Source organism: Nuphar pumila, chromosome 3 (assembly GCF_984573655.1).
Source record: "Nuphar pumila chromosome 3, dmNupPumi1.hap1.1, whole genome shotgun sequence".
Taxonomy (NCBI): Eukaryota; Viridiplantae; Streptophyta; class Magnoliopsida; order Nymphaeales; family Nymphaeaceae; genus Nuphar; species Nuphar pumila.
This window is the reverse complement of record NC_143251.1, coordinates 5179113-5467470: the sequence shown is the minus strand read 5'-3', so window position 1 is coordinate 5467470 and position 288358 is coordinate 5179113. Positions and strand designations below refer to the sequence as shown.

Sequence of the window (288358 nt, the reverse complement as noted above, 5' to 3'; positions counted from 1 at the left end):
GTTACTTAAAGCTCAAAGCAAAATTCGAAGCTATGATGCAAAAACAAGTATAGATTGCATAGTACAAGATGATATGCCGTTTTGTTTTTTTGGATGACAGAAGAAAACACCTCACTCATACACGAGCTCTGGGTATAAAAACCCCAAAAGATCTGAACAATTGGCCGTATTGTTTTTTGTGGTAACTTATCTCATGCATGTGGCCACCAGGGTCCTGTGACAAGATGAAGACACAAGATCAAACCTCGCTGGCACACAGTTGGGGCATATAAGGCCGGGTAGTCGTGTCCTTAACCCGGGGTTTTATCTCACAGGGAGGCAGGCCCATTATGTGACTCGGTTCTTCATGAGGGTTCCTTCATCATAAAAAAAAAAGAACCTTGTATATACGCTCAAGAAATACTTATTATAAAAGATCAGGAGTACAAACTCCTGTATACATGTTTGGATTAGTTTAAGATATAAAACAAACCATATGAAACCTTTTGGTTGAAACGATCAGCCCAACCACTACTAGATAGGGGAGTCACTAGTAGCCGTTATGCATTTGAAGCTTGTCCTTATATGGTTCATTGTTTCTGCATGGTCACCAATACAACACTTGTATATAAAAAAGATTCCATCTAATGAAAGATTGATTATACAATGGGATATCCTTGAGACCATCTTAAAATAATCAACCAACAAAACGGATGGGACTCTCTCTCTCTCTCTCTCTCTCTCTCTCTCTCTCTCTCTCTCTTGTATGCATGTACACAAGAAGTTAAGAAAGTTATAATCTTTTTCTTTTTTAGATTAACTTCCTAACCACTGAATATCTAACGTGCATTATCAAACAAATTAAGAAAAAGTTAAGAATAACTAATAGATTCCACAAAAATCAATCTTCTCTCGTACAAGGTCCACACAAAAAGATTGAATCACCCTTTATTAATCCACAACAATTGCCCTAGGACCATCATGCACATATACTCATATCTTAAGTAGACGAGCTAACAACAACGTTACGCATACCTTGCTATTTCAAGGGCCGGCTTGTCTCTTTGAGATTTGAGGCCACCACCTATTTTGGAGGGGGCTCCAAATTTTGGAGTCCACATAGAATGGACACATGCTGAGGGCATCTGAAATTTCGAGTTCAAATAAGATTAATAGGGATATTTAGGTAAATATTAAAGTATGATTTATTAATTATTCAAAAGCTATAATTTAGACAATTTTAATAAGTTAATTATTTAAACCTAGTAATAAATTTTCTCAATCCCCAAACTTTTAAACTATAAAAGTAATAATAATATTTTTTTACCTAATTCATTGACTTTTTACAGCTAATTAAACTCATTAATTATTCTAACCTAACCAAAATCTATAAGACCCATGAATTTTTTGTTAATTATTTAAATAAATAATTGAGGAATTATCCTAATTTTTAGCATTATTTTTACTTAATCTAATATAAAGCAAATAAAATTATGAGCTTGAGTGAAGTTAAAGGTTTCAAGAAATTTTAAAACCTTAAATTTAATCCCATAATCTAATTGGATTGAGAATTCAGACATGGATCTCGATTAGATTCATAATCCATTAGTGAAAGTAGTTGAATCTGGATCTTGAATAGATCCAAAATCCATTAGTGAAAGTAATCGGATTTGGTATTTGGACCTAGAACACGAGTGTATCCAAAATCCACTTTGGATTTGGATTTGATTCAAATAAAATTAGATCCAATCTGAATCCAAGATCAAATACAAAATTTAGATTAAGGTTTTGAATTAATACTTTAAAATTTAATACTATATACCACACCCTGCGGAACACAACATATCGAGTTTGCTGCAATGAGCAGGGTGGCAGCCATTGTTGTACCTGTTAATATATATATATATATATATATATATATATATATATGATGGGTATTACATATATGCTGAAAATAAAATGATGATAAATTCTTTTGCATAACAATTATTGAATTCGCAAAATCTCAATCTAATACATATTGAAAATACTTGTTTTATGCGATAATCTAAAGAACAATAAATTTAAATAGTTTTTTGCTGTCATTTCATGTGAAATAGAGTACACGGGCACGTTTTTGCAATATGTGTATTTCCTCTTTTATATCCAAAATGAATGTTTCGACCCTTTTGCGAAGTTTTACGAACTGCATAAAAATGGCAACTATATTTATTATTCCTTTTGCAAATGAAATATATTATACAATGGTATGAGATGACCGGATATCGTTCCCAGACCATGTCTTATTAAATACATGATTTTAATGTATTACAATGAATAAATGCATAATCATGTTAATGTGTGGGTTCAAAAAGTAAGCACGAGGTTCCTTAGAATCCTTGTGGTGCCACACGAGCACTTATGATAGTATACATGTAACATGTGAACTCTGTAATGTTATTTAGTGGTGTACTGGATACACACTGTGTGGTTGACCCCAAACTAGGTTTGTGGTCGACACTGACCTACGGGGTACTCTGGGTACACCCAAGACATATAATTTGACAAGTTGTATGTACAAAAACTTAATAAATGCCTAGCTGGTTTAAATGTACCAATGCTTGATTTCGACAGTCATTGGTTTAAATGCACCATGAGCACACTAGATGAGTGATCCAAACATACCAAATAAAAATATAAATGTTTTTTACTACCTCTTTCGTGTAGTCTTCTTTCTTACCTTACATTCAAGTTTAATGTATACCCTAGACTGGTACTTAGGTTCTCAAAACCCTCGTTTGCCCAAGAGAGGTAGGTATAAATAACCTGAGTAAATCAAACTAAAAAGAAAAGAAATGTATACTCATCCAGTGTCAAGCTACCTTAGAGAGGGTAGATGGTACAAACTTTGTTTGGTTATTATTGAAACATACAACATTGAAACTACGCTACAAGCGACAATAGCTCGATGGTCCTCCACCCACAGAGTCAAAAGACCTAGACTACCCAATTTTGTCGTAGTTGGGTTGGTCATGTAATTTTTGCAGAAGTCAAATGTATCCTGTTTATCTCAACCTTAATGGGTTTTTATCTCGATTATTATACCACCACTTTAAGAATATGATTAAGATAGTCAACCAGGGTATTAAATTACGAAAGAATAATAGACCTCAGTGGACTTTATCTATCTCAATGTATTTGAACTATGCATACTCGTAGGGGGTTAAACAAGTAAAACATAATTTTATTTGTACAACTTTATTTTATGCAATTAAATGTACATAAATGCTTGAATATGGTTTATTTTATGATTGTGATAAATATTACTTGTCTGAAATTAAGTATGTTACTTGGATTGCTAAACTCCAATATACTCTTGTATACTAATACTTTACTTGCATACTTTAGGAATAGATTCTCTACTGAGACTTGTTAACTCTGAACCTTGATATTAACATTTTATAGATCAGGACGATTGAGTGAGAGTTGTTACGAGATGCTAGAACTAGAGTAGTAGGGATCACATTTTTTCTTGCTGATCTAGAATTTTTTTAGTTAAACATTCTCATGAAAGTTTAGATTTATTTGATATAATAACAATTTAAACTCGAATGGTTGTCCTTCATTTTCGATAAACTTTATCAAAGGTGAAATCATTTGTAATTACCCAAGATTTTTCAACTTTACTTCATTTATTTTCATTGTGCTTTGATTTTAAACAAAATTTGCTTGAAAAAATGGATAAATTTTAGGGCGTTAAGCATTGGTATCAAAGTCCAAATTCAGGAAAATATAATTCATGATCCATTTAAGCAACTTGGCAATGCTATGTAAGTAGAAAGTTATACTTAGTTCTAAATTATCTCCTTAATGTAAAAATTTATTTCGTGATTGTAAGATGACATTGGAAACCCAAATGGATGTGTTGGTTAAGGCCTTACATGATCTCACAGAGGTAGTACAGAAGCAGACTACTACCATATGAGATCTGCAGATAATAGTTTGGAAAAGTGTCGACCCTAGAGTTATGGCTGAGTCTTGTATTCAACTAGGACTTGGTTGTTGGTAGTGTCATCATCGCCTCGAGGGACAAACTTACCCCCATAACGTGGAGGGTTGTCTCCATTGTGGTGAGGCAGATCACACCATTGGGGTCTTTTAAATAAGGAAGGTTGCAAATAGGTAGTGCATTGTTGTAAAAACTCTCACCGACAATGTCACTCGGTGGGATGTTCTCATTCAGACACTTGGGTAAAAAAGGTAGATAAGACTCCACAAATGCAAATGCGCATAGGTAATGTGAGAGAATATTTCAAGATATATGCATGACCACAATAAGGAGTGATAGTACTATGCATTTTGATAAGAGCCGAATAAATACTATAAACAAATATGAAAATTTTCTTTTATGGTAGCATAGTTGTAATTCTGAATATGAACATTATCATAAAAATTTAAGAAAAACCTTTTTGGAATCATACTTTCCACGATATGCTTAGAATCAACAACAACAAGAGTTCTTGGAATTCACACAAGAGACTATAAGTTTGGTAGACTACACTATAAAATTTTGGAGTTTAGAATGCTACTGTCCAAACCTTTTCACTCATGACAAGGCTAGGGCCACCAAGTTCGTTTGAGGGTTGAAGGACGGATTAAGATACCATGTGATGATTAGCCAACCCTTGACATTTCATGATGCCATTGAGGCAGCCACCACTATGTTCAAAGAGTGGGAAAGATCCAAGGTGGATCAATCTAAGAGGTCAACTGGCAATTGTGAGACCCGTAAGTAGCAGTTTTCAGATGAGAAAAAGTTCAGCCCACCTACCAAGAAGCATAAATCTAATCAAGAAATCTACCAATATTGTCAGCAGATATAAGACCTACAAATTTTCAATAAAAATTTTGAATAAATCTAAGAGGTATTTTATGTAAAAATGTCATATGAACCCGAAATGCAAAACGAAAAGATTTTTATGAACCAATTATACTTATAACGTATATATGCTCAAACAGTCAGGGACCCAAAACTCTCTACCTAAATAAAATTAAGAGATTTCAACGTGTCAACTTGCTTAGTTTCATTAATACGAAGAAAATAGTGTATTTATATTCTTTCATAAAAAATATCGATAAAACCCTGAAAATATGTGGGAACCACAAAAATATCCGGTGGTCCCCATGAAAATATCTCACCAAAAATATTCCGTGGGCTCTACAAAAATATCTCATGGAATCATGAGGTGGGCCCCATAGAGACAGAAGTCTTTTTGTTACTTCACCACAAAGTTTGGATCTTAAATTAAGTGGGTTAATTGGATCAGATCCAGACCACATATAGATCCAAGATCTACAAAAATATCTATAAATAAGAGGCGACCCCTCTTAGAAATCATCTCCACATCCCCTCTCTCCTCTTTCTCGTTCTAGCCCCTCTCCCCTCTCTCCTCTCTCTTAGTTCTAGCCTAGACCAAGCCCACTTGCAGTGATCTTGGACCTACCTAGCCTAGGTTGAGGCCAGTTGTTCAAGTTTTTCTCTCTCCTCTCTTTGTCTTAATCTTAGTCTAGGTTAAACATACTTGACCTAGACTTAGCCTACTTGAAGTAATCTTAGACCCACTTGACTTAGAGAGAACTCAGTTGAGACAAAACCCCTTAGCTCTAATTGCTTGACCTCCTCTACGATTCCCTTGACTATATCCAACACATCTGACCTTGCCTAACCCTGTTGAGGTAGGTTCATCCTATCACCATTTTGTTAAAAGTTGTAAGAGACATTCTTGGTTGTGACCATATCAGACGTAAAGGACGTGCCAACCACAACCTAGGAGTGCCTCAACCACCTCATTGGAGCACCATCGCATAGCTTGGGTAGGTTTGCATACCAAACAATGCCAAAGTTTTACTCTTCTCGATATATACATATTTGCTTATGGTTTTGAAATTGCCATCGCGTCGAACGATGCTAATGCTGCTTTTCATAATATATATATATATATATATATATATATATATATATATTTACTTATACTTTTGAGATTACCGTTGTGTCGAACGATGCCAAGACTCTTACTTTCTATAATATATATTTGCTTATGCTTTTGAGATTATTGTCGCGTTGAATGATGTCAAGGCTCTTTCTTTTTGTAATATATCTATATATGTATTTGCTTATGCATTTAAGATTGTCATCACATTTATCGATGTTTAAGGCTCCTGCTTTTTTTTTATCTCTCTCTCTATATATATACTTTATACAAGTTATTTAGTTTGGTTTCACCAACCGAACATTAGTTATGCTTTTACTTACACTGTCATGATATATTGTGCACAAGATTCTGCTTATACTATATATAATTGTGCATCAGTAAGTGTACAAATGAAAATAAACTCCTATCACCAAATGTGATTCCATATGCCCATTCTCGATGAAGACTTTGATTGACGAAAAAAACTCTATTGAAAATGTTTCACTCTTAGCATAAAATAACTTTTTTTATAAACACCTAAGTTGCTTTTGCATGGCCTAACTAAGGCCTAGGTTTCAATGAACCATGATAGATGCAAAGTACATACAACGATACACATCTATCTCCGATTTAAGCATAGTGTTTCCTTCATCAAAGAGAGGAAGTGCTGCTAAAATGTCTGGCAAAATACTTGTCTAAGCTAATTTGAATGGCACGATGATGCCCTTGTTGTCAGAACCCTATCTAAATAACGCATTTCACCTTTGCCTGTAAGGGCACCATACTCGTAAGGGTTGATACGACAGAGTAGTTGTTGAGCCTTGACTAGGCCAGTGCTTGGTGCGGTTACATACGTTGAGCAATTGATCCAAGGTGATTGTTGTCTATGCCTGCCCATGTGAAACTCTGTTATACAAAAAGACTCGTAAGGGTCGGCTTGCCGAAGTTGGTTGTCTATTCGAAAGGGGTGAAACACTCATAAAAGTTATAGATGTCGAGAGCAAAATCTTGCATGTATATGAATAGAACTTAACGGTAGTCTTTAGACCATACAGGCAGCTCGTGCTTCGGAATACTGAAGGGAGTGGGTATATATTTCCCGTAGTAAAGAACCCACTAGTTTGCCCAAGTAGCATTCAAATGTTATATAATTATGGTTTTATTGTGAAACCCCTTTAGGACTTATACTCACTATGACAAACAGTGATGGTAGAGTCGCGAGTGATACAAATTTATTATAAACCAAAGAGTTCAAAAAACTTCTCCATCACTCAGAAGGTTTGGAGGTTGGGTTATCCTTAAGATCTATAGATTGAACTCCAATACTGCAGTAGAGGATGCATAAAAAATGGACTGGTGGAGTTATCTTGGTATGAGTTTTAATTGACGCCCCATTATGGACAGGGTCACTCAAGCATTTGGGGTATATAAAATACATAGCATAATAAACCCCCAAATGACTTTGTTTGATGTTGCAGATAAGTTCTCACGTATCAGGGGGTGAACGAGTTAATATCAAAATAATGTATTAGTTATAGGTTCAATGATGAATGAATGAATGAATGTATGTTGTTATTATGACTCATGCATAACCTTGTGAAAGGTATTGTCATTGGTGCATTGCTGGACCAAACAGGCAAAATACCCAAGTTGTATCTACATGACTAAGCTAAGCTCGAGGAGCTCTCAATTGAATTCGTGAGATTTCGATATTCCAAGTTGTGGAGACTTGAGCGATGATGTTCTAATTGTGTCCCTGAAGAGGCTTTCGTGATATATGTTAAATCATGTAGACTTGAGCGTCATTGTTCTTAACTATTGCCCTAAGTGGCTCCTTGTATTTTCACAGTTTATACTCACTTTAAATTTGAATGCTTTTCTACCAAACCAACGATGATTTTGATCCCGTTTAATAAAAGACACCAATATTGAACCTGCAATGCGATATACAGAGTAATATAGCATCTAGGTTTAGTGTTTCTCCAAACAGTGTTGAACCTTTTATCTATAAAACTTGTTCTATAGAATACTGTTTTTTCAAGTAATAATGTTTGTAATAAATAACTAATTTTGATAAATGGAATACTTTGGTGGTCAATGAGTGCTTGGTCACATACTTGTGACTTGTTCAATGTTTTCTAAAATCGACTACTCATTATTGTCTATTTTTGCTGCTAAAAATATTTTTTAAATTTGGCTACAAAGAAGAAAAGAAATCCATGAATTTTTAACCAAGTTTTGTTTTAAAAATCTGGGGCATTACAGCAGCAGAGGCAACCATAACAACCTTATACCTAGTGGATTTGTCAACAATGTAATCAGGGTCATCCCTTCAAGTATTGTCCTCTCTATAATGGTGTTTGTTTCGAATGTGAGTAGGTGGTACATGTTGTTCAGTTTTATCCGACCAAGCCAAGAGTTTAAGGAAACCAACCACAACAAAAACCTCCTCAGCAATAAGCACAAAAGAGAAATAACAGGCAAGTATAGGCTATCGTGATCGCGGAACCAAACAACCAAGGCGGACTTGGGGAAGGTATTATTGTTATTGTTGATAATCTTGAGTGATGTTGTGTTGATTATGATATTAATCAGTTATTCACTAGATTACAAAATGTATTGTCGACTAGTTTAGAGATTGGGTTAGAAATCGTCATCGTTAGGAGTATCTTTTCAAAATTAAGATGGTGATTGGTGGACAAACATTATATGCCGATATGATTTTATTTAATATAATCATTTACAATGATAGTTTAGAGCTTGAGAAAGTGTAAACACCCTAAATTTTCCTCATCCATTCTTAGACAATCCCCCTATTGCAGAGGCCAACCCTGGTAGGTCAGTATAGGAGTCCAACCCCAAGTTTGTCTCAGTTTAAATGCCATTTTACCCCTTTTTTACCAAGAAAATTACCATTTTACCCCTAGGTCATCCTAGATCCTTGTCAGTCAGAGTCGACCAAGCTCATTCTTAAGCTCAGAACAGTTAGAATGTTAGTCATTTCTAACTCACCTAAGCTCACAGTGAGCAGGTCATGTTCATTTCTGATCATTCTTGCCAAAATGGGTTTATTTCCTCAAAAAGGAGCTTATTTCTAGTTCAAATCCAAGCCAATTATCTCTGAGTCAGTCATTCCTAGCCAATCCTATCCTTCTGAGTCTAACTTGAGCTCACCAGGAGTTCAAGTGCTCTAGTTTCAGTTCAAATCTATTTCCCAGTGTCCATGGGTTCATTTTAGATAATTTCAGCTAAAATCAAGCTAAGTCCAGTCAGTTGAGCTAGTGTTTGAGCTTCAGTCTTAGTTCATCTTAGTATTATTGATCTTTATTCTAGTTCAAACTCAGTTCTTGTTCGTAACTCATTTCACTCAAGTGATCATTTCTCGCAATTTCTCGACCATTCAGTCTAGGATTTTAGTTGAGCCAGTGTTTTGTCAGTTCATTTGAATCACTACAAGAAAAATGCTAATTAGCGACGGACATCTTTCGCAAATTTGTGATGGAATAGCGAGAGAAAACTATCTGTTGCTAACATTCAAAATATTTGTGAACTTAGCGACGAAAAGTTTTCCCTCGCTAATGAGCGACGGATTAGCGACAGAATTTTTTTATCGCCAAACACTACAAGAAAAAAGCTAATTAGTGATGGAATTAGCGAGGGAAATATTCCCTCGCTAATCTGTCGCTAATTAGCAACAACAAAATTTCGTCGCTACTTTTCAATTTAAACCGACCCATCTTAGGCACGAAATTTTTCCTCTCTCCCCATGCAAAATTTAAACTGATGGCGACGTCGACGGAGACCGGCTCCATTTTCAACCCTAGCGTAAGCCTCTCCGGCAATGGCGATCAGAGCTTTTACGTCCCCCGCCTGCCGGTGACGTCCCCTAGCGAATACTCCCAGCCAATGAAGGGGCTCCACCCTTCGGCCACTGGCTCCACCCTTCGGCCACTGGCTCTAGAGGCTAGCCTGAACACTGCTAGCGATGGTGGTTCTTCGGCGATCGTGCATCTCACCAGCACCTCCCTGACATACAACAACTGGATTGCCGGTAGAGCCGAAAAGCACCCAACTGTGTCGACCTTCTCTGTCCCTGTAATTGATTGTTGCCGCCCATTCCCTGGCGATGCCTATGGCGATGGTGTTCAGTCCACCCCCCCCCCCCCCTATGAATCATCATACCTCTGCCGGTGTGGGTAAGGAAAAAATAGGACCACCGACGAGACTAAATGGGTGGTTTTTTTTATATATTTGTTTGCAGGCAGCCACCATCCTCCGTCAGCTATCGTTGTCATCGGTGGTCGGCTACTACAGCCGATGGCGGTCCGGGCCGGGCCGAACAAGTGGAGAACCAGGTAGAGAGGGCGCCGAAGAGCACGCATGAGAGTGCACTAGTTCAGAGGTACACTCTCCTGCATTGTACAGAAGACCCTGCAATGGTGGGCCGGGCCGAAAAAGCAGGAAACCAAGTTGGGAGGGTGTTGGAGAGCATGCCGAAGAGCGCACCAGAGAGTGTGCTGGTTCTTTGAAAAAGACCTCGCAGTGGCGGGCCGGGCCGCTCGGGTGCAACGCATGTGCGGTGCGGTACAAGTCTTGCTGCCGGAATACTTGAGTCCCATTCTATAAAATTTTCCTGCAAATTTCAAAAACAAAGGCGAGTAATTTTCAAAACTTTGGTCGAGTTTGACTCGCAGAATCGTTTATCTCTCTCGTAGGGGGAGAAAAATTTTTTGTGATGATAACAAAAATTTATGTTGTAGAACATGTGATCTCGAAGGATAGATTATCCGTAAACCCTAGTCATATGAGAAAAATACCCTCACTTAATCAGATAATACCTATATCAAATTTCGTGGATGAAATTCCTTTAAGGGGGAGAAGGGTGTAAGACCCATGATTTTTTGTTAATTATTTATATAAATAATTAAATAATTATCCTAATTTTTTAGTATTAGTTTTACTTAATCTAATATAAAGCAAACAAAATTATGAGCTTAAGTGAAGTTAAAGGTTTCAAGAAGTTTTAAAAGTCAAAATTTAATCCCACAATCTATTTGGATTTGGAATTTAGACATAAATCTTGGTTAGATCCAGAATCCATTGGCTAAAGTAGTTGGATCTAGTATTTTGATCGGGATCTTGGGTAGATCCAAAATCCATTAGTAAAAGTAATTGGATTTGGTTTTGGACCCATAACATAGGTGGATCCAAAATCCACTTTGAATTTGATTCAAATAGAATTGGATCCAATCTTGATCCAGGATCAAATAAGAATTTTAGATTAAGGTTTTGAATTAATACTTTAAAATTTAATATTATATGGTCAATTTACTTAATATATTATTTAAAAACTAATCATCATCATAAATTCTTTTCAAAAAAATTTATCTAAGCCATTATGGAAGAATGTAAACCAAATAATAAACAAAAGAAAAAAAATAAAGAAAGGGACAAGAGTAGATCCCACCTTAAATAAGGAATGTAAAGTAAATAAGAAACCACATTTTGGGGTGTAATGATGAGAGGAAGAAGAAAGGGTGAATCATCCCTCCCTCTTCTCTACAGAAATTAAAAACTAATAAGTAAGATAATAAAAAATGTATAATAAATATAAATAAATTAAAAGATGGAGCATTAGAAAGTCAATTTAGTGACTTATGGGAAGAAGAGACACCATAAGTAATGGGTCTCTTCCTCTCCCTTTGCACATTCAATGCCTCTTTCTCTTTTCCATAACACGCCCCCTCCACACACACACTCTTCTATAAAAATATAATAAAAAAACCCATAAGTCACTTGAATGCCCTCATATGAGAAAATGGGGTGTCTTTCCTCCCCTTTTACGTTTAATGAGGCTCTATAAAGAGAGCCTCACACACGATAGGCCAATCCCTCTTCTCTAAAGTTAAAAGAAAAATAATATAAAATAATGAATTATATTAAAAAATATTAAATGCACTTAATGCCTTTATAGAAGAGAAAGAGACACTATCATGGAACATGGTGTGTCTCTTCCCCTTCCATTTCACATTAAATGCACTTAATGACCTACAAATTGGGACCCTTACACACACTCTCTCTCTCTCTTATCATTTCCCTTTACCTATCTCTTTCTATTTCTTTATTATCTTCTCTTTCCTTTCTCCCAAACACCGTACAATCAAGGAAGGCACACCATTGCCAGAATTTAGGAGGAGGGTGTTTGCCTTCAAGGGCGACCAAAACCCACGTTCAATCATTTGCCAAACCAACCAACTTGCGAGGTAGGATTCTCGAACCGAGGTGTGTGAGTATTGGGTCTAAGCTCATACTGGCTCCAGTCTAATATACAAATTGACTCCCACTTCTTGATGAATTGATGGCATATTAGACACAAAAAAAGAATCCCGGATATGTGATTCTAGTGGATGCAGGATCTCACTATATTTTTTTATATGTTAGTTTCTCATAATCTTGTACTAAATATTTTATGTTATTTGGGAGAATATATATATATATATATATATATATATATATATATATATATATATATATATATATATATATATATAGAGAGAGAGAGAGAGAGAGAGAGAGAGAGAGAGAGAGAGATTGATGTAATCGTTATTCAAGAAAAATATGTGTATAGGTGTCGTCATTTTCAATGAAGGTAATAGCTTTCTTCATGCTGATTATCAAGTCATTTCATTATTCTTAAATTGATTTTAGCATCATTCATGTTCATGTGTGATGATTCATGTTTAATTATCTAAGCATTAGGCATGTGCTCATTCACTTGCAGGTATGCATCATGATTGTCTGTCAAAAAAATAATAAACAATAATATTTGTGTGCATGTGGGAGTGTTCGTTACTGAACTTGGGTATGTGCAACCTCAGTTCATTCCTCCTCCTCAGTCTCACGGCCTGCGGGTCAGACTAGCCTAGTGGTCGGTCTGACTGGCTGGACCTGGGTTAGCTAGACCGCCCTGAGTACAATTGTGCAAAAGGGTGTGTTGTGCCCGTACCTGGTGCCACTGTCGCCTACTGCACTGGTGCCTGCACTTGGGCAGATGTCTGACTAGCTGGGCCTATTCACGCCCAGCAAGCTGCCCTAAGTGGTAGCTCGGTGTCTACCACACCATGCAGAACACAACAGACCAATTCTGCTGCATTGAGCATTGCAACATCCATTGTTGTATGTGTTGAAATATATATATATTAAAAATGAAAGCATGATATGTTCTTTTGCATAACTGTTATTGAATTTGCAAAACCTTAATCTAATACATATTGCAAATGCTAATTTTATGAGACAATCTAAAGAACAATAGATTTAGATAGTTTTTGTCCATCATTTCATGTAAAATAGAGTACACTGGCACATTTTTACAATGTGTGTGTATTTTCTCTTTTATTTCCAAAATCAATGTTTCACCATTTTGTGAACTGCATAAAAATGACAACTATATTTATTATTCCTTTTGCAAATGAAATATATTATACAATGGTATGACACACATCTTATTAAATACAAGATTTTAATGTATTACAATGAATGATTATAGAATCATGTTAATGTGTGGGTTCAAAAAATAAGCATGAGGTTCCTCATAATCCTTGTGGTGCAACAGAACTCTGTGTTGTTATTCAGTGGAGAACTCTGTATTGTTATTCAGTGGATACACACATGTCGTTGGCACCAAACAGGGCTTGTGGTCAACACTGACCTACTGGATACTCTGGGTTAGTTGCATGTACACAAACTTAATAAATGCCTTGCTGGTTTAAATGTACCAGTGTTTGATATCGGCACTCGTTGGTTTAAATGCACTACGTGCACACTGGATGAGTGATCCAAACGTACCAAATAAATATATAAATGTTCTTGACTACCTCTTTTGTGTAGTCTACATTCTTACTTTATAGGCAAGTTTAATGCATACACTCGAGTGGTACTTAGGTTCTTGAAACTCTGGTTTGCTTAAGAGAGGCAGGTAAAGATAACGTGAGTGAATCAAACTAAAAAGAAAAGAAATTGATATTCATCCAGTGTTGATCTACATTAGAGAGGGTAGATGGTATCAACTTTGTTGGGTTGTTATTGTTGAAACATACAACACAAACAACAATAACTCGATGGTCCTTCGCTCACAAAGTTAGGGGATCCGGACTATCCAATTTTGTCCTATGTGGGTAGGTTTTGTAACTTTTATAAAGTCATACGTGTCCTATTTATTTCAGCCTTTAAGGGTTTTATATCTGTCATTATACCATCCCTTTGGGAATTCGATTCAAATACTCAACCAGGGTATTAAATTATCAAAAAATAATAGACTCGCAGTTTATCTCATCTGTCTCAACGTATTCAAACTATACATACCCGCAGAGGTTAAACAAGTGAAACATAAATTTATCTCTTCAATTTTATTTTTTGTATTTATATACATGCTTGAATATGATTTCTGCTATGACTGTGCTAGATATTACTTGTTTGGAATTATATATGTTACTTAGATTGTTAAACTCCAACATGCTCTTTTATACTGGTACTTTATGTACGTGCTTTAAGAAGAGATTCTTTACCGAGACTTGTGAAGTCTGAGCTTCGACATTAACATTTTACATGTTAAGATGTTTGAGTGAAAGTTGTTGTGAGATGTTTAAACTAAAGTTGTGGGGATAACGTTTTCTCTTGCCGATCTAAGATTTTTTATTGTTAAACATTCTCATTAAAGTTTATATTTATTTGATGTAATAACTCTTTAAGCTCAGATGGTTGACCTTCATTTTTTATAAACTTTATCAAATGTGAAATCATCTGTAATTGCCCAATAATTTTCAACTTCACTTCATTTATTTTTGTTGTGCATTGATTTTTTTGAAAAAAAAAATTTGCTTAAAAAATTAGATAAATTTTGAAACTTCACAAAATCAGTAACCTAAGGGCATAAATTAAAGCATCTTTCTCTCTCTCTCTCAACAATCAACATTCCCAAATAATTATCCAAAATCTAATTCAAGCATCTCTCTCTCTCTCTCTCGGCGATATATCAACATCTCCAACTTGAATCTTGCAGGTAATTTTTTTTTACTTGTTTTATGTTTATTAATATTATAGTATCATAATAATTACTAATTAGTATGTATTTTTTTACATCTTTCAAGTTTCAATATGATCACAAGCATGACCTTTAATTGAATTATAACAATTTCGTCCTAAATACTAGTCCAATAATCTTCCTACATTATATTCTTTTCTATTTTTAGTTTTAGATGATTAATATTTAATAGTATGCAGTTTTTTTTCACTAGATCATGTGTACAGACCATAAGGTGTGTTTTTTTAAAATTTGATGCTCATGTTAAAAATAAAATTTTAAAAAAAGGTGCAACCCCTTTAATAAATAATTAATTTTTTATGTACAAAAAAAAATTAAGGCCTCATTTGGAGGCTTCGCCTAGGGCCTCAACTTCTCTTGAACCACCCCTGGCTGTTTCCTCCATATATATGTCACAAGCAACTCTTTTAGCCTTTGAACACCAAAAACGGGTCGTGTAGCACACATCTTATCTTTGAAATGTGTTAACCTAATAAATAAGTATGTTAATCTAAGTTTACATGCTTAATATATATATATTTATATATAATAATAATAATAATAATGAAGGTATGGAACTAATGAGCTAGAAATCATAAGTGCAAGTTGTATCGACTCGGTCTAACCACATAGATGTGTTCAGCATGGCTTGATTGCTAAGGATCAAGCCTTAGTGCTTTTCTTTATGTAAAAATGAGATCTTTTGAGTTATGAAATTTTGATACATTGTGGGTTGTTGATTTTTGGATCCCTTTACAAACCTAATTACTTGTCATAATCTCATGATTTAAAACAAGTTTCCTACTAAACAAACTATATAGATCACATCCAGCACATTTGATCTACAAAAAATTGAAAATTTTTGAAGAAAATAGTGATTTCTACTCATTAGTTTAACTTCTTTTTAGTAGCCAATATTAACCCTATATATATATAGTTACGGTCATATTGTATATAACCAAATCGGTGGTTCACCACGGGACATCTCATTTGATGCATGGAGGTGTGTGTGAGCCCCGCTCTCACATATTTTAAGTGTGATTCACGGTTCCCAAGTGTGATGTATGGTGAGGATCAAATATAACTGACGATTGATAACTGCCCTTATATTAACATCTATCAATGTTGGACAAATTGAAATATGATAAAGATACCATTCAAAGCACAACATTTTTAAAAAATTATAGTAACTTTTTATGGTTAAAAGCTCACCTTCCTTGCAAATTGTGCACTTTTTTGCTTTTTGAAAATTGTACTTAATTTTTGCCAATATAAGTAATTACAAGTTCTAAAGGTGAGTTTTAATTGGTAGTTTGCTGACTTACGTGTTTGGATGATGACAACATGCAAACTGAAATATGTAGAGCAATAGTGTATAATCCGACTCGAGGTCCCCTTATCCTCATGATCACACTGGTGAGAGGATTCCCTCTTTTCGTATTGGCCACCCAGTTGCTAGTAACAAAGAGGAACCTGACCGAATGGGTGAGAATGAATGTTAATTGATCCATAAAAGGATCAAGTGTTAGGTGTAAGAAAGAATGAAGAGAAATTCAAAGAAGGAATGAGGTGTTTAAGATAGAGGTCTTGATGAGGTGGAATAGTCCCATATTGCTTTTGCATGAGTTTTCTGAGAGCTTTATAAGCAATTAGTGAACTCATACACTTGTTCCTGAGAACAAGGGAGTGAGATGACCACCACACGCACACGCGCGCGCGCGCCCGCCCGCCCGCCGTGCCGTGCCGAGCTCGGGCTCGGGTTCGGGTAATTGGCCCTTTAGGGCCATATCCAATCAAGACAAGTATCTTTTTACCCAAAGTTTCTTTGGATTCGGTAACGGGTTATGAGAATGGATAACGGGTCACGACTCCTCGGATTCCGTGCCCGTTATGGAACTTCGGATTCCGTAACGAATCTCGATCTTTCGAAGTCCGTTAACGGATCACGTCCCCTCGGATTCCGTAACGGGCTCCTTCCACGTTTCATAACCGTTCGTGGGTTATAAAAGCGTGGTCAGGGGTGGGGTTACGGAAGAGGCTGAGACAGGCGATTTTCTAGTTCTGCGATTTCCCATCTCCCCTGTTACTCTCTCTCTCTTTCCTGTGAGTTTTTCCGAAAGAGTGGTTCTGCAACTTTGGTTCGAAGAGGCTGTTTTCGAAGGATGACCCACCGGAGTGCACCGTTCGGTTCGTCGTGGCTATTGTATCCTGGGGGAAGGACGCCGGACCCTGATTTGCACAGTATGTGGGGGCGAATCTTCTCTAAGGGGAGTACTTTCGTACGCCTTAGCCTATTACATAAACTAAACATGTTCCTGTTGTTTTCTTTATGTTCTATGCATCTGTTTAATCTTATGCTGTCGTCTGGATTTTGGTCTGATGCGGAAAATGCCATGCTTGCTCCCTATCACTGTTTCGGTCGTTTGTTAATCATGTTATTTACACTGTTATATTTCTTGATTTATTTCGTGTTTTATATCATGATGACGATTGTGAAACTGTGTGATTTGAAAAATGATTCAACAGTCTTAGAGAAGATTCTAAGCATGTCGTCTTCTTCTGCGTTTGTACCAAAAGTGGACATGTCCGGTATGCCGGAAAAGTTTGCCGGACAGAACTTCAAGCGTTGGCAGCAACGCATGAAGATCTGGTTCACTACGATAGGGCTGTTGAATGTTCTGGAAGTCGACTGCCCTTCGGTGTCTGATACTAACCCTGACCCTGCTGCAGTTACTGCGGCTGTAGAGTGGAAAGAAAAGGACAGTATATGCCGTGGTTGCATACTGTTGGCTCTGTCCAACACATTGTTCGATGTGTAGTGTTCTTCGTCTACCACTGCTAAGGGTTTATGGGATCAACTTGACAAGAAGTACAATACCGAAGACCAAGGTCTTGAAAAGTACTCTGTTGCCAAGTTTCTGAAATATCAGATGGTAGAAGGCAAGTCGGTCACTGAGCAGGCTCACGAGTTTCTGCTACTGCTCCATAGTTTGGCTGAGGCTGAAATGAAACTTCCTGAGAAGTTTCAGGTTATGACCATCGTAGAGAAATTTCCTAAGTCTTGGGTAGACTTCGGTATGTCTCTCAAGCACCGTAGAGGAAAAATTTTTCTAGATGATCTTATGGTAGCCATTGCCATTGAAGAAGAGCATAGGAGCCAGAAACAGATCGTAATGCCAACTGAACCGCCTAAGGTGAACATGATGACCGGAACTTTTAAGGGCAAAGGACAAAAATCAAAATCTGCAATGAAAAACCAGTTTAAACCTAAGGCCAAAATCCAGAAAAAGGCAAAGAACAAACCGTGCTGGAACTGTGGGCAGGTTGGGCACTGGGCTAAGGAATGTCCTTCCAAGAAAGCCAAAGCTCATGGGACCACAGAAGGAACGGCTCAAGTCAACATGGTGACTGAGGTCGTTGGGACCAGTACTGGGTATGTTTCTGTTAACCCACAAATCTATCACGTTTATGAGCCAACTGAGTGGCTGGTTGACACTGGGGCTAATGTGCACGTCTGTGCTGATAAGTCTGTCTTTGTCTCATACCAGGCTGCTGCAGGCAGATCCGTGACTATGGGCAATTCAACGGCTGCAAAGGTGTTAGGAATTGGACGCGTGGATCTGAAGTTTCCTTCAGGACGAGTTCTATCTTTACACAGAGTGCACCATGTGCCTGTAGTTAGAAGGAACATTCTTAGTGGTTCATGTCTTGTTAGAGAGGGTTATGAATTTAACTTTAAATGTAATAAAGTTGTTATTTTACATTCTGGAACTTTTATTGGCAAGGGGTATTTAGATGATGGTTTATTTAAACTTCGTGTTGAACATGTTTGCAGTGATAAATTAGAAAATGATGTATCTTTTGACTCATTGTCTAATGTTGCTTATAACATAGAATCATCTGACTTATGGCATAATAGATTAGGTCATGTGAATTTCAACTCTGTGAAACGCATGATGAACTTGAAAATGATTCCTGAACATTCCATTGATAAAACTAAAAAATGTGAAATTTGTGTGCAAGCAAAGCAATGTAGGAAACTATTTCATACGATTGTTAGAGATTCTGAAATATTGGATCTGGTGCATACAGATATCTGTGAGTTTAATGGAGTGTTAACTAGAAATCATAAAAAGTATTTTATCACTTTTATAGATGATGGCACTAAATACTGTTATGTGTATCTGCTAAAATCAAAAGATGAAGCTTTTGATAAGTTTCTTAACTTTAAGAATGAAGCAGAAACACAAACTGGTAGAAAACTTAAGAGATTGAGGTCTGATAGAGGAGGAGAATATACCTCTAATAAACTCGATGAATATTGCAAATCTGTTGGAATAGTTCATGAGTTTACTGCTCCATATTCTCCTCAATCCAATGGGATTGCAGAAAGAAAGAATAGAACCCTAACTGATATGATAAATTCTCTACTTGGGAGTTCTGGATTACCTACCTATATGTGGGGGGATGCTCTGAATACGGCTTGTCATATTCTGAATAGAGTACCTCAAAAGCATAAGGATAGTAGCCCTTTTGAACTCTGGAGAAATAGGAAAGCTAGCTTAAAATACCTTAAAGTGTGGGGGTGCCTTGCTAAGGTACTTGTCCCAGAACACAATAGGAAGAAGCTGGGTCCTAAAACAGTAGATGCTGTCTTTTTGGGTTATGTAGAGAACAGCTATGCCTATAAGTTCTTAGTAATTAAGTCTGAGATATCTGACATAGATATTAACTCTATTGTAGAGCTTCGAGAAGCTACATTCTTTGAGGATGTATTTCCCATGAAAGTTGGTGTACCTCAGAATCTGTCTTCTTTAGATATACCTTCAACTTCTGGTTCAATTCCCGAACATGTGGAAATGATGACAGATGTGGGGGTAGAACCATCTTGTTCCCATCCTAGACCCGATGAGTCTGAGGGAGTGGTTGAACCTAGAAGGAGCAAGAGACCAAGGATTACCAAGGATTTGGGAAGTGACTTTATCACTTACCTTATCGAAGATGATCCTCCCACTTTCCGAGATGCAATGGCTTCACCTGAAGCAAAGCATTGGAAAGACGCCATCAAGAGTAAAATGGACTCCATTATCTCTAATGGTACTTGGGAACTGGTTGACCTCCCTCGTGGTAGTTCCACAATTGGGTGCAAGTGGATCTTTAAGAAGAAGTTGAAACCAGATGGATCTATTGACAAGTACAAGGCGAGACTGGTTGCCAAGGGGTTCAAACAAAAGGAGGGAATAGATTACTTTGATACCTATTCTCCGGTTACCCGGATGACCACTATTAGGGTGCTTATTGCACTGGCTTCCATTTATGATCTCTCGGTCCATCAAATGGACGTGAAGACCGCTTTCTTGCATGGCGATCTTGAAGAAGAGATCTATATGGATCAACCTGAGGGTTATGTGGCTACTAGTAATGAAGATAAAGTTTGTAGACTTGTTAAGTCATTATATGGACTGAAACAAGCCCCTAAACAATGGCATGAGAAGTTTGATAATATTATATTATCATTTGGCTTTGTTGTCAATGAATCTGATAAGTGTGTTTATTGTAAAGTTAAAAGTGATGGTTGTATTATTTTATGTCTGTATGTAGATGATATTCTACTGTTTGGTTCCAATATGGAAATTGTTAATGAGACAAAGTCGTTTCTTAGTAGTAAATTTGATATGAAGGATATGGGTGTTGCAAGCGTGATCTTAGGCTTAAAGCTGACTCGTTCAGCTGAAGGGTTAACCATTTCTCAATCTCACTTTGTCGAGAAAGTACTTGTGAAATTTGGTTATAACCAAGGGAGATCTGTAGCAACTCCATATGACCCTTCTATCCCTCTTCATAAGAATACGACTGGTGTTCCTGTGTCTCAATTGAGGTATTCCCAGATTATTGGAAGTTTGATGTATCTTGCAAATTGCACGAGACTGGATATTTCGTTCTCCGTGACAAAATTAAGTAGATACACAAGTTGTCCAAATCGCACTCATTGGAAGGCATTGGACAGGGTACTTAGATACCTGAAAGGAACCATTTCCTTGAGTTTGCATTACAAGAGATTCCCTGCAGTTCTTGAGGGATATAGTGATGCGAGCTGGATAGCCATGAACTCTGGCAGTTATGGCGTGACAGGGTATGTATTTACCTTGGGTGGCGGCGCAGTCGCCTGGAGATCAGTAAAGCAGACCATCTTGTCTCGGTCTACTTTTGAGGCTAAACTTTGTGCTTTAGATGTCACTGGATTGGAACCTGAATGGTTAAAGGGACTTCTTGAGGAACTTCCTTTAATGTGCAAGCCAATTCCTGCGATATCTGTGCATTGTGACAATATGGCCACTATTGCAAAGATTAAAAGCACAAAATATAACCAAAAGCAGAGGAGACACATCCAAGTCAGGATAAAATCTGTAAGGGAACTGGTGTCTCAGTTAGTGGTTGCTGTGGACTATGTTGGATCCAAAGAAAACACAGCTGACCCATTAACGAAAGGACTAGATAAGTCTTTAGTCCTAAAATCCAGAGAGGGGATGGGACTGAAACCCATCAGTAGTTCATCTACAGTAGCAACCCAACCTATCTGAGTGGAGATCCCACAAAGTAGGTTCAATGTGGTAATAACAAGTTGTAGGGTGAACTGGATAGCACCTTATTAAAGATGATACTTTGTATCTGTGTCTGTTCCCCTGTTTACTCTGGAAAGGTGCTGTAGCTGCAAGTTAAGGAAGAGTTAAAACTCTGAATGGGTTCAAAGCCTTCTAGGCGAGATGTTAGCAGTGCATCTTTGGAGAAGCCCACCTATGTGAGTGTGACTGTGTGGCCGCAGTTCAAGGAATTGGGTTATTCCTGAAGTCACTCATGAAACAGGATTCGGGCGCATGGCCTTTAACGCGCCGCCCCTAAAGATTACAACCAGAACCTTTATCATGTTGTTGCTGATGGACACTCCTACACCAAAGGTTCAAGTTCAAGACTTCAGTTCACTTCGTTCCTGTGGGGGTAAAAGTTAGTCAACTAAGGTAGTGGTTCAAACCGGAAGGTACCATTGCTGAAAGCATGATATGTCTTGTTGCAGAATGTCTTTTTTGGCACTTTTGTTTCCTCCCGCTTCATTCTTTGAATTTGTGGGGGAATGTTAGGTGTAAGAAAGAATGAAGAGAAATTCAAAGAAGGAATGAGGTGTTTAAGATAGAGGTCTTGATGAGGTGGAATAGTCCCATATTGCTTTTGCATGAGTTTTCTGAGAGCTTTATAAGCAATTAGTGAACTCATACACTTGTTCCTGAGAACAAGGGAGTGAGATGACCACCACACACACACGCGCGGGCGCGCGCGCCCGCCCGCCGTGCCGTGCCGAGCCGAGCCGAGCTCGGGCTCGGGTTCGGGTTCGGGTAATTGGCCCTTTAGGGCCATATCCAATCAAGACAAGTATCTTTTTACCCAAAGTTTCTTTGGATTCGGTAACGGGTTATGAGAATGGATAACGGGTCACGACTCCTCGGATTCCGTGCCCGTTATGGAACTTCGGATTCCGTAACGGATCTCGATCTTTCGAAGTCCGTTAACGGATCACGTCCCCTCGGATTTCGTAACGGGCTCCTTCCACGTTTCATAACCGTTCGTGGGTTATAAAAGCGTGGTCAGGGGTGGGGTTACGGAAGAGGCTGAGACAGGCGATTTTCTAGTTCTGCGATTTCCCATCTCCCCTGTTAATCTCTCTCTCTTTCCTGTGAGTTTTTCCGAAAGATTGGTTCTGCAACTTTGGTTCAAAGAGGCTGTTTTCGAAGGACGACCCACCGGAGTGCACCGTTCGGTTCGTCGTGGCTATTGTATCCTGGGGGAAGGACGCCGGACCCTGATTTGCACAGTATGTGGGGGCGAATCTTCTCTAAGGGGAGTACTTTCGTACGCCTTAGCCTATTACATAAACTAAACATGTTCCTGTTGTTTTCTTTATGTTCTATGCATCTGTTTAATCTTATGCTGTCGTCTGGATTTTGGTCTGATGCGGAAAATGCCATGCTTGCTTCCTATCACTGTTTCGGTCGTTTGTTAATCATGTTATTTACACTGTTATATTTCTTGATTTATTTCGTGTTTTATATCATGATGACGATTGTGAAACTGTGTGATTTGAAAAATGATTCAACATCAAGATGATTAAATCGAAGTTTGAGGAATGCCACAGACGAATCAAGGCAGGTGATCTGGATGCATTACAAAGGGAGATTCAGCTACAGGACGAACTTCAGAATATGCTTGAGATGGGAGAATCCATGTGGCAATAAAAGTCCAGGAGCATATGGTTGGAAGAAAGTGATAGAAATACACCATTCTGATCATTCCTTGCATAACTGCAATCTTAAAAGGAATTGTATCAATCTTAAAAGGAAAAAAGAGGAAGGAAGGTAGCCAGATTCACAAGGCATCATCATGCTCAGGGAACACATTTTACGGGTCGTGGCTAATCAGGAAGATGAAGTGGCTTGCCGAGGGGCTAGAATTAGGTGATTTTGGAGTCAGGGTGGCCAGATTTGGTATGTAGCCTGAACGCATTTCTGGAAGGTAGATCCCATCGTCAGGGAATACCAGAGGATCACCCCTGGATTGGTTCCCCAAGGGGACATATAATTTTTGTATCTGTGTTTAGTTATTCATTCTTCAATTGACCTGGTAGGGTCTGCCTAACCCCAGCTTGCCTTTATATATATATATATATATATATATATATATATATATATATATATATATATATATATATATATATATATATATATATAAAACTGAATTTACGATCTTTATTTTTTAAAATTGTAACTGTAGAGATCGATGCTATTTAAATGCTAGGCTTCATCGAGATCGGCTCTTGGATCAATCGATTCTGACATGTGCTCGCGTTTTTATAAGATTTGAAAATCAACTGTTGAAATTTTCATGAGGATGAGAAACTATAATTCTTCATGAAAATGAAAATGACACGATTCAGATGTCGAGTCTTAGCAAATCGACCATGCCGAACACATCCACGATGCATTTGGGATTTGCGAAAAAATGCTAAAAATACTGGATTCGCATAATCGATTAACGTATTTCAGTTGACATATTATCATCATCACCCTATAAAACGTGTGTAATATGTATTAGTGTGGTCATTTTCTACATGTTAAGCAAAACAGAAGGAAGAGGACCAACGTGTCACGCTCGAGACCAAAACTCACAGTGACACCCATTCCGTCATGGCTGACCTTCGCATCCCACGCACGCAAGGAGAGGACACGATGATTGCATGCCTCTTCTGGACCATCGACATGTCCAAACCGTGCCGAAACAAATGTCAAGGGTTCGGGCTGGACGGAAGGACTGAGCCATCAAAAAGAGTCGCAACCCCACACGCAAAGGGGACCGACGGAGGTGGAAGTTGGCCCCCACAGCGCGCGTGCGGGACAGGCTCGTCCGCATCCGCGTCGTCTCGTAGCGCCCCGCGCCTGTCCGGCAACGTGTGCCACGTGACGCCCGCTTTTGCTCGTACCGGCCCGGGGTCGATTCTCCTTGCGGAAGGCGCCAAACCGCTAGCGGACTCGGCCGGGAACCTGCCCGGCAAGGTGGGCCCTACCATGTCCAAATGAGACCCCGACCTGCTGACGTGCACTCGGCCCCACCTGCCTGCCCTTTACCCTACAAAACTCCAGACTGCTGAAAACATTTACCGTCGCCAGCACACCCAGGAAAGCCTCCGTGGGCGCCCCTACCATGCCCGCCCACCTCACTCCGGGACCCCCACTGATGACGTGTCATCCACGTTAGACACGGTCGGCACTCACACCCTCACCCATATAAATACCCCTCCCCCATCACCCCCTTCTCCTCACCAAAGCATTCAGATTTCAGACTCCCCCGGTCTCTCTCTCTCAGCCACGTTCGGCCAATAAACCCTTCTCGACCACCGACCTTTGTATTGCACCCACAGACCTATAAAACCCATCTCTCTCTCTCTCTCTCTCTCTGTTTGGGTTTTGGAGGCATGGGTGCGAGCGGGAGTGACCTGGAGCTGCTGGAGTTCATTGAGGAAGCGACGAAGAACGCGGATGCGGTGCAGCGGAGGGTGCTGTTGGAAATACTGAGCCAGAACACCCACACCGAGTACCTGCAGCGTCACGGCCTGGAGGGTTGCACCGACAGCGAGACGTTCAAGGAGAAGGTTCCCATGGTCACCTACGAGGACATCAAGCCCGAGATCCAGCGCATCGCCAACGGCGACCGCTCACCCATCCTCTCCGCCCTCCCCATCTCCGAGTTCCTCACCAGGTTTCTTTCTTTCTTCTTCCCCATTTTCTTCGTTGCTTTTGTTCTTTCTTGACGCGAAACGATCGCTTTGGTTCGCTAAATTTGAAATATTCACACCTCCGACTAAACTCAGGCGGATTTTCTGTAATTTTTTTCAGCTCCGGTACTTCGGCCGGCGAGAGGAAGCTCATGCCCACCATCCAGCAGGAGCTTGACCGTCGTCAGTTCCTCTACGACCTCCTCATTCCCGTCATGAACAAGTGAGTGTTCGTATGTCACAGAAATACTCCAATTTACTCTCGTATCGTGTCCTCATGTATGCTAGTTGCACAGAAATGGCGTGTCCCTGTTTCTTTGATGAGCAGCAGCCCGGAAGTATTCTTTGTTGGGATTTTAACCAGTTACCTTTTGTTTTTATTCCTTTTGTCATTAATACTTCTCCTTTCATCCTTGTGAAAATTCCCTTGGGTCACCTGACTCATCACCTTAAAAAATACTAAAGTTTTTTCAAATGATAATGGTAACAAACCGTGGCTGCTCGCATGCACCCCCCCACTTATCTCGAAAACCGGGCCAATCTTGGCTTTTCTATTGTCCTCCATACTGCACCATCCCACCTTATCCCCATTTAATGGATAAGTGTTTGCGTTACATCCATCCATTCACACATATATTTTATACATACGAGAGAGAGTCTTTTGGCTTTTTAACTAATGTGTGAGGAATAAATGTGCAGATTTGTACCGGGTCTGGACAAAGGGAAGGGGTTGTACTTCCTCTTCGTGAAGACTGACACCAAGACACCAGGGGGGCTGCCGGCTCGCCCCGTGCTCACCAGTTACTACAAGAGCGAGCTCTTCAAGCACAGAAAGTTCAACCCTTACTTGGTTTACACCAGCCCCACCGAGGCCATCCTCTGCTCCGACTCCTTCCAGAGCATGTACTCTCAAATGCTCTGCGGGCTCGTGCAGCACCAGGAGGTGCTCCGAGTCGGCGCGGTCTTCGCCTCGGGCCTCCTCCGTGCAATCCGGTTCCTCCAGATCCACTGGCAGGAACTTGCTGATGACATCGAATCGGGCACGATGAACCTGCGGGTCACGGACCCGTTGATCCGGGCTGCAGTGGCCAAGTTGCTGGAGCCGAACCCAGACCTGGCTCGGTTCGTCCGGGCCAAGTGCTCGGACCAAAATTGGGAAGGCATCGTCACCAAGATATGGCCTAATACTAAGTACCTTGATGTGATTGTGACTGGTGCTATGGCTCAGTACATACCCACTCTTAACTACTATGGGGGTGGGCTACCCCTAGTGTGCACCATGTATGCCTCATCAGAGTGTTACTTTGGGCTTAACCTTAACCCATTGTGTAAGCCATCTGAAGTCTCTTACACCATCATGCCTAACATGGGCTACTTTGAGTTCCTACCTCATGACCTAGACCAGTCCGATCCTAGTCACAGCCAACTTGTTGACCTCGCCGACGTGCAACTTGGCAAGGAGTATGAGCTCGTGATCACGACTTACGCCGGGCTGTACCGCTACCGAGTCGGCGACATTCTCCGAGTCAGTGGCTTCCACAACTCGGCCCCCCAATTCCAGTTCATCAGGAGGAAGAATGTGGTGCTCAGCATTGACTCAGACAAGACCGACGAAGCCGAGCTGCAGAAGGCGGTCGAGGCAGCATCGAACCGGTTGATGAAGGACTATGGTACGCGGATCGTGGAGTACACTAGCTATGCCTATACAAAGACCATACCGGGTCACTACGTGGTCTTCTTCGAGCTCGCATCGGAGAACGGGCCAGTGCCGGAGGGGGTGATGGAGGATTGCTGCCTGGCCATGGAGGAGCAGTTCAACTCGGTCTATAGGCAAGGGAGGGTGTGTGATCAGTCAATTGGGCCACTAGAGGTAAAGGTGGTGCAGAGTGGCACATTTGAAGAGCTGATGGAGTATGCTATCTCTAGAGGGGCCTCAATTAACCAATACAAGGTGCCTAGGTGTGTAAGTTTTACACCTATTTTGGAGCTGCTGGACTCAAGGGTCATATCTTCACATTTCAGTCCTGCCTGCCCACATTGGTCTCCAACCCGTCGCCATTAATTAGTCTTTCATATATTTGTTTCTTGCTTCTTCTTTTCGGTGATTTATGATAATGCGATTAAGCTTTAATGTAGTATATGTCTCGTTGGCTTGTAATTTCTTCTTTTGAGAAGATGAAGTGTATCGAAATACTCTTTGTTTTATGAGAAGAAATTGTCAAAGTCAAATCTCTTTTACATAAACCCTCTATAAAAGAATTAGGTATATTTCCCATTTCAAAGTAAGAACCTTGCCTGACGTCTTGAAGTTGAAGACTAGTTTATTCATTACAAATTTAACAAGCAACTCTAAAAGTAAGCACATTGTCAAATCCAACAAGCAATTCTAGAGAGAGAGAGAGAGAGACATAGAGCATATTTCAAGTTTGTAACTCTGGCCTACACGCATACTCCAACAGCACAAAACAGGATCCCCAGGAGAGATTCGCCCAAATCTGCAGGCGCCCGAAGTTGGCAATATGGTTAATTTTTTACTCAACAGCAATCTTCCTAAAATGATTATGAATACCACTTCCTTTTTGGTATTAAAAGCTGACAGCCTCCCAATCCATTCCCAAAGTTGGATCTCATAATATATATATATATATATATATATATATATATAGAGAGAGAGAGAGAGAGAGAGATTTAATTGCTGATACAGAAAAGGGGTTCATAATTGCAAGCCTCACAATTTAGGCTTAGACAATTCAGTTTTTGTATTCTTGTAGATAGTGCCCCTAAAAAGCCATTTCACTTTGTTTTCCACAATTTAGCTGTAACAAAAAGGTTAGATACGTAGATTTTTTTCTTTTGTTATATTCTGAAAAGAAAACAAAGCTTCCTCTCTTGTCTCCCCTTGTAAGCCCACGTGCTACTGCCAATATTTTTTCAACTACAGCAACTTTTTTTAGTTGTCATTTTTTTTTTAGCTTAATGAAAGTATATGTTGGTATATTTGTGTAATAGTTGTTTGATGCCTTTATCGTTGCAAGGGTTTTGCCATGTTCTATCAGTCGAATTTTTAATTGCAAAATGGTTTCTAGATATGATTGACACAAACTTTAACAAATAAAATGATTTGTTTGACTGTTTCGTTTTGGCATTCAATCTTTGCTTTTTTTTTAGTGGCATCTGCATCATTATTGAGAAGATTCATAGACCAATATTGTCATGAGATTTTTGTTTTATTTTGTTAAGTTAATTGAAAATTCCTCCATCGCCGGGGATTCAACCGGTAAAACACTTCAAGTGCCCCCGACAGATTCTTAAAGGTGAAGAGAGAATCAAAGCGCTTGAAAACTATCGTAAAAAGCATGAGGAATGGGAGATAAGAAATTTTAAAATCCTATCCTGGATCTTTTCATACGTTGAAATAAGAATTAATGTCAACATTATCGAATTCAAAAAGGCCTCTCAAGCATGGCAATATCTTGAAAAAATGTACACTTCAAGAAACTTGTCTCACAAGTATTATCTTCAAAAAGGGGCCTTGACCCTCCAACAAGACGAAATGACTATTAGAGAGTATTTCGTGGAGTTGTCTTCTATTTGGGATGAACTTGCCATGCTTGAGCCCAAATAGAGTGGTGAAGCCATTGAACTTAGGCATAAACAATTAGAAGATGATCATTTTTTCAACTTTTTAAATAGGCTTAGACTCGAATTTGAACAAATACAATCCTTTCTTCTATCCACTTTTACTTCCCCTTCTCTTGAGAATGTAATTACTAAATTAAGTGGGGAAGAGACTCGTATGGGTATAAGCAAAAATAACTCAAGTGTTCTTGCAACACCTTCCAACCAAGAAGAAGGTGAAAGTGTTAATGTCGTTTCAAGATCGGAAAACAATTTGATAACCTACAAACCTCCCCACTTCAAAAATCAAAATCAAGGAGTAAGGGAAAATAGTGGGTAAGGTAAAAAAAGAGATTATAGCAAAGTTGTGTGCCACTTTTGTAAGGAACCGGTGTAACGCTCCGAAATTTTAACCCAAATTTTTGAGATTTTTTTTTTAACAACGGAAATAACTAATACTATGAGGTTAAGCATTTTGGAACATTACAGTGGAGAGCAAGCCAAAACATTTATTGTATTTCACTATCAATAAATAATAACATAAGAGTCTTAATGACATAGAAAAAAACTCAAACTATCCCTGGAACAATAAATCCAAAATCTCGATCAAAGCCTCATCTCGCAGCCGCTCATGAACTTTATTTTTCACCTGAAAATGATAAATTGATTTGAATTAGACTACAACTGTCTAAGTAAGAAATACTATATTTTTTTTCTTATAGGTCTATCATGTGTCAAGTATGTGATGTGGGTACCTTGTATGATTTTCAATATATATAAAGAAAAAGTAAAGATATACACTACGAGAGTCAACAATTTATAAGAAGTTAACTAACAGGTAACATCATTAGCAGAATTGAAATATCTCATAGACAGATTTCATTGCATGCAAAAATTAAATGTTCACATGTCACAAGTAACTGTATATGTATAAAATTGTAAATCTGTCACTACCTAGTCAAATGTGATACCTAAGATGATCTAAATCAAATGTTTATCTTTAATTTTCTTGTGGGTACACGCCGGCTAAGGCAACCATTTTAGAAGAGAACATTCGGAGGTTCATTATTCATTGATGTTTTATTAACTCGAGCATTCTAACTAAAATTGTAAATCCTAAGGGAGCGGCCAGTGACCAAAAGAATCTCCCAAAGGCCCAAAACCAAAACAGATGCATCCTTAACTTCTGCAGAAGAACAAAGAGCTACCACCTATGACACATTGGTAGTCCGGCACTCCCAACTCCGAGGACAGGAGACCAACGAGTCATTTTCGCTCGAAACAATAGCACGTCTTCGAAGTTTTGTACTACCTACCCTCTTCAAGGTATGCCTGAATCTGAGTGGTTTGATCTTTTATTTATTTATTTTTTCGATGTACAAGGGCATTTTTCCAAAATTTACTACCATAGTAGTAGATCCTCACCCTTTGTGATCTCACAAAGGTATACAAACCAATTTTGTTCTATTTGATTGCACAGACCCACTCAGAATGCTCTGGTACCTTTAAACTGTCAAGCACACAAGCCCCGATACCTTTAAACCAGTCAGACAAGAATATTAAGTTTAATTTTCATATTTGTATGAGGTCTACAAACTCAAGGGATCCACTCGAGATTTTCAAGCACCAAACTTGGTATTTTAATGCCCAAAACTTTAACCATTCAATTATGCAAACCTACTCAGGGTGCTCTGATACCTTTAAATCGTCAAGCACGGATGCCTCAGTACCTTTAAACCAGTCAGACAACAATTATTATATTTCAATTTACTTGTGTAGTCTCATTATAAACTCGAGGGCCCCCGTGGAACCCTCTAATCCCTGGCTTGGCAACCCTTGTGCCAACACCAAACCGACCTGCATTCTCGGTTATGAGTTCTTTCTTTGAGAATTATAGGTATGTTACCCTTCCAAGTTAAATACATAAAAGTGTAAGGTTACATACCGACATTCATTTCATCAAGCATAATTCTATTTTCACTGGATCATGAACACTAGAAAGTACATTCAGCTTCAGCGACAAGGGACACCTTCAGTGGGTTTCAAACTCATCACATCCTATTAAGTATTAACTTGATGATATTTACAAGTAGTTTCTACCATATAAGTGGATTCCTTGTGGGCAATATTATCATGGGATTTGCAACGGGGCTCCGCTTGTTTGGTAGGAGATGTTAGTGCATGTCACCCTTTGTTGGGACGTTGCAAGTACACCACAATAATGAGGATTAACAGCAGTGACTTTTTTTCAGCGAAAAAAAATCTTTCAGCTATTGATTAAGCAATAACGGTGACATTTTTGTCCCCGCTATTAGCTTTATCAATGATGGCAAGCCATGAATCTTGCCGCTATTACTCTACTATGGCCATGAATCTCGTTGCTAGTAGCTTCATTAATAATGACAAATTGAATATTCCTTGAAATGCCTTGCCCTTGCACACATCCCGTCGTTAAAGGCATATGCATAATGACAAGATTATCTGGCTGTTAGATATTGTCGTTAAAACACTTTAATGGCTATATGTATAACGACGAGATCCGATTAGCGTTGTTATAAGGTTAATTTTACTATAGAGTGATGTTAGTGTTGTTAAAAATGCACCTCAAGGCGCAAAAAGAACATATAGCCTTGAGGTGAGGGCCCTATCTTGCCACTATTGATTTTTAACGACAATATCTAATGGCCAGAAAAGTTCAGTGTTATAGATCAATAACGACGAGATCTGACTCTCGTTGTTATAGGGTTTTGCTCTATAACGATGACAGTTATGTTTCTCTTATAGAGTGACCTCTATAAAAAGGTCTCGACGGACCTTTTTATATTTCCCTCTCTCTCTTACAAGAGGCCCAAACCCTCGTCTCCCCTCCAAACCTTTTTAATGGAGATGCCTGAATATGTTGTCTCATATTTTCTCTCTCATTCACTTGTTGTTGTCGGCGATGCCAGACCTTCCCTGGTGACCTTAAGCCCCTGTCATCGCTCATCCTTTCTGATGTTGGAAAACACCAAGCCCTTATCGTCTCTTGCCCTATCTGTCATCTCTTTCCCTTTTCTTTGCACACAGGTAACCTCTCTCTCTCTCTCTCTCTCTCTCTCTCTCTATATATATATATATATATTAGGGTTTTTGCAAATTTTTACCACATGTATTATGGTTTTTGCAAAGATTTTTTTTGTAACATGTCACTGTTTTTGCAAATTTTTTTGTAGCATGTATTAAGGTTTTATGCAGGGATTTTTTGGCAACACATATTAGTAGGGATTTTGTGTGAAAATGTAGGGTTTTTTAAAAAGATTTGGCAGTGATTTTGTGTGTTTATTCATTTTATTTGATTTCTTTCATGTAAATACATGTGATTGCAAGATATTTAATTGTGGCCGACCTAAACAATATAGGATTCTTTAAAAATAATATGATTTAAGGGCTGTTTTTTAAAGATTTTATGTGTTTAGTCATGTTTTTTCTTCCATTCAAGTGAATGCATCTTATTATTGATGAGCATACCAAAAGACATTTTGGTAGTGGGTGGCTACCACTCAAAAAATGCGCAGATGAGGTTTTTGCAGTCCACTCAAGTAAGGTGTTTCAATGAAGTTGCATAGAAAGGGATCTGGGGATGTGGGTGCTATTTTATGAAATGAAAGTTGTTCTTGTGTTTGTTTGTCTGTCCATAAAAGAAGTAGCTGAAATTAGTTGTAGGTTCTCTATTTTGTCCCTGTTGATGGATTCATTTATTTGTATGTGTTGTTTTCATCTTATTTTTCATATTTGAAGTAGCCATTTCTTCTTGAGGCTGTGAAAATTAAGTAACTTTTGGTCAAACCAGCTCTTTCTCAAGCACCTGACAGTTCTCTTAGTTGTGCTGTAAATTAAGTTTTTTAAGAAGTTCAAATTTGAAACTAACTTGCATTTTTGCCCCTCTATGCAATCGTTATTATCAAGAAATCAATGGCTTAAGATTGTAGTTTCGTCTTCTTGCCATCAGATTTTCTGATCTCACAGCCTTTTCTTTTGGTTGTCAACTACATGTATTCTAAGATGTCAGAGGATGAGATTGCAATGTTTTGTCCTTTCTGTCATGGGAACTGCGACTGCAAAGCATGCTTGCGCACTGATAGAAAGCTGAATTGCATGGTAATTGATATATAGTCCCATTACATACACTTTAATTGGGATGCATGAATACGTTGTCATATGTCACCTAGGCCTAAATCTTTTTGGAGTAATTGGGTAAGTAATTTGCTGATTTTTTATATATATAAAAGGTTTATTGATATTCATGAAATCAAATATAGTGGGTAAAAGAATGGGTGATTGATATCATGTGTTTTTATGTGTTTCCTATATATGGTTGGGGGACTTATTTCAGTGATTTCTTTATGATGCATAAACTAGCTTTACTAGTTTCTTCTTCTCCATTCTTTTTCCTTATTTATGTAATAAAATTGGGAACCAATGAATACAAATAGTAGATATTATGACATCTCTCTTTCATTTTCATGGAATGCCTTAACTTTTAGGTCTGCAGATAATTTTGCCAGACTGTTTGATGGACATAATCTAACATCAGGCAGTGTTGGAGCTCTAGTTCACAAATTTAAAGGTCGCAAAGTTGTTCTTTGTGTGCAGGTATGATTGTGTTTTGGTTTTGCTCGAGTTATTGAGTGATGAGACAAATATTTAGTTTTTGTTTGAGATCTTCCCCTCCGAAAGAAGTTGATTCATGCTATATATTCTCACTCATTTTTTTTCATGCATATGTTCTAGTGGTGCCCATACAAATCATCTAGATTTTAAAGCTCTACTGAGAATGGTTATGTAAATATATGGAATGTTGAAATGGTTTGGACACTTCACCTAATCTAATTTTGATTACTATCTATTCAAATCTATCATATACTTTTCTAGCAGGCTTGATGGAGAATTAGCACTAGCTTCATGTATCAAATATCATGAGATATAATTTAATTTGAATTGGATAGTGTGCACCTTTTTTCTATTTCGAAACTTTATTTCTTTAAAAAAAGATTACCTGTTCTTTCTCAATGAATCATGTTTTTCTCTATTTAGAAGTTGGATACAAAAAACACTAACTTTTCTCTGGCTATTTATGAGGCGGATTGGTAGGAAGAAAGAGTATGCAGGACAAAAAGTGCCAAATTTCCCTCTTGGTTTGTTTTTCCATCATGTTAGGCATAGGTACTACTGCTACATTTGTATTCTTTCATTTACCTATTTTTTAGGCATCTTGGCTACACTTTTTGTTTTCTTTGTCTTCATTCATCAAAAGAAGAAAATGTGGCCATGGACTTCATGCATTTTTAGACATCTAGTTTTAATTGACCTTTTGGCTTTGACAATAGTGATCTACTTGCTAGATCAATAACTATTTTTTAAGGGTTTTTTTTTCAAGATGGACACTTGAAATTATTTTTATGTTATGTTTTTGTGTTTTTTTATATATTTGTAGACACCCAAATTTTTAGAATGCCCAAAACCCTAGGAAGTCCGCCCGTTTTGATTGTAGGGTGACACAGGTTGTTGTCGTCCACTCCTTACCTCTCTTTTGTCTTCCTTTGGGCAGACACTCTTAGGTTTATTTGGGATGGCATCCCAAGGTGCCGTTATGCTCCTAGGATGGCACCCTAAGGTGTCGTTCTGCTCCTGGGATGGTGCCCCAAGGTGTTGTTCTACTCTTGCGATGGCACTCCAAGGTGTCATCTTGCTCTTGTGCTATCCACCCTAACTTCCCTTGTCGCCACCTTGTCTTAGCCATCAAACTCGTCCATTCCATCTTCGTCCGACTGGTCTCACCTTGGGACGACCTTGACCTAGCCATCCCACTTTGAGATGGCCCCGACTCCTGTCATCCCACCTTATCCCCCTTGTCCCCATGTGTGAGACCTGGACAACAGATGTTTCGTCATCCAGGTCCCTTGGCCCCCTTTTTGTGAGCTTCTAGTCCCCTTTGTCCCCCTTTTGTGGGACTCGAATGGCGGAAGCTCCACCATCTGGCCTCATTTGTCTCTCTTTTGTGGAACTCGGATGGCGAAACCTTCATCGTTAGGCCCCCCTTTGTCCCACATGTTCAGGACCCAAACGATCCTACACCCTTATCTCCACATCTTTGGGACCTAGACGACAAGTATTCCACCATCTGGTCCCCCTTGTGCCACATGCACGAGACTCGGATGACAGCTATTCCATTGTTCGCCCCCTGGTGTGCACTTTAGAAATGTATTTTTAAAGATGTATTTTTATGAAATTAATTTGTGAAAGTCGGACACCAAATTATAAAAATCTAACTCTCACAAGTAGTGCGGGTTTGATAAACTTTGTATTCCGCTCAATGCAATTGTTATTGCCTTAAAAGAAAAAAATCAAAAGTAAGTAAAAGTTCAACAATGAAATGTTAAAGAATTATTACAACCCAATGAACTGAAATAAAATTATTTATAAGTCTTTAAAGTGACCAAAAGGCCCTAATTATCTAGAAATGAAAATACTAAAAACTATAAAAATAAAGCTTTTCGCTTTGATCCTTCAATGAAGATCCAAATTTTATTCAATTCAGCACACTTCACTTAGAATATTGTCTCCATCAGCAAAAGAGCATACACAAACACACAAAAATGCAAAATCTATGCTAATGGGATTAGCACACAAAATTACAGTTCTACCATTTATTATTCTAGAATTTTTTGTTAGAACAGGTTTCTGTAATTTAGTAGAACCGGATATCAATTGGATTCAGATCCTTTTAAAAAATGTCAGATATGATCTCAACACATGTAGAAAGAGAATTCAATTTACGAAATTAAAAAATTTTGTGTTAAACTCTGGTTATAATTAAATAAACAATAACTTTGAAAAGCAGGAAATTATTATCAAACTATTTAACAAATTCTTGTATCTGACAGATTTAATATAGTAAAAGAGACTGAAATTGAACAAAAAATTACAAAAAAAGCTAGACTTGTTCAAAAATCCAATCCATTTTACGGATTTGGATTCAGAATCTGGAAGCTTCAGATCTACTAAAAACAAAATAGAGAAAAAAAATAAAAAATAATGAAGCAGGAAAACAGACTTTTCAGAATATGTCACCACAAAAGTTTGTGACAGGCCGTGAAACGGAATCCGATCTTACTAAATTTTTTTAGAGAAGAAATAGATTCAAGCAAGAACTAGATCTAATTTACAGATCTCGATTTGGATTCTGAAAACTCTATTTATACAGAAAACAAAATCAGACAAAAATTAAAATTGAAATAGAATTTTAGAGTTGTCAATTTTTACTCTTTCATCCAATTGATCGGATCAAAGAATGAATCGATCCAAACTCCAGTAATTAAAACTAATTTTTAGACTATCTAATTATAAAATATAATCAAAGGAATAGAAATTAAAATGCAGAAATCAAATCTATATTTATGAGATGAATTGATCAAATGCTACAATTGGATTTATGTCAATTGAGCATAGATCCACATCTTTTTTTGTATTTTTAGTTAAAACTAAAAAGAAATTCAGATTAAACATAGATTCATCCATTAAATCTAATCTAATCTGATTTAAACAACAAAAAAAAAAGGAATTATGTTGGAATTAACAAAGCAATACCTAATCTATCTCAAAAAAACTAATCAACTCCTTGATTTGTGCAAGAGGCAATTTAGGTAGCCGATTGATGTTCTTGAATGCAACTTTTGCCTAATTTCAATTCTAAAATAACTAAATGAAAAACAACAATTCTACAATTATGAAACAGTAAATCAAATAAAGAAAATAAAAAAAGGAACACACATTTTCATGCATGAAATAGAGAATGAAAAGAAAAACTTACCAAATTGGAGATCTGACAAATTCGATAGCTTGGGTTGAGAGAAGAATGGTCTTCAACTCTTGATGGATGTGCAGCCCTCTTCCAAGTGAGTCTCCACACAGATCTCAAATGTAAAGAGAAGAAAATAAGAAGGAAAAGAAGAAGAGATTAGGAGAGAGAGAGAGCAAGAGAGATAGGCATGAAGAAAAAGAAGGGAAAAAATGAAAAGAATTGGGGCTGGCGTGAATGGGGTTCAAGACCCCTTTCACGCCCCCTTAAGTGATCTATTTATAGTCTATATTAGGTTAATTAAAATTTACTAATTGACTTTCTAATTTATTCTTATTTCCAAAACACAAATTGGGCTATGGAATTCAGAGAACTTGCCTGGATCCTACCTTCTTGTTAGGCGAAGGACGATCGAGGCTCATATATAGTGTCTCCATAATTTCAAAAAGGATTTTAGCGAATCTGGGTAAGTCCCCCTTTTTTCCACGTTTAAGAATTTTTGTAAAAAATATTATATTTTTTATATATGTTTTGTTTCTTAATTATGCTATGTTTTGTTGTAGTTGGGCCTAGAACAAACAATGCGACATTTGTTAATTTTTTTTTTTGCAGGTTTATAGTCTATAATGGCGAGATCTCTGTCTTGTCGTTATAGTCTATAACAGCGAGTCAATTCTCCTTGTTATAGTTTATAATGGCAAGATAGGGATTTTGCTATTATAGTAGCAAGCCAGAGATCTCGTCATTATATCCTATCTTGTTGTTAAAACAATATCACTGTTAAAGATTGTCACACTGCTATTGGTGTTCTCAGTTTTGGCAAGATTCGTCGCTGGTGTTGGTTCACCATTTAACATTGAGCTATAAATGTCATCGTTATTACTCAATAAAGGCCAATTGTTTTTGGTAACTTATCGAAGAGAATTTCCGTCGTTATATGCCTATAGCGGCGAGATATGTCGCCACTATTGACCTGCATCCTTGTTGTGAACCCCAACTTGCCTTTCAAAAAAATATATATATTGTCATGAGATTACTCATGCGAGAGCAACCATAACTCTAAGGTGGGCCTTAGAGGAGAGACTACTCAAGCAAAGCAAGGTTGCAAAGGAAAGGATTCCACTTTCCTGGTCACTGCGAATTATGCACAGCGGCTTGTGAACATTGAACACCTGTTTTTGTCACGCCCTATTGTAGCTAGAATTTGGCAAAATGACCTTAATTTATTTGTGATCATTTATCATTTGGAGACCTTCAAGGCATCTTCTGAGTGACTTTAACTCTTGGTTTGCGAAGAAGATCAGAAGCGAAGCTGTTAGGCGGGGCTGGGAGCTGGCCTTTCAAATTATTGTTTGGTTGTTTGGAGACTTGGGAATATGTAGATCTTTGGCAAGGAAAGGAAATCTCCTCAACAGATCCAGAGAGAATGACTTCTCACGATTAGAGAACACGTCCTTCCTATGGTCAAGGATTCAAAGGAAGCTGTAGCAATACGATGGAGATGGATGGTGTCTTGGTTTCCTCAATCGGGTGGAGGTTCGGCTATAGCATACGCACCCATATGGGTAATTTTGTGGAAGCTGGATGCTTTTCCAAACCAGGTATTTTGGTGGATAAGGAATGAAACAGTTGGCCCTTGATCCTATCCTCGGTGGGGCAAAACACAAACGTCCTATTAATCACAGGGTGAAAACCAAGTTTTTGGAAGGTAGAAGGTCGTCTATTTCTATCCCTATAGAAGTGGAAAAAAATTTGTATGAGTTTGATAGAATTTCTGTAATGAGAGCAAAATTTAATTCAAACTGTATAGTTAAACATCTAGCACGATTAGCAAAGGGAGGGGACCCGAAAATCATGGAAGGATCACCCCTCGGATTGGTTCCCCGGGGAGATATATGAATTTATGTAAGTCATTTATAGTGAATACAATGTGGTAGGGGTCCGCCTAAGCTCAGCTCACCTTTCAAATATATATATATATATATATATATATATATATATATAGGGATTTGGAGAGGCCTTTGATTCCTTTCCATAGGACGAATTAGGTGCGCAATTATCAACTTATAGGCCTACCAAAACCTAAGAGGGACTAGACATGTTAGGTTACGTATAAGATAATGCCTTTTGTGGGATACACAAACATCTTATTTCAAAAAGGACCAAATTACAAAATCCTCCTAAGGGAAACCCAACTTGACAAATTAATGACACCATGCTGCTTTTGTGGTCAAGTTAAGACTTGGTGAACCCGGCCTCACCCCAAGGGTCTCATGGCCGGTCGGGTTGTGGGTTCATAATCTCAAGACTTATGTATGAGGGCATGTGAATTTTGTGGAATCAGGTTGAACTCACACTTACAATTCCTACTATACTTTGAGCTAGCTAGGTCTAAGCTGAGTCGAGAGTTTCATTTTCCAATTTGGGGCTTGCTCTTTGACCAGTGATGACATTTAATTCTATAATTTATCTTTCTTTTAAAAAAAAAAAAACTATAGTTTATCTTAAGAAAGCAAATTTCAAAAAGCAACGCATGCGCTTGAGGAATGAGGAGGTGTTAATTAGGCCCTCAATTTGGTCAACATAGAGAAACACATGCCAATGGTGGCTTGCATTTCCCAAAAAAGGAAGGCTTTGACAAAATTGGTGCTTCAAAGTCATTGCCTTAAAGTTGAACCCTAGGCCTACTAAACATTTTCAAGGACTTTTTTTTATTCTCTCAAGAAAGAAAAGTCATGAAAGTGTTTAATGAGCCTAAGTTTCACGGCCGTATTATATCAAATCATACTATTTGTTTTAGGCTGATGTCAAGATTCTGTTGGCTAACTTTGCTTTTAATAAAACACTCATAGGTTAGGCCAGTCAAAGGTGGACTCTGTGCCAAGCCCATTATTTGTGCTTGGTCCTACCCATTGGTGTCCATGTGAGCGTGGACACTAGGCCGTGCTGCATGTCAGCTATGCATCATGCTTGCTTCATCTACTTGGACCAACGGCGCTCAACATGGTGCCAGATGCCAAAACTAATACCCATTGTGGGGACCGACCACTATGATTTGGTTTGCTTGCACAATTATAACTCTATTGAATACTTGGAGCACGAGGGGACCAAGCACTGAGAATAACTTGTAGAACGGTTGGTTCTCACTGTCCGGACCAGGTACTCGTAGTAAAATATATAGCATAAGCCTTCTAGAGGTTTTGTTCAAATTATATTTATTTTCATACAATTCTCTCTCTCTCTCTCTCTCTCTCTCTCTCTCTCTCTCTATATATATATATATATATATATATATATATAGCATCAGCCTTCTAGAGGTCGCCTAGGGATGGTTGTCGGAGGTCGGACCTCGCCTGTCTACCCCATCCTGCAGCATACAGATGATGCAGTCGTGGATCGTAAGTCCGATCCAACACCAACGAAAGGCAAGAAGAAAAAGAAGAACCGAGGGTGACTGGATTTGATGAGAGAGGGGATATAGTGGGATCCGTAGTTTCGTGTTAAGATTGAATTCTTTTTGTTAGTTTGGATATTTGGATCGTATTCAATATCCAATATAGGGTAGGGTTTTTGTTTTTGTTTTATAAATAATTGTTATGAGGTCTTGGGAACATTGGAGTTGAAGTTGATTTGAGAATCTTAATTGAGTTATTTCTTGTTTTTTTAGTTTTTTTTTTTTTTTTTTTGTGCATAGGAGCAGGGTAATAGCATTTTATTGTAAATCAAGCCGTCTTGATTTACATCAGAAAAGCAGGTGGGTCGATCTGACTTAGTCGGTGTAACAGCACCAGCGACGCACTCATTAATATGATGTCTTGCTCCAATAACCAACAGGGCTCCGCTTGTCTAGCAGGAGTAGGTAGTGCATGTCACCTTACCAGTAAGAATCCTGTTGTATAACTGGTATTGGTCTGCCTAACCCCAGCTTTCTCTATAAAAAATAAAGAGTCTTGATTCAATATTCAGACCCTTTTCTTCACTAAAGTTTCACTTGGCGTGTGCCCAACGCACACATTCATGCACACACACATGCGTGCACACACGCACAAACACTCAGTTGCAAGAGATGCTGGTCTACTTTGCACAGCCCACAATCTCACAAGAGAAGCAAGTATACATCCAGAGCTTAGTTATGTACTAGTTCATATGCACATCTCTCTAATAAAGTACATGGTATTATATATGATTCGTCATCCCCTTTTTTTCAATGAGTAGGGCTGCACAATGAGCTGAGCTAGCTCGAGTTAGGCTCGAGCTCGATCCATATAAGCTTCACTCAAACTCATCCAAAAAATTTAATGAGCAGAGCTTGAACAATGGTTTATGCTTGGCATAGCTAAATGGGTCAAGCTTAAACAGGCAGTCAAGCTCGATGAAGCTCGATTAGCCCATTAAGCTCAGTTCATATAGGCATATAATGCCTTTGTCACGGGCATAGATTTTTTCGCAAACCCGCGACATGCCAGAATGCTCAGTCTGATCAGCCTAACGGCCAAAGGCCGTGCACCAACACTTTTTCATGTATTGAATAATTTCATTAGCCCTACGCACTACCTCGTGCACAGTTGCTTAACAGAAGCTAATCAAGCGTATCTTCAAATGTGTATTCTATCTAGTTCATGACACTTAGTATATAGTCGTCCTATACCAGCTATCACTTCTAAAAATGTCACAAACTTGCCTTAGTTTTGTGTGTCATGGAACATATTGCGACTCCATGCACACACTATAACAAAACCTTATCACTGAAAAAACAAAACCTTGTGGCCCCCAGTCCGAAGACCAGTTGATGATTAAACATTATAGCGAAGTGCATCACCCAAACTCATTCACCGGCGCCTAAGCATTCACTCGTTTAGCCCTGAGTCACCATACTCGGTTGGAATCACCTAAGGAGTCTTAGCGGTTGGCCGTTTTGTCCTATCCTGTGTGATTTCTGCAACAACTATGTCAATAGATGCTCGTACTCTTGTGTCCATGGTTGGTGTATGTCATGGATGAACTCTTTGTCTAGGGTGATGTTTTTTTGCTAGTAAGGGATCTTCAGATGTGTGGATTTCTGCTCTTGATCGATATAGAAATGGCTATTGATGGTTGGGGGGTTATTTTTTATGGTTTTGCCCCTATGCTTTTATGTTTTAATGATATCTTTCTATATATTTATTCTATCTTTCTATTGTATTTGGCTTACCGAAAGATATTTCATAGTTTGGGTACACCTCTTGTCCATGTTATCTATTTATCAATGATGTTTTTTTTTTTTTTAAATGCTCTCTCTCTAACTTCATGGCTATTGTCATCCAATGTTCGTCCCCATGTGAACTTTTGCACAGCTATGGACGTGGTCATTATTATCATGCATGGACAGTAACAATCAAATATAAGAAGAATGTGTGCTTGTTTGCAACCATATAATACTCTTTGATTCCCTTTTGTTTACTACAACAGCTTTATTGATGTCGATCAAAGCAAGCAACTATGCAAATTGAGAAATTTTACACAGGAAAAGACAAGTTCTAGAAAATGCATGGCTGATGCTTACTTTGCCCAGCAATGGGTACAACATTTTTATTTTACACAGGAAAAGACAAGTTCTAGAAAATCCCATGTCGGTGTGTTGCACTGCAGCTTGGAATCCACGTAGATTAATGCCATGCAACTGTAATTTTTATTTTTTATTTTTTTGTATTTAAAATGGTGACAACAGTAAGACTTTGTTGCTGATTGGTGAATTGGGCCGGGGATTATGGATATAAGACAATCTCTTTGACAAATAATTTTTTATTTAATTATATCTATATCCACATTGAACTACTTTCCAATGGTAACTTCGCCATAGTAATATTTAAGTATCAAGCAAAAGAATTTGTCAAAAGAAGGATACAAACTATAGTTTTTGAGACTGGTCCCATATCAGAATACTATAATAGCACGCTAGTTCTAGCATGGAATATGTTAAGAGAAAATGTGACCATCAAACAGATGAGTGTGCCGGCCTTTGATTAAAATGTTAGGTTTGTTACTATTCTTTCTGCTTAATTATTTGGTTAAAAATATGTTACCTAACATGCTATAAGATCCCGATATTGCACAGATCTTATTTGTTGAACAGTATGTGGGCCGAAAAGTAGTTGCTAGTTGTTTCACAAAAATAAAGTTTAGATACCAACATATAATCAGTAAACGTTAAATGAATTCGACGATAAGCTTGTGATTATTTGCTAATTCATCACAATTATCTGGTCATTCAAAAAATACAATTATCTGGTAAGTAATTTTTTATTACAAATATTTCGAAACGGAGTGTTGGACATAACGAATCTGGTCCAGCCTATTGGGTGACCCAGTTTGACACCATTAGTGGGCCACATAATAGGGAGTTAGTGGGTGGGAGTTAAGTGAATGTGGTGATGTAAGTGCCTCTTTCCCCCATTATATATGTGGTAGGCTGCCATGAAAATGATGAGAGATTCATAGCTGTAAGCCTATCCAAATTTCACATAAGGTTTACGTGGTATAGGGTCCTGCTCACTGTTGACCTAAGGCCTGGGCTCATCGTGGGTGTCGACTGATTGAGGAGAACGTCGAGCACCCGCACTTGCACACCATGGCGTCTTCAGGTGTGTTTTTTGTGTATATTTCTTCAGATACGCCAACATTGGGTTATGGGCCCACACCGTGCATTTCCGTTGCGCGTGCATCAATCATTTTTTTTGACGTACCTATAGGCTTGGGCCTGCTAGCAATTTTTGCATTGATAGTCAACTGTGACTGTCATCGTGGGGCGACGTAAGTCGCAGGTCGATGATGACAGTCACCGTGAGGTGACTATTTTTTGCTAGTGATTGTCGTCATGGAGTGACAACGTTTCCCGGCATCACATCCACACAAAAAAAAATATCACTTACCCTCTCTGTTTGTCAGGGATGTCGTCATGGCCATCGAGGGAAGGCATCACCGCGGTGTTTCGTCGGGAAGAAGGCTGCCATTGGGTCGCCGCTGCACCAGCATCCTCGTCGGCAAAGTCCCTCGACAACAAGTAAACGTCTCCGCCGCGGTGGAGCCAGAGCCCAAGGTGTCGGCAGATGACGTGGGTCGCTGGCAGGTGACGTGGGGTATCCCGATGGTAGCCTGATCCAAACCCATTTTTTGGTTGGATCGGGTCTGTCGGTTCCTCAGGTCGGTCTTGACCGAGGACCAGACTCAGACCCATCAAAGTTTTGGGCTTGGGTCTGATCCAATGGGTTTGGAGCAGAGGTACCAACCCGGATCCGTTTCAGGACCGGGTCCAAACCTGGATCTTGTTAGGACCTGGTCAGACCCGGGTCCTATTTGGGCCGAGTGTGACCTGGGTCTTGGTTGGATTCAGATTTATTTGAGGTACGGGTCGGTGATCAGATCTCACCTGGTTGGATCAGAACCAGACCCATTTGGTTCTGGGTCTGGTCTGATCTGGTTGAACCAGGTTAAGATCTAGAACTATTTGGATCAGATTATGATTTGGATCCATCAGGTATTCGTGTCTCGATCTAATATGGAAGACTCAGATCCAGATTTGGATCGGGTCAGACCCAGATCCTCTTTGGATCTTATCAGACCCAGATCCTCTTTGGATCCATAATAGGGTCCAAATATTGTTTACACCTGAATCGGATCAGGGACCGGTTTAAAGTCATTTTTGACTAGTTTCTTCCAGTTTTTCACTGGTTCCGAGATGCTAAGACTCTGTTTTCATAAATATATAAAGATACAAGGATTTTGGCATACGACTATAAGGTTTTATAAACTTTTGTTCATACTTAACACAAGTTCATAAGGTTCAGACCCTTTGATGACTGGTTCAGGGCCGTTTCAGATCGGTTCCTACTTGAGGACCCTGAGTTTTACCCATATGAGCATGCTTTTGTTATTTTTCATACTTTATAAAGTGTTTATTGTATAGAAAGCATGACTTATGCATATTAATTTATGTGTTTCATGTTGGTTAAGTTATGCATGACTAAATTTATGACATTTTATCATCAAAATTAATTTATGCATATAAGTGGAAGCATGAACTTGTATTTTGATGATATAAAGTATATTTTGTCATGAATATACATGTATTAAAATGTGTGCATGGGCATGCTCCATATTACGAATATGTTTTTGGTAAAAGATTTTGATTGACCAATTTATATAATCACCAAAGTGATCTGAGTTGTGTTGATTAAGGATTCTTTATACCATATTAAGATTCATTATTACGATTGTGTGTGAAGTTATGAAACATCGATTCTACCCAAAGGTAGGTCGTTGTGTTCCAAATTCATGCAGGGTGTAATAGTAGATATGTATTCCATCCCATAAAGCATGTTCATACATAAAGGTACAATGTTGAATTGCCTCTGGTTACATTATATGCTAGTTTCATCAATTGAAGTCAATTCCTTGAGAATTGAAGAGACAGAGCAACTATGAGTATTATCGTTTCCACCAAAGTGGAACGATAATGACTTAATTATGCTTTTCTTAGAAAAGGTAAAAATAAAGGGTCACACTTTTACCTTTTCATCACGAGTCTCGTCTGAGCAATAATAGTAATGTCTCTTTTCATTTTCGTTTTTTGTTGTATCAGGTTCCTTCATTATCGATGGTTCTAGTAATATCCCCTTTTTAGACGGATCAAATTTTTTTTATTGGAAAGAAATTGTGTTATTCACTTTGGGCTATATGGATCTAGATATGGCCCTTAGAATTGATGAACCTCCCGTACTTACAGAGCAGAGTACCACCGATTAGAAGGCTGCTTGTGAGAAGTGAGAGCACTTGAACAGACTTAGCTTGTTGCTTTTGCAATCTCGAGTGGCTAAGAATATTCGAGACACCATTCTTCACTGCAAGACAATAAATGAATTTTTGGGAGTCATTGAGGCTCAATTCGTCACTTCTAATAAAGCAAGGGCCAATACACTCATGTTTAAATTAGTGTCTATGAAATATATTGACGATAGTCACATCCGACAACATATTTTAGAAATGAAGAATATTGCGACTTAACTGAATGACATGAAGTTCACCATCTGTGACTCCTTCTTGGTCCATCTGATCTTAACCTCATTACCTATTGAGTATGGACCCTTTAAAATCTCCTACAACACACATAATAATGTGTGGTCTTTTAATAACCTCTTAGCCAAGTGTGTTGAAGAAGAGGAGAGATTGAAGGGTGAGAGGGTGTCAAGTGCACATATGGCCTCTCATAAGAATAAACAAAGGTCGAGACCAAAGAAAAACTCCTTCAAAAAGAGGAATCAGAAGAAAGCCTCTAGGGAGAGTTTCAACTCTTAAGTGAAAGCTAAATCTCAGTTAGGAGGCTCTTCTATAAAATGTTTCTTCTACAAGAAGAAGGGGCATAAGAAGATGGATTGTTTGAAGTATAAGAAGTGGCTCAAAAATAAAGGTAATAAGTCATTTATTTCTCATGAGTGCAATTTAATTCATGTTCTATTGCATAGTTGGTGGATTGATTTTGATGCTATGGTACATATTGCCAACTCTTTGCAGGCATTTCTGAATAAGAGGGAACCAACAGAGCATGAAAGAAGCATCTTCTTAAGAAATAGGATGTGTTTGCATGTCAAGAATGTTGTGATCTACAAAATTGTGTTGGAGTTGGGATTCATATTGGATTTGGTTGATATGTTCTATGTTTCATCCTATAGTTGAAACCTGATTTTAATTTCAAAACTTGATAAGTTTGGCTTTATATTTAAATTTGAAAATTTCAAGCTTATTATTATGAAAAAATCAATGAATATAGGTTCTACATATATGTGTGATGGTTTGTATAACGACCCCAACTCATACCCCTTAAAAATGCAGACTTTTTTTAAATCATTGCGGAAACATTCTCAGAAACCTGGGGTCTTTATAGTTTCACTCTCAATTGGATAAAACAACCAACCACAATAGATCTTATCACTTATCATCCCAACCTATAGCAACTCATTATTTATTAATCATGAAAGAAAGAGTACCTAACAATAATTGCAAAAGACATATTAGAGTTATTTTAATGACATAAAAGTAAATAAAGAAAAAGACTGAGTCACGTTGTCTCTTTATGAATTGTCTAACAAAAGTGTGACACTCGTAGCTCTACCAGAAGGTAGTCGCTTCACTGGTCTCCTGCGGCTGTAAAAACCCACAAATAGAGGGTGTCAGAAATTCGAAAAATTCTGCATATGAATCCCTCTAATGAAATAATTGAGTATAAAGAATACAGACAAGATTTCATACAATAATTTAGAAGAATGTAATTATGATAATTGCATAATTCAATTAAGCATTCATGCAATAGAGAACATTTATTAAGCATGAATAAACATATAAGTAATAGCAAGAATCACTATTTAAGCAATACAACCATATGACATATATTAGGAAACAATAATATGCATTCATCAATATTTAACAGTTAAGGGAACAGGTAAAATATGCATGTTCTAATGCATAGTAGGATCATGCATGATTTATGTGCAATACATGAACACTTAATTATCTTTCATTAAAGTTTTCTTTTCCATATGCATGACCTATTAAATGCATATAATTTAAGTTCCTCTTTTTAATTACTGTTGCCCGTGGATACACCAAACGGGTACAATTTTTTGAGGTCAAGTTAGGTTCCTAAGGTAGCTTAGCACACAAGTTGTATTTTACTTACTAGGTTTCAAACTTAGTCCTTGACCGAATCACCTTCGGAATAATAGACCTCCACATCTAATATTGGGACACTAAGGACATTCACATCCAATAGTGTCACTTTCTTGGTATACTAAAATAACAACTGTGTCAAACACACCACCCCCAGGTAAAGTGGCAGACTCTCCCTAAAACCGTGACCAAGAGAAAAAACCTCAATATCGGGTTCAGTAGTCAAAGTAAAGCACACAGAGTTTTTGTATCCTCGTGGTTCCCAAAACTGAATCTCTAAGATTCTCATTCTTTCGATGAAAAATCTCAGAACGTATATTACACTGTTGTTATTCATTATCTTTTTATTAAAAGCCAATTATTGAGATTTGTAATTCAGCATGCAAAAGCAGAGGCAAGAGCTCGCATCTACCACTGCAAAAATCATCACGGAACTTCCGCCCGTGGAAACACATAGAACAGTGCAATATAGTGCAATAAAAATAAATGTGATTTTTGTGATACATTTAAAATACATAAAAAAGAGCGAACCAAAGCTCGAGACCCACCAGGCCCATGATGATTCATTTCGAACATCGATGCATCGTACGCAAAAATGATAACAATATGCAATTTATGCAATGATACCAACATGATTCCAAATGCACATTCATTAATACCAATTTAACAATGTGTATGAGCTACCACAATCATATGCATGTGTTCACCATCCATGTGAAATTGCTTTCATGTGATCACTTAACACACATGCATTCATTCATGATTCATAAGTATATGAGAACATTTATGCATGATTGTACATGTTAAACACACATCGATTTCATGTATGCACATGCACTTGAAACCAATCCATAAATGCACAATAAATAAACATGTCCCATAAATGTAGGCACATGAAACTTTTCATTCATAACATGTGTTAACATCCACACACATGAACATAACCTGGATTTAGAAATTGAATTTCAAGGCTGCACACATTCATATCATGTATATACCTGTACCAAAACAAACTTTGCAACAACATGTTAACAGGCATGCATTCATATCCAACATGCTAAAATCAAACTAAAACATAAGAAGAACTTCATTCATCAGATTAAGTCCACCATACTTATGTCACAAGCAAGTTTACATTCATAGATCTCTTTAAACATATGCCCCCTTGTGCAACTAATACATATGCAACATAAATCTAAAATTTTAGATTTTACACATGCTCACAAAATTCTCATGTAGTTGATATTACATTTGGACATTGGTCATGCATCAATAGTTAATCACAGGCATGTGAAAAATCTGTTCTAGCATGCACATGGCTGAAACCTTTACAATGGAAAAAGTTCAGAGATATGCAAAGGCAGCACAAAATACAAGATTTATTTTTGTAAGCAACATAAGGATTCAGTACCTAATATTTTCTTCTTCTTTTTTAAAGCGATTTGCACCCAGTCGACCCAGTCGGTTGGGGTTCCAAATTAGGCCCAGCTAGCCTCAGTCAGCTGGGTCAAGTTTGGTCAGCCCCGGACCGGACTGCCTACCAGGCCGGGCTAGCCAAGTCAGCCCAGTCGACCTTGTTGGCTGGGTCTGACAGCCCATACACAGGTTCCTCTTTTATTATTATTATTATTATTATTATTATTATATATATATATATATATTTAATTGCCCAGGTCTCACTCAGTGATACTACTTTGGTTGCTTGTCCAACAGGTGCTCAACATGTGGATTAAGGTCAGAGCTCCATGATGGAGATGCACAGTAATTACCTGTCCAGTTGATAGAAAAGCACCCAGACAGTCCAAGGCTTTTTGTTCTTCCCAATAGGCCAATTTAGGATCCATTGCACAGGGTCAACATGAACAAGTAGGGGCCAAATTCCCCGATAGTGAAGGGAGCACCTGTCTAAGAAAATGATAAAGACTAAAGATCCTAACAATAGATTTTTTTTCTATGATACGCCCTCTATATCTTCATCTATGAAGATATCTATATAAAAAATATAGTTGCAAATCCATAGCCATATTTTCAGCTATGAAGTTTATAATCTCTGGCAATTGATAGTTAGTCTCATGGTAATCACTGCTAAAGAATAACATAGCATATTATCTGCTTATCAGAGGTAATTAAGAAGAGAGGCATTCTCAATTTTGACTTCCTAAAAACAAAATCAACACTCGAGCAAGATAGTGATCAAAAGGAAAAAAGAACCATAAAGGATTGTCACACTACAACCTACATAACTATCCACAAGTTATGTCACACAGACACTTTATTAGTCTATGTTGACTATCCTTTCATATCCCTTCATATACAAGTTGTATTGAAAATTTCATAAAATTTGTTGTACCCCGTATCCGCAGCCATATCCATGTGACAGCCAACAAGCCAATCTTTTTATATTCGGCATAAAAATTATAATGTAGTCCATGGCCAAAATCTGTTAATGATTGTTCATCTATGAAAATCTAGAACCCCTTCACAAGCCATCCAGTATTTTAGCTTCCTCAGAGTGAGTTGTGAAGAGTACAACATAACATTTTTTAAAGCACCATGTCAACATTTAAAGCTATATCTTAATAACTATAGGTATTTGACCATACTACATACTTCATACATGTGTTATGCCATACTCCAGGATGGAGATGCTTTGTTCTTGGGCCATCTTGTTTGTGCCAAAAGATCTACCATGTATAATGAACCGAAATAACTTTTTAAAACAATATTCCAAGATTAGCATAGCACTAGAACTACATTACTAGGCAAATCTTGAAGCTCTTGAAGAATATTCTGTCAAGCAAAAGGTACCAAGAAGTTGAAGTCGCAAAGGAATACTATTTCCAAATTTTATATCATTTTCAATCTTTTCCAACTTGTTTGTATCTGTTATCATTGCAAAATTTTACTTTTGCAAGTCAAACTGACCTTTGAAAAAGATTTTGAAAATAACTCACCTCCATTTTAAAATGCGGGATAATTCTGAAGAATGGGACTCGCTTGTCGATACGAGGTTCAACTATTCCTGACACCTTTACCAGGGGTAATTGAACCAACGATCAATCTGGTGTTTTGCTTTGCTCAACTTGTCTAAATCATATTCTATTTTCTAAATGCACAGAGCATCAAGCATGTGCTATAAAATTTTGAAAAGATGCACATCCTAAGAAATATGATGTTTGCTTGGAAAATACTTGAAAAATCATGAATTTCATTGGAAAATGACTTTTGCTTGGAAAATAGATTCTCAGGAAAATGGGAACTTTGAGAAAATCATTTTTTTGGAATTTGATTTGAATGCTCTTTCTGAGAAAATCGATTTCTGAAGGAGATTTGAGAATTCTGAGAAAAACCAGTTTCAGAGGTAATTCAAAGATTTTGAGAAAATCAATTTCTGAAAACTTTGGATTTTGAAACTTGAAGATGTTAAAACATTGGAAAATCATGATTTGAACTTGGAAAATGCTTGAAATATCCTTTGAAAACTCAGAGTTTTGAGAAAATTGCTTTTTGAGAAAGACTTAGGAAATTTTAAGAAAATTGATTTCTCTAAAATGGAATTGGAATTTGAGTTGGAAAAAAAAAATGATGCAAAATAAATAAAATGAATGAATATGGATTTAAAAGATATTTTTTGAGGAATTGAGAAAATCATTTGTATTTTTGAGAAATGCAGTGCATTTTTAAAGTTAGCCTAAGAGTGTAAGTTGAATGTGGCTAATACGAAGATCACAAATCTGAGTTTCATTCGTATTCTGACTATGGACATAAACACGAATTCCACCAATTTTGTCAACTCTCTAAGAGCTTGTGCACGTGTCAGTTGTGTCAATCATAGTGGATTTTGAAAAATATGCATGAATCATAAATCAAATATTAAATTTATGGAAGCAAACTATATGCAATACATCATATTCTATGCAGAAATTTAAATTCTTATTCCAAATTTATTTACAATTTACATTACTATTTGAATTTAAATAAAGGAAAGTAAAGATAGAGATATAGCCTTGAATGTCCCTACAGAAGTAGAAAGTTTGTTAGTGAAGATATGTTGGTTTTTCTAGATTTATCCAGTAATATCTAAAAATTACTAGATTTATCTAGCTATAAGCCTTTTTTCATGTTCTCCTGGGATAAAAATAGTAAAAGATGAAATAAAATTGAAGAAATAATAAAAACAAATGACTTTGAAATTCAGAATTTGGGGAAAATAGACAAAAATACCCCTGAAAACAAGACTATGGCCTTGAAATCAAGGTTTTTTTAGAAAATATTTTTGTAAAACTTTAGATTTAGGGTTTAAAAGGACTCAAATCAAGGCCAAATTGAATATTCCATGTCCTAGCATGATTCTAAACATGTACAAACCCTAAAAACATGAACTTTTATGAAAAAAATAAGAAATAACACAAAAAACACGATTTTGCCAGTGTTTCGGGATCCTACGGGCACCCTGTTTTGAAATATAATTGATTCAAGAATCAAATGAGTTTAAAAATTAATAAAAATCAACACCTACACTTTTGATAACCCTAAAATTAAACTAAAACTATAAAAATCTATTTTGACATTATTTCAATTGAAATTTGTATAAAAACCTTAAAATATGCTATTTTTACTCGTGGGTACATACCTGTCATAGTGTCAGACCCGAATAAAGGGACAAATCACTATAAAAATTCATAAAATTTTACATAAGAATACTAGACAGAGAAACAAATATTCTCCTTTTTATAGATCAGAAAAATCATCTTTGGTTAGGGAGATATCATTCCGGCAATCTGTGCTTGAATTTAACAAATATAAAATATACTAAAACAGCTTTTTCCGATTTCGAGTACAGAGAAAAATAAACAACTTCATTGAAAAATTCTGAAATTTTATACGTAAATAGAAGACACTCAAACAAAGATTTTACTTTTTTAAAGATTGTCAATCAAATCTCCAATTAGGGAGATACGATTGACACAAGTCATCTTAGGGTTTAAACAAAGCATAAAGAGCTCTGAGAAGTTGATCTTACTTTCTGACAAAGGAAAAATATCAGACAGAGACATAAAATTATGATAAAACTACATCAAATAATAGATATTAATATGAAGCTACTGAAATTTACAGATTGAAAATTGAACCTCAAATGATAGAAATATCACATCTGCAAGTTATACCTAAATATCAATAGCAATTTTAAGAAACAGAAATCGTGGTTCGACTTTGTATTTTTCTGACAGGGTTCCCGATCCCAAAATCATCTGATTTTTTTACAAAGAGTTACTGACAAATTTTGGACCTACCCGAAAAAATCAGAATTTTCCAACAAATATTTAAGCATGAATCAATACGATTTTTTAGTGCCTAGATTTGAAACACATGAACATTCAATAAAACCCTAAAAAACTTAATTCAAACATGACAAATAATGGAGAAATAAGCAAATAATACAACAAAATTTAATTTAATGTTGTAACATATAAAATAAATATCAATATGACAAGAAAAAAAATACAGGGAATCCATGGTTGAATTTGATTTGCCCTTTGAAAAGATGGATTTAGCCTATTTAACAGGCAAATCACACCTTTCTTTGGTTAAGAACATAAAAAAACGTATTTATAAATGATTCTAACGGATTAGAATCCTGAAAAACACCATTGAACAGTGTTAGATCATCTTCTTGGCTCTGTTTTAGGGTTCTTGATGATGAATCATGCTCAAATCCATGAACTAGGGGGCGCCCATGGTGAAAACATGACATAAAAGGAGGAAAAACTAAAAAAAAACAATAAAAGATAGAAGGGGATTGTACCTTGAGTGTTACAGCGATGGGGGAGCAACTGGAAGGAGTGAGAAGCTCCATAAAATCTCAAAAGGAAGGAATAGGGGTCGACCCTCCTATGGGCATCTATTTATAAAAAAAAAAATAGGTTAAAGAGTTTGGAAAAATCCAAACTCTTTCTTTCCTAATTGGATTTGTTTAGGGGGAGGGGGGTGATTTTCATGAGAGATTATTATCCTACCCCTAGCCCTAACTAACCTAATTATCATCTAATTAAACTCCTAATTAACTTAAAAGACCCCCAAATGTGGTGCCACGTAGTGTGGGTCCACATTGGTTTTTTTTTTAACTCCAATTTAAAACTTAGAAAAATAACAGTTAAAAACCAAAGATAAAATCAATTTTCAAAAATTAATTTTGACTCTTCTAAACCTCTAATCTAACTAGGACACTGACTAACCTTAGTCGAACCCTGACTTCTTTAAATGCGGCACCACCTCGAGTGGGCCCCGTTTGATTTTTCAAAAACGATTTTGAAAATGAGAGGTTTTTCAAAAGAGGTTCAAAAGTAGACTTGGAATTGAAAGTTTTGAAATGACACAGAGTCCTGATTGGGTCAGAACTCCTCTATATATGGCACCAACTGAGTGGGCCCCACATCAGAGTTTTGAAAATTTTGAAATGAAGACTGAAAATGGCTTTGAAAAGGGGTTAAAATCAATAGATGGAATTCAAAGGTTTTGAAAAATAGAGTTCTAAGCGAACTGAAACTTTAGACCAGAGTCCTAAACCAACTAGGACTTTGAGATTTTAGATTTTTGAAAGCCAAATGAAGGAGTTTTTGAAAGATTTTATCAGAACTGGTAAAAATATGTCAGAAAATGCAGTCATGGTTAGAGTCCTAACTCAACCGAAACTCTGAAATAGAGTCCAAAATCAACTGGAACTCTGCAAAATAGACCAATTTTTTTAAAAAAATGGAGAAAATGGAAATATAAGTAAAAACAAACTTTAGAATAGAGTCCTAACTGGATTAGGACTCTGGGATAGAGTTCTGATTGGACTGAAACTCTAGATTTTGGGTCTTTTCCGAAAAATAGATAAAAGAATTTGTTGGAAACCAGTGAAAATGGCAACAAGCAGTAAAATCAGAATAGAGTTCTAATCCAACTAGGACTCTGGAGACAGAGTCCTAATTTAACTAGGACTCTTAGAATTCTGGATTTTCTGAGAAAACAAATGGGAGGATTTTGGAAAATAGGTGAAAATAAAGCAAAAATTGAGGTCAGATTCAGAGTTTTGATTCAACTAAAACTCTGAGTTTTTTACTCCTTTCGAAATATTTTAAAGAATTTAGTTGAAAACAGGTAAAAATAACAACGAAAGATAGAGTCCTAATCTGACTGAAACTCTGAAAAAGAGTCCTAATCTAACTGGGACTCTGAGGTTTTAGCTATTTTAAAAGTTAGATGAGAAAGTTTTCGAAAAAAAGTGAAGAACAGAAGTAAAGAATTACATCGGGATAGAATTTTGATCCAATTAGGACTCTGAGAAAGAGTCCTAATTCGACCGGGACTCCAAGGTTTTGGCCAAAATGAAATATTTTGAAAGATTTTCTCAAAAATAGGTAAAAATAGAAGTAAAAAGCAAAGTCTTGATCCGATTGGGATTCCGAAAAAAGAGTTTTGATCCAACTAGGACTTTGAGAATTTAGCCAAAATGTCAAAAATGAACAGAGGATGAGATCACCTCTGATTTAAAATCAAAATGGAGTTTTAAAAAGGTTTAAAAAGATGAAAAGACAGAGTCCTGATCCAAATAGAACTCTGAAATTTTAAGAAAATTGATAAATGAAGGATTCCAGAAGCAACACCACCTAGATGGGTCTCATCTGAGAGTTGAAATCAATTAAAAATTGGCTTTAAAACAAATCCAAATTATTTTTCTGAAGAAAATGAGATCCTAGGGGTTAACAAATGAAAAATGTCGATGCAAAAACCCAGGTTTATGAAATTGCTTTCGAAAGATAAGTTTTAAAATCGAATCTGGATTAAAAGATTTTGAAAACAAGAGTGCTGGATCTCGAAAATAAGATGCAATGATATGCCAAATGCATGCAGTGATATGCAATGACACATGAAATGTAGACCCTCGATGAGGGACTTGGAATCCTGGACCCTTGGCAGAGACAAAGAATTTGAAGATTCTCATCTGAGGATAAGAACTGACAACTGAAATGGAGCCAGGATAAGGATTGAATTTTGATTATAGGATGAAGTATTGAAATTTATTATAAAATTTGGGCTATGAATAGCCCTGGCTCAAAGGTCGACCAGCTGGTTCCCCAAAGACTGCATAGAGTGAGTCCCAGTGGCATGAGGCAGGTGTTTGTGACTGAGGGTAAAAATTTGGGGTGTTTATAGTCTCATTTCCTTAAAATGTATTATATGATTGAAATGAATATATCCAGGTGATGACTTGTTAATTGGATCCATTAGCTAATCTACTGGTTTTGGTGATCATGTTTTATCTCTTACATTGGATCCATTAACTATTGCATGAGAAACACATTTGTGCTCCTTTTCTCACTCAAGATCGAAAGGGGAACCCGTACCTCAAAATTAATGTGGGGGCGAGCATGCTCTATTGCGCAAATCTGTAAACAAATAAAGGTGATAATTAACATACAAGAAGTTTTGACCGAGTCAGGGTTGACCCCATATGGTGGAAGTAAGGGCGGCATGTGTGGGCTCGGCAACCTGGCGAGCCCAAACCTAATCGGCTAACCCGAAGGCTGAGGTTAAGCAAACCCCTTCGAGCTATACAACTATACCACTGGGATTCGAGCTTGCCAAGTCCCAACACAAGGTGACATGCACTAACTACTCTGGGCAGACAAGTGGAGCCCCCGTTGGTCCTACCAAAAGGGGGGATCAGGTAGGGGCATTGCCCCTGCCTGCCGAAATCCCAAAGGTGATAGGGGGCGAGCCCCTGCCCAACAGCAACACAAAGAGATGGCACAGGGAGGGGCTCAGCTATTGAGAACACAATGATTGGCAATAAACGTGACATAAAAGATAATCAATCTTATCTGCTTTGGCATCGAAAGTTAGGACATATTTCATATGAGAGAGCCCAAAGACCCGTGAAAGAGAGAATCACCAGATCCCTTGATTTCACAAATATAGAGCCATGTGTTGACTGTGTAAAGGCTAAGCAGTCTAACACATATAAGAAAGATGTCAAACACAATAACGAAAAGTTGGAGATAGTGCATACAGATGTTTGTGACCTTTTTCACCGTGTTATATAGTGTTATCATTGCAAAATTTTTACTTTTGCAAGTCAAATCGACTTTTGAAAATAACTCACCTCCGTTTTAAAATGCGAAAAAATTCTGAGGAATAAGACTCGCCTGTCGGTATGAAGTTCAACCATTCCTGGCGCCATAACCAGGGGTAATCGAACCAAGGATCAATCATGTGCTTTGCTTTGCTCAACTTGTCTAAATCGATGTTCTATTTCTAAATGCACAAAGACTCAGGCATGTGATATGACTTAGAAAAATGCAGATTGAAAACATGATGTATACTTCAAATATTGAAAAATACTTGGAAAAGGGATGATTAGAAATTGTGAATCACATTGGGAGAATACTTTTAAAGAAAAGAAAGATCGATTTCTGAAGAAAAGGAAACCTTTTTCAAAAAATCAGATTCTAGAGAAAGACTTAGAGAAAATCGATTTTTGTTGAGATTGAATTGGAAAACATAAAAAGGTATGGGCGTGTAGCTCCGTGAAAGTCTTTTCATGATGCAATCTAACCTAGATGAATGAATGAATGCAATTGGCAAAGGTATTTTCTGAAGAATTTGAGGAAAATCTTTGAAAAAGATATTTTTATGCTTTATAGAATTCAGACGAAATACATTCTCTACATATCCCTGACTATGGCCACGAATATGTATTGAATACATCTCATTTAGTTCTAAAAGGAGAGAATACTTAGAAAACTTTTGAGAGTATGCTATGATTTCTGAAAATGCCTAAAAGTATAGGTTGTTTGTGGCTTAAAAGAAGATGATAAATCTGAGTTTTGTTTATATGCTGACTATGGTCATAAATACGAAACCCACCGAGTTTATTAACTCCTTAGAAGCTAGTGCACGTGTCATTCATATAAACCATGGTGGGTTTGAATATGCATGAATCATCATTCATCACATGAATCATATTATTGAAAAATACATTATATGCAATGTAGCCTTATTCTAAGCAGAAAATTAAATTCTTATTTCAATTTTTTTTATAATTTATATCAATAATAAATTAAAATAAAAAAATGCAGTCTTGAGTGTCCCTGTAAAACTAGCAAACTTATTAGTGAAGATATGTGGTTCAGACTTAGCCCTTAACCTGGATAAAACGAAAGATACCTCACGGAAGAGGCTCAGGTGTAACCCTTAACCTGAATGGGCATGGATATACCTCATGAAATGAGGCTCAGGTGTAACCCTTAACCTGAACGGGCATGGATAAAATACCCCATGAAGTGAGGCTTACGTGTAACCCTTGACCTAAACGGGTATGGACCAAATACCTCATGAGGTGAGGCTCAGGTGTAACCTTTAACATGAACGGGTATGGATAAAATACCTCATGAAGTGAGGCTCAAGTGTAACCTTTAACCTAAACAGGTATGGATAAAATACCTCACGAAGTGAGGCTTAAGTATAACTCTTAACCTAAACGGGCATGGATAACAGAATCCTTGAATAAAGAGACCATGATGGAACCTTCAGATTTTGCATAATAAATCCGAGAGGGGTTTGCAAAAGGATGAAAATGGGGTCCCTAAAGCTTGAAAAGAGGTTGATCTTGGGCGTCTCATTATTGAGACTGAATAGCTTTTGAAAAATAGCCTTTTGCAAAAATGATTCAGGTTTAACCCTTATTCTGAAGAGAGAAAAATACTTCGTAGAAGAACGAGGTTCAAGCTTGACCCTTAACCTGAATGGAAAAAAGATACCTCATGGAAGAACGAGGTTCAGGCTTGACCCTTAGCCTGAATGGGAAAAATAAAATCCTCGAAAGAAAAAACCATTATGGAACCTTCGGGTTTTGCACAATAAATCTGAAAGGGGTTTGCAAAAGAAAGAAAATGGAGGTCCCTAAAGCTTAAAAAAGGGTTGATCTTGGGCGTCTCATTACTAAGACTGAATAACTTTTAAAACAATAACCTTTTGCAAAAATAATTCAGGTTTAACCCTTATCTTGAATAAGAACTTTCTATAGTGGAACAGTGGGGAACACAGGGAAGTGTGTGAATCTTAGAGCCTGAGCGCTCATATTAAAACAATAAGGGAAGGATCTTAAAAACTCCTATTATCAAGTCCTAAAGAGGGATAACAACAACGCCATGATATATCAAAATAAACATCAAGCTCTCACTTTATATCAAGATAACTTAAAAATATTGTCAATAGATAAAAATTGTAGTTGATTCAAGATAATTGAAATGTAAGCACATTTATTTGAAAGATATTTCCTCTTCTACCTAGAGTATTACCTCCAACCGGGCTAACTCCGTAGAATCTAGAATCAAAATCAAATTATTTTTGTTGAGTTTCTTCAAAGAAGCTATCCATTTTCTTGATATGAAAAGAAAAGAAACTTGTTCTTAGTTTCATAAAAACAATTGATGAAAAGATATTGATAAAAGAATTTCACATGAATAAAGAGGATTCTTGGCAGTTTGATAAATGGGGTTTACCCATGATGATCTTTTTGCACTCTTTTGAGACATAGAGATTAAGCTTTCTTAGAATTTGGCACGAATTTTATCAAGTCAACCTTCAACTTGGTGACGTTCTGATTTTCCCTGGAAGGACATGTCACATACTCCTTCAACTTGGAGACGATCTGAGTCTTCTTTAGTCCCAGAAATTATATTGAGGTTGTCTCTTTAATTGAAATCTCTTGATAATCTTTTACGCTCTTTTGAGACATGAAAAGTAAGTTCTCTTGAGATTTGGCAAGAATTTCATCACATCAGCCTTCATCTTGGCGATGTTCTAATTTTCTCTGGAAGGGCACATCAATACACTTTCAACTCGAAGATGATTCGAGTCTTCTTTAGTCCCAAGATTTATATTGATAGAACTGTTTCATTGGATTGAAAATCTCTTTATGATAATAGTGATCAAATATCTTTTAGGGATTGGCGGGAGGTTCATCGCATCAACCTTCAACTTGATGATGATTTAAACTTTCTTTGAAAGGTCATGTCACATACTCCTTCAACTTGGAGATGATCTGAGTCTCCTTTGGCCTCGGGGGTCTAACTCATCCATCTGTCTTCATCTTGACGATGATTGAGAGATTCCTTTTGCAGATAGTTGATTGCACCTTGAATGATTAGAGATATATTAAAATTGAGTGGATTCTTTTTCACTTAGGATATTTTCACTGCCTTATTACCAGAAGAATAGTCTTTATAAATGTGGCATAGCTATGATCAATATCAGTTCACTTATGGCTTTTCAACTTCATTGATTTTTTTTTACCGATCACATTGAGGATTTTTCTTCATCCTTTTGGTTGACCAACAGAAAAAGCTTGAATTTTCTTCATTCTTCGCAGAAGCTTTGTCCTTATGAAAAAAATACTGAAAGTAATTTGAGGTAATTCTTTGTGTGATAAAAGTTTGAGATCAACAATTGTTTTTAATATCAAATTGGCAAAATATTATTAACATCCTTGGTGAAAAAAATTATTTGATATCCAATTGACATATCCATGACAAAAGATTAAACCCAGAAAAAACTCAGTATTTGATAAAAGATCAACTCGAAAGTTGAATTTTAGAAAGACTAGCATATGACTGGATTTGGTGAGAGGACCAGCACAAAAAACTGAATTTGGTAAAAGAACTTACGTGAGGTTGGATTTTATAAAAGAACCAATGCAAAGCTGGATTTTGTAAAAGGACCAATGCAAAACTGGATTTTGTAAAAGGACCAACGCAAAGTTGGATTTTAATGAAAGGATCAACGCAAAGCTGGATTTTGGTGAACGAATCAGTGTAAAAACTGGATTTGGTTAAAGGACCAGTGTTAAACTGGGTTTGAAAGGACCAGTGCTAAACTAGATTTAGAAGGACCAATTTAAAAATTGGATTTGGTAAAATGATCAGTGCTAAGATGGATTTGGAAGACCAATGATAAACTGGATTTGGAAGGACCAATTCGAAAATTTGATTTGGTAAAAGGACCAGTGTTAAATTGGATTTGGAAGGACCAATTCAAAAATTGGATTTAGAAAGACCAATTCGAAAAATGGATTTAGAAGGACCAGTGTTAAACTGGATTTGGAAGGACCAATTCAAAAATTGGATTTGGTAAAAGAACCAGTGCTAAACTGGATTTGGAATGACCAATTCGAAAAGTGGATTTAGAAGGACCAATTCAAAAATTGGATTTAAAAGGACCAATGCTCAACTGGATTTAGAAGGACCAATTCGAAAATTGGATTTGGTAAAAGGACAGCCAATTTAGAGAGTTCGACCAACAAGAACTGGATTTAGGTGGTTTGACCGGTGAAAACTAGATTTAGGAAGTAGGCTTAACCCGAAGGTTAATTTTGACACGACCCAAGAAAAATGATTTTGATAAAAGATTTGACTTGAAGGTCGAATTTGAAAAAGACTGGTGTTTTGAAAAGTGTTTGTTAATTGTGATGGAAGATTTTTAATTTTCACCCTCACGATGACTTGGACAACTGCCAGGATCTCGGGATTATCCCTTATCCTGTATGAGTATATGAATTTGATGCAAACTGATGCTAATGAATGCAAATAGAGGCAAATGAATGCAAATAAATGCCAATGAACTATGAAAGATTTTATTTGATCTTGCCTGCATACAAGATGTTTTGAGGTAAAAATAAATTTTCAAAAGATGCCCCAATATGATAAGGGAATAAAACATTAAACAAAAGGATAAATAATTGGTATTTTATGAACACTTTCTGAAGATAACAAGGGAAAGATTGACATTGCGCTTCTTGATTGATTCAGGAGGCACTCTAAAAGAGGTCACTCCTCGCAAGAAGATATTTTGCAAAAAGAACATGCCATCAGGTTACGAGGAAAACAAATAATTTTATTGATGCATTAAAGAAAGAATGACAAATCAAGAAAAGAAATGAGACTACATCATTCCTTTAAAACGATAAAAGCAAGATGGGAGAGCATTGACATTGTCACTTTCTTGAATGATCAATGAAATGCTTGGTCAAGACGGTCGGTTGATCTTCTTCTTCATCTACCACAAGAAGCTTTTTGTCAATACAGTCTTGAATGATGTTCTTGAGGACGAAGAAGCGTTCAGTATCATGCCCTATTGCTTGGTGGAACTTGCATAAATGATATTTTCATTCTCTAGGGTGACTGAAGAATTAGCAACCCTTGGAAGTTTGATCATATCTTTTTTGAGCAGGTATTCAAGAATTTTTTCAAGCGGCTGATCTAAAGGAGTGAACTTGTGGTCATAACCCTAACCGTCATGCTTTGTCTTCTCTCGAGTGCTTGGTTTTTGTAGGGAGAGAAAAGACTTGATATCATGCTTGAGGGCATCACCCTTTTTGCCTTTTGTGTTGCTGCTATTGTTTTGGCCCATGGTGTTGGTTGCATAAGTGGCTCACACTTTTCCCTTGGTGTCTGAGCTATTCTTCGAGAGCATGAGGCGCTCATATACACTATTTTTTATCCCCATTTCGAGTTATTCAGCTCATTCTATTAATTCGACAAATGATCGCGCCGGGGAGGTAGAGATCAGGCCCCTTAGAGGTTAGGAGAAATTATTTAGGATCACTGACAATGTATGCCCTTCTGATATTGAATCTCTCATTTGATTGCAAGTGGATCTCTGTCTCTGAATGAAGTCTCTAGCCTTTTCATTCTCTTTCTGCTTCAGGCCGCAAAAATGGTTCAATGTGGGTAAGGCCTCAATATTGAATAAGAATCACTTGATTAAAAGGTTGACCACATTATCAAACTCTTGCAGCTCGATTGGATTGATATGCTCAGAATACCATTTGGTTGTTGCGCCTTCCAAACTGTATGGAAAACATCTAAACAAAGTATAATTGTCTTTCTTGAATCAGTTGCATCCCGCGAAGAACATGGTCAGGTGAGCTTTGGGATCGTCAGTCTCATCAAATTTGACAAATTTATGAAAGAGATCTTTCAGACTGTAGCTCCCTTCAAGGCCATCGTAGAAGTCCTCACTTGTGTAGGTTTTCTTGCTTTTATTGCAGGCTTATAGGTCCTTGACCAACCTGGTCACTTCCTTCAGCTGAAGCTAGATCAGATCATTGACCTCTAGGGTCTGCTTCTTCAACTGGTTAATAGATTCAGACTCTTGAATGAACAACTCGTATTCTTCTTTAGAATCTTCTTCCACCGAATCTACACCTTCAGACTCACTGTTATGCTGAACCTTCTTCTAGGCAATTTTGATGTGCTTCTATACTAATTTGCCCTTGACTTTCTTTCTAGATGACACTCTTGCTGAGCTAGACTTAGCTTGCTATGACTGCATCTTTGTCATCATCTTCTGGAATAGATCATACATAGCGAGATCGATGTCATCGCCATCTTGCTGACCTTGTCCTCTGGCCGAACTTGGGGAACTCATCTTTTCTTCGTTGTTGATATTGTTGACGCACTGATATGGTGCAGTCTTCTTACCAGATCTGGTCTGAACCATTCAACAATGTTGATGCTTTCTGTAGAACAAAGGGGGTGATCGGAATGAGGAAAAAAAATTTGAGGGCAACAATTCTGACGAAAAAGGATAGAAGGAAAATAATGGATGAGATTCAGGAATCAGGTGGACAATTTTGGAAGAATATCCTATTATCAGATATTGGGTCATCGCTGGAATTACGATAATTATGTTGTTACTCCGACGAAGGAAGTACGCAACTAAGGTAAACCTCAAAAGAGAAGGTGGGCGAATAATTTCCTACTGCCATGATCATGAAATTCACTGAAAATAAGGTGAAGAGATTTTGAAATCAGGATTGAAATCCATGAGAAAAACATATGATTTTTCTTCAGAAAAATAGCAGGCAGGATCAAAATAAAGCTGAAAATTCAAGATCCAGAGGAGCAAAAGGATCAAAATTCACTGAAAATAAGTTGAAAATCGCCTGGAGTTTTTGAAGGAAAGTAGAGGTTTTGAAAAATCGTCCAGAGTTTGAGAATAATAAAAGAGAATGAAAATAAATGGAGAATTTGAAAATTGTCCAAAATTTTCAGAAAATTATGGAAAAATATAACTAAAATAAAAGAAAGTAACTAAAATGCATTTGATCACATCCTGCACAACCAAGTGTGTGAATACGGCAATCCCTAAAAAGCCGACTCTAAATGCACAAGTTTTGAAATAGTTGTAGGACCCTAATCCTAATTCTAAGGTTTAGATCATCTATGTCTAATCATGCTATGCCGATATACTCGAGCCGAGGCCCGATGTACGTAGCATAAAAAATAATTTCTCTGGTTCTAGGCTCATGTTTTCTAACATCCTTGAGTGTCTGCCGATATACTTTTGACTATGGCCCTCGGTACGTGGTAGAGGGGATCAACCCAAATAGGTGACCCAGTTGTGAGGCTTTGTCCCGAACTATTGTTCTGGAAGAAAGCTCAGCAACGTGGTGGCCTGGTAAAAGTAGGTGGGGTTGTTTTTGAAATATGACCAGAATGCAAGAAAACAGAAGGCTCTAATGACCTAAAGAAATAGGTTTTAAAAAAATATATAAGAAGCAAACATTATTTTCAATCAAAGCCTAGATTGAGGAGGATTGTATTTGACCTAAGTCTATATGAGCATGAATAATGCCTCCTCAATCGGTCCTACCAAACTATGCTTAAGTATACATGCAGTCCATGTCAGCTGGGCTTGATTCTATATTTCTAGGTTCACATGAAATAAAGCTAACATTGTAGAACACAATTTTGACAAGTTGAATAGAGCAAAGCAATAGATTAATCAAGTGAAGACGGGTTCCATCTCAGTCGCCAAACCTGTTATCATTGCAAAATTTTTACTTTTGCAAGTCAAACCGACCATTGAAAAAGATTTTGAAAATAACTCATCTCCTTTTTAGAATGCAGAAAAAATCTATAGAATGGGACTCACCTGTCGGTATAAGGTTCAACTGTTTTTTGTGTCATAATCAGGGGTAATCGAACCAAAAATCAATCATGTGTTTTGTTTTGCTCAACTTGTTTAAATCGATGTTCTATTCCTAAATGCACAAAGAATCAAGCATGTGCTATGACTTAGAAAAATGTAAATTGAAAACATGATGTATGCTTCAAATATTGGGAAATACTTGGAAAAGGGATGATTGAAAATCGTGAAATGGGAGAATACTTTTGAAGAAAAGGAAAATTGATTTCTGAAGAAAAGGAAACCTTTTTTAGAAAATCAGATTCTGGAGAAAGACTTAGAGAAAAATTATTTTTGTTGAGATTAAATTGAAAAACATCAAAAGGTATGGGTGTGTGGCCCTGTGAAAGTCTTTTATCGATGCAGTCTAACCTAGATGAATGAATGAATGCAATTGGCAAAGGTATTTTCTGAAGAATTTGTGGAAAATCTTTGAAAAAAAGATTTTTGTGCCTAATAGAATTTAGATGAAATACATTTTCTATATATCCCTGACTATGGCCACGAATATGTATTGAATACATCTCATTTAGTTCTAAAAGGAGAGAATACTTAGAAAACTTTTGAGAGTATGCTATGATTTTTTAAAATGCCTAAGAGTGTAGGTTGTTTGTGGCTTTAAAAATATGATAAATCTGGATTTTGTTCGTATTCTGACTATGGCCACAAATACAAAACCCACAGAGTTTATTAACTCCTTAAAAGCTAGTGCACATGCCATTCATATAGACCATGGTGGGTTTGAATATGCATGAATCATCATTCATCACATGAATCATATTATTGAAAAATACATTATATGCAATATAGCCCTATTTTAAGTAGGAAATTAAATTCTTATTCTAATTTTATTATAATTTATATCAATAATAAATTCAAATAAAGAAAAAAAATAAAAAAATGCAATCTTGAGTGTCCCTGCAAAACTAGAAAACTTATTAGTAAAGATATGTCGATTTTTTTGGATTTATTCAATAATATCTGGAAATTGTTAGATTTATCCGGGTATAAGACTTTTTCATGCTTCCCTGAGATAAACATAATACAAGATGATGCAAAATTGAATAAATAATAAAAATAAAAACTTTAGAATTTAGAATTTAAGAGAAAATGACCAAAATGTCCCTAAAAATAAAAACTATGGCCTTGAAATTAGGGTTTTCAGAAAAGATTTTTGTAAAACTTTTAATTCATGGATCAAATGGATTCAAATCAACACCAAATCGGGTGTAGAGCACCCTATCATGATTATAAACATGATCAAACCCTAAAAGTATAAAAATTTTCATGAAAAAATTGAAATATCATAAAAATATCAATTTTTCTCGTATTTCAGTTGAATCGGGACTCCGCGGGCATCCTGTTTTTCTGATTTAACTAAATAATGCATCAAATGAATTTCAAAATTCACAAAAATTGATATGGACGCTTCTAATAACCCTAAAATTAAAGTGAAATCAAAAAAATATATTTTTGGTATTATTTTGATATGAAAATTAAATAAAAACCTAAAAATATGTGATTTTGCCTGTGAGCATATTCCTATCACAGTGTCAGACCCAAATCATGTATCAAACAGTAATAAAAAACTGTGAAATTTTACATGGAAAAACTGGATAGATAAAAAAATATATTATTTTTTACATATTGGAAAAAACATCTTTGGTTAGGGAGATATTGTTTCGGCAATATACGCTTAATTCTAGCGAATGTATGATGGTTCCAGAAAAGGTAGTTCTGATTTCAGTTTAAATAAAAATAGCAGACAGAGTTCCAAAATGACCAAAATTATACTAATAAAACCAGACATGCTGCTAAATCTGTGGCATCTATGGATCGGAAAAATGATCTCCGATTAGGGAGATATGATCTGCGTAAGTTGACCCAGAGCTAAAACCATACATAACGGTCACTGTGAAACAAATTATGATTTTTGATTTAGAAAAAATTGAAAATTTTGCATAACATACTATACATTTTGATGAACGCATATCTTTTTACGGATCATCGATCAGATCTTCGATGAGGGAGATATCACCACGACAAGTCATACCTGATTCTATATAATGTTTTCATGGTATATGAACTAGGTTTTGGTTACTGATTTTTTAAGCAGAGTTAAAGAACTCAAAATAGTTCAAATTTTTTATTGAAAGTCACTGACACATGCATTATTCAACCATAAAAAAATTAGATTTTTCTAACGAACATAAACTGGCAAAATAAATACATTAGCAGACAAACAAAATCGTAAATAACGAATCTAAAACCCTAGAATGAAATAACATGGATTATTTATACTAAAAATATAAAAAGACCTGTAAATAATGTAATGAATCATGATTTGATGCTTAAACAACATGAATATGATGAAATAAACAAAAAAATTAGGGAAGCATGGTTAGAAATTTGATTTTGCCATTAAAAGAGGTATTCGACCTATAAAAAAGTTGAATCTCAATCTTTTTTGGACATTTAGCATAATAAACATATTTCCAACGGATCAAAAATGTGAAAACAACCATGGATGATTAGTAGATCATCATCTTAGGTCATGGAGAATAGATCTTGAACAAAAAATAAAGAAAAAGCTCACACATAGGGGCGGCAATGGTGAAAATCAATAAAATAAAATAAAATAAAAAGAAGAAGAAGAAGAGAAGACTCACCTCTGTTGCAGCAATGGAGGAAGAGAAAGAACTTGGAGGAGAGAGAAAGCCACAAATTTGAGAGAGAGAGAGAGGTGAGAAAAGCATGGGTTGACCCCCTCTTTAGACCCCTATTTATTGTTTTTCAAAACCTCCTTAATTAGGGTTAATTAAGGAGTTTTTATTTTTTTAAACTCTTTCTAATTAAATCAATTAAAGGGGGCAATTTTTGGTGACCTTCTAACCTAACTAAAATGCTAACTAACTAACCTAATTGAATCCTAATTGATTTGAAATAACATCAAATATGGCACCACCTCTGTGGTCCCCACTTGTTTTTCAAAAATAATTTGAAAGTTTGAAAATAAAGGGGTTAAGAACAAGATTTTCAGAAAAGGTTTAAAATAAAAGGTAAAAATCAAAATTCTAAATCCTCTAGAGTCCTAGATGAATTAAAAAACTCTCGACTGTGGCGCCAGGTATGTGGGCGCCGCATCTGAGTTTTTGAACATGTTAAAAAAAAAGTTTTTAAAACAGATGGGAGTAAAAGCAAAGGATAAAATTCAAGAAAATTAAAGTCCTAAACCAACTGAAACTCCCGACTAGAGTCCTAAAATTTTGAAACTTTTAAATTTTAGTTTTTGAAAGACAAACAAAGAGATTTTGAAAGATCTTCTGAGAGATTAGTAAAAATGAATAAAAATACGAAACCAAGGTTAGAGTCCTAATCAACCGGGACTCTAGAATAGAGTCCCAAAAATTTGAAACTCTGAGAATTGGGCCTATTTTTGAAAAAAAAATGAAATAAAAGTACAACAACAACAAACAACAACAACAACAACAACTACGCCTTCATCCCAAAACAATTGGGGTCAGCGATATGAACCAAAAAAGAAATTCATTTTGGGTCTTCCACATGAATCCTTTTCCTCCAATCATTTCTATCCAACGCCATGTCCTCGGTGAGGTTCAAAGCATTCATATCCTTTCCTATCATCTCCATCCAAGTCTTCCTAGGCCTACCCCGGCCTCTTTTAACTAATATATTTTCCCATTTCTCCAACCTTCTAACTGGAGCATCATTAGGCCTTCGCCGAATATGTCCAAACCACCGTAAATGATTCTCTCGCAAAAAAAATGAAATAAAAGTAAAAAGATAAAATCAGAGTAGAGTTCTGGACCGATTGAAACTCTGGGACAGACTTCTAAAATTTTGAAACTCTACAATAAAGTCTTGAAATTTTAAATTTTGATTTTTTGAAAGACAAATGAAGAAGTTTTTGAAATATTTTCTCAAAAAATGAAGTCAGGGTTAGAGTCTTAATCCAACTGAAACTTTGAAACAGATTCTTGTTCCAACTAAAACTCTAAAATTTTGACTTCTTTAAAAAGATTTTGAAAGATTTTCTCCAAAATAGATAAAAATAGAAATGAGAGATAGAGTCTTAATCCGATTGAAACTCTAACATAGAGTCTTAATCTGACTAAAACTCTAAGCTTTTTCTTTTGAGAGATTTTGAAAGGTTTTCTTGAAAATGGGTAAATATAGGGATGAAAAGCATAATCCTGATTCGACTGAAACTTTGTGGTAGAGTCTTAGTCCGACTGAAACTCTGAGATTTTGGTCAAAATAGAGGATTTTGAAATATTTTCTTGAAAATAGGTAAAAATAGAAACAAAAGATAGTCATAATCCGACAGAAACTCTGAGATAGAGTCCTAGTCTGACTGAAACTCTAAGATTTTGGCCAAAATGAAAGAAATTGATGAGGGATAAGACTACCTCTGATTTAAAACCAAAATGAAATTTTGAAAAGGTTCAAAAAGGTGAAAAGACAGAGTCTTAAATAAACTAAAACTCTAAAATTTAAGAAATTTGGATAAAAAAGGGATCCAGAAGCGACACCACCCAGATGGGTCTCATCTGATAATTGAGATCAGTTAAAAATTAATTTTAAAATGACTCCAAGTCGCTTTCTAAGGAAAATATTTTGAAATAAAGAAATATAAGATCCTGGGGTTGATAAATAGAAAATATCGATCTAAAACCCAGGTTTTTGAAATAGGATTTTTAAAACCGAATCTGGATTTGAAATTTAAAAAAAAATAGTGTTGGTTCTCGAAAATGACATGTAATGACATGAAATACAATGAAATGACATAAAATGATATGAGATGGTATGAAATGATAGGAAATGGTATCAAATGACAAAATGATATACAAAATGCAAACCCTGGATGAGGAATCTGAAGTTCCAGACCCTTGATAGAGACAAAGAATTGAATATTTCTGTTCGAAGGAAAAAATTGATGATTAAAATTGGGCTAAAATAGAGATTGAATTTTAAAATATTTGAATTTAGAGCAAACTTCAGGCTCTGAATAGCCCTGGCTCAGATGTCGACCAACTAGTTTCCTAAAGGATTTAGAGAGCGAGTCCCAGTGGCAAGAGGAAAGGGTTTGTGAGTGAAGGTGGAAATTTTGGGGTGTTTACATACAGGTGAACAATATTTTATCACATTTATAGACGATTACTCACGATATATGTATCTCTATTTATTATTTAAAAAATCAGAAGTCTTTCAGGTTTTTAAGAACTTTAAAAAATAAGTAGAGAAACAAACTGGTGAAGTTATTAAGGTTGTTAGGTCTAATAGAGGTGGCGAATATTTTGATCACTTTACTGAGATATGACAAAAGGAAGGGTCATTAGCATGGTTTCTTAAAGAAAAAGGCATTGTACCTCAGTATACCATGCATGGTAGTGCTTACTAGAATGGTGTAGCCAAAAGAAGAAACTATACGCTTAAAAAAAATGGTTCGAGTGATGTTGAATCACTCAAACCTTTCCTTGACCATGTGGGGTGAAGCTCTTAGGACAACAATACATATTTTAAATAAGGTTCCTATGAAGGTTGTTCAGAAGACTCCTTATGACTTATGGACAAGTAGGAAACCTTCTTTGTCATATATGTGCATATGGGGATGTTCGACAAAAGCTAAATTATATAACCCATATATAAAAGCCTTTGATCCTAGGACGATTAGTGGATTTTTCATTGGTTATCCAGAAATGTCAAAGGGCTTTAGGTTTTATTGTCTATCTTATACAGCACAGATAATGGAAACAGATAAAACAAGATTTCTGAAAAGTGATTTTGTTGGGATAGATGTATCTCAAAATATTAATTTTGAGAAAATGTAGGATTCAAGTTTCTCACATGCTAATGATAAAGACCTGATTCTTTCTATCATTGTCCCTTTACATAATGTAAGAGAAAGTTCGATCAATGAACATCAATCTCAACTAGATTCGGTTGTTGACGAGGATATACAACAACAACAAGATACAGAGGCTCATTTTGAACTACTTATAGCACCTATATGGTGGTCTACGAGAATCAAGAAATCTGCTATCCAATCAGACTATGAGGTGTATTTGCAAGAGTTTAATAATTTCATAGACATTGATGAAGATCCCTTCACATTTGTAGAAGCCATTGAAAGTGAAAGATCAACACATTGGATCAATGCCATGAAAGAAGAGCTTGACTCTATGGCAAAGAACCAAGTATGAGATCTTGTACCTCGATCTGATGGAGTTAGACATGTTGGTTGTAAATGGGTCTATAAGACTAAAATAGACTCTAAAGGTCATGTAGAGAGATACAAGGTTAGGCTTGTTGTAAAAGGTTTCACACAAATAGAGGGCATTAATTATAATGAGATTTTTTCTCCTGTCTCAACTAAGGAATCGTTAAAAATAATTATGTCACTTGTAGCTCATTTTGATTTAGAGCTATATCAGATGGATGCGAAAACTGCCTTTCTGAATGGGGATCTGGATGAGGAGGTATACATGCAACAACTTTCTGGTTTCGGTATAGATGACTCAAATAATTTAGTTTACAAATTGAAAAAGTCAATTTATAGACTTAAACAAGCCTTCCGCCAGTGGTATAAAAAGTTCAATCAGGTAATTATGAACTTTGGATTCACTAAAAACATTGTTGATCAGTGCATTTACATAAAGACTAGTGGGAGTAAGTTTAAAATTTTGGTTTTATATGTTGACGATATTCTTCTTACAACTAATAATTTAAGTCTATTACATGAAACAAAAGATTTTCTTTTCTCTCATTTTGATATGAAGAACATGGGTGAGGCCACATATATCTTTGGAATCGATATTCGTCGTGACAGAACTAAGGGTGTCCTTGGCCTCTCTCAGAAATCCTATATCCTTAAGGTTCTTAAAAGATATGGGATGGAGAATTATTCTCCTAGTTCGTCACCTATAGTGAAAGGGGATAAATTGAGCCTAAAGGATTGTCCTAAGGATGATATTGTGAAGGCTCAGATGACAGTTGTCCCATATGCTTTGACAGTTGAGAGTTTGCAGTACGTGCAAATCTGCACTCGACCTGATATAGTATTTGCTATGGGAATGCTTGGTAGATATCAGTCAAATCCAGGCATTGCACACTTAAAGGAAACGAAGAAGGTCATGCGCCATTTACAAGAAACGAAAAACTATATGTTGACCTATAGAAAAGCTGACCACCTAGAGGTCGTTAGATACTCTGATGCAGACTTAGGAGGCTGTATTGACAGTAGAAAATCTACTACTGGATACATTTTCCTACTAGCGGGTTGTGTTGTCTCATAGAGAAGTGAAAAGTAGTCTACCACTGCTTCTCATACCATGGAGGCGGAATTTATTGCTCTATACGAGACTTCATCATAGGTCATTTAGATAAGAAACTTCATTATAGGTCTTGGTGTAGTGGACTCTGTTGAGAGACTACTAAAGATCTTTTGTGATAATGAAGCAATCATGTCCTTTTCAAATAACAGCAAGAGCTCAACCTCATATCGACACATGGAGTTAAAATACTTTGTTGTTAAAGAAAAGACTGAGAATCTGGTATGTATTGATACAATTGAGACAAAAGAAATGACTGTGGATCTCCTTACTAAAGGGGTAGTACCGGGATTGTATTCCCAACAAGTAAAGGAGATGGGTCTTTTTTATTCCTTCTGATATATGACAATATATTATGTGATCACATTGTGTATATGAATTTGATTTTCTATGGCTTTGTGTATTGTTGATTTTGCATATAGGATCTCTCATATGGTTAGAGAGAATAACAAAATAACAATATTTAAAAGACCAATAAAATAAGTAAGAGATCAACCTATTCATAAAGGTAATTTCAACATGCTAAAGCATTGAAAGTGAATTATAGTGTAGTACATGAGAATATGATATTTCATAAATGAGTGTCCATCTCCATAACTCATATGATTCATCCTTGTGATAAAGGGTAGCATGTGAACCCACATGAAAAATTAAATTGAGATAAAGGTATAAACCTCAATTTAGTGCACTTTTGGTGTCAATGGGTCAAGTGAAAGGATGTTGGACATAACAGATTTGGGTCTAACCCATTGGGTGACCAAGTTTGACACCATTAGTGGGCCACTTAGTGGACCACATAATGGGGAGTTAGTGGGTGGGAGTTACATGAATGTAGAGTGACCACATTCACGTAATTGCCTCTTTCTCCCATTATATAAGAGGGTAGGCTACCATGAAAATGATGAGAGATTCATAGTTGTAAGCCTACCCAAATTCCACATAAGGTTTACATGGTATAGGGTCTTGCTCACCGTCGACCTAAGGCCTCGGCTCATCATGGGTGTCAATCGACTGAGGAGAACGCCGAGCACCCGCACTCGCATACCATGGCGTCTTCAGGTACATTTTTTGTGTATGTTTCTGCAGATATGCCAACACGGAGTTCATGAAACTTCTCTTCTCTCATTGGTAAGAAAACCAATGGTAAATTGGTTCGACCTAGACTTGAGCCACAGGGTTGATATTATTTGCTTAATAACAATTATTTGATATATTTATTGATAATATATTGGCATATTTTCATATGGAATTGCACTGGTTGCTAATATTTCAAAAAGGGTTTCCATGTTTTTTGAAAAAGTATTTCAGGATCCAAATTTTCTCTAAAATTGTCAAACGGAGATCTGAGTTGTGCATAATAAAATTTCTAAATTGCAGTTATTACATCATAAAACAATTAAAGCACTCTTTTTTAACCAAAGGTAGGGATGTCAGTGGACCGAAATTTATTTGATATCTGACCAAATTTGATTCTGTTAGTTGCATTTGGCAGGCCAAAAACAATATTCGATTACAATTGGATGCAAATATGGTTTTTATTTTTTGCTACCAAATTCAAAAGATATCTGAATGTGACAGATATCTTAATATATTTACATGTAAAAAAAGTGGATCTAGTATGAGCTTGTCACCATCCAAATCTGAATTTGAATATGTTTAGACAACATCCCATTAGTTGAGTATGGAATTGGCCACATCCAATCAGAATCCTAACCGTTTACATCCCTAACCAATGGTTAAAAATGGCATTTTTGTAAGGGTCAATGGGAAGATTTGAACTCCCATATTTCATTTTTTTTCTTGTTTTAAATAATTTTATCAGCTCATTTAACATTAAAAAAATACTTTTTAAGTTGAATATGAGCCCAAACAGGCTCATTAATTAGCATGTTGAGTCAAGGAGAGGTATGGTTCATCTACTGGCCTAGCATGATCTATAAACTTATAGGAGGTCAGATCAGTTTATATGCTAAAACACAATTTTTTTGTGTTTTGAAATGACAACCTTCTGTAGCCTTCATCTTTGTCTAATCATCAGTGCTCTGTGGTGGGCCCCACAGTTCATACAATGAATGGTGGTGAGATGAAGACCACGGGCGGTAGTTATTTCAAAACAAAAAAGTTTGTGTTTTGACGTATCACATGATTCTGACCTCAACTCGTATCTATCTTCATTGAAGTTGCTGTTTAATGTTTCTTTTTCTTTTTTTGGTTTTCTAATGCAGGAGCAAATCGTTGAATCCAACTTGATCCAAAAAGAAGAATAAAGGCAAGAAGAAGTTGAAAGACAATTAATTTTATGATTAGTTTGGATCTAATTTAGTTTTGTTTATGTTAGATTGTGTTTGTGTTTAGATTTTTGTATCTATCCAAGATTTGTCGTATGACTAGGGTTTTCTTTTCAAATATAAATGCATTGTTTTGAAGGCTTTTGTAATTAGCTTGATTAATTGATTATTTTGAACTTGATTCATCTTTCTCCTCTCTCCCTTCTTTCTTTGAACCCTATTCTTTACCTTTTTTTCTGTAGTTGATAGTGTAATCTGTAAATCATAACGTAGATTTTCACGAAACAAAAAACCAATTTGCATCAATTGGTATCAGAGTCGTACCCCCAATCGATTGTTTGTGATGTCACGCAACTCAAAAGGCCAATGAGGGAAGCCATTGAAACTCGTATGTATCATGCAGAGATCGATATACACGATGTCAAACAACAAATCAGCGAGACGAGGCAAGTGACATCATATTGTTGGTAGAGATGTTCAAAACCAAGTTTGGAGTCTCGCAGACAGACTCTACGATGATAATCTTGGGTTCTTCCTCTGGCATCAAAAATGAATCGGTGCCCAATGAAACTGCGGTAAGCAATAGAAACCCTGACTTGCATACTCACCTCAATGACACATCGGTGAGCGACCCACAACAACAGGGATCCACTGGCCACCAAGTCATCACTGGCAGGTTTCCACTGGTGACTCCCCATCTGAACGTGGCCCTAGCAGCTGAGGGAACCGGTGGCAGTGGCGCTATCACTAGGATCTCCCTTCTGTTAGGGTTACCCTCCTCATACGAGTTGTTCCCAACCCACGATGCTCCCACTATCAGACAACCCAAAGCCAGCCACCCTCTACCGCCTAACCCAGGCCGATGGGAGGTGGCCAGGCCGGCTCGACGACCCATCGAGGTAGCTTCGTGGGAGCCTGACGGGAGGTGATTGAATCCCCACCCCCCTCTCAGTCAGGTGGGCCAACGGCCAGCCGACGGGCTGACCGCCAGCTGGGGACTGATCGACCAGCCATCGTCGGCCTTTCCTAGCCTGCGATAGACATGGTTGTCGGCCAATGCCCTTGTTGAAACACCCCACCCGCAGGCTAGGTCAAGGGTTCCAATGTTTCATCCTCACGCAGGTGGGTTCTTCCCACCCAGTTCATTAGGATGAAGGGGAGAGACTTGTTCCTTCGGGAACCAGTTCCTTCCCTAAACTGGGCAGCAGCAAAACTGAAGTAGGTTCGAGGAACTAGTTCCTGGGAATTGAAACCCAGTTCAACCCTTAACTGAGATTCAAAACCCATTTTTGGGGTTTTGGATATGGTATCTCCCCAAAACCCAATTAATCCAACCCGAATCAACCTAGTCTTTATCCTAAACCCATCGAGTTGGATCCAACAATCAAATTTCAACCCATTTCCCCAAACCCAAGCTGGACCTTATTAGACCCAAACAGAACCCCAATTTGCACTCAGACCGAGTCAAAGCCAGAATATCATTTGGAAAATGGATCAGGTCTAAACTAGACCTTTTCCACCCCAAATGTGATCAATAATCCAGCCCCACCATATTTGTGTCCAACGATGCATGTGAATCCCAATCTGGCCCTGATCCAAACGGATCCTAATCAAACCCATAATCTGATCAAAATCCTAACCCAAACCCAAAACCAAATGAACCATAACCTAATATGTTTTCAACCCAACCCAACATAGCCTCATCCTCAGTTCGATCTCATACCCAGACCACCCATCATAACCCAAACCTAGATTTTGAACCTATAAGAACCCAAGGTCTACATAGTCGTCAAGATCTGCTACCTCCACACCATGGAGTTCAGCAAGGGCAACATGATCCTGCACAGGGAGAAAATCAGTTTGAGTATGATATTTGGTTCATGCATCCTACTACTAGATATATTGAGCGTTGTCGAGAGGCTAGAGGTGAGAGAGTTGGTCAGGATATGAACCTCCCACATGTCCCTAGGAGAGAGAGCATCACTATGAAGTGAAGGTGGAGTCCCCAAAGTTTTGGAGTTGCTTGGACATAGATGAGTTTTTTGTTTGGAAGTATGCAGCAGAATGCTTCTTCATATGGCACCATGTTCTTGAGCATCACAGGGTGATTTTGGTGTCTATAAAGCTATGCGGACCGATGCAAGCATGGTGGGCACAAATAGAGCAGAGTCAGGCCAATCAAGGCTTGCCTCCGGTTCAGGCATGGGAAGAGATGTGCAACTATATGCTTGAAAAGTTTGTCACTCCAAACTATGTGCAATAGGTTCACAAGCAGTACATCACACCGTCAAGGATCCAGATCAGTGAAGGAGTATACTGAGGAATTTCACTGCCTGATTTATAAAAATCAGGTGACTGAGTTAGAAGGGAAAATGGTAGCAAGGTATATTGTTGGGCTCAAATATTCTATTTCTGAGAAATTTGATTGTGTTACGATTGTTAATGTAAATCAAGCATATCTGTATGCTCTTAATGTGAAGCAAACCAAAAAAGAAAGTAGTGAGGCTTGACGTGGCACGTCAAATTTCTCTTCTTGGTATAGGGAAACTCCTTTAACTCGCGAAGCGAGTTCCTATGATGTGAAAGCCCCATGACAAGTAGATCAAAAGCAAGCACCACAAGTTGAGGGATCAGGTCTTGCATTCAACACTCAGACTCGAACATGAACAACCAAAAATGGACAGTGTTGCTTCAGGTATATTGGCGTTAGACATATCCTGCTCTTAACAAGTATGTTCATCTTGCTTAGCAAGAGGAGCCAGATGAGAAAAGTGATGATGTAGACGAAGGAGAGGATGTCATTCAATTTCGAAGTGATGTTATTTATGACTTTATGCTTGGATGTGCCAAGTCAAATTCCCATTGTTTGTCGCAGCAAAACACTTTCCAACCAGGAGAGAATGATGCAAGTATAGAGCTGGATCCAAAAAGAAGAATAAAGGCAAGAAGAAGCTCGAAGATAATTAGTTTTATGATCAGTTTGGATCTAATTTAGATCTATTTTTGTTGGTTTGTGTTTGTGTTTGGATTTTTGGAACTTTTCAAGATCTATCATAGGACTAAGGTTTTCTTTTCTAGTATAAATATGTTGCTTTGAGGGATTTTGTAATTAGCTTGATTAATTGATTATTCTGAACTTGATTTTCCTTTCCCCTCGCTCTCCCTTTTTTTCTCTGAACCCTTTTCCCTCCCTGCCTTTTTTTGTTGTTGTTGATAGCATAACTCATAGATCGTAACATAGATCTTTGTGAATCACGAAATCGGTTTGCATTATTTTCCAAGAAAGAAAAGGTCATTTAGAGTTTAAACTTTTGTAGATCTGGTGTGCATGTGTGTATACGTGCAAGAGAGAGAGAGAGAGAGAGAGAGAGAGAGAGAGAGATTACTGGTAGTGTCATGTTTCATCAGAAGCAGACATTGGTAGCAAGATCCATTTGATAAGCTGTGAATTTTCAACACCATACCTTTTCTAGATAACTTGACCCTGTTTTTTGATCCCTATGGAATAAAAACTATAGTTCTCGGACGAAAACGCATGATCAAGTGATCACATTGGCAAAAGTTTAACACAATAAAACAACAACAGCCAAATTCTTATGAGAAATTCAAAAATTTAAATGTCTCGCTTTCTTATCAGAAAATATCAGCAAAAAATCTCATGTGATTTGGAATCACATGAGATTTAGAAACTGAATTTCATTTAAATAGTACCCAAAAGTAATTAAACATAAAACTTTTTGGCATAGAACCCCAAAAACAAGCCCGATAAAAAGTAAGTTGGCACCGAACCCCAAAAGCAAGACTTAGAAATTGAATCTCATTTGTGTGAGATTTTCACTTTCTCATGATGTCTCATGAGATTTGAAACCCCATCTCATGAGCTTTTGAAAGTGAATCTCTTTTCTTTTAAACAGTACTTCCACTTTTAAAAAACACAACCAAACGTACCCTAAAAGACAATGTTGTTTGTTTCCTATTAATTTAATAATGTCGTCGTCCATAAGGGCTCAGCTCGTGGTAGGGGCATCTAGTGACTAGTGAGCGTCATGAGTTTTGAAACCCCTACTCCCAGTTGAGCATGGGGATCTCAAGTGTTTTTATCAACTAGAAGCCTACCAATGTGCAGCCGGTGATGAGGGGTTTTCCCTTTGCCTAACAAAAAAAAGGTTACAAGATAAACTCGGCATGACATTCTGGCCATTTAAAACATTGAACAAAATATCTTTTTTTTTTTGCAATATTTTTTAAAATTAGCGAGATTTTTCATTATGCCAGTGATTATGCAGCTTGAGAGTAAGAGAAAATATACGCCCTATATACTGAATTGTACTTATCTTTTTCCTTTTTGTTAATTGACTTGCACATTAATTTTTATGATAAACTCTGGCATTTTTTCTATTCCAGAACATGTTGTTGATTGTTGTGGCTGGCTTATACGACATGATCAAACATATGATCAACTTGGTGTTTCTTTTATGGCTTGGATTAGGATATTTACAAGGTGTTATTATTTATATGATTAATATCTGTAATGTTTCAAAAAATAGAATGCTTTCTGAAAAAAAAAACGAATCAGTAAAAATCGAATTGAATCAGTCTGTTAAAAAATTATTTAAAAAATGAAAAAAATGAAAAAATATATATGGGTTGATTCAACCGCGATTCAGTTTGTAGGGAGCCTGAAAACGGCCCTTGCATTGAATCGAAAAATGGCCGATTCGATTTTGACATTGGTTTTTTTTATGGACCCTGCATTTAGCCTCTCCATATTTCGGTTTATGGATCAAAATGGCAAGAGTGAGCTCAACTTGATCCTGGTCCAACTTACAATAATATTTTTTATAGTTTTTTACATTGAAAATTGTGGATCTTAATCAGAACTGGGGTCGGACCTGGGTTTGGTATAAAATTTAAAATCAACATCCATGAACACGGTATCAGATTTATATTGAAGATCTGACCAAACCCGATCCATTTTCAGCACTAATGCCAAATGATAGCTACAAATATCTGAGTTCTGGTTTTGGTTTCATAGTGATGATCATTGTGATAATGTTTAGATTTGCTTCAATTAAAATAGGTTTATTGAAAACCTTAATGGATTGGGCATTTTCAACTCCGGTCCTGGATCTGACTTGAGGTCAAGCATATGTTGGCAATTCATTATGCATGAACTGAAAACTTTTCTAGGTCCATAATCAAATCTCAATAGTTGGGTCCAGAAAAGAGGCCCATTAATTTGGATTTCATTGCTCATAAGGTCCCTCTAAATACAAGAAGGTAAATGATCAGGTTTTCTTTGGAATTTTCAACCCAAGCCTGTAAATATTCAACAAATCCCAGTTTAGATAAAGAGCCATATCGACTAGGTTTACATGAGGATCTGGCATAACTGGATTTGGTTTGCAAGGGAAATTCCAACTGGAGTCTAAATCTAGAACAAAGTCTAATCATTCTACATCTCACTAAACCATATTCAAATTCTGGCCATACAGGCATATACATCCTCATTTGCAATTCTGCAATAATAGGCAGTCAACTGGTCGGATATGGCCCAATACCGACCTGGATTGGATCAGATAAGACCTGGGTTTAGGATTAACACATGGGTCCGATTAGCTAACTGGTAGGATCCAAAGGTTCCAAGTAGTATATGGACCTGGTTTTGGCATAAGAATTTCCAAACAAAATTAACCCAAGTTTGACCAAGTAAGAACTGGAACTGGAACTTGTCAATTAAAATATATACATAAAAAAAGGGATCTGTTTTTGCTACCCAGATCATGTTCTGCCTTAGCCAGGTTCGGTCAGATCTAAACATGGAACTAGACCCGGTACCAGCACCTTGAGGAATGACGCTGAGCAGGCATTTGCCAAAGAATTTGTTTTGAACAATACTCACTGAAGGACATACATTGCTCTCTCTCTCTCTCTCAACAACTTTGAAGACAAAGGAAGCCTTTGGGTCACATCATTTGGCATCAAAGTTGCAGCCAGATGCTATTTTCATGTGCACAACACTTAGAAGGACTTCTGCCACCCTGACGTTAGCCTTGAATCAGAGCAGTGTTGTAGTTTCTCCATTGATCTCATGCTCTCTGCTGTTTTGGAGGGGAGGGAGCTCCCTGAAGACAAAATTGCGTATTCCGGTGTGTATGAAAGAATATCGTAAGACCTGCGATAATTTATATGTCAATGTTACTCATTATGATTTTATAATAAAATAACATATATAAAAGGTAGATATGCGTTTGACGAAAATGTCCTCTCATAAAATAGATATCCATTTGACGAAAATGTCTTTCCGTAAATAGCTTTGCATATTCCTGCGACTTTTATCATTACCTGAGTCGGAGTCCATCAACTCCTTCAAGAGGACAGTGTCTGAGCTGAAGTTTGTGAAGCATATTCTCAAGAGTGCATCATTACTAGAGTCTTTAAGAATCAGCCTCAGTCCAAGCAAATGGTGTAGTAGGTTGTCATTACTAATGAGCTTGTTTGCTTGAAGAGAATGAATCCTCAACTGCACATAGAATCGCTTTGCAACAAAAAATAAACTCGACGATGAACGTTTTGGATCACCCTTTGACAACGCACCATCTACTGTAACAAGAGCTCCCTTTGACGATGCACCATTTGCCGTCATTTGTTGTCGTCAGAGCACCCTTTGTCATCGTCTGCTACCGTCGAAACACTATTTGTCATCGTCTGTTGTCACCGAAACACCCTTTTTCGTCGTTTATTACCATCGAAGCACCCTTTGTTGTCGTCTGCTCATAAAAAATAGTTGAACTACCAGAGGAATCGACATTCTATCTATTGTTCATCATGATACTAAGGTCTAAGCGTCGAACTGAGTAGACAAAGAATAGTGATTTACATGAGAGATAATGGTGATAACGTCGAACTAAGTAGACAGAAAACAATGATTTATAAAAGAGATTATATTAGAGAGTAGCGATTTACAATGAAAATTATATCAAAGAGTAGCGATTTATAGTAGAAATCGAATAAGAGAGTAGCGTTTTACAAGAGAAATCTAATCAGAGAGTAGCGATTTATAATAGAAATCAGATCAGAGAGTACCCATTTACAGTAGAAATCATATTAGTGAGTAACGATTTACAATAGAAATTAGAACAGAGAGTAGCGATTTACAGTAGAAATCAGATCAAAGAGTAGCGAGTTATAGTGAAAATCATATTAGAGAGTAACGATTTATAGTAAAAATTAAATCAGAGAGTAGCAATTTATAGTATAAATCAGATCAAAGAGTAGCGATTTATAGTGTAAATTGTTGCTCTCTAATCTGATTTTCACTGTAAATCACTACTCTCTGATCTGATTTTCACTATAAATCGCTACTCTCTAATTTGATTTTCACTATAAATCGCTACTCTTTGATCTGATTTCTACTGTAGATCGCTACTCTCTGATTTAATTTCTATTGTAAATCGTTACTCTCTAATCTGATTTCTACTGTAAATGGGTACTCTCTGATCTGATTTCTATTATAAATTATTACTCTTTGATCTAATTTTTACTATAAATTGCTACTCTCTAATCAGATTTTTACTATAAATCGCTACTCTTTTATCTGATTTCTACTGTAAATTGCTACTCTCTGATCTGATTTTCATTATAAATTGTTACTCTCTGATCTGATTTCACTACAAGAAAAATGTGTATTGGCGATGGATTTTATCCATTGCTAGTCCGTCGCTAATCCGTCGATGTACATGTTTATGATGAATTTTGCGATGGACTAGCGACGGATAGCATCCGCCGCATAACCCTAGTCGCTAAATTGCGATAAAATTTAGTTGTCGCCAATCCGTTGCTATGTTGTGATGGATTATGTACGTCGTGAATTCATCGTTAAACGGAGATCGATTTGGTTAAGCGATGGAATTTAATCTGTCGATATTTCCGTCGCTACCATTTATCAACGGATGAGTATCCATCGCTAATTGGCGACAGGCATTAGCGACGACTTAAATTCTGCCGCAAACCAACGACTACTTTAAATTGGTGACGGAGTAGCGACGGATATTATCTGTCGCTAATTTGTAATAAAAATTTTAAAATATTTTTTTAAAATATTTTGAAAATCGAGAAAAAAATCTCGTATAATTTATATATCCTACTTATAAAAAAATAGTACAAATAAAAAATGCATACAAATTAAAAAGAAATGCTAAGTTAAGCAAACTTTAACTACTAAGTACAGTCCTTGCGAAGTTATAATTAGTTACAAGTTTGTCAAACAAATTAAACAAAAAAATCTAATCCTCGCCAAGATTTTGGGCATCATCCTCTTCATTTTCTCGATCTACCCCTTCCTCCATGCCTTCATCAGCTCCTCTACGTTGATCATCTCCAGCATCCTACAAAAGAGAACCAAAATGTTAGTATTAATAAACAAAACATTATGAAATAAATTATATGCAATCCACTTAATATAATGCAACAAAGTAAATGGCTGAATGACACATAAACTAGTAATAAACTAAAGAACATTAACAAAATTATAAGAAAAAATTTATAGCAATTCAATCATGCATACCTGACGGGCACCTGACCTCATGTTGAATGCAAATGAAGTTCTCTTGTCCTGAAAAAAGTTGCACAACTCATTACAGACAAGGTTGGGAATAACTTCATTTAAAAAGTGTTGCATTTTGTCCTCAAGACACTGACAAACACCATCCCAAGACATAGCAGGGTCAATAGGACGTTGAAAGTTGATGCTGTCAGAAGAACTCTGTGAGCCCGGGCTACAGGAAGCAACGACTGGTGTGGTGTTTATGTTACTCTCAAACCTGAACACATGACCCTTTTTGGGTTCACCTGTAGCAGTCACCCATGTTGTAGGATCAAAAGACGGATGTTGAGTTGAATCATTGTCATATCGTTGTATCATTTGTTGCTCGTATGACTCCTATAAAGTAATAATTAGAATATGAATTAATAATAAAGAATTATAATGTTTATGATAACATAATTCAAAGTAACTTGTATATTACAATGTTTATTAATACAATAAATACATATTGTTGTCGCTCTCGCTTTCTCTGATACAAAATCCCTCGTGCTCTTACGTTTATGTGTTTCAACAAACACATTCTTGTAAGGCACAATGTTTTCTTTTTCTGCTTTCTGCAATGTGACATGATATAAAAAATCGATTAATAAGTATGCAGAAATACTTACAAATTTAATTTTATATATATATATATATATATATATATATATATATATATATATATATATATATATATATATATATATATATTGATGACTTACCATTTTCTTCTGGTGGCTCCCAAAAGTCCTAGATTCACCTATGTGTAGATGTACATCGGGCCACCTGTGTGTAGATGTGCATCGGGCATTGTTGCTCGGTTTTGTGCAACCTTTGCTGAGTGGTTTCGAAAATCATTGCTCGCCCACTTGTCGCACATGCCCTCCCAATAATCTCTCGTGACAATAGCTGGTCTATGGCCCTTCCACTGCAGTGGATCATCTATCCCACCAGCTGCTTTTTTTGTTGCAGTCTTCATATTGTGCAGTATGTCGGAAAATCTATTGACATCTACCTTCTGCCATACTACCCTCGCATCCTTCTCGTTTGCACTCGCGAAGCGATGGAAGGCCTACAAATACTTTCAGAACGTTAGCACACATAAATATAAAATATTGTTTGTTATGATAAATGATTGCATACCATGAATGGGGAAATTAAGATGTCCAACACCTCTCTCGGGTACTCTTTCTATTGCACTACCGGTCCTGAAAGATGATGCAGTAATGACTTTATAATTCTTTGTATTACTTCTTGTTGCTCAAACCTCGAACTGCACATGAAAATATACACATTAACAATCGATCGTCAATATACATTTTTTATGAGTTAAATATTGAACAAGTGACAATGAAATACTTACGATCGACCATCGATATACACTATTTGAATTACTTATCGTGGGTCACACTGAGAAAACCCTGCATCTGGCATAGGTGGGTCATGTGTAGGTGAAACAACACCTACAAAACAACGAGTTAGAAATTCACACAATGTAAATTTCAACTAATCAAATATACAATTATTTAAATGATATACCTATTGAAGGAGCCCGTGAAGATGAAGGCTCAGACTGGCTACCACTGGGTGCTCGACGATTGTGTCATCCATGAACCATATTCTAACAAATAACAATATACTAGCAATACATTCAAACATTGTAATATATTTTAATATATTCAAATCAATACAATACATTTCAAATCATTCAGATTATTCAGATCAAATTGAAAAAAACTTCATACAAGGCATTCAAACATTGCAATATATTTCAATATATTCAAATCAATGCAATACATTTCAATACATTCAAATCATTCTAATCATTCAGATCAAATTAAAAAAACCTTTATGCAAGACATTCAAACATTGCAACGCATTTCAATATATTCAAATCAATACAATACATTTAAATCATTCTAATCATTCAGATCATTCAAATCAAATTGAAAAAAACTTCATGCAAGACATTCAAACATTGTAATACATTTCAATATATTCAAATCAATACAATACATTTCAATACATTCAAATCATTCTAATCATTCAGATCAAATTGAAAAAAACTTCATGCAAGACATTCAAACATTGCAACACATTTCAATATATTCAAATCAATACAATACATTTCAATACATTCAAATCATTCTAATCATTCAGATCAAATTGAAAAAAACGTGATGCAAGACATTCAAACATTGCAATATATTTCAATATATTCAAATCAATATAATATATTTCAATACATTCAAATTATTTTAATCATTCAGATCAAATTGAAAAAAACTTCATGCAAGACATTCAAACATTGCAATACATTTCAATATATTCAAATAAATACAATACATTTCAATACATTCAAATCATTCTAATCATTCATATCAAATTGAAAAAACCTTTATGCAAGATATTCAAACATTGCAACACATTTTAATATATTCAAATCATTCTAATCATTCAGATCAAATTGAAAAAAACTTCATGCAAGACATTCAAACATTGTAATACATTTCAATATATTCAAATCAATACAATACAATACATTTCAATACATTCAAATCATTCAGATCATTCAGATCAAATTGTATTACAAGTTGTATTTCACTAGCTTGTAAATAACTCATCATCACTTGTCTGACTTTCATAGTCTTCTTCTTCCTCCTCCTCCTCTTCGTCATCATCTTCTTTTTCTTTATTTAGCGCCCATCTACTTTGTAGAGCATTGACCATAACCTTCGCACAGTAGAGATTTTGTGACAATTTCTCATCTTTGGGCAACATACTCTTCACAATAGAGCACAGACGGTTAAAACATGATTGGCTCAAATTAAACTTGCACTTCAAATTCAGTAGTTGAAGAACTGCAAACAGGATAGTGTGACTCTTTCAACCATTCCATATTGGTTCATCAGCATCTCTAAGTAAGTCATAGAATGTACTAGCTGCATCATTTGTTGCTTCTTTCTCTACCCCAGTTGGTGTATCACTATGTCCCACATCAGAACCCATTTTCGGTCCTGCGGCATCAAATATCAGGTCTACATATGGATTATCATGCACCACATCTATCTTTGCGTCATAATTATTCCAAAATTCTTCACCATGAAGCATCCAATTTTGATAACCACTAACAAAACCCTTCCTGTATACGTGATGTCTAACATCATGAGGTTCTACAAATTGATTGTTCTTACACATCGTGTAGGGGCATCTGATCTGACCGGTGAGATCCATTGTACTGGCACTTGTCATTGTGAATTCAATAAAACTGTCAACATCATCCATATATTCATACGGCACCTCATTATCAACTATCCTATGATACATTCATTCATAGTTTGCAGCCATTTTGTCCTATAATATTACAAATATTTTCATCACCTGTTAAAAGAAAATCTTAATAATGCTATGATGAAAAAAAATATCTAATTTATCTATTAATTCTTATTTGGTGATTATTTGTGAGCAATTTTTTGTTTAAACTTTCATGTGCAATACACCATCACATCATATTTATACACATCACGAGGATATTTATAAATTTGAAATCAAATTATATAGAACTATATATTCATTTGAACAAAAAATTCATGATACAATTTCACATGAAAGGCATAATCAAATGGAAAATAACTTCATGCAAGCATGAATACAGACACATCAAACATTACAATACATTCAAATCAGTCATATCAAAACAATATCAAACATGTACCTGCAGCAAACACACTCCAATATCCCGCTAACTACTACCATGTCTAGCATGGAATCTATACTCAAAAAATAAGGACACTTCTATTCTCATACATTAAAATCATGCTCAGCATGATCTTCAAACTCCATCAAAGCAGTCCTAGATATCAACAACTAAGTGAGTGTGTGAACAGTAAAGTGTTGCATCCAATAAATTAAATAACATGTGATGCGCTTGCATCACTTACTCACCATGGATATTTACCTGATTTGCATTATTTTTGTTACTTACTTACCACGGGTGGCGGGGCACAAGCGGGATCCGTTGAGAAATCTGCAAGAGACACTATTAAAATGAAACCACCCTCTGCCGAAAAGAAAAAAAAAACAGTCAACAAGGCACCTGCTACCTCATGTCGAAAAACACAAGGCAGAGGGGGCCACCACCTGCTAGAAAATAAGCTAGGCAGGGGGTGCCACCCCCTATAGGAGAAATCAAGCAAGGCAGGGGGGCACCCACTGCCGAAAAAAAAAATCACTCAACAAGGCAGGGGGGGCTACTCCTGTCGAAAAACACAAGGTACGATGGTCACCCCCTGCCAGAAATCAAGCGAGGTAGGGGGGCGACCTCCTACCAAAGAAGAAGCAAGGCAGGGGGTGCCACCCTCTGCCAGAAAACAAGGTAGGGGGGCCACCCCCTGCTAAAAAACAAGTCAGGCAGAGGAGTGCCACCCCCTGCCAGAGAAATCAAGCAACGCAGGGGGGCACCCCCTGCCAGAGAAACAGTAAGGCAAAGGGGGCACCCCGTGCTTGAAAACAAAATGAGGCACGGGGGGCGACCCCCTGCCAAAGAAGAAGCAAGGCAGGGGTGCCACCCCCTACCGAAAAACAAGTAAGGCAGGGGGTGCCCCCTGCCAGAAAACAAGTCAGGCAGGGGGGTGCCACCCTCTGTCATAGAAATCAAACAAAGCAAGGGGGCACCTCCTGTCGGAGAAACAGTAAGGCAGGGGGTGGCCTCCTCTGCCTGAAAACAAAATGAGGCACGGGGGGCGACCCCTTGCCAAAGAAAAAGTAAGGTAGGGGGTGCCACCCCCTGCCGAAAAACAAGTAAGGCAGGGGGTGCCACCCCCTGCCGGAGAAATCAAGCAAAGCAGGGGGGCACCCCCTGCCAGGAAAAAAAAAAGATGCAGAGGGGGTGACCCCATGCCAAAGAAGAAGGAAGGCAGGGGGCACTCCCTGTCGAAAAACAATTAAGACAGAGGGGTCACCCCCCTGCCAAAAAACAAGCGAGGTAGGAGGGTGCCACCCCCTTTCGGAGAAATCAAACGCAGGGGGGCCACCCCTCTGCCGAAAAAAAAGTAAGGCAGGGGGCACTTCCTGCCAGAAAACAAGCGAGGCAGGGGGTGCCACCCCCTGCCGAAGAAATCAAACAACACAGGGGGCCACCCCCTGCCGAAAATCCTGAAAGAAAGGAGGAAAAGGTGATAGGGGGTTGCAGGGTTTATCTGAGAGACGTCCGGAAAGACAGTGGCGACAGGGATGGCACGGGGGACTGTGACCGAGATGTCACCGGTGTGTCGACGACAGTGGTGGTGGCTCTGCTCATAGGATTCTGTTGGTGCCTGTTGAGAAGGGCGACGAAGGTCGGTGAAGGGGGAGCATCGGGCGACGGTCGTGGGTCGACGATCGAGAGGGCGACGGGTGGCGACGAGCGGCAGGCCAGGGAGCGTCGGGCGGCGGAAAAGAATTGCGTTGGGCGGGAGAGACGAAACAGGTAAGAGAAAGAAAGGGTTGATTAGGGATTTATGGGAAAATTAGCGATGGATTAGCGATAGTCAAATGTTGTCGCTAGGTCATCGCTTATTTGGCGATGACCTAGCGACGAAAAGGTTCTGCCATTGATCTATCGCTATGTTGCGATGGATGTTGCGATTGGTTTCCGTCGCTATTTTCGTAAAGGTTAACGACAAATATCTTTCTCTCGCTAATCTGTCATTAATTTGCAATGGATTATTTTCGGCGCAAATTATCGTCGCTAATTAGCATTTTTCTTGTAGTGTTTCTATTGTAAATTGATACTCTCTTATCTAATTTCTACTGTAAATCATTACTCTCTAATCTGATCTCTTTTATAAATTGTTGCTCTCTATCTACTCAGTTTGGCGTTGCCACCATTATTTCTTCTGTAAAGCACTATTCTTTATCTACTCAGTTCAATGCTTGCACCCTGGTATCATGATGAACAATAGACAGAATGTTGATTTCTCTGGTAGTTCAACTATTTTTCACGAGCAGACGACGACAAAGGGTGCTCTGACGGTAATAGACGACGACAAAGGGTGCTTCAGCTACAGCAAACGATGACAAAAGGTGTTCCAGCGGTAGCAGATGACGGTAAAGGGTGTGTCGCAAAAGAGAGCTCTTGTTACAGTTGATGGTGTGTTGTCAAAGGGCGAAATATTGCAAGGAGCTCGTGTTACAGCAGAGGAGTTTACTGCTTAGGGCGAAAACAGAACGTTTGGACCTTTAAGAGTTAAGATCATCCTCCCTTTTCTGGATGAAGGATATTTTTGTCTTTTTTTAGAATCATCGTTTTATGGCAGAAATGGAGAGAAAGTGTACTTAAGTATTTGCAACCGCACCGAACTCTGATGTTAAGTGATGCTGACGCACATGGGGATACAAGCCCCATGTGCTTACATACGTGGCGCTCATTCAGACCCCCGAAGACGCACTTGCGTGTTTGGGGGGGGGGGGGGGGGGGAACATATAACCTGCTTCGGTTTTGGAGTAGTGGTGTTGCCAAAACACTCTATTGGGAATGGAGTTGGCAGCCTTAACACTACATTTCAATACCATTCACAAGATGTTTCAGAAACTTCTTCCTCAAAACCACATTTTGACAAAACCATAAATGGTGTTTCCATCTTGGGCAAGGCTCCCAAACAGAGCCTTAATCTACAAGTTGATACTTGATTCATTTTATCAGACTTGTTTGCTTTAAACTAGCTAATTTGCACCAAAAGAAAACTTAGAAATTGACCATGTATTTTGCGTCACTAGGAAATCGACCAAAGCATGCTTGCAAAGGACCATGAAACATACAAGTATTTAACCAAAAACCACAAGCTCTACGAGTATAGTCAGGTATTTCATAAATTTTGTTTGTCCTCCTAAAGAAAAAAATTCACCTTAAAAAAAAAAAAGAATGTCTGAATCACCAAATGAATTGTTTAAGCATGAACTTGTAAACTTGTGAAATCAAATGGTGAGATTTCATCTGCGAATCTAAGTTAGGAATGGATGTGAAGGAAGTCAATCCTTCTTTCCGGTAGGTGAGCAAGGCATTCGGCTGTTGGCTTTGGTTGTAGAATTTTTTTGTTTTCGCTAGTGCGAGGCAAGGATAAAAAAGAAGAAGTTTTTCTCGATAGCAAGCGGCTTTCGGTTGACAGTTTTCGCTTCCCTTTCCCTTCCATCACACACAACAGTAGAGGGCCAAAGGGACATTCCAGCCCTGGTCCACATCTTTCTAAATCAAAAAGGAAGGTAACCCCAAATGGATCTTACATTACAGTTGACAATAAGTGCATTGTGATTCAAGAGGGATTTTTTTTAAGGATAGTAAACTTGGATTCCCGAAAATTATCTAACTTTGGCTAGACCCAAGTCAAGTACTTGGGACATATTGTAACAAAGCAAGGAGTGGAAGCAGACCCGCCAATATAAAGGCCATGGTGGAGTGGCTTACCTGAGAGAAACGTAGGGTAAAAAGCAAAAGTGCAAAACTTGAAATATCACAAAGTACAGCAGCTGAAAAGCAAAAACTTCAACAATATATTAAGTCACGAACTCCCTTTTCTCTCTAACACACTCTCTCTACATCTCTCGACACTTCTCTACTTTTTTAACATGAAGAGGTACCACATTTATAGAGGGCAAAAGCCCTTTACACGAAAATAGAAACCTAGGCTAAAAAGTAGGAAAGCTAACACACGTACACAGCCACTTCTCCCTACTAACAAAAAGCAATTCCTATTAACTAGGAAAACTAACATATCATGGGCTTTGAGTGCCCTTCAAGAAAATCATGGGCATTGGATGCCCTACCCACTTCTTCTTCCTTGAGCACAAAAAACGGACGTGGGCTTTGGATCCTCTTGCCCACGACCTTGAGCATTACCAACATTTTCCCCCTTAATGTGAAAGGCCTTGCACGCCTATGGATTCTCTAAACATCAAAAAAATTTTAGATGACAAGGCTTTTGTGAAGCCATCAACAACTTGATCATTTGTAGAGCAATGCTTCAGCACTACTTCACCTTTTTCCACTGCATCCCTTATAAAATGATATCTAAGCTCAATGTGCTTTGTCCTACCATGAAAAGTAGGATTTTTAGCAATAGAAATTGTAGACTGATTATCACAATAGAGCTTAGTTGAGAGATTTTGCTCTACATGCAGATCCTTCATAACACGCCTCATTCAGATTGCTTGACAGGCAGCAGATGTAGCCGCAATATATTCCGCTTCTGAAGATGATAGCGCTATTGAATTTTGTTTCTTTGAACACCACGACACAATGCCTCAACCAAAACTGAAAGCAAACCTGCTTGTGCTTTTTCGATCATCCATTGAACCTGCCTAATCACTGTCAGTAAATCCAATCAAATTAAAGTCAGTAACATGATTGTAAAAAATTCCATAATTGATTGTTGCCCGTATATAGCGGAGAATTCTTTTTGCTGCGCCTAGATGTTGCACAGATGGATTATGCATAAACCTTGAGATCATACTGACTGAGAATACAATGTCTGGACGAGTGTGAGTTAAATACATTAATCCACCGACCAAGCTTCTAAAACATCTTTCATTTGCTCTTGCCATTCCATCTTCCAAACTCAATTTTTCATTCGCATTCATCGGAGTTTCACAAACTTTGCAATTCAACATCTTTGATTTTTTGAGCAGTTCCAAAGCATACTTTTCTTTAGACACAAAAATCCCTTCTTCAGATTGCATGACATGAAGACCAAGAAAAAAACATAGCATCCCCAAATCTGACATTTCAAATTCCTTCATCATACTATGTTTAAATTCTGCAATAAGCTTAAATGAAGAACCAGTGTAGATAATATCATCTACATAGACACTTACTATGAGCAATTCATTCCCATTTACTTTGACATAGAGTGTAGGTTCACTATCACTTCTTTGAAAACCATTTTGGTGGAAGAATTTATCAAGGCAACTATACCATGCACGTGGAGCTTGTTTTAGCCCGTATAAAGCCTTTTTTAACTTATAAACTTTTTCTTCCTTTCCTTTAACAACAAATCCAGATGGTTGATCAACATACACGACTTCATTTAGAAAACCATTTAAAAATGCAGCCTTAACGTCAAATTGATAAACTTTCCATTTGAATTGAGCTGCAATCGCAAGAATCATTCTCACAGTTTCAAATCTTGCAACAGGTGAAAACGTTTCAGTAAAATCAATTCCATATTTTTGCACGAACCCTTTAGCAACTAACCTTGCCTTATATTTTTTAACATTTCCACCAGCATCATACTTGACCTTATAAACCCACTTTACTCCAATTGATTTCTTTCCAGGTGGCAAGTTGGAAAGCTCTCATGTGTCATTCTTCTTAATGACCTCCATTTCTTCTTTCATTGCATCTAACCATTTTTTATCTGTGCATGCTTCATCATATGATGATGGTTTTAGAACAATAAAAGCAAAATCACATTTATAAATATCCTCTAGAGACCGTACCTTTTTCGGAGGAGTGTCCACATCAAGTGTGGACTCAATATTTTCTGTGAATTCATCTCCCATAATTGACGTTTCTGGAGATAATGCTTCAGTAGTATGATTTGATTGTGATACCACTTCATCAATTTGCAACTTCACGCTTTCATTGTTGGTACATTCCCAACATGCTTTTTCATCAAAAATAACATCCCTTCTTATAATCAATTTTTTAGAAGAAGGATTATAGAGACGATATCCCTTAGTTTCATTACTATAACCAACAAAGATGCACTTTTCACTCTTCTTATCTAACTTGGTTCTTTCAGAAGAGTCAATCAAAGCATATGCTATACTGCCAAATACCTTCAACATACTTACATTTGGTTTTCGATTCCATCAGGCCTCATAAGGTGTTTTGTTTCGAACTGCCTTTGTTGGAGAAATATTTAAGATATGTACTGCAGTATTAACGGCTTCTGCCCAAAATTCATTTGGCACCTTCTTTTCACTTAGCATGCTGCGTGCCATTTCTACCACTCTGTTCTGTTGTGGTGTCTTTCTTACTGTCAGTTGCATGCAAATACCATGATCTTTGCAAACCAAACCAAACTCATCAGATAAAAATTCTCCTCCTCTATCTGTGCGCAATATTTTTATAGTTTTTCTCCTCTCATTTTCAACAAGGAACTTAAATTCCTTAAATCTATCAAATGCATGAGATTTATGAGTAAGAAAGTACACCCAACTCATTCTAGTAAAATCGTCAGTTAAAAGCAAAAAATATTTGCTATTGTTTAATGAAGGAGTTCTCATGGGCCCGCATATATCAGCATGAACTAATTCAAGAGGTTCCTTAGCTCTCCATGCTTTTCCAATTGGGAATGATAATTGGTGTTGTTTACCAAAAACACACCCTTCACATATCTCATTTGTATAATTAATGGCTGGCAAACCAACCACCATATTTTTTTGATGCAAGAGTTTCAAACCATTAAAATAAAGATGCCCATACCTCAAATGCCACAATTTAGATTGATCAACACCATTTGCCATAAAGGCACAATCATCTATCTTGATCATTTCAAGTGGAAACATTTTATTTTGAACCATATCTATTTTTACAAGAACTGTACCATTCTTTTTTTTAATCTCACAGACGTCATTTTCAAATAAAAGAGTGTAACCCTTTTTAACCAATTGCCCTACACTCAATAAGTTCTGAGCCAAACCAGGAACATAATACACATCTTGAATGTATCGTTCATTACCTGATTTTGTCTTGATTGCAACTGTTCATTTGCCATTGACGTCTACTTTATTGTTGTCCCCAAGCCACACATTCAACTTCACAGTCTCATCAATATTCTTAAAAAGACTTCTATCACCGGTCATATGATTACTGCAACCACTGTCTACAAACCACATTTCACTTTTGCAACTGTTACTATTCATGCTTGCAAGAAACAAATTTTCATTTTCATCTGCAAAATTTGCTTGTTGCTTTGCCTTTTCAAAACATCGGGCTTCAATATGACCAAATTTCTTACAAAAATGACATTGTTTCCCTCTAAAGAACAGATTTTGATTACCTTTTTTTGTTCCATCATTCCTTTGAGGAGTATCATAAAACCTTCATCGACCTCTTCCACGTCCATGAAAGGATCCTCTAAAACCTCCTCATCCTCGACCTCTACCTTCACCCTTTTGATCAAACTGAGTATTCTTTTCTTTTGGAATTTCAACTTTCGATTGAAAGGCCTGTTCCAATGTCTTTTCTGAAGACCTGTTTATGCGATGCTCATGGGCTAAAAGAGACCCCATTAATTCATCAATAGAATACACAGATAAATCCTTGAACTCTTCAATTGCAATAACAACATGATCAAATTTAGAAGGTAGACACCTTAAAACTTTTTCTACTATTTTTTTATCATCTAAAATTTCACCAAAGGTCTTCATTTGATTTACAATAGTAGAGAGTCTAGAAAAGAAAGTTTGAATTGACTCACTGGTTTTCATAGAAAATGTTTCAAACTCTCTTCTTAAGGTTTGAAGTTTAACCGTTGTGGTCTTCTTATCACCATGAAATTTTTGCTTCAGAAGTTGTTAGGCTTCTTTTGACTTGGTAGCACCGGCAATAGTTGAAAAAATGGTTTCAGACACAGCCTGTTGTAGTACTAACAATGCATTTGCATCTTTCTTTCAAGCTTCTTTGACATCGATTTTTTCTGTTGCCTTTGATCCTTCAACATCTGCATAACCATTTTCAACCAACTCCCAGAGGTCTTGTGAGATAAAGAAAGTCTTCATCTTAATATTCCAGAATTCATAATTTTTCAAGATTAAAAATTGGCACTAACGATTGTGACAAATTGAGAGAGTTAGAATTATTTGTCATACCAAACTTACTCAACAATTATCCTTCAAAAAAAAATCGAATCTATAGGAACTTCTTGCTTCGGCAATGCTCCTATTGCGTTTTTCTCGAACGCCCAGCTCCAATTCGAACCTGTGCTCTGATACCAAGAATTGAGAAAAACGTAGGGTAAAAAGCAAAAGTGCAAAACTTGAAATATCACAAAGTACAGCAGCTGAAAAGCAAAAACTTCAACAATATATTAAGTCACGAACTCCCTTTTCTCTTTAACACACTCTCTCTACATCTCTTTACACTTCTCTACTTTTTTAACATGAAGAGGTACCACATTTATAGAGGGCAAAAGCCCTTTACACGAAAATAGAAACCTAGGCTAAAAAGTAGGAAAGTTAACACACGTACACAGCCACTTCTCCCTACTAACAAAAAGCAATTCCTATTAACTAGGAAAACTAACATATCGTGAGCTTTGAGTGCCCTTCAAGAAAATCGTGGGCATTGGATGCCCTACCCACTTCTTCTTCCTTGAGCACAAAAAACGGACGTGGGCTTTGGATCCTCTTGCCCACGACCTTGAGCATTACCAACACTACCCCCTGCACGGTCAAGGTCTTGAGAAGTTTCTTTGGCCTAACCGGATACTACCAAAAGTTTCATATGTGATTATGAGCTTATAGTAGTGCCTCCCACTTCCCATCCTTCCCCCCTCACCAGGTACACATATTTCTTACACCTGTGATCGACTTTTTCATACCAGTTCCTACGTTCCATGCAATCTCCTATCCCTAGACCTTTTTCATGGGGTACTGAACATTAATTTTTTTTCTCTCTCCGTCCCAATGAAGGATAAGTGCAGTAGCGGACGGACTGCCAACTCGATTTTAGGATTCTCTTCCTTCAAAAGTGGATAATAAACTCTTCTAACCTTCTTCCTTTCCTCAAGTGGTAGGGATTGTCTGCCAGACATAAATAGAGGATGGAAAGTCAAGTTCCTTGCCGCAAGCTGTGGTGATTACATGGATCAAGCTTAAGTGCCTCAAGGGGAGCAGCCTCCGGCATATTGAAAAAATCTGGTTCCTTATGTGTGCGTTATATTCTTAAGAGAAATTAATAGCAGTATCTTACTCCCTTTTGCACTTATACGGAGAGCCTTAATGCCCCCCATCGAGGCCTCCTCCTACACATCGTAATGGGTTTTCATGCTCATCAAGCAAGAATATGTTCATGCAAAAAGTAGAGCCGTCTTCGTCCAGCAACACTTCACAAAGCCGCAGCTAGCCTTCCTACAATACTAGGGGTTCATCAAAATCCTTTACCCCCCAAGGCAGCAATCTCAGTTCAAATTCTGATGCTCATTAGCCCAGAAGAAAACATTGGCTAAAGAAGAGGAAACCGGCCTAAATTTCTGTAACTTGAGAAAGTATTGCAGATGTGACTACACCTTCATTAAGGCTTTCATTTGGGATAGATCCTTTTGTTGGAGTATCGGTTTATTCTTATTTCGAGTTCCCTTGATTGCTGGAAGTGATATTAATTTTTTATCAATGATTTTTCTTCTCTCTTCTCGTCTTCTCCTCTCTTGTATTCAAAACTCTTATCATCATTAAATTTCAATGTTAAATTTCTTTACTTTTTAACATTTTATGTCTAATTTTTCTCATGGGCATGAACAGGCATTTTAGGTCTGTAAATTGCATACAGATTTTTACTTTGATTGCAACTGAAAATGTAAGATAACCCAATAAGTACATATTTTATTTTTATAGGTATTTAAGGGGATATCTGTATATGCAGCAGCCATTGCTGCATAAGTCTCATGGAATGAAAGTTATTCAATTAGTAGGGGGCTATTAAGCTATTGAACCAATGGTGGCTTACCAAGTAGGACTTTTTTTAGGGAAAGAATTTTTTTATTAATAATAATAGATAATACAGTCTTAAGTTGAGGAGGATTCAACCAATAATGAAAAGAAGAGAAATCAGCTCGAAACAAAGGCCATAACCAGTTCACATACTCGGATCCCCATCGGATCCTAACCAGGTGGAAGATGTCTATTAAGAGAGTGCCTGAAAGACCCCGGGTAGTGAAAACTTTGCTTAAAGTGTCTGTTTCTTTCTTTCTAAGTGTACCACTATACAAGTATATGTCAGCAGTGCCAAACAAAGTACCAACGACGGTTCCGGTTCCAGTTCCGGTTCCGGCGAACTGTCACAGCTTCAAGAATCAAGTCCCTAGCAACGACTCCTCCCTGACAATCCAATTACGGGTCCAGGAGGAATTCCCATATACTTATATGTTCATCTTTGCTTCTTCATTGGTAGCACATATAGAGTTGTGACACTCCTAGAGTAACGTCAAAGGCAGTGTGGCTTAATTAGTGATGATAATATGTAACTTTATAGCTTAAAAAAAATACATTTGTATCTATATCGTGCTGAGTAACAAGAGGTTCATATTCAGGTATACACCCACTTCTTATGTAGATGTTAGTACCATGATCCATAAAATAAATGATGGCTAGTTTTTTTAGACTTACCCTGGCCCATTGAAGAGCCACAAGCATGGTCAAGTGGGTCGTGACCCGTAAACGGGCAGCCCTATCAAAATGGAGTTGGGCCAACTCATTGTTAGTGATTTTTTGCTTAGTCTACTTGGATTCCCACGTGTGAGTTTTATGCCAAGCTACACTGTCCATAGTCCGCTTTGGCAGACCCAAAATTGACCACAAATACTTAAAATTAAATGTTTTTTAACTTCAAAATCGAATTTCTGCACAACAGTCTTGACAAATAGACTGTTAAAACTGATGAATATATAAGGAGGACAAAAATGAGAGCAGCTCGGACAAGTTTTTTTGCAATTTAGAGTTGCATTTATATTACTTGTTTCTTTATCTCACTCTATTTAGTTTTATCATCTTTTTTCATTTGCTGCACACACAGTGATGTCCACCTGAACTTTTTGGGCTTGGATCCGCTGTAAAGCAGTTAATACAAATAAATATATACAGAATTAGTTAATATGAATAAATACATACAAATTGGATTTGGATCTACTCCATATTAGGTAGGTGCATGGGACACATTTTGATCTAACTCTTTGTGGAGTGAAAATTACTTTTTTTTTATAGGCCAAGGAACCCACCCCCCACCCAAACCATAGATAGTACATTGGCTGGGCCTTTGTTTGGTAAAACCCTTGAGGTCCCCCTCTGCCCACAGGGGAAGACACTCAGCCTAGCGATGGCACCTGTGGGTTTTGAACTTGTGACAAAATGATCTAGAAAAAAATGGCTGGTGAAAAGACAAGTTCAAAATATTGGAAAATGTTAATTAATAGAAGGGGCCATTAATTGGGTTAAATGTTTAGCATCAACGATGTATGATGACATACTATTTTTGTTTGTTTCTCTTTATTTTTGCCCTTGATTCTTGTCATTATATATTCATATTCACTACTAAACGGCTCTTTATTATAGTTCTATATCTAATTCTTGTATTATCATAGACCTAATCGGCTCTGCCTGCCCTACTTACGATCACTGTCCTGACAATGTAAAACTTTGTGGGCTTAACCCTTGCATCCATGGGAGTGGCCACACATCAGAATTGCGCAATGGATGACACCCATGGGATTTGACATCTACTAGTTAGAGATGTCTTTTGCACATGGAATATTCGGTGGATAACTGTAAAGTCGAAAGGGCTAAGATCAATTGGGGCATGGGAGCTTATGAATATTGTGTTTGCAAGCAATTAAACACTTGGGATTTTAATACAAATGATTTCATGTGCTGATGCATTAGCATGGGCTTGAGCCAGGCACGTGGGTCTATTTTGTGTTAAGCACATGGGTGTATGTGTAGATGATGTTTGTGAGTGATTAAGTGTATGAGATTTTTATATAAATGATTCTTTGTGCGAGTGCATTAGACGCATTGATTTGGTTCATGGGTTTGAGTTGGGCACATGGTCTACTTTGAATTGAGTAGGTGTGTGTATTGCTACCATTGGTTGTACCTACAATCTAGTTGGAATGTCATAATGCAAGTTGTTTTGACACAACCAGCATGGTCATGGTCGTTATAGTGAGAATCAACTCTTGGATCATGTTTTTTTTAATTAATAAAAATTCATTGTGTATAAAATATGTAGACCACATCTATATATGATGTATGTAACAAAAACAAAAAGAGTGGAGTTCACTAAGTTGATTGTATTTGCAATGGATTGTAGCAAATTAACTATATATATATGGTTAAGATTTGTAGATGCAAACGACCTAAAAAATAGGGTCAAATACCCCTGGTTTGGGTTTTTTTCTCATATCTAACACCATGGATGCGATCTATAGGTTTTGTTTAGTGAGAAACGACCTTTGAATATGTAAAATTTGTAAATTTTTGAGATATTAAAAAAATAATGAATTAGCTTTACCTTCGAGTAAAAAATGTGCTTCTATCTTTTAAATGTTAATTTTGAGCATTTTATATGCTTAATTATATCTTTCTGGGCAATAAGGATAAAATGGCTATTTTAAGAAATTTTTTAGATAAATTATTATTAAAATATTCAAATGATCATGAAAAATAAATTGTTTGAGAGAGAGTCACAACCTCATCTAGGTATTTTCAATATCTTTTGAACTTAACTAGACACAATTTGGTGGTTTTTGAAACAAATTCGAATAAAGGGTATTTTGGTTATTGTAATTAAAAGTACTATTTAAAATATTTAATCTATTAATTGAACTAATTATTTTAAGGAATTATGACTCATCAAGATGTTATCAAAGTGATTCAAACCTAATTAGATGTATTTTGGTAGTTTCAGAAGAAATTCTATCAAAAGAGCATTTTAATCATAAAATAATTTACGAGAAACACTCTAATCAATAAATTGTTATTTTTGAAAATACCAAAATCCCTAAACTATTTAAATTTTAAATGAGTAATTGATGTGAATAATATGTAAGAAATCATTTTGAGAAAGAAATGAAATAAAATTTGTGGATTTAGAATGGATTCGAACTCTATACGAGTTGGATCCAATCGGAGCAAACCAAACATAAAGTTTTATCGGTTTTAAGCGATTAAACGAATATTTCACTCTATTCTAATTGTGATTTTTTTTTTACAAATATTGTTTAAAAATAAATTATATTAGTCAAGTAGGTTAGGTTCGTATTATTTTATTTTTTTTTTTGTTGACATAGATTGGGTTAGTTTTGGAGCAAACCGGACCAAACTGGGACCCGGTTTGGATCGGTTTTCTTAGGGCTCATTGCTGCTACTTTCACGCAGCCGACCCCCCAAACCCCCATTTCTCACCTCCTTCTCCTCCTTTTCTTTTCTCAACCCAGCCAGCACCCACCGAGTTCCACCGGACCTCCGACCACCTGTTCGCTGCCTATTCCCCCCCCCCCCCCCCCCCCCAAACTGGCGTGTCATGTACCACTCTCGCACATGGCTCCTCACCTGAATCCCTCTCTTAGCCAGGAATTCCAGCCACTGCCGGAGCCATCGAGCCATTTCCACCAGCCATGAAGATTCGTTTGGTGAGCCCATCCCCAATTCCTCCTTATTCTTCTTCCATTGGGGTTGTTCTTTTTCTATTTTTCCCAGAATCGACCGTGATCGATTCTTCGCCAGAGCACACGATGTCATTCTTTTGCTCAGCCGATTGGCTGGATCGTTACATCTTTGTTTTCTTTTATTTTTTTTCTTTCTTGTCTCGCTATCTCTCTGCAGTAGGTCGAGCATGGCCACAATCGCTAGTGATGATTCCAGATTCGGGTTTATATTCGTGTGAGCGCATTTTCATTCTTTTATGAGTCATATTTTTTTAAGAAACCGTGTTGTCTGCTATTGGGGGAACTCTGTCCCAGCAGGTTAAACTCGATTCCACATTCATTAGTGGGTATAGGTTTATTATAGCGTTCGTTGTTTTTAATTCTTAGCAGTGGGTCCCTCGTTGCTTAAGTAAATTTCTAATCAATTTTTATTGTTTTGGCTTGCCTCATTTTGCGTGCCTGATCCCCAACATTAAAATCATGTTGAGTTGTCGACACCGCTGTCAATCATGACAACAAGTATGTCCCTCACTTCCCCATCTGTTTTCTCAATTTTGGATTTGATTTTCAAGGGGATATAGTTTTTCCTTTGAAATTGGGTGCGTAGTTTTGCATGTCATTATGGCAATGCATTGGGCATCATGCAAATTGGTGAGGATACTCCAGTGGTCCAATCATGTTATGGACTTTTATTAGGTTGTTTCATGGTTTTCGCTATTCAGATCAAGGTTGTTAAATGCGATGAGGCGAAGCGAGGCATTGAGCCTGCGCTTCGCCTATGAAGCGTACGCCTCTCACAACTGGTATGGAAGTGAAGCGGTGGGAGGGGAGGCAGTAAGAGAAGGATCACGCGCTCAGTTGGTACGGAAGCGAGGGATATGCTGGTCGTCCGATGGTTGGAAAAGACTGAGCAGCAACTGCAACAACTCCGGTGGTCGGTGGTCACAACTGGTCGGAGGTTGATGAGGGGTGTATCACAGCAACGCCTCAGTACCTTGAGCGTGTGCCTCGCCTTTGAGGCGTACGCTTCAGGTACTGAGGCGTACGCCTCTCACAACACTGATTCAGATTACCGACTTATATCATAAATTTTGTCGTGTATGTGCGAAAGCGTATTTTGATGAATTTATTGTTACGTGGTTAACACTCTCTTATTGTGAGAGGACATTCACTGACCCTATTTTGGAATTTTCGCTAGGTGTTGCATATCGCACACCAAGTATTTGGTATTTTGCCTATGTGGCAAATCAGTTGCAGTTTTTCGCGGAACTTATTGGTTTTCAAGTTTTGTTACATTTTTCATCGCATCGCAAAGATAGGATCCCTAAACTAAATTTATAAAATGTAAATCTTTATTGTTTGGTATTAATCTCATATATTCCAGTACTATGTCGAGTGAGAATCATTGTGTAGTACAAATGTAGTAATTCAAGTTAGAATTGCTTAATTAGATGGTTTTGCATGAATTAAATTTGTAAATTCATTTATTTTGTCATTAGCATGATTAGTGTAGTGTATTAACATTGTTAAGTATGTTGCATAATATTAAAGTTCGAGTATGCCTTGAGAATTTTGCCACACGCGATGTGTTCGGCGAAATGTCTATGTGGAACTGAATCCTAGTTCTTAAATGTAGTTTCCGAACAAGGGTTCAAAAAGAGTTTTCAAAGACTGGATATGCATGTTTGAAAGTTTGTTTCAAAATAGGTTTTATACATGTTATATATAGACTTTAACTTCGTAGTTTGCATCATAAACATGCACTTAAAAGTGTGTGAAAGTGCGTAGTTAACCTTGTTAACACACAAATCGCTAATGCGGGTGTCGCATATGCACATGCATAATTTATGTTCACAATCAAAATGTACTTAAATTAAAACAATAATTTAGTTGTAACATTAGAAAATTCTTAGAGGTCAATATATTGCATTGTGTCAATTGATTTGTAGGTACGAAGATGAAAAAAATAAACGATACATAATGCTAAGTATCGCTTGCGGCTAGAAAAATCATGCATATTGAAATTAATACAACTTGCAAATCAGGTATCTACTCATGATAAGTATGTGGTGCAAATGTATCATACAATGGATTTACTTTTATTATATGCAACACTTTCCTTCTCACATACTCACTTAGTTGTGGATATATAGGACTATTGTAACTGTAGTTCGGAGATGATGCTGAGCATGATTTGAATGTATGGAGATAAAAGTGCTTGTATGTCACACCGTTATATACTCACACACTCACTTGGTTATGGATATCTAAGATTGCTATTGTAGTTCAAAGATCATGTTATGTATGATTTAAATGTATGAGAATATAAGTGATCTTATTTTTGTAGTACGGAGATCATGCATGTCATGATTTTATTTAGCAGAATATAAAGTGTATTTGCTGCAGGCACATGTTTGAGCATACATTATGCGAAATATATATTGCATAAATTGATGTGTTTGGCATGATTGCATTGAATACTAGTGTGAATTAATAAATGAGTAAAGCACATCATGTATGTAAAGTATGTATCATGAGTATGTTTTAAAATAAATGTATCATGCATGTGAACAAGAATATGTGTTAATGTGTATCTTATTTGTGTGCTAATTATGATGTGATATGTATTATGTACGAAAAATTAAATCATCTATGACATATTTCATGCATAGATATACATGTGGAAAAATCATGCATAAGGTATGTTGCAATTAAATCATACATGAAAGCATATTAGAAATGGATCATGTATGAGAACATGTGTAGAATAAATCCTGGCATGATAGGATTATGAATGAAAGTAATTATGATTATGTCTTGTACATGTATGAGGGCATGTAAGTTTCAAGTCATGCATATGCATAAATTATTTTAGTCATGCGAGAGAGTATGAGCTCTTGATATCATGCCTGAAGGCATAAGAGGGTTATTCTGTGAGATTATGACACTTGAATGTGACCTATGACTTAATAATAAAGATAACCCTGAACTATGAGTCCATTTAAAGCGCCGGTGAAATCAGGCTCTCTGAGATGACTGGGTTCGTCCTGATCTCTTATCTTCTCTGGAGAGAGAAGGGCGATACAAGCCTCATGCAACATATTAAGTTTTTGAAAGTTGAAGACGCTTCTTGTCTCTGTCCCACGGAGGTTAGGAATAGGTTTATCAATGAGTCATAGGTGATAGTACTACTACAGCTCTGCAGAGTTAGGGATGCATGTTCAATTTTTTCGTCAGCGATTTTGGTTTGATGTAAACCAAGACCTAGGAGTATGGGTACATTCTCCCAATCGCTGCATTGCAGGGTTAAATTGCTTGAAAAAGAACCAGTTAAGCCATATACGGATAAATAAAATATATAGAATAATAAATACTCTTATAGTTGTTTCTGAATGTCTATACCCTCTTTTGTATCAGATGGGTCTGAATAAACAAGAGAAATAATGAATTATATTTTTAAGATCACTGCTATCATATACATAAAATATAGATGTGAACATGTAGAGACTACTAAGGTTTGCATGGTTGTTGCATATGAATTATTACATGTGAATGAAAAAGACATGTTTATGTTGGTCATGTAATTAACCTATTTATACAAGCCATGAACTTGGTTGTTGCACGTGCGGTGCTTGTGTGGGTGAGACACACAAAAAGGTTGAATAAGGGCTTGTTCCATATATATAATTTAAATGCAAAAGTGCATAAATGTTCTCAGAATGAACACGAGAATTAATAATTTAGGCAATGCATATCATAGTCATTAGTATGCTCTTTTTAAAGATAAAGAAAGTGAAAGTTTACATTTTTATGGACTGTTGTGTTTTATTTTACATTAAAGCCTGCTATGTGAATTCTTATCCATTTATGTGGACACTTATCATGGATATGAATGAATGTAATGTTTGATGCCATGAATAAAAGTGAATGTGAGTTTGAGTTTTATGGATACAACTTACGTAATTATAAATGTCATCAAATGAATAATGATAAATGTGGTTGCATGTTACGTGCATATTTTGATGTGGATTTTATTGACCCTTATTTTTATTAATGATAGGAATCTGTAAACACCTCAAATTTAACGATCATAGAATCACACTTTGATTATATCATTACAAACTTGATCTATATTCTCCAAGTTTAGTTTTGGGTTTCTTACGGGCAAGTGGTTGATATCCTACAATATTATAAATGACCTTATGGAGGACTAAAGCGAAGTGGGGGTTGTTACACGACTGAAGACTCCACCCTTACCTATTACGATCCCTAGAGGACCCAGGCAAATTTTTATGGTTATAAACTTATAACAATTTAACTTTTTATGTCAGGATCTTTACGTTTTAAGAATTGTAATATTTTGGAATGAGAATATTTCTGAATTTTGTCCTTTCACTAATGCAATGGTTATGCTCATGGTTTAGAATTTTTAATTCTTTATGTAACTCCTCAATTGTCTTAAACCTTAAATAAATTTTGTTTTTCATATTTTTTATATACGTGGATCCTTAAAATAATAATCTCAATCGAGTTGTGTTTATGGATAATTTTGTACTGAATATGATACTGGGAGACTAATATACACTCGCGCTTGCACTCAGGTAGGTCGTCTAGCATTTGGAACGATTGAAATATGGTTATGGATGAACTTGTTGACATATTACTTTCAAAAATCATATAAAACTTTATAATGAATAAAAAAGTTTTAAATTTTTCTCAAAATTTTGAATTTAGGAAAATTGTAAAATGGTTGAATTTTTTAAAACGTTACAGGATCACAAGAATCCAATCTATATACAAGTTTTTTCAGTTACTCAAAAATCAATAGCCATGAAGGCATCAATTTTCTCAACTCATAAAAATATATTTTTCGTCAAAAAAATTTACCCAAGAGTATATTACTATTAAATCGAGCATATTGAACACCAAAACAACTCACATCGTGAGATTCAAACTAGGTTATGGGTAAAATCGCTTGTACCATATATATATATATATATATATATATATATATATACATATATAGTTAATTTTCTTATTAAGTAGTATTTCACACTACTATCAAAATTCTATGAAGGTTTTAGCGTGTGATTGGATAAAAAAGGTTATGAACCGGTATATAAAGTGGAAGTGCATGCCTAAATAGTTTTTAAAATCAATGTATCACTTACCAAAACACTTTATTGTTTTTTAACTTAATTGTGGTGAAACATTTCCTATTTTCTCTCCTCCATTTCTCATTTTCCTCTTACTATGCTATTTTCATGGCATTCTCCCTTCCTTTTAAAAAGAAAAAAAAAAGAAAGAAAAAGTGAAACTAAAGTAGGAAGGATTTGTGGGCAGGGCGGGGTTACAAACAGGTCTGAGCTCTAATCCAATTCTAAATTTAATACGACTTGCATTATCATATCGAGATAGTCTATATCTAAATATAAGTTGGAACAATTAATATCAGATATACTTGAATTCTAATCAAAATCGGATACACAAACATGTTCAGATCTAGGTCAAAACTAGGTCTAACCCAACCAATTATATGCATATATTTATTTTACATGAAAATCAATACGTTTGGCTTGTTTTCTATGAATCCAGTATAAGGTTTTTGGAAACTCTATAAGAGGATGAAAAATGCATTTATGAAACAAGAAACACTGTGTTTATGAAATGTTTAAAAAAATGCTAAAAAAAATGACGAGAACAACATTTCTCACCTTAAAGGAATATGGAAAACACGTTTTCCATCTTAAAGATTTTTAGGAAATGTGTTTCCCTTCCTATTTAGTTTTTTCATTTATTATGTTAGCTTTGTTTTTTCTTGAACATGTCTCTTTTATTTTTTGAAAAATGACCCTAGGATACAACAAAAATCATGCAATTTACCAAATTTGCTAAATGAACAATATCGCAGGTCCATATTCATAGTATAAAATATGCATAGTCATCTAAATAAAATTTATTCATTATTTATTCTATCAAAATTTTGAAGTTTTTATTATATACACAACCATCAACAAAAACTACTCATGAGTGCCCAAAGCTCCTATAAATTCTCATCGCCATCGGTCATCTCATTGTCCGATGTCTTCTCTATATCAACAAGCGCAAGTACATCCTTTGGTTTAAACGTATCATCAACTTTCATTGTTGCAAATTCAACCCTTATTTTCTTTCACTCCTCACAAATGATCTTCCTTTCACGTTTATATAACTTTATCATTGAACGTCTAACTACAGTTGCATGCTCATAAAAAAATGTTACTCAGTAAGCATGCAACAAATATCATAGAAAAAAAATATGATCAAGAACATGGTATATTTGTGTGAAATTTAATGGTTCATCTAATCACAAGTATTGCATATACAAAAGGACGTATATTCCACAATAATACATGTAACATTCATATACCAAGTGAACAAACATATATAAAACGAGTTAACAAACATATACAAAAGTAAATACCAGTTTGATTGCTTACAAATGTCTTGCACTGCAATGGCTGACAATTCTGCGTAAATATCATAACCAATCCATCATGAAAAAAATGAACTTGCAATACAATATTAAACTGAATTGGTACTTGAACAAAAAAAATACTATTGAATAAGAATTTTATAATATCGATGTGATTCAAATAAGAAATTTTGCAATACCAGACTTTCACAAATTTTTTGTAATTTCACAATATGTCGTGTGATACTTTTTCAAAATTTTGGAAACTACGGACTTCTGCAACACTTAAAGGTATTTTTGTAACATGATGTGCGATACTCATCCGTAATTTCACAATTATTGGACCTACTCATTCATAATTTCACAATTTTTTTGGAATTTTGTGATCTTTTTTACAATATTGCAACCTTCGCTATGATTTTGTCGACGAGTTCTATGGATGTTTTATTTTAGTGTCATGATGTACAAAATTTGAAAATTCATATTTGCCAAGGTTAAAAGCATCAAGAAAAATTAAGAACCTGCGGTATTGTCCATTGAGTGGATTTGGTAAATTGTGGGGCAGTTTTGGATATATCATTTTTGTCATACATAATGAAAATGTTTTTATTTTTCAATGGTTTCTCTGTCTACTACCGTTGTGGGTAAGGAGCCCCAGTAAAAAGTGTGATATTTATTTATTTTACTCGTGTGACCCTCCCAAAGTTATTTACATTTTAAGTTTAGTTCAAACCGGATCATGTTTTTTCTAGTACGTGTACAATGTGATAAAATTTCAAACTTTAAAACACATTTTTACTTTAAAAAACAATGATCCACGGGTTGATTCTTACTATTTTAACCAACGTTGAAGACATCCATAAGGTCAGATTTGGTCAAAACCTCTCTCTATGAGTTTCATCATGAGGTTCCTTACCCATGAGTCCTAACAAATGCTATCCATATAAAGCATATTTAAAATATATTTTATTGTGTTGATTACCTATTATTCTCATTTAGCTTTTATTTTATTTATTTATTTATTTTCCTCTGCCTGCCATACTTACGTTTTCTGACAGCGTAAAACTCCATGGGCTTACTTGTTATTCAAGTTTAGCTTGTCGAGCATATTTTACGGATTTAGGCGAGCTATTTACGGTATGAGCCGAGCCACGAGCGGCTGGACTTGTTTCTCAGACCTAATCAAAATAGGCAGACCATATTCAGATCCGGAATTCTAGATTCAGATATTAATTGAACCCCAACTCCTTCGGATTGGATCTAATATTGAGTCAACCTTAACCTGGCCGACATCCGACCCAGTTTACAAGCCGATGTTGGCTGCTTGACTCTTGGTGTTTTTTCGAGAAAGGGGGGTGGTTCTCCGATCAGACAGAGGGCCGAAAAGGCCGGGAAATCTTCAATCGAGCTCATTTTGTGTTTGGGTTCCATCCGGAACACCGCCGTCGAAGCCCTTTGATCGATCCAAAAGGAGGAAGGAGAACCAAGATGGTGGGCATGTAGGATTCCTCCTCCTCCTTTCTTCATCGTCCTTCCTTCAGTGTGTTCTTTGCGTTTAGTCTTCATGCACCTAAATCTTGTTCGTTCGGAGGATGGTGTGAGGTAGACCAGAAAATCCAAGGTTTTTAGGGTTTCCTTGATTTGGAATACTTTTTGCTTGCGTCTTTGCTCTCGGTGTAGTCGTGTTTGATGCAATTGGATGATTTGATATTTAGTTCGTGGAGTATCGATCTTGCTTTCAATTTTTTTTTCATTAATGTTATACCCAATGTTTTATATATTCTTTGTTTAATCTAGGTGGTCTATTTCACGTTTTCTTTATTGGGCGTTCTGTTTGGGATGTGTTCCAATCTTCATATAATGTGTGAAGTTGATTCTTACACACTCGGTACTGGTGGTATTTGTATATTTCATATCGTTTATGGTTTGACTGGAGAGGCTAAGGATTGCATGTTTTAAGATGGGAGTATCGTGGGTGGGATTGCGTGTTTGAATGGTATTACTTTCTTTTGGGATATTAGCCTACTTGGGAGTGTAATTGAGTGTGTGAGGTATGGAACTGTTGTGGTGGTGAGTCTGCTCGTCTGTGGCTTTTGCCTATGTAGTTGGCGGAAAGTAAATGAGTAAGTTGGTGGTGGTGATGTTGGAGGTCCGACCCTTTTGCTATACCGAAGGGTGGTGTAGTACGAGAGAAAGCATGGGGCAGAGCTGTTTGGTGTCGGTTACGAGATGTAAGTGAACACAGTTGTTGCATTTTTGCTAAGCTTAGAGACTCATGGTTCGTGAAAAGTTGGCAATGTTGGTGAGGTTATTTGCTTCTGAAGTGCAATTTTGATTCTACGTTTCTTGCACAAATTAAGATGAAATAAAGTAACTCTTGAGTACAGATTAGAGTAGCAAAGGTTTTGGGGATCCATTTCCCTTTTATCAAACTGATGATCATCGTCGGCGTGGAGCCTCTTCCAGTCTATCTGGTGGTGTCTTTTATAAGCCATGATCATGAAATAAAGGTCACACGAAGTGTCATTCTTCATGGGTTTCTTGCTGGAATTGGAAACCTAGCTTTTAGCGTTTTATGTGGACTCTGAAAAAACTAAATTTTTACATTTTGGAAGCCTAGGAACAGATGAAACAGTGAATTCCGGTTGAATATGTAGAAACATTCATGAAAGAACTTTTGACTGGTAACTTATGGCATTGGAAAATCAAGGTCTTTTTCCTCTCTTGTTGAAATTTACATATAAGTAGCAGTGGTTTTAGAAATATTTTGGCCGTTTCAGACGCTGGATTTGTGTCCTTGGATTCTTGTGTAGGTGAAGCATGAATTGATATAAACTTCTGTTTTTGTGATTGTTCTCTTAGATATTGTGGGGTTATTGCATTTATTTGTTGCTTCTGGATGTTTGATTTTCATGTTTCATGGTGCTTCAGTCTTCTTTACTGGTATATTTGACCCACTTCTAAATCATAATTGGAGATGCAATACAAATATACAATGATGGAGAAATGAGAAATGAGTATGAGACCTATTGCTGGATAGTGCATGCTGTTTCGGGACCTCTTTTGTTGTGACTAATCTCTTCTTCTTCCTCTCTTCCAATCTTTCTTTTTCAAAATTCCCTCAGTATTGTTTCTTTTTCTGCGTTTTCACTGATGAACCACCATTTCTTTTCAGGAATACCAGCTGATATTCTTGTGGCTTAGTATTTGAGTTTTGGCGGGTCTTTTGCCAATATGCAGTTCGGGTATCAGCACTTCATGCATATATACATTCTTGGAGATCCAAGGGCCTCTTTTTTTATGTCAATTGAACCACACTTGCATTTTTGTTCATGATTCATTGCAACTTGCAAGTACAATACATTCATATCAAGTAAGTTGAATATAATAAATGGAGGTTGGTTCTGTGGAGCAGGAATGTTTCCTTGCAGTGAACTATTCAGGCTGCACACAGACTTCAGAGGAAAAAAAGCCCACTGCTGAACATTCAAAAAGGATTTCTACAAAAGTTAGTACAGAAGCAGAAATACCTGTTGATGCTGGACAATTTTCCAGCGAAACCAAAGACCTGAAAACTGCTGACACCGGCCTTGGTGGCAATGACTTGCATAAGGATGGGTCAAAGAGCTCAAGCAGATCACAATGTAGGAAGGCAAAGCATCCATCAAAAACAAGAACAAGTTATTCCTTACGGTCATCAGATGCAAATGCAACTACTAAAACTCTTGAAGATGCAAATCTTAACTCATCACAGCCTCCTGTCAGTAGAAGGCGCGGAAGAAAGATGAAACAAGAAAAGCCAACATCAACTGATGAATTTTCTAGAATCAGAAAGCGTGTGAAATATATAGTTAGTCGAATACATTATGAGCAGAGCCTTATTGATGCTTACTCTGGTGAAGGTTGGAATGGGCAAAGGTTTGTGCATTGTATGTTTAATAGATGCACTAATCTGAAAATATGTTGGTTTTGTGTTGATGACTTACATGCTCATTAATGGTGCATATTCTTTTGGATTTGGATTTGTATGGTTTTGTTTTATGCCAAAAATTGTTCTGGACACTTCACCTTTTCATAAAGTATGGTATGGCTAGCTTTTCTGTTTTGATTGTTGCTTTTTCATTTTAGGGCACAAAGTTTGCATACGGGTTCGTAGTGTGGCCTGTCTGGCCTGGGTGAGCTTGATGACATGCACTAGCCTTTCATAACTACCTTATTGCATGATCATTATATTGGTTGGTGTTATTTTCTTAAAAGCTTTCATGATAACACCTGAGATGCTTTCTTCTTGACTAATTGCTTATATATGATGGTGCAACATCTGATGATAAGTACACTGAATTTGAAGTCCGTGTCATTGGCAACTTATTAACCTTATATAATTTTTGTTGTTTTCCAGTCAGGAAAAGGTCAAGCCTCAGAAGGAGATCCAACGTGCTGCATCAGAAATCTTGCAATGCAAGTTGAAAATACGTGATTTATTTAAACATTTGGAGTCTTTATGTGCTGAAGGAAAGCATCAAGATTTTTTATTTGATTCTCAAGGACAAATTTACAGTGAAGATGTATGTAAAGTGCTTTCAGTGGGTTACATTTTGAAACTTCATGGATTATTTCAGAATTTCGTAAGTCTGGATAAGTGATGTAAAATTGAGAAGTTTATCTGTTCAATGTCAATGTCTCAGATTTTCTGTGCTAAATGTCTATCAAGGGACTTGTCTGCTGATAATGACATCATACTCTGTGATGGGGTTTGCAATCGTGGATTTCATCAGATGTGTTTGGAACCTCCTCTGCTTAAAGAACAAAGTATGGTGTTAATGTGATACTAAAACAGCTGTTATACTCTTTTAAGTTTTATGTATGCAACATACTTTTCTGAGCTTGCTTCACATTTCTTTTTTAGTTCCTCCTGGAGATGAAAGTTGGCTGTGCCCTGGATGTGCTTGCAAACTTGATTTAATTATCTTACTGAACGATTATCAAGAAACTAACCTTTCCATTGAAGACAACTGGGAGGTGAAGTTGAAGATTAATGGACATTATGGTGGTTCAACTATTTTATTAATAATTAGATTAAACTTTCCAATACCTATTATAAATGTATAGTTGTAGTGTAGTCATTGTTAAAGCCCTTCATCTGGTTAACTTTGATTGCAGAAAATATTTTCTGAGGCAGCAGATAATTCAGATGAAGCTCAGGAATGTGATGACTTGGGACTTCCTTCAGATGATTCAGAAGATAAGGATTATGACCCTGACAATCCAGACCCTGAACAGGTTGAGAAGGAAGGCTCAAGTTCTGATGAATCTGATTTTACATCTGATTCAAGTGGTTCAAGCTGCAATAGGGGGTTTTTAAGCAAGGATCAGGGTTTTCAATCTGATTTTTCTGAGCTTGCCGCTCCATATGTAGCAGGTTCAAAAGGGTCAAAGGAAGGCAAATCCCTGGTTACCGACACAGAGATTTCTACTCCAGTTTCGGGGAAAAGGCATGTTAAACGCCTGGATTACAAGAAGCTGTATGACGTAAGCCTTTTAACTTTAGTCCACTTTGCAGTGTTCGTTCCTTCTGCATTATTACATATTTCTTTCAGTTTCCTTATCTGTGACCACAGATCCACAAGTTTGATGTTGGCATGATATGCAGTAACAACTGTTTGAACGTATCCTGGCCTGCAGCCGTGAATAGTCTACGGATTGGTCCTTGACATAATTAACAGATTGTCTTCGTTTTTTCTGTGTTTTTTTTTGTTCCTCTTTATCTCTAAGGAGGCGATGAGGGCACCATGTGGAATTCAACCAAGACCCTGTAATCACTTTCTATCCTCACCTTTTAATGGCTCGGTCCAATTTTATATCATTTCCTCAAGCCTGCTGTTCTTTTGAAGGTCTCAACATTTATAAAAATAGGAACCTTCTTTAGGAAGATTTTCATGTTTATTTTCATTGAGATGTGCTATTATTTAGTAAAAGTACAGTTATCTTGTTCAAAATCCCATATCCATGGAAGCAGGCTTTGGGGTAACATGTGAAGCAAGCTTTTAGGGGATATGGAAGCTTTTTGGTGACCATGGGTCATACAGCTATATGAATATATGATTCTTAATTTTCATAAGCATCTAAGTCTGGCCTAGTTCTTGAATTATGCTTCTTAGAATGATTATAATTCATGAATACTTTTGGCCGTACCTATGCCCTGCTACAGACTTCTTCTGTGGTTGTCTGTCCATATTGATGGTTCATTCAGTTTTCATACTTCTAGGGAAGGATTGTGTTGTGTAACCTATTGAATAGTTCCGGTAGCCACAACCACAGTATTCAGCAACTGAGCAGAAAAATATGTTAGTAAACTACAAAAATAGGTCGTTGCTGATTTTCTATAGTAGAAAGGTGAATAAAATTTGCAGATTGTTCAAGGAACAAAAGGTTAGCTGAATAGTTATATCTGAATCCTTTAATTTACGATAAATTAATAAGATCCCACCAAATCAATCCTAGAAAGAATCTTTAAACGAAAGGGTTGGACTTACATTTGGGGAAGCTAAATGAGACATTCATTAGCAGAATGTCATTACTGTGCAAGTTTTTTCTTCTCTCACCATGCTATCTTGGAAAGCAGTTGGAACTTTGATAGTTTTGTCATTTTCTATAATTTCCATGTGGCATTTACATACCATGTTTTGCTAAGTTTTGCTTCATTCCCTGTTTTTGTTCTGTTTATTTTTTCAGGAGGCATACAGTGATCTTCCATCTGATTCAAGTGATGATGATGATTGGGTTGAGACAGAAAGCCCTGGAAATGCAGAGATTGCTACTTCAAAGAAAGGCATAAGATCTCTCGGCATGGCGAACATTCAATACGTTGACGATGTAAAGCCGACCAATGTGTCTCAAAGAAGACCTCGAAAAAAGTGTATGTTATCATATGCTTATTCTCTTGGTGGTATATCTTCCCCAACAACCGCAAATGTCCAAAAAAAGAGGACCCGTCAACAACTAGAACTTGAAGGTGATAGAGTCCAAGATGTTCATTGGACACCTCGACCCAGAAAATTCACACTAGAAGCATCTATGGTAATTATAGTAGCATTAACTATTGCTCTATTATTTTAATGAATCAACTCATTTCAATGATGATCATGTTGCATTTGTTTTTATTGACATACAGGAAATCCCTTTGGTTGTTTACCATCAAATAATGGATATAGTTGACAGCTGGATTAGATGAGGTTAATTAGTCATCTTTTCTAAGAATTTTTTACCATGTGAATGTTGGTCATCATGTGACAAAAAATGACACTTTTGTCTTGGCTGTAGTGTTTTTATTGACAATGAAATCACTTAATCCTTGGATTAAGTGAAGTGTGTTTCAAAAACTGTAAACATCACATGGATAAGATCGACTATGAATGCCTATATCCACGGTTCCCAATTTTCTCTCTTCCTCTCTCAACAATTACGAGAGGAAGAGGTTCCTTTAAATAGAATTTGGTTACAACTCATTTGATTTATTTCTTCCTTTTTTCTCGATTTGTCTTCTTTTCACCAACTTTTTCATGTGTTGCCTTCTTTTCTTGACTTTTCCTCGTTTGACTTTCCTTCTTTTCACTTGCCTTATTTTCTTGAGTTTCCTTTTGTCACCAATTTTTCTTTTTTGGACACTAATCCACGACCTTCTAGAGAATTCGTTGTAGCTAGACCTTTTATAGAATCTAGACCTTCTAGATTTCTGTTCAAGTATGAATCTTTAACATCTCCCTCAAACTCAACGGCCCGGAGAAAACATTGAGTTTGGACCTGACAATAGTGAACCAGTGACTAGGCAGGGCCTTGGTGAATATATCCGCTAGCTGATCTTGTGAGGGGCGATGCTTTACAACAAGTTGATTCTTAGCATCACAAATCACACGAAATACACATCAATTTTCATGTGTTTGCTGCGTTGGTGTAGAACGGGATGAGCTGCCATATACATTACACTAATGTTATCACACCAGAGTGTAAAAGGATTGGAATAGGGTCTATGTCACATGGGTGCAGGTGCGGGGGTGTGGCACTTTGAAAAAACTTGGGTACGGGGGTGCGGCAAATATATATATATATATATATATATATATATATATATATATATATATATATATATATATATATATATATAAAGTCCAAAAGTTGGACATAAATGACCCTATGTGCATTGATCGCACCCCGGGTCAGGTTGACCGCACCGGGTGCCGCACCTGCATCGCGTCGATGCGGGTGCGGCACCCAGTTGGCCGAGTCCCTGTGACATAGAATAGGGTACACCAAGCTCTTTGAAAAGGTACTACATCCGCAACAATTGTACAACATTTGTTACAACTCGGTATTTTGCTTCGGAGCTTGACCGGGCAACAACATTTTGCTTCTTAGAACTCTGGGACAAAATATTATGTCCAAAATATAATGCATATCCTCTAGTTGATTTGAGATCCTCAGGACATCTGATTTGGGAATTAGTAAACCAGTGTGAATTAGTATACTACCTTTGGTGCCTCGAGGCGCACCAGTGGTGCGCAAGGCACCATGAGGTGCATGCCTAATTCTTTTCCTCTTTAAAAAAAATCCATAGAACAATCCCCCCCCCCCCCTCTCGCTCAGCAGAGGAAGAAGAAGAGGATCATCATGTTCGTACCCCTCTCTCTCTCCTTCGTTGTCATGAAATGGTACAGATTTCAATGCACTCCATAATGAACTCCAAGAATTAAAATATTATACATTTGAACACAAACTTAAGAGCTAAAAATACACACATGAGAATGTGAATAAACAACTCTATTCATAATGGACATTCAAAATACAAAAAGAAAATTATATTGGTGAATGAACAACTCTATTCATAATGGACATTAAAAATAAAAAAAAAAGTTACATTCAAACCTCACTACAAATACACTAAAAAACAACACACAAGCTTAATACTACCCATAACTCTCTCAACCTTTACACATACAATCATCTCATTTTATAGAGAAGAAAGAGAGGAAGAATAGTGAAAAAATAATAGAGAAAAGGAGTAAAGAAGGATAGAAGAGATGTGTCATCTTTCATAAAGAATGAGAGAGTTCCTAACGGCTAGAATTTAAAAAGATTCATATATTATAAGAAGATTTTATATATGGACATTCAAGATGTGTGTTTGGACATTCAAGATTCAACGGCTAGAGTTCCCAATGGATAGAAAAAAAGAATATATATATATATATATATATATATATATATATATATATATATATATATATATATATCTTAACACCCCCCTCAAACTTACAGTGACTCACCGTAAGTTTGCCGTTGGGAGTAGGTCAAAGTTAGTTTGACTTGGCCCACAACATACATTCTATATATATATATATATATATATTATATAAATGATACATTAATCTTAACACCCCCCTCAAACTTTAGGTGACTCACCGTAAGTTTGCAAATATAAGCTAAGAACCCATTACATTTGACTTCATCAAGTACTTCCATTCATTGCTTCCTGAAAGGGTGCTCTTGATTTTCAAACAAATGCTCTAAACCAGTCTTTAAGATTTCCAATATCATCAAAGTTTGAGAAAATGCAAATAAAACTCACAAAATATCTCAACTATACACACACACACACACACACACACACATATATATTATGGAGAGTAGATGGCCAAACACACCAAAACTACACTATATATAAAATATTTAATAAGAAAATTTATTATTTTTCAAAAATTATTTAAAAAAATTTATTAATTTTGAGAAATCATAGTTCTTAATAAGAGAACATAAGTGCATGATATCAAAAAGAGAGATGCATGCATAAAATATCTCAAAGACAGGTTTATAAATCATTAATAACTTTAAACATTCATGAAACCCTGCATTATTTAAAGTCAATACATACATATATTTATCTCATTATTGAATAAAAGACATGAAATATGGATTTTTCAAACAATCATTAATACCATGAAGAAATAACTTCACAAGAGTTTAAATCACAAAACATTTTTACATAGCGGAAGATAAGAAATCATTTCAATCACTTAATAAATACTTGAGAAATGGAAAATACGCATAGTTCAATTTCATTTTAGAATTAATATAACTAAAAAGGATCACTTAAAAAGCAATATCAACAGATACAAAAGTGAATGCAATGAGGATCGACACAAATACAAGATGGGAATCCAAGTATCAACAATACTATATTGAGTGCTAAAAAGCATTAATTCACCAAAGGATAATACAAAGTGTCAACAATTTCAAGAGCATAACAAATGCATATAATACCTAAAATGGGCACATACAACACAATATGTAATTTTACTAATGAAATGTTTAGAGAAGTATTAGTCAAACAAGAACATGAATAGGAACAAGAGTGTGCCTCTTATGGACTTACAAGAATACAATAAAAAAGTATAGGATTTTTGTATAATAAATGCTTGAGAAAGCAATAATTAATTTATGTAGAACATGCATGACAATTCATCATGGAATAAATCATGCAACTAAAGCATATATAAAACAAAATGCATGAAAATATTTTAATAACCATTCATGTAGTAGTAAATGAGTTTAGAAAAATACGAAGAGATTTAAAAATCTCATACATCATAATGAATGAATTTTGTAAATCTTAACACTAGCTTGATCATCACAAGCAATCACCTCATTAGACCTTCAATCCTCAAAAATCAAATGTATCAATGATTAGAACAAAAGCATAAATATAATACCACTAAAGGGTTAAAGACACGCATGAAAGTGTGTATAAGCATCTCTTGTCTATATATAATGACACTTAAAACAAGTGTATCAACGGCTAGAACAAGAGCATAATCACAATGCCGTTAATGGGCTAAAATCACATACGAAGGTGTGAATAAACATCTCTTGTCTACATATGATAACACTCAAAACAAGTGTATCAATGATTAGATTAAGATTATAATTATAATGTCATTGATGAGCTAAAAACACACACGAAGGTGTGAATAAACATCTCTTGTCTACATATAATGACACTTAGATAAGAGGCATAAAAAAGACAAGACACTCGAAGTAAGAAAGCTTATAATGAAAATACACTAATGTCACCAATAAGAATAACAACTTTAACAATCTTTCGAAACACCATGGTTTCAAAAAATAGATAGCCATCACAAATAAACATAATTATAAGCATCCATAATAATAATAGTGGCCAAAACAATAAAGGAGTAATACAACACACTCAAATCAAGAGATCAAACAACTGTCAGTTAGAGCCAAACCATAAGTTAACAATCTAAACTGAAATAAATGAGGCGCACACAACTTACCCCAACAAACATATATGATTTATAAATGATGCATCATATAAAATTTTGTGATAGACAAAAATAATGCCATAAGAAGGAAATAAATTCTCACATAAATCAATTTTCAAATAGGTGAATTCATATCAAATAACTGATTTAAAAAAAATAAGTTTCAAATCAAATCCAATAAAGTTATATTAAAAATTTATCATGAAAATTAGTACAATCATATGCACAACAATGTGTCAATTGATGCAATTACATGCAATACATGATGTCTTATGACAATTTTTACAAACTTGAATAAGCAAATAATGAGTCATGTCCAATATAAGCACTCTACATAGAGGCAATGAAATTATGAAGTTTGAGAATCCTTCAAAAGATCGTAAATTTCCTAATAAAAAAACAAGTGCACTAAGTACATCACATACAAAAGGTTAATAAATATCATTAAAAAGATAAAAACACATGATCTTAAGAAGTTAGAGCTAAACCATAGGTCTACTATGAGGCATTTTAAGACAAACATATGAAAATTCTCAAAGATCTATAAAGATCCACGTATATATAATCACATCAAGCAAGATTTTTCTTACAATGTAACACTTTCCAAGAAGCATGATATAAAATATCAATAAGCAAAAGAGAAACCACTAAGATAAACACATTTATTATATGATAACAAGCCATGCTTATGCCATTCAATAAAGACTTATTGAGGCATATACTTAAAAGGGCCTTAATCCAAAACATGTCATTTGAAAATAATCTTACTTAATAGAGCAATATTGCTCAAGCATATATGAAATAACATATTCAAATGGTGATAGAAAGACCTCCTTAAAAATATATCATAATAAAAGTTCATGCTTGATCACATCACAATATATTAAAAATTCCAAAGATAGTTTATACATACGTTAAGAGACATTAAATACGAATTTTAGTATTTTGCACAACACATAATATTTTAAGAAGCCACATATTCAACTTGAGTGGATAACAACAAAAAGTGTTCAATCACGAACCAAGAGTCCACCAATATTCAACTTGAGTGGATAACGACAAAGGTGTTCTAAAGAACACACTCACAAATCCTAGAAAGGGGATACACATCATAAGCACACAATGAATTTCATTCAATAAAACGAGTGTGCAAAAGCTCACATATCTTTTCAAAATATAATTTTTCACTACACATATCCATAATATAAGACATATATTTCATATATCAAAACACAATAATTTCTACATACTTGAAAAATATTTATTTTTAACATAACTCCTTTTAAGAAAATACTTATCATACATATGAAAATTGAAAAGCCAAAGATACATACCAGAATGTAAAATCCTTGAATCCATTTCATTCATTAATACGATTCTTTTTCAAGACCCCGATGCCTTGCTTTGAAATCGGACACAAACTTAAGAGCTAAAAAGGCACGCATAAAAATGTGAATGAATAACTCTATTCATAATGGACATTAAAAATACAAAAAGAAAATTACATTAGTGAATGAATAACTCTATTTATAATGGACACTAAAAATACAAAAAGAAAATTACATTAAAACTCAGTACAAATACACTAAAAAACAACACACAAGCCTAATATTATCCATCACTCTCTCAACCCTTACACATACACACACATCCCATTTTATAGATAAGAAAGAGGGGAAGAATAGTGAAAAAATAATAATGGAGGAGCAAAAAAGGATAGAAGAGAGGAATCATCTTTCATAAAGAATGAAAGAACTCCCAATGGCTAGAATTGTAGCCATTGGGAGCAAGTCAAAGTTAGTTTGACTTGGCCCCCAATATATATATATATATATATATATATACATTAATCTTAACATTCGTGTCTTTTTCTTTTGTTCTTCTCGTTCTTTTTTTGTTCTTCTCCTTCTCCTGTCTATCTTCTCCCTCTTCATCTCTTCTTCTTCTCCTCCTTCTCCTTCTTTTGTCTATCTTCTCCCTCTTCATCTCTTCTTCTTCTTCTTCTCCTCCTTGTCCTTCTTCTATCTATCTTCTCCCTCTTCATCTCTTCTTCTTCTTCTTCTCCTCCTTGTCCTTCTTCTGTCTATCTTCTCCCTCTTCATCTCTTCTTCTTCTCCTCCTCCTCCTTCCTCTGTCGGTCTTCTTTTGTTCTCCTCCTTCCTCTTCCTCTGTCGATCTTCTTCTTCTTCTCTTTTTTCTTCTTTTGTTCTTCTCCTCCTCCTTCTCCTTGGATTGTAGTCGTTGCTTGGAATTTGTTTTATAATTTAGTTTAGATTCTCCCCTTAATATTTAATTATTGATTAATAGTACATGAATGTTGCATCTTTATTTTTGTTTTTTTATTTGGTCATTTTTTAAAAAAAAATTGTGAGGCTTACGCCTTACGTCTCGCTTCATGAGTGGGTCTTATGCCTCGCTATTCACAATATTTGCATAAATTGTTTTTTGGGTCGAATAATAAGCCTATAATAAATAGTGTGTTTAACATAAAGTAGAATACGTTTAAGTGGTCCAATGATCAACACAAGGGAACTGCATGAATTGGCAAACTTTGTTCACTGCAAATGATAGATATGGTATGGTCAACGTTAGGTACCAAAGAGCTCCAACCACACTTTGATGCAATGTTGGATCATAAAATTTGGTTCCTAAATTAGTTAGTCGAACGCCTTGGTCATCATGCTTTACAATTAGTTAGTCATTTTGGTCTTCATTTCTTTCATAAGTTTGAAAACAATATTTGTGCAGCATGTCAAAGTGGAAAAAGTCATGCTTTGCCGTTTTTTAATTCCTTGCATACGGTTTCTAAACCTCTAAACTTGAGTTATTCTGATGTTTGGGGACCAGCCCTAGTTCTTAGTTTGGATCGCTGTCATTACTATGTCATTTTTGTTGATGCTTTCTCAAAATATACTTGGATATATGTGATTGCTCTCAAGTCCGATGTAGAACATGTTTTCGGGTGTATAAAACCAGTGTTGAAAATATTTTTGAAAGGAAAATCAATTTTTTACAAACTGATGGTGGTGGAAAATATCAAGCTCTTGATCCTTTTTTACATAGTTGTGGTATTGGAGACAGAGTGTCTTGGGGACACTCATGAGAAAAATGGAGCTGCAAAACATAAGCACCTGACACATTTTTTATAACAATGTCTTATGAGCCAACCAGGTGTTCCTACCAAGTACTGGACCTATGCATTCAGCACTGCCACCTACTTGATAAACTAATTGCCTTATATTGTCACTCATCGCAAGTTACCCTATGAAATTAAGTTCAAACGAAGGCCAGATTATGAATTTCTTAGTGTTTTTTGTTCGGCTTGTTACCCTTGTCTAAGACCCTATAGAAACGACAAGCTACACTTCAAATTCCAATGTCATATATTTGTTGGATATTTTGTCCTTCACATCATGGTTATCAATGTGTAAATCCTACTACAGGGAAAATCTTGATCTCAATAAATGTCATTTTTTATAAACAAAGATTTCCTTTCAAAACCACTGAAGTATCCTCCAACACCTCACCTGTGGTTCCCAATAGCTTGACTTGCCCAATAGCATCACCCAATGTCTCATTGCCTGTTTAATCCCATGCAACCAAACCTGAAAACAGTCAAGGTCCAGTTGAACCTCATTCACCTACATCACAACATGAAACCCCATCAATTTATACTGGGGTTAGCTCCACTACACTCGATCATGACTGTATTGATCGGGCAAAAATTAGATGCGTATTGTAAAAAAATATAAATTTTTAATAAAAAAATTCTTAAAATTTTCAAAAAAAACCAGAACATTTTACCAAAAATTCTAAAAAAATTATAACACATGAAACAATGATGAATTGCATAAAATATCTTAGTTATCAAAGGCGCTAGGTGGGGCTTAGGCGGACTAGTCGGTACCCCAATTAAATTTTTTAAAAATACACAAAATATGTAAACAAAGTCAACAAACTACTAAAATTAATTACATGTATACAACATAAAATCAATCAACAATAAGCAATAGGCAAAACAAAATATGTCGTCGAATATTATAAGGCAAATATATTAAATAACTTATTCAAAGAATAAATCAATAATTGAATAAACAATAGTTACAAATACAATACAACTAACAATGTGAATGAACAATATACAAAAAAATAAAATAATGTATGCAAACAAATTAACAACAATAGACATAAAATAAGCAATAGACAAATAAGAAGAAATGAGTAATTGAATAAACAAACCATGCTACCTAAGTCACAGGGACTCGGCAAAACAGGTGCCGCACCCGCGTCGACGCGACGCGGGTGCGCGTGTGGATGCGGCATCGGGTGCGGTCAACACGACCCTGGGTGCGGTCAATGAACCTAGGGTCATTTTTGTCCACTTTTTGGCATTAAAAAAAATCCCCGATGAAAAGGAGGATTCGGGCAAAAAATTTTTTTTGCCCTAATCTCTCCTCTCCTCTTCCCCTAAGCTCGAGCTCTCTCCTATCGACGCCCCAGCTCCACCTCCCAGGATCCTCCTCTCCTTTCGCAGGTATGTACCCTCTCTCGCTCTCTTCTTGTGTCGGTTGGGGAGGAGCCGAGCCCCCCCCCCCCCCCCTGCACCCTCTTGCTCTCTTGTTGGGTCAGCAGGGGAGGGGCCGAGCCCCCCCCCCCCCCTCTCGCTCCCTCTGTTTTCAACAGGTGAGGGGCCGAGCCCCCACCCCCCTCTCACTCTCTTGTTGGGTCGGCAGGGGAGGGGCCGAGCACCCCCTTCCCTTCTCACTCTCTTGTTGGGTCGACAGGGAAGGGGCCAAGCCCCCCCCCTCCCCCCCTCTCGCTCTTGTTGGGTCGGCAAGGGAGGGGCTGAGCTCCCTCTGTTTTCGGCACAGGAGGGGTCGAGCCCCCCCTCTGGCTCTCTTTATGGGTCGGCAGGGGAGGGGCCGAGCCCCCCACCCTACTTCCTTTGATTTCAGGGGAGGGGCCGAGCCCCCCCTCTCGCTCTCTTGTTGGGTCAGCAGGGGAGGGGCTGAGCACCCCCTGCTCCCTCTGTTTTCGGTAGGGAAGGGGCTGAGCCCCTCCCTGTTTTTGGCAGGGGAGGGGTCGAGCCCCCCACCCTACTCCCTTTGATCTCAGGGGAGGGGCCGAGCCCCCCCTCTCACTCTCTTGTTGGGTCGACAGGGGAGGGGCGGAGCCCCCCTCGCTCTCGCTCTCTTATTGGGTCGGCAGGGGAGGGGCTGAGCCTCCCTTTCTCCCTGTGTTTTCGACAGGGGAGGGGGTCGAGTATAATTGATTTTAAAATTTTAATGTATTTTTTTGGTGTGTTTTCAGGATAAAAATGACGGATAAAGGGAAAGGACTTGCGTCATCTTCATCCCAACATGTGAGTTCTGCTGCTAGTTTTGCTAATAGTTGTTGTGTGATTGATGATGTGGGGCCACTATGGGTACATGTAGATAAACTTGCAAAAACTGGAGAAGGAGGTGGTGGAAACAAGAGATTTCGATGCAAGCTCTGCGAAAGAGATTTTGTTGGGTCTTACACAAGAGTGAAGGCTCATTTGTTGAAGATACCAGGACATGGCATTTCAGCTTGCAGAAAAGTTGATGAGGCAATGCGAAGACAATACAAGAAATACAAGAAGAATATGAGAAGAGAAAGGCAATGGCCGATTCTTCTGCAGTCAGTGTGCCATTTGCAAGCCACCAAGAAGATGATGAAAAAAAAAGAAAAGTCAATGTAGGAGGTAGAGGAACGATACAAGCAACATTCAATACATATGAAAGAGAAGAATTGGATAGAAAAGTTGAAAGGTGTTTTTATTCTGGTTCACTCCCATTTAATGTGGCTAGAAATCCTTATTGGAAGGATTTAGTAACATCCTTGGCAAATTGTAATTTGAGTGGTTATGTGCCTCCAAGTTTAGAAAAAATACAAACCACACTTCTTGCAGAAGAGAGGGCAAATGTGGAGAGGTTGCTAGAGATTAAAAAATATTCATGGGAGCAAAATGAAATTTCTATTGTGTCTGATGGATTGACAGATATTCAAAGGCGTTCATTAATCAATTTTATTGCTTGTTCGTTTAGTGGCCCAACCCAATATTCTTGAAAGCAGTTGATGCATCTGGGGAATATAAAAATGCAGAGTATTTGAAGGGATTGTTTATAGAAGTGTTAAAAGAAGTGGGTGATCAAAAAGTGGTACAAATCATTACAGACAACGCTCCAGTTTGTAAAAGTACAGCGTTGAGTTTGGAGAGTGAGTACCCTCATATTTTTTGGACTCCTTGTGTAGCACACAACTTAAATCTAACCCTAAAGAGCATCTGCAACCCCAAAGAAGAAGAAAATTCACAAGCATATGCTTTATGTTCATGGATTGAAGATTTAGAAAGAAATGTCAAAAGCATTAGGAATTTTGTTGTTAACCACAATCGTGCTAATGCTATATTTAATAGGCATTCTGATTTGAAATTGTTGAAGGTCGTTGAAACACGTTTTGCGTCCATCATTGTGATGATGAAGATGATTAAAAGAGTGAAGAATGCTTTGATTAACATGTCGACTGATGAAAATTGGACATTCTATCGTGCTGATGATGATATCAAGGCTCAAGAAATTTAAAAATTCATTCTTGATGATGAGTTTTAGGACAGAGTGGTATACTTCCTTCAATTTACGCAACCTATTTGGGAAATGTTAAGAGAAGTTGATAAGGATGAGCCCATGCTTCACAGAGTTTATGAAATGTGGGATAATATGATTGAAAAATACAAGCTATAGTTTTCAAGCATGAAGAAAAAAATCCTGCATTGGATGATTCAGATTTTTTTAATTATATTCATTCAATTTTAGTCAGAAGATGGGATAAGAGCAACACTCATTTGCATTGCATGACACATTCTCTTAATCCAAAATATTATGCAAATAAGTGGCGGGCTAGTGGTATTGGTCGTGTCCCTCCAAATTTAGACCCAGAGTTATCAAGACATAGAAATATGTGTATGACAAGACTTTTTCCAAAAGCATATCTTCTACATCAAGTCACACAAGAGTTTGAAAAGTTTTCATCTTCGAGATTATATGGATCGACATTATTCGCGAGAGAAGAAGATAATATAGATCCTATTACATGGTGGTCAACATTTGGATCAGAAACACCTCTTCTCCAACGTCTTGCATTAAGATTGCTATCGCAGCTTGCTAGTTCATCTTGTTGTGAAAAAAAATGGAGCATATATTCTCAAATCCACAACATGAAGAGAAACCAACTCACCAGCAAGCGTGCAGAGGATTTAGTATATGTTCATTCAAATCTTCTATTACTTTCGCGAAGCAATGATGAATACAGGTACTAATTTGCTCTCTTAGTTATTTGATTATTTCTTAGTTTTCATTTAAATATACTTATATTGTATTTATCATTTTCAAATTGGGTTTGTAACGCAGACAAGGAACATCCAAATTTTGGGATGTAAAACCAGAAGAGTGTGACTTCGAGAGAGAACATGATTTCAACATAACAAAATTCCTTCTAATGTTGCATTTGATGATGCAGAAGAAAATCATTAACATTCATTACTTCATTAGGATATACTTTAGTATGTAATTTAGTTCTTTTATGATTTACTTATTTGATTGATATTTAGGTCGATTTATGTAATTGCTTTACTTATTTGATTGATAATTTGATATTTAGGTTGATATATTGCATGCACGATGAATCATATTATGACAATGTTAACTGTTAAATGTTAAACTGTTAAAACTTCAAAATTATTTATATATATATATATATATATATATATTTATTTATTTATTTACATTTTTGCCCCTGCCGCACCCCCGCACTCAGGTTTTTTGGAAGTGCCGCACCCGCACCCGCACCCGCACCCGCACCCATGAGACATAGCATGCTACTGATAACTGACAATGTAAATAAAAGGCAACTACATAATTTAAACACAACTAAAGCCTTAACAGTATTAAATTCACGTCCAAGTCATAACTAAACTACTGAGAGTTCATGATAACTAAAACATCACATTTAACCAAATGTCTTATATGTCAATCTTCATCTCTAAACTATAAAAATTTTAAAACTAAACTATTTAAAGCATATAGGCCAAGAATTAGGACATAAAATCTTTATTATTGCATCCAACTCCACGCTACCACTTCTTCATATTCACGGTCTTTTTTGGCAAGTGAAGTTAATTGAACTTTCCATGGTGGGTCATCATCATCATCTTCAAAATCTGGAACAATGGTTGAAATTTCTTTTTCTTTGCAATTTTGCAATATTCTTCTTTCAATTGCTTCTAGTTCAACAATAACATCAACACGAAAAGTTGTAGGAATAGATGGAGAATCACGTAGATGTAGATTTTGACGAAGACCTGCAATATGTTGCTTAAATCTATGCAACCTACCTCTAATAATAGCACCACAAAACACACATCTTAATGATGACCCTGGTCGTGGTACATCATCCATGCTTTTGCAATATCGCCATGCATGATCATCTCTATGACATGAATGTGAAGACGACGTCGAAAAATCTAAAGTAAAACATAATCAATTAACCACCAAATAAAAATATAGGTATACAAATATTCGAAAAGTTTACATACACATAACAAACTTAAGTCCTAGCAGTGCGAATGAGTGAAAATTGCACTATTTCTTAAGTGAAAAAGGGTGAAAATTCACTCTTGAGAAAACCGCAGACCCTCTCCCTTGTGCACAGATAGACTTTCAAATCATTCTCACAGCTCCTAGGGTGCATGGGTTACCCTCTAGTGGCCTTTACACAAATGAGGGAGTCTGCCTCAAGACCTCTTTAAAACCCAAAATGAAAAAATAATACTTTTGGCCTTTTATCGTACAATACAGCCTGTATCATACCATAATGGAAGTTTATCTGCTAGAACTTGCTACACATCACATATGGATCTTTAATAAGATCTGGATCTTCTAGACTTCTGTTCAAGTATGGATCTTTAATAGCATGACTAAGTTCATCTGCTAGAACTTGCCACCCATCACGTGCTTTCATTTGGTGTTGATAGACAGATATTTATTTCAAGGAGTGACCAGCTGATTGCTGGTTGAACCTAATGATAAACCCAGCATCTTTGTGCTGCCACATGGATGCTCTCAGAGTGTCTTGGGAATTAACAAGATGATGGTGATATGGATGGAGAACTCTTGCTTTTAAATGTGATAGTTAATCATTCTGGGACCTTTTTCCAAAAACACAAATGTGGTATTCCACAATAAGCTTTTTTTTTCAAGTTGCTTGTGACACTTTGATCTGGAAAGAACAGCAAGTTTTGGTCATCAATATGGTAATTACAAGATTAGTATTTCCCTTTGGAACCTATGGTGCTATAAATTTTGATTTGGCTGTTCCATGTAAATGTAACCAATGCAAATCTTGCATATGTTGCATGCTTGCATGTGATCTTCCTTCTCTAAAAATCGGTTCTTATTTTTCGTAGTATCTTCCTCAGGTCTCGGCAACAAATTGCTGTTATATAACCTGTAATGTAACAGGTGTTATTTGCATTGATGAAAACTTTGGCTTCTATAGTTCCTTTGGTTTTTTTTATGCTGTCTGCACTGATAAAAGTACATTGTGGAGTAGCTTCAAGTTTCTGTTTATTACATTAATAGAATAACAAAATAATGTCTCTCAGTTGCCATTCCATACGTTATCTATTTCTTTTTGTTTGTTGAATTAGATATATCAACCTGAGAAAACATTGCTGCTGAGAAGCCTTTTTCGAGACCTTGTCTGTTGTAAAAATCAGGTTGGATATTTCTGATATGGTGGATTCAAATGGTTCTTTTCCAGCTTGAACTAATGACCTGGTGACAAGTGGTTTTGTAACTTTGTCCATGACCGATGCCAAGTCATACGCCTCCTGTTTATTCAGTACAATGCTGAAACATCAAAAACTCATCAATTTGGAATCCGATTGGTAGTTAGTGCAAACTCTTTCAATTTAGAGAGAGAAAATCATCTGTTATCTCTAAGATTCACATTTCCTTCAATTTTGTGTTCTTTTTGGTGGATTTTGAAGGAGACCAACAGATGTAGCATTCCTGATCTCAAGTCTCAAAAGATATTGTCATTACCAAAATATTCAATTCCCATTGGAGAATTTAGGTTCTCAGGCTTTTGTGTGTGTGTGGCGATTCAAATTAAGTGGTTTCTCTATGTAGGCAAACCCTGTAATTATCTTACTTTTATGACTTCTTTGGATTTTATTGCTATTATTTTTCTCTTTCTAATCTGCTATTTATAAAACTTAGTCAGGCATGATGGTTCCACTTTTTTGTCATGTCCTTTTCCCCTTGATTCATGCACTGTCTTCACTTATCCAACAAGTTCAACCTTGTGTCATGGTTTTAATCCAAATGAATGGTTTCCAGAGGCTTTGTGAATCCTTGAGGGAAAGCCAGTATCCCACGGGGCAAACAAAAGAGAAATTGGCAACAGAGCTTGGGATAGAGGTCAAGCAGGTGTGTGCTCTTATTGACATTCATATAATTTCATTGGAAATAGTAATTTCTGATTATTTCATTGATTTTTTCAGGTCAGCAAGTGGTTCGAGCATGCTCGGAAGTGTATACGAGAAACAATTAGCCGCATGTCAAATGAAAAAAGCACTAGCACTTCTGGCCATCTCAATGGTATGGGACAATCCAGGTCATCTGAAAGCAACGGTCAAGAGGCAAAACCTTGTGGAGAAAATTTGATTGAGGGCATAAGAAATGATTGCGGCAGCAATGATCGGGCAGTTGGGGCTGAAGGTGATGAGAAATTACATGAAAGTGGTCATCAGGATGCTGTTGTGGCTGAAGGGGATAAGCTATTACATGAAAGCTGTCATCTGGATGCGGTTGGGGCTGAAGGGGATGAGCAATTATGCAAAAGCAACTATCAGGATGTGGCAGGGAATGAGAGGATCAATAGCGGGAATGAGGGTGTATTTTCTGCTGAAAGCAAACACATGACCTCTCCGAGCAAAGATGGATCCGAGGACCCCTAAAGTCCAAAGCAGAAGAGCCAAATCCTTGAGTGATGATAGTTGCTTAGTGCTCAAAATCTGTATTGCATTGGTTTGTTACTTCATTCGTCTGCTCAGAGGGCCTGCAATTTGGTCTAATAAGCCCCATGATAGAAAACAATCTGGAGCTGCTACAAGGATGGGGTTTGGGAGCTGCATTGCTGCTACAAGTTCAAGGCAAAATCTGAAAGGATAGAATGAAAGTATTATGAAGTTTGATGGGATCAGGACGACACAGTGAAGGCAAGAAGTTTTTGAGTAATGTAAACAGGTTAATGAATGCCATCTTCATATAACTTCTGTTGGGACCGCTGGCAGTGTGTTGGTATATTATGGTCCTGTGGCACATTAGGTCATTTAGCGGCAGTGAGAATGATGGTGTAAAAGGAAATGCAAGCTGTCAAAGGAAGTGGGTATAAGACAATGCTCAGTTTTCATTGGGTGATCAGCTAATTGATTTTCCTAATGATTCTTTCTCCATTTTACACCATATAACCCCTCCTGGCAATGGAACTTGGCGAACATGCCCGACCCCCTCCCAACAATTTGATCCAGATGGGTTGTTGTTGTTGTTGTGTGAGAGAGACTTTGAGATTAGAGAAGATAAAAGAAACAAGGACAGCATAAAAGTGGATGTCATCTGCCTGCGTGTGCATTGTACTTGTTAAGATATTGAACCACATTTTTATGATCATCAAGCTGGGGACTAGGGGTCACGCCTCCTAATATTAGTGTATCAGTAATAGCATAAATTATAACTGTTGTTACATGTAGGTTGCTGTTAAGGATGTTTAGCCTCCAAGTGCATAGAATATCCAAGATTAAGTGGTAAATGCAGCATATTACAAAGAACAGGGTCTGAACCGTCAAATGCGATAACGTGGCTGATGGCTTTGTCCACGGTCATTTTCACACCAAAGGACGAGGAGAAAAATATTTTGGCTAAAGTAATTTCACAAGATTCTTGGATATCTTGAAAGTTGAACTTCTAGGTTAATCCGGTATTTTCTGATTACCATTTTAAGTTTGACTAGGATTTGAGAAGTTAAGCCATCAATGTTAATGACTTCTAAGCTCTATTCTTATTCTTGATTGTTCACATTCACTTTTTTTATTTTCATACAAAGAAACCGTGCATTTTGTGATATAAAGCAATAAGTGGAACATAAATAGAGGAATAAATCATGATGTAAATTTTGTAAAGCAGCATATGGAATGCCAAGTTTGATGTTCCTAGCAATTGATAAGGCTACTACACATTTTATCCTATTACAACGCCTCGGATAGATGAAACTATGAAAGAAATTAGATAAAAGTTCATCTCTTCAAAGCGCAGAATTCGATATATGCATAATAGCCGGAAATTTTGTGACTATCAATGGTTTTTGAGCGTTGGCTTTTCAAAATATTGTTGATAATTTGTGTTCCATGTCAAGGGTTTTGAAGTATTAGATGAAGAACGTTTCTGTTTACGTGTTAGTGTAATTTAGATGGACTTCTTGTGCATCGTTTGTACGAAAGAATGACGATGATTCTAGTACTTGAGCTGTGAAGAGAACGGAGTACTTGTCTCTATCAAAGTGGATGAACGCATAATAGATGCACCAACGGGGGCTCCTATTGTCTGGTAGGATCCGTTATTGCACGTCACCTTGTGTTGGGACGTTGCAAGTTGGAACCCCAAATGGTACTGCTGTATAACTGATAGGGGTCTGACTAACCCCAGCTCTCTCGGTGGAAAAGAAAAAAAAGAAAAAAAATTAACGTGGCTCCTTCACCAAGGGGTGCCCGCTTCAAATGACACGGTTTATCCACCATCTCAAGCATGGAGATGGAAACCCGACTTCCCCCGGACACCCCCTCCTTCAGCTGTGACTCTTCCATCGGATGCACGTGTGTATTGCAGTGAGGCTTATGGTAACACGCGTGTTGCTAATTGAAAAAACCACGTCGATAGATATAACATTTGATAGTGACACAAGGCAACACAATATGCTCGTTAACAACTCAACAAGCAAGCATCAGTGTCTGCATCACATATGCTCAACTCCATACTCCATGCCACGAAGTCTCTTTCCATGTGTCATGCTTTGGAGGTGCCATGCCACCCATAGCCTGTATCTACTTCATGTCTACAAACATAAGACTTTCATGCGGAATTCATGTGCTATGGTCAAGTATTCTCCTGCACAACCATATGTGGGGAACACGTCCATGAAGTCAATACATAGAAATGAACTACTTTATCCGAGACCATCATGCTCGTGCCTACGAGGGCCCGCCCAAACCTTGAGGCCGCGTATCTTCATGCTCATTGAGAATTACTGAGTCACGATCAAAATCTCGCTGACACATTTATACAACAACAACAACAACTACGCCTTCATCCCAAAACAATTGGGGTCGGCGATATGAACCAACAAAGAAAATCATTATGGGTCTTCCACATGAATCCTTCTCCTCCATTCATTTTTATCCAATGCCATGTCCTCGGTGAGGTTCAAAGCATTCATATCCTTTCTTATCACCTCCATCCATGTCTTCCTAGGCCTACCCCGACCTCTTTTAACTAATATATTTTCCCATTTCTCCATCCTTCTAACTGGAGCATCATTAGGCCTTCGTCGAATATGTCCAAACCACCGTAAACGATTCTCTCTCATCTTATTTTCAATGGGTGCAACGCCTACCTTCTTACGTATCTCCTCGTTCCGAATCTTATCTTTTATTGTATTTCCACACATCCATCTCAGCATACGCATCTCAACTACACTCATTTTTTTGATATGATGTCTCTTGGCAGCCCAACATTCCGTACTATATAGTAAAGCGGGCCTAATAGTCATCCTATAAAACTTTCCCTTCAACCGCAATGGCATTCTACGATCGCACAACACTCCAGTTGCACTCTTCCATTTCATCCACCCAACCTTTATCCTATGATTTACATCTCCATCAATTTCTCCATACTTTTGAATGATAGATCCCAAATATTTGAAAGAATCATCCACCGATATTTCGTGCTCACCAAGCTTCACTACACTCCCATCACTACTTCGTTGCTTACTAAATCGACATTCCATGTATTCTGTCTTACTCTGACTCAACTTAAAACCTCTTGCTTCCAATGTCTGTCTCCATAATTCTAACTTAGCATTAACCCCAGCTTTAGACTCATCAATCAAAACAATATCATCAGCAAACAACATACACCACGACACATTTTCTTGAATTGATCTCGTAAGCTCATCCATTACTATAGCAAATAGGAAAGGGCTTAAAGCATATCCTTGATGTAACCCAACCGTTATAGGAAAATTGGTTGTCACCCCTCCACAAGTGTGGACATTGTTTACTACTCCTTCATACATATCTTTAATTATACTAATGTACTTGAGAGAAACACCTTTCTTCATCATTGTCCACCAGAGAACGTCCCTAGGTACTCTATCGTAAGCCTTCTCCAAATCAATAAAAACCATATGCAAATCTTTGTTCCTCTCTCTATTTCTCTCAATAAGTTGTCTAAGAAGATGTATAACTTCCATAGTTGATCTTTCAGGCATAAAACCAAATTGATTCTCCGATATCATGACAATCTTCCTCAACCTAGACTCAATCACCCTCTCCCAAAGTTTCATAGTATGACTCATGAGTTTTATACCACGATAGTTTGTGCAATCTTGTATATCACCCTTATTCTTATATAGAGGCACCAAAGTACTCTTCCTCCACTCATTAGGCATCTTATTTGTCCGCCAAATCTTGTTAAAAAGATTTGTCAACCATTCTAAACCTTTCTCGCTGATACATTTATATGTGAGGAATATCGTTGTATGGTCGTTTTGGCAAACACACGTGACTTTGTTTGAGAACAACATTGGGGACCAAAAGTATTGTGTTTCCAAGTGGTATTCGGGTTTCTCCTACCTAGCAAGGGGTTGACTACCCATAACACCTATATAGGAGACATTTCTCTTTACTTGCATTGGTACACCACCATACGGTCTTGAGTGGGCAACCTCTACATTTCGTGAGTAGTATATCAGAGTGCACGGAGGTGCTCATGAGTATGCAACTTCTCTACTTGGGCATTTCAAGCATGCGTAGGGTCCGCTCTTGTTGCCTGCCTTGTCGCTTATCCTCACACCCTTGCAAAGATCTCAATGAGTACATGTCGAGCAACAATGAATCCTCTTGGCTAGAGAGTTTCACTACGTTATACTAGCAACTGACTTCGATTTAAGGTAAAAAGACCTCCACTATGACAAGAGTCTCTCATGGGGTGCACTATACACTCTATAGGGCTCATAGGTGCCAAAAATCAATATGCCCTTCGTTCTGTGCCTCTTAAGAACTCAATGCTCACTTCAATGTCCATGATGCCTATTTGGATGCATAGTTGCCTCTACGATCCTTGATTGCTTGTGCGCTCATTAGAAAAAGTTGATACACTCATTTCTTGTTGGCTCAAATGCTTATACACCAAAATCTTTAGCATTGACCAGCTCGACTCAGCTTCTATCTAAACATTCTAGTGTACTAAGCGTGCATGAGATGTGCACAACTTCAAATCTACTTCTACTAGGCTTATGTAGCTCATCGCCTCTAAAGCAAGTTGCATGATGCATGGTGCAAAGAGCTACTAGGTGCCCTCTCTGCGCCAAAAAGGAAAGGGTCAAAAGATACTCGTGACACCCGGCATGGAGCACTTAAACTAGAGGAGCACTACACAATCCCTTTATAGATAAGATTATCGAACTTGTTGGCAAAACTATGGCTGGATAGGTTTTTCCATCAATTTTCCAGGCACCTTGGGGTTGGGGGTCATGTTATTGCGGTTGACTCGGACACTAAAAGCCAAGAGAGACTCGGCTATGTCAGAGTTTTTCTTTTTTTAAAGGCAAGCTGGGGTTAGACAGGCCCCTACCAATTATACAATTATACCATTGGGTTTTGAACCTGCAACATCCCAACACAAGGAGATCTGCACTAGCCGCTTCTATTAGACAAGCAGATCCCCCATTAGTTCGCTGTGTTAGAGTTGTTATAGAGGTTTCAATCAATTTTGTGATGATCCCCAACATTGATATCCAGATCAAAGGGGACAAAGTTTTTGTTCAGGAAATAGTCTATGAAGGGAGGATCAGACCACACAAGGCATTCGCAGCACATATGCTCCTTGCGTCCAACTTCCTCAGATTCTTCTCAGGAACCAAAGGACAATTGGACCAAAGTGAAAATGGCCAAGAAACCAGGAAAATCTAAGGCCAAGACCTCAACTTCGATAGCCTCTAACATATTTAAATCCCTATCAAATAACTCAGGAGTGAACTCTAGTAAAACTGAGCCCAATGATCAGCCTCAAGGAATTCATGTTTCAGTCCAAGAAACTCAGCCTCGTATAAATCATGTAGACAAAGGATCTGCCTCTACCAACATACCCACAAAGAAAACTCTAGTACCTCTCCCAAAGTTTCGATGGATCTAACTAAATAACACAGGCCTCCTCCTGCCAATACCAAACCTTCCCCCCAGAAAATCCAACTAGCACTCATTTTTCCATTTAGCTATTTCAATCCCCAATAGGGCAATCCTTAGTGCAAGCTACTACAAATGCACTTTTAAAATTAGTAAAACTTCCTTCCTTTACCTTGGCCCTTGTTAGAGGATCAGATCTGGGCCTACCAGATCCAGACCCAATGCACTCCAGTCCAGCTGACGTAACAGTTGAAGATATCCCAAATGAAAGGAAGAATGAAGCCCACATGATAAAAGGAGTCTAGAGGTGATAAAGATAAGGCCAAAGCAGTTAAATATAAGGCATCAAATGAGAAGACACCTATGAAACTTCTCACATTAAAAGAGTCCACCTGTAACAATGCATTTAGGATAAGAAAACCTTCCTTAACAGGTTACCAAATGTAACAAGAGACCAACATGAAAAGTCGTCGAGTGGGTCTCTATCATATCATGTATCTATATAAATTAAATTCAATGGAAATACCCATACGTTGAGTTTGTGTGCGGCGTGACCAAGATCGTGGATGTCAATCCAAACCACTTTAAAATCACGAGTCTCATTTTCTTTCATGGTATCAGAGCCCTAATGAGATTCACCGTAGAATCTTCGACTTCAACACCTTCCACATTAATGCCCTCAGCAGCTGGAACATCTATTCAATCAGGTAATGTCCTTCCTCCAATGTTTCACCCACCATCCTTATCCAATCTATAATATTTTTTGTCCACAAAGCTTACCTGGGAATCTCAGTTTCTGCTCATCCTAAACTCGTATGAGTTAATGAGATTCCTAGATGGCACCAAACCAAGTGCACCAAAATTTATGAACTTGGACAATAATGGGCTTCAAGAACTCAACCCTTAATATGTCTTATAGCAAATGCAAGAGCAATTCTTATTGAGCTGGTTGATTTCATCGTTGTTCGAGCTTATTCATAGCCAAATAGTAGGTCTTCAGACCTCCTTTGAAGTATGGAATACCCTGAAGAGGTGTTATGTTGCTAATTCCATGTTTCAAATTCTTTATTTAAAGAGGCAATTTCAATATCTAAAAAAAGGGTTAAAAAACATAGATGAATATTTTTGTGGGGTTAGAAGAATCGCCCACCAACTTGTTGTAGCTAGTAAACCAATGGATGATGACGATTTTATTATGCAAATCCTTAAAGGGTTACCTTCATAATACAATTCTTTTAAAACCTCAATCATGACCCGAGATAAACAGCCCACATCAAGTGATCTTCGTAGTGATTTGTTAGTTTATAAGGCTCAAGTTTTAGAGCAAGCGAGTCCATGTATTAGTGAAAATCCCACCATTAATCTAACCCAACATCAGAGCAAAAACTTTTATCAAAATAGATGAAACCATGGCAGAGGAAGATATCAAGGATATTAGAATCGTGGCCAAGGTAGGGGATATGGCAGAAATGAAAATTATTAGAATCAAGGCAGGTGTGGCCAATTTCAAAACCAACCCGACTATTTTCAAAATTGTCCAGAGGCAGGTTCATCGACAGAAAAAAGTGTGTGTCAAATTTGTGACACACTTGGGCACTCAACTAAGAAATGTCAATAGTTCTCTCACATGTTTTAATTTGGTCTACCTCAAGTATATAGTACATGCACTCTATCGTATGGAAATGACAATCGGTTCCAGATTCAGGGGCCACCCACCATGTGACTACCAACTTGTATGTATAATCTGAATCACGGTCTTGATTCAGTAAAGGTTGGCAATGACTCAGGTTTGAATATAAAATGCATTAGTTCCTCTTATATATCTGGTTATGATTCTTTTCTTATGCTTAACAAAAATTTGCATGTGCTTGACATAAAAAGAATCTTTTTTTCGCATGATAATAATGTGTATTTTGAATTCCATCCTGACTATTATTATGTTAAAGATCGATCATCAGGGAGAATTCTCATCAAAGGCATGAGTAAAAATGGACTCTATCAAATTTCCAAGGAAAGAAGCAAGCATGCAATGGTTGGAGAAAAATCATCATTGAAAAGATGACACCAAAGATTGGGACATCCGTCACTTAGAATAGTTCAGCAAATAGTCAATAAGTTTATATTACCTTTTCATAAAACTTTTTTGAGTGAAATTTGTGAGGTCTGTCAACTTGGAAAAGCCATAATCTTCCATTTAATTATGCATCTATTATTGTTTCTAAACCATTAGATATAGTTTATTTTGACATTTGAGGGCTTACACCCATTATTTTTTATGATGGTTTTCGATATTATATTCATTTTGTTGATGCATATTAACAATATACTTGGATATATATGCATATTCACAATATACTTGGATATATATGCTTTAGTGACTTTTCAACAATTTAAAGTGTATCTTGAGAATCTGACAGGCAGTCAAATTAAGTATTTGCTCTCAATATAGAATGATAGCTCAATATCTTGACTTATATGGCATGGGTTATTGGATTTCATGTCACACATGAGCAGAATGGGAGTTTAGAGCAAAAACATCATCATATTGTTGATATTGCTCTTACTTTGTTTGCCCAATTAGGTGTTAGTCAAAATTACTGGTCATATGCTATGCAAACTGCATTTTACAAGTTTTATTAAAATAGCCACCTGAATACAATTTTCTCAAATTTTTCAGCTATGGTTGTTATTCATGTTTGTGCCCGTATAGAAATCATAAGCTAGATTTCAATTCTACTAAATGTGTCTTCTTGGGCCATAGCGATTGACATAAGGGGTATTATTGTCTTGATCCCAAAACTAAGATTTTTTTTATATCATGACATGTGTTTGACGAGTCATGATTCCCATGCAAACAACCTCTGTATCAAGATACCACCCCTAGGACCACTGATTGCTTACCGATGCCCGTTACCTTAAGTGGACTAGTTTTGCTTTTCCCAAACTCGATTCCTACTACAAGTCAATATGTGTCCCCTCCTACCACCAAAATTCCCTATGACCAACCATTGTCGTCATCTTCCCCTGTCGTGTCTCCTAACCATGAGACCTAAAGTCCTAGTCTAGACCCTTCCCTAACCCTAATGTTCATTATGTTCCCACTCACACTCATTACATGGTTAGTCGCTTTCAGGATGGCACACTTAAACCCAAATGTTTCTCCTCTAGTAAATATCCTCTTCAACATGCCCTTTGACTGAACTTTATATTGTCCCTGAACCTACCTCCTTTGCTATTGTCAATAAAGACCTCTGGTGGCAAACTACAATGGTCGATGAATATGTTGCTCTGTTAAAAAATCATACGTGGTCTATGGTTCTACCACATTCGTCTCAAAATGTGATTGATTGCAATTGAATTTATAAAATTAATAGGAAGGCATATGGTTCTCTTGAACGCTACAAATCTTGCCTCGTTGCGAAAGACTTTTATCAACAAGGAGGTATTGATTATTTTGATACCTTTAGCTCTGTCATCAAACCCACTACCATTCGGTTAGTTCTCTCTATTGTTGTCAGCTTTGGGCAACGGGTCCATTAACTTGATGTTCATAATGTTTTCTTAAATAGAACCCTTCAAGAAAAAGTTTATATGGTCCAACCTCTCAATTTTCAAGATTCTCAAAGACCACATTATGACAAGGCATTATATGGACTCAAACAAGTTTGACATGCATGGTTCTAGAAGCTCATTGCTTGCCTTGTTCATATGGGTTTTCATGGATCCAAGACAGACTCTTTGCTCTTTATCTTTAATAATGGCTCTCTCATCATGTTTGTTCTTATTTATGTTGATGATATTATGGTTACTAGAAATTCCTCTTAACGAATTTACTCATTGGTTGCTTGTCTCAATAAATCATTCACTTTAAAAGACTTGGGTGTCTTGCATTTTTTTTCTAGGGGGTAAGCTTTCTTCACCCGTAATGCCTTAATTCTTACTCAGAAGTACACCTTGGATCTTCTCTCTCACATAAATATGTTGGGTGACAAACCAGTCTCTACTCCTGTTGCGGTCAATTCTCGCCTTTCGGCACTCATGGGTGACACTTTTGAAGATCCTACCATGTATGATGGTGTAGTGGGCGCTCTTCAATATTTGACTCTAACCAGTCCTAAATTGGCATTTGTGGTAAATAGAGTGTGTCACTATATGCATCATCCAACTCATGACTATTGGAATGTCGTCAAGCGGTACTTAAAAGGAACTGTTCATTATAGTCGCCTACTTGCACTGTCTATATCCTTGGTTCCTATGGTCTATACCGATGGTGATTGGGCCGGATGTCCTAATGATCGAAATCTACTAGTGCCTATGTTGTTTTCGTTGGGTGTGTGTAATTTAATTTCTTGGAGCTATCGAAAACAATCTATTGTTGCTTGGTCCAGCACAGAAACTGACTATCGTAAACTCACCAATGTTGTTGCGGAAGTTACATGGAATGGGTATTCATGCGTGAACTTGGCTATTTGTCACCTGAGTCTCTAACCATTTGGTGTGACAACATCAGTGCTACCTACCTTTCGGTAAATCTTGTTTTGCGCTCTCGTAGCAAACACATTGAACTTAATGTCCATTTTGTGTGCGACAAGGTTGCCAATGGCCAACTTCATGTCAATTATCTTCCTACTCAAGAGCAAATTATGGACCTTTTCATAAAGCCTCTCACTTCTGCTGGGTTTGCCTTTCTTAGATCCAAGCTCACTATCTAGTAGAGCCCGTTGAGCTTGCAAGGGGATGTTAAAAGATCAAATTTGGGTCCACCAGATCCAAACCCAATGCACTCCGGTTCAGCTGACTTAACAGTTGAAGATATCCCAAATGAAAGGAAGAATAAAGCCCACATGAGAAAGGAGTGATAAAGATAAGGCATCAAATGAGAGGACACATACTTCTCTCTTTAAGGGAGTACACCTGTAACAATGCATTTAGGGTAAGGAATCCTTGGTGTAACAGGTTAGCAAATGTAACAAGAGGCCAACCTGAACAGTCGTTGAGTGGGTCTCTATCATATCATGTATCTACAAAAATTAAATTCAATGGAAACACCCACAGGTTGAGTTTGTGTGGTGGTGTGACCAAGATCGTGGACACCAAAGCACGTTAAAATCGTGAGTCTCATTTTCTTTCAGGACCTCTCACCTACAACCTCCTATGACATGACCACCCCCACCCTGCCTTTTAACAGTAGAGCTTCCCCTTCCCTTGAGGAAACCCCATGGGGCCCCACTCTGAGAATCCCTACGTTCATCCTCCAAAAGATGGCTGTGGTGATTTCAAATCTTATTATTAAAAACCACAGGCCTGCCCGTGAGATTTCGGGTTGTCGTGATTTCTAATCACATTTTATTAGAAATTAAGGGTTGCCTAATCATAGCTCTTTTAGAATCACTCTCTCATTCCTGTGAAAGGGTGATTCTAAAAGAGGCAACCAAACGTCCGCTAAGTGTACTTTTGGATACTCTGGAGGAGAATTCTCAATCCAAAAAAATAAATTTTCAACTCTTGTTTGGATAACTAAGGTGAGCTCAATGATTTTCACTTGGGAATCTCATGTTATTGTTTAGCTATAAAATGTGTGATGATTCTTGTTCTTCCATTTAAAATACAACGTTTGCAAATTTTATATGGATATCTTATGTGGTCTTTAATTGAATCAAAAGTAATGGACCCAAATCCAATGGGACATGATCCAGAGTGTTTAGATCAGATTGAATTTAAATTCAATTTTGTATCCCAGTTTTGGCTAAACAATATTTTTTGAAGTTTGAATACGGTGAGTCCTGACAAATATAAACCCAAGAAGTCGCATTTTACGAGTCAGATATGGTCTTTAATCAAATAAGAGTATTATGGATCCATATATGGTTCAAAGTATTTATATTAAATTGGATTTAAATTTGGAGCTGGGTTTAGATTTAAGTCAAAAAGGGATTTACATGTAATTGAATTGAATTTGGTTGCATTATTGATTCAAAATGAATCTTTAACCAGATCGGTTATAATCTGCATTTAATGAAATGTTTATATTGGACCAAACTTGGATCCAAATTCAGGTCCGAAAAGATGCCTCATTATTCTCTATATTACTACAAGTATCACACGAGTCTTCATGCAAATCTGCTTTGTGTAAACTTGCTGAAGAAGTTGCAAAACCCATGGAGAGAGAGAGAGAGAGACAGGCAGTATGTGGGCGATTGTTACGATCATGGCGACGCAGGTAAGGTTCCTCGACATCGCGCGTAAGTGGGAACTCTAAAGAGAGGATTTAGGTGCCTTAGAATTCCTTGTCTCAAAACCAAAATTGGATCCAAACTTGAAAACCTGACATGGCAGAGGGGCATTAGGAAATGTGAATTCTCTTTCCTGAGAATTCACCTGAATTAAAACACACCCTAACTTGCCTCTTTCTGCTACGTGGGTGATTATCTCTAAAGGAATCACTTGTTGAAATCAAAGACATGATTTACCATCTTAATGTTCATAAGAGCTCTTTAATGAACAGTGAACCAAACAAAATGGCCCAGCTGCCCAGGTTGGCTCTCAACCTTCCAAACTAAAACAGTCAAGTGAGCCCCATTTGCTGATAGGTTTACTACTTGGGTCCACAATGCTGGATATTAAACACTAATAAATAACTGAGAGAGGGAGGAGCACACAGAAAAGGAGGAGTCAGAATCGAGAATTCAGAAAATGAACCACGAGCGGTCTTCTTTAGTCCCTCGTCTTCAAATGGAATATTGAAGGCCCGGGAAAACATGTTAACCCCAAACCTCAAATTCCAAAGTTCAAAAAATTTCCAAACCAACAAAACACAAGAGAGAGTTCAATGCGAGCCAAAAGTGTGGGAACCAAAATTTTCGAAACAAGCAACAGCGCAAGGGCGCCATCATTTTCGATCCTGTTTACAGAAACAGAGCGATAGTAGAAAAGGGGCCGCTAAGGGAGAAGCCTCTCGCAGAAACGATAGAGAGCTCCCCCTCCTCTCTCTCTCTCTCTCTCTCTCTCTCTCTCTAGACTCGCACCACCATCGCCATGTCTGCCGACCAAGAGAATCGAGTTCGAGTCACGCGGGCGAGCTCCAAGAGGGCCGCTACCGGCGGCGCCTCTATCCTCTCTTCTTATGCTCCTCCCCAGAAGAAACGCGTCGTCTTGGGCGAGCTCATCAACCTCGCTGGTATCGATTCCGGCGCCGCTCCGTCGACCGTCCCCGCCCCTTCCAGGAAGAGGGCGGCGAAGAAGCGCGTTTGTGTCGATAATGCCGATCCTTTCGGCGACGACCCTCAGATGTGCGGGCCGTATGCGTCCGAGATCTACGAGTATCTTCGGTCTTCCGAGGTACCTAACTTGATTTTCTTCGAGCTTTCCCCTTGGTTTGGTGGTTTCCTTTTGTTGGTCTTTCTTTTCTGTGAATTCTGAGGTGTGGGTCTTGGTTTTCTGTTCGATTCTGGATTTGGGTTCTTGTTCATCGTCTTTGACGCGAATTTGAGTCGGGATTCGTTGCTTCAATCGTTCATTGGGTTTCTTTTCCTTTATTTTGTGCTTTTCCCTTTCTTCCAAGCGTTCTTGAGGGAGTGAATTTACAATTTTACACCACCAAAATGTATTGCTTCTTTCTCCATTATTCTTTACATTTTTTCCACTTCCGAGACGTGGGAGTTCTTTTCTTACTCGATCGCGGAAGTGGGTAATGCCCGTTTTTTCTTTTTTCTTTTTTTATGCGAATTTGATGTGGGTCTGGTTATTGCGTTGAGATAGTTGGTCTCTAATTCGCTTTTTATCTTTCTGAGTTGATCTGTCGGTTATACTCATCGGGTTTTGAGGATGATGTGATGTATAATTGATTGTGCGAATGACTTTGGTGTTATGGGACGTGCAGAAGAAGAGAAGACCGAACCCAAACTATATGGAGTCCGTTCAGAACGACGTGAATGCGAACATGAGATCGATTTTGGTGGACTGGTTGGTCGAAGTTGCAGAAGAATACAAGCTTATTCCCGACACTATGTTCCTCACCATCTCTTACATTGATCGATTCCTCTCCTCTAACGCACTCCATAGACAGAAACTTCAGCTCTTGGGAGTTTCTTGTATGCTTATTGCATCGTACGTGTTCATCCATTTTGCCCATTTACTCTCTCCTTTCTTCTTGGTTTATCGGGCTACTCACGTCTCACATTTTTCCTGATTGCAGTAAGTATGAAGAGATTAGTCCTCCTCATGTTGAGGATTTCTGTTATATAACTGACAATACCTACACCAAAGAGGAGGTATAATGGGTCTCTTTTCTGTCTTTGCCACCAAAATGTATTTCTTTTTTCTTTTTTTTGGGTTTGATTTGGTGTATTTTTTTAATCTTTTGATTAAGTGATGACCTGGTTTGTATGTGAAGGTGGTAGAAATGGAGAGGAAAATACTCATGTTTCTGAATTTTGAGATGAGTAATCCTACAATCAAGACCTTTTTAAGGCAAGAAAACTTCTCCCTTCATCCTTATTATGCTTATGTTTCTTTTCAAAGTGTAGATAGAGACTGTCTGTCCCTTTTCTGTTCTCTGGACTCATTCATTGCTGTCTTAATAATAGTGATGGTATCTGGCGAACCAGGCTGAGCCAACATGGTCGCTATGATTTGCCAGTTCCTTCCATTGTTATTGTCGATAGAGAAGAATGTGCTGATTCTACTAAATCAATCTATCAGAAGTTGCAGTTGTTCACTCACACAGTATCCGAGTGAACCCATTTGTTCAACTAATGCTTAGGGTGTTGGTTTTAGTGGTGTACTGTATCTGTCCGGTTTGGTTCTCTGATACGGCATATATTTAAAATAATTTTACTGATTTTGCTGTGTTATTTTTGCTTTCCCTCAGACGATTCACAATGACAGCTCAAGGAAAAAACAAGGTATGTTGCTACATTGTCTTTGGGCAACTTGCTTGTGCCCATCTTGCTTGTTTATCTGGGTCTATATTCATGGGTTGTGGTTGCCTTTTGATTCTGTCTTGAAATTCTTTCTTGCAGGCTTCCAACATGCTTTTGGAGTTCTTATGCAATTACTTAGCAGAACTGAGCTTATTGGAATATGGTTGTCTTCAATTCTTGCCATCTCAAATAGCTGCATCTATTTTATTTGTTGCAAGATTCACCATCAATCCAAAGACTCATCCTTGGGTAAGTCTGTTGATTTTGTTGGGTTCATCTCATACTATGATGAGATATTCATGTGGGAGAAACAAAGCATTTAATTTGTAACAAAAATTCAGACTATGCTGCTTCAAAATCAAATGGGTTATAAAGTATCAGAGCTCAAGGATTGCATCCAAGTCATACATGATTTGCAGTTGAACAGAAAGAAGTACACGCTAGTAGCAGTGAGGGAAAAATACAAACAGTACAAGGTAGTCCCTTGTTTCTTCACAACTGCTTCTTGTGAGCCTGTTTCGTTCTCCTTGTGAGCCTGTTTCGTTCATTGACTTTAGTTGCATGTTGTGACAGTTCAAGTCTGTGTCAACCTTAACTTCTCCTGAAGAGATTCCATCTAGCTTCTTTGAAGAGCTCAAGTGAGATGGATCCAGAGTCTCTGAGTTCCAGGATTTGGGGTGTAAATTTCCCTTATGAATTGATGTTGGTGGATGCCTCCGTGCAAAGAGTTATCAGGAGCTTCTCAATGAAAATGTGAAGTATTTCTTAGTGATTGGGAGCTCAAGAGTGTCCTAACCATGATCCAATTCCCTTTGCCTATCAGAAAGGCAATTTAGTTGGGCAATATAATGATGCCAAAGTTCTACTTGCTAGTCAAGTGGCATGGTCATCCCTAAAGCCAGTGTACTAACTTCCTGAAGGTGGGGTGGAACCATCTTGCTATCAGATGAACAATATTGTGTATGTGTTAACTGATGTAGACCCTCAGAGAAATAGGTCATGGCAAATGCAATTCTTTTGCATGAATATAATACAAGAATGATACTTGAGATTCACTCTTTCCGTGATTTATCTTGTAAAACATGGCATTTTATGAGTGCAAATACTTTAGACTAGCCCTAACAATTTTTTATCTCTAACATTGGGATGCAGAATACAGATGCCAATGATTTGGGTTTTCAGTTAGGAGTCACCTTGAAGCATTCGATGGTGATGACTTGAGCTAATCTGTCTTTTACAAAGAGATGTGCATCCATTTAGGAGAAATGCATGATTTGTGAATGCAAAGAGCTTGCATGTTTTTATAAAAGCAGTACATCATGGATGTATTAGCTTTTTGGAACAAATCAAAGCTGTCCAGTATGATTTGTAACATGTATCAGTAGCATTTGAATAAGCAATTCAAACAGACCAGTTTAAGGGGCAGGCAGTCCTGAGAACAATATCCAAGTTACATATCTGATATTTTTAGAAGAAGCTTTCAAAATCTGGCATCATATCAGTAGCAAAATGAAGTTTGAGTGCAAAACAAAGTTACCATTTTTGTTTTTGGTAGAAAAAAAAAACCACTTGCAGGGTGGTTGGGGATGAATTCAGTCGCCTTTCATGCATTTTAAACCCCTGGGTGTCTTCCCACTGCATTGAACACAGCATGCAATCAGAAATTTAAGGCAGTATCTCAAGTTCTGGCATTGGCATTGCAGTGATGTTTAAGGGGGTGCATAATGCAGCTGGTTGCTTATGTACAGTCCACATGTATGCACATACACAGACAAATTCAAATAGCATTTGATCATTCACTAACACATGCATCTGGACTGCCTTTTCTATAAAAGAGAATCTGCAGTCCCTTTTAAGAGGCCTTATTGGCTTTGCTCTTTATAACAAAAATAGAGACTACTTTCATCGGTTGCACTATTGCAAACTGAATTTAGCCTGTTGCTGCAACAAAAAGACTCACATATGAGAGAGAGAGAGAATACAATGGCAAACTTAGGGTTCATCTAAACTAGTAGACTACGATGGAGACTGTTCTTTAGCTGCTAGAACAGTAATGTTTGATGTCAACTTTGGATATTTCAATAATTCAAAAGTAATGGTCGTATAGACGCGATGGATAGGACAAGGCTTGTTTTTTTTTTTTAATGACAAAGTTCCCCACTAAAGCATGTAATCTTTGGGTGGGGTCGTTGACACCCAAGCTCTTGGAGCCGACCAGTGAAGGGCCCCCTCACACCCATAGGAGTTGAATCTGGGATGAAGGGGTCAGCACCTTCTCCCCAAGCCCGTTACCATTGGAGCGACCTGGGCAGGTAAGGACAAGGCTTGATGTTTAATCACGTCAAAATGACATGCATAAGGTTGTTTGTGTATGCAAGTAATTTTGGATCATGTTCACAAATACCAAGGATTTCTTGAAAATATTGTGATTGTATTGTGGCATTTTTAGAAGAAGATATAAAAATAAAATATTATTATATTTTAAAATACTATTTCGTTTTGAAAACTATTGCATATGTTTACATATTTTCTTGAGATTTTATGAGGAAACAAAATTTTAACTATTTTTTCTTATTAAGAAAATTCCCACGTCCAGACTTGTGACATTGGTTTGGACATTTCTTGACTTTCAAGCATTTATATAAAACTGGTGGGTTGCTGTTACCATCTCAAACTTAAAAACAGTCCCTCTCCAATGTAATAAAAGGGAACTAGGCCCCATGGAACTCTTGATGTTAATTTCATTGGGCTTTGGGTACTTTTGGGACTTTGGTTATATAGGTGCAGGTCCAAATAGGTTCAATCCAGGTTTGGCATCAAGAGAGTGCCTATATAATTGTACATAGAGAAATTATGCATTAAGGGAAGAAGAAATTGGTTTGAAAGGCCTCTCCGCAGTCTCTTTCTTTCTCTGTGTGATGGAATCAATGAAAATATGAAAGGTTTTATCCAAATCTGAAGGAGATTTTCAATTATAACTTTTTTAAGATTTGATGAATTAGGTGAGGTTCAACATGTTTGTTATAGATAAAGTTTTCTCGTATGTGAGTTGAGAGATTGAATAAAACTAAGATGAAAGAGGAAGCGTGAGACTTTTCCAGTGGATGGAGGCTTTTGGACGAACCATGTATATCAGTATTTTTATCCCTTTCTCATTCCTAATTTCTGGTTTTCTTTTTATTCAGTCCATTATTTATTTCTCTTTCTCTCACCAAGTTGATGAGATGTCATGTGTTTGAAACCCGCAGGGTGTCTTTCTCTGCAAAGACGAAATTGGATGTACTTTTCGGTGGTGGTCAGGAGTGATGACAAGGGTTTTACCAATCGTAGGCTGGCCAATGTGTGTTCAGTGATGGAGGGGTTTTCTCTTAGCCCAACCAAAAATTTAAACTTGATGGGCAGATTATGCAGTCCATTGAAAAATGTTGATACTATCATAAGTTCAAAATCTGGTTCTTATTGGACATGGACTCACATAATCAGCCAACCAGCTCTGCCATTCATTCGACCCATTGACAGCCCTAAATTCAGCTGCTGCCTTGTTGTTTTTCATTAATACATCCTTATCCAAATACATTGGTGGCACTCGGACGATAGCCAAATACCCCCCTTCCCCGCCTTTTTTTTTCGTAGGCCAAGGGAAAAACTCCATCACTAAATTGTCCGGCCTTCTATTAATAAAACACTTGAGGTCCCTTTACCCACTAGGGGTGGAAAACCAGTTGAGCTGCTCGTGGTTTAAATCGCTCGTTCAAACTCATAAAACATGCTTTGCAAGCTGAACATGAGCAATAGGTATTGGGCTCGACTCGACTTATAAGTAGTAAATAATAGATTTTAGATTATTTTATATCATATGATATATGTAGATATATGGTATGGTGGAGCAAAAGATAAGATTACTGACAAAATCTTATTATATCTAGCCATGAAACATGCATTTTTGTGTAATGCTATTTCTTTCAAACCTAAAACAATGTATTTTTTCTATAAACAAGCCAACTTGAACTCAGCTTGTTTAACTTGGGCTCATTATGAGTTCCAACTTGGCTTGGCTTGCCACAAGATCATGAGCCAAGGTTGAAAGCCCTACTTGCTCACCAGGGAGTACAATCAGCTTCTACTTTGCAGCAAGGGTCTATGATTTCGAACCAAAATCCCACATACTGCATAGATTTAGCTACTGAAACAGGATGGATGCCTTTAATATGGTTGGTCTAATATGTTAAATAGGTTTAATCATCTCCAGTCTACCATAATATTAAATCTTCAGAGTGGTGAAAAATAAATGGCTCATAATTCAAATGATATTAGTTTTCTTAAAATGAACCTAAATATGGCGTTGGAACCAACTTTTAATACATGAAAACAGTAAGCATAATCCAAATGTTATTGTTTTTTGAGGGAAAGGATAAAAAGCATGATCTAAATATTAGTTTACTGTCAAGCTGGGGTTAGGCAGACCCCTACCTGTTCATTGATCCACTACCTCTTGAGTTGGTATACAAAAAATGGGTGCCAGTTTTGGGGATGATCTTTTCAAGTCTTGCCCTTTTCCTAACGGAGCTATGTTTTAAACCAAAAAATGAGTTTTAAGTAACTGTAGTTAATGTTAATCCTATCCAAACTGTACAAAGTTTCTAACAGTTCTATAGACTAGTTACCCATAAATTTATTTAGTTTTCTACTAAAGTTTACCCATCTTAGCCTGATTCACCTATTGGCAACCTACTCGATTTATTCCCAAACTAAACTGAATCCGAACTGTTTAGGGACCCAAAACTTATTTACGTCGGAACGAATTTTTACCTAGAATCCCAGGCCATTACGGACATGTCCAATTTATACCCAATCTAAACCCGATCCGACCAAATTCCCATACAAAACCAATCTGAGTTGACCTATAAAATGCTTGATATGATATCTAACTGAGCTGTCTATACCCCGTTCATGGCCCATTTTGGCCACAAATAAATAGTGAAAAATGATCATACTGTCTTTGCAAAATAGCAGGCTTTTCTAAATACCTAGCAATTTAGCAAAATCCTTTACTTATCCAAAATTTTGATTTTCTATTTTTTAGAACAATTTTACCTCTCTTCAAATACAGCACAACCTTCGCAACTCTTGCAAACCTCCGTAAATAATTTTTAAAAAATAATAAAGGCAGGAGGACATTTACAAATAAAATATAACCTTCTCAACTCCATGGTTGTGAATGTGTGAGGATATTCGCGTGTGAATGAGAGGATATTCCGCCTTTAGCGGTACTTCAAAATGCTACTAAAACTAATTGAAAAAATGACAGGCACATTCTTGCACGAGCTTTTAGTGACAGTTGTTTGAAGCATCACTAAAGTATCATTTTTTTCATTTTAAAGTATTTTTTTATGTTTTTTTTTTTGGGTTTTTGCATGCTGACCATCCATTAGTGAGTGTGTGTGTTCCGTTTAGGTAGCTATGGATTAAGCATCTATCACTTTTTTGCAAATGTAAGAATATTTAGTTAAAAGAGATTCACACATTTTGGAAAACTTCGTAACATTTGTGAATATCCTAACGCACTTGTGAACATCCTTGTAAAAAAAAAATAGCATAGACAGGGGGACGTTATACTATGCGACATTCGCAACTCATAGATGCGAAGGTCATACTGTATTTGTTAATGTCATTATGCTTGTGCCATTTTTTTTTATGGAGGTTCGTCCATTTTTAGGACATTCACAAGTAGGAGTTGTGTCCGTGATATGTATTTGAGAAAGAGTTAAAAATGTCTTAAAATTTTGGGAATCAAAAAATTGAATATGCAGTGAATTTTGTCAAATTATTGGGTATTTTTAGAAAAACACATCATTTTACAAAGACAACATAGTCATTTTTTAAATAAATAATATATACCCAACCAAGTCAAAATCCATTTTGATCATAAAGAAATAATACATATGTAATGCCCCAAGGGGGGTTGGCATAGTGGGGTGGGGCCTTGGCTGCTAGAAAAGAATTCAAGGTTCGATTCCCATGGGCGTCACTCCTCTGCGCAATGCAGAGCATAGGCCTCGGGGCAGGGTTCCTAGCCTCTAACTTTTATGAGGTTTCTTGGGGTTATACATCCAAAAATAATAATAATACACACGTAACTAAGTCCGAACCTCATTCAAATCGGTTAGTGTGTTCAAAATCGGATCTGATGTAACCTGACCCGAACCATTCGAATCGGTTAGTGTGTTCAAAATCGGATCTGATGTAACCTGACCCGAACCGACCCAGTTTCACTCCCAGCGAATTGCCAATGCCTCCCTCCAATGTCACAGTGGAGTTGAAGACAGGGGAATTATAGGAGTGAGGCGGTTCCTTTGCCACACTCAGGAATTGGAGATTTGAGGCGGTGCCAGTTCCACTGTTTGGGGTTATGCTCATTACTGCCCACCCTCAGAGTAGAGAGGGTTAAGAACAAAGGGGTTGTGGTTGTGGTTGTGTGGAAGCTCTTGGTCTTCCAGAGGATGGAAAAGGTAGAAGGAGGAGGAGAGCGAAGGGATGAGACCAGAGAACTGCTGAAGGGTGGGGTTCCCCAACCTCTGCCCGATGGGAGGACAGGCGTGTGCTTCAATGGGTGGATCGTCGAGACCCACAAGAAATCCATCCTCAATTCTCTCTCCCTCCAACAGTAATCAATTCCTTCCCTTTGTTTAAGTTGGTTTGATGTTGCTCGCTTCCTTTTCTTGTATCTTATCGGTTGAGAGTCGTATCTCGGTTGGAATGGATCTAGTGGAGATGCCCACAATGTTTTTCCAAACGAAATGTTTAGTTTGGTAGCGAGAGTGTGAGTGTTTCAAAAATTTGAGGTTGGCTTCTTAAATCTTTTGGTTGGTGATGGATGAACACTGTTGAGGTCGATGCTTATAAGGAGACGACATGAAATGAGATCTCTTGTTGGCATTTGCAGCTCTTTCAATCTTGGCATTTTCGTGCTGTTTGTTTTGCACCAAAATGGAATGGTCAATTCTTGCTTCTATTTCTAAAATGATGCTTGTTTGTTAATTATGATGAGAAGTTGACATATGTTTTGGTCGTTTCTGACTTCAGCAAAGCCCAACTGTTGGCAAGAAAATACTAAGATGTCTAGGGATGGTAGTGGACCGGGGGGAAACGCGCCCCCCACCCCTCCCCCCGTTTGGACCGGGGATGAGGATGGAGGACATGAAACGGGGATGGAGGACATTAAACTGGGATGAAGGAGGAGATGGAGGTTAAAATCAAAACCCAAGAAGGGATGGAGGTTAAAATCAAAACCCGTGGGGGGATGGAGGGCAGAATTTTGAGACGGGGCAGGGGTGGAGACCTTGTCCCCCGTCCCCTCCCCGGTCCACTGCCATCCCTAACGATGTCATGCCTTCTCATTTATGGCCTATTAAGAACAGTTATAGATTGCTTGATCAAGTTGCATTGGTAGGAAAACAGATCTCTAGTAAGGAAACTTTTCAAACTGGATATTATGGTCTGTTCGGATTTCTTCTGTAGTGAATGCTAAAATTTTGTTTCTACTACCGCTAGATTGTTTGTATGTTATCAGCTGTTAATTGCTGAATATAAATTTTCACTCATGCACCTGTTTGTGAGGAATAGCCGCTGTGTTTTGATTGCATGAATAAGTTGGTTATTTGATGTGTATTTATGGAAAGAACTCAAGATGTCAAAACATGTTCAGAGATCTCAAAATCTTTTGAAACACCAAGCTTCAATTTCCTCATCCAATTTTGAAAATCTTGGCTCCTGGCACATGAATTGATCAAGTGATAAGATTAAGAATGCATCTTTTTTTAAGGTTTTGAAAAGAAACCCCCAACTTTTCTTTGGAATATCCAAAACTCAATGAGGTATTGCCACATTTCTGATGACCATTGTGAAACCAAGTTACTATCTGACTAGCCTAGGGAACTTTATGTATTAGCCAGATGAGTTGCATAAAACATTCTTATATTTCTTGTGTTGTTTTCATTCTCTTTAGTTATATATTTATTTGATGGTTTCAAGTTGTAGTGTTTCCATATTTCATGCTATATTTCCTATGCTTTTAAAGTAGTTTACATAAAATTCTATCTTATCCAACTATAACTAAGTAGCTAAATCCAATTATGTGCCATGTTATCACCAACTATAGTTTTATGTGGTTCACATCCCTACCCATCTCGTTACAGTGAATTACATCTAAGCTTCAGTTTGTTCCCTCTAGGAATCATTTCTTGATGGCTTTCATACGTGATCAGTTGATTAATGTTGTTGCCAGTTTAAACAAGCATGAGAATAAACTTTAAATACATGAAAATGAAAACGAGAATAATATATTCAAGGCAAACTTGGTGAAAATGACAAATGTTGATGTGGCATTTTCCAAAACCTGTCACCTGTAAGCAACACTTTGTTTGCATCAAGCAAAGATCAATTGATTTTTGGGGAGTAACCTTTTCTGTTAAAAGAAAATTGTTTATTTTTCTTCTATTGTGGTGAAGTTATTGGACCATTTGCAAATTTGGCTATTGTATAGCACAAGTCAAGCATTATTTTCTGTGTGAACTGGTTGTGGTTGAGTTGACTTGTTACATTTATGAGGTTGAAATATTTCATGCTGTTTGATATGATATAATTTCTACAATTCCACACAGCAGCAACACAAACACACATCAAACAAAACACACCTTCTTTTAAATGATCAATTCTAGTATTTACATGATTGTTGTGTTTGCAGATGGGAAGAAAGGCTTGGAACAAAGCACCTGCCTGAGATGGTGTTTGGAGATAGTTCTTTAGTTCTTCATCATATAGGATCCATGATTAAGATTTATTTCAATGCCTTCAATGCTCTTACTGAGTGGAAACAGGAAGCCTTACCACCTGTCGAAGTCCCTGCAGCAGAAAAATGGAAATTCAGAAGGTATGTTCCCATGCCTTCTCTCCTTCATTGTGGAAAGTTAGACAGAATTAGTTACTATTAATTACTGAAGATTCTGCCTATCGAAAAAAATAAATAAAGAACCTATCGAGAAAAATTGTTGCAGATTCTGAGAAATGTATCCATTGTGCTTTGACCCATGAAACGGAAGTCTCAATGGATGTTCACCATCTGACCCCAAATTATGTTAAAATATATAGACATTATATATATATATACATTGTAATACTCACTAGGGGTAAAATAGTCTTTTCACATGTATATGTGCATATCCATTATGGATATGATTTTTCACTTTCTTTATTTTTTATTTTCTTTTTTTCTTTATTTTTCCTTTTGTAATGAGGGGTCATAAGGGGCTTTGCCCCACCATATTGTAAGCTTGTTAAAGCTTTTCTCAATAAGAATTTACATATTTTTTAGCTCTCTCTCTCACATATTGTGTGTGTTAGTCAATTGCCACTTTGTGGCCTATTGTATTTTTGCCCATTAGTGGCCTATTGCTTGTATGCTTGTGCTTTTTTTAGTCACTAAGTGACATTATCTCTTTTCATTAGTGTTTCATTACATGGTATCAGAGCATTGGTTTTGAAAGTATCATTGGGGTACTCTTACTTACGTTTGAGTAGTTTTTAAATATCATGCATTTGTCCCTCCATGATGGCCGACAAAGTTACAAAGATCGATCTTTTATTCAAATTGAATGGAACCAACTATAGAATGTGGGTGGCCACAATGGAAAACAACCTCAAAGGTAAAAGACTTTGGGGGTATGTATGTGGAACCATTTCGGAACTACAATTGAAGCTTACCAAAAAGGAGAGAAATGAAGAAAAAACCTTGAATGAAGAAGAAAAGGCCAAAGCTATTCAAGAATACCAATCTAAAGTTGAATATTGGAAAAGTGAGCATGCCGAAATATTGGCATAGTTCATGAATAATGTGGAACTCAAAATTTGCCCCAATCTTGCCAATTTCAATAAAGCAAATGAAGCATGGTTCTTTATGAAAGATATACAACAACAACAACAATTACTCCTCCATCCCAAAACAATTGGGGTCGGCAATATGAACCAAAAAAGAAAATCATTCTGGGTCTTCCACATGAATCCTTCTCCTCTAATCATTTCTATTCAATGTCATGTCCTCGGTGAGGTTCAAAGCATTCATATCCTTTCCTATCATCTCCATCCAAGTCTTCTTAGGCCTACCCCGACATCTTTTAACTAATATATTTTTCCATTTCTCCATCCTTCTAACTGGAGCATCATTAGGCCTTCGCCAAATATGTCCAAACCACCGTAAACAATTCTCTCTCATCTTATTTTCAATGGATGCAATGCTTATCTTCTTACGTATCTCCTCGTTTCGAATCTTATCTTTTATTGTATTTCCACACATCCATCTAAGCATATGCATCTCAACTACACTCATTTTTTGAATATGATGTCTCTTGGCAGCCCAACATTCCGTACCATATAGTAAAGCAGGCCTAATTGTCGTCCTATAAAACTTTCCCTTCAACCGCAATGGCATTCTACGATCGCACAACACTCCAGTTGCACTTTTCCATTTCATCCACCCAACCTTTATCCTATGATTTATATCTCCATCAATTTCTCCATACTTTTGAATGATAGATCCCAAATATTTGAAACAGTCATCAACCGGTATTTCTTGCTCACCAAGCTTCACTACACTCCCATCACTACTATGTTGCTTATTAAACCGACATTCCATATATTTTGTCTTGCTCTTACTCAACTTAAAACCTCTTGCTTCCAATGTTTATTTCCATAATTCTAACTTAGCATTAACCCCAACTCTAGACTCATCAATCAAAACAATATCATCAGCAAACAACATACACCACAACACATTTTCTTGAATTGATCTCGTAAGCTCATCCATCACTATAGCAAATAGGAAAGGGCTTAATGCAAATCCTTGATGTTACCCAATCGTTATAGGAAAATTGGTTGTCACCCCTCCACAAGTGCGGACATTGGTTACTACTCCTTCGTACATATCTTTAATTATACTAATGTACTTGAGAGAAACACCTTTCTTCATCATTGTCCACCAGAGAACATCCCTAGGTACTCTATCGTATGCCTTCTCCAAATCAATAAAAACCATATGCAAATCTTTGTTCCTCTCTCTATATCTCTTAATAAGTTGTCTAAAAAGATGTATAACTTCTATAGTTGATAAGTTTCATAGTATGATTCATGAGTTTTATACCACGATAGTTTGTGCAATCTTGTATATCACCCCTATTCTTATATAAAGGCACCAAAGTACTCTTCCTCCACTCATTAGGCATCTTATTTGTCTACAAAATCTTGTTAAAAAGATTTGTCAACCATTCTAAGCCTTTCTCACCCAAGCATTTCCAAGCCTCGATAGGTATACCATATGGGCCAACTGCCCTTCTTGATTTCATTTTCTTCAAAGCCTCCGCAATTTTTTTCTTTTGAATCTTGCACATGAAGTCACGATTCATCTCATGAAAAGGAATGGAGAAGTCTCCAAGATCCTGAGCATGACTTCCATTAAATTGAAAAGAAGTGTTTTCTCTGGTTACGGGTCATGGATCTGAAGATCCAGACCCGTGACACCCACTTCTTCATTAATGGCATTATATAATATTGATTATTGTAAAAAGGGTATTCTAGTACCCTAATTTTGTTTGTAATCACATGTTAACATAAAGGAATACACAGCAGCCGACCCATACACAGCAAGGTATCGGTTTTTCCCAAACCTCTCTCTCCCTTTCTCTATCTCTCTCTGTTTCGCAACTCTCTTGCGTGGAACGAACTGCAAGTTGCAAAACTAACATGGTATCAAAGCCACGCTTCAGCTGAAACTGGGATCGATTAAAAAAGGCACGTCTGAAGATCCTTTTCTCCTCTATTTCCTCTTCTAAAGTCTGAAAATCCAAAAAGGTACGTCTGTTCTTGTTTTCCCTTTTTTTTGGAATCATGACTGACCCAGTCAGTCTCATTCTTTTCATCCTACATCTGTTTCTCGTTTCTTTCTGGAATCACGACTGACCCAGTCAGTCTCAGTCTGTTTCTCGCCTCTTTCTGGAATCACGACTGACCCAGTCAGTCTCAGTCTGTTTCTTGCCTCTTTCTGGAATCATGACTGACCCAGTCAGTTTTTTTGTTTTGGGTTCACGACTGACCCAGACAACTCAGATATTTTTCTGGTTTCTGGGACTCACGACTGACCCAACTAACTCAGTTTTTTTTTGGATTCACGTCTCATTCATCCCCTTCTTTTCTCACCCAGCCAACTCATTTTTTTTGGTTCACGTTTCATTCATTACTTTTCTCCCTACAGTTTCCTTTTCTCCTACTTCGGTGGTGGCCGAACCTTGGTTTCGCCACTGTTTTCTTTTTGTCTCTTGAGTGACTCAACCCAGATTTCCTCATTCAGCCATTAATAAGCCGATACATTAGGAATACATATTCACATTGATATTTTTTTTTTGGATTTTCATATCCGATATTCCATTTCATATACAAATTAGAAATCTGATTGACATTCAATTTCTGTTTCATATCAGCAATCTGAATTAGTTCCTGCAAAAAAAAAAAAAAGAGTTACAGAACTGCAGGTGTAAGCAGATTGTGCTGAATACATTCTTCATTCTGTGAAACATGAATTCTCTTCCTAGCCAGTCGGTTCTTTCTTCAAGTTTCCTCAGCCAACTTGTGTCTGAAAAATTAAATAATGGTAACTTCTTGACTTGGAAGAGGCAAATCATACCTTTCATTAGGAGTCATGATCTTTTTGGACATCTGGATGGATCTATTTCAGTTCCTCCTGAGTTCATATCACAAGAAGAAAGGGACAGCAAAGGGGAATCTACTACCGTATATGTTAGAAATCCTGAATTTGTGGCTTGGATGAAAAGAGACCAAACGCTTGTTGCTTATATTACATCAACACTGTCACAAGAGGTTCTTGTAGCCATTCCAGATGACTGCACTGCCATGCAACTTTGGAACAGACTTGTTCAGACATACTCACAGGTTTCTCAGGCCAGGATTATGTTTCTTAAAAGAGAATTTCAAATGTTAAGAAAGGATTCCATGACCATCATGGAATATTTGAACAAAATGAAGGTTATCACAGATCAGTTAGCAGTTGTTGGAAGTACAATTTCTGATAAAGATTCGGTACAACAAACCCTCAGTGGATTGGGACACGACTATCATATGATTGTCACTACTCTGTTATGTTTACCTGAGCTGCCCAATTTTGAAGATCTGCGCGCAAAATTGTTACAATATGAGATGGATCTAAAGAGATTTTCTGAAGAATCATATAGGGCACAAGAAGTTCTTGCTACAGGGGTCACTTATGCACGAGGACGAGGAAACTATGATATTAAGGGAAAAGGAGCACAAGGTAGAAGTGGTCATGGAGGTCGTGGATTATTGCCTACACCCAACTCCTATACCAACCCACAAAGACAGAGGCCAATTCCTACTTGCTTTCTGTGTAATAAAAGGGGGCATATCAAAGCTAACTGCTGGTTCAATCCCCTAAATAAAGGAAAATCAACACAAATTGAAGCAAAAAGAGGCACAGACAATACAAGGACCAACGGAGAAGTAAAAGAGTTGTTGTCAGCCTTAGCAGAATTGAATCTGAAACAAAATGAGCAAGGTACTTGGTATGTGGACTCTGGCGCAGCGACTCATGTTACTGGTGATGCGGGTAAGCTCCTAAAACTTGTTCCTTACATTGGTAGAAGTAGTATAGTTACTGGAGATGGATCACACCACTCTCTCTCGCATATTAGAAACTCCATCATACCCTTGCCCGAATCTTCCATCAATCTTTCAAATGTTCTTTATGCCCCTAATATCAAGAAAAACATTGTTTCAGTTTCTAAACTTGATGATATCAAAGCCTCAGTTGAATTTACTCCCTATTCTGTTCTTGTTAAGGATCTCTGCACGAAGGAGACGTTCGCTAGAGGAAAACAGCAAGGCAATATGTATGTTTTTCAAGAAGATCCTTCAGCACATATTCGCTCTGCAGACCCAAACTTGAAGCTCCAATCATCGTTGTCTTCTGAAAATCCTACCTGCGTTTTTAGTGTTTCTGAAATCAATAAGCCAAACCTTTGGCATGGTCGTCTAGGTCACTGCAGTAATAATTTCATTGAAAAGCTTGTTTCAAGTAACCTCATTCCCAAGTCAAGTTTAGGAATAAATGTAAATGACAACAAATGTTCTAGTTGTCTCTTATGTAAGAGTCATGTTTTACCATTTCATTCTATCAATAAAAGAGCTTCAAAACCTTTTGAGACTATATGTTCTGATGTTTGGGGGCCTGCTTTAGTTGCTTCTATGTCTGGAACTAGATACTATCTTTTATTTGTTGACAGTTATTCTCGCTATTCCTGGATATTTTTCATGAAACCTAAATCTGAGACTTTCAAGTTGTTCCGTAACTTCCATTCCTTTGTCAGAAACCAATTTTCTGAAAACATCCTAAGTTTCCAATGTGACGGAGGAGGTGAATTCTCTTTCATTGACTTTACTAGCTTTCTTCAAAGTAATGGGATAAGGAAAAAGGTGTCTTGCCCGCACACACCTCAGCAGAATGGGATTGCTGAAAGAAAGCATTGCCATATTGTTGAGAGTGCGATGAGCATGATGCATGATAGTAAGCTTCCGATCACTTTATGGACAGAGGCTTTTCATTCTGCAGTTCATGTGATAAATCGATTGCCCATGACTATTTTGGAAAACAAGTCTCCTTGTCTCTTTTTGGTATCCACCCCAACTACTATGATTTGCATGTGTTTGGCTGTTTATGCTATGTTCATGTTGACAGTTCAAGGAGACATAAGTTTCAGGACAAGGCTTTGAAGTGCAGGTTTGTGGGTTGTGCCGATGACTATAAAGGGTACAGGTGCTATGATCCGGTGAGCAAGCGCATCAAAATATCAAGAAATGTCATCTTCGATGAATTGAATTTTGATTGTCAATGTACTAGTTCTTCAGAATCAAAACATAAAGTTTAGGCTTATTATCCTTGGTTGAATTATGAACTTCTCGCAGGAGCTAGTGATGCTTGCTCAAATTGCACTCAAAAGGATAAGATACCTGTGTCTACTGATAGGTTGATTGATCATGAAAATACAGACTCAACTTTGAATCCAGGAAGATATAAAGGCTTTGTCTACACTCGACGAGAAAGAGAGTCACCCACCATAGTTGATTCGGACATGGACACATCCTCAACATCCAACATTGTTGATACTAGAAGATCCACACGTTCTCGCCATCCAATTGAAAGGTGGGTCAGTTATGAAAATTTCTCATTAGATTTTCAACTCTTTCTAACATCCTTGAATAAAGAAGATGAACCCACAACGTTCTCTCAAGCATCAAATTCCAGAAGATGGATTGAAGCAATGAATGAGGAGATGGAAGCTCTACATGAATGTGGTACGTGGGATGTCGTATCAAGACCACCTGACAGAAATGTTGTTGGTTCGAAATGGGTGTACAAAATAAAGTATAAACCAGATGGAACTATAGAGCGATACAAGGCGAGACTTGTAGCCAAAGGTTTTACACAGGAGCAAGGACAGGATTATGATGAAACCTTTAGTCCAGTGGTGAGGATGGGGACAATCCGAGTCATACTTTCTTTAGTTATTGAACACCAATGGACCATTAGCCAACTTGATGTGAAGAATGCTTTTCTTCATGGAGATTTGAGAGAAGAAGTTTACATGAAACAACCCACTGGTTACGCAGAAGGTAATCCTACAAAATATGTTTGCAGACTAAAAAGGGCGATATATGGATTGAAGCAGGCATCTCGATCTTGGTTTGACAGCTTTTCTCTTGAAATACAAAAATATGGTTTTAAGAAATCTCTTCTTGACCACTCCTTATTTATATTTAAGAACCAAGACACAATTACTCTGTTGTTGATATATGTGGATGATATCATCATCACTGGTAGTTCCAGTGAGCACATTGAAGAAGTCAAACATCTCTTGAATCAGAGGTTCAAAATGAAGGACCTTGGCAAACTACGGTACTTTCTTGGAGTTGAAGTCGACAGTTCCTCTGAAGAAATGACTCTCACTCAACATAAGTATACTATTGATGTTCTCAATAAAGCAGGTATGAAAGACTGCAAGCCCTTAAGCACTCCTAGCGTTCTTCATCAAAGGCTTAGCTCTCAAGACGAAGATCCATTTGATAATCCCACAGTACCGTAGCATAGTGGGTATGTTACAATACCTTACTTTTACTCGCCCTGATATAGTCTACTCGGTGAATCAAGTTTCTCAGTTTATGCATGCCCCATGTGAAGGGCATATGGAAGCAGTTAAACGGATACTACGATATCTGAAGGAAACAGTTGGGGATGGTCTCATATATAAGCGAAAGACAAATGGGCAAAGTGCACATGAGATCACTATTTATTCTGATGCGGACTGGGCGAGAGATCCAGATGAACGCAGATCAGTATCCGGCTATTGTGTATTTGTTGGGATGAATTTGGTTTCTTGGAGTAGTAAGAAACAAAAGGCTGTTGCCAGATCCAGTACAGAGGCTGAATACAGGTCAATGGCAGCCGCCACTGCTGAGGCTACTTGGGTTAGACATCTACTGACAGAAGTAGGAGAATCGATATCTCGATCACTTCTTTTGTGTGACAACCAGAGTGCCATTAGTATGTCTTTTAATCCAATCCATCACAGTCGTGCCAAACATATTGAAATAGACCAACATTTTGTGAGACAAAAGGTAGAAGAGAAAGAGATTGAGCCTCAATTTGTTCGAACTACAGTTCAAGTGGCGAATATATTTACAAAAGGATTGACTAAAGACAGTTTTTGGACGTTAAAAGACAAGTTGTTCATGATTCAAGATCATGCACAACTTGAGGGAGGCTGAAAAGAAGTGTTTTCTCTGGTTACGGGTCATTGATCTGAAGATCCAGACCCGTGACACCCACTTCTTCATTAATGGCATTATGTAATATTGATTATTGTAAAAAGGGTATTCTAGTACCCTAATTTTGTTTGTAATCACATGTTAACATAAAAGAATACACAACAGTCGACCCATACACAGCAGGGTATCGGTTTTTCCCAAACCTCTCTCTCCCTTTCTCTATCTCTCTCTGTTTCGCAGCTCTCTTGCGTGGAACGAACTGCAGGTTGCAAAACTAACATAAATAGCTTATCAAAATAATCCTTCCATCTCTCCTTAATCTCCTCATCTTTGACTAAAACCATTTACGTTTCATCTTTGATACATCTAACCATACCCAGATCCCTCGATTTCCTATCTCTCATCTTTACCAGCCTATAAATATCCATCTTGCCCTCTTTGGTATCCAACTTGTCATAAACCTCCTTATATACCTTCTCCCTCACGTTTCAAACTACTTTTTTAGCTTCCTTCTTTGCTATCATATACTTCTCCAAATTCTCGTTATCATGACTCTTAGAATTCTATAACACTCTCTTTTAACCTTAATAGCCTATGTCACACGGACTCGGCTAAAGGGTTGCCGCACCCGCGTCGACACGCACGGACTCGGGTGCGGCTTAGGACTCGGCCCGGACTCGGTCAACGCCGAGTCGGACTCGGTCAACGAGTCCGGGCCGAGTCCGTCCACATTTTGGACTCGGTCAACATTGACCGAGTCCAAAATTGTCCATTTCAAGTTTTAAATTATGTTTTGGATCCGGGTCGGGTCGGGTCCAAACCCGACCCAGATCCAAATTTTTTTGGCAGCCGAACCCTAAAAGGGGTTTATCGACAGGGAGAGGGGCTTACCCTCTCGATTTTGCCTCTCCCCCTCAGCCCCTGCAGCTTTCTCCTGCACCCACGCCGGCGATCTGAACTCCGGCGACAGGCAGCCACCGTCTCCCCCTCCGTCAGGTATGTCGACCCTCCTGCACCCTCTGCTCGTAGCCTCCCTCCTTGCACCCTTTGCACGCAGAAGAGGGGCTCGGGCCCCCTCCCTGCACCCTCTGCTCGCAGGGGAGGGGCTCGGCCCCCTCCTTGCACCCTTTGCACGCAGAAGAGGGGCTCGGCCCCCCTCCCTGCACCCTCTGCTCGCAGGGGAGGGGCTCGGCCCCCCTCCCTGCACCCTCGGCTCGCAGGGGAGGGGCTCGGCCCCCCTCCCTGCACCCTCTGCTCGCAGGGGAGGGGCTCGACCCCCCTCCCTGCACCCTCTGCTCGCAGGGGAGGGGCTTGGCCCCCCTCCCTGCACCCTCTTTATGTGTTAATTTATTGTTATATATATATAATTATAATATTTAAAATATATATATTTATAATATATATATTTATAATATATATATATATATATATATATATATATATATATATATATATATATATATATATATATATATATATATATATATATATATATATATATATATATATATATATAGCCGAGTCCCCGTGTCCAAATTTTTTGGAATTGCGCCGCACCCGCACCCGCACCCGCACCCATGTGACATAGTTAATAGCTAATTTGACATCCTCGTTCCACCATGATATATCCTTACCTAGCGATGCACCGTCTTTAGACTCACCCAATACCTCCTTAGCCACCTTTCTCATGCCACCTGCTATCTTATTCCACATTGATTCTGAATCCTCCTCGAGACATCAATCAACTTCCTTAACTACCTGCCCTACAAACATTCCTTGTTTAGCTCCTTTTAGTGCCCACCACTTAATTCTAGGATTTATCCTATGTCTATCCCTTTTGCGGTATTTTCTAATTCTAAGATCTAAAATTAAGACTCTATGTTGTGTAGCTACACTTTCTCTCGGTATAACCTTACAATCGATGCAACAACCCCTATCTCTCTTTTTAAGTAGGAAAAAATTTATCTGACTCGTATTAATCCCATTTTTAAATGTTACTAGGTGAGACTCCCTCTTCCTAAACCAAGTGTTTGCTAAGATCATATCATAGGATAAACCAAAATCTAAAATCCTTTCTCCACTTTCGTTTCTTTCTCCTATACCATAGCCTCTATGGATACTCTCAAATTCATCCCTACTAATGCCTACATGTCCATTAAGGTCATCACCGATGAAAAGCTTTTCTCCATAAGATATCCTTTGTACTACTCCATCTAAATCTTCCCAAAATTGATGCTTAATGGAATCATCTAAACCTACTTGAGGTGCATAAACACTAATAATATTAATAATATCCGTACCTAATACTAATTTAATAAATAAAATCCTATCACCCTTCCTACAGACCTCAACTACATTATCTATAAACTCACGACTAATAACAATCCCTACTCTATTCCTATTCTTATTTATTCCTGTATACCAAATCTTATATCCCCAAGGTTCTATCACTTTTGCTTTCTCACCTACCCATTTGGTCTCTTGTAGACATAAAATATCCATCTTTCTCCTACACATAACATCTACTAACTCTACCAACTTACCAGTTAAAGACCCTATGTTCCAAGTGGCTAACCTAATTTTATGGTCTTGAACTATCTTCTTTACCCCCACCCGTCCAACAAAGTGAGGGAACCCTTGCCTATTTGACACCACACCCGGGCGCCGGTGTGACGTGTCGCTTTTGGGTGACGACCTAGCAACCCTTGCCCATTTATCACTGCCTCCGGGCCTATAGAGTACAACGCGTCGCTCAGTAGGGAACACCCCAACAAAATTCTCATATTGGTTTATATTCATAGGGTGTGACTAAAATTTTTTTGCTGGCTGTCACTGGCCTATCGCAACCCTCCTCCTTTATCCGAGCTTGGGACCGGCAGTGTATAACTAAACAGTTATACACAGGCGGAGTTATGAAAGATATGTACACTCAAAAATATCTTGCTAAGATTTTTTTTTGCAATAAAAAATAAGGTGAACCAAGCAAGGGGATATGAGCATTAGAGACTACTATAGTACTCTATCTTCGTTATGGGATGAACTTGCTCTTCTCGAACCACAGTGGGAAGGAAATGCTATTGCCATGAGGCAAGAGCAAATAGTGAGAGAGAGGTTTTTTCAATTTATTCATGAGCTTCATTTCGAATTTGAACAACTAAGAGGTCCCTTCTTAATAGGGATTCATCCCTCTTAGTGAAATCCTAGACGATTTATGCTAAGAAAAAACTCGTTTGGCCCTTAAGAAAGATATTAATGAGGTCCATGTGGTATCTAGATCGAAAAATAATATGACATATAAACTTCCTCATTTTTTTAAAAATAACAATGGTGGAGTAAAACAAATTATTTATCACTATTGTAATGAATCGAGTCATCTATGACCGGATTGTCCTAAGCTCGAAAGGAAGGTGGCTTCCATTAGAGATTGTCCAAGCAATTCAAGTGAAGATTCAAAGAGAGATGGAGACATAAAGGACTTCATTAATCAATTTACCGAAACTCTCTAACAATTCATGAGGATCAATTCTTCCACACCTTCTACCTCTGGTGCTGCTATCTTGTCCACTCTCGGTATGCCTTCTTGGATTCTTGATTCGGGTGTCTTTTTCTATATGACTCCAAATGCATCTCTTTTATCCAAACCAAGTCGTAATTCTTTTAATCATTTGTTTCCACGGTCGATGAAACATTATTAGATGTTGAAGGAATGAGAAGTCTTAAAAATGTTTTTGGTCAAAAGAAAGAATTTTATGTTCCAAAAATTAGAATCATTCCAAAACTTAATTTAAACCTTTTTTTCGTTTATCAAATTACCGATTTTGGGTGTAGTGTTTTTTTTTCACCAACCATTTGCTATCTGCAGGATCTCTGGTCTGAGAAGCGGATTGGGCAAGGACATAGAAGAGGATACCTATATTACATTGGTTTTTTATCTTTGCCATCTAAATCGTTTTGTAATCTCGTTCAATCTAAAGATCTTGAGACTTGGCACAAAAGGCTTGGTCACCCTAGTATTTTCAAGTTGTATATTTTTTCTTTTTTGAAAAAATATTATAGTGAAAAGATATTTACTTGCAATTAGTGTTGTGAAAAGCGTTGAGGCGTAGTGAGGCACTCCACCAAAATCTGAGGCGAGGCGTAAGCCTCAAATTTTTTTTTGAAAACTTAAAAAAAACTATAAAAAATATCTAAATTTATAAATAAATAAAAAGTGCTTTATTGATGAAACAACAACCAACAAGAAATAAAAAATCTCAAATAAATATTGAAAAAATATGAGATTAACATGTAAAACAGTAAATGAACCATATATTTGGGTAGCAATGGACCAAATATTAGGTAGGATCCAGTTCCATCTAAGGAGAGTGTCTAAATAAATAGTCTTTTTTGTAATGAAAAGCAGGTTGAATGTTAATGAAAGTTGCTCTTTAGGGTGTGGAGGCCACCTTCTCCTTGAATTGAAGGAACATATTTTCTATTTCTTTACTTTCACCGATCTTTGAGTACTGTGTTGCATGTGAGATACACAACATCTAGTATAAGAGCGGTGATCTTGGTGATTTTGAGCATAGCTTGAATAGAAAGTGGAGATACATGACCTTAACGAGTTCTTGACTGCATTCCTTGAGATGGACATGCGATTGTGTGAGATGGGGACAATGACGACCCAATTGAATGTGCAGATTGAGGAGGCTGAAGCCATCCTCAAAATGGTTGACCATCTCTACAACTTTGTGAAGTTAGATACAAAGTTGAGAGTTGTCAAAGGATGCATCGAGAGATCTTGATGAGGCACTCGCTGACATTGATGAGATGGAGCTATCAGTGACTGTAGTAGTTGGCATGCACTAGTGTGGAATTGGCAGCGGAGATGGTGGAGGTTTCATCATTTCCTGGCACAGTAGACACTAATGAAGTCCATAAAAAATGGGATGAATTCCAACATAGATCGGATGATCAGAATGCTTGCTTGGCCAAGGATCAAGTGTTGGTGACTGCTGATCATGTGTCATTCTTTCCAGATCTATGGGAGGCATGTGCAGCCATTAACCTAATACCATCCAACGCAAATCGTTTGCTTGCAGTGTTCTTCAACGATTTGAACAATGAATTTGATGTTGCTACTATAGTACCCCACATGCTCGATGAAATGTGACTCCAATTCGTGCAAGAGTATTGTTTAGTGCCTGCAACTCTTAGCTTATGATTTATGCGACTCATAAAAGCACCAGCACAGAGCTTGCCAAAACGAGCTCTCAGTGTTGTTGCGTTGTCTTCTAATATGAGAATCTGATACTTTGGTGTGCAAAACAAGGTGAGGCGTGTATGCCTCACCTTGAGGCGCGCCTCAGGGCTTTTTGCGCTTTATGCCTACGCCTAGGGGTGGCAATCAGGTCGGGTTGGCGGGTCAGCATACCTCAACCCGAACCCGACCCGTTTATTAAACGGGTCGGTTGTGGCAAACACGAACCCGACCTGTTTATTAAACGGGTAACCCGACACGACCCACCAACCCGCTTAATAAACCGGTTGGCAGGTTAGCGGGTCGGGTTGGCGGACGGGTTGACCCGCCCGCCTAACCCGTTTATTAAACGGGTCAGCCTAGTTGGCGGGTTGGCATACCCCTAACACGAACCCGACCCGTTTAATAAATGGGTTAGGCGGGTCGACCCATTTATTAAATGGGTTCGTGTTTGCCCAACCCGAACCCGCCTAAGAAGCGGGTTGGCGGGTCGTGTTAGGTTTTACCACCCCTATCTGCGGCTCAAGGCACAAAGCCCCTCGCCTTGAGGCGAGGCTCGCTTTGTGCGCCTTGAGGCGCGCTTTTAATAGCACTGCTTGCAATGATTGTATCCTTGGAAAAATGCATTCTCTTCCATATCCACATAAGAATTTTATTTCTAAAAGACCATTTGAACTAGTGCATTCAGATGCATGGGGATCAACACCCTTTATGTCTAAAGAAGGATATTCATATTATGTTGTCTTTATTGATGATTTTACTAGATACACATGGGTTTACTTTATAAAAAACAAATTCGATGTCTTTTCCATCTTTAAAGAATTTCATGTTATTTAAAATCAATTTCAACATAACATAAACATTTTTAGATCCGATTTCGGAGGAGAATACATGTCAAAAGAATTTCAAAACTATCTTAAACTAAATGACATTATTCATCAAAGATCTTGTCCAAAAACTCTCCAACAAAATGGTCTTGCCGAAACAAAACATAGGTATCTCATTGAAACAACAATGACTCCTCTTGTTTCTAAAAATGTTTCAAAGAACTTTTGGACCGAAGTCACTCTTACCGCAACTTATCTCATAAATCGAATGCCTTTTTCTTTCTTAAAAAAATGTTTCTCCCTTTGAAAAATTATTCAAAATATCTTCGGATTTTAAAAGATTGAGGATTTTTTGTTAGTGCTTTGTTCTTTTTTAATGACAAGATAAACTTTCACCAATACCTCTTGAATGCGCTTTTATTGGATATGGTGAAAATAAAAAAGGATATAGATGTTATGATATTCAAAATAACAAACTTTATGTTTCAAGAAATCTGACCTTTCTTAAAGGGTAAAATAGTTTTGAAATAAAAAAATCTAAATAAGAAATTGACTATTCTTTCCTTTTTTAACTTATTACCTAAAAATAAGTCTGAAAGTGATTTAATTTGTGATGACAATTCTTATCAAAATGATGCTTTGTTACATCAAAATGGTGATTCTCGCAATGAGAATCCTAATAATATGCATGTGTATACTCGGCGTGAGGGTAATGAACATCAAAGTGTTTTCGATATATACTCTCAAGACATCTCTTTAGATGATCAAGTTGAAGAAACCCAACCTAGGTGATCTTTTAGGAATAGTAAACCTCCTAAAAAATTTGTGTTGTATGATTCATTTTCTTCAAATTATAGAACTTATCTAATGATGATACATTCCTATCATGAACCTTTCAATTTTAAAGAAGCTAAGCAACATCCACATTGGGTTGATGCTATGAGACTTGAACTAGAAGCACTCAACAAGGCTAACACTTAGACCATTGTAAGTCAACCATTAGGAAAAAGGGCCATTTGATGTAGATGGGTTTATAAAGTCAAAACCAAGAGTGATGGGACATTAGAAAGATACAAAGTTAGGTTAGTTGCTAAATGATACGTACAAAAATATGAAATAGACTATGAGAAAACCTTTGCCCCAGTTGTTAGGATGACCAATGTAAGAACCTTAATAGCTTTAGCATCTATTAAACACTGGTCTATCTATCAATTAGATGTCAAAAATGCATTTTTAAATGAGAATCTTTGTGAAGAAGTATTTATGGATCTTCTATCGGGTCTTAGATTGATAAAGATTTTTTTTTTAAAACTTAACAAAGCTCTTTATGGCCTCAAACAAGCTCCAAAAGCTTGGTAGTTGGTATGATATTTTTAGTAAAGTTGTTCTTGCTAATGGTTTTATCTCTTGTTATATTGATACTGTTCTATTTGTTAATTCTGTAGGAGATCACATAAATATCTTATTATTATATGTTGATGACATGATCATCATTGAGAATGATAAAAAGGGCATTGAGTTTATCAAAAATATTTTTAAACATAATTTTGATATGTCTGACCTTGGATTTCTAAGGTATTTTTTAGGGATTGAAGTTGCATATTATTCTCGAGGGTATGTTCTGTCTCAGATAAAACTTGCATCAGACATTATTGCTAAGTCTGGATTAACTGACGAAAAGAAAGTGAAAACTCCAGAAGTAATCAACGCTAAGATGAGAGTCAATGATGGAACTCCTTTAGAAGATCCCACTCTTTATCGTCAACTAATTGGATCACTAACGTATTTGTCTATTAATGCGTTAGATATTACTCATGTTGTTCACAATGCAATCCAATTTCAGAATGCTCCTACTTCTATTCACATGGTTGCCGTCATGAGAATTAACATATATTTAAAGGAAACTATAACAAAAGGACTATTCTTATTTTCCTCTTTGTCTCCTAATTTAATTGTTTATACTGAATCTGATTGGGGGATAACCCTAATGATCGTATTTCTACAACAGGTATTGTGTTTTTCTTGAAGAATCATTAATCTCTTGGCGATGTAATAAACAATAGAAGGTGTCTCTTTCCTTCACATAAGTTGAGTATCGGGCGATTACCACCACTACCATCAAACTTGTTTGGTTGAGAAGTTTGCTCAAAGATATTGGCGTCTTTCTCTTTACTCTTTCAAAGTTGTGCTGCAACAATAAGAGTGCTATCTGCATTGCTAGCAACCACACCTTCCATGAATGAACAAAGCATATAGAGATGGATTGTCACTATGTTCGAGATAAATTTTTACGGAGGACCATTCAACTACCTTATGCTACTTCGAAGTACCAGCTAACAGACTTCTTCAACAAAGCCTTACCATCTTCTCATTTCTACTTTCTTCTCATCTAGCTCTCGGTGATCTCACCGTATGTTTGAGGGGGGTGTTAAAATATATAGATATTGTAATACCCACTAGGGGTAAAATAGTCTTTTCACATGTATATACACATATCCATTATGGATATGATTTTTCACTTTCTTTATTTTTCTTTATCTCTTTCTTTTTCCTTTTGTAATGAGGGGTCCACCATATAGTCGTTGGACCCCTCCAACGACTCTTTGGGAGCCCCTCTTTGGTTCCTTTTTGTGTATAAATAAGGGGCTTTGCCCTACCATATTGTAAGCTTGTTAAAGCTTTTCTCAATAAGAACTTACATATTTTTTAACTCTTTCATATATTGTGTGTGTTAGTCAATTGCCACTTTGTGGCCTATTGTATTTTGCCCATTAGTGGCCTATTGCTTGTATGCTTGTGCATTTCTTAGTCACCAAGTGACATTATCTCTTTTTGTTAGTGTTTCATTACAAATTAGTGTTTACCTGATACCCAACCAGTGGTGGGAAAAAAGTTTACAAAATGGTGACTTACCATTCTGTGATTTTGGTCTAAAATAGTTTCAGAAATAGGTGCAAAATCATATTTCATGGTTACATAAACAGGTTCAAGTTATTTATTTTTTTTTCATATATCAAAAAAACATCTTTGAAAGTTCCCATCTGCTCTTTGAAACATTTTCTGCTTGGGGGTGAGTTGGGGCATGGACAGATTCAGCTGTCAGAGTTGCAGAAACTGTGATGATTTAACCTGAATGGTGATGTGTCAGAACAACAAGATGGCATCCACTTATTGCTACTTTGCAACTTGGACTAACTCAAATAGGTGATCCATCAAGATGGTTATTAATCCTGTCTCAGCGAATGAATTCTTGTTTTAATTCAGTTAGCTGCGGTCTACTTTTCAGACCATGACAATCCTTGTTTCAAACTTATTATCATTAACAACATCTACATTGTAGGCATAGTTACCTTTCCCTGGTTCCAGAGCGACATCTTTCTCTTGACATACCATATGCTATTGTCTATTCACTCTTTTTACTATTGTTTATCCTACTACAAATGGTTAAGCATATCACCACCCTAATTCTGTTTGTTATTGCAGCAAACCTCACCAGCAAGTGATACTTGATTACGACTATACTTTCACAACACCTTATTGTGGCAGTGAAGCTGTGGATCCAAGGGCAGAGGTTTGTAACCAAATAGTTCTTCTTTCTCCAATGCCGTTTCAATTGACTTAATGAGCATAAAAATTAACTCATCCATAAGTACTGATGCATGAAAATCTTTGATAAAGCTTATATTTATTATCTGGACTGTTTTTTGTATGATTCGCTATTCTCAGTCGATAATTGAAGAACTTATGACAAAAGTGTATGGTTCCATTCATTATCGGCAATTTCTCATTTTTAAAAAACTTGCGAGAAATTAAAAAAAATCCATAATTCTCGCATTTTTTGGCAAAATATCGGCAATAAAAAAATTAATTAAAAAATATAAAAAATATTTTTTATAAGAAAATATTAATAAAAAATATTTAAAAATAAAAATACATGATTTTTTTGCGATAAATAGCCATTTAAAATGTAAATATCGTTTTAAATCGCGGTATTTATGTTTTTTCATAAATCTCGCGATATTTTGTAAATCTCGCGAGAAATTGCCATTTTAAACTTTCAGGCAATTTCTCGTGATATTATCGCGAGATTTTCATAAATCTCGCGATATTTGTCACACTGGTTCCATTTCATGTGCTGAAAAATGGTCATGTTTCCACATAAAACTTCTTGAAGTTAAGGCTGCTGGATTTAAGTGATGCTTCACATGATGAGTTAATAGTGGATACAATCATACAACATCTAAGGCATTCACAGAGATACCTTAGTCATAGTAACAGGTTTTAGATTCTACACAATGAGATGTGACTCAGAAGTGGTAGATAGCATGCCAATTCTGAGCAATTCTGTATATGTTGATAGTCTGGTATCAAAGCAATAGGATTCCAACCATGAGAGAGATAGCAAAGAAAAAGAAGAGAAACTTCATTAGCTAAAGAATGAGAGAAGATTACGACATATAGGGATCTACCCCTTTTGGTTACACAAAAAGACAAACTGTTGAATTTCTAACTTCCTAGTTAAATACAGAACAAAGGGGGTCGACCCCTATATTCTCATTCTTTTTGAAGCTAATGAAGCCCTAACCCTTTGAGTGCTCTTCTTCTTCTTCCTCTTTCCTATTGCTTGGATTCTCTTTGTGCAATATGGTATTGGAGCCATATTGGCACTAGGAAGAAATTGTGGGAGCATCCATAAGGCATCATTCTCGTTCCACCTGAAGCAGGCACGAAACCTGAGGTGCTGACATCAGCACACCCAGGTGACTTTTTGGGTTTGTCCTGTTTGATGTAAGGATTTGGTAGATCTTAATTTTAGAAGAAATATGCATAAAAATTGCTGTAATCGGAGCAGTATTGGATTTTATGTGATTTTTCCAATATTTTCTGCTTTCGGTTTCAAGTTTGATTCATATTTGTTTAATCTGCTTGGCGTGAGTTTATCAGTTGTTTCTATGCATGCAAATGAGAAAGTTCATGGTCATTTTTTAGTGGGTCATCATCTGATTGTGGTTTTGGGGCTCAAAAATCAGATTTAGCTGAGTTTTGGCTAGTTTTGAGCATTTTACTATTGTCTGTAAACTAGTTTTGGCCTTTTGGGTGATTTGCTTAGTGTAGACTGCTATAGCCGTTGCAGCATTACATAAATGTGTAGAGCTTCGATTTGGGCACCCTTTTTGTGCAGTTTGTGGGTGTTATTGGTGTGCATACTCTGTTTGTGGGTGATATTGGTGCTCATCCCTTACTTTGGGTGTTGGTAAATATCTTTGTTGAGCATTTCGGGGAAGTAATTGTCTTTGTTGTGCTTGCTGTAGTAGAGGTTTATACGGATTGTATTATTTATATTTTTGGCTGTATTGAGTGTGTTTGTGTGCAGCGTTGTGAATTTGTAGTTTTGGGGTTGTGGTAGCATGGAGAAGGTAGACCCTATTCAACTTACTCTGGTTAAGTTAGATGGGACCAACTATGGATTTTGGTCTCACTTTATGACAACAATCATTGATGGAAAGGGTTTGTTTAGGTACCTTGATGGTACCAGTGTGAAGCCTAAAGAGGGTGATCCCAATCATGATACATTGATGAAGGAGTGAAAAATGAATAATGCGAAAGTAACATCATGGATTGTTGGATTTGTGGAGTAGAAAATAGCTGTGAACATTTCAAAGTTTCAAGAATCCAAGGATGCGTGGGATTACTTGAATCAAGTATATATGCAAGAAAATTGGACAAGATAATATCAACTTATGCAAGACTTGCAAGCTATAAGGCAAGTAAACAAATTAATTCAGGACTTATTTCGGAAATGCAGCAGATGTGGGATTCTCTTGCCTTGATTGAAAGTGGCAAGAGAATCCCACAAGGTGAAGACCCTGAGATCAGATTCAGGGAGAGAATATGTGGGTCTGAATATACGTGAATTCTTATTGGAGAAAGGTATGGTACATCAAAGATCATGTCCCTATATTCCAAAATAGAATGGTGTGGTAGATTTAAAAAATAGGCATATTTTTGAAACTACTTGTCTTGTTGTTCAACAGTGGCATGCCTAAGGAGTTATGGGCGGAGGCAGTGGGAGTTGTACATTTGATAAATCGGATGTCATCTAAAGTTGTTGCAAGAGTTTCTCCATATAAGAAGTTGATTAGTAAGGAAGCTGATTATGACTCATTGAGAGTCTTTGATGATACTTGCTTTGTTCTCTTTCCCTCTCATCAAAGAGACAAGTTGTCCCCCTAAACTGTAAGTGTTGTTTCATTGGCTATCCTGAAGGGTAGAAAGATTATAAATGCTATGATCTTATTGGTAATAGAGTTTGGACCTCAAGGCATGTAGAATTTCTGGAGCACATGCCATATTATAAGAATAATCAAGTTGATGGCCAAGAGTCTACATTTTCTTTCTTAGTGCCTTTCACACAAGATTCAGAGACAAATAAGGACAAAAAGTGGATTACTTACTGCATGAGACCATTAGGCATTCCTTCTCAATCATTCCTTGAACAACATAATTAAGAAAGTGAACTTTCGTTAGAGCCAAGTCCCAATGTCCCCCAAGTTGATCTTGATGAGCAAGCACCTGAACCTCCTTCCATTCCTTAGGTGCGTAGAAGCTCCTGACCTTCAATTTCACCAACTCGTTTTGTTTTCTATGATTCTTTTTCTGTTACTCACCAAGCCTTTCTAGCCATTATTCAGTCTTATCATGAACCAAAATCTTATGTTGAAATTGTGTTGGAGCCTAAGTGGCAGAAAGCTATGTTTGAAGAATTGGAGGCATTGGAGAGAATAAAATCTTGGGAGCTAGTTAGTTTGCCAAAAGGGAATAATGTGGTGGGGTGCAAATGAGTGTATACGATCAAAACTAGGGTTTATGGATTAATAAAATGATATAAGGCTCGACTTGTGGCAAAGGGGTATAGACAATAATATGAAATAGATTTTGTTGTGATCTTTGCTAGACACGATTTTGAAAACCAAATTCAAGAGTCAAACTTTTCCTAAAATGGTTAGTGGAATGTTAAATATCGAATATATGAATACAATCTAACTAAAGAAAGGCACTTAATGCTTGATTCGACTAATTGGTCTTAATGTGGGGTCCACACACTCTTCCCTAAGGGGGGTACTTGCCTTTTAGAGCCAAAAGACGCCAGCCCAATTGGGCCCACACGTTTTGGCTTAGCTAGTTACTAAAAAAAATTCAATCTCTTTCTTAAGGCAAGTGAATACAACCATCAGGTAAGTGATTCAAAAATTGAATCCTTAATTGTATATTCAATAAATCCTTCCAGATTGGCATCTTCAAGGAAGACCCAATTACTGTGGTCTATTCCTGACACATCCAAGAATCTGTCAGATTTTACAGAACTGAAAAATTCATCCGGAAGCTCCGGATATAAGTGTTTCAAAACCGAGAAAATTTTGAAAATTAGCCTGTCCCAAAATTTAAAATCCCGAAAAACCTATTTTTGAAAAACACTTAAAACTACGGCCAAATCAGCTCCGATTGGGCTGATTTTTTGGTCTGCAGACAATCAACACACCAATGAAGAGAATAAAATAATTTTTCAGAAAAACTCAGAAAACATGCACATAAAATAACGAGACTGCAATTTCTGGTTTGAAAATTCAATGCACTATTCAATTTGAACACTGTTAACTTTAAACACATGCAATAACAGACTTTACAAATCTAAGTACTTCTAAAGATAGTAAATAAAACTAATTATACTAAGGAAATTAAATCTAGCAGGAATACCTAAGTTACTTGAAAGGAATAACAAGTTAATGCTAAAGCAATGCTTAAATATACACAATTAACTAAACTAACTTAAACTAAAGCACAAATTCAAATTAGAATATCTACAGTAAAGAAAATAACTAACCTAATGTACTTACTTGAAGTAAACTAGCTACTTCACTTAAAATGAAAAATGGAATTTAAAACTAATTTAACTTACAGTTAAAACTAAATTAAACCTAACTAAGGTTAATTACTTAATTAGGGCACTAAGGGGCGGGTTTTGATTTAATTCAAGATAGTGCATGCCCCTAGTGGAGCCACTATGGTTAAGTACTATTGACAAGAAAAGAATTTAAACTTACCTAAATCCCTACACCACACGATTTTAATTAAGACCTAATCACTATACCTAGTTACTAAAAATAATCAAGGCAATTAGATTAAATCATGGATAGCACGGAAAGAAATTTCAAATAAAAATCTAGCCTACCATTCAAAATATGACAGCTACCTAAGACTAAAGACAACACTTAATAGACTTACCTAAGGCTGAACAAAAGAATCAAAAACTTCCCTAAATTGCACACATGACTACTATTAGGACTTTGTTAGTAGTGACAGTTGTCAGGAGGTGGGATTTGTGACAATTAGATGTTAAAAATGCTTTTCCGAATGGTGACTTAGAAGAAGTATACATGGAGTTTTCTCAATGAGTAGTTGATAAGGAAGGCAAAGTGTGTAAGTTGAAGAGCGCTTTCTATGGTTTGAAACAATCTCCAAGAGCTTGATTTCACAAGTTTAGAACTGCAGTTGTTAGGGTTGAATTTCAGGCAAAGCTTTCATGATCTTGCACTATTTGTTGCATCCTCGAATTAGGTGCAATGTATACTTTTGTTGTATGTGGATGCTATGACAATTGTGGGCTAGCAGAAAACTTTGAAACAAAAGATTTAGGCAAGTTAAGGTATTTCTTGGGGCTAGAAGTTGCATACTCTTAGAGAGGCTACTTGTTGACTCAAGCACAAGTATGCAGTTGATTTGATTAGCAAAGCAAGACTAGCTGAAGGTAAGAAACATGTGGATACTCATGGAAGCCAACTGCAAGCTAAAACATTCAAATGATGAGCTTTTTTATGATCCTACAGTGTATAGGAAGTTGGTAGGGAGTTTGATTTACTTGACCATCTCTAGGCCGGATATCACTTTTATTATGCATGTTGTGAGTCACTTTATAAGTGCTCCCAGTTCTTCTTACTTGGCAGCTGTGTTAAGAATTATTAAATACATCAAAAGCACCATGCACTATGCATTATTTTTTATGTGTCCTCTGCCTTAGAGTTGAAGGCATATTGTGATACCAACTTTGGTAGAGTATGTCAAGATAGGCATTTTACCACTGAGTTTTGTATATTCTTGGAAAACTCCTTGATATCGTGGAAGATAAAAAAACAAAAGAGAGTTACTTTGTCCACAACAGAAGCAGAGTATCGTGTTATGACCAAAGTCACAACATAGATTACATGGTTGAGGTGGTTATTGCAGGATATGGGTGTCACTATTGAAGGCACTACTACCTTGTATTGTGACAATCATAGTGCTATTCAGATAGCTAAAAATTTGGAGTTTCATGAGATGACAAAGCACATTGAGCTAGATTGTCACTTTACTCATAAAGCCTACTTGAAGGGAATTATTTCATTGTTATACATTGGGACTGCTAGTCAAATAGCAGATTGTTTCACCAAAGGTTACCCTTGAAGGCATTCCAACCATTTCTTTTCGAACTTGAAATGATTGTTTTTTCATCCCAAGTTTGAGAGGGAGTGTTAAAGAATGCCATATTACATTTATACGTGCTACTTTCATAATTGTGTACATATATTTATTATTGAGGTGCATTTTTGTAACATAACATTAGGGACCCTAGTCAACTATTTTTGTCTTCTTGTGTAGCAAAGCGGGTCTACCCCTATATGTGTATTCTCATTCTTTTTTAAGCTAATGTAGCCCTAACTCTTTAAGTGCTCCTCTTCTTCTTCTTCTTCCTCTTTGCTAGTGCTTGGATTCTCTTTGCGCAATAATGTCTAATGACTTTCTTGATCCTATGTCACATGGACACTTCACTTAGCATATGCATCCCGTATTGACACGACACAATACTCGGACACTTCACAAACACAGTATGACACTTTATCGACATAGTCAAACCAGTTTCATGCACAATCAACATTGTTTTGTTAACTTTATCTATTTTCTTTTATGATCTTATTTACTTATTTCTTCATATTCACTGGAGTTATTTTTCTTTTAAAATTTTTCATGAATTACATTACATTTCAATTTCAACTTAGTTTCATTATTTGATGTTCCTAAATGTAGTGATTAAAATTGTTGTTCTATACACACACATGCATACATCTATGTGTGTGTACGGCCATGTCCTTGTATCCAAATTTTTGGAAATTATCATATCGTACTAAGCTTATCAGCATCGTGTCCCGCTCCCACATCCATATCCATGTGACATAGTCTTGATCTGCTATACTTTCTTCTATTGTTTTGTTCATCTTTGTTCATTTTCTTCTATCATTTCACCTTTGTTCTTATTTTTTCTATATATTCCCTATATTTCCTTTATTTATAAATTTCATGGTAAGAAAAAAGGGCGCTCTTAATTGATCTGGTCTGCCTTTTTGGATAATCTGTCATGAATTGAATAATGTGTGTTGGAGCTGTGGGTTAACAGACTATGGTTTAGATTGTGTTTACAAATTTGTCAGTTATTTCTTGGCATCATATTTTGAAACAATCTGCTCTATAGTTTTAGAGCTTTAACTCAAAGTCCTTTGAACTATCCATGAACTAACTCATTCTATTAGATTACCAGATGGCTACGGGGATTGTGCCTGAAGATTCAAGTAGATGTTTGCATTGGGAGGATTGTGAAGAGAGGATTGATCTTGCTGCCTTAGCTCCAAAAGAACCTATAATCTTTTTTGACGAGGTATTTGAGAACCCACTATTTTACATTTTTTGTGTGCATCACTTACTGGATCAGATTAAGTGGAAGGTGACCCTTATGGTAGTCATCTAGTTGGTGTCTGGCTCAAATTGACATTGGTGAGATCATGAATTGATCATATTCCAATAGAGTTGGATTTTGTTTGATGTAAGCAGAATCTTTATATCTTTGAGCCGACATATGCAAATTTTCCATCTCAATTGAAACTGGAAGCAAGGGTGGTTCCAGGCCTCAATGATCCAGAAACCTGCAGGCTAAGTGCCAAAAAGATGGTGGGTGAAAACAGTGGTTAAGAATTGGGCAGTGATTCCCCCTTCCGCTTCCCTTTTCTGCCATAGAAGAAGCTGGAATTAGTGGGGCTGGCACCATCTGGTTTGGATAGTGCCAGCTTCACTATTCTCCAGCTGCTAATCAGAAAGTACGGTATTTGTTGTCTGGACTTGCTTGCTCTAGATGGGGGGATAATTGCTCCAGACCTTTACTCAATTGCAGCACTTGTTTTGCGGGTCTGTGATGGGACTGGCACCATCCAGCTAGGATATCTTCCCCATTCTACATAAATCATGAGAAGTAACCATGCGTGTTCTCTCTGGTTAGCGTGAAAAAGGTGATGTTGGTCATCTCCATTCTAAATCAAGCCTAACAAGTAACCATGCATGTTTTCTCTGGTTGGGTCATGATCTATCTGCTTAGGTTTGGTGTTGGTTTTGGATTAAGCATCATGTTCAAAGACAATACAAATTTAATCATAGTTCATGTAATGCTGGGTGTTGCCCCTAATCTGATCCTGAACGACCTATTTGCTACCTTCCTTCAATGATTATGTTCTTCTGTATGGTCAATGTGACATTTTTGCTTGATCCAAACAGGTGGTATTGTATGAAGATGAGTTGGCAGATAATGGTGTGTCACTCTTAACAGTAAAAGTGGTGAGTTCCGAAAGACATTTGTTCTGATTTTCCTTATGCAAACTTTGTTAATTTTTGGTGAAAAAGCTACTGAGAGCTGTTCCATCTTGCGCTTCTAATTTGCAGAGAGTAATGCCAAGTTGCTGGTTTCTTCTCTTGCGTTTCTGGGTTAGTCTATGCTATCATTTGGACGTATATTTGATTTTATTATGATCTCTCTAAAGATGTATCGTGGTCAAATTCTTCACTACATGGGAATTGGGCTTTTGAATTTTTTTCCTTTTTCATAGTATTTGATGATTTCAAGCAATTATATAGAGAACTATTCCTTTTGTTTTCCTTTTTGGTTGTTAATCTTGTGCCGTTGATGGTTTGACAGTTCTAATGGAACTTTTAGGCCAGGACAAAGTTTTATATCCCAGAATGGGGTCGATTTGCTTAATAGACTTATTTATATGTCTTGCAGCTTAGAGTGGATGGGGTGCTGATGAGATTACGAGACACTAGGATGTACTGTGCTTTCACAAATGACCAGGAAAAAATACCTATCATACTACGTGAATGTTGCTGGAGAGAGTGCACATTCAAGGCTTTATCTGCTGTAAGTATATCAGCATACACATCTCCCATCAGTTCTGGTAGAAAGGGTTATCTTCATTGATTTAAGAAGTATGGTATGATTGATCATGTTCAGATTAACACAGTCGTGCCTTTTTCATGTGTTTCATATTCTGCCATACAATTTATTTGCCAAAATACTATTTTTTTCTATATGTTCTCGTCCTACACAGTGACATGCATCTCATCTATTTAATGTTATTCTTCCATCTATTTTTTTTCATTTCATGTACATCAGTTTTTTGTGTTTAGAATCGCATTTTCTCTTCAACACATTCATTGTGGTGGGGTAGACCTCTATTTGGGAGTGCTGCTAATTTGGGGCAGTAGTTGTGTTTGGTCAAATTACTTTCAAAGTGGCTGTTTGGAAAGATCGTGTTGGTCAGGCATTTGATGAATGTGTCCCTTTGCTTATCTCTCGCTAGGAGGTACCTGTCAGTTCCAGGAATTGAATGCCTCTTTAATTTTTTTCAACAGCTCTACTCCCTCTGATGTCTAGCTTCCAAACAAAGCCTTATGTTGGTGGGGCATTTGTATTCGTTCTGTTATACTTATAACCATTCCTGTCACCCTGTGTAGCATACAGTGCTGGAGATTTAATATGTGAATAATTTCTGAAAATGAGCTCCTGTAGGTCAATCGCTTTTTGCTTCAAAAGTTGTTCCTCTATGCATGGCTGTATGATAACTGTGATACTGAAGTTCATTCACTGATTTGCTGTTATGCAGAGAGGGTTTCCATCTGATTCAGCTTCATATAGTGATCCGAACCTCATCAGCCAACGTCTCCCAGTCATCTTGCAGAAGACTCAAAAATCGTCTTTGTGACCAATGAGACAAATGTTTCATTATACTGCCAATACCGTTAATTTCTGTAAAAGAAAAAGTTTTCTATAACTTGGCATATCCAAATTGCAGTGCATATATGGGAGAAATTAAGATGTATGTTCCCTGACCCAGAATTTTTATTTGAGAAATATTTTTTGATGCTTGAGTGTTTTTTTAAGGGATGCCGGGGGATATTCCCCATGGGATTCAAGTCCAAGACCCCTCAGTTATGATAGTACGACCTTACCATCCAGCTATCTTATTCTACCCTTGATGGAGATTGTTGTCAATTTTGAACCAAAGTGCAATTGGGTTTTCTGCACAGATGTCGATCCAGAAAAAAAATCCAGTTGGGATCATATTGGGATTAAAAAATTTTCAGTGAGACTGAATCAGAAAGAAATCCAGAGAGGGATTCAATGAAGGGGAGGTTGTGTCCAGCAAGTGAAGTTGGTAATCATAAATGTACATTGGATTGAGTTATAGAACGGAGCAAAACATCTTAAATTGCTTATACTGGGGAGCAGCAGCAGAACCATTCTTGAGCTAGCTGGTGAACGAATGAGTGGACAGTTAAAGTGGTCTTTACCATGAAATTTATCTCATCAAGATCCCTCCAGATCCTTTGGGATTTTTCGTTGTTTAACATATTGCAGGGAGTGAGATCAACCCCTTCGTCCAAATCCCTGTAAATGGTTTAAAAGTCACTGTGGGATTCATTTGTGATTGTTGAATCTTCCAAATTTGCATGTTGCTCAATTTTTCCCATTTCATTAAGAAATGGTATACGCTCATGCCAGTAACAGTGTCACTTAGGAATAAGACTGGTGTATTCATGTCAATGATAATATTATTTTCTGCTTGGTATGGATTACTTGTTCTCTTTTCTGCATGAGGAAAATGACAGAACAAACGACCAAGAAATTATTTTCTCATGGTCTTGTAGTTGAGCTGCTTGAGACCCACCTAGTGCTAGGGTTTCTCACATAAGCTTTTAGTGTGCTAGAAAATCATTGTCATGATTTGGCGTTTAGTGGAGTCTGTGTCCCACTTTTGTCAATTCTTTCTCGTGAAAAAAAGTGGGCGATCTATTCAAATTCCGTAGTGATGACTATTAAAAATTTACATTCAGCTTCATTCTTTATCATTGGCGTATGCGATAGTCCTAAGGACTGTCTTACATGTTGGGCCACGTAAGATTTTTGTAACTTTCCCAACTTAACATTGGTCGGCCACTCTGAGTCCATCTAGTCTTGTGCCAACCCTGTCAAATTCTTTGGTTTTTTCTTCCTTTTCCCTGGCTGCATATATATATATATATATATATATATATATATATATATATATAGAGAGAGAGAGAGAGAGAGAGAGAGAGCCATACGATACATCATTGGTGAAAGTGAATATCATTATCAGTTGATTTTTAAGGCAATCCAAATGCAAATTTTGTGTTCCTTGACCATCCATGTAAAACAAGCAAGTCTATCTAGAGGTGTTTAAAACGTTCAAGGTGTATAACCTTGCAGAACTATTATTTTGTGTGGATGATGATCATGGAAGATGTATTGGAACATCTGGAGCTGATTCTGCAGAGATCGGATGCGTCTAAATAGTGCTTGGATGCCTAAAACTTTCCTGTCCTCTGCTGCCATCATGGCCCTGGCAAGCCTGGGGCCAAGAGCTTTACCACCAGATGGCATGGTAGGCAAGGGAAGATGCCTTAAAATTTAAAATAAGACGCCATTCTTTAGATTGCCATTTTTTATATGCAATTAACAATTCATGGACATTGTTCGGAAGTTAGGTATTATTGGTAAGGATATAGTAATATATCAGACTATTGGCATTTCAAATACTGGACATTTGTCAAATATTCTTTGGCTTGGGCTTAGTCTGAGCTTGGTAGGAGATACCATTGTCTAAGGCTGGAGAACTTGGATTCAATCATCCTCTTTGCTTATTTAAAATGAATAGGAGCAACAAGAAAAAAAACAGGAACTCCCTCCCTCTCTCTCTCTTTATATATATATATATATATATATATATATATATATATATATATATATATATATATATATATATATATATAGAGAGAGAGAGAGAGAGAGAGAGAGAGAGAGAGAGAGAGCACCTACTCCCACCTAGTAAAAGCTTTGATTTTTCAAAATTCGTGAGTTTTGTTGCTGATCAGACCTTACAGATATGATTTATACACATTTTTAAGTAGAAAACAAGTTTTGTTTCATGTGAATGTTATATATGTTTGTACAGGTTTTTTAAGTCCTTAAAAAATCAACGGTCAACGATGTACCAAACTTTCATGATTTAAAAAATGTTATTTTATGTCCAAAAACGGTGATCCGAGACATGATTTCTATCAAATAAACTATGTTGAACAGCGCGAAACAACTCAATAGTGTTGGATTTTCAGAATTTTCAATGACATTGCTCACACTGTTACCAAGTTTCTCCGTCCTTGCACTTTTGACATTATTTTAACTGAGAAAATTTTCTCCCTTATTTATCATGCATTATTCTCATGGGCACACTTCAGTTACAGGATTTAGACAGTAGACTATGAGGAAAGAGACATCGTAAAAACAAGGCTGTCAAATTGTGGCTAGCTCTTTGTTATTCCTAAATGACTGAACTAAGCAGATTGTCATTCAGTAGACTTTGTAAGAAGGAATTTTGAGCAGAAAGATGTTCATGATTTATCACTGATCACATAAAAGGAGCTTTATATCAAGTTAATCAGATGATGATCTCTCGAGTTATGTAAGCTGTTGGAACTTTATGGAATACCGTTGTACCAACCAATAGTTTTATACCATTGAAATCTATTGTATACTTTTTTCCTTCTTGGTGGTAACAAATAACAAATGAAAACCAGCAAAGGGAAGAAAAAGAAGTTGGATTTCAGAGACCAAGTGACAAGTCCAGCTTCACTATCTCTGGTTCCATGAGCATGTTAGTGACCAAGTTGCCACTATCAGGGTCCATGAGAAAGCTTCCACGCCACATGAATTCCATGGATTCTTCCATCATAAAAGGTGACCAAGCTGCGCCAAAGTTCTCAAACCTCGCCACGTTGGTACCTTCTCTGTGCGCAGGCTTGAGAACAAGTGCATGAGGGTGAACACCCAGAGAGCGCACATATGGAGCATGAAAGGGCATGCCCATGCCTGTGCCATATCCAGGCCTTTGAGTTCTCCTAGCCATCCCTCTTTCCCTCTTGTGAGCATTCTGGTGGCCACCTAAAGCCTGGGAACTGTAGAATTTCCTCATGCAGAAGTTGCAGGAGAATACTTTTGAAGGTGTCTTGGATGAAGCATCCACACTTACACGTGTCTCATTGGTTCCCAAGCTCAAATTCAACCATGATGATGATGCACTATCATCCTCCAGTGAAGTTGGTTTGCTTCTTGTTGACATCTCTCTCTCTCTCTCTGAAATCAGTAGAAGATGAATTGGTAAGGCTTTGCAGGGTGATGAAATCTGCCTTATATAAAAGGAGGAAGAATATATGGAAAGGGATGGAGAACAAGCATCCCATGAAGAGCAAGTGAAGTTCTTCCCTTCTTCGCTTTTTGAGGTTCTTTGATTTTCCCTCATTGGGTCCCACAGGGTGATGCTTGGTATAGTAGAAGCAAGAGCAATGTCAATGTCACGGTTGCGCATGTAGAGAGAGCTTGAGATTTCCTCGTCCTTAACATGAATTACAACAACAGAAGTTTTACATGAATTTGTTTCTCTAATCCCATGATGCTCCAACGTCTTTCTTTCTCATTAAAGGTGATCAGCCTGTTGATTATGTCAACTGTCAAGCCAAGTGGAGGTTTTTCTGAATTAGATAAAAGCTATCAGATGTGGTAGCTTTCATTTATCTTATTTGACAGTTTTATCCATACATATTTGAGGCCTTCTCTGACATAAGGGGGAGCAAGTGGGCTCACTCATGAAAGTAAGGCCAAGTATTTAAGGTTTTTTTTATAGGAGCAGAAGATGCCAACTTTTTATTAATATTTTTTTGATAATTTGGACCCCACAGAGTTATCAATAATGCTGATAAAATGTGAGAGGTGGGTACACTTTATTATTGTGACCATTATTAATATGGATGCGTATCATGTGGCTTCTGGACTGCTCTGGAGAAGTGGGCAGAAGTATGTCTTACGCACTTCATTCAGGACCACTTGTATTTATTCTCAGATATCTTTTTGTTGTGAACTACTGATGTAGAGATAAATCAGGCACAGTGCACTCTCAAGAGCACCTGCTGCTCTGTTGTGAGTTATGTAAATTATGGTGTTCCTTTTGCCTGTCATCTCTCCCTCTCTCGTGATATATTTGGTCAGTTAAAGCTTATGGAAGAGACTTGTCTCAACCATGACTTCCCACTTACCTATGGTGCCATGGATATGCATGGTGGTGGATTGGGGATGCTGCCAGCAATAATGCTGCAACCAATTGGCTCAAGGGTTGGGTTTATACTATAATCTCTCCATTATGTTCTCAGGGAATTCGGCAACTGTTGAAGAATAATAACATGTTGAATAACCCTTCATGGCTCAAATAGAGCAAATAACTTGGACTGAAAAATACATGAGCACTATTCCTTGTGCTTGATTTGTTAACGGTAATTAGCATTCTATGGGATATGGTAGTCATTTAATACCATGTGACATTGCGATTAGTTTCAACAAAGTCGTATGTGCACAACGCACCGTCCACAGACGCGCGCCAGCATTGCATATTCTTACTATATTTTTGTTCTTTAGATAACCGGAAGAGAAACCACTGCTTTGGTTTGGACGTCCCATTACAGACCAAGAGGTGCCCAATTTCAGTGTCCGCAGTGTAAAACTCCAAGTTACTCTCCCTCTGCCCACCAGGGATGGTTTCCCATTGGCTTCAGCCTTGTGGCAAGGGATGCCCACCCGGAATATTGTTTTTCGTATTCTCAGTTATTTGGTGGTTGAATGATGCTGGGAATATGAAAGGAGTTGTTTATCATTGCAAAAGTGGATCTGGTTCCCACTAGGAGTAGAGAGAGATTATCCTAGCTAGTCAGCTGACCCATGTTATGGATTGGGAGCTAAACCTGCAAGGCAAAGTGAGTCATGGACTGAATTATTGACACCTTCCAATCTCGCGTCAATTGGCATTTTCCTTTCAAAAGAAAAATAAATAAATAAAAAGGAGGACCATCATCTGCAACTCTTCTAAATCCACAAGTTAGAGCCTTACTAAAATGAAAGCCCACAGACAAATTAAACGGTGCCTAAGAATTCTTTTATCCTTTCTTCAGCAGAAATTTTCAGACCACTGTCTGTATTCTTGGTTACGTCATGATTCCACCATATAATCTTCCAACACCTCTTTGTTTGCTTTCCCTTTTCGTATGCTCAACGTTGTGTAAAGGATTCGGTGGATGGACCAAAACATAGAGTAACCTAGGAAGCTGAATTCACTTTATTCTAATTAAACTTTGCAGGGCAAATAAGACGCTCGATGTGCATAACTTTGTCGCTTTTTAGTAAACTTTGGGAATGATAATTCAGTCATGTGGAATACTAATAACATCACCTAAATATAGGGAATAAAAAATCCATAAATGGCAATTCAATCGAAACTTATAGTTCATCAAGCAAAAAAATTAACAATAAATTACAAGGGTATGTCATAATATTTAAAGCAAAACCCTTGTTTTTGCCAATATTTAATATTTTATAACTTTTACTGAATTTGTAAAGAATGCATCGTCGAGACTATCTCATAAGGATTTTGATTGATAGCGATGGACGAGATTGGGAATATTAAACCTCACACTTTTCTCTTTGCTTTATCATCTCTTTTTCAATTTCTAATGGACTGAAATTTCCCTCCAATCTGTTTTCATTTTCTTAATTCTTCTGGGTTTTTAAATTCAAACACAGGTTTGGATCCAGTGATTAAATGGATTCAGACTTCATGCAAGTCTTATTTAGATCTTTCTTTACGTTCACATATTTGAGTTTATGGCCAAACGGGCCTTTTAAGTTTATCTTTTGATTCAAATGGATGTAGGACTAGATCCTAGTGGCATCTATATTTTATTGCAGTTATAAAGATTAATATTTCAGATTGGTCACAAAGTGCTTATGGGGTTAATTGAAAGTACTTTTCATGCACTAATTTATCTCGTAAACTTATTAAATGTGACAAAGCTCTAACCAAACGCTTACTTTTCAATGCACATTCAAACCATGCTCTTCTTAATGATGGATCGCAAGGCAACATAAAGACGTGATTGCACCTATTGCACACACACATGCACTTTGTTCATATGCGCATGCACATGCGTATGACTTGTGGAGAAGGGGGCTGGCTGGCAATCTGAGCAGGATCCTCCTAAACACCACAAAAAGGCCCTTCGGTATATTGAGAATATCAGCAAAGAACCAGCTTGATTACATGCTAAACACCACAAAAAGGCCAAAATAACAATAACTGTTGCTTCTAGTAACTCAACGTCTGAATCAACCAATATTGATCAATCAATTGACAAGTTGAAAACATCAACCACTAATTACCAGCCCATATACCACAAGGCTGACATTGTTATGCCAAAGAAAAAGTTTTGCCAACTTGTGCATCTGAACATACAAACAGCCAAATGGAATAAGGAGAAAATAATGCTGATACCCACAGAAGTAACCCTGACTTTATTCCAAAAGAGTGTCTTCAATCAAGAACTCAAGTAATCTATCCTGACATTCCCATACCACTGTTGATAGGAGTATTATTACCATCAGGGATTTCAACATTAAACAAGTTAACCGTTTTTTATTCTTATAATTCATAGAATACAGAAATAATTTTGAAGTGACAGGTGACTGGCATGTTGCTTATCATAAAAGAAGTTTATCTAGTTATATTCTTGCACCCTGACCAAAAAACAAGAAAATCCTACCTCCCTGGCCAAATCCCCAACATGAAAACATGACTTGTGGCTTGCAACACTATTACTGTCTGGATGTCATGATGCCAAGACAAAACTGCCAAAAAATAGATCCATCGCTTTATTATCAAGTAGGTATGCATGGCTATTGATAGGTAAGTTAGCTATGGACAAGAAAAAAGGGTGCTCGGCTTTTATCAGTGGATTGAAACCCGAAAGTTGGAGAGTGATGATGGTCTAAATAATAATGGTTGATATACCAGAGATTAAAATGGTTGAAATTAAACATATTTCCATTCTCAGCAAGAAATCAGCGCACTACAAAATAAAATTTGCAACATAATCACTTATTCAGGTTGCTCCTATTCTTGCAGCTACATAATGAACAGAGAACCACCATCTGATGATACTAAGAAACCATTTTGCCATGATTCATACAATATTTCACGCTCACTTAGATCAAGTACCTGAAATGATGATTGAGAAGCAGGGTTAGTTGCATGCGAAGTAACCAAAAGCCCGGAAAGCATAAACTTTTAAGGATTTAAATTTTGCAGTAATTTCATTCAAAATAATTGAAATGAGGCAAATTATTAACACTGCAAATAAAACAAAGTAAAAGGATCATCACAAGAAATAAAAAAGGAAATGGCTTTTTAACTTTGTCAAAAAAACAGCAGCCAATGAATGAGATGGTCTGATGGTTAAAGTTTTGGGGTGAAGCCTTTGAATATACTCAGTAATAAAAGAGACAGGAAACAGAGGTGAAATGAGGAACCAGGGCAACAGAAGTCAAAGGTGCTTCCGAACAATTTCCCTACGTTACTGTGCAGGCAATTTTCAAACTTCAGGACATGACTTACCTAACCAAAATTTCACAAAATGACACAAGTGCTGGCCCATCTAGTATAAAGACGCTAGTTGTATGATTGGACAACAGTTTTTGGCATTTGCAATATGCTCATGCTGAATCTGATTCTAAATTAATCAAAGTTTAAGTGACTTGAAGGCTATGGTACCCAGACACTCCATTTTGCCCTCCATACCATTGTTGACGCGCATATCTCCGTGTCGACACCCAGACACGCCATTTTACCCTCCATACATACAAGTTTGTATTTAATTTATAAATTTATAATTATATTTTCTTTCAGTATATAATATATATTTTAGATATAACATATATATTTAGATTATATTCAGTTTATTCTGATTTTATTTTGTATTTATTTGATATTTAATATATATATATAGCTGTGTCTCCGTACCCACATTTTTTGGAATTGCTGTGTCATACCCTCCGTATCCGTATCTGTGTCCATATCCGTATCTGTATCCGTATCCGTATCCGTACCCGTACCCGTACCCGTACCCGTACCCGTACCCGTACCCGTACCCGTACCCAGGTGACATAGCTTGAAGGAATATGTTGGTGGTTTACAAATTCACCTTACCATTCAGATACAATCAATTCAAATGTTCTGCGAGAGGTGGTTGTTGAATGTCAAAACTGAATTATCAAGTCATGGCATACACTTTGCATTCGGATCATGGGTTCAAAACTCACCCTTGTTTGAAAAAAAAGGAAAAGGGAAAGAGAGCCTATGAAGTGACAGTTTCATTGATCAACCAATTTCCATCAAACAAAAAATTCAATGTATGCAAAAGATTGCTCTAAAAGTAACTCGTTAAACTCACAAAGTAACGTTTTATGGTGTGTGTGTGTGTGTGTGTGTGTGTGTTTTACTCATTTTACTTATGGCCTAAGGGTGATAACAGCATCATCTGAAACTAAGCAGGATATACCAGATCTATAACATCTTCCACAAAAATATTGCAAGTAAATATGGGAACTATGCTCCAATATGAAATATCAGTCCTCAATCTAGCAAAATCACCCAAGAAAGCTACAAGAGAAGCTCATGACCTAGCCACATGACATGTGCTAAGACTGACAACTTGCAAATAAGTTCAACATATAATAGCCACAATTATAACTATATAAACAAGACGAATCAATATGCAAGAAAATTAAGAACAAGGCACAACTGCCCTCCACTAACATACATTTTATTTTCTATCAATAATCATCCTGCAATAATACATATAAGGACATACAACGCACACATAAAAGATGATGGAAAAGACATGACACAGACGCTACAAGACAAATACAGGTACAACCATCCTCCATTTATGTGACATCAGTTTTCAGTAGTTTAAGAATTCTATCGATCCTACACACTCCATCCCATCATCATATAAAGCACAGGTATGTGCCAGAGGAAGTGGCATCAATGAATTACCCATTGATATGATGTTTATGCCTCAGGTGGTTCTATCCCATGGATATCCAACAAAAGTTTAAAGTGTTTCACCTAGGGGTGGGCATCGGGCCGGACCGGTCAACGACCGGGCCCGTTTACTAACGGGCCGGGTTTTGACCCGGTTCTTAATGGGCTCGGGTTTGAAGAGAAGCCCATGGCCCAGCCCATTGGCCCAACGGGCCAATGTGAAACGGGCTGTGGCTGGCCCAGCCTGGCCCAATCTTAAAATGCATAAATGCTTGCCTGAAATTATGGGTTAATGAGAGAATAGCAAGTTCCCATGCATCTAATTCCTAATTAGTGCAACTAATTAGGTAAATAGTAATAATTAACAAATAGCAAGTTCCCATGCAACTAATTAGGTACATAATAACAGTTATCCAAGTTACTATGTAGTAGTTAATTTTTGAAAAAATTATATTATTAAACAAATTAATAAATAACTCAGGCCCATCGGGCAGACCTGGTAGCCCACATATATAACAGGCCAATTAACTACTAGTTTGCGTAGTTATATAATGCACATAATATATTATATGTATATTTTATGTTTGCAAATTTGGGGTCCGGATTGGGTGCAATATGATTGCACAAATATTTGTGCATTAAGCACCTGATTGCCCTCCATCAGGCCTTGGGCCCCACAACTGACAGGCCTTGTCCCCTGTTAAAAAAAATATATATATATATAATCTTATATCTAATCTCATATGTAATATACCAGCATATGTAATCTTTTTCTTTTAGTTTAGTAACATAGTTTAGTGAGGATTAGGATAGTTATTTTTACTTTTATTTAAAAGCATAAAGTGCTTTTCGACGAAAGTCAAAAAGCATAAAAGGAGAGAGTCGTTGGACTCCCAACGGCAATAAAAAGAGCTCTTGGGAGCCCAACAACTCCCTCCTCCCCTCATTTTCATGTATTATATATATGGGGGTTTTCCCCCTTGTTTTGTATTACTTTTAGTGTGGGTTTCTCCCACTTTGATGAAATGTTTCTTTTTCATCTTGGTGTGTGCACTCCTTTGAGCATTTCTGTGAGTGTGTTGAATGAACCCTTGTGTTCATTGTGAAAGATATTTTTGTGAGCTTGATTTTGAAGTTCCGTTTGAAGTTCTATTTCCTTTCATGGTATCAAAGCAAGGTTGAAGCAATCAAGCTAAGTTCCTTCGGTGCATTGGGAAGTGTGCCATTCAATGTTTTTTTTAAAAGTAAAGTTTCTTTGAAGTTGTGATCGTGTGAAAGCTTAAAGGAATTCTTATACTCACCGTTTGCGGTAGAGTATCTTCGTCTTTACTTCTCTTCTTGTTTCTTCATTTTTCTTCTTCTCTTTATCTTTTCTTTTCCAAAAATTGTAAAATGGATGACAATGTCACCATTAAGCCCATCAAACTCAATGATTCCAAATTATGTCACATGGGCTTCTATCATGAAGCATCTTATATGGGAAAAGAGAATATGAGGATTAGTAGACGGGACAGATAGAGAACCTACACTAATTCTCACCAAGGATGAAGAAGAAAAAGAAATACCTCTTACTGAGGTAAAAATGATTAAGGCCATCTCCACTTATGAAAAAAAGTGGAAGGAAAGGCGAATGAGTCATGCCAAGATTATGTTTTGGCTTATTACAAGTGTAGACATAAAGAAATGCTCAAAGTCTTGCCAAATTCGAGCATGCTAATGATGCGTGGAATTATCTTAAGAGAATGTATTCTCTTAATGATATTGCACATGTGTGTAATTTACAAATTAAAGTTCAAAATATGGTTCAAGGAGACAAGAGCATTAGGGAGTATTACAATGGCTTATCAGAATTGTGGGAAGAGTTAGCTCTTCTTGAACCAAAGTGACATTGTCCACAAGATATTGAACTCCGCCAAAATCAAATCAATGCAAAGCATTTCTTTCATTTTATTAGTGGATTGAGATCGGAATTTGAATCCACTAAGTCTATTCTTCTCCACCGTGAAAAAGTGCCATCAATAAAAGAATTGAAAGAAAATAGACTAAAAAGTAGAATTTCTAAGAGCGATGACGACTCTTTTCTAGCTGTCTCGAAACCTGAAAACTTTATCAGGACTTACAAACCTCCTAACTATGGAAGAAAAAATGATGATTTTGAGAAAAAGAAAATCATTTGCTACTATTGCCGGGAACCTAAACATGTGAAAACTCACTGTCCAAAATTAAAGAGACCTTATGAAAAAAAGGTTGACTCTGTCGGACCTCCACAAGAATCTAGCAAAACTTTCATTGGGAGTGTCTCTTACACAATTAGTGGAAGCACTTGGACCTTTACTCAAGGGAGCATCTTCATCTACGGGAGTTGCAGTCTCTTCTGTGAGCACCTCTGATCCAGGTAAAACATTATGGCTTCTTTACTCAGGTGCTTTTTTCACATTACTCTGAATGTTGAAATATTATCCGAATGTCATAACTCAAATGGATCTAATGTTTTTCCTGTCGATGGAACATCACTAGAAATCGAAGCAATAGGAAATTTTGAAAAAGGTTCTTAAAACTAAAAAAGATTTCATATTCCACAAATTAAATATATTTCCAAATTAAATCTCAATATCTTATTTGTTTCTCAACTTTTTGACCATGGATATAATGTTTCCTTCTCCTCTCGTGGTTGTCGAGTATAAGATCACCAGTCAGGAAAGTTGATTCGGGAAGGCCATAGAGAAGGAGGCTTATACTACATGGACTTTTTGAAAATTCTCAAGAACACATTTTGTTGTAATGTTCATGAAATGAACTTGAATCTATGGCACAGAAGACTTGGTCATCCTAGCACATCCAAGATTCACTTATTTCCAAATATGGAAAACTTTTGTAATTCTGAAACATTTAAATGTGAAAAATGTATTCTAGGAAAAATGAAGAGATTACCCTTTCAAGAAAAAATTGTTGTTTCATCTCGACCTTTTGAGTTAGTGCATTCAGATGTATGGGGTCCTGCACCTGTTATATCCGAAGGAGGTTTCTCATATTATGTCATTTTTGTAGATGATTTTACAAAGCATACTTGGATTTACTCTCTCAAACATAAATCCGAAGTATTTTTCCATTTTCAAATATTTCATAAACTAGTTAAGAATCAATTTAAAAATGATATCTCTATTTTTCGCACTGATTCAGAGGGAGAGTTTTTGTCAAAATAATTCAACAATTACTTAAATTTACATGGTATTTCACATCAAAGATCATGTCCATATACCCCACAACAAAATGGTCTAACAGAAAGAAAATATAGGCATATCATAGAAAAACAAGAACCATACTCATTACTCATCTAGTACCAAAAAATTTGTGGGTCGAAGCCACTCTAACCGCGGCATATCTCATTAATAGAATGCCATCATCTTTGTTAAGCAACATTTCACCTGTTGAAAAACTCTTCAAACAAATCCCAGATTATTCAAGGTTAAGGGTATTTGGTTGTAAATGTTTTATTTTTTTCAACAAAAATGACAAACTCTTACCTCGTATTATTCCATGTGTGTTTCTTGGTTATGCAAGCAATAAAAAAGGTTATAGATGTCTTGATCTTAAAACTAGAAAGCCATATGTATTACGAAATGTATCATTCTTAGAAAATGAAAGTTTTTTTTAAATTAAAAACTCTACAAAAATTAATGAATATTCCTTTTTACTAGATTTAGTTCCAGTGATTAACGAGGAAGATGTTGATCAAGAAGATCAAAATGTGATAAGTACTGAATCACCTCATCCAGAATGCATTCAATATTTCAGATGGGGTGACCTAGAGCAACCCTGTGCTCTAGAAAAATATACTAAAGCACAAAATCATATAGAAACAAGAAGATCATCTAGGGTGTCAAAAGTACCTGAAAATTTTGTATCCTACGAGTCTTTTTCACCAAAGTACCAAACATATATTGCCCTATTACATTCCTACATAGAACCTTCTAACTATGATACTACAAAAGAACATTTCGAATGGGTTGAAGCCATGTCAGCAGAATTAAGTGCCTTAAAAAAGGCAAATACGTGGACTATTCAAGATATTCCACCCGAAAAGAAAGCTATAGGATGTCGTTGGGTATATAAAGTCAAAACCAAGTGTGATGGCACTCTTAAACGATTTAAGGCTCGACTAATTGTTAAAGGTTATTCCCAAGAATATGGAATAGACTATGAGGAAACCTTTGCACCATTCGCGAGAATGACCACTGTAAGAACCTTAATTGTTATTACCTCTGTAATGAAATGACATATCTTTCATATGGATGTCAAGAATGTGTTTCTTAATGGTAGTCTAGCTAAAGAAGTCTACATGGAACCACCACCTGGTATTAAGATTCCTCAAGAAAAGTTCTTCGTTTACATAAGACATTATATGGACTTAAATAAGCTGGTATGACAAATTTAGTAAAGTTATTCTTACTTTTGGTTTTCAATTTTGTCTTACTGACGCTGCTTTGTTTATTAAGAAATCTAATGCAGGTATTATTATTATTCTACTTTACGTGGACGACATGATCATCACATGAAGTGATAAACAGAGAGTTGACAATATAAAAAACATTCTCAAAAACAACTTCGAAATGAGTGACTTGGGTTTCTTAAAAAAAATTCTTGGAATTGAAGTGGCCTATTCTCCTAGAGGTTATTTACTAACTCAATCGAAATTTTCTCTTGATACTATTGACAGATCCGAAATCACAGATGAAAAACATGTTGATATTCTTGAAGTCGTAAATACCAAAATGAAGATTGATGATGAGAACCACTTGAGAACCCAACATATTACAAACAGCTTGTTGGGGCATTGTCTTATCTTTCCATCACACGACCTGACATCACACATCTTGTCCACATAGCAAGTCAATTCCAACATGCTCTCACTACTGTTTATATGGGAGCAGTATTACGAATTATTAGATATCTTAAAACCTCTATTTGTAGAGAACTTTTTTTATCTGCTTCTTTCTTGTTAAAACTAACCGCTTATACTGATGCAGATTGGGGAGGTGATCCCAATGATCAACACTCAACTATTGTTTTTTTGTTTTGTTTTTAGGTGAATCATTGATTTCATGGAGGTGCAAGAAGCAACAAAAAATCATTTTTTCATCAACTGAAGCCGAGTACAGAGCCATGACTACAACCAACATGAAAGTAGTCTGATTAAGACGATTGCTTCAAGACATGGGTGTTATGAGTACAGAAGCATCATGGCTGTGTTGCGACAACAAAAGTTCTATTTACATTGGCGGCATCTGGACATTCCACGAACGCACTAAGCATATCGAAATTGATTGTCACTACGTACGAGAGGAATTCCTACACGGCACCATTGATCTTCCATATGTCTCTTCAGAATATCAACTGGTTGATTTCTTTACCAAACCTCTCGATGCTCCTCGATTTCACTTTCTCTTGGACAAACTTTCGATTATTCAACCGTAAGTTTGAGGAGTGTTAAAAGAAAAAAAAAATAATTTCATATGTAATATACCATCATATGTAATCTTTTTCTTTTAGTTTAGTTACATAGTTTAGTTAGGATTATGATAGTTATTTTTAGTTTTAGTTCACTTTTTGGACACTTTTTTGGACATCACTTTTTTGACCAAAGTCAAAAAGCATAAAAGGAGAGAGTCGTTGGACTCCCAACGGCTCTAAATAGAGTTATGTGAGTGTGTTGAATGAACCCTTGTGTTCATTGTGAAAGATATTTTTGTGAGCTTGATTTTGAAGTTCCGTTTGGAGTTCTATTTCCTTTCAAGATGGAGGGTGATCAAGTGCTTAATGCACAAATATTTGTGCAATCACATTGCACCTAATCTTTTCACACAAAATTTGACACATCTAGCATCCTTGCTCAAACAGGTACGGTGTTAACCATGGTTGCCAGTCGAGAAAGTGAGAGTGGGAAGCGATACAGAAAGCGAAAGCGGGAAGTGAGGCACTTTCAAAATTTTAGGAAGCGGAAAGCGTGGGACGACTTAAAAACAAATAAGGAATCGTCTTGAAAGCGACCTAAGAAGCAAGGGGGAAGCGAAAAAAGAGAAAATAAATAAAAATAAAATACAAAAAAAAATTGAAAAAAAGGGGGAAGCACGCTTTTCATAAAATTTTGGTGCTTCCCAAAGCGTTTAGGAAGCGTGACATTTCACACTTTTAAAGCGCGCTTCCCCTCTTGCCTAGGCGTTTCCGGTAACTCTGGTGTTAACCTTCCACGAAGGAGGTGGGTAGTTCAAAACCCACTATTTTCATTGTGGTTCAAAATTTTTTTAAATAAAAAATGCTTGGCTTGAGCCAAGCCAAGCTCAAGTTCGACTCGAGCCGAGTTTGAACAAAACCTGTTCAAGCTTGGCTTGATCTCAAGCCAAGTTTGAACAACTAGTTTTTTTCTTTGAGCCAGCCTAAGCTCGGCTCAAACTCGGGTCGTGTGCATCCCTACATCTAACCACTTCCTATGAAACTACTACTCTTTTTTTTCAACTTCACTGTCCAAGCCACCAACCATTATCACTAGCACATTAGCCTGAGCAACCCAACTGTTTCCATCTTTTTTGCATACTGGCCAACACTGGATACATTCTTATCTACCTTAGCCCTAACAAGATTCTTATAAGGACACAGATTGAATTCAAACCTGTACCTGAAACCAACCCTACTCTAACCTAGAACATAAGTTCATCCAGACTCATAACCATACAAAAAAATAAAATAACCTGATGCACCTATCACTTATCAATGCCATTTTCATCTAGCAAATCTGCTGAGCAACTAAGGTTGATAAACAAGCTGAATCAGTTGAGCTTAAAGCCGAAAACGGACTGTTCAAGCTTGGCGCATTTAGGCTCCCACTTCAGTTTGCAACCAGGCTTGTTCTTAAAGCTCCGCTTGCCATGAGCCAAGCTGAGAGTCAGTTGGATTTATAAAAAAACAAAAAAGTTGACAATGTATGATACATTATGTATTGCTTATTAATGAGCCTACATGAGCCAAGCCAAGCCTTGTTCATATTTGGGTTGATAATCTATACGAGTTGGCTTATACTTGGCTCCTCAAGTTCGTTTTACGAGCCCAAACAAGTTCTTACATGAGCCACCCCAAGCAACCACAAGCTTCCCAGTTTGTTTCCAATCCTAAAAGTAGCCCATATTCTTTCTCTTTCACAAGATGATCATCTATGATGAATGCCTATAACTTGCACAGACGACATTAATTCCATTGTACCACTTTGTCGTTGCTATTGCTTTAGGCTATTTTATTCTGAGTTTTGACATGCACAAGAACTTAAGCCCAATTCCGCTCATAAATCAATTTGAACTTATATCCCTAGACTAGCCTTGTTCTGCACCACATATTCATTCTGATAAATGACTGTGATGAGACATATTACACTCTTACATTATTCAACAAGCTTGTAAAAGAATAACATAAAATAACTACGTAAGAGCATGGTAACATGTATAAGCAGTACATTGGAAATATCAGGATGTTTTGCTAAATGCTTAAGCAAATATTATAATACTTACAAAATAACACCTATTTGAAAATAATAACAAAATCATGATATTTCTTGACACTATTATGTTCTATCCTTTTGCTGCATTAACCTGAAACATAACCAATTCTATTCTGTATTTTTTTATTCTATTAAATAATACTAAGATTTTTCTAACATCTATAGTGAGTCAAAAAATGTCCAAAGATATTGTTGAGGGTGATATTGGTGACTATCCAATTGGAGAAATTGAAGAACCCTATGCTTAGAACTTTACCATTCATAGATACATATAGGGCTGGCAAATGAGCTGAATGAGCCGAGCATGAAGTGTTCAAGCTTTGCTCATTCTTGTAAGCAAGCCAAGCTGAGTTCGAGCTCATAATGAGCTCGAGTTAAACAAACCACGTTCGAGATGGCTTACTTACAGAAAAATACATCGCTTTAGATATGGAAGAAATAGGATTACAAAAGAAAATGAATTGTTTCAGGGTTATAAGTAATAAGATTCTACCACTAAACCTATTTTTTGCAAATCAAATAGTTCAATCATATGTTTTACATATACTATATGATGTAAAATATATCTTTTACTACTTAATGAGCTCATACAAGTCAAGCCAAAACAAGTAACTTTGTTCATGATCAGCTTGTCGAGCTTATTTTACAAGTTTGAACAAGCTCTTTATGAGCAGAACATAAGCAGAGCCACAATTGACTCCGCACATTTCCCAGCGATGGATACATAGAAACTAATATGTATGTGGAGAAAAGGTGTGATCCCTGCCAGTAGCAGCAACAAGCAAGTTGGACCAAAGTGCTCATAGCCATATGAACTCCCAATAGACAAAGATAGCAAGTTCAGGTGGTGTTTGATACACAGGACAAACACCGTGCTTTCTGAACATGCGGTGTTTGTCTGGTACTCACCAGTCGCGACCCTGGGGGTGCGACTAGTGCGTTCCACGCTAATGCGTTGTAATGCATTACATGGGACGCAGTTTGTCCCGTCTGAACCGGCTGCACACAGTGCGTATCAACGCAGGATAGCGCGTGGGTATGGAGCGGTCTGTCCCCGCTCAGGTGCACCTCGTGATTCAAACACGACCTCAATTTCAAGTTTTCAACCCAACCAGTCAACCAACCAACAAGAGAAATTGCTTATAGACTGCTGGTGACGTTAAACCAATCATAGTCCAGATAACCATTATCAAATAACATGATGCATTGATTTTCCAGGCAAATCGCCCAACTACAAGTAGACTAAGATCAAGCATTTTTTCCCTGTTTATGTGACAACTTTGTTCACGAAGAAAAGTACAAAAGATATTTCACAAGGACTCAAATTATAAGGGGTCACCACCAGGCTTTGAGCATCAATACACCAAATTCCTCAGTTAAGCCCAATCTTAGTAAACAACAATAGCTCAAAGTGAATTCGTTCCCCGTACGGTTATAACAAAGAGCAAGGTTGCAAGGAAAAAGAAAGCAGGAAGAAGACAAAACTCACAAAGCTAAGAAAACAAGAAATTGGGGGGTTAGCGATCCGGGCAAGATCGACAGAAAGGGGTACCCTGAGATAGCTCGCAGCAAGCTCGGACGCTGACGGAGATGTGGGAGGTGAGGCGGGCAGCCGAGACGACGTTGTGCAAAGGGAACAGAGACGAGGCGCACCCCAACTCCGCCGGAGATCTGAATCCACCGAGACGCGAGCATCGACGACCCGAATCAGGGTTTCGTCGAGACAAGAGAAAACAAAATGAACAAGAAAAACAGAACTATGTTTTTTGTAATTCTGATTCGGTTGTACCTGGTGTTGGAGAAGGAGAAACGTCGAGGTTGGGTGTTGAAGGAGGAAGGAGAGCGATGCCGAGGCCGAGGAACGGAGGCCGGCCGGAAGGATGAAGATCGAACCGCCGCCATTAGCGAGCGAGAGACCGAACCATAGCGAGAAGCCATTGGACAGAAACCAGAGAGAGAGAGAGAGAGAGAGAGAGAGAGAGAGAGAGAGAGAGAGAGAGAGCTTTCCTTTTCCCCTAGGCGTTTCTTGAGAAAGGAGTCGACTGCATAGAAGGGTTTAAGGAGGGCTTAGGCTAAAAGGAGAGCGTTTCTATACAGCACTGCTGCGTATGTAAGGTTTCACTGTTTATGGTTGTGGGTTAGGCCGAGAGTTTTCTATGCAGCACTGTTGTATGAGTAAGGTTGCAGCTTTATGGTTGTTCATTGAGCTGAAAATAGGGGAAGCAGATCAGGTCATGCTGAAAATGAGCGTTTTTGCTCGTGCGGACATCGTGGCCGTCTGTTTGCATTTTGGATGAATGCCACGTGGTTTTGTTGACTTTTGATCTTTTTTAAAATGCAAATCGGATGGCCACGATGTCAGCATGAGCAAAAACGCTCATTTTCAACATGACCTGATCTGCTTCCGAATAGGAAGGGCATGGAGTGGATATATTTCATTTAGAACGGAGGAACCACCCTGGGAGTAAGAGACCTGGCCGTGTTGGACTTAATAATGCCTGCCAAATCTACGATCCCCTTGGCCTTAGCAAAGTTGCCTTGCTTCAACCTGACTGACTCCCATGGCATTTGAACCCAAGCCACACGTCAAGTGGCCTCGGCTTCATCCAACTACACCAAACCCCTTTGGGACATGAAACGGATGTCTGTTTTTTTTTAAATGCAAGCTGGTTAGTCAGACTTACACAACATACCGGGGTTTTGAACTTGCAAACGTGGCAATACATGGCGACCAAACAAGAGGAGGCCCCCGTTGATATGGAATGAATAAAGTTATTAATCCAAATCGTGTCCGTTTTGACTAGGGGTGGCAATTTCTGACACGACCCGCCAACCCGACCCGCCAACCCGCCTCTTAGGCGGGTTCGGGTTGGGCTTAAGCCAACCCGCCAACCCGCCTCTTAGGCGGGTTCGGGTTGGGCTTAAGCCAACCCATTTAATAAACGGGTCGACCCGTGTAACCCGTTTATTAAATAGGTCGGGTTCGGGTTGGGGGTATGCCAACCCGCCAACCCGTTTAATAAACGGGTTAGGCGGGTGGGTCGACCCGACCCGCCAACCCGGCTCCCAACCCGCCAACCCGACCTGCCAACCCGATCCATCAACCCGCCAACCCGACCCGCCAACCTGACCCGCGAACCTGAAAACCTGTTTACCCGACCCAACCCATTTATTAAATGGGTTGGCGGGTCGTGTCGGGTTACCCGTTTATTAAACGGGTCGGGTTCGTGTTTGCCACAGCCGACCCGTAATAAACGGGTCGGGTTCGGGTTGAGGTATGCTGACACGCCAACCCGACCCGATTGCCACCCCTAGTTTTGACCTCATGAATGTGTAGATGTGGGTTGAACTCAAACTGAGCACCAGCTTTGGGCTTATCTGGGTTCTCCTTAAGTTGACCTCAAATTGATCTCCAACCTTGGGCTTATCTAGATTTTCCTTATTGATAAGGTTACTTAGGGTTGGCAAACGAGCTGTCCTGTTGAAAAAAATGAAAACATCTCAAGATTGAAAATATCAGAATTTGGGCTCTAAGACCATCGTTCTTGTAGAAAGCCAAGCTAAGCTTGAGCCGACTCGTTTACCTAGAAAATACATTTTTCATAATTGAAAATGCAAAATTTTGACTCTTAACTTATTAAGCGATGCTAAAGTTAGCCCTTGTACAAAATAAATACTATGTTTCAAGTTGTAAGCACTAGAATTTAAATTCTAAATTTATTGTTTGTAAGCCAAACACTTCAACCATCCACACTCTTCTTGTTAATGAGCCGAGCTGAGCCAAACGCTCTGTTCGGCTTGTGAAACCTAATTTTGCAAGTTCGAACAAACCCTTTACGAGCATCTTATTTTCCAACGATAGTTTAGGCGCGTAGGACTGAAACGCATTTGGACCTAAGTCCATGTCATAAACCAGTCCATGTGTTCCTGTCTTCACATTCTAAAAGCATCAGTAATAGCTAGGTCTGGACAACAAGCAGGCCAGGTTTGGTCTGGCCCGGTTAGTCCACAGGCTTGATCGGGTCATTGATGGGTGAGGCCTGGTCAAGCCCAACCCCTTGACCAATTGGGTCGGGCCTAGGCCCGGTTCAAACACAAAGCCTGTGGCCTGCCCATTTGGCCCATGGGTCTAATTCAGGTCGGGCCGAGCTGGGTTACAAGTCACCTTATATTGACAATATTCTTTATTTATTTCCTTAAATAAATAGGTTTTTTTAATAAAATTTAAAAAAAAAAACAAAAAAGAGATCTACGATGGATTCATTTTTTTTAGTCACATACTTGACCCAACCCAAGATTTTGTGGGGTTGGGTTTCAGTCCAGTTCAAGTCAGGCCTTCTTTTGAAAACTAAGCCCAGGCCTGACCCATTTGGGTCAGGTCACGGGCCACCCGCAGGCCAACCTGCCCTTTGTCCAGCCCTAAGCAGTAATACCATGAAAGTATTAGGAAATATCGTGTTAATGTTGAGTTATTTAGAAAAAAAAAGAGATATTTGAAAATAACGGGAGGTTTTGGCATTTTACGCGCGTCTTTGATATTTACAGAATATTGCCGATATTTTGACTACGCATGGATGTTAGAGCTTCGGATAACGTAGCTCTTGGGACTCCTTATGGTGCGCACACAACACAACTATGAACTATGAGACCATGAAACCTATGGTTGTTTGGTGAGTCTGCAGATGGAGGTAGCCATTGCTTCCTCCGGGGGGTGGTGCCACCTCCTCCTAACACCAACTCCACCCTTCTGAACCACAATCCTCCCACCAGCATTTCTCTCCCACACCCACCAACCATCTTGCTCGAAAAATGCAAGTCTCTCGATCATACCCTCCAGATCCACGCTACCATCATCAAGCAAGGATTGGAGGACGACGGCCAGTTGATGTTCAAGCTTCTCCGTTCCTATTCCAATTCCGTCAATACCCAACTCGCCCACCTCGTCTTCGATCGCATAACCGACCCCAACGTCTTCTTCTGGACGGGTCTGGTCCGAGCCTACTCGGTTAATGGTCATACCCTCGAGCCATCTCTCTGTTTTACCAGATGCGGATCCGCGGCGTCCGGCCTAACGCCTTCACCTTCTCCAACGTCTTGAAGTCGTGTTCTGTCGATTTCGCGTTGAGAGATGGTGAGTGCATCCACTCGCAGGCGCTGAAGTTGCAGCTTGATTCGGATACCTTTGTTAAGACAGCCTTGATCGATATGTATGTGCGGTGCGTCCGTGATCGGTCTGCACGCCAACTGTTCGACGAAATGCCTCAGAGAAATGTCGTCTCTTGATCCGCTATGATCACCTGCTAAGCTAAGTTGGGTGATGTTGATGCTGCCAGGATACTGTTTGATGAAATGCCTGAGAGGGACGTGGTGTGTTGGAATGCCATGATCGATGGGTATACCCAACATGGCAAGTGCACCGAGGCTGTGGCTCTGTTTAGGCCGATATTGAGGGTGAAGAATGTGAAGCCCGATGAGGTCACCATGCTCTCTGTTATATCTGCCTGTGCCCAATTGGGATCTATCGAGTCTGGAAGATGGGTAGTACATTCATACTTTCGGAGTATTGGGATTCACATGAGCGTGCGTTTGAGCACGGCATTGATAGATATGTATTGCAAATGTGGTAATCTGGATGATGATTGCTATTTCTTTGACAGGATGCAGCAAAGGGATATAGTTGTTTGGAACGCCATGATTGCAGGCTATGCCATGCATGGCAAGAGCACAGAAGCTTTGCAATTGTTTTCTGAATTGACTGAATTGGGATTGCGTCCAATTGACATAACCTTCATTGGATTATTGAATGCATGTAGCCATGCAGGTTTGGTTACTGAGGGCCCAAGGTTTTTAAAGTCCATGAGGGATAAGTTTGGGATCGAGCCAAAGATTGAGCATTATGGTTGCATGGTTGATTTACTCGGGCGGGCTGGATTATTGGATGAAGCATATGAGCTCGTAAAGAGTATGAGAATTGAGCTTGATCCTGTACTATGGGGAACCTTGCTTGGTGCCTGTCGCCTTCATGGAAATACTAAGCTTGGCGAGCATATAGCAGGATTCCTAGTTGAGAATGGCCTTGCTAATTCTGGGACTTACGTTCTTCTTTGGAACATGTTTGCTGCTTCTGGCAACTGGAAAGAGGTAGCAAGAGTGAGGGCCTTGGTGAAGGACAGTGAGGTTGAGAAGGAACCAGGCTGTAGTTCAATCGAAGTACACAATAAGATCCATGAGTTTCTTGCAGGGGGATATGAGTCACCCGAGATGCAAGGAGATATATAACATGTTGGAGAAACTAAACGAATCACTGAAGTTAGAAGAATATGTTCCACAAACTGAGATTATGTTGCATGACATAGGAGACAAACACAAAGAGCAAGCGCTTGCCATACACAGTGAGAGGATGGCTATTGCTTTTGGACTAATTAGCACCGAACCTGGAACTCCCATTAAGATTGTGAAAAACCTTCGTGTCTGTTTGGATTGTCACACTGTGATTAAAATGATTTCCATGATCATAGGGCGTAAGATTGTCGTGCGAGATAGGAACCGATTTCACCATTTCATCAATGCGGCTTTGCTCATGTGGGGATTTTTTTTTGAAAGGCAAGCTGGGGTTAGGCAGACCCTACCAGATTGATTAATTTTAAGAATTTACAGAACCATTACAAATCTTTCCTCTTGGGAAACCAGTCGGGGGACTATCCTTCCAAGACTTTTAGATTCCCCCTTTGGCCAATTTTGTCATATATCTAGGTGTCGTATGAGATCTAAATTTTGCATTCTGAATACAAAATAAGCCAAAACTATATAAAATGGATTTCAGGTTGTGAAGAATACCTGTGAACCGACTGTTACCTCTGAGCAGCTGTCTAATTTTTGCAACAAGATCAGCCCGGCCACTTTCCAAAACAACTTTCGAACAAGGGTCTACCAGGGTGAGGATTTCATTCCAGCCCCACCACTCTGTATCATGCATGTTGCCTTCCACCGAGAAACATCTGTCCCTAATGTTTCAGGTAGCAATCCTTATCATGGGGTTGCCCTCGTATGGGAGAGAGAACCTTTCGGCTTCCGAAATTGCTCCTCCCAACAGATCGGGATCGAGGTTGGGCTCTATAAGGACCTTCGAGTTCTTGGAAGACTTGTGAGAGGTGGCGGCCTTTCTCTTGAAAGAGCTCAGAATGCCTTTTGTGATTCCCTTGTCCTCCTTTCTTGGGGCATCCTTCATGGAATCTTTAGAAGTGGATTTAGATCTATAGTGGTGGATTTAGATCTATAGCGGATATTCTTGTCTAAGTAGCCGTGGTCTGTTGAAGCTGGGCATACCCACAACCGCTTTGGTGGAGAAACTCTTCTCTCGGTACTGGGAAATCCTAGTGGAACTTCCGGTTCAAATCCAACCATGGTTCCTTCAACTTTATCACTGTTCCCAAGGAATAAGGGGGGGCGAGTCTCCTCGGGTTGGAGCTCTAGAGTAGGCAGAATGAGGGGTCCTACATGCCTCCCTTGGATCGAGAGTTGAGGCAGTACAAGGCCAACCTAGCCTAGGTTATCATGTCCCTCAATACGTGGGAACTCAGATGAAAAGGATGTGGGTATCCCGCCACATGAAGTGATCACCGGGGCTACGTGGAGCAGATTCGCCCATCGTCGTGTCCGACACGTTGCCGCCTAAGTGGCTATCCGCCGATCATCCGCCCTGGGATGCCACTTCCTCCGTCTTCCCTGATGTTGTTGCTCCAGTGCCGTCTCCCGGTCCATACTGATAGAGTCCACTCTCACAAAACTCCCTGCGCGATGTTAGCAAAGACATCATCCGACCAGAGCTCTGGGGTGAGGTCTGGGAGCCTTATCCAAATCGGGATGGTGGAATCGACCTCTAAGCCAATCGGGGCACTTGGCTTCCATCAGTTGGTGACAAGCGTTTTCCCCGCCACTCGCCACGCTCCCGTGTGTGATGACCCAATAGTGTTCTTCGCAAGTTGATGATAAGAGGAATGATCCATCCTTGAGTGACGACATTGAAAGACCAGGCATCGAGGGCCATTGTGCGGAGAGGGCGTGAAAATTAAACGGATATTGCATGTTCCAGTCCCCTATGCTGCCAGGGAACCCCACAATCACCGTCCATTGCAGCGGACGCAGTAGCTGCTCGTATCGACAACCAAGAATGCAGATCTTCGGCTTGGGGTTAGACTCATCCACCTTGGTGGCAGTGATCGGAGCACACGCCTCTTGTCTGGGGTCCCCAACCACCCTCGCCCAAGACCGCGGGTTAGGTGGATATTCAAAATGAGGACGTTGCAGGGAGCCATCACCATTAATGTAATCTGTTGTGGTTCCGTTCTGGGCCAAGACTCTACGATGCCCAGCCGATGGAGGAGGCCACTCACCATCATGCTTCCGGCCATCCGCCCTTTCAGTTTTAGCTTCCGTCATGTTTCCCTCAATTAAGAAGCCATTTTGTTGAGGCATTCTCATGTGGGGATTATTGGTGAATGTAGTATCAGTGGTTTGTTGTCCTACATACTTTGCAGTTTGGAGGGCTGAAGCGTGCATGTTGAAGTAACATTTCACCAAATGTGAAATGAAATGCTTAGCATACCTATCCATTTCCCACTGCATGCGGTTGTGATTGCATATTCTGTTGACAAGAATTATTTTTTTCAATCGGTTGCCCTTGATGATTGAATAACTGTAAATTTCCCACTGCATGCGGTTGTGATTGCATATTCTGTTGACAAGAATTATTTTTTCAATCGGTTGCACTTGATGATTGAATAACTGTGAATTATTGCATGTAAACCAGGGGATCTTTTTCCCATCCCATGCTTGCAAATATGTTAATAAGCTTCAGCTACGAGTTTTTCGGTAGCAGGAAAATAGAAAAAAATTATCTTGTAGAATGGAGATTGATTGCATGGTTACGGTTGAAAACCATAACCCATTTTACAAAATATGTCATTTCCTGCGTGGATACTGCTGTATGAATATCAGACAATGGATACTTCATGCATAGACTTCTTCAAGTAGCTTAAAAATATTATTGTACGTAGAATGGTTTTTGGAACTGCTAAAGGTATTCCTGTGAATCTTAGCAAAGGGATGATGTAAATTTGCATTAACTTAAAGAAAATTTATCCTACCTACTGTCCTCTAAAAGTGGTGTATTTTTTGCAAATACCCACAACCATGTTAAAATAGTTTGCATGTCCAAAATAACTGATTCTTAACTTATTTAGGATAATTTTGACTATGTTGTGAACCCCAAAAATATAGTTAAAATCACTGAAAAAAATTACTTCTTATTTACATAGATCTTCTTAAGTTCCTACAAATATGTTGTGAACCTCCAAATATATTTGTTCAGACCTTTAACATTTTGCACAAATATGTTATGAACTTTCGAATATAGTTAAAATCACCTATGAAATTTACAACATATTTACGTAGACTTCTTAACATTATTTGTGTGAACCTCCGAATATGAGATTAACAACATATTCAAGCGGACCTACTCATATTCACACAAATATGTCGAGAACCTTCAAGTATGGTTAAAAGCACTCATGATATTTGCAACATATTTGTGTGATTCTTCAAATGTTCTCATAAATATGTTACAAACCTCTGAATATGGTTAAAATTACTTGGGAGATTCACATAATATCTACACGGACCTCCTACACACAATTATCATGTGATCCCCCGAATATGGTGAAAATCATTGAGAAAAATTCATGTGATAGTTGTGCAAACCTAATGACATTCATATAAATCACCCAAGAATTATATAGAGCTGGAGGATAACACAGTCAAAGTTCTCTTAAGGGGCAAAGAGATTACAAAAAAACATTTCTACGAATATGAGATCATGCGACTATAAACTTTTGATGGTTCATAAGATATTTTGTGAAATGTCGAAAGGCCCCATAAATATTATGTGAATCTATTTAGTTTAATTTTAACCATATTTAGAGGTTCACAATATAATTGTGCGAATGTCGAGAGGCCCGCACAAATATTGTCCAAATCTTCTAAATGATTTTAACCACATTTGAAGGTTCACAATATATTTCTGTGAATGTGAGGAGGTCTGTGCAAATATGTTGCAATTCTCCTTGGTAATTTTAACCATAATGCGAGATTAACAACATATTTATGCAAACATCAAGAGGTCCACGCGAATATATTGCAGATCTCTTCAGTGATTTTTAATATATTCAGAGGTTCATAATATGTTTGTGTGAATGTCAGAAGGTCTGCACAAATATATTTTTCAGTGATTTTTAACATATTCAGTGGTTTGTAATATATTTGTGTGAACATCAGAAGGTGCACACAAATATATTGTGAATCTCTTAGAGAATTTTAACTATATTCGGAGGTTTGCAACATATTTGTATGAACATCATGAGGTATGTGTAAACCTCATTGATTTTAACTATTTCGGGTGGTTCACAACATATTTTTGCAAACATCACGAGGATTGCACAAATATGTTACAAAGGATAAAAATGATCTTAAATAATTTGAGAATCAATGATTTTGGACATGCAGAGAAGTTTGGTATATTTGTGGGTTTTTGCAAGAACGCAGAACAACATTATTTTCTTCATGTCTTTCCATCTCTTTCAAGTTTACTAGGACTTTGACCGACAAATTACAGATTGGTCTAAGATAAGCTCAACCTCAGCCTGGTTTGTAATGTGCTGGACCTACATGGAGCACCCCCTCCCCCCCCAACCACCCCCACCCCACCACCCAAAAAAACTGAAAGTTCAAAATCTGATTCCATGCCCTCAGGATTTGATTTAATTCTTAATGGCACTAAAATGATATTAATCCATCTTTTTATGTTCTGATCGGCTTGGAAGTTTTTGATGCTAATGGTATATGAAGCCTTAAAGAGTAAACAGTTCTTCTATGCATTGATATCAAATATCTGTAATTTTTATAAATTACTAATGGGAGCCGCTTAGGTGCTGGCACTAAAATATCCAAGCTATGTGACAGTGACAGGCGTGTCATTGGGTGATAGGAGTCGGACACACTGGCACGTACAAACATTATGTTAATGTTTTTAAATATTATTATTATTATTACTTTGTACTAATATTTTAATAAAAATACATTTTATATATAAACATATAAAAACTGACTAATGTTCTACTTGCTACGCAATTCCAAGGGTGTGTTGGATGTTTGGATCTCAATTTCGGATTTGAGAACCGAGCATTAGAGATAACGTTTGTATACCTTGAATTTTAGCTTGGGGCCTACTCTAGATTCAATACATGGACATTAGATCTGTGGCATTCAATGGGTACCCTAATTGTGGTCACAAATGACCAATGTTGTGAAATATGTGAATTCACATATTTGTTTCACAATATGAATTCTTGACTCAGCTGCGGTGGCTGCCACGTGTAAAACAATGAAAAGTTTGCCCCCAAAATTACCACTAACTTTTTGTCAAGTACAAAACCAAACCAAATCTAATGGAGACTTGACGTTTGGGTTTCCATCTTGGTCATCACGTACATATTAGCACCACGTCATTTTAAGCAATTTGTGTAGTTGAGGTTCAACTACTCTAGAATTCATGGTGTTGATGAAACGTGGCCCTCAAGTTTGTCTCACTCATAGTACTTGAGCAAATTTGTGGACACCCACAAGACTCGTGGGACACATCTTCTTTGGTTGGACGTGGAGGAACAAAGAACATATGCAGAACCTATGCTCATTCAAGGCTCATCATGTCAAATTCCTATTCATTCATTATTCACTGGCATTTATTAAGTTAAACCTAATTCTGATATGTGGCCCATACGTATCTGGTCTCAAGGAGCCAAATCTCCATCTAGTGGCTCAAATTGGTTTGTCCCATGGTCCATCACCCATGCATCTATATAAACATATCCAATTCAATCACCAGTAAGGGGCAACAGAAAAATCACTAGGAGCATAGGGCCTTTGTCTGAGCCATTCTTCTTTCAGTATGGAGATCTCAAAGTGGATTCTAGATCTTCCAAACACAGAAGGATGGTTTAATCCTGGCGAACCGAAGACGCTCGAGCTCATGAGTTCAAATGATGACCAAGGCAAGTCTCTACTTCTCAGAGCAGAAAGAACCAATGGTTCTAACCAAGAATCTCTTGTTACCTTCTCCCTTGGCTTTCTTGGTCCTACAGATGGATGCGCAACATTGTGGGTTTCGAACCCCTGGCCACTCTCATCAGAGAACCTGGTAGAGAAAACACTTGTTCCTTTGTCGACTCAACTTCTTGAGGAGACCATAAATAGAGCACCCAACACCTCCACTGGCCCATTGTTTAAGCTCAGTGTTGATGTGCCAAATACTCTTCTCTCTTTCCCTGCAGAATCTATTTATCATTTCCTTGATTTCATTTTCACATGTAGGTTCTTCTGGCTTTGTCTTTGTAATGCTCCATCAGAGATAGGTTCTCTCTTTTTTGAAAAGTTTTCATCAAAACTAGTTGCCTCATCTTGCAAAAGGATACTTCAAGCATTCCTCATATCAACAAGTGCTGATTTGGAACTAAAATTCATGCGTTCATTGGGGTATATATACACAAAACTATTGATTTTGAGGAACTTTGACATGAAAGACAAAGAACCAAATTTGAACATTTATTCTGCCTCATACGCTAGTGCAACCCATGATTTCTTGGTTCTCAAAGGCTATGTGCCACTATTAGCCATGAGCCAAGAATGGACCAATGAAAGCCAGCAGAGTCTTTTACTTGAGACCACAGAGTCAGTGCTAAGGTACACCTTAGCACACCAACAACTTGAAGCTGTAGTTCAATTTGAATATTGGATCGATGCTTGTGAGAAGTACTGTAAGCTCAACTTCAAGATTGATAACATAAGAATCAATGTTACTCAATTACGTTTTAACGAATCCGAGGCCAAGGCCGTGTGCGAAGAAAAGCACTTCCCGTCAAGAGTGCGTGTCACACTTGGACCCGAACTGGGTTCGAGCTACGTGGTCGGCATAAGCCTAGGCCGGTCCACGCAGAACCACGAAAAGGAGGTGAAAACTCAGAAGACTATCAAAGGGAACTTTGGGAAATCCAAGGCTCCAATGGTGAAGGCAATGGCAAGGACTGCAACAATGACAAGGGTGAAGAGCTGGAGTGTTGATCAGTCTGCAGAGGGTGACACTGCAATTTTTGACATGGTCTTGTCTGACAATTCAAGTGGTGTGGAGGTTGCTACATGGAGACCTAATGGCAATGCACAAGGTGAGCTGAGAAGCAGTTTCAGAAAGCGGTATTCCGGTGCGAGCCAAGCTTTTAATAAGGCCGGCGGCCTGGTTTTTGCAGGAGATAAATATGGAGAACAAGTTAGCTGGAGGTTGAAGGAGGTAGAAGGAAGAGAATTGGCGTGGAAGGTGGGATGTAAAGTATGGTTGTCTTACATGCCTAACGACAGTAAGACTTCATATCTTGAAACACGCTGTGTTCAGTGGGATGAGGAGTTCAGTTTTACTGTTTAATGTAATTGACAACGATGATGCATGTAAGTCAGAGAACCAACTATTTTCTTTTTTTGAGCTTTTGTAAATAATGACTATTCACTTTTACCTTCTAAACTTTTGGGTGAACAAGATGTGCATGATTAAGACTAGTTAAAGAATTACAAACGAGAATTTTAGTCAAGCATATATGTATATAGATAATTTTTTTTACATATGAGAAATGGAAACCTACCCTATAGAAAACCTACCTTATAGAAAACCTACCAACCCCACCTACTAACAAAATTTTCTGTGTTTTTTTTTGAAATTCTGACCTTACAGATGTGTTCAGCATGATTGATTTACTACAATTTTTTTTCGTGTTCAATATGCATTTTTTTTGGTTTTCTTGATAGACATGCTGCAGGATTGCCCTCATGGGATTCAAACCCGAGAAGCTCAGTTACAATAGTGCGATCTAACCAACAACCAACCCGAGAACTAGCATTTGTTAGTTAGGAGGAAAAAATTTCCATGCACAAGCAAACATGTGAAAATTCTCTTTCGTTTCCAGCCCGTTTTTCTCGTGCTATACAAACAAGAGAATTTTTTTTTGAAAAACATCATTTCAAAACTTCTCATAAGAAAAACTTTCTTCTCCTATAAAAGTTTTTCTCGCTTCCAAACGTGCCCTTACCATCAATTAGGGGTGAACAAAACAATCCCCATGGTGGGGCCATGGCCTTACATTTTCAAACACCGAGTCTGGTCGGGGGTGAAAAGGCCGTCTCCCACCGCAGGCGTGTAACAAACACACCCACTTAAAGAGAACTAAACTGGATGTTTTTTTTAAAGGCAAGCTGGCTACCAGATATACAACTATACCATTGGGTTTTGAACCTGCAACGTCGAGACACGCACTAGCTGCTCCTACCAGACAAGCGGAGCCCCGTTGGTAGAAGACCTAATGTAGACGCACTAAAATAAAACCAGCTTGAACAAGATTCACACAGACAGCTCGGGTCTACTAGCCTCCATGCTGGGTCCGTATCGAACCACGTCCCCGTAGGAGGGTGGCGTGAGCCGAGATATTAGATGGGTACTTGGGTCGACCCGGTGAGGTTTCATCTCCCTCACGCGCACGCCCTTGTGGGCCGTATCCCTGGGTCTCCCATCACCATCATCGAGATAGGCAGCGCCGGCCGTCTCCGGCGGTGCCATAACGAATCTCAGGCGACCAGCGCTTCTAATTCGTCTCCCATGGCCACCATCACTTCCATCGAGTTGAATTACTTGGTCTTCCGCTACCTCCACGAATCCGGTAAGCCATGAGTTCGCTCGCTTTGGTTTGGTTGAAGTTAGATTTTTTTTGACAGTTCTGGTGAGGGAAAAATTTGGGTCTGTGGGAAAAGCGAAATCCGTTACTCTTTCGATTTTTTCTCCGTAGTGGGTTGGTTTCGTGATTACGGACTCCCCCCGCCCCCCCACCCCCCCACCTTTTATAATCTGGCATTCAGATTAGGCTTCCTTCATTTATGGAACGAATTTGTGGAGCGAATAATTGAATCGCTTTTACCGTGTGCAGCTGCAATGTATGTTTTTAGTGATCCCCATTTCGTAGTTTTTTTTTGGTGTACAAACTGATTGAAATTGCGTAGATATTGTCCCCCTTAAAACCCCGAATATGGAACGTGCTTTCGTTTGTTCGTCGCGGATTGATAAATTTGTTGTGGTTCATTGTTTTTTGTATGCGACGATTGAATGAGAAAATAACCCTATAAGATGCTCCAATCTATGTGGTACAGTGGTGCTGTAGACACCCGAGCACATGTAGCCTGTAGGTATGATGATGCAGCACTGTAAACCTATGGTTTTGGTAGTCTTGTGCTGTTTTCTTCATGCTCCTGTTAGTGAAAATTCTAGCAATTTGTTTTCTTCTCCATTTGATTTGTTATCTCGGGCTTCTTTGTTTCGTGGAAACCGAGATTATGGTGAGATGGCAGCTGCAACATAGGCAGATTATGTCTTGGGCATTGGATGCAGAATGTGTGCTTAAGCCAACTGAGATTTGTTCGCCAAGTTATCATCTACATAAGTAATTCAATAAGCCTTATGGCTGAAGCAGCAGGCTGCCTGATGGGAAAGGGTGGCGGCCGTAAATCTCTCTGCAACCCCACCACCTGAACCGAGGTTTCCCCATGATAAATATCGAAAAAAGTGGCTATGTTTTGTATATTTCACAATTTAGTTTGGTCGCATCCACTTCAACTATTGCCTCCTTTTCGGCAGGTAGATACATCTGTGTGGGAGATCCTTAGAGTGCGTTGTCATGCTTTCATGTCTCAATCAATGAAACTGCTACTATTGTGGTGGTCCCCGCTGTTACTGAAGAGCTTGTTGATTTATGTTGCCTTCTTTGCAGGATTTACCCATTCAGCATTTGTTTTAGGATATGAAGCAGGGATCGACAAAAGTTCTATTGATGGCAACTTGGTCCCTCCAGGTGCTCTTGTGATGTTTTTGCAGAAAGGATTACAGTATTTGGAGTTGGAAACGAACTTGACTAATGTCAGTTTCCTTACTATAGCTTGCCCTGCTTGATGGTTTTTCTATTGACTCTTCTGTTGTATTTATTTTCCCTAGACAATCCTAATGCTTGTCCAACTTTTGCCTGAGCTGATCTATTCTTGTTATAAGTTCGCCAGAATGATGCAGATGTTGATGGTGATTTCTCTTTTCTACAACCACTGGATCTTATAACGAAGGACATCTGCGAATTGCGTAGAAGCATAAAAGAGAAGAAGGAAAGTCTTCAAAAAGAAAAGGACAAGGAGAAAGATAAAGAGAAGGAACATGAACGGTATCATGAACGAGAATGTGAACGGGAAAGGGAAGGGGCTAGAGAGACGCAAGAAAGAGAAAAAGAAAATGGCAGGGAGAGAGAGAGGGAAGAAATGGTAAAAGAAGAGGAGAGGGAGAGGGAGAGATTAGAAAGAGACAAAGAAAAGGAGAGGGAGAGGGAGATGCAAGAAAGGGAAAAAGAAGAGGAGAGAGGGAGGGAGAGGTTAAAAAGAGAAAAGGAAATGGAGAGGGAGGGAGAGAGGTTAGAAAAGGAGAGAGATCAAGAAAGAGAAGAATAAAAGGAGACAGAAAAAGAAAAGGAAAGGGTGAAGGAAAGTGAGATGGAGAGGGGAAAGGAGAATGAAAAGCAACAAGACGTGTGTAATGTTCAGCAATTGAATAGAGAATGTGAGGATAACTCTAAGGTCAAGCAAGAAGATAATGATGGTTGTAGTGGTGAGTAATATTCTAAACATGGTCTCTTATATGATTCTTTGTTGCAGGACCATAAATATTGTTTTGAGTGCATGGTTTAATTAAGTTCATGCTATCTATGGGCTCATAATCAAATCATTTGATGGCATAGTCACTTGTCTCGTTCAAGGTAATTTCTCGCTGAGGTTTTTTCTTGGAGATATTTTCAAAAAGTGATTTTTCTGGGAAAATCTCGAAAGCTTTGAAAATTGAAAAGATAAAGATAATAATAAGAAACATATGAAAATAATAGGTTTTATACTATTTTTCTTGCAAAAAATATAAAGAAACAAGTTTTAGAAGTTTTTAAAATACAAAAGAAACCAACAAATAGAAAAACTTAACTTAAATATATAAAAATAAGAACTTTTTAAGAAATATCACAAAAAATAGATATTTTCATTTTGGCGATATTTTGAGAATATCATGATATTTTACCAATATAATCGGCCTAGCTGAAAATGATGATAATATTGCATTATTTTCAAAATATCGGCAATATCGGTGACACTGTTGATGGTCCTTCAGTATCTATTTACATTTCATTGTTATTCTTAATCTATATTGAGCTGAAATTATCCATCCACTAAAAGAACCACAAATGCATGAATCTTTCCTTTCCATTTTATGACTGCAGAAATAAGGGAAATCCCTGGTTGCGTTTTCACCCATGGAATGCTAAGGTGTGAAATGTTAAAAGTCTTTTCCATTTTTTTTATTTAACTGCACCGCACGGGCGAAATATGACAGGTTTATACATCACTTTGTCAGTTTATACGTGGAATTTAGAATCACTTTACCTGGAAGTGATAAATTCCATTAGGATTAGTAACTGTGACTACTGTACATAGGTGGAGACTTGAAAGTCTTAATATGATGAATTGGATGGGTTCTGTTTTATTCTCATTTTTTATCTAGTTATTGTCATGACCTTTTGTCTTTGTCCATATAACATGTAGGTTCGGTGTACATGATTGCAAAATTAACTATAATAGGATTCTTCGAATGTTCATCTTTTCTCTTGAGTCTATGACGTATATGTATTTCACACAGTTTTTAATGTGACTTGAAGATACCCTGGACATTGTCTTAGTTGACAGCGACATCCCACTTAATCTTATGGATACCACAAGTTCACATGGAAATGTGTGTGGTATCATGAAAAACGATTTTAATAAGCCTTTCTAAGACACACTTACTCTCATGCTTGTTTCTCTGGTACAGAGAATGTGAAGTGGAAGTTACAGACTAGGATGCGATTGTTTGTCGAATCAAGCTGAAACTTGCTTTTCTTATCACTTTCTATACAGACGTGCAAGTCTACATGGATCTTACTTCCACAATCTGTTACTTTTGAAGTTGTCTAGTTTTTGTACGCTGCATTCTTTCACTAGCTAACTTTTTTACTGTGCTTAATTGATGGATCATCCTTTAATATAGGCAGTGATTTGGGAACACTACCAATGGAAGGTTCTTGTAAGTAAATTCACATCTATCTGTTTATGCATGTCTTATGATTTGCAATGTCATAAATTTGATATTTTTTTGGACATTTAACAATTGAACTCATTTTGTGTTTCAAGCCTCTGGTGGTCGAAGAGCACAATATTATAGAAATTATCGAGCTAATTTGAGTCTTGCAAGAAAAAAGGACGCGAGGGAGAAAACACGACTTAGAGTTAAAAAATATCGTGAGAGGAAGAAGCTGAAGCGCAGTTCATTTAGTAATAATACATTTAGTACCAATTCAAATCTTGCAGGTATTGTATGTATAGTATAAGTATATATGGGCAGTTTGAACACCATTTGCTTCTCCCATTTAGGCTCTGTTTGGGAGCCGTAGTTGGGATCTCTGATGGGGGTGGGGGGGAGATTCACCAAATCCCAAGCATCTCCATTGAAGCTCTGTTTGGGAGTGGGAGATGGGAGGAGATGAGAGTGGAGATGGTATTTAACGAGGGTGTAATTAATACCACCTACCCCAAGTGTTTGGGAACACTGTTTTGGGAGATGAGAATGGTGTTGGGAATGGCGAAGCTAGTGGAAAAGAACCATTTTCAACTACATCTTCACAAGGAAATTATTGACAACTCCAGCCTCATCTCCCCTTCCACACCAGCTCCCAACCAGAGCCTGATTGGAGTCACTGTTTTGGGAGGGGAGCCGGAGATGGGAGCAGTGTTGGGAGGGGAGATGCTGTTATAAATGGTTGGATTTCAAAAACGTCCTCATGAGGATGTTGTTGCCAAATCCACCGCTCCCAACAATGGCTCCCAAACAAAGCCTTAGTGTAAATCAATTTGTGCAGTGTGACTAATGCAGTTTAATGTACACATTTGTTTTTTTCCTCGTAGGTGTTGATTGCGTGTGACCATAATGGATAATGGATAAGGAGAGGATTGTACTTAGAAACTATTCTCAATGAACAAGCCAGCATGATCATCGGATGCTCAGTTGATGACCTATACTATCGTACCAAAGGAAAGGTAAAGAAAGTTACTGGCAATGCAAATTGAATAAAATTTGTATTATATTGCAGGTTACCTAGTTTTGCCTTCTGTTTGATTTTAGGATGAACATGGTACTATCAAGCTGAAGGCAGAATAAGCATGAAAACAAGGGATTTCTTTGAGGTTTTTGTTGGAACGTCCAAAGGAAAAATTCCAGCTGCACAGTATGCCGAAGTTCATTCCTGAATAGGGTTGACGAGAGGAGAGTTCATTGCAAAACTGCTCCATGATGACAAGTTATTGCCTGTCTGTAGTTCTAGAGATCTTGCTGGATTATTTTTGGAGGACTAGATGGCTTATGAAATACTCTGGTTATATATATATATATATATATGTTTTATGTGCCGAAACGGGCACACTAAAGAGTGAACTTATGTGGTGGAATTTTTTATTGTAGTAATTTGTGTTTAACCCGCCTGCGTACACAGCTTATTTTGAACTATACAGATCATTAGACCCGAGGGGTTAGCGTAGTTGGAACGGACTTCAGCTGTCAGACGGGCAGTCGGGATTCAATTCATGTGGGCGTTATCCCCCTTGCGTAAGCCGAAGCTGGTGGCTCCCTGGGTTTGAGGGGTGTGTCCGGGTTTACACTCGGGTGGTTTCCCCATCCACATATGGAAAAAGAACTGAACAGATCATTTGTACCCATTTGTATTCTCTTTTTTTGATAGCCAAGCTGGGCTTAGGCAGACCCACCAGTTATACAGTGGATACCATTGGGTTTTGAATTTGCAACGTCCCAACACAAGGTGACGCACACTAACTGCTCCTACCAGACAAGCGGAGCCCCCGTTGGTACCTATTTGTATTCTCAGTATGTATATTGTGTTAGATTGTTAGTTTTGCGTCGTCCATCTTGAAATATATTGAGATGGAAGGTCAGCAGTAGTGGAAAAATGTTGAGATGGATGGTCAGCAGTAGTGGAGCTTAGTGCAGCATGCTTGCCGCTGCATAAAAATTGGCCTCTATTTTAAATGTTGAAACAACTCTCTCTCTCATCCCTATCTGCCAGCATCTAGCTCAGATGCAGACAAAACAAACTTTTGACATAATTGGGGGGCATTTGTTTCAGCCCCAGACGAGGGAAGGAGTCAAATTCGTACGAAATGAGCCTCTTTCCTAGGGATCGCCTCTGCGCGAACTGCAGTGTTTCGCATGAAAGACACCTGCCTTCCACTTTTGTTTGCATTTCGTGAGAAAGGGGCGTCTAGCTCATGCCCTAATGGAAAACGGGGCCAAGGAAAATAATCCCCAGCTGGGGTTTTCTGTCTCTCTAGGGGGACCAGGACCCAATGTAGACGTACTCAAATAAAACCGACTTGTTTAATAACCCAATCTGGCAAGGTCTACTAGCCCTTGCGCTGGGTCCGGATCGAACCACGTCTCCCTAGGGGGATGGCGTGGGCCGAGAGGTGAGAGTCGGCCTGGCGAGGTTTCCAACTCGCCTCCCTGACCCATCACCGGATCCAGCAGCATGTGCAAAGCAAAGCCCCCGCGAGCAACGAACCCGCGCGTTACTGCCCGACGATCCTCCGCCTTCGTCTGACAACTCCGGCCGCTCCCTAACCAGTCTCTCAGGCGAAGCGCGCCCCCCTTCCTCTTTTTGCCTTCTCTTTCGAAAAACCCTAACGGCTTCTCTTGCGATCATCTTGGCCAATGAGCGGTGGCTTCCTCGCGGAGAGCTCAGGCTGGTCTCGACGCCGCTTCTCCCATGGCCACCATCACTTCCATCGAGTTGAATTACTTGGTCTTCCGCTACCTCCACGAATCCGGTAAGCCATCGAGTTGAATTACTTGGTCTCCCATGGCCACCATCACTTCCATCGAAGTTAGGGTTTTTTCTTTCCACATTTCTGCTGAGGAAAAAATTAGGGACTAGGGAAAAAATGAAACCAGTTGTTCTTTCGATTTTTATCGGTTTTTATGTTGCCGGTTGATTGATTTCGTGGTTGCGGGGACTTCCTGCGGATTCTGATTAGTGTTGGTTTATTTCGGACTGAATTTTTGGAGCGAGTAATTGTATCGTTTTAACTGTGTGCAGAGAGAATGTATGATTTTTATTCGAGATGCGTGTATGTGTGTTCTTTAGTTGTATTCAGTAATATCCCCAATTCGTGTTTTTTTAGTGTAGAAAGAAACTGATGCAAGTTCTATTGATGTCGTCCACCTTAAAGACCCTCAATACGGAATAATTTTCGTCTAGAGGCATGCTTTCGTTTGTACGTCGCCAGTTGATAAATTTGTCGTGGTTCATTGTTTCTTTGTATGTATGAGAAGATTGAACGAGAAGCTAACCCTATAAGATGGTTTAATATACACAGTACTGAGATTTTGGTTTGTCCTATGATATGATCTTAGCAAACACTTGGTTTAGGAAGAGGGAGTCTCACCTAGTAACATTTAAAAGTGGGGTTAATACGAGGCAGATAGATTTTTTCCTACTTAGAAAGAGAGATAGGGGTTGTTGCATCGATTGTAAGGTTATACCGGAAGAAAGTGTAGCTACACAACATAGAGTCTTAATTTTAGATCTTAGAATTAGACAATGCCGCAAAAGGGATAAACATATGATAGATCGTAGAATTAAGTGGTGGGCACTGAAAGGAGCTAAACAGGGAATGCTTGTAGAACAGGTAGTTAAGGAAGTTGATTGGTGTCTCGAGGAGGATTTAGAATCAATGTGGAATAAGATAGCGGGTGGCATGAGAAAAGTGGCTAAGGAGGTATTAGGTGAGTCTAAAGGCGGTGCACCGCTAGGTAAGGATACATCGTGGTGGAACGAGGATGTCAAATTAGCTATTAAGGTTAAAAGAGAGTGTTATAGAAATCTAAGTAAGAGTCGTGATAATGAGAATTTGGAGAAGTACATGATAGCAAAGAAGGAAGCTAAAAAAGTAGTTCGAAACACGATGGATAAGGTATATAAGGAGGTTTATGATAAGTTGGATACCAAAGAGGGCGAGAAGGATATTTATAGGCTTGCAAAGATGAGAGATAGGAAATCGAGGGATCTGAGTATGGTTAGATGTATCAAAGATGAAACGCAAAGGGTTTTAGTCAAAGATGAGGAGATTAAGGAGAGATTATTTTGATAAACTATTTAATGAAAGGCATGCTCAGGATCTTGGAGACTTGTCCATTCCTTTTCATGAGATGAATCGTGACTTCATGCGCAAGATTCAAAAGAAAGAAATTGCTGAGGCTTTGAAGAAAATGAAATCAAGAAGGGCAGTTGGCCCAGATGGTATACCTATCGAGGCTTGGAAATGCTTGGGAGAGAAAGGTTTAGAATGGTTGACAAATCTTTTTAACAAGATTTGGCAGACAAATAAGATGCCTAATGAGTGAAGGAAGAGTACTTTGGTGCCTCTATATAAGAATAAATGTGATATACAAGATTGCACAAACTATCGTGGTATAAAACTCATGAGTCATACTATGAAACTTTGGGAGAGGGTGATTGAGTCTAGGTTGAGGAAGATTGTCATGATATCGGAGAATCAATTTGGTTTTATGCCTGGAAGATCAACTATGGAAGCTATACATCTTCTTAGACAACTTATTGAGAGAAATAGAGAGAGGAACACAAATTTGCATATGGTTTTTATTGATTTGGAGAAGGCATACGATAGAGTACCTAGGGACGTTATCTGGTGGACAATGATGAAGAAAGGTGTTTCTCTTAAGTACATTAGTATAATTAAAGATATGTATGAAGGAGTAGTAACCAATGTCCACACTTGTGGAGGGGTAACAACCAATTTTCCTATAACGGTTGGGTTACATCAAGGATCTGCTTTAAGCCCTTTCCTATTTGCTATAGTGATGGATGAGCTTACAAGATCAATTCAAGAAAATGTGCCGTGGTGTATGTTGTTTGCTGATGATATTGTTTTGATTGATGAGTCTAGAGCTGGGGTTAATGCTAAGTTAGAATTATGAAGACAGACATTGGAAGCAAGAGGTTTTAAGTTGAGTAAGAGTAAGACAGAATACATGGAATGTCGGTTTAGTAAGCAACGAAGTAGTGATGAGAGTGTAGTGAAGCTTGGTGAGCAAGAAATATCGGTGGATGATTGTTTCAAATATTTGGGATCTATCATTCAAAAGTATGGAGAAATTGATGGAGATGTAAATCATAGGATAAAGGTTGGGTGGATGAAATGGAAAAGTGCAACTGGAGTGTTGTGCGATCGTAGAATGCCATTGCGGTTGAAGGAAAAGTTTTATAGGACGACTATTAGGCCCGCTTTACTATATGGTACGGAATGTTGGGTTGCCAAGAGACATCATATTCAAAAAATGAGTGTAGCTGAGATGCGTATGCTGAGATGGATGTGTGGAAATACAATAAAAGATAAGATTCGGAACGAGGAGATACGTAAGAAGGTAGGCGTTGCACCCATTGAAAATAAGATGAAAGAGAATCGTTTACTGTGGTTTGGACATATTCGGCGAAGGCCTAATGATGCTCCAGTTAGAAGGATGGAGAAATGAGAAAATATATTAGTTAAAAGAGGTCGGGGTAGGCCTAGGAAGACATGGATGGAGGTGATAGGAAAGGATATGAATGCTTTGAACCTCACCGAGGACATGGCATTGGATAGAAATGATTGGAGGAGAAGGATTCATGTGGAAGACCCAAAATGATTTTCTTTTTTGGTTCATATCGCCGACCCCAATTGTTTTGGGATGAAGGCGTAGTTGTTGTTGTTTGTTGTTGTAATATACACAGTACTGTAGACTTCTCGACCCCATGTAAGATGTGGCAACACATAGATGGGGCAAGGCGTGATGATGATGATGTGGCACTGTTGATGTATGCTTCTGGTAGTGTTATGCTGTTTTCATCATGCTTCTGTTAGTGAAAATTCTAGCATTTTTTCTTATCCATTTGTTGTGTTATCTCGGGTTTCTCGGTTTCATGGAAACTGAGAGTATGGTGAGATGGCAACTGCCACATATGCATACTATATCTTGCGCATAGGATACAGAATATGTGGTTAAGCGCACTGCAATTTTTTTTAACCCAATTGTCTTTTTTTTAATGAGAATTACCAAATTATTGTTGTCATCTGTAAATTCACTAAGTGTTTGTTATGAATAAATGTGCTTGTAATATGTTTATCTATTTAGCCACAATTTAGTTTGGTTGACATGCACTTTGACTCTTACCTCCTTTTGGGGATGGGTATGCCTGTGTGGAAGTTCCTTAAGAGTGTGCAGGTGTGCTGTCGTGCTTGCATGTCTCAATCAGTGAAAGTGATACTATTATTGGTGCTCCCCATTGTTACTGAAGAGCTTGTTGGTCTTTGTTGCTTTATTGCAGGATTTATGCATTCAGCATTTGTTTTAGGATACGAGGCAGGGATCAACAAAAGTTCTATTGATGGAAACTTGGTCCCTCCTGGTGCTCTTTTGATATTTGTGCAGAAAGGATTACAGTATTTGGAGTTGGAGGCTAACTTGACTAATGTGAGTTTCCTTAACGTGGCATGCCCTGTTTGATGGTTTTTTGTATGTATTCTTCACTCATTTCTCTAATGCTTGTTGGTATTGCAAATCTAGGGAACTTTCGCTTGAGCTAATCTATTCTTGTTTTAAGTTGGCCAGAATGATGCAGATGTTGATGATGATTTCTCTTTTTTACAACCATTGGATCTCATTACAAAGGATGTCTGTGAACTGCGTGGAATCATAAAAGAGAAGAAAGAAGGTCTTCAAAAACAAAAGGACAGAGAAAAAGATAAAGAGAAGGAACATGAGCGGGAGTATGAACGGGAACGGGAACGGGAACGGGGAAGGGAGAGGGAGAGAGAGAGGCAAGAAAGGGAAAAAGAAAAGGAGAGGGAGAGAGAGAGGTTAGAAAAAGAGAGAGAGCGAGAAAGAGAAAAAGAAAAGGAGAGAGAAAGGGAAAAGGAAAAGGAAAAAGAAAAGGAAAGGGAGAAGGAAAAGGAAAAGGAAAAGGAAAAGGAAAAGGAAAAGGAAAAAGAAAAGCAACAAGATGAGTATAGTGATCGACAATTGAATAGAGAATGTGAGGATAAACTTAAAGTCAAACAAGAAGATAATGATGGTTGTGGAGGTAAGTGATATTCTAATCATGGTATCTTGTATGATTTTTTGTTGCAGGACTATACATATTATCCTAATTGCATAGTTGTTCATCCACTAAAATGGCCACAAATGCATGAATCTTTCTTTTCCATAATATGATTGCAAAAACAAGGGAAATCCTAGATGTTTTTTGCAACCATGGAATGCTAAGGTATGAGATTTTAAACTTTGTAACCTATGAGGCAAAAAATTTGTTTAAGGAGGAACTCTGGGTGTTTATACATCACATTGTCGGTAGGGATGCACATGTACAAGCTTGGCATGTACAAGCTTGGCTTGCCCAAGCAATTACCTCGGTTCGAGCCTGAACCACTTGTTAAAATGTATACTCAAAAGCATTATTGTAAGTATAAATATATATACTTATATACATAGAGATACGTATACATATATTATATGTATACGTATCTCTATATATAAGTATATATATTTATATACATTTTTCTCTTTTTACCCGATAAGGGTATTTTTGTCTTTCCACATTTTGCGCATATCCCTTTTGGAATATGCTGTACTTTTTTCTTTTTTTCTTTTATTTTTTGTAATTCTTTTTTTCTTTTATTTTTGCCTTTTTGCACATTCAAAAAGGAGCATTGGGGGTCTCCCCAATAGAGTCGTTGGGGAGCCCCCAACGGTCACAATTGTGACCGTTGGGAGCTCCCCAACGATTCCTTTGGGGAGCCCCCTCTTGCCCTCTTCTTTCTTGTATAAATAGGGGTGTTCCCCCTTGTTGTAGGATAAGCTTGAGAGTCTCAAGCATTTGCTTTTATATATTGAAATACATGCATTATTGCATGTTTATTATTTATACGCTTTTTGCGTATTTTGTTCAAGTGTTGTAAGAGTGCTTTCGTGCACTTCTTTTACAAAGTTTTTATGCTTGTTTATGTATTGTCTCTTCGTAGACAATTTCACATGGTATCAAAGCTCGGTTGGTAATTGAAGATCGTGGGATCCTCTTTTGTTCGAGTGCCTCGAAAACCGTGCCTTCGGATCTTTAGAGATTGAAGAGGTGGATCTTACTTCTCAAATATTTTAGAAGGATCTTGTGCAAAGTAGAAGTTGAAACATTGTATTGGTACGTCTTTTTTCTCCTTCTCTTTACGCCTTAATGTGTGAGAAAGAGTCTCACTTTGCCCTTGGCTTCAAGTTGAATGGGTCCAACTATCATATTTGGGCCGGGAATATGGAAGCCCACATAAAAGGAAAAGGATTGTGGGGTTATGTGCAAGGAACGATTCCGGAACCGGAACCCAAGATAACCGTAATGGACGGAAGCGATATCAAGATTCTTGAGGGAGAGGAAAGAATCAAAGCTCTTGAGGAATACTCAAAGAAACACGACGAATGAGAAATGAAGAACTTCAAGATTCTTTCTTGGTTCTTCTCATCCGTCGAAACGAAGATTAATGCCAACATTATCAAATTCAAAAAGGCATCGGAAGCTTGGCATTATCTCGAGAAGATGTATACATCAAGAGATCTATCTCATAAGTATTACCTTCAAAAGAAGGCCCTCTCCCTTACTCAAGGTGAAATGTCTATTAGGGAATATTTTGCCGATCTTTCCTCTATTTGGGATGAGCTCTCTATGCTTGAACCAAAATGGAGTGGAGAGGCAATTGAACTCCGCCACAAGCAACTTGAAGAAGATCGTTTCTTCAATTTTTTGAATGGGTTGAGACCGGAATTTGAGCAAATAAGGTCATCACTTCTATCCTCATTTACTCCTCCCTCTCTTGAAGATGTTCTCACCAAATTAAGTGGTGAGGAGACTCGTATGAGTTTATGTAAACAAGGACCAAGTGTTCTTATGGTCTCTTGTAATCATGAAGAAAACATTGAGGTCAATGCCGTATCAAGACCCAGAAATAATGTTAAGACCTATCGTCCTCCTCATTTTAAATTCCAAAATCAAGGAGGAGATAGCGGACAAAGAGGAAAGAGGGACTATAGCAAGACTATATGTCACTTTTGTAAAGAACCGGGACATGTCAAACCCGTATGTCCCAAATGGAAGAAACTTCTCGCTATGGCCACCACCGGAGCACCACAAAAGGAAGAGGCATCATCCAGTGGGTCACTCTCGTTGAACCAAATAATGGAAGCCCTTCAACCTCTTCTCAAGGGAGCTACATCCGGTGCCGCCGTGTCTACTTCTTCCATTCCAGGTAAAGTCTCTTGGCTTTTGGACTCAGGTGCATCTTTTCATATGTCCCCAAACATGTTTTCACTTTCCGATTATTCAAAAAATGTTTCTCCATCCTTTGTTTCCACTGCGGATGGAACCTCTATTGAAATTAAAGGAATAGGTGATTTTGAAAATCAAGATTTTTTTATTCCAAAAATCAGATTTATACCTAAGCTTAACTTAAACCTTCTCTCTGTTTGTCAACTCTCGGACCATGGTTGCGATATTAAATTTTCATGTGATAAATGTTTTATACAGGATCGCCGGTCCGGGAAATTGATTGGGGAAGGCTTTAGAAAAAGGTGATCTATACTATATGGAATCTCTTCAAGTTCCAAAATCTTTTTGTAATGTTGCCCGAAACAAAGACATAAATGTGTGGCACAAAAGACTTGGTCATCCTAATATCATCAAGTTATCCTATTTACATTTTGCAAAGGACCTATGTAAAAGTTCTTTTTCTTGTAATGACTGTATTTTCGGAAAAATGCAAAGTTTACCTTTTGAGCAAAGAACTATGTTCTCATCTAAAACCTTTGAAATTGTTCATTCCGATGTTTGGGGACCCGCACCTGTTGTCTCAAAAGGAGGTTTTTCTTATTATGTTATTTTTGTGGATGATTTCTCTAGATATTCATGGATATTTTTTCTTAAGTTCAAGCATGAGGTTTTTTCGTGTTTTAGAACCTTTCATTCAATGATCAAGAATCAATTTAACAGTAACATAAAGATCTTTAGAAGTGATTCTCGAGGAGAATATCTCTCTAACCAATTTAAAATATATCTTGAAGATCACAGAATCATTCACCAAAGATCTTGTCCCAAAACCTCTCAACAAAATGGGTTGGCCGAAAGAAAACATAGGCACATCATTGAGACCACTAGAACCCTTCTTATTTCTCAAAACATCCCTAAAATTTTTTGGGCTGAAGCAGCTCTTGCTTCTGTTTATCTAATAAATCAATTACCTTCTAGAATATTAGGGAAAATATCCCCTTTTGAGATTTTATATAAACTTGAACCAGATTATAATAGGTTACGAGTCTTCGGGTGTAAGTGTTTCATACTTACGGATAAGAATGACAAACTCTCTCCCAAGGCTATCCCCTGCGCTTTTCTTGGCTATTCTGAAACTCAAAAGGGATTTCGGTGTTATGATCTTCGAGAAGATAAGTTATATGTCTCTAGAAATGTAACTTTTTTGGAAAATGAAAGTAGATTTGAAAAAAATGTTTCGCAACAAGAAAATTTTGATTATTCCTTCCTTTTTGACTTATTGTCTAGTAATGATGATACATCTAGTGATGACGATGTATCATCAAACCATGATGAGGACATTGAGGGTAATGTCGAAGAGCATAACCAACAAGAAGGCAGGATTTCAAGTGATCCAATAACATACTCACGTAGATACCAAGACACCTTTAGAAGTGCTATTGATCAATATAGTGAACTTGTTCCTGTTCTCGATCACCGTAGATCTGAGAGGAATAGGAGACCTCCAACTCGTTTTGTCTCCTTTGATTCTTTTTCACCCCGATATAGGGCTTGTTTTAGTGCCATTCATTCTTATTTTGAACCTAGAAATTTTGAAGAAGCTAAAAAATGTATAGAATGGCAAGAAGCTATGCAAAATGAACTTAATGCTCTTAAAAGGGCTGAAACTTGGGATTTCAAAACTCTACCCATAGGAAAGAAAACTATAGGTTGTCGATGGGTTTTTAAGGTTAAAACTAAGAGTGACGGATCCCTTGAAAGGTATAAAGCTCGCTTAGTTGCAAAAGGATATGGGCAAGAGTATGAAATTGATTATGAAGAAACTTTTGCTCCTGTAGCCCGAATGGTTACAGTTAGATGTCTTATCACTATTGCATCTATTAAAAATTGGAATATTTTTCAAATGGATGTAAAAAATGCTTTTTTAAATGGTGATCTTAACGAAGAAGTGTATATGGATGCTCCACCAGGCATGGAGATCCCTAACGATAAAGTTCTTCGTCTTCGAAAGGCCCTTTATGGTTTGAAACAGGCCCCCAAAGCTTGGTATGACAGATTTACCAGTGTAATGCTGGAAAATGGTTTCTCCTCCTGTTATACTGACACTGCTCTATTTACTAGAAAATCTAAGGCAGGGATTGTAATATTGTTACTATATGTTGATGACATGTTAATTACAGGTGATGATGTTCAAGGAGTCAAGGGTATTAAGTCCGTCTTGACTTCAAAATTTGAGATGTCAGACTTGGGTTTTCTGACATATTTTCTTGGAATTGAGGTTGCTTATTCGCAACGTGGTTATTTTCTATCTCAGTCTAAGCTTGCTTGTGAGATTATTGACAGATCAGGGATTTCTGATGACAAAGTATGTGAAACTCCTGAAGTTGTGGGAGCAAAAATGAAGATTGACGACGGTGTTCCTCTAACGGATCCTACTCCTTACAGGCAGTTGGTAGGTTCTTTAATGTATCTTAGCATTACTCGACCCGATTTGTCACATGCTATACACATCGCCAGCCAATTTCAGCATGCTCCTACAACCGTTCATATGAGTGCTGTGCTTCGCATCATCAAATATTTAAAGGGAACGGTGAATAAGGGAGTATTCCTATCTTCTTCTTCTGAATTAAAATTGCTTGCTTATACTGACTCAGATTGGGGAGGTGACCCTAGTAACCGTCACTCCACCACTGGTTTTTGTATTTTCTTAGGAGAATCGTTGATCTCGTGGCGATGTAAGAAGCAACAGAAGGTATCCTTATCATCCACTGAAGCCGAATACAGAGCCATGACATCCACTACCATGGAAATTGTATGGATTCGACGCCTTTTGGAAGATATGGGAGTGCCTATCAGAGAACCAACTAAGTTGTGCTGCGACAATAAAAGTGCAATCTATATTGCCAAAAACCACACCTTTCACGAGCGAACAAAGCATATTGAGATGGACTGCCATTATGTCAGGGAAGAATACTTGAAGAAGGTCATTGATTTACCATACGTGACGTCTGAATATCAACTTGCGGACTTCTTCACAAAAGCTCTTTGTTCGCCTAGATTTCATTTCCTCCTTGACAAACTGAGTTTGAGGGGGGGTGTTAAAATGTATACTCAAAAGCATTATTGTAAGTATAAATATATATACTTATATACATAGAGATACGTATACATATATTATATGTATACGTATCTCTATATATAATTATATATATTTATATACATTTTTCTCTTTTTACCCGATAAGGGTATTTTTGTCTTTCCACATTTTGCGCATATCCCTTTTGGAATATGCTGTACTTTTTTCTTTTATTTTTGCCTTTTTGCACATTCAAAAAGGAGCATTGGGGGTCTCCCCAATAGAGTCGTTGGGGAGCCCCCAACGGTCACAATTGTGACCGTTGGGAGCTCCCCAACGACTCCTTTCGGGAGCCCCCTCTTGCCCTCTTCTTTCTTGTATAAATAGGGGTGTTCCCCCTTGTTGTAGGATAAGCTTGAGAGTCTCAAGCATTTGCTTTTATATATTGAAATACATGCATTATTGCATGTTTATTATTTATACGCTTTTTGCGTATTTTGTTCAAGTGTTGTAAGAGTGCTTTCGTGCACTTCTTTTACAAAGTTTTTATGCTTGTTTATGTATTGTCTCTTCGTAGACAATTTCACACCACTGGCGTTCAAGCTCGGCTTGGTTCGTTAAGCTCGTTTTGAGCGCAACATACCAAGCTGACCCTTGAAGAATCTGGGTTCAATTTATCGATTCCTCACAAATAGGAGTCTGAACTCTAAAGAATTGGTCGAGTGGATCGAACTTAGAGAGCAAGTCCAACTTATAAATTTTGCCCAAATGGACAGTTTAGATCTCAAAAATTTCATCTGATTCCTTTGAAAATTCATGCCTAAACCACCTTAACTTGCAAACAGGCAAGTGTTATCGCTTCTAAGATTTCTATAACTACCACACCAAGGCACACCAACATTGCCACTTCCACTGCCAGATACACGCAAAACAAAAGCGATAATATCAATACCCACATCAAAATCTTCAAAAGAATCAGATCACCAATCAATTCAAAAACTAATGAGATTCACCATGCCGCAATAATGGCAATACTCATAAACAAAAAACCCTTCATTTCGTAAAATTAGCAAATTGTTTCCCCAAATATTACGGTACATTCCTAAGACACATACCTCATGGATGTGGCCGCGTGCCTTAAAGACACAGGGGAAATGACAAAGAGCATAATTGAGACTGTCATCGGAACAAAGGAGCTGAGAAATTAGCTTTGGCCTCTCCCTGGGGAGCTTGGGTGTTTGGCTGGGCTTTTCGACCGGCCAAAAATCAGATTTCTGGGTAGGGTTACGGGCGATGATGTCGAAACTCGGAAGAACGAAGCCGGCGAGAGGCGTCCGCCGTCGAGGCGAGGCAAGGGGGCGTCATCGAGGCGAGAAGAGGGCAGACAAAAGATAGCAAACCCTAGGCACATTCAGGGTTAAAGGGGCGGGGCAGGATGGGGCGGGTCTGAAATACCCATAACAAGTGGGGCGGAGCGGGTCAAAATAACCGTTTTCATGAGCCAAGTCTTATCGAGCCGGACGAGCCTTATCGAGCTCAATCGGTTGTTCAAGCTCGGTTCGTTGTGCATCACTAATTGTCGGTTTATGGTTGCGATTTGGAATCTCTTGACTTGGAAAAGATGAATCCTATTAGGATTAGCAGCTATAATTACTTTACATAAGTATAGATCTTAACATCTTTGAAGCTTATTGGGATGCAATGCATGCAAACAATGTAGTGACATGAAAGACCTTGTAAACATCATTTTGTATGGATTTGGTTTCACTCATTTGGCGAGATGACCATTACACCTTTCTTTGCAAAGATTGCTTGGTTCTTGATGTTTTTATTTTATTTTTGTACCGAAAGGCCTTTATTGGGACCATCTTTCGATGACCCATCCCTTCATTCTTTGACCAATGGTCACATAAAGATTTTTTTTTTGGTAGCTATGAAACTCACTTCCAGAAGCTTGCTTTCCTTGTGGGAAAGCTACTTCACGAGAGCTCTCTTCTTAAATGTGTATGCCTCGATTTTTTCTATTTCACTTCTTTTATGAACTGCATAATATTCCTCACACTTTTCCTTTCTTCACATGTACATTTCTTTAAGTCATTTATTCTTTATACTTTAATTCTTTTCTGTACATCATCTGTTTTTCTATATCATGATAACAACTTGAATTAGATAGCAATTCATATGAAAATTGCTGGGTCATGGATGGAAATATATATTTGGTAAGTTGTTTTAAGAACGACGTGAGGCATTTGGGTGGTGGTTCAATCCCAACAATTTGGAAGACTTCCTGAAGTTGGAAATTGCAGTATGGGAGGCTCTAGATAAGCTTATTTGGTCTCTTCATAAGTTAGAAGAGATATTGCTTGGGCTGCTTGTCAAGAAGACATGGAATGCCTGTGTAAATGCTAGCTAACTACATCAGAGAGTGGGGCTTGATGATGGGATGCTTAAATACGTATATTTGAACATATATCAAAATAGGTGTCTTGTTCTGGTTTTTGGCTAGTATAAGATGCTAGCTAACGTTATATGCCTATGCACAAAATGTTTCTGGATCTGGTTCTGGGGCGGGTATGGTCTGCATGATGTGGTGATGGATTGCTATAGTTGCAGCAAGTTGAAAGCCTTACATAAATTATCTTGATATTTTCATGAAAATTTCCAGTTCCCAAAATTAAAATAAAAATATTTCTGAACAATTTTTTTTCCATTGTTCTGCTTAAAACTAGGAAAACACCCACTTTTAAATATGAAGTGGAAATTTTCCTGCCTAGAAATTTCCAGTATGTATGTATGTTTGTGGGTGTGTGTATATATATGTATGCATGTATATATACATATTATACAGGTTTGTATCAATTACTAGTAATAGTACTATAATATCTAGTAAATCCCATTGGATTTTTTAACAATCTATTGCATGCCTCACAGGACTGACCCTATCGATTTGATCTCTATAGCTTTTTTTTAGCAAAATCGTGTTTTGAATTATGATATCTTGATATGTGGACTGGTGTTTTAATAACAATTAAAAGGAAACGGCTCACAATGCTGCAAAATTTCATGATATAGAGGGAGCATATTTTTGTGTTAAAACAACTTGATCAAAAACTAGTTTCCTAGAGAAAAAACCATGATAAACATATACTTAGGTTTTGGCTAAGAAGATTACACCTGAAATCAAGGTTGTCCGTATCGTGCCGTATCGTACGATATCGTACGATACATATCGTTACTTTTGGGGTTTACAATATGATACACACTCGTATCACGATACGAGTGTGTATCATACCCGTATCGGATGTATCGTACGATACACATTTGTATCATGTTGTATCGTACGATACAAGGCATAGACGCACTTTAAAAAGGCCAAAAGTTATTTTTTACCTTTTGAAGGCAAATTTCTCCATTTGTCTAGAGGCCATTAGAAGTGCATTTTCATTGTTTTTTCACCCAAAGAAATGGGTTAAGATAAATAAAAATGCATTTTCACCATTTTTCCACTCAAGAAAATGGGTTAAGGTAAAAAAAATCTTTATTATGAGTAAAATTACAAAGTTACTCTCCACACTCTAAGAAAGATTTATATCAAGGTAGAAATCGGGCTCCACACTCCTCCAACAAAGATGACATTAGCATAGCAATGAGGCACTCAAGTAATTAGTGAAAACCAATTGAAAATCAAGTGCAACTATTGCCATAATATTTTTGTTTATGTAGTATGAAAGTATGAGTCTTGTGGCACATTCTTAATTGCAAGATATTTAATATTTTGCATTGTTCTTGTAAGATAGTTGATGTTTGATGATGTCTTATGCAGCTCATAGAGACATAAATGCATCATATGTGATTTTATGGTTGTGTTTTGTGCAATTCATCATTATTTGATGTGATATGATTTCTTTAGAATTTTTACTATTTTTTTATTTTTCTTGATTTTTTTTTGGATTTTTTGATTTTTTTTATTAAAAATTTATGATACGTTTACAATACGATATGGTGTTACTATTGGCCCAACCAATATGGGTAGCGATACACTACTTACAACCTTGCCTGAAATTATGCTTTTTCACCTGTCACATAGGTGCGGGTGCAGGTGCGGCGATGTGACACTTTAAAAAAACTTGGGTGCGGGGTTGCAGGAAGGGTATAATATATATATATATATATATATATATATATATATATATATTAACAATTTCAAGTTAACACTAATGAAATAAAAACAATTATCATATCATCAATTCATCATGCATAAATCAAATTAACAATCTACCACATAAATTCACCATGTTTTGTCCTTAAAACCCCAAAAAGAATTTTTTTTTATTAAAATAAAATTCATAAAAAAAACTAGCCGAACTTAGAACCCAACCCAAGCTTGGGTTCGGTTATGCTGAACCCAAGCTTGGGTTCAGCAAAACCGAGGCTTGGGTTTAGCGGAATCGACCCAGGTCTGGGTTCACCAGAATCAAACCCAGTAGGCCTGGGTTCGGTTTATTCTGAACCTAGAAGGAGAAGTGGAGGAAGGAAGAAGAAAGAGAGGAGGAGAATGAAGAAGAAAGAGAGGAGGTGGCGACAGAGGGAGGAGGAGAAGGAAGAAGAAGAAAAACAAAAGAAAGATAATTAAAGACAAGAGGAGGAGAAGGAAGAAGAAGAAATAAGGAGGGGGAGAAGAAAGAAGAAGAAGAAAGAGAGGAGGAGGAGGAAGAAAAGGAGGAACAAAAAGAGAGAGAGAGAGAGAGAGAGAGAGAGAGAGAGAGAGAGAGAGAGAGAGAGAGAGAGAGAGAGAGAGAGAGAGAGAGAGAGTTACCGTCGCCACCACCGTCAGAATAAGAGGAGTCAAGGAGGGCAAGGAGGAGGAGGGGTTGGTGGGGAGGGAGGGAGTCGTGCCCTACACCCCCCACCCCCTCGATATTTTTTTTTAAAAACTGAACCAAAATGAACTCGATCAAAGTTGAACAAGTCCATATTGGACACATATAACCTTGGGTGCAGGTTGACTGCACCTGGTGTAGGAAAACATGAATTTTGCCGCACCCGCGTCACGTCAACACGGGTGCAGCGGGCTCTTTGGTGAGTTCCTGTGACTTAGCTTTTCACTAGATAGTACATGTTCTATCATTAGTATCAAAAGCATTAGTCACACACACAAAAAAAAAGGTGGTAAGGCATGCTTAAAGTTGAAATTGCAAAGGAGAGTAAAGCAGTATTTGAGTGTTCTGCATGCTATGATCAATGCTGTCTCAGTGGTAGATGTACCTTTTGTTCGTTGGTTTGGAATTGTCTGTGTGCCACATGAGGGCACAGTTGATTTGGATACTTGGGTCTGGTTGGTTTGTATGTGTGTTCTGGTTGTTAACAAAGAATGATCCAATTGGAAGGAAAGCTGGATCTGACTGTGAATTCCAGTGGTTTCAATAGCCCATCCAGTATTAGACCTGTTGTCTATGCAGTTTGTTTTTTGAAGATTTCAATCCAGGATGATGTGATGGATCTCTGTCCCTAATATTGTCTTTTTAGCTAATACTTTAAATGTCCTGCTATATGCTTGAGTTTCGTGCGAGGCTCCTCGCTTCCTTGTAACAGGATGTGGCTTCATTCTAGGTTGTCAAATTTGTAAGCATGTGATGCTGCAAGTGAATATCGCGTGTTTTCCAAGTTTTTGCTCATTTTTTTCTTGTCTAGAAAGCTTTTGGAAATTGATATTATGTCACATATCATACCTATTATCCATGAGGATATACATAGTTCATGGATGCAATTTAGGGTATTTTATTTTTTGCTTTTTTATGGTGCTGAGATGCAAATATCCTTTTCTATCCACTGAGTAGCACAATGGGGAAGCTTTCTTGTTAGCAAGCGGTCATAGTGATTAAGTTAAACAAAATTGTTTAGTGATTATCTGTGAACAAGTGTATCATTCTGATTATCTTATATTTGATAAGAAGTTTTTGTTGTCTTCCCATCTGTATATATTTCACAAAGCTTCTGTATATTTTTTTTCAGGACCGGAACCAATGGATATATGTTCGAGTTCAGCTTCTGTGGGTTCTGAGATTCCTAGTTCTAATGTTCTAATTTTGGAAGGACATACTTCTGAGGTTTGAAGTGTCAATCTGAATTTGTTTTGTTTTATTTTAATTTTTTTTATGATGGATTGTTGTCACTGTATTTCTTTTCTTTAATATGACATTTTGTTTGAACTTAGGTTTTTGCTTGCGCTTGGAGTCCAACTGGTTCACTTCTAGCTTCTGGGTATGAAAAATTTGGACATGAAAAACTTATATTTCTTTTTGTGGTTTTCTTTGTTGGCTGTTGAAAGCATTCTTTACAGTGTCTCCTTGTGTTTACAATATGGGTCTGCATTTGGTTTCAATTGTTTATCATGCCATTTACTTTCTTGATACTGTTCACCCGCTGTTGTAACTGCATTTAGTTTCAATTATTTTATCATTCCATTTACTTTCTAGATACGTTCACCTGCTGTGGTGACTGCATTTAGTTTCAATTATTTATCATTCCATTTACTTTCTAGATACTGTTCACCTGCTTTGGTGACTGCATTTAGTTTCAATTATTTATCATTCCATTTACTTTCTAGATGCTGTTCACCTTCTGTTGTGAGTTTCTCTTTGCTCTGGTTTGATGTCACTATGTAAAATCATTCCATGCAATAACTCCTGGTTGTGTGAAGGTGGCTTGAGATCCCTGAAGTCCTTCATCTACAATGCAATCTTGTATAGGGGAATTGATGCAGATTCTACTGGATGTTTCAGTTGCAATGCATCAATGCACATAAAAACCACAAGAAAAAAACAGGCTTATTTGTATGCTAGCTTATACTAAGCTTACATGCTCTTGCATAACACTGCAAATTTCAGGTCTGGAGATTCGACAGCTCGAATTTGGATGATTGCGGATGGTCCTTGTGGCGTTCATAGTGGGCCTCCGAATGCACTGGTTTTGAAACATTTCAAGGGTAGAACTAATGAAAAGAGCAAGGATGTCACTACACTTGATTGGAACGTGAGTGTTGCTTGAGGGGATATATCCAAAATTTCTATATTTTCATAATGTGTTTTCATTTGTAACTTTGTGTCAGAGGAATTCTCAGATCCTCTAGACATAGAGCTCATTGGTTATGTTTCCTGATCATTGCAATTTTTGAGGCACCCTTGTTCTTTCTGTTCATGTGGTTCTTGAACATTTTATATCACATTTTACATCGCGTGAATTATGCAGGGGGAGGGAACACTACTTGCAACTGGTTCATATGATGGGCAAGCAAGGATTTGGAGTAGAGATGGTGAAAATATCCATCCTGTTTATTGAACACTCTGCTAGTTCTTGCATAATCTCGTGCTGCTTGAAAAACTGTCATAATTTTCTTAGTTAAAATCCATCTTGCATAATCTTGAAAAGAAAAGTCAGAATATTTGTTTATGTTTGATTATCTTTTGAATCCTAATATACTTCAAGTGACTTGGTTCCTGTATACTTGTAGATGTCAATATATAACATGCACATCTTGCACCTATATCTTCTGAATCTATGAATCACTTGGGCTCACCTAATCGACAATTTGTATGAGTCAACTAAGTCAATTCTGTTTATGCACTTTATTTGATTTCTAGAGTTAATCACTTGGCTTTAACTTAGCTCAAGACCACTGGAAGTCCCAACTCTAATAATTTCAGTAAAAGTTCTCTCTCTGTCTCTCTCTCTCTCTCTCTCTCTCTCTATATATATATATATATATATATATATATATGAGAAGGTGGTCTCTGCTAACCACCGTGCTAACCAGGCTTTCCAAGGGTTTTTCCCATGTATTACTTAAATCTGACCATACAGATGTGTTTGGCACAGTCGATTCAACACTTGGATTATGTTTTTTCTATGAAAAACATGATTTTTTAAGCCTTGAATATTTAAGAAAATCTTAGACTGTCAATTTTTTAAACCTTATAAAAATGTACCTGTGTCGGAATCGGATGATCCAAGAGTCAATTCCTATAAAATCAAGCATGTAGAACACATCTGTATGGTCAGATTTAAGAAAAAACACGGAAAAACCCTTCAAAAGCACGGTTAGCATGGCGGTTAGCTAGAAAAGTGGTAAACAGTTGCCTATACACACACACACACACACACACGCACATATATATATATATATATATATATATATAGAGAGAGAGAGAGAGAGAGAGAGAGAGAGAGAGAGAGAGAGAGAGAGAGAGAGATGGTCCACCCATTAAATGGTTCACCCCTATGTCACTGCATCACGCTGTTTTACTCAGTGTACCCGCATCGACACGCGCTGACATGGGCTCGGGTACTGGGCGCAGTGCGGGTACGCCGCAAGTCGGGTCCCGCACTACACCGGGTCGGGTCACATACCAGCTTTTCCTTTCCAAAATGCCTTGGTCAAACCAAGGTCAAAGCCCGCCCCACCTGATACAATCCCTACTCTCTCTCTGCTCTCCCAAAACCCTTGACACACTCTCTCTCCCTCCTTGGTCTCGTTCTTTTCTTTTTTGTTTTCGTTATTTCACCTGACACCCCTTTTTCAAAACCCTTGCCCCCTTTCCACCTTCGATTGAGAGAGGAGGAGGGGAGAGAGAGAGAATGATGGAAAACAAGAAGAAGAAGGGGAGAGAGAGAGAGATAATGAAGGAGGAGAGAGAGATACCAACCTGTCCCTGTTCTTGTTTTCCTTCATCTTCTTCTCCTCCTCCTCGTGCTCCTTGTCTAGGATCACTAAGAGAGAGAGAGAGAGAGAGAGAGAGAGAGAGAGAGAGAGAGAGAGAGAGAGAGGTGGGGGTCTTTTCTCTTTTATTATAAAAAGAGAAGAAAAAATATCCCAATAGCCCCTCCTCTTTTTAAAAAATTTCATTTTAACTTTTTCTTTTATATATATATATATAGCCATGTCCCCGAACCCACGTTTTTTGGAATTGCCGTGTCGTACCTGCACCCGTACCTGTACCCAGGTGACATAGGTTCACCCCTTGTCTTCCCCTTCCAAATCTGCATGTTAAATATGTTTTTTGATGAATCTGATCATATGGATGTGATCTCCATGGTTGAAAACATATGAAGAGACTCTTAGATCAAAATTTTTTGATGTGTATAACATAAAAACTTTCAGAAATTTCAGAACTGTTGATTTTTGGAACCTTGTAAAATCCTATGAACACATAAAAAAAGATTGATCCAAGAGTTTCATATGTTTTCAACCATGGAGATCACATCCATATGATCAGATTTGCCAAAAAACATATTTAACATACAGATTTGAAAGGGGTGGACCACCCCTCTTCTCATTTTTATATATATATATATATATATATATATATATATATCAACCTTTGCCTTGATCATTTTATTTTATGTTATGATATTGTTTTGGCATTTTACATGTGAAGTGAAATCCAGAAGTTCATTTGGAGGAAAATCATGAAATCTTGCACTTTTTTCATGGTTCTGTTATTGGTTGGTGGTGCCTAGGGCTGCTGCAATCAGGTCAGAAGTGCAGGATCAACCCTATTCTGACCTAATCAACCTTTCCAGGGTTGACAAGTGAATCTAAATATGAGCTGACATGGTTTAAATTTACTCCAATTTATATTATTAGATGTGATGTGATTTTCGTAATATGCAAGATGCAGGTTTGAGTCCCTTGCAGCTACAATACGCCTCATATGCTATGCTTGTGTTGAATTGGTTTAGACTGGTTTATGTGACTATATCCTTGTGATTGTAATTTTGACCCAAAATACGATGGGATCCAAAACCGGCTTAATCAAATCCGACCTCTTTTTAATTGGATCATAAGTTTTGCTTGTGTATCCTATGAAATATAGTTCTGTTCAGATCAGAATAATACCATAGTTTGTCATTGACTACCCCATATGCACCACTCATTATGCTAGCTATGGCATTGTCGTGTACCGTTGGCTTTTTCATGACCCATGTTTTAAGCAATGAGATTGTTCACTTGTTTTTTAGTCCTTTACTTGGTGTGACATCTTGTACTCGCAACAAGAATATTTACAGCATTGCTTTTAAAGGTTTTATGCTGTTTGGTATCTTTATTTTCACTATGGGTCTTATCTGAAAATGTGTATCTTGATCAGGAGAATTGAGGGGTACTTTAAACAAACATAAAGGGCCTATCTTTTCTCTGAAATGGAACAAGAAGGGTGATTGCCTCCTCAGTGGGAGTGTTGATAAAACTGCTATTGTGTGGGATGTAAAAACTGGAGAATGGAAGCAACAATTTGAGTTTCATTCAGGTAAACACATTTCTTCATTTTTTGCAAAATAAGGTGATGTTAAGCTCCATTATAATGACTGCATTGTTGTGTATTGCTGTAGCACCAACACTTGATGTCGATTGGCGTAACAATGTTTCATTTGCCACTTGCTCAACGGATAATATGATATATGTGTGCAAGATTGGCGAGAATCGTCCTGTTAAAACTTTTGCAGGTCATCAGGTTTGTCCATTATAGCCATTAGCTCTTTTTAGGGAATACTTGCAATCATTTGTCAAGAGGTTACTTAAAGTTTTGGATCTTGAATGTAGACTTTAATAACGTCAAAATGCATGTTATTGGTTACTAAGTATGTGGGTGTAGCATGGTTGAACAAGTCATAATCCCGACTCATCATGGAAATCCCATGTCTTGAAAGCTCAATAACTTGAAGGGCCTCCCTCAGATAATCCAACAATAGAAACATGTAAAATGGAGGAAGTTACAAAAACCTTCATTTGTTTTCTGGTTAACATGAGTTATAAAGAAATGTGATGATACCATTAAAATGCGAATATAAATGAAAACCAGGAAAGCTACCATTTGGAATGTCAATAATAATAGAAAGGAGTTCCGCTTGTTCTCTGGTTAAATGATTTATAAATAATTCTAATGAGTTTCTATTGGTGGATTATTTGAGGGAGGCCTTTCTTTAAGCCATATGAGTTCCAACTGGTTAAATGATTTATAAAGATTCTCTCGAGGGGTCATATTAGATGGCATTGCTCAATTCTCAGCCGATACTTAATTGCCCATTCTTCTCCAAGGTGATTAATAACGTTGACTGGTTGTGGCATCCTTTTTTAGTTGGTGTAGTGAAGCCAACTTGGATAAGTCGTGAGCTGGGTCAACATGTGTTGCAGATCTGGTTTCAGGGTTTCAGACATGAACAATACAGCATCTTTGATCTATATCGATCTAAATCCGTGAAATTTGTTTTATTTCTCAGGGAGAAGTGAATGCGATAAAATGGGATCCAACTGGGTCGTTATTGGCTTCATGCTCTGATGATGTATCAGCAAAGGTGATTATAGCTGTTTTAGCTGATCTTCCATGCACTATGTGGGTTAACTTTATAGATTTATTTTCAATATTGTGTTCTCAAATTTAGTGTTTGTCAGTAATTTCATTTACTAAAAAATGGTGATATTCTTCTTCAAGTATTTTCACATTATGACAATTAATCATGATGCCCTTATGTTGGTTTTGTTAAAAAGTGTATATATATATATATTTATATATATGATATATATAATATATATTTATATATATGATATATACATTTATATATATGATATATATATTATTTGTACATACCAATATATATACACATAGTATATGTGTATATTATAAATATTTATATAATATATTATTTTTATATTTATTTTTCATTTATCTATTTTTCTTTTTAGTATCTAGTTCCATTTGAACTAGACTTAAACTAGTCAACATATTGTTGACTAGTTTGAGAGCCTAGCCAACGGCTACAAATAGAGCAGTTGGACTATCTCCAACGACTCTCTTGTGCTTCTCTTAGCTCTATTCCAAGAGCTCATTCATGGGGCCACCCCCCTCCAATTGTATTAATGTTTTTTAAGCATTTTATGTAAAGTTAAATAAAGATTATTCATTTTATTTGTGTGCCTTCTTACTTGTGTCCTTTTGTGGGTTTTGGTTAATATGTCTTTTATAGACACTTGTTGTCAACATTTGTGTTCTTGTTCAAGGCTGATATTTCATTATATGATATTAAAGCTTGGAAGCTCTTGGAGGTTTTTGAAAATTGCTGCCTCATTTTCTGTGCCTTTGTAGCAAAAAGACTCTTCCTCTGCTTGTGATTCAAGTGTTCTTATGCTTGCATAGCTGGAGAAAATAGTGCTTCGTTGGCTCGTGTGATCTTTGACTCCTCTCAAAGATCGTGAAATCATGATTGTGCTGTTGTTCTTTCTCTCATTTTTTTTCTTTCTGTCTTTCGCCTTCTTTTTCCTCTCTTTTTCACCCTACCCTTGTAAAAATGGATGACAATGATAAAGTCATCATCATGACCATAAAATTAAACGATACCAATTATGTAATGTGGGCTTTAATTATGAAGCATCATATTTGGGGAAATGAGTTGTGGGGGTTATTAGATGGTTCCGATCCGGAACCAAAATTAATCCTCACCAAAGTGGAAAATGAAAAAGAAGTACCTCTCACGGAAGGAGAGAAGACAAAAGCCTTAGCCACATATGAGAAAAAATAAAAAGAATGGAGAATAGGGTCCCGCCAAGATTATGTCTTGGCTAATTAATAGTGTAAATATCAAAAAATGCTCAAATCTTGCAAAATTTGAGCATGCCAATAAGACTTGAGAATACCTTAAAAATATGTATTCTCTTAAAGATATTGCACATGTGTGTAATTTGCAAGACAAGGTACGAACTATGATCCAAAGCGACAAAAGTATTATAAAATATTATAACGAATTGTTCTAACTTTGGGAAGAGTTTGCTCTTCTTGAGCCAAAATGACATTGCCTTGAAGATATCGAGGTTCGCCAAAAGCAACTTGATATGAAGCACTTTTACCAATTTGTGAATAGTTTGAGGCTGGAATTCGAAACCACCAAATCAACTCTTCTACATAGAGGAAAAGTTTCCTCTACTGTTGATACTATTGAGGAATTAACTATGGAGAAGAATAGGCTAAAAAAGCATACTTCAAAAAATGAAGATGATTCCGTTTCAGCCGTATCTAGACTGAGAATTACATGTGTACTTATAGACCACCTCATTTTGGAAGACAAGACAATGATTATAACAAAAAGAAAGTGATCTGCCACCGTTGTCATGAACCTGGACATTATAAGCCTCAATACCCCCAAATTAAGAAGGGATGAAAAGAAAGTGGCTTCGGTTGGCTTATCACAAGAGTCAAAAGATCCAAGCAATTAAGATGCTCCTGTATCTATGGCACAACTAATGTAAATACTTCAACCTCTTCTCAAAGGAGTATCTTCATCTTTATCAACTATAGCCTCAACAATTTCATCTTTCTCCACAACAACAACAACAACTACTACGCCTTCATCCCAAAACAATTGGGGTCAGCGATATGAACCAAAAAAGAAAATCATTTTGGGTCTTCCACATGAATCTTTCTCCTCCAATCATTTCTATCCAATGCCATGTCCTCGGTGAGGTTCAAAGCATTCATATCCTTTCCTATCATCTCCATCCAAGTCTTCTTAGGCCTACCCCGACCTCTTTTAACTAATATATTTTTCCATTTCTCCATCCTTTTAACTGGAGCATCATTAGGCCTTCGCTGAATATGTCCAAACCACCGTAAACGATTCTCTCTCATCTTATTTTCAATGGATGCAACGCCTACCTTCTTACGTATCTCCTCGTTTTGAATCTTATCTTTTATTGTATTTCTACACATCCATCTAAGCATACGCATCTCAACTACACTCATTTTTTGAATATGATGTCTCTTGGTAGCCCAACATTATGTACCATATAGTAAAGCGGGCCTAATTGTCGTCCTATAAAACTTTCCCTTCAACCGCAATGGCATTCTACGATCGCACAACACTCCAGTTGCACTTTTCCATTTCATCCACCCAACCTTTATCCTGTGATTTAGATCTCCATCAATTTCTCCGTACCTTTGAATGATAGATCCCAAATATTTGAAACAGTCATCCACCGATATTTCTTGCTCACCAAGTTTCACTACACTCCCATCACTACTTCGTTGCTTACTAAACCGACATTCCATATATTCTGTCTTACTCTTACTCAACTTAAAACCTCTTGCTTCCAATGTCTGTCTCCATAATTCTAACTTAGCATTAACCCCAGCTCTAGACTCATCAATCAAAACAATATCATCAGCAAACAACATACACCACGACACATTTTCTTGAATTGATCTCGTAAGCTCATCCATCACTATAGCAAATAGGAAAGGACTTAATGCAAATCCTTGATGTAACCCAACCGTTATAGGAAAATTGGTTGTCACCCCTCCACAAGTGCGGACATTGGTTACTACTCCTTCGTACATATCTTTAATTATACTAACGTACTTGAGAGAAACACCTTTCTTCATCATTGTCCACCAGAGAACGTCCCTAGGTACTCTATCGTATGCCTTCTCCAAATCAATAAAAACCATATGCAAATTTGTGTTCCTCTCTCTATTTCTCTCAATAAGTTGTCTAAGAAGATGTATAGCTTCCATAGTTGATCTTCCAGGCATAAAACCAAATTGATTCTCCGATATCATGACAACCTTCTTCAACCTATACTCAATCACCCTCTCCCAAAGTTTCATAGTATGACTCATGAGTTTTATACCACGATAGTTTGTGCAATCTTATATATCACCATTATTCTTATATAGAGGCACCAAAGTACTCTTCCTCCGTTCATTAGGCATCTTATTTGTCCACCAAATCTTGTTAAAAAGATTTGTCAACCATTCTAAACCTTTCTTATCCAAGCATTTTCAAGCCTCGATAGGTATACCATCTGGGCCAACTGCCCTTCTTGATTTTATTTTCTTCAAAGCCTCTGCAATTTCTTTCTTTTGAATCTTGCGCATGGAGTCACAATTCATCTCATGAAAAGGAATTGAGAAGTCTCCAAGATCCTGAGCATGACTTCCATTAAATATCATTGTAAGTTTCATCTTTCTCCAATCTCAGTAAATCTCCTTGGCTTCTTAACTTTGGTGCTTCTTTTTATATGATCCCAAATAGTGAAATTTTGATCGAATATCATAATAACTCAAGTGTGCTAAATATTTTCATGGCCGATGGTACATCTCTTGAAATAAAAGAAATAGATAATTTTGAAAATTTTCAAAACTTCATTTTTTTATTCTAAAAGTTAGATATATTATCAAGTTAAATTTAAATCTTTTATCTACTTATCAAATATTTGATTATGGATGTAATATCTCTTTCTCTTCTGATGGTTGTTGGGTACAAGATCGTCAATCAGATAATCTGATTGAGGAAGACCATAGAGAAGGAGGTCTCTACTATATAGATTTTTTAAAATTACCAAATGATATTTTTTGTTATAATATTTAGAAATTGGATTTGGATCTGTGGCACAAAGGACTTGGTCATCTTTATATATTTAAAATCCAACATTTTTCAAGCTTAGAAAAGTTTTGTAATTCTAAAAATTTTGCTTGTAAAGATTGTATTCTTTGTAAAATGAAGAGATTACCATTTCATGACAAAAATTCTGTTTCCTCTAGGCCAGTGTTGTTAAAAGCATGCCTCACTTTGAGGCGATGCCCTCTACGCCTTAAGGCACCAATCTAAGTCGTGTGAAGAAGAAGAAGATAATTATATGAATCTGTGTGTATTTGAGTGGAACACAGATATATGTTAGGAACTTAGGACATTATATTCTGCTGTTAATCCCGCTATGCTATGTATAATTTGTTTCTAAGTTATATAATTAGTTTCTTAGTTACTTTTACATGTTAATCTCATATTTTTTAGTATTTATTTGAGATTTTTTATTTCTTCTTAGTTGTTGCTTCATCAATAAAGCATTTTTTATTTATTTGTATTTTTAGATATTTTTATAGTTTTTTTAAGTTTTCAAAAACAAAATTGCGACTTACGCTTTACGCCTCGCCTCAATTTTTGGTGGAGCGCCTCGCTACGCCTCAACGCTTTTCATAACATTGCTTTAGGCCACTTGAGTTAATACATTCAAATGTTTGAGGTCCTGCATCGGTCATATCAAAAGGTGGATACTCATATTATGTGATTTTTGTTAATGATTTCTCTAGGCATACTTGAATTTACTTCCTTAAACATAAATTTGAAGTTTTCTTACACTTTTCAAACATTTCACAAAATGGTAAAAAAAAAAATTTTAAATGATATTTTCAATTTTTGTACCAATTCAAGAAGAGAATTTTTATCAAAAGAATTTAAGGATTATCTTAATTTACATAGCATCACACACCAAAGATCTTGTCCTCATATACCACAATAAAATGGTTTGGCCGAAGGAAAACATAAACACATTATAGAAACTATTAAGACTTTTATTAATATCAAACCAAGTCTCAAAAGAATTTTGGGCTGAAGCAGCCTTAACTACCTACCACCTATCTTATTAACATAATGCCATCTTCCTTATTAAAAATATAACTCTAATCCAAAAATTTGTTAAATTATCTCCTGATTACTTAAGATTAAGAGTTTTTTGATGCAAATGTTTTGTTTTCAGTAACATAAATGCTAAACTTTCTCCTTGTGCTATCTTTTGTGCTTTTTTAGGTTATACAGATAATAAAAAAGGATATAGATGTTTTGACCCTCAAAATAAAAAAATGTATGTTTCAAGAAATGTGTCCTATTTGAAAAAGAAAAACTTTTTTTATTTTGAAAATGCTAAGTAACCGAGTATTCCTTTTAACTTTGAAGCATGATAGCTATGACTATGAATGTGACCCAGATGATGGTCAAGATATGGCAGATTCAGAACAAAACCTTGATAATGTATTTGATGAAGATCAAACCCAGAGGGACACCAATTATTTACAATACTCCAGGCGTAAGGATCCCAATCTTTCATGTGCACTAGAAAAATATTCTGAAGCGCAAACCAAGTCATCTAGAATTTTTAAACCTCTCGCTGAATTTGTATGCTACAAATCTTTTTCCTATAATTATAGGGCATTCATTGCATTAATACAATCATATATAGAACCTTCAACCTATGCTCAAGCCAAAGAACATTCTAAATGGGTAGTAATCACGAGAGTAGAATTATAATCCTTAAAAAAAAGCTAACACTTGGACTATTCAAAACATTCTACAAGGAAAGAAACTCATAGGATGTAGGTAGGTATACAAGGTTAAAACCAAGAGTGATGAAACTCTTGAAAGATATAAAGCTAGATTAGTTGCCAAGGGATACTCTCAAGAGTATGACATAAATTACGAAGAAACTTTTGTTCCAGTTGCCAAGATGACAACAATTAAGACTTTAGTAGCCTTAGTCTCTATTAGAAAATGACTTATATTTCAATTGGATGTTAAAAATGCTTTTCTTAATAGAAACCTAGTTGAAGAAATTTATATGGAAGCACTACTTGATATAAGTATTCTTAACGGTAAAGCTCTTTGTTTAAATAAAGATTTTTATGGTCTTAAACGAGCATCAAAAGCCTGGTATGATAGATTTAGTCATGTTATGATCAATATTTGATTCAGATCTTGTTTGATTGACACTATCATTGTTAAGATTTCTGATGCCGGTATCATTATTCTCATTCTTTATGTAGATGGCATGATCATTATCGGAGAAGACAAACAGGGAGTTGAAAACATTAAAAGGCTTCTTAAAAATCATTTTGAAATGACTGATCTGGGTTTATTGAGATAGTTTTTAGAAATTGAAGTTGTTTATCTATTATCTCAATCTGAATTTGCTTTTGATATTATTTTCAGGTTTGAAATCACATATGATAAGAGACTTGATGCTCCTGAGGTTGTCAACACAAAATTGCGAATTGGTGATGAAAAACCTCTTGAAGATCTCACTCCTTACAAACAACTTATTGGAGCACTTTCGTACCTCTCAATCACTCGACCTGATATAGCACACAATGTACACACAACTAGTCAATTTCAGCACACTCTCACTTTTGTTCACTTGAGAGCAATTATGTGTATTATTGGATACATTAAATCTTCTCTTTTTCAAGGTCTTTTCTTGTCTGTTTCATCTTTATTAAATTTAATTGATTATACTGATGTTGACTTGGGAGGTGATCTCAATAACAAACACTCAACTACTTTTTTTTGTGTTTTCTTAGGAGAATCATTGATTTTGTGACGATGCAAGAAACAACAAAATGTCTCTCTTTAATCAGCAGAAACTGAATATCGATCTATGACAATCATAACCATGAAGGTAGTTTGGTTCAAAAGGCTGCTGGCTGATATGAGAGTTGAAGTGACAAAAGCATCACATATGCTATGACAACAAGAGTGCGATATACATAGCCCGCAACCGGACATTTCATGAACGTACCAAACATATTGAAATAGATTGTCACTACGTCCGAGAGGAATATCTATATGAAACTATTGATCTGTCTTATGTTACCTCAGAATATCAATTAGCAAATTTTTTCACCAAACCTCTCGTCACTCCTAGATTTCATTTCCTCTTAGACAAACTTTCGGTCCTTGTACCGTAAGTGTGAAGGAGAGTGTTAAAAAGTATATATATATATATATATTATGTGTACGTACCAATGTATATACACATAGTATATATGTATATTATATATATATTTATATATAATATATATATATATATTATTTATTTTCCTTTTTAGTATCTAGTTCCATTTGAACTAGACTTAAACTATTCAACGTATTGTTGACTAGTTTGAAAGTTGTTGGAGCTTGTCCAACAGCTACAAATAGAGCCGTTGGACTAGCTCCAATGACTCTCTTGTGCTTCTCTTAGCTCTATTCCAAGAGCTCATTCATGTGAATAAATAGGGGTCATCCCCCTCCAATTGTATTAATGCTTTTTAAGCATTTTATGTGAAGTTAAATAAAGATTATTCATTTTATTCTTGTACCTTCTTATTGTCAGAAATATCTACCTGCAAGGGTTAGAGATGAGGTAAAGAGAGAAGAGAGGGGTCGGCGGCAATAGGGTTTTCCCTCTTCTACTTAATATTTATAAGTGTTGTACATAGTATGACATTTACACAAGAAGTAAAAACAAATTACAAACATGCCACCGCCCACACATCCCAAGATGGATCTTTGGAATGTGGTGCGGGTCAGATCCATGATCCAAAACTAACAGCCTCCCTCAAGTTGAGTATGGTCTTTGATCATGCTCAACTTGCCTTTGAGTGCCCAATACTGATGAGTGGATAATCTCTTGGTAAAGATGTCAGCAACTTGCATATCTGACCGAATATATGCAGGTTCAATTTCTTTGTCTTCCACCTTTTGCCTAACAAAATGTTGATCGATCTCGATATGCTTCGTGCGACAATGAAGGATGGGATTGAAGGCAATATTAATAGCACTCTGATTATCGCAAAGAAGCATAGAGGACGAGATTGGTTCTTGTAATTCTTGCAGTAGATGTCTCACCCATGTAACATTGACTGTTCCTGCTGCCTGCACGATATTCTGCTTCATTATAGATCGTGCCACTGCCTTTTGCTTCTTGCTACTCCATGTTACAATATTATTGTCGATAAGAATACAATACCCCGAAACTGATCTTCGCTCGTCAGGATCACCCGCCCAGTTCGCGTCTGTGTAGGTGAATAGTCGATGCCTTGACATATAAGCTGTGTCCTTAGTGTACATCAAGCCATCTCCAATCGTACCCTTTAAATACCGAAGGATCCTTTTTACTCCTTCCATATGTACATCTGTAGGAGCATGCATAAACTGTGAAGCCTGATTGACAGAGTATGCTATGTCAGGCCTAGTGAATGTTAAGTATTGTAACATCCCTACAACTTGACGATACAAAGTAGGATCATGATAAGTAGTGCCTTCTTTAGCACTTAGCTTATGATTTAGAAGGCAAGGTGTGCTAATTGGTTTACAATTCTCCATCCCTGTAGCAAGTAAAATATCAATGGTGTACTTATGTTGGCTCAATGTAATAGTCTCATGTCGACTATCAACTTCCACACCCAAAAAATATCGCAAGGGACCCAAGTCTTTCATCTTGAATTTAGCCATCAGCATAGACTTAACCCAAGATATGTGAACCTCATCACTCCCGGTAATAATGGTGTCATCAACATATATAAGCACCCAAACAATAGCTAAATCACTTTTGAATATGAACAATGAATGATCTAGAACACTTTTAGTGAACCCATGATGCTGGATCTCCGTGGAAAAACTCTCAAACCAAGATCGAGCAGCTTGTTTCAAGCCATAAAGAGAGCGTCGAAGTTTACATACCCAATTGGATGAATCATGCATACTATAACCAGGTGGCTGCTTCATGTAAACTTCTTCCTTTAGTTCACCATGCAAAAAGGCATTTTTAACATCAAGTTGACTGAGTGACCATCCATGTTGTAATGCCAATGCAATGATAATCCTGACGGTGCCCAATTTTACTATTGGGCTGAACGTTTCATCGTAGTCCTGCCCATACTGCTGTGTGAAGCCTTGTGCGACCAGACGAGCTTTATAGCGCTCAACACTGTTATCCGGTTTGTGCTTGATCTTGTACACCCATTTGGACCCTACAACATTCTTGTTATCTGGCCTTGGTACAATTTCCCATGTATTGCATTCATGCAATGCTTCCATTTCCTCATTCATCGCCTCTACCCAGGCACGGGAATGTACAACATCATGAAAGGAGGAAGATTCTGTTTCTTTGGACACTCTGGTTAGAAATGTTTGAAAATCCAAAGAGAAATTGTTATAACTTACCCAGTGATCTATAGGATGTCTAATCCGAGTAGAACGTCGTAGAGGAGTCTCATCATTAACTGGATGAGCTCTACGAGAATAAACAAGACCAGAAAAACGTGAGGATGTTGTTGTAGGAGAAATGTCTTCCATATGCGGTTCCACATCGAAAGTATAGGGTTCATTGTCTGTCAATAAAGATGAATCCTCATAAGGCAACGAGTCATATAAAAGTGAGTCACTAAGCCAAGGATCATAACTGTCCTGTGTATCTGTGGAAGACGAACCCAGAGTGTCAAAATTTTCATTATAAAAAACAACATTTCTAGATACCCGAATTTTGCCTGTATGATGATCATAACACCTGTATCCCTTATAGTCATCTGCATATCCAAGAAACTTGCACTATACAGCTCTGTCTTGAAACTTATTTCTCAATGAATGATCAATGTGAACATAACATACACAACCAAAAGGATGTAGTTCTTCATATGATGAATGACAATTATAAAGAACAAAATATGGAGAATTATCTTCAAGGATGGTCATGGCAAACCTGTTGATAACGTAAACAACTGTATGGAAAGCCTCGGTCCAAAGAGAGAAGGGAATACCCACAGTGTGCATCATGCTCAAGGTTGTCTCAACAATATGCCTGTGTTTTCTCTCAGCTACTTCATTTTGTTGAGGGGTATGAGGGCAAGAAATGTTACGTGTAATGCCATGCTCCTTCAAATATTCACTAAAATCATGGGATATGTATTCTCCCCCCCATCACACTGGAAATATACAACATTGGTATTGAATTGGTTTTGGACTAGTGCATGAAACTGTTTGAACAACTTGAAAACTTCATGTTTGTTTTTCATGAAGTAAATCCAACTAAAACCAGTGTAAAAATCAAGAAAGAGTACATAGTATCGAGATCCAGAAAGAGAGGCAGTGGGCGCAGGACCCCAAACATCTGAGCATATAATCTCAAAAGGCTTTGTTGCTCTTTTATTGATACTATGAAAAGGAAGTACATGACTTTTGCATAAATGACAACTTGGACATTTTGACTCTAAACTGACTGCGGGTATTAGACCTTTAGCAGACAACTTGTCAAGAAAAACTTGACTACAATGACCCAAACGAAGATGCCATAAGTTTGGCTTATTAAGTTTCAAGACTCTAGATGAAGAACTATGATCTGTGGATCGACTCAAAAATGTTGGAAAGGAAGGAGCTGAAGAAGCCACGGCTACGGAAGACGACGTCTTCAAAGGCACATGAGATTCTTCAAAGACGTACATGTTCTCGCGCCGTTCACCTTTAGCGAGCGTCTTCTTGGTGTGAAGATCCTTAAGATAAACAAAAGGAGTAAATTCAACGGAAGAATTTGTTTCATCAACTAATTTAGACACAGATAGAATATTCTTTTGAATAGCAGGTGTGAGTAAGACATTTGACAAGGGTAATTGAGATTTAGGCAAAGAAAGGGAGACATTTCCAGTGTGAGAGATGGGGTGGTGAGATCCATCTCCTATGACTATAGTGTCATTTCCAGTGTAAGGAGTCAAGTGAGAAAATTTACCTGCATCAGAAGTAACATGTGCTGCTGCCTCTGAATCAATATACCATATACCATCATCATTTTGACGCAAGTTCATCTGATTGAAAGTAGTCATAAGGATATTTTGTACGTCCTGTGGAAGAACCTGTCCCTGAGGAGTGCGTGCAAACGTCTGAGTTGCCCTCTGCCCTGGCCTCCCTATTCTGTTTCGGTTCTGAGGATTGTACCAGCAATTTGCTTTAACATGTCCCCGCTTGTTGCATAGAAAACAAGTAGGAACACGTCCCCCTCGTGGTACACTGCCTGAGCCAAGGCCTCCTCCAGCTGGTGTAGGTAGTAATCCTCCTTTGTTTATAGTTGTTCCATTTGGACAAGGAGTAAATAAGGCTCCTGTTTGAATAGGCGTATGTGCCATCATCACAGGATGAGTATCATCTGACGCGTGTTCCTGATTTAAACTGACCTCATGTTGCAAAAGCTTAGATTGAAGATCATCAAAACATGGAAGAACTGAGACAACCTGGAGTGCTGTGCAAAACATGCGATATTCAGGTCCAAGGCTACCTAATACCTGTTGTACCATGTCCTTATCTGATACAGGACTTCCAATGACAGCTAACTGATCTGTAATAACCCTGACATCCCCCATGAACTCTGTAATAGATTTGTTTCCTTTTCGCATGGATTGGAATTGCCACTTGAGTTGCAAAGCCCGAGATTCAGAGACCTGAGAAAAGGAATGAGCTAGTCCATTCCACAACTCGGCAGCAGATTGATCATCAGAAATAGTTTGTAAAACACGATCAGAAAGTGTGGAAGTTATGTATGCAACTAATGTCTGATCTCGTTGTACCCATATGTCATAAGCAGGATTGGTGGTTCGAAGTTGACTCACCTTCCCATCTTCACCTGTTATTTCTTGCATGATGTGTGTGGGTGAGGCGGGTGATCGCCCATCTAGATGCCCATAAAGACCATGACTGCGAATAAAAGGCACAATCTGACGTTTCCAAAGGAAGTAGTTATCATGAGATAACTTGTGGGTCATGAGGTGAGTAAGAAAACTAGGGTTCAACTTGGAATCCATGGATTATATGAAGAATAAGAAGCCAAAACTGTTCTAACAATGTATTGAAGAGGAGACAGCAATGCTGTGTGCTGAAAATAATATCAGCACACACGTTATTCAGAGAAAGAGGAAAACAACAATGCTGCTATGTGCTGAAAAAGATATCAGCACACACGTTACACAGAGAAAAAGAAACAGCAATGCTGCTGTGTGCTGAAAATGATATCAGCACACACGTTACACAGAGAAAAAGGAAGCAGCAATGCTGCTGTGTGCTGAAAATGATATCAGCACACACGTTACACAGAGAAAAGAAAGCAGCGATGCTGCTGTGTGCTGAAAAAGATATCAGCACACGTTACACAGAGAATAGTAACGTGCGAACCAGAAAAAGGGAAAGAATCAAAAATATTTTGGGGAGAAAACAAAAACTCGGCAGACTGAAACATGATGTTAAGACGTGCGTACCAGAAATATTGAGAATGAGAAGAAACAAAAAAAAAAAAAACTGGAATGACGTGAAAGAGGCGTGAAAGAGGATTAAGAAAAAAAGAAGGAAAAGAAGCAAAGCTGATTAAGGAAGAAGGGACAGAAATAAACCCACGTTCTTTAGCAGCACGTGTTGGTCTTTAGAGGCCTTCTAGATGATTGATTTCCGCGCCTGTGCTCTGATACCATGTCAGAAATATCCACCTGCAAGGGTTAGAGATGAGGTAAAGAGAGAAGAGAGGGGTCGGCGGCAATAGGGTTTTCCCTCTTCTACTTAATATTTATAAGTGTTGTACATAGTATGACATTTACACAAGAAGTAAAAACAAATTACAAACATGCCACCGCCCACGCATCCCAAGATGGATCTTTGGAATGTGGTGCGGGTCGGATCCATGATCCAAAACTAACACTTATTTGTGCCATTTTTTGGGTTTTGGTTAATGTGTCTTTTATAAACACTTGTTGTCAACATTTGTGTTCTTGTCGAAGGCTGATATTTCATTACAGGTTTGGCTTGGTTCTACCCTTGTTTTTCGTGCATCATTCTTGTGAAGTTTGAATTTTCTAACTTGATCATGATGGGTTACAGATTTGGAGTATGAAGCAGGACGAATGTTTGCACGACTTAAAGGAACACACACAGGTCTCTCGACTTGGAAGTTTTACTTATTTCTTCCCTTGTGTAAAGCATGTCCTATGAAGTTGGCTTCTGTGTTATTTTTGTACCACATTATGAATATTCGTTGTAATATTTGCAGGAGATATATACTATAAGATGGAGTCCTACTGGACCTGGTACTAACAATCCAAATCAGCAGCTACTGTTAGCAAGGTGAATGCCTTTTCTTGATCAAGTTCTCTTTATCTTTATGGGCTGTTTAAGGTTGAGTTGTCTGTGCTCCATGAAATGAAGTGCTCAATCTTCCATGAGGTGCTGGGTTCTTTTTCTGAGGTCGCATGCATCCTATCATGCTGCATCCTTCTCTCTGACATGCGTATGTGTGCCAACACCCAGAAACACTGGATTTATAGTAGCTGAAACAGGCAGACGGCCACTTGTCATCCTTTTGTTGTTTTCTATACCAAAGAATTAGTTTGAATTGTTACAGTTTTTTTTATTAAATGTCCATTGCATTTAGTTTTATGATGATGCCGTTAAGTAAAATATGATTACTTTTTTTTTCTCCTTTTCTGTTTTTCCTGGGAATAGAGGGGGTGGTGCTATACACCCTTTTCTGGACCACCTTAACACAACCTGCTTCAATGCTGAAAAAAAAATGAACATTATGATATGCTGATTGATATATGCAGTCTTTTGTTTTTGAAAACTAGTCCTGGAGGTTATGGCTATTAAATGCATCTCATGTATGAATGGTCAAGTATCATGTTCCCATTATTGTGTGCAGTGATTGGAAATGTCTTTCATCTTTGGATCATTCTACTTTTCTTTCTCCTCCCTTCCTGAATATGTGTTCGGACATGAGGGTTTGGAACAGCTGTAATCTTGATATGTCAATCCCATTACCTCATTTCAGCTGCGAAAGCTGCTTATAAGGGCTAATATGCATATTATTCGTAGAAGCTCATGTGTTACTTGAATGTTATTGTGTAATTTCAGTGCTTCCTTTGACTCGACTATTAAGCTGTGGGATGTGGAGCGGGGAAGTCTTTTGTACAGCTTGAATGCCCATAAGTATTCTCCCCCTTCCAATGCCTTCTCTGTTTTGTATTTTTTTTTATGTATGATGATGATTTGCATGTCTGTATTAGTATGTGATACTTGTTATTCACTTGCAAATGACAGAGATCCTGTGTACTCCGTTGCATTTAGTCCGAATGGGGAGTATTTAGCCAGTGGATCATTGGATAAATGTTTACATATCTGGTCAGTAAAAGAGGGCAGGGTTGTGAAGACGTACGGAGGGAAAGGAGGCATCTTTGAGGTGTGCTGGAACAGGGAAGGCGATAAGGTTGCCGCCTGCTTTTCCAATAACACTGTCTGTGTCTTAGACTTCAAAATGTGAATTTGGAGTTGCAGGTACTGTCGATCGGTATAGGAAATTATTTGTGCCAACCTCAAAGGGTTGTGGTAAGATGGATTCTTGAATGCTTTCACAGCTGTGGATGAACGCGAATCGCAGCAATGCATGGCATTGTTGAATCACAGCTGGGTGGAGGATGATACTCTTGAGCAAGCGATAGTGTGATTCCAACCTCCATGTTTCAAGGATTGACTAATCCGTTGCTTGCTTTTAGGTTGTTGCTACTTGAAGACCCTATATTTGTCTTAACAATTTTCCCTTGGAGCTGACGCTGTATGTATAGGGTACTAGTAAGGGCTCTGTATTATTATCTTTCTGCTTAGGTATGGAGATTAGCTGGTGAAATCCAAACCGCTTGCTTGTGTGCGTGTAATCTCTCTCTCTCAAAGGGTGGTCGTTGGGTCCGGTAACCCACCTCCACCTGAGATGGGCTGAATTTGGGCTACCTGTGCTGCCCAGGACCTTCGCCGACCCCAATTGTTTTGGGATTAATGCGTAGTAGTTGTTGTTGTTGTTGTGCTGGCCAGGGCCTGATACTGTGGCCTAGTCCTGAGACGTTAAGGACTGAGTCCTTTCTTTTTTGTTTTATTCTTTCAATGCGGCTTGGCCAGGTCCATCCTGAACCTGGCTGGGTTCCCCATTATATGTGCCCAGGCCGTGGATCATTCGGGTGACTCACAGGTTTGGAGAATGCGTGTGATTTTTGTTGTTCTCTCCCTTTCTTTGGAGTGGATGGTGGGCCTAGTTTCAACATGAGATGATTTGAGATTGGGCCATAGTAAAACACTAGTCGTCTGGCCCGGACGTAGGCCCAGGTAAGCTTGAGAGAAGACAATAAGGGCACGTTTGTGAAAAAGATGCGAATAATGTTTTTTTTAACAAACATTGGACGCGGGGGATGCCCAGAACACCATCCTCTGTGTTCATATACCTATGTTGATTTCGTTCCACCCTCACCCATGTTACAAAAAGAACAGGGATGGAGAGAACGAAGTTGCCTTGACGGGCACGCCCCTCTCTCTCGTGGGAAGGGGCACCTGCGTGACTTTCCCGTGATTTTTCCGGACACAGGATGTCTTTGGTGTGCACAGCTTCTCTCTCCTCCGCTTCCCTTTGGTCCTCCTCTAAACGCGGTGACTGTATGCTTCTTCTCCCACCACTACCACTCAATCAGAGAAAAAGAGAGAGAGTTGATAGAACTTAGAAAGGTTTGTTGATTTCAGGCCCTTTTAGTCAGTCTTGCGGACTCTCGAAGAAAAGAAGCTCCCCTATGACATGATGTAGCAATAAGTCTGATTGGTGCGTTTTCGAACCTAAATTGAATGAAATATTTGCTTATTTTCATGTCCTTTATCTATTGTTGTTGGGGAAAGGAATGTATTTGATTAATGTTTTGGAATTGGGTGCTCAGGTTTGTCGAAGCCAACCCTGAAGGCAAAGTTCCGGTGGTTTTTGTTTTCCAACTGTTTCAATTCTTTTCACCTTTGTCACCTACCTATGCACGCTATTTGTTTGATAAAATGCTTCTGTGAGGAATTTCATCCGTTTTATCATAATTTTTTGTTTAGAGATGACTCATTTGGAATTGGCTGTAACGTTAGAAGAATACAAAGTTACCTCTTTGTTCTAAAGCATTTGGATGTTCTCGCACCATCTTTTGCATTATGTGTTATCTTTTATGTCTTAAATCGTGATTGAAAAGGTCCAAATGAAGCCAAAAGGAGAGAATTCTGTGATGATTATATTAGATTGGCTTTATTGTTTGTATAATTGTGCGTTAGTTGCACCTAGAGTCCGTAAGGATTTATATATTAGCAAAATGGGAGTACTGCTGTCATTTTTCTCTTCCATCTAATTCTGTTCTCAAAGATCAAATCCATCTAATTCTGTTCTGTACTTGCCATCTAATCTGTTCTCAAATCTCAAATCCATCTAATTCTGTCATTTTCTCTTCCATCTGATTCTGTTCTGGACTTGTCAGTCGCACCCCTGGCACACGTCCTGTGCTGATGCGTTGTAAAGTGTAGCACAGGACACGCTGCATCCTGTTCCCTACGCTGCGAGCTCCAAGTATCATACGCGAGAACGCTCGGGCAGGGACTGGTCTGTCCCTGCTCGATCTTGTCCCGCTTATCAAACACACCCTTAGAGAGTACGTATCAAGGTAAGCTCTTGTTTTGTCTGGTCTTTTCTTTTTTGTCATATTTTCTTCAAACAGCAGCTTTCTGCTTCTGTTTTGGAGAAGGTTGTGAAAACCGACCCAGATAACTGGACCTGGCCTGGCCCGAACATAAAATGTGAGCAGTTTTGCTTATTCCAAAGAACTATGGAGATGTTTTTTTGGGGATCTTGTGTCATGGAAGTCCAGGTCATATCCTGATCCAGCTGTATGCCCCGTGTATGAATTGGATACGGATCCAGATCAGATATGAGGAAAACAAATGTGACGTTTGGTTAAACTGGGGCGACCACATTGGACTAGCTTGCAAATGTCTCAGATGTATAAAGGGAAGCCGTTCACCAGAATTGGCCATGTGAAAGAAAAAGAAAACATAAAAAAAAAGAAAAAATAACTAAAAATTCGGGAAAGTTCATGAGAAGACAGTTCAATAATGAGGAAAAGTTCGATGACAAAGGCGAACATGTTTTTCTCGCACGATTTTGCATCAAAATTATGAAAAAGCAGAAAAGAAAACTGTGGTTTTTGTGTTTCTAGGGAATTCTATTTCTGGCATTTTTTTGCCATAGAAACCGATACTCTTGAAGATTGTAGTCATCTTTTTTTTTTTATGGCAAAGTTGTTCTAAAGACAAGGGGTTATATCCAAGTGGTTTGGCGCAGTGGGATGGGGCCTAGACCATTTGACGGGCGGTCTAGGTTCAAATCCCATGGCCGTCACCCCTCTTAAGTAAGCCAAAGCTTGTTGAATCCCTGAGGTCGAAGGATAATCTCTCGGAGTTTTATGCTGATATGGACAGAGACTGTAAGTACGACAGGCTGAGTCAGTAGGATTAGGTCTCTGTACCTGAGCGCTTTTTTCGAGTAAAAATAAAAATAAAAACAAGGGGAAAAATATGACGCTGAAGATGATGTGATATAGTTTTGGCACATATTATCTAGAGCACCAATAGTTTTACAGAAGTTGTGGGGCCCATTTAGGACACAAGCGATCTTTCCATGGTTGGTGGATGCCATGAGAGCACAAGTCTAGGACGGGTCTAAATACATTGGAGAGTCAAATTTGGTAGGATCATCCAAGGAACCTTGGATGCCATTCATCGCCAAAGGGCCCAACAAATGGAGGTCTCCACCTAAATGGGTCTCACAGGTATTTTCGATGGCGTCCATTTGTGGTTGCAAAATGGATGGTTTAGATACCGTTCATCTTGGTGATGAGCGGCCACCTATGGTTTGTTAAATTTCATGCCAGGGTTTGACTCGAGTTCTGATTAGGATCCACAAATTTTCAATGTAAAAAAATTAAAAACAATGTTATTTTATAGGGTATGAACCTGGCCCGGTTCATGTAATCCCTATAAGACCTGGTCTGGTTTTTCTTATTTCTCAGAACAATAATATTGATGGGAATGACCACCGAAGTGGTATCTCATGTGGTAAGCGGAGTCTTGTGTCAAGCTGAAGGCTCAGGATCGAATCTCTCTGCCACATGTGACGGTAGTTTTCTGGTAGGGGCCTGCCTAACCCTTGCCTTTAAAATATATATATATATATATATATATATATATATATATATATATATATATATATATATATATATTGATGGGAATGAAATGCAGTCTTCTGGCTGCATGAATAATTATGTCACCTTGAAGTACTTTTCCTGGAATATAAGAGGGCCAGGCAACAGCCCTGCTCAAAGAGAGTTGCAGAGATATTTAGTTCTAATGTCTCATTCATGTCGGTTGGAGTTTATTTACCTCCTGTGCTGCAGAAAAGGAAGTATTATTGATGCTCAGTTCTGTTATTAATTCTATGATATGCCTCTGCTGACTATTGGTGATTTTAATGCCATGTTAAGTGCTGAGGATAAGATAAGGCGTCCTCCTATTCCTTTGTTATGTAGACTATTTTCTGACTTTATTTTAGATGCTGGTTTGACTGAAGTTAAGGATCTTAACACTCGCTTTACTTGGTCTAATAATAAAAAAGGTAAGAAGTGGGTGTTGTAAACTTCATTGGTGATTTTTAAATGGGGAATGGTTATCGATCTTTGGTACCAACTATGAACTACGTATCCTTACCAATCTACTTTTGACCACAATCCTCTCATTTTCAAGACTCCTCTTTTCCTTCAAGAAACCTTTTTTATTTTTTAAGATGTGGTCCAATCGGGCTGAGTGCAGAGATATTATTGCTAGATGTTGGAAAATTCCTTGTTTTGGCTGTCTATGGTTCGTGTCCTCCAAAAGTTGGAATAAATTCAACATTGTTTGCAATTATGGAATAGGACAGGTTTGGAGAGATGCGGAAGGTAAGGTTGAGGCTCTTCAGTCAGTACTGGGATAACATTCCTTTTGAAGTAGAGAATGGGAATTTTGATGCTATTAACAAGGAGGTAGAAGTTAGACAAGTCCTGACGGTTGCTTTCATTGATGAAGAATCCTAAGCCCATCTTCTTAAATGGAAGAGCATTTATCGGCCTAAGATGGAAGGTGGAGTGGGATTAAGACGGTTGGGGGAGGTTAATAAACCTAATTTGGCTTTTTTAGCCATTCATATGCATGCTGATCTCTAAATCCTTATGGGCCAAGCTCTTTAAAGATAAACATCTTAGTCATAAAAGTTTACGGTGTCTTAATTCAGTCTGTAGGGGTTCTTGGGCATGGAAAGGATTTATATGGGGCTGGCAATGTGTACAACATTTAGTTAAATGGAAAGTTGGTAATGGCGAATCTGTCAAGTTTTGGACTGATCGTTGGTTGCACGAATGCCTTGTTCAATCGGTAAGTGGGGAGCAGTATGGTATCATTTATTCTGATCTTAAATTGACTGCGAAGGAAGCATGTACTCTGTATAGGAGTGGTGTGGATCGTTCATCTGTAATTCCTTGCTGTGTTCCCTACAGATCTTTGGCCTTTTCTTATAGCCCAGATCGGTTATTCTGGAAGAATAAAGTTTCCAAGTCGCTTGCTAAAAGGAAGTTTGGGATGAACTGAGAATTCAAGGGGTGAAGGAATCTTGGAGCCAATGGATTTTGGGTAAAAAAAAAAACATTACCCGAGAGCTAGTTGGACTCTGAACTTGGGTTGCGAAAGTAGACTTCTAAACTCAAGGCAGATTACAAAAGTTCGGGATTCAGATTGTTAACAGATGCTGTTTGTACAAACATGAAGCTGAGTCTAAAAAACATCTGTTTATAGGTTGCGCTTTTGCTAAGCAATGTTGGGATTTCATTTGTCATAAATTCAGGAAATGGTGCTCAATGCATTCCCAGCCTTATAATAATAAATTTTTTTACTTATATTAGCATCATAGTTTTCATTAATTATTTTATATTTTTTGCTTCAAGGAAAAACATATAATCCAAAATTTGGAAAAAAAAAGGAAGTTGGTCAATCTTTATCTTGTTAGCTTCCATTCTCACTCCATAAGTCAAGGTCCTCTCCATCTATTAGAAAGAAGCAGCAGGTGCACACATAACCCCAAATACTTGAAATTTTTCTAGGAAGAAAATATATTTATTTTCACAACAAATGAGATGCTTAAAACAGACAAAAGTGGATTGGGCACCACACCCACCAACTTCTGTTTTTTAGGAAGCAAGACAACACCAACATTGCTCACACTTTGGAACTCGAAGCATGTCATCGTGGACTTGGTGCAAACAGAAATAAGCAAAGAAAGAGAGGCTAACAAGGTTTAATTAATCAGTCAAGGTTGCTAGCAGCAACGTCTATGACGAACCTGTACCTAACATCGTTCTTCTCCAACCTCTCCATCGCCTTGTTGACATAGTCCATCTTGATGATCTCAATGGTACAGCTCACCCCCTTCTCTGCACTGAACTCAAGCAGCTCTTCTGTCTCGTCCATGCTCCCTATGAAGCTCCCTGAAATTGACCTCCTCCCTGACATTTCATTTATTCCACAATTTTATGTTATTTGACGGCATACCCACAAACCAATATTGCCAATATTTTCATGTATTTTGGAAATATCTTGTTTTTATTGCAATAAAAAATATATTTTTTGCAAATTAGTATCTGCCTTACTACGGATTTGCAAAATCGATCCTGCCTTGTGCGGTTTTGCAAATCAGTCCCTCCCTTTTGTTTAACAGGGCAAAGTCATCCCTACGGCTGCCTTCTTGTGAGAGCTGTTAAATGCTTAGAAAACGACCATTTTACCTTCATTAAAAGTTTTTTTTTTTTGAAAAACATTGCTTTTAGTTGATGGGGGAAAACAATCATTTTACATAGTCTCAAAACTAGGGGTGCAAGCGGTTCGGATTTTGAATCCCAAAATACATTTGGGAGTCGTATCGGTTTGGATCTCATCGAACGCCATCATCGTTCATTTAACTTCCACTTAAGAGAATGACCTCTTTGCACTAAGGTTAAGTGTGGTACGGACCAGTTAGCAAAATGAGATAAGGAAGGACTATTATGGAAAAACCCAAAATAATTTTTGTAGAGTTTTTTTTTTTATGGTATATATATATATATATATTTTCTGATATTTATAGAGAGAAACCGCGACCATGATTAGAGACTAATAGCCGTATTTACGATCACCGTCCTGACAGCATAAATAAGGGGGCTTACCCCTAAAGAGTCATCATGCTTGGGCTTTTTTTATATTATATTACTATTACATTTGACAAATGTGCTCGTTAAGAAACCTTTTCTACGGGGCCCTCATTAAGAACCTTGAAAATCATATATTCATAGTCGTAGGTGCTTTTTGCTTGATCACAAGTCACAACTGGTAGATTTGTATGCTATAATTTCCTTAATAAAAAAACACTTATTGGATTAGGTATTTTCCAGACTTAGATAGTTAGATGTGCTTTATCAGCGCTTATTTAATTATTTTATCAGCAGCTTAATTATATAGCAAAAAAAATTGATGATAAAATATTCAAGCTTTTTTTTTTCATTAAAATCAATTTACTCCAAATTCCGGAGCATGGTTATTGTTTATAATAAGCAAAAAGAGGAAACCACATATATAACTATGATTACTAAGGGTAGGATCCTAATGAGCTTATTCATTATTATATTGTTACACATAATGATATTTTGACAAGATTTCCCCCCTCAAAAACAAGGTTTTAAATTTGTGTGTATGTTTCACGAAAACAAAATGCACAAGATGAACATTACTTTTGTAAAAAACAGTAAACCTCTTGGAGCCTAGCTAAACATTTCTGTTTTTTATACCTTTTTCTTTTTTTAATTTTGAAATATTTTTGCACGGTCGCCAATAAGGGTTACCTTCGTTTTGTTTGGTCCCTTCTATATCAAATGAAGTGGTCCACACACCACCGAGGTGCTATCCCATATGGTAAGCCAAGCGGGGTCCTGTGCCAAGCTGAAGGCCCAGGTTCGAATCCCTCTGCCACCTAAATGCAGCTTGCCTAAGGCATTTGTTCTTCTCATCTATTCTAGAAAGTTAAATAGTTCAAAAACTTTTGAACTAAAATGAAGATGCTGACGTAATTTTTCAAAAGTACAACAGGAAATGACAGTTTCCATAAGGAAACCCAATAAAAAAGGAGTAACAAACTTACCCAACATGATCATAGGAGTGACAAATTGCAGGGGACCAGGCACAGCCCCCACCATGATAAGCCTTCCATCCACCTTCAAAAGATTAAGATAGGGCTCAAGTGGGTGCACTGCAGGGATGGTATCAATGATGTAGTCCAGGCTCTCTGCTGCTTCCTGCATCTTGACCTGGTCCGAGCTCACTAGGTAAGCGTCTGCACCCAGGTGCTGCGTTGCCTCTTCCTTCTTCCTCTCTGAGGAGCTGATCACAGTCACATGGTGCCCAAATGCCTTGGCTATCTTCACCCCGATATGCCCCACACCACCCAACCCTAGAATCCCACACTTGAGCCCACTTTTCCCTAGTCCAAAGTGTTTCAATGGGCTATAGACAGTGATCCCAGCACACAAAAGTGGTGCTACTTGCTCTGGTGGTAGGTTGGCTGGAATCTGAACCACAAACCTAGAGAGAGAGAGAGAGAGAGAGAGAGTGTTGGTGTAATTTTTTTTCTCCTCTAACACATTTTGGTATCACAAGAAATAGAAGAATAAAGAAAAAAGAGTTCATAAATGGGCATATGGGTTTGGTTCTTACTTTTGGTCCGCCACCATGGTGCTAGCAAACCCTCCTTGAGTGGGCTTCCCATCAGGGTACACGTCGTTGTTTGTCCAGATTTTCTTGTTGCAGTACTGCTCTATGTTTGATTGGCATGAAGAGCAAGTCCTACAAGACCCAATTATGCAGCCAACCCCGACCTTGTCCCCAACCTTGAACTTGGTCACCTTCGAACCCACCTCCAAGACCTCACCCACGACTTCATGCCTGTTAGCAAAATGGCAAACATAAATTCATGAATATGGTGCTTAGAGTTTGAATTATATATGAAGATGGTAGCTTGGTTTAGGGATGAAATTGGCATACCCAGGAACCATGGGGTATTTGGAAGCATTGAAATCATTCCTGACTTGGTGGAGGTCGGTATGGCATATGCCACAATAGATCACCTTGAGAAGCACATCTTCTGGGGCTGTGTTTCTGTGAGTCAACAAAATACTAACAATTCTTTTTAGAGAGAGAGAGAGAGAGAGAGAGAGAGAGAGAGAGAGAGAGAGAGAGAGAGAGAGAGAGAGAGAGAGAGGCAACCTGATGGTGTAGGTATAGGGAGCGAGTACCCCAGATGCGTCCTTGGCAGCCCACCCTGTGATCATCCTCTCTTCTTGTAGGCTACCCATGTTAGTAACCCTTTGTTTGTGCTAATGGAAGGAGAAGCAGAGAGAGAGAGAGGGGGGGGGGGGCAGGGAAGAAGAGGTAGTTGAGGTGATGTCTATGCACTCTTTCTGGCTTTCCTCCTTCACACCAAGTTTGTTTGTCCAAATCATGCGGACTTATATAGGGATAAGAGTACAATGAGTCCAGATTGGGTGCAATATGATTGTACAAAAATTTGTGCATTAAGCAACCGATAGCCCTCCATCAGGTCTTGGGTCCCACACCTGACAGGTCTTTTCCCCAAGATGGAGGGTGATCAAGTGCTTAATACACAAATATTTGTGCAATATCTTTTCAAGAGTACGATGGTTGCATCGTGTATATACAGAGAGAGAGAGAGAGAGAGAGAGAGAGAGAGAGAGAGCAGAAAAGTGAGAAAAAATGAAAAGAGTACCCGGAGCAAAAGCAGAAAAGTAAAAAGAGAAAAAACGAAGGAGAGCACCCGTTTGGTGGTGTGGAAGTGGGCAGGGGCGTAGCTAGGATTCATGTGAGGGGGGGGGGCAAACAGGGGTGTAGAAAAAAAAATTCTTTGTGTGATAGTTGGGGGTTCGGGGGCAACGGCCCCGATTTTTTTTTTTTTGAGATAAAATAAAAAATGGCTACAATTATTAATAAAAATCTATTTCATATGGACAAATCAAACTATTTGCTGCAGTAAGGGCTGGGCTAGGACTGGGCTGGGCTAAAAAATGGATAAAAATCTATTTCATATGGAATCAGGGCAGGGCTAGGACTGGGCTTTTAAAAAAAAAAAAAAATTTAACTGTTTGGGGAGGCAGGACTGGGCTACAGCCCAGTCCTGCCCCCCCCTAGCTACGCCCCTGGAAGTGGGGCAGCTCAGACGTACCTTTGGCAATGCGGTAGGTGGAGCGGTAGGTCACACAAACCCCTCAATCACCCTCTCTGCGGCTGTGGCCTTCTTTTGCCCATATTCGACCGAAGAGTGATCATGATCTCTCTCTCTCTCATATACACCGAGGCTTATATCATGTGAAGTGTGAACACGTATGTTGATATTATATGGATGTTATCAGTTTTAGAGTTTCAACAGCTTGACGAATGAGATGCTGTGGTCATAAATTCTTGACTATTACAGAGAAAAGTTGAATTCGGTCGTGTAAATTTTATAATTTTTAGATTACCTACCCACTTAGTTCCAACACGGATCCCATCATTTGAAATAGAATGGGTACATTTAATCCTAACCATCCAGCAGAACCATCTAACCGTTGATTGGATGGTTAGGATTGAATGTAAGATAGAACCCATCCTATTTCAAATGATGGGATCCGTGTACACTTAGTGAAGGTCTGACGTATTGACTACATTAGGGAAAATGCTCCCTTTTTGACATCTAAAAGGCAAGGAGGCGTCCCCCTTCCTTTCAGGCAGGAGCAGCCTCACCTTGCACCTTAGACCGCAAGCAAATTAGTTTCAAACCATTACTATTTTCGCTATGATTACCATGGTCTTATGGTAAAAGGGGTTCCGAGCTAGAGCAGATAGCGTAATCGAACCAAGTATTTGAAAGCCACTCTGCCACCCAAAACGCAACATCAAAAAAAAAAAAAAACTCACCTCATTGAAGATGGATATGGTAGGGTTAAGTATCCGATCCATATCTTACCCGCTTTTAGCCCTAGACAAGATGGATCGACCATGCTATGTCTATCACAATGACAATTGCATCGAATAAGGTGCAATGGACACGGAAGGCCTAAGCACAAATATGATGTATCTATAGCCTCTTGTACCAATTCTTCTTGACGTAGGATTAATGAGAAAAACTTGCTTTCAAGAAAATCTCGTAATAGTTTGAAAAAATTGATTTTTTCAATATATATTCCTTAATTTGCATATAAACTCCTTATAGACCAATCTTACTTTTTAGTGTTTTTGTAAATCAAGCTCAAAAAATTAATGTGATGTCTATAGTGTAGTTACTAGAAGCATCTTGCTACGTAGAGAAACTAGTTTTCTTAGAAGTTTGCTTAGAAAGTGGAAAACTCCTCAGTTTCTCTGAAAGGAAAGAAATCTTTTGAGAAACTCAATTCTCTTTAATTAATAGAAAGTCCACTTCCTCTTTGTTTCCAAAATTGTTTCATTTTCGCTTTCGAAAAGTTTTTCTTTTGCTTCTTGTCACTTCTCACTCACTTCTTCGTAACTCCCTACATTTCTCATATTAAAAAATTATAAATTTTTTTTTTTATAACAAGCTTGCATGTTGATCTTATATTTGTGTTCACCTGATTAAACACTTTCCTTGCCTATGTCCAGAAATTCGGGTATAGGTCGGGTCAAGTACCTGTTAGAAACTGGACCCATTGTCTGAAAGGTGGAAATTGTAAGCGGACCAATGTAATAACTAAATTCTGTTAAAAGTTGATAAGTTAGTTGGCGTTTTGTAATTTTACAAAAGCGCAGCGTAATTTGCATGCCGGATCCCAAATAATTGCGGTACGGTATCAAGTTGTGAAGGCCGGTGTGACAAATATCAACTAATTTTGAAAGTATTGTGAAAAGATTGATATTTTAATTTGCCGTCATAAAAGGCAAAGTATTGTAATATTTTCGAAATATTATTATATTTTTTTAAAATGCAAATATCATGATAATTGTGATTTTATCAGTTTTTTTTTCTAAAAACAGGTGATTTTTTTATATATATGTATATTTCATTTCATTTTACAAATATATTTTTCTAATTTTCAGTTTATTGACTGCTGTTGCTGAAAATTTTTCAGATAAAAACGAGGAAAATATTAAAAAGTTTCAATTTCTTATGAGAATTTGACTGCTTTTATTTCACCGTTTTGAACTTTTTTTTCACTATGGTAAAGACCAGGTGTGAGAACTAGAGTGAACATAGATTTCCATAAGTTTTTTTTTTCCTTAAGTGTGATTGTATGGATGTGATCTACATGATTGGTTTTAAAGAGACCGGCATTTAAATCATCGGGATTGTGATGCACAAAGCAGGATTTTTTAAGGATTAAAAATTAAGGGCTCAAAATTTTCATAATTATTCAATTATCTAAAAATCATATTCTTTCGTTAAGAATATGATTGAACAGTCTCTCACGCACACATACACTGATTTGAACCAAGATTTTCATAGGTTTTTTTTTTTTTTGAAAATTTCATTGTGCAGATGTGATCTAGACGTTGGGTTTTATAAAAATAAACTCTTGGATCATCCAATTACGATGTATAAGAAGGATCAATGGCTTAGAATTTTTATAAATATTCAACCATAAAAAATCACATTTCTAGAATCTCCAACAATAGATTCCTAGCAAATGCGTATAAAGTGTTAGATTTGTAAAAAAAACCTATAAAAATCTCTATTCATACCAGCAAACATATTTGGTTGGTAAACATATTTCAGTTTCCATATATATATATATATATATATTGGTGAAATGTCGCCAACAACTTCTAAGAATTGAATGATACATATAGACTACCCCAAAATTTCCAATCTCACCTACTCTTTCAAATATTATACTTTAAGGAGTCTGTTGTTATGTTCAGCAAATGTTGAAAATGAAACCATGTTCTTATCAGGAGATGTGCTTTTCATTATTTATGATTGATGACAGAGATCATGCGTATCTAAGCCCAGCAATATACCCTTCTAAAGGACAAGTAAACTTGGGAAATGGCACATTCCTACAAAATAGCCGTTGGCCCATATTATTGGAAAAAGACCCAGGAACTCGAATTAATATAATTGTTATTTTTTGGGTAAGGTGTTGGTCTGAACGAAGGAATGAGGGAAGGGAAAAGGAAACAAACGTCAAGTTTTTGAGTCTAGAACAGAAGATAATGTCTAGAGCAATGTTGTCAGTATCGGTATCTGCCCTGAATCGTTTGGCCACCGATTCAGCTGTATCGAATCATCATATATTGACCCAATTTTTTTTTTATTATTATGTATCAATCATAACGTAACACGTGTTAAAATCATTAAAATAAATTTAAAATAATATTTACAAATTATTTTTTGGTATTTTTTAATATTTACTAAAAAATAGTCAATTCAAGCTTTCAGCGTATGGATTTTCGGCCGATACCCATCGATACTGATAACATTGGTCTAGAGAATGACAGCCATTGAATCACGGTGGATGGATTCAAAAGTGTTTGTGTGGTAGTTGTCATGCTTTCTTTCTTTCTAGCTTAACCTTGCGGCAACATTAACTCATGGGTTGAGCCAGTTGTCTATTTTTTTTTAGATATGGGTCAGGGAGACCCCACCAATTATACAACCATACCATTGGGATTTGAACTTGCAATGCCCCAGCACAAGGTGACGTGCACTAGCCGCTCCTAACAGACAAGCGGAGGCCCTCTTTTGTGGGTTGAATCCTGGAAGAAAAAGGGCAAAAAGTTGGTTCTTTTTTTTTATCTTATGCTCAACCGAAACTTAACTTTCTTCTTCAAAGCAAAACCAAAAATTAACTTGTCCCGTTTTTGTTTTGTTTTGAAAGGAATAGATAATGAATTGAAGCAACGGATGATGAGAAGTGATCCGTTAACAACAGCAGAGTTAAGATCAAGAATGGTGTCACTAATCCAGCACATATCAGTGTTAGGCCATCGTGAACGTGCTGTAAGGAGGACACCAGTTTGAATCAAACAGTGCACCTGAGCAATGGACTGAAATACATCTCTGACCCTGGGTTCATAAATCATAATGGGGTCAATCCTGTCTACTTTATCTTTTTGCACTTAAAATTCCTGGAATTTTTAGATCCAGTACTACAAGGTCTCATTTTCAATTAGACCCAGAGCTGCATTGCAAGATTCCAGTTGGATTTGGATTAGAGACCTAACCATTACTTCAAAGGTTGGATATAGTATCAGGCCTATACTGACCCAACCCATGTCCAGTCAGTTTTCAACCCTACTATCTATGAGGGATGTAACTGGATTGTGTCAGGTAGGTTGCATCAGACCCATATCTGAACTGGGTTTAAAAACACACCAAAACCTACCCTATACGAGTTGAGTTTGGGCTTATCTTCCACATGAGTTTGACATATTTAATGGATTGAGTTTTAATTAGACCTGAATGAACCTGAACCCATATGTAGGTTTTGGATTGGGTATCAGCAATACCAAATAGGTCAGAGTCCTCACTAACACTACAAGAAAAATGCTAATTAGCGACGGAAATTTGTGACGAATTTTTTTCGTCGCAAATTTGTGACGGATCAGCGAGCGAAAACTATTTTTCGCTAACATTTGAAATATTTGCAAAATTAGCGATGAAAATATATCCATCGCTAAATTCGTCGCTAATTAGCGACGAATTAGCGACAATGTTTTTTCGTCGCCAAAACACTACAAAAAATGATAATTACCGAGGGAATTTTTATGTCCTTAATCCGTCACTAAATAGTGACAGATTCGGGACGGAAAAATTCCCGCGCTAATTCCGTCGCTAATTTTCGATTTAAAACCGTCTCACCTGAGGCGCGAAATTTTCCCTCCCCCCATTCGAAAATTTTCTTCCCTCTGTTTTTCCCTCCTCCCGTTCGATTTAAACCATCCCCACCTTCCTCTGACGATGCGCAACGACCTCTCGCACCACAGAGGTCGACCTTCTCAGGCACCTCTCGCACCACGCGCAACTTCTGCAGCGATCCCTCCGTCCCCGTCTCATCGTCCAGCCCGACGGCACCTCTCGTACCACACGCAACTTCTGCAGCGATCCCTCTGTCCCCGTCTCGTCGTCCAGCCCGCCGACACCTCCATCCTCCATTCTCAGGCACCTCTCGGTGGAGACTGCTCGGGCACCAATGGCACCTCCATCCTCCGCGTCGTCGTCCAGCCCGACGCCTCCTGCAAGTTCTCCCCCGTGAACCCTGGCTACGCCGCCTGCCTTGACCGCTCCTTCCGACGGTGCCCCTCGGCAGTCTCCACCGCCTGTCCCACCTCTCCCTCGTCGGATCCCGTCTCCACTACGACCCTCGCTGGATCCTGTCTCCCTCGCCGGATCCCGTCTTCAGTCGTGACTGGCTCGCTGCGGAAGAGCGTCCCGACGCCGGTTTTGTACAAAAAAATTGCTCTCTGTCGAAGAACGCGCCGGTAGCGAGCAATTTTTTTAATTTTTTTTTTTTAAATTTAACGACGAAATAGCGACGGATATTATCCATCGCTAATTTAAAATAGCGAAGGACTCGCGATGGATCATATCCGTCGCTAATCCGTCGCCAATTAGCGACAAAATTAGCGGCGGATAAGTTATGACACTACTTAGAGTCGAAAAATTCGCGATGAAAGTTATTCGTCACTAATCCGACGCTAATCCGTCGCTAAACAGTTTAGCGACGAATTAGCATCAGATTTAGGTTGTCGTTAATCCACATGTTTCTTGTAGTGTAAGTCTGAACTAGATCCGATCCATATTGTCAAATCAATATCTGTAGATCCGAATCCATGCCGGATTGAGAAGAAATATGGCTGGGCTTTGTTGAATTCAAGGACAGAATTTCGTTAAAATTTGTCTTTGGATCTGAGCTGAAGTTGCATCTAATCCAACCTATTTTACCTTTTCTACATTGAAATCAGTGTAGTTCATGTATTCACAATTGTTCCAACACCAAATTGACTCATAGAATAATCAGATCCTAGACACGAGGTCGAAATATGAAGAACCCAATCCATATAAGATCTATTCTTCAAAAACCGAGTCCTAACAGATCAAGCTTGACCCAACCTGTGTCTGACTTGTTTTACATTGTACAAACTGGGTTGGGACTTTAATAGCTTGGGTACAAGTCATACCTGATATTTATCTGTTCATTTTTTCTAAATCAACATGAGTTTTGATCCGTATCTGATTAAGATCCGAAAACAATAGGCATAAAGTTCTTTAGAAAAAAATGTTTTGGGCTCTAGAAATAAGTAGATTAATGAGTGTTTGTTATTGGAGTTTATTAAATAAGTCATTTTAACATATTACTTGTGGCAGTAACGTGCCCACAATGGCTCCACTCATCTGTTAGGGGCCCGTTTTCAAGGGACGACCAGGGTCCACCGGCCCAGGCTTGCAGGCAAAGAGGGCTGTCCAAGCCCAGGAAGCTGACATGACAGCGGGACAACGAGTTGACAGGATGAGTTTGAAACCCATAGTCACACTTCCTTTGCTGCAAAGTGGAAGCTCCCAGCTGGCACAAAGGACCTCAAGGGTTCTACCAACCGGGAGGCCAGCGAATGTGCGGTCGGTGATGTGGGGTTTTCACTTTTCCCTTCGCCTAAACAAACAAAAAAGGGAAAAAAAATGCTGGTGACCTTTGCCCGTATTTGATTATCCCAACCAAGAGGTTCGGTGACAATAACGAAGATACCATTTTTTACGGATTTGGAATATGACCTCTGATTAGAGAGATATGGCCCTAACAAGTTGATTCTAATTCAGGTAGCGATTTACAGCTATTTGCTTACTAAATGATACTACAAATCGCTATAGTGATTTGCGGAAGACACTACGAATCGCTGTAGTGAGATCCAACAATACTATAAATCGTTGTGGGGCTCGTTGGAGACGCGAAAACACTATAAATCACTGTAGGAAGACCCGACAATACTACAAATCGCTGTTGAAAGACCGGACAACACTATAAATCGATGTGGGCTCGTTGGAGACCCGACAACACTAAAAATCACTGTAGGGGAGTCATTGAAAAAATCGTGGGAAAGAAACAGAAAAAGAAAAATAGAAAAATTGTGGGAAGGGGTGTTACGAAAACCTCGAGCAAGAAACAACCGAAGGAAACATGAGCCCCACAATTAAACAAAATGCTTTATTGCTCTTTTTCGATAGTTAAAAGAGGGAAAGAAAATAAAAAAATTATACAAGGCCCCAAAAAAATTTGGTCCGGGGGGCGCTGCCCCCCAAGTCACCCGCCCGCTGACCACGCAGCGGGACCCGCGTCGGGGGGGGGGGGGGGGGGGGACCCCCCTTCTGTAAGGGCAAAAACTCTAAATCAGGCTCCACAATGAATCAAGTTGAACGATGCTACCCACGCTGGGAGGAGCCCCCAAACCCCCCTTCTGTAAGGGCAAAACCTCTGAATCAGGCTCCACAACGAATCAAGTTGAACGATGCTACAGTCAGTGCGCAGGTCAGTCGGTGTTTGATGGAGCAATGTAGGATCGTCTGCTGGATGTGCACAGAAGTAGAAAGAGAAGGGAGAGAGAGTGAGAGGGTTGATGTTCATGGCCTTCTCTAGGGGGAACTCTTTGCCTCCCTTGATTTCTTTTCTAGAGAGAGAGAGAAAGAGTTTTACAGTGTTTTACGAAGAAGGAAGAAGAAGAAGATGACGATGAAAAGTTCAAACATACATTTTTGATGGCTCAGGTTCGTTTCACTGGATGACCATCGGATCACTGGCTCACCATCGGATCGTCGTCTCACCATCGTTTCGTCGGATCACCATCGGATCATCAGCTAAGGTTCGTTTCGCTGTGTAGACTTTGAAGAGTCAACATCATCCTCGACTTTCTGGATGAAGGGCATGTTTGTCCTTTTTTTGAACCGTTTGTTTTCCTTTTTTGAATGAAGGACATTTTTGTTATTTTCTCAAATCATCGTTTTATGGCAAGAATAGCAAGAAAGGGTACTTAAGTCTTTGCAACTGAACCAGACTCTAATGCTGAGTGATGTCAACATACACGAGAATACGAGCCCCATGTGCTTATATACGTGGTGCTTTTTGAGACCCACAAACACAGACGTGGGATTCAGTGAATCATCAGGGGTGAACATACACCACCCTCCCAGAACAAATGAAAGGTTGGTGCCATTCAGATAAGCTGTCATGATCAAGATAAGATTTGTAACAATTTAGAAAATCTCAAGAAAAGGAAAGATAACAAAAAGGTTGAAACTGCTCCTACATTCAGGGATGGCAGTAGACCGGCCCCACCTCTCCTTGTTTGGACCGGGCATGGAGGACACGAAACTGAGAATTGATTGGGGATGGAGGTTAAAATAAAAATGCATGCCGGGATGGAAGTGGGGATGAACTTACTCTTACCCCCACCCCACCTCGCCCCGTCTCTAATCTCTATTAAGAAAATTATTATTATACCCTTATACATATTATAAATTCCTATAATAATATTCTTAACCCTAACATAAAACCCTTTCTCGAATCAGTCTTCTCTCCTTCCCCTAACGAGCTGCATGAGCTCTCATTTTTTGCTTCTCCTTCCTCTCCTTTCTTTAATGGCGGAAGGACCGGAGGAACGGAGTCCTGCCCCGCCTCATCCCATTTAAACCGGGGACGGAAGACATGAAACAGGAAATGAACCGGAGATGAATGTTGAAATCAAAACCCGTGCAAAGATTAAAGTCAAAATTTTCAAATGGGGCAAAGGTGGAGACCTTGTCCTCTGCATCCGCCCCGATCCACTGCCATCCCTACCAACATTAAAGGAAAATGAGGACATTACTTAGTGATTGTAATCCTTATCTACATAGCTTAAATGGAACCTCTTCTCTCTGTAGCACGGAAGTGTGAAGAGAGAAATTTATCTTTGTGCTCGTGGATGTAAACTCACCCTGAGTAGAACCACTTTAAACCAAATCTCCTTGTGGCGTGTGTTATCTTGCTTCCATTGTGATACCTTTAGACTCCCTCTCTCTATCCCCCCCACCCCCAGCTAAAAAGATAGTCTCAGAACCTATATCACGAATTTCCACTTGAAAGGCCGATATACTATTGAATCAGGTTTTAGTAGCCACAAGCAACCATTTTTCCTAATTAGTCTGCAAAAACCTTTATGAGTCTTGTGTGATGTCACCAGCGTGATTTCGCCTCGAGATGGAAGGCAACACGTAGGGTATACAGTTGAGTGTACCTGATTGTTACTGTAACTTCAATTCATGGAAATGCCAAAAGGGAATTCTCACCAACATTTTTCATTCTTAACTTCTAAGCCATATATATGATAAGACAGTGTAGTCAACTTTGTTCTTTAGCTTGTCCAAGTACATATTAAATTTGGTTTAGATATGGGTCATTTCACCCTTCAAGAAGTATGGCTGTTGTTCTAAAAGCAAGCGCCACAAGAAAACCAATAGTGAGTGGCACCCAAACTTAAAAAGATGCTTTAGTTTTCAACTATTCTTTTTGCATGCTCTATGTGCCATTCATGTAAGAAGCATCAATGACTACAAAAAAAAAATGTGGGACCCATTTTAGAGATACTCAATCAAACCATATTGTTTGAGATGCTGTCCATCACATCAGAGAGACCCTTAACAGATTAATGTCACGGGTACCTCTGACCTGATCCGCACCCATCATTTTGATGAGATTAGCAGGTCAGGCATTCTTCACAAAAATCACCGTAGAAGGGGTCAATAAGAACACAATTTCTTGTTAGTCAACATAACTATTTTGCAATAGCTTGGAAAGGAAAAAGGAAATCCTAGGCTTTTCAATTGAGTTTGCTTATCATTTGGCAAAAATGGGAGTTATTGGTTCAGAAAGTCTGAAAAAGTTTCCAGTCATCTGATTTGTAACTACTTGTTTGCTCTTTAGTTGTTGTACTGATATTATGGGCCTGCCTAACCCTAGCTTGCCTACCAAAAAAGAATTCAATTCAATTGACTGTTGCCTTCTCTTAAAAAAAAAAACACAAAAACAAAAATATGGTACAATCCCTCCCCAACCCCAATCGGCCACATATAGGCAGAATTTTTTTACCTCTTCATTAGGGTGGATGTTGACTGTCAATGCTTGAAAATTTAGAAAACGTAGAATAATAAAGTTTCTAAAAGATCTCCAGCAAGATAGCTGGATGGTTAGGTTGCAAACTTGAACTATCATAACCAAGGGATCTGGGTCATGGTTGGCAAACTCACCGGTTTAAACACTGACCAACTGTTGGAATGCCGCTTAGTTTTCATCAAAACTCGTTCAGACTCTGTGGTTCCCTCGTCTGCTACACCAAACTCGTCCTCTGAGCGCGGTTGTGCCAGGATGCAAGGGACTTGTAGGTTCTGTTTGGAAACTGGTTGTCCGGGGGGTGTTTATGCATTTGTACAAGTGGTGGTAGCTGTCAAATCTACTCTTTGGTGCGAATACAAAGGAGAGACAGTCTCACTTCCTCTCCCAAATGCATAAACTCCCATCCCAGCTGCCAGTTTACAAACAGAGCCCAAATCTCAATAGTTTTTCACTCATTGCTTGGCTTTCTACCATCACTTTGACGAAAAAGGATCCCATCATTTGAAATAGGATGGGTTGGATCATACATTCAATCTTAGCCATCCAGAAGAACCATCTAGCCACTGATTGGATGGCTAGGATTGAATGTATGATGGAACCCATCCTATTTCATATGATGGGATCCGTGTGGCATTTAGACTTGACTCATGGCTTGCGATGATTGGTTGCAATTGCTCATTGTCTCACATCACTCTCTACACCGGATCTGCTTCTCTTGTTTTATTTATCCCCCTCACCACATTCTTTCTTTCTTTTTATTTTTTCTAAAACCAAGCTTACTGATATATATATATATATATATATATATATATATATATATATATATATAATGAAAATTTTGCAAGATATATAAAAATAGAAAATTTTCATTTAGAGACACATCTTGAAATTTCAAAAGCCGTCATTTAACTGTTTGAGTTGTGCTTGGTTTTGAATGATCTAACTGTATTTTCATTTTCCAAAGAAGTTTATCTATTCAAATATTATAAAAGTAAAAAAAAAATCATCCGAGTTGTGTGGGTTGAATCAAAGTCACAAGCGGGATCCCAAATGGTTTTTGCCCGAGTCACTGGGTGGGCCAACCATGGTCTGAGTTAAAAAAAAAGAAAAAAGTTTCTGTCCCTCTTTTTGGGGCCTGAGTGTTTGTGACTAGTGAACGTAAAAAGTAATAGTAAAAGAAAGACGCAGTCGCACAACACACATGGTTACGTGAATGAATTATCTTCTGCAAGTATTAGGTGTTTGTTTCAATTCTGATTGCTTGCCATTCTTAGAAAGAAGATCATTAAGTATATAATATATGCACGACTTGAGACATTTTTTCCAGCCAAGAAAGGAAGTTGTCCCCAACTCACTGTTCCTGCTGCCAAGGTCTAAGCCACCTGGCAGTCGCATCTTGGATTTTTTTTATGTGAATAATCTTGGAATTGAATATAATATGCGATTAGTGCCTTCATGAAGTTTTCAAGAATAACTTAATTGGGGCACATTTGAAAGAAAGAAAATGCTAAGAAAAAAATACATATACATGTCAGAAAGAAAAAGTAGCAACTTTTGTATTCGTTTCATTCAAACAATGAAAAGTTTTTATAACAAAAATGTTCTATTTTGACCTGATTTTGATAATGAAAACTTTCTCCATATCAGAAATGAAGAAATTTTTTCAGTAAAAAATTTCCAGTTTTTAAGGCAGCCCTCACCTTAATCAAAACACTCTTAACACGTTCCCAACCCTGTTTTCTCATATCATACAAGCGAGAGAGAATTTTTCATAAAGCAAAGTTTTCATATGAAAACTTCTCATAGGCAAATTTTCTTTTCCCGTGAGATTTTTTCTCACTTCCAAATATGTTAATTTACAACAGAAACTGCTCTGGAAAAGCCTGTTATGGTTGGATTTCTGAGTGCAATTAGAAACTTTTATAGAAACCTTTTTTTGCATCAATTTTTAAGCAAACTAAATTTCCATCTTCTGCTCTTGAAATAAAGCCATTCTCCCACCATGTAACTTGAGAATTTCCTTGTTAATCAGGATTTTCCCTTCATATTTTTTTTCTTCAGTAGTCTAACGGGATTGACAGCATGGAGGACTAATAAGCACTAAGGATTCATTAACGCAACTATTTAAACTCAAATACACTGTTCATTTCTGATCTTCTTGGAGGAAAAATAAGCATCTTATAACACCCTTTCGCCAATTCCTTGATCGAGGACGTGGCCAATGTTGTGCATAAGCATGTAGGAAGAAGAACCTTTCGCTACAATCGTCTTAACATACAATCCTCTCATCGTATAAATGACAAAAAAATAAATACATGAAACTAAATTCACCTTTGTGAAGACCTAGACAACATATACATCAAATAAATGAATAAATAAAAAGAATGAAACTGATAGAAGTTGCAAACAATCAATGGAGGGAGGTAATAGAAGCATGCCCAGCTCCAGGGCTCGGGCCCGAGTCCTTCACTGCACCAAGAATCTGACTATCCATAAAAGAATCCACCGGCGAAGCGTTAATTCTCGATGACGGGTTTGAGCGATGGCCAGCCGGTATGCGTCGAGCCTCTACTGAAGAGCACTTTGACATGAAGAAGATGATGAACAGGAAGACAAGAGAAAGAAGCACCACTCTCACTCGGATAGCCATCACTAGCCAATAACAGTATAATGGTAAGAATGAAATGAAGAATTGAGAATGCCTCCCCCTCTTAATGCAACACATATATATACGTGCTGCTAAGGTGGTCATGTAGAGGAGGTAATAATATTTGAATCAAATTGTTTCTAAAAAAATCAGCCACATATGAGAGATTCAAACGTGACATGCACCATCTCAGATGTTTCCTAGCATGCTGATATCGAATGCCCTGGTTCCTCATTTATTGTAAGTTTTGAACTGGTCAAGCACACGGTTGAATGGCAAGCCTACTTGACTAGACTTGAATCGGTTGCAGCTTTGACCTGATCATGGTGTTCTGGTTACGGGTCACAAGGAGCCAACACGCGATACTCTGAGACTACCAATCATTAAACTTGGGCTTCAAACCGAACCAACACCAAGGACTCGGTTACAGATTTGGATGAGGCGGCATAGATTCTGTATGGGGCGTTTCTTTACCCGTATACTAACCTGAGTAGGAATCGCATGTGCACGTTTTATTTTTTTTTAAAGGCAAGCTGGGGTTAGACAGATTCCTTGACTGTGTATAAAAAAATACAGGAACTATATTTCCTCCTGAGAAGGGAACTAATGGGGGGGATCTTTTCAAATTTTCTGTATCTTCCTCTTAGCAAAATTAGCAAGATTCTTTGCTATACAATTAGAATTAAATTTAGACACTTTAACAGATAAATTACTGTAACTATACAAAACATACCTCACAGCTTGAGGGATTAATGTGGAAAATGAATCGCGTCCTTCCAAAATTTTTAGAGTTTTCTCAATCAGATCAGGTCGCTTGATTCCAGCAAAATTCTGGTGTTAAGACCAGTTAGTGTCATCAACACCACTCTTTCTCGTCCACACTTGCAGCCTTGGAGAAACAGCCAACAACAACCAAGTGGCCGGTGTGATTACTAATTGTGAAGCCAAAGCGCCATATCTGGCGGTGGATCCCGTAGACGCAAACTTGGACGGGGAGGGAACCAGCAATCCATGTGTATCCAGCGTATGGCTGTCTCCTCTTCCGAGTTTCGGAGGATGAACAAACACTTGCTCTCTAACGAACAACATACCTGATTTCTGAATTTGTTTTGCTGATTTCCTTTCCTTTCCAAAAATTTGGTCATTCCTTATTTGGAAAATCCTTTCTCATCTCCACCTAAGTAACCTATTTCCCATCTTAATCGAAAACCAGAATTTCAGATCACTTACCAGATCGCCGGATGGTTTGTTGGAATAAAGTAAAGATATATGCAGCAACACTATAAAATATTAACTCAACAATGGAGTAAAATATTGAAAATCTTTAACACAAAGTAAAAACAAAAGGAGAGAGATTACACATCTCGTACAACTTCCAAGACCTCTATTTATAGCTAAAAAGGTAAACCTATAACTGTCACTTCCTCATTAATAGCCACTACTTATGACCCATTTATAACTTATGAATTACATAACTTACTCCTTAAGTTTAAGAACCACAACACAATCGTGGATTCTAAAACGTCTCTAACGCATACCCACTAACCCATGACTTATGGTTACCCATTCACGTAACCCCCTTTTGCATCATATTCTATCACTCCCCCTTGATGCAAAACTCGATACACCTAAAGTGGATCTGAATTTCACAAACTTTGAATAGCTAAGTGCTTTTGTAAATCCATCTGCAATTTGGTCATTTGTAGAGCAATATTTCATTGCTACAGCTCCATCTGCAACAGCTTCTCTGATAAAATGATGACGTAACTCAATATGCTTGGTTCGTCCATGGAACACAGGATTCTTTGTCATGGCAATGGTTGCTTGATTGTCACAATAGAGTTCTGTTGCATTCGCTTGTTCTTGATGCAAGTCCGCTAAAATTCTTCTTATCCAAATAGCTTGACATACAGTTGCATTTGCAGCAACATACTCTGCTTCTGAAGATGAAAGTGCCACTGTTGCTTGCTTCTTTGACATCCATGACACGGCTCCTGATCCAAGATTAAAGATGAATCCACTTGTGCTTTTCCTGTCATCTACAAAACCAGCCCAATCACTGTCAGTAAAGCCAGTTAATTTAAACTCAGGATTTGATTTGTACCAAATCCCATAATTAGTGGTAGCTCGAATATAACGAAGGATCCGTTTTGCTGCTCCAAGTTGATGTATCGTTGGACACTGCATAAACCTTGAAATTAGGCCAACAGGAAATACGATATCTGGACGAGTCTGTGTAAGATACATTAGCCTTCCAACCAAACTTCTATACAACCGTTCATCAGCCTTCATAGTACCATCATGTACTGATAATTTCTCATTAGTATTCATGGGAGTGGAACACGGCTTGCATGACACCATGTTAAACTTCTCAAGTAAGTCTAAAGCATATTTTTCTTGAGAAATAAAAATACCATCAACACTTTGTTGAACTTGAAGTCCAAGAAAATAGTGTAACAACCCTAAATCTGACATTTCAAATTCATGCATCATGTCCTCTTTAAATTCTTCAAAAAGTGTACTTGACGAGCCTGTATAAATTATGTCATCTACATAAACGCAGACAATAAGAAAGTCAATACCTGATCCTTTTACATATAAAGTGTGCTCACTCTCACTTCTGTGAAATCCTCTTTGCATTAGATATGAGTTCAATCTCCCATACCAGGCTCGTGGTGCCTGTTTAAGGCCATAAAGCGCCTTTTTCAACCTGTACGCCTTCTCTTCCTTCTCTTTAACAATAAATCCTTGAGGCTGGCAAACATATACCTCTTCTTCCAAGAACCCATTCAAAAATGCTGATTTTACATCAAATTGAAAGACTGACCATTTCATATGAGCTGCTAATGCCAAAATAATTCTAACAGTTTCAAAACGTGCAACAGGAGAAAAAGTTTCTGAAAAATCTACTCCAAATTCTTGAGCATACCCCTTAACGACTAACCTTGCTTTATATTTTTGCACGCTCCTATCTGCATTATATTTAACCTTGTAAACCCATTTCACACCAATAGCATTTTGACCTGTGGGTAAATCTACAAGTTCCCAGGTATCATTTTTCTGAATGGCTACCATTTCTTCTTCCATGGATTTTACCCATTCTTGTTTCTCACTAGCATCCTCGTAGCACATAGGTTCTTCAACCAACAAGGCAAAAGTACACGATTCATAAATCTCTTTTATGGATCTTACCTTTTTAGGTGGTGAGTCTATGTCCTCATTATCACCATTGTTTTGAGACATACTTGTTGAAGCTTCCAATGTCTTATCAGATGCAAGGGGAATGACCTCCATTTTTGACTTATCTGCATCTTGATTCCAAGTCCAAGAGCTTAATTCATCAAAAATAACATCACGACGAATGATTAAACTCTTAGATGTCGGATTATATAATCGATACCCCTTTGTTGTGTCACTATAACCAACAAAAATGCATTTTTCACTTTTCTTATCCATCTTGCTACGATCACTATAATCGATCAAGGAATAAGCAACACAACCAAAAATTCTTAAATTACTTACATTTGGCTTCCGCTGCCACCACGCCTCATATGGAGTCATGTTACGCACAACTTTTGTTGGAGATATATTGAGTAAGTATACTGCTGTGTTCACGGCTTCAGCCCAAAATTCACTCGGGAGTTGTTTTTCAGTCAACATGCTCCTTGCCATTTCTACAACTGTACGGTTTTTCCGCTCAACTACACCGTTTTGTTCTGGTGTTTTTCTTACTGTTAGCTGCCTGCGAATTCCATTCCTTTTGCAAAACTCTTCAAAATCATTAGACAAAAATTCTCCCCCTCTATCTGTGCGTAGACACTTTATGACATGCTCACTATCCTTTTCTGCAAAAGCCTTGAACTCTTGAAATTTTTTAAATGCTTCTGATTTTTGAGAGAGAAAAAACACCCAACTCATGCGAGTAAAGTCATCAGTAAGCAATAAAAAATATCTACTATTATTTAAGAATGGAGTATTCATGGGACCACAAAGATCCGCATGAACTAACTCAAGAGGCTTTCTAGCTCTCCACGCCTTTCCGATGGGAAATGATAAACGATGTTGCTTCCCATATATGCACCCTTCACAAATTCCATCATTACACGTTATACTAGGCAATCCCAAAACCATGTTTTTGGTTCTTAGTATTTTTAGCCCATTATAATGTAAATGGCCATATCGTAAATGCCAAAGATGTGATGGCTCATCCTCTTTACCAATTAAGGCAACATCATTCACGTGTGTAAATTCAAGAGGGAACATTCTATTAGGTGCCATCTTGACTCTTATAAGAGGTTCAGTGTCCATTCTCCTTTTTCTAATTTCACATATTCCATCATAAAAGTTAAGTGCATACCCATTCTCAATTAATTGTCCAACACTCAATAAATTGTATGATAAACCAGGTATATAATAAACATCATGAATCATTCTTTTATTACCTGATTTAACATCAACTTCAATAGTTCCCTTGCCTTCACTTTGTACCTCTTTGTTGTTTCCAAGACGAACATTCATTCTCATGGACTCATCAATATTGTGAAAAAGTCTTTTTTCACCTGTCATGTGGTTACTACACCCACTATCTAGAAACCACATATTATTAACCTTGGTTTCAAATTGTGCAAGAAAAAGATTACCTTGTTCTTGTTCTTCAGCAACATTAACCTGCTTTTTTTATTTCTCCCAACACCTTGCTTCCACGTGCCCATACTTCTTGCAATAATGACATTGTTTGTCTTTATAATTTGGCCTTTGATTGCTTCCATTGTGCTGACCCATTTCAAATCTTCCACGACCACGACCACGGTCACGATATCCTCCTCTACCTCTTCCTCTTCCTGGATATTTATTCTCTAAGGTACCTTCGCCACTTGTTTGCTTGTTGGAAATTTCTACCTTGGCCTGAAATGCATGTACAATGCTTTTTTCGGTTGACCTGTTCAATCTAGCCTCATGTGCCAAAAGAGAACCCATTAATTCGTTAATCGAATAATTATTCATGTCCTTAGATTCCTCTATAGCTGTGACGACATGATCAAACTTTGGTGGCATGCTTCGTAGGATTTTTTCTACTACCTTTTTATCATCAATTATTTCTCCGAATGTTCTCATTTGATTTACAGTAGTAGACATTCTAGAAAAGAAATCTTGCACAGGCTCATTTTCTTTCATTAGCAGGGTCTCAAAATCTCTACGAAGTGTTTGGAGTTTTACAATAGTTACCTTACTATCTCCATGATAGGCTTCCTTCAAAATAGTCCATGCTTCATTCAACTTGGTGGCTGCCGCAATTCGAGGAAAAATACTTTCAGTCACGGCTTGCTGCAAAACGAGAAGAGCCTTGGCATCTCTCTTACGCAACTCCTTTACTTCACTTGCTGCCTTTTCTGTTGCTTTTGAGCTTTGTGTCTCTACAAAACTATTTTCAACTAGATCCCAAAGATCTTGAGAAATGAAAAACATCTTCATCTTAATACTCCAAAATTCATAATTTTCTCCATTAAAAATAGGTACCAAGGCATGTGAGAGATTTATAGAGTTCAGATTTGTACCGTTAGACATCGTGAATTACACCACGTAATTACCAACCAACTTGAAGATCCAGCTTCGGCAATGATCTTCGCAATGCTCAAACACACCCAGCTTAATCGAACCTGGGGCTCTGATACCAAACTTGTTGGAATAAAGTAAAGATATATGCAGCAACACTATAAAATATTAACTCAACAATGGAGTAAAATATTGAAAATCTTTAACACAAAGTAAAAACAAAAGGAGAGAGATTACACATCTCGTACAACCTCCAAGACCTCTATTTATAGCTAAAAAGGTAAACCTATAACTGTCACTTCCTCATTAATAGCCACTACTTATGACCCATTTATAACTTATGAATTACATAACTTACTCCTTAAGTTTAAGAACCACAACACAATCGTGGATTCTAAAACGTCTCTAACGCATACCCACTAACCCATGACTTATGGTTACCCATTCACGTAACCCCCTTTTGCATCATATTCTATCATGGTTTCCATCGGATACCAAAAAAGTTGTCAAGAGAAAAAGATGAGAGTTTGAGTAAAACTTTGTTTAACGACAAAGATGTTTATATGTGGCCTAAGCAAAATGTTTTGGGTTTATTTTCAGCCGACGATTTTGTATGCTCAAGATGCCGTTCATTTATAGCATCAATGGTTCTGGAAATTTTTGCGGGTCCCATTAAGATACAAAGAATACAGTCATAGTGTGGATGAACGGTAGCAGAGGCACCTCCAACGGAGTAGATTACTGTCAGAGGTGCCTCTGACCTGATCCGCTCTCAAAAATGGGGAGTCCCACCCTCCCGCTGATGGCCGGAATCCGGCCAGCATTCATCGGGAAATGGCACAATCCGGCGAATCAAAGCTAGCGTATGGTCCGAGCAGGTTGTATGTTACCCCCCTGAACACGGGGCCGCGTGTTCAGGGGTCCGAATGAGTGCCACGTGGCACTCATTCGGCTGATTGTGTACGGAGGAAGGAATATTGCAAAACCCAAGATCTTCCTCTGTACATAACCAGCCGAATGAGTGCCACATGGCACTCATTCGGACCCCTGGAACACGCGGCCCTGTGTTCCAGGGGGAACATACACCACCCTCTCGCGTATGGTGGTGGTGTTCCTTGCTTGACAAGACTTCTCCACTACTGAGTATGAGCTTGTCTGATCCAGCACCTTAAGCTTGGTCCAACATGACATGGATGAAGCTGGATTCGTACATCTCATGAGATCGACGGTTCTCGAACGTGTTGATGATAGACAACACGTGAAACATGCGAGAGGGTGGTGTCTGTTCGCCCCCGATGATTCACTGAATCCCACGTCTGTGTTTGGGGGTCTAAATAAGCACCACGTATACAAGCACATGAGGCTCGTATTCCTGTGTATGTTGACATCACTTAGCATTGGAGTGTGGTGCGGTTGCAAAGACTTAAGTACCCTTTCTTGCTATTCTTCTCATAAAGCGATGGTTTGAGAAAATGACAAACATGCCCTTCATTCAAAAAAGGAAAAACAAACAGTTCAAAAAAATGACAAACATATCCTCCATCCAGAAAGTCAAGGATATTGTTGACTCTTCAAAGTCTACCCAGAGAAACGAACCTTAATCGTTAGAGAAAATGACAAAAATGCCCTTCATTCAAAAAAGAAAAAACAAACAATTTAAAAAAAGGACAAACATGTCCTTCATCCAGAAAGTCAAGGATGATGTTGACTCTTCAAAGTCTACCCAGCGAAATGAACCTTAATCGTTTCGCCGATGGTAATCCGGCGAAACGATGGTGAGCCGACTATCCGATGGTCATCTAACGAAACAAACCTGAGCCATCAAAAATGTCCGTTTGAACTTTTCATCGCCATCTTCTTCTTCTTCCTTCTTCGTAAAACACTGTAAAACCCTCTCTCTCTCTAGAGAAGAAATCAAGGGAGGTAAAGAGTTCCCCCTGGAGAAGGCCATGAACATCAACCCTCTCACTCTCTCTCCCTTCTCTCTCTACTTCTGTGCCTGATTTAGAGTTTTTGCCCTTACAGAAGGGGGGTCCGGGGGCTCCCCCCGGGCGCGGATTCCGGGGGGCCGCCCCTGGCGGTGGGCTAGGGGGGCAGCGCCCTTCGGACCAATTTTTTTTTGGGTCTTCCAACAATGATTTGTAGTATTATCGGGCTTTCCTACAACAATTTGTAGTATTTTCGGGTCTCCAACGAAACACTATAGTAATTTGCAAAAGACACTACAAATCGCTATAGCGATTTGTAGTGTCTTCCGCAAATCGCTATAGCGATTTGTAGTGTCTTCCGCAAATCGCTATAGCGATTTGTAGATTCTTCCGCAAATCGCTATAGCGATTTGTAGATTCTTCCGCAAATCACTATAGCGATTTATAGTGTTATTCAGTAAGCAAATCGATGTAAATCGCTACCCGAATTAGGACCAACTTGTCAGGGCCATATCTCCCTAACCGGAGGTCATATTCCAAATCCGTAAAAAGTGGTGCCTTTGTTATTGAGTCTAGTTTATTTATGTAAATTTTTAGCGATTTCTATTGTCATTTCATTTCTCATTTTAACTAAAAACCTAACCCTTATTATTTTGTGTTATTTGAGTTGCACAACACCATTCTCGCTTGACATCCACATCTTGATTCTGGCATGCTCCTTGTTGGATTTTTCATTGATTTCTTCCAACCTTGCTTGGAACAAAAATATATCTTTCTCACCATGATACCCTGTGCATTTTTTGACCACGACACCCGGGACCCATGCTGGGGGAACCCCCGGACCCCCCTCCTGTAAGGGCAAAAACTCTAAATCAAGCTCCACAACAAATCAAGTTGAACGATGCTACCCACGCTGGGAGGAGACCCCAAACCCTCCTCCTATAAGGGCAAAAACTCTGAATCATACTCTACAACTCATCAAGTTGAATGATGCTACCCACGCTAAGAGGAGCTCTCAGACCCCCCTTTCTGTAAGGGTAAAAACTCTGAATCAGACTCCACAACTCTTCAAGTTGAATGATGCTACCCACGTTGGGAGGAGCCCCCAGACCCCTCTTCTGTAAGGGTAAAAACTCTGAATCAAGATCTACAACTCATTTTGTTGAATGATGCTACCCACGCTGGGAGGAGCCCCCAAACCCTCCTCCTGTAAGGGTAAAAACTCTGAATCAGGCTCCACAACAGTCAATGTGCAGGTCAGTCGGTGCTTGATGGAGCAATGTAGGATCTTCTGCTGGATGTGCATAGAAGCAGAAAGAGAAGGAAGAGAGAGAGAGTGAGAGGGTTGATGTTCATGGCCTCCTCCAGGGGAGATTTCTTTCTCGGATAATCCTGCTGTGCAGAAACTGGGTCTTAAATAATCATCTTCGGGGCACTTAAGTCTTTACAACCACTCTTTTTCAAGAATCGTCATTTTTTTTTGCACCAATGGAGGAGAGGGTACTTAAGTCTTTGCAATCGCATCAAACTCCAATGCTAATTAATGCTGACAAACATGGGGATACGAGACGCACATGCTTACATACGTGGTGCTCTTTGGGACCCCCGAACATGAGATGTAGCTAACTCCTCTGTTCGGGTGGGGGGGAACATATAACCTGCTTCGAAAACATGTTGTGGAGTGTGAACACAAGACTGTATATGCTTGCGATGACCACAAAATTCTCACGGGATTTTCAAAATTCTCATTTTTCACACGATTAAAAAAAATCTAAGAAAATTTTATTTATTGAAAACATTTTAGGTATTAAAAATATAAAAAATAAAAAATTATGTAAAGCATAGAATTTAGCCAATGAATGTGTACATATCGCTGTAATATTTGCAATATATTCACTAATGGAGCTAGAACCAGGCTCATGCAAGGTACACAAGCGCCTCTCCCCTGCCAAGAATGTGTGGTCCAACTTAGGAATGTCAACGGGTCGGGTTTGATTCAGACCCATCTGGGACCAAACGCAGATTTGATTTGAGATAGTAGTATCGGGTCTAGACCTGGGTCCAATCAGACCCACTATAGGAGAAACCATACATGAATCCTATAAGAATTACATGAACCATACCAGGTAAAATAATATTTTTTTATCTTTTTTACATTGAAAAATTGCAGATCTTAGTCCGAACTTAATCGGACCCGGGTCTGGTATGAAATTTCACAAACCATACCTGGATCCGTATATTAATCTGACCCTTTGGGTCTGACCTGGATTCTAATCAGACCTCCATGTTTATCAGCAAACCCTGACCATATATGGTTTGGTACGGGTCAGGTCCAGGTCAAATCTAACCCATTGACACCCCTAGTTCAACTGAGATTTTTTGCTTTATTTTATACTCTTAGTTAAGGACCCTAAAAAGCATGCGAAAGCTACATTATCACATGATGCAGTTTTCATGCAATAAGCAATAAAAAATGGACCTATGAGATCCACCACATTTTGGATCTGGCACACTTGAACCTAGCTCACCTCTGCTTGAACTATACCCACCCAAATGTACTGGCCAAGACACTGAAAGTGTTGTAGGATCGAGGCAACGAGCACTAGAGGGGGGGGGGTGAATAATGCTTTTAAATAATGACTTTGGAATTTTGAAGGATTTTGAGATTCGCAAAGCAATCACACAAAGAACACAAGAATTTATCTTGGTTCGGTCTTCCAGACCTATATCCAGTGCCCAAGCAAAACTCGCTTGAGATTTCCACTATCAACCTTGTGTAAATACAAGAACATACAAACCAAATCCGGTTTCACTTTCAGTAACAACTCTACTGAAAGCAAACAACTTCTTTAAACCAAGGAGTCATTTCCTTTTACAGAAAAATGAAATAATCAAGTTACAATTAACCTACGAGCCCTTCTTATGAATGCAAATAAAATGTAATTGGCTTTTAAGGTTGTTGAAATACTCAACTCACGAATTCACCGTCTCTCAAAGGAATTTGAGTGAAAAACTGGAGTGAAAATATCAAGTGAGTGAGAAAATAAATACTTGAATGAATAGAAGTGAAAAGCAAAGAATTTGATCTTTGTAATTCAATAAGATTTCTTGTTTTTGAGTGTAGAATTCACTCTTATTTATAGTTAAAAAATTCCATACGTTGAGGGTATGAAAGGGTGTCAAAACAGTCATTTTTGAACAGTCAAAGCATTTGAAAAATGAAAAGACACGCCTTTTTAAAGTTTCAGGAAAAATGGCAAAATTAGTAGAACTAGAACAGTAGTTAGTCGACTGAAATATAATATTAGCAAACTAACAGTTATCGTCGGTCAACTAATGTGTTTAACAAAGCCGTTTGAAAATCTAATTTTTGAAACTTAGTCGACTAAAGAAAAAGTTAGTCGACTGATAATATCACCAGTAGACTGAAAAACCTTTCAGTCGACTGCTGCTAAATTTTTCTAAAAACACACGTTCTGTCCAGTTGACTGATAAAACCTTCAGTCGACTACTGCTAAATTTTCTGAAAATAAACATTCTATCTGGTCGACTGATAAATCCTTCAGTCGACTAATTCAGAAAATTGACGTTTTTGCTTTGAAAATTTGGCATGAAAAAGTTGGTCAACTGGTAAGTCTGTTGGTCGACTAATAAACATGAAAAATTAAGTAAAGAGTTTTTTTAAATAATTTTCATGAAGAGTTCTTTTAGAAAAGTTTTTCTAAAGATTTTTTAGGTGAAATGCAATCAAAATATACACTCTGAGTAAGGCTCTTACAAGAATCTAAGACATTTAATGAAATTTACATTTGCACACTAGTCTTCAAAGATTCTTCATTGAATTCTTCAATTCTTGTCATCTTTCTTCATTGCCTTAGCTGAAATGCAGTTGATTTACTTGTTCATCATCAAAATCTAGTACTTGAAGTATCGTGTATGACTTCATTGTCGTAACAATCTCCCCCTTTTTTATGATGACAAACTAGTCAAAGATTAAGCATTTAGCTGCATAGATAGAGATTTTACTCCCCTTATCAATATGTTGCAAAATATATGAAGTTAGCACAATCAAAGCATATGTATCACATATTGATTGTTTTGCATTTCCATCATTACTTCATGCATTTCTATTTCTTTTTCATGAAAATGCTTTCTCATGCAATTTTCATTTTTTATGTTTGTCCTTTTCTCCCCCTTTGTCATAATCAAAAGGAGTAAGTGCAGTTATAGCATAAGCAAAATCCAAACTCAAGTTCAAAATATTACAACCCAGAAAGTATCAAAGTTCAGTAATAACAGTAAACAAAGGTCAAGAGAAGTGTTGCTTGATCATCTCCTTGAGTTCAGCAATGTCCTTCTGAATTGACGAAAGTTGTTGAGTTACATCTTCATGAAAAGTATGTTGATGTAGCTCCAAAGCTTCAATTCGTTGCAAAATTTCATTATTCTCTTGACTCATAGAGACGTTTTTTTTGTTTTACTTGAGATGGGGGTATCATAGGAGATGATGATGGTTCAGCGGGTTCAGGAGATCCAAAATTTAAAGGAGGTAGATATTTGATTTTTATTCGTTTAAAAATAGTTTGATAAAAAAATTCCTTTTGTTCAATAGATTTTTCATTGGTTAGGGATACTTTGAAATATCTAAAAATACGGGTAAGGAGACATCCATACAGAAGAAAGGATTTTTGTTTTCACAATGTAGTAAAATACACGTTGGCCCAATTTACAGAAATATTTTCAAATAAGATGTAAAGAGTCGTAGAGAGATCTGTGGAAGAGTAATCAAAAGATCCAGTTTTAGGTAAAACATTGTGGGCAAGAATTCATCCAGCAATGCAAGTGCGAGTTTGAAGATTGGTATTCTTGAAGGGAGGACAATGAGGTGTACCAAGAAGAAGAATTTGTTCAAAAATTCTTTCATCATTAAGTTCAATAGTGTTGAAAGGAGTTTTTGAAGGTGGAATATCTAGGATTTGTCCAAGAAGTTTAGAATCAAACTCAATTTCAACATCGCGAACAAGAGAGGAAAGAAATTCAGTTTCATGATCAATTTGTAAATTAGTGTAAAACAAATGAATCAATAAAGGATAATGAAGTGGATCTGCGCCAGCGTCAAAAAGATGTAAAATACCTGCGAATAATTCTCTGATATTGTAGCGAGAAAATAGATGAAACAGAACAATTTGGCCGAGTAATATAGGAAGTGCAGAAATCGATCCAAAAGTATCGTATAGAAGGGGATTTCTGAGTAGTCTAAGCGAAAATCCATGACGTACTTATGGTGTAGATAAAGGGGATCCTTGTGCGGATACTGTTTTCTGACGAGTCATGGTTTAAAGAGAAGATGAACCTGTCGAAGAGAGTCGATGTCACAGGTAGTGGCTGATCGACGAGGTTGAGTCGCTGTTGAGGATGACTTCTGACGAGGCAGTGATGATGTCAGACAAGTCAAGAAGATTTCAGTGAGTGGAAGATGGTAGCTTGTTGTTGAAGAGACTAGAGTGGCCTTCGTGTGATGCGAACGGTGCTCTGTTGATCGTTGAAGAGGATACGATGGACAATAGGCCTTCCACGATCACGATCTCTGTTAGTGGCCAAATCAAGCTGCG

General features: G+C 37.8%; 9 protein-coding genes, 2 long non-coding RNA genes and 1 pseudogene across 16 annotated transcripts; 8 read left to right on the top strand and 4 right to left on the bottom strand.

The window, feature by feature from the left end:
- The first annotated feature begins 24976 nt into the window (after positions 1–24976).
- On the top strand, positions 24977–27616 carry LOC149841735 (indole-3-acetic acid-amido synthetase GH3.3-like). The gene is made up of 3 exons (XM_089998671.1): positions 24977–25311; positions 25449–25550; positions 26027–27616. The coding sequence occupies exons 1-3, from the start codon at positions 25028–25030 to the stop codon at positions 27387–27389; spliced, it is 1749 nt and encodes a 582-aa protein (XP_089854797.1). The 5' UTR covers positions 24977–25027; the 3' UTR covers positions 27390–27616.
- Positions 27617–100001: 72385 nt separating this feature from the next.
- Positions 100002–129735, top strand: LOC149841734 (homeobox protein HOX1A-like). 5 transcript variants are annotated; one of them, XM_089998669.1, is made up of 9 exons: positions 100002–100104; positions 109749–110491; positions 110973–111138; positions 111259–111382; positions 111480–111592; positions 111734–112102; positions 113306–113650; positions 128331–128420; positions 128495–129735. In XM_089998669.1, the coding sequence occupies exons 2-9, from the start codon at positions 109965–109967 to the stop codon at positions 128948–128950; spliced, it is 2190 nt and encodes a 729-aa protein (XP_089854795.1). In that variant the 5' UTR covers positions 100002–100104; positions 109749–109964; the 3' UTR covers positions 128951–129735. The 5 variants fall into 5 exon arrangements, with proteins under 5 accessions (XP_089854795.1, XP_089854792.1, XP_089854793.1 ...); XM_089998666.1 differs by lacking the exon at positions 100002–100104 and adding an exon at positions 107789–108072; XM_089998667.1 differs by lacking the exon at positions 100002–100104 and adding an exon at positions 108054–108175.
- Positions 129736–141276: 11541 nt separating this feature from the next.
- LOC149841733 (cyclin-A3-1-like) lies at positions 141277–144368 on the top strand. Its single transcript, XM_090001135.1, has 8 exons — positions 141277–141787; positions 142329–142555; positions 142644–142719; positions 142842–142918; positions 143319–143352; positions 143470–143619; positions 143712–143846; positions 143944–144368. The coding sequence occupies exons 1-8, from the start codon at positions 141485–141487 to the stop codon at positions 144010–144012; spliced, it is 1071 nt and encodes a 356-aa protein (XP_089857261.1). The 5' UTR covers positions 141277–141484; the 3' UTR covers positions 144013–144368.
- A 5371-nt stretch (positions 144369–149739) lies between these two features.
- On the top strand, positions 149740–179611 carry LOC149841732 (TIP41-like protein). The gene is made up of 8 exons (XM_090001134.1): positions 149740–150034; positions 152114–152299; positions 169822–169909; positions 176966–177082; positions 177970–178029; positions 178135–178176; positions 178475–178609; positions 179355–179611. The coding sequence occupies exons 1-8, from the start codon at positions 149871–149873 to the stop codon at positions 179451–179453; spliced, it is 891 nt and encodes a 296-aa protein (XP_089857260.1). The 5' UTR covers positions 149740–149870; the 3' UTR covers positions 179454–179611.
- Positions 179612–182372: 2761 nt separating this feature from the next.
- LOC149841731 (zinc finger protein 7-like) lies at positions 182373–182888 on the bottom strand. The gene has a single exon (XM_089998513.1). The coding sequence runs from the start codon at positions 182886–182888 to the stop codon at positions 182373–182375; it is 516 nt and encodes a 171-aa protein (XP_089854639.1).
- A 3741-nt stretch (positions 182889–186629) lies between these two features.
- Positions 186630–198395, bottom strand: LOC149841730 (uncharacterized). Its single transcript, XR_016431009.1, has 3 exons — positions 198026–198395; positions 197789–197907; positions 186630–186863 (listed from the first exon to the last, which is right to left on the bottom strand). It is a non-coding gene; the product is annotated as an uncharacterized LOC149841730 (long non-coding RNA).
- A 2833-nt stretch (positions 198396–201228) lies between these two features.
- Positions 201229–203459, top strand: LOC149841729 (pentatricopeptide repeat-containing protein ELI1, chloroplastic pseudogene; annotated as a pseudogene). The gene has a single exon (XR_016431008.1). The product of XR_016431008.1 is annotated as a pentatricopeptide repeat-containing protein ELI1, chloroplastic pseudogene (transcript).
- A 4731-nt stretch (positions 203460–208190) lies between these two features.
- LOC149841728 (uncharacterized) lies at positions 208191–209848 on the top strand. Its single transcript, XM_090001133.1, has one exon. The coding sequence runs from the start codon at positions 208238–208240 to the stop codon at positions 209759–209761; it is 1524 nt and encodes a 507-aa protein (XP_089857259.1). The 5' UTR covers positions 208191–208237; the 3' UTR covers positions 209762–209848.
- Positions 209849–210817: 969 nt separating this feature from the next.
- LOC149841727 (uncharacterized) lies at positions 210818–215868 on the top strand. Its single transcript, XM_089998512.1, has 7 exons — positions 210818–211043; positions 212145–212290; positions 212428–213019; positions 214478–214513; positions 214621–214797; positions 215392–215523; positions 215609–215868. Exons 1-3 carry the CDS (start codon positions 210818–210820, stop codon positions 212860–212862), a joined length of 807 nt encoding a protein of 268 aa, XP_089854638.1. The 3' UTR covers positions 212863–213019; positions 214478–214513; positions 214621–214797; positions 215392–215523; positions 215609–215868.
- A 1037-nt stretch (positions 215869–216905) lies between these two features.
- LOC149841726 (WD40 repeat-containing protein HOS15-like) lies at positions 216906–253219 on the top strand. Its single transcript, XM_089998664.1, has 14 exons — positions 216906–217323; positions 220881–221026; positions 221165–221636; positions 232945–233039; positions 233147–233193; positions 233820–233964; positions 234181–234244; positions 237078–237236; positions 237319–237440; positions 238207–238281; positions 251416–251469; positions 251585–251658; positions 252445–252519; positions 252631–253219. The coding sequence occupies exons 1-14, from the start codon at positions 217263–217265 to the stop codon at positions 252848–252850; spliced, it is 1809 nt and encodes a 602-aa protein (XP_089854790.1). The 5' UTR covers positions 216906–217262; the 3' UTR covers positions 252851–253219.
- Positions 253220–258545: 5326 nt separating this feature from the next.
- On the bottom strand, positions 258546–261956 carry LOC149841725 (putative cinnamyl alcohol dehydrogenase 1). Its single transcript, XM_089998658.1, has 5 exons — positions 261742–261956; positions 261520–261633; positions 261193–261420; positions 260621–261060; positions 258546–258956 (listed from the first exon to the last, which is right to left on the bottom strand). The coding sequence occupies exons 1-5, from the start codon at positions 261828–261830 to the stop codon at positions 258757–258759; spliced, it is 1071 nt and encodes a 356-aa protein (XP_089854784.1). The 5' UTR covers positions 261831–261956; the 3' UTR covers positions 258546–258756.
- Positions 261957–274706: 12750 nt separating this feature from the next.
- Positions 274707–276281, bottom strand: LOC149841724 (uncharacterized). Its single transcript, XR_016431007.1, has 2 exons — positions 275999–276281; positions 274707–275270 (listed from the first exon to the last, which is right to left on the bottom strand). It is a non-coding gene; the product is annotated as an uncharacterized LOC149841724 (long non-coding RNA).
- Between the last annotated feature and the right edge of the window lie 12077 nt (positions 276282–288358).

Bases quoted from the DNA above. Each gene is read 5' to 3' on its own strand.
- LOC149841735 (XM_089998671.1), top strand. From the start codon at position 25,028: ATGGGTGCGAGCGGGAGTGACCTGGAGCTGCTGGAGTTCATTGAGGAA. The intron at 25,312-25,448 runs GTTTCTTTCTTT...AATTTTTTTCAG, and splicing joins ATCTCCGAGTTCCTCACCAG to CTCCGGTACTTCGGCCGGCG. The intron at 25,551-26,026 runs GTGAGTGTTCGT...ATAAATGTGCAG, and splicing joins CTCATTCCCGTCATGAACAA to ATTTGTACCGGGTCTGGACA.
- LOC149841731 (XM_089998513.1), bottom strand. From the start codon at position 182,888: ATGTCAACAAGAAGCAAACCAACTTCACTGGAGGATGATAGTGCATCA.
- LOC149841732 (XM_090001134.1), top strand. From the start codon at position 149,871: ATGGAAAAGGTAGAAGGAGGAGGAGAGCGAAGGGATGAGACCAGAGAA. The intron at 169,910-176,965 runs GTTTGTAACCAA...TTAGATTACCAG, and splicing joins CTGTGGATCCAAGGGCAGAG to ATGGCTACGGGGATTGTGCC. The intron at 178,610-179,354 runs GTAAGTATATCA...GCTGTTATGCAG, and splicing joins CATTCAAGGCTTTATCTGCT to AGAGGGTTTCCATCTGATTC.
- LOC149841725 (XM_089998658.1), bottom strand. From the start codon at position 261,830: ATGGGTAGCCTACAAGAAGAGAGGATGATCACAGGGTGGGCTGCCAAG. The intron at 261,421-261,519 runs GTATGCCAATTT...TTTTGCTAACAG, and splicing joins AAATACCCCATGGTTCCTGG to GCATGAAGTCGTGGGTGAGG. The intron at 258,957-260,620 runs GTAAGTTTGTTA...ATGAAATGTCAG, and splicing joins CACTCCTATGATCATGTTGG to GGAGGAGGTCAATTTCAGGG.
- LOC149841726 (XM_089998664.1), top strand. From the start codon at position 217,263: ATGGCCACCATCACTTCCATCGAGTTGAATTACTTGGTCTTCCGCTAC. The intron at 234,245-237,077 runs GTGAAAATATCC...TATCTTGATCAG, and splicing joins AAGGATTTGGAGTAGAGATG to GAGAATTGAGGGGTACTTTA. The intron at 237,441-238,206 runs GTTTGTCCATTA...TTTATTTCTCAG, and splicing joins AAACTTTTGCAGGTCATCAG to GGAGAAGTGAATGCGATAAA.
- LOC149841734 (XM_089998669.1), top strand. From the start codon at position 109,965: ATGGAGGTTGGTTCTGTGGAGCAGGAATGTTTCCTTGCAGTGAACTAT. The intron at 110,492-110,972 runs GTTTGTGCATTG...GTTGTTTTCCAG, and splicing joins GAAGGTTGGAATGGGCAAAG to TCAGGAAAAGGTCAAGCCTC. The intron at 111,383-111,479 runs GTATGGTGTTAA...TTTCTTTTTTAG, and splicing joins TCCTCTGCTTAAAGAACAAA to TTCCTCCTGGAGATGAAAGT.
- LOC149841733 (XM_090001135.1), top strand. From the start codon at position 141,485: ATGTCTGCCGACCAAGAGAATCGAGTTCGAGTCACGCGGGCGAGCTCC. The intron at 142,720-142,841 runs GTATAATGGGTC...TTGTATGTGAAG, and splicing joins ATACCTACACCAAAGAGGAG to GTGGTAGAAATGGAGAGGAA. The intron at 143,620-143,711 runs GTAAGTCTGTTG...ACAAAAATTCAG, and splicing joins ATCCAAAGACTCATCCTTGG to ACTATGCTGCTTCAAAATCA.
- LOC149841727 (XM_089998512.1), top strand. From the start codon at position 210,818: ATGGGTACTTGGGTCGACCCGGTGAGGTTTCATCTCCCTCACGCGCAC. The intron at 211,044-212,144 runs GTAAGCCATGAG...CCTTCTTTGCAG, and splicing joins CCGCTACCTCCACGAATCCG to GATTTACCCATTCAGCATTT. The intron at 212,291-212,427 runs GTCAGTTTCCTT...TAAGTTCGCCAG, and splicing joins TGGAAACGAACTTGACTAAT to AATGATGCAGATGTTGATGG.
- LOC149841728 (XM_090001133.1), top strand. From the start codon at position 208,238: ATGGAGATCTCAAAGTGGATTCTAGATCTTCCAAACACAGAAGGATGG.